This window comes from Strix aluco, chromosome 21 (genome assembly GCF_031877795.1).
Source record: "Strix aluco isolate bStrAlu1 chromosome 21, bStrAlu1.hap1, whole genome shotgun sequence".
In the NCBI taxonomy this organism is placed as follows: domain Eukaryota; kingdom Metazoa; phylum Chordata; class Aves; order Strigiformes; family Strigidae; genus Strix; species Strix aluco.
This window is the reverse complement of record NC_133951.1, coordinates 7,641,113-7,928,913: the sequence shown is the minus strand read 5'-3', so window position 1 is coordinate 7,928,913 and position 287,801 is coordinate 7,641,113. Positions and strand designations below refer to the sequence as shown.

The following is a 287,801-nucleotide window of genomic DNA, read 5'->3' as shown; positions in this document are numbered from 1 at the left end:
ACTGGCCCATGATTTTCCAAAGTTACGTTGAAATTTTAAGAGCGTCCTGTCCACTCGAGTGCCTTGTATCATCCCCCACACCCCCCCTGAAAAAGGAAGAGATCTAGGTACTTGAAACAACTGATACTTTAATATAAGTGAAGAGTAGCAATGTCAGTTCAGTACAAGTTTGTAGTGCAAACAAAAGTTGTCCTTGGAAGAACAGTAAGTTTTGTAAACTTAGTTTCAGTTGTCATACCAACGGTTTGTTGTTCAAAGAAAAAACCCAACAAAAAAAGTTAACATAACTAGTGTGCCTTAGAGTTTATCAAACTGCATAAAACATACAAAAATATTTCTCTGAATGCATAGACTTACTGTTAATATTACAGTCAGATCATGATTAACGTTTTAGTCTTGTCACATTAACAGTTATTCTTGGTGGAAACTAGAGCAAATAAAGCTTTTTTTAAACCAGCTGCTCCTGTAGCTGAATGTTCAGTAATTAGTGGAGGCAGTCTTTACACTGATTTCCTAAAAGAACTGAAAAGAAATTAGATACTTAGTTTTGAGCCATTTAACTACTACTGCTTTTGAAACAGTTATTGCACATAATCTGAACTAGCCTCCAAGCTGTGCTGAAAAGATAAATACACAATTGTTAAAATAAAAACTTCCCTGTCCTACAAGAAAAACAAAGCGGGAGCCATAGTTAGGAAATTCTACTTCATACTGTGTCACAGTCTTGAGCATACCAGGAGTTGAAGCTGTACCAGGAGTTGAATCGGGCTTTAAAGTAGCCCAGCTCCCGGATAGAGAAGAGGGAGTCAGCAGAGTTTAAGTGAAAGGGGGAAAGGATGGTAATTATTTTGAATGCACTAAGCAGACATTTTAAGCCTAAGTAACATGGTGAAGTCCTGAACCCAGAGTCGAGCGTCTCCTCTGCTGGCAGAAGGGGTTTTGTATTCTGACAGGCTTTGACCGGCCTTGCTCGGAGGAGCCACCTCAAAGCTAAAGCAGCTGAGGGCAGGGCAGCAGCTGTGCTGCACCTACCAAAACGTGTCGATTGCACTATTTATGGTCTGAATGTCAACATTACAGTCCAGATCAACAGCAACAAACACTGCATCAGCTGTGCATAAACTCTGCTCTAGTGCTGCTTAATAACACAGAGATGGAAGGAAAAATCAGTGCTATTGGGGGAAGAATAAAAAAAGCAGCTTGTGTTCAGATAAAACTATTCCCTCACCCCTTCATCCACCCCAGTACCCAATTAAGGTTTTTGGTGCATAAGTCATCATTGTAGTTTTTGATACAAAAACCGAAAAGCCTCTTAAGGTGGAACTTTGCAGACTACCATGTTAACAGGAAAAGCCTCCAGCAATGCTGCTACTTAAATACTTTGTTTGGACTGAAAGGGAGTGACTTCAGGGTGTGTTTTAATGATGACTTTTGCCATTCATAAAACCACAGGTGGATGTTTTTATTACTGGCTTGCTTAAATACAAGTTAAGTAGCCTGTAGCTTAACCAGATTCTGGGGTTTTTTCCTCTAAAAAAAATTCAGCTGAAAGCACCTAGAGGCATTCAGCCCTTTCAGTACTCATCTGGCTAAAACTGTGGACGCAAAGTGACCGCAGACTGCGCATGTTACAGGTTACAGGTCAGTTATTTGCTAATGGGCTACGTTCCCAGTTCGGTATGGCTAATCAAGAGCGTGGTATGCTCCTGGCAGTTGTGGGACCTCACGAGTATCCTGTTGTGCTTCTGCTCCTCGCGCAGCAGACGGGAACCGCACAGCCTGTGACTGGCCTGGCAGGGGGGGCTGACTTAACCGTACTGTACTGACTTTTGGTGTGCGTAATGCAGTCTCCTCCCAGCGGTGGGAAGATAAATGAACAAAACCACGGATGCAGAGTTGTGATCCCCTCCCTAGCTCCTGAAACAGAAGGGCTTTCTGAAAGGGCACTTTTAACTTGCTCTGTGACTTAAATGCTCCTTAATTAAGAGAGGCTTCTGTATTTTTTTTGTGGAAGTGGAAGAATGCCATCACTTAAGATACAATATTCTCAGATGGGAAAGGAACATTTAAATGTGGACACTCCACTTACTTTCAGCCCAGTGAAAATTTTTCTCCTGTCACTCCAGATCATTAAGTATTTCTATCCCCAGCAGGCAAAACAACACATCTTGGTAAGTCTTCGAGAAGGGGCTTGCAAGTTTTACATTTTTAGAGAGCAACTGTTCATTGCATGCCAAATACGCTCTGACGTTTAAGTTAATCAGGAAGTTTAAAAAATATATATATACACAGACACACACACACACAATTTCCTGAATCTCTTTTCCATGAGTCTTATTTGGTCAAAGAGTGGGAGTACTCAACATACATTTCATATCAATAATTTAAGTCTTTCCTGCCCTCTGTTGCCAAATACCACCAATAAACTTCATTGAAATACACTGGAAGCATGTGATTTTAGTAGACAAATGAGGTATCCCTTATCTGAATACAGTATCAAGTAAAAAAATAAAAGCAAAGGGGATATTAAATATAAAAGATAAACTATTAGTTAAAATAGTAACCCTAACAATAACTTAAGGTTTTACACACGCTTAATTCACTGCCTTCAGAAGGCAGCAGCATATAATTACCAGCTTTTCACACTCGAGATGCGTCTAGAAGAGTCAGTAAGTCAGCTTCGATGCCCTGCTGTTGTAGCATGGTCTCTCGGTCAAAGTTGACGCAGCATTTCTGAAAGGAGAGCTGTCGCTTTTCACAAGAACTAACTCCAGCTCTTGGAAGTCCTGAAGTCTGGCAACATCCTTGTCCTTTTAAAGAACAGACAGAACTACGCATTACTTCTAAACCTATCTGGTTATTATTATTTATAATAATGGCTAAAGGAAGTAAAAACTAAAATCCCAGGGAGCTCACACCCAATGGCAAGAATAATGAAGAAAGTGCTACCAGTATACACTTTCTTTCAAAGCATGTTTGGGTTTTTTTCTCCTTGAACCATACATTTTTTTCTCCTTGAACCTCATTATGATTTCACTGTATTTGTGCATGTCACTTAACGAAGAGTTGTGACCAAATGCACTTCATTTACAGACCTCCAGAATAAGTATTTTTGGAACAGAAGGGCATGTTCGTTTGATAATGGCATATCTTTAAATTATTCACACCCCATTTTGTGGGTTTTTTTCCCCTTACTATTTGTTCTTTTTAGGCAAGCAAACAGTGAAGTAGTACATGGCAATTATGTTAAAAGCACACTAATGCGCTGTTTCTAATACATTTTAAAAAAAGTCAAGCTGTAATAGTTTCATGCACTTAGGAGCTGAAACACTCTGCCTATTTTGACAAGAATATTTAAAGGAAGTGATGAAGTTTTAAGAGAAGTCCAAAATCCTTTTCAATTTGTGAGCTTAAGTCAGGTTTTTTTTTAACACAAGGCCATGTTTTGCCAATCTTTTTCAAAAATACCTTCTCTGATGTCTGCAAAGTCAAATTAATCTCTGATTTCAATTCTTACCTTTCTTACCAGTGTATTAGGTAATTTTCTGATCTTCTCTACTTGTTCTGGATTAACGCCCAATTCACAGCAACTCACTCTGAGCAGATCTTGATAGGTCAGTTCTTGTCTGTCCAGTTCAATTTCAATGAAGTCATTGTCTCTGAGGTTCTGGACTCTCACCTTAAGCACAAGTTCTGATTGAAAAAAAAGATTAAAAGGGTTTTTTTCCTAAAAAAAAACAACCAAACAAAGCCAACCCATACCTAACACTACAGTATTTACCGTTCTCTTCTGAACTCAGGTTTTATAACACAATACCTGTATCTCACTGAGAAACACTGTGCAGTTAATAAAAGCTTCCGTTTGAACAGCAAGATGTACACAGGGGAACCATGTTTACAATGTTAAAAATCTGATCTGTCCGGTCACAAAGTCAAGTTGTTACCAACCTACCAGAGATGCATTTGATGCTATAGGCTGTAGTGGAAAACTTGAATTTTTATGTTGCTTGGACTGATCTTTCCATTGATCTGCAAAGTATTACCATGTCTAACATACAGTATAACAGTTATTTTACCTAGCAGAACAGAAAAATAAAATGTTCTGGGTAGTTTTGGTCAAAGAATTCAACATCTCTGCCTCTATTCCACACAAGTCTGAAAGTGGAACGATTTATTTAACGTCCTCTTTCACCCTGTCACAGAGACATGGAACAGAATATAAGAGAAAGATGGGAAATTACACTTCATTACCTTGCATGTTACATGGGAAAGTTCCAGTAAAGAAAAAGGGCTGAAAGGTTGGCGCGGGACCGGTGGGTGACCTGTCGGGCTGCAGAGGTTCGGCCTGTCGGGCTGCTCCGGGCGAGACCAGAGCTCCACGGCGGGGCGAGGCCGGCCGGGGAGCGGGGCCGTTGTGCACCCCGGGCTGGGCGCAGTGCGGTGCCGCGGCAGCTGCTGGCGGGGTGGGTGGCTCCTCCCCAGCCTCTAGTGCGGGAAAGTCATCGTCGCTGTTGCATGATGTAGGTGTGCATATGCTTTCAACCTGAGTTGCGGATGAGCAAGGACTAGTTTCACACTGGGAAGCAGAAGAGATGGAAGCACTTTCATTCTGGGATTCTGCCAAGCTGTCTGGAATGCTTTCTTCTGTGTAAACGTAAGGGAGCGGTGGGCTGGCCAAGTAGTTTGCAACAATTGGCAAATTTAAATCCTTCACTCCTTGGCATTCAGTTTCTTCCTCTGTTAATGAAGTTCAAAAATGAGGGGTAGGGGATGGAGAGAGAAAAAACCCACCATGTTATTGGATAGCTCTTTCTCATTTTGAATGTAGTTAGTTTTCCTGCTGTGTCTTAAAATTACATGGCATTCTGAGGTAAGCAAAAGGTGATACTAATGTATCATACGCATGTAACACCTGGAAGGCAAGTAGCTCTACAATGAAAGAAAAACCTACAAATTTCTACAATGTATTGTGCTTTTTAAAAGCAAAGTAGGAAAAAAATACCTGTTGAAAGATACCTCATTTCTAGCAGTGTTATTCCAGGATTTTCAAAGGAACTGTATGACCAGTAGTTCTTCACTAAACCTCGTTTTACAATGCTTTTAATAACACTGCTGTAAATAGTTTATTATGACCCATGCCAACAAATTAAACCGAGTATTTCTTCAGGTAAGTGACTATTTGATATAATACCCAAGCCAACTCTTCTCTTGCTTAAAAGTACTGCAGTAAATGACATTCTTGCCTGACTGAGCATTACAGGACATTAATATTAATGTCAAAGCGGTTCGGAAAGATCTGCTCAACAGCACTGCACTCCCAGAATAAAAACCATTTGGGAGAATATAAGTGATATGTGTTTGTTCCCCAGGAAACACATGAAAGCTTAACAGACAAAATAAGGCAACTGTGAACAGAGTTCATTCACGCACCCTTGACAGTTTAGATGTTAAAAACAGAACACAAGTCATTTGTCATGAACGAAGTGCAAGAGATGAACACCTTGCCCAACAGAAAATAAAATGCTCATGCAAAGAACGTGCCATTCCTTCAGTTGTGACAGCTGTAACCTTGTCATGATTTAGCTGCAACTTCATTTAAGATAACTGCACTGTTGATGTAAGAGCATATCATTGTAGAGAGCAATTTAAGTGCAATTAGCAGAAGACAGAACATCAACATTTCCAAAGGTGAAGCACTTAAAAATTTTAAGCTGGAGCACAGTACCTAGATGCTGATGGAAACAGGCACTGGCAGAGTTCAGGACCATCACATACATCTAACTAGGTTTGCTGTGCATATGAAAAGTGTAAGATGACAGAAGCACAGGGCAAAAATTAATCATACTGTAAGTCACAGTATAACAAAATCCTCAGGAACCGTAACTTCTGAAATGCTGCAGTTGTTCTGAGTGGATTTGTAAGATTTCTTCCGGTCAGACAACAGTTAAATTGTACCACTGTGAAAGCCTCTATCCATTTGCAGCCTGCATGCTAGCTTCTGCTTAATGAGAGCAAACAGGACTGCAGTAGCACATTTCCCAAAGTATACAGCTTTTCAATCTCTTGATGACACAGCTCAGAATAAAAGCCCTTCCTACTTGAAATCCCCACGTCTATTTGCCCGAGTATGAATTACAGTTACAAATCAGAGCTATCTAATGAGATGCAATAGTCCCAGGCCAAGTTTTGCCAATCTACTGCCTCATATAAAAGCACTAAAAATGCTTTAGTTTTTAGACCAAGAATTCGAGATGACTCTTCAGATGGGAACTGTACCTCCCAAAATCTTCTGGATGTCTGGTTTCGAAGTTAACTGTGCAGCCAGCTCTCCTTTAGTGGTGAGGATCTGCTTATCGGCACCAGCATCCAGCAGGCAGGACACCACTGGAGCGTGGTTCCTCTTACAGGCCCAGTGCAGACAGGTCCTGCGGGAAGGAAGCAGAGGGGTTGTGCTGTCAGCCGCAGCCCTGTCGCCCGGCTCCTCCTCACGTGCCCCTCCTAATTCACCTGAGTTGCATGTAGAGTGACAACAACTGGGGATAAAGTTTCCTTCGTTGCATCACTTTATTTTAAAGTTATGAATCCAGTGTAAGTTCTGCGGGGCAAGGCCCCCCTTTGCCTTGCTACAGCGCAGGAGTGACTCCCCACTGGTGTCCGTGCTGGGGGGCATGAGCAGCTCTGGAAGAGGCCCTCGAGCAAACACGTAGTGACCGGTGGAAGGAGGGTGGCCTCTTTACTGTGATCCTCTTTAGCAGTAAATCTCAAAGCCTCCTGAGATTAGCACTTCCTTTTTTGTAAAGAGGAGAACTAAGAACCAAAAGAGCCGCGTCCTCAAAGCGGCTCTCCCCTACCCCTAACGAGGGGTGCCCGGCCTCAGGCGGGGACCCCCGAGCCCAGCACACGCCTGGCCAAACGCCCCGCGCAAGCCACGGGCAGGGCCCGCCTCCGCGGCAGCCCCCCCGGGCTCCGCCGCTGCCCCCGGGAAGCCGCCCGTACCCCCGGCCCTGCCGCCCCCGGCCCGGCCCGGCCGCCCCTCACCAGCCGTTGATCTCGTTGCGGGAGTTGATGTCGGCCCCCGCGCCCAGCAGCCGCCGCACCTCCTCCACGTCCCCCAGCGCCGCCGCCTCCCGCAGCCGCTCCTCCAGCTCCCGCGCCTCCGCGGCGCCGCTCATCGCCGAGGCCGGGGCGCGGGGCCGGCAGCCCCCCCCGGCTCCTCGGCCCGGCTGCGGCCGCCGCTGCAGCCCCACCCCGCCGCGGCGGGGGCGCCGGAGCCCGTCAGAAGGCGGCGAGGGGACGGCGGGCCGGGCGGCCTCCTCAGCGCCGCGCCGCCGGGCCCTCTCCGCCCCGCCGCCCGCCGCCCCGGCCCTTCGCTCCGGCGGGCGCCCTCACGGCCGCCGCCATCTTGTGCCCGGGGCCGGGGCGGGGTGCGGGCCGCGCAGGGTCCTCCCGGAGGCAAACCCGCCCGGAGGGGAACCGACCCCCAGGCGCTGGGACGGCGCAGGGGCCCGGGTAGGGTGAAAACACCGACGCTGAAGCGTTTCCTGTGGAGGGCTCTTCCCACCCTCGCCCGCCGCCTGCCCGGCAAACAGCCCCAGCCCTGCGCGGGGGCTTGAGGGGAGACGGCTCCTGGGGAAGAGGGAAGGAGCTGCGGTTCAGAATGTGCAAAGGCGCATCGCACTGGCTTTGCCCTCTTCGGGGCGTTTTTAAGCAGCTCGAGCCGCCGCAGCCTGGCTCCTGCTTCACGCCGTGAGGCCGCCATGGGCTGGGGCCAGGCAGGTGCCGGGGATGGGTTCAAAAGCCATGGGCTGGGAGCCAAACCGCCGGGGGTTTCCCCTGACACCCCCAGCCCCGTACCCCCCATTCCCAGCCCTTGCCTCTCTGCTGGGTTGCTCATGCTCTTGATTAAATCACTGCGGTGTGTGTTGGGGAGCTCTTTTTTAGCTCCACAGTTTCTGTTTTGGCATCGGTGTCTGCCACCAATGAGAAATTTGTGCTAAGCTGTTTTGGTTTATTTCATGGCCTCTCTTTTATTGCTTACTTTTCTTATTAGAGACGTTATTTTTAACCTACCATTTAATTCAGGACTTGGTTTGCAGTCGCTTTGGACTGCCATGTTCCTGCTCTGGCAGTTGTGGCAATTATGTGAAGACTGCGCCTGCAGCATTTACTGTCCAGACAGTTCCCTAATATCTCTCAGTATATGTGAAGCTTCAAAACACAGAAAAAGAAGAACAATCATCTTCCTTTTAATCAGTTGGGAGAGGCGGTGGCCCACAGGCTAGGCCTTTCTGTTTCTCTGAGTGAATGCCCAGCATCCCTGCAAACCGCCCTGGTGTGAACACGCCCAGACAGCGGTGACATTTTTAACTAACATGACAAAGGTTACACAGTGACTCGGTAGCATTTTTTTTGACACTGGATCACATGCTGTTGATCTCACACAACAGACTGCAACAGGCTGAGCAAAAATTGTGCCCGGCTTATACCAAAGTATGAGAAACTGTGTGAGAAGCAATTTGATTTAGAGGATGGTTTGCAAACGAGATTTACCCAGTGACAGCTGCAAATTCAGACCTCTGAGACCTCAAAGACCAGCCTTCAACTGGACGCTGCTGTGACCTAGATATTTTTATTTTAACTGACTTAAATGATCACACATTTTAACCCATGATCCCTTTTGTCCGTTTTCAGCATCTATGGCATAAAGTTGTAAAACAAAGACAAGGCACATAAATGTGAAGACCCAGCAATACATTGTAGGAAGCAGAACCCTCGCCTGCACACTGTGAAAGCTTTAAACCCCAACTTGTTAAATCTGGAAAAATCCAATAGGATGAAATGGGAAAATAGCCTTTTCTGAAGTCGTATGTGACATCTCGCAGACTGATGGGGAAAAGCTATTCAGGAGAAGAGTGCAGGAGTAGGCCTAAAACCAGAACCACAGATCCCAGTCCACCAGTAAAACTGCACCGTGCCACTAGATGTCATGGTGGAACAGCAAGAGATGCCCGAAGTGTGGCTTTGTGCTTCTTGCTATAATTGTGAAATGCCTTTAAATTTGTCTCAGCACATCCATAGTGTCTCCATACAGCTTTGATCCTGCGGATTTCAAAGCTCTGCACAGTGCAAAGGGACATTATGCAATGTTTCACCAACAAGCACAGGGAAGCCCTGTGCGGTGAGCTGATTTCTTCAGGGTTGTGGGGCTTTTTTTCTTTTTTTTTTTTCCTGCCTCTACTTGAGCTCCTCTCCCAAGGCCACACCAGGGCTTTTAAGGACTCGAAGCCGGCAGGCGATGCACTGAGATGGTCTCTCTCACGCTCTCTTGGGATGAGTATCCTACTCTGTCGTGCTTGTGCCAAGCCCTGTTAAATGCAACTCGGGTTCACCATTGCTTAGTTACACAATGTACTTCTCCCTGGAGTCATAAGATTTCCTCCTGCAAGAAAGACTCTGTAGAAGAGGATTAGCAGCGAGTTCACTTGACTCAAAACTCCCCGCTGCCGCCATGAGCCTTCCTGCTCGTGCCTCACGTGAGGAGCCTCAGACCCCTTGCACGCCTGGCCCCCTCCCCGTTTATCGGCCCTAGTGTTGCACACAGCAGAACCGAGCAAAGCCAAGAACATGTTCTTCCCCTGCTCCTTCCCTCCCCTTTCCCATATGGCAGCTGGGTCTGTGCCCACGCTTGGCAAGCCCCCGTGGTGCCTGTACCTGTGCGGGGCACACGTGCGTACATCTCCCTTCCAAGAGCAGCAGGAGCTGTGCGGATCCGGATGCACGGAGGCAGGTGCTGGCAGAGGGCTGGGCATCGCCTTTGGAAGCTGCTGGGAATCACACCCGGTGCTGCGTGCTCGTGGCTCGGCTGCGCGAAAGCGAGCAGTCATTTTGCCTCCCAAATGTCCCTGCTAAATGTCCTTGGCCTTCAGCAGGAACATGCTGAGCTCTGAGCTGCAGCGAGAGTGTGTGTGTGGAGCTCAGATCAGTGATATTTTATTTTCTTTGTGATTTACAGGTGCTTGGGGCGCTCTGTGTGTTCACCACCCGAGGGGGAACCGTATCGACCAGCCTTGGGTGCAGCCCTGGCAGCCTGCGGGCGTCGCTGGGAAGACTGGGACATGCTGGGACATCCTGCTGCTGCTGGGAGTAACCACAAGGGAGAGTTGGGCCAGTCTTTGTCCTCAGAGCAAGTTTTCCAGATTTTATTGGTTTAGTTTTAATATCTGTCTTTTTGCAAGCTTCCGACTGTGACTGAACCTCTGGATTGGTTCTTTTCTCCTTTTTTGGAGAAACCATGGTCTGTCCGCTCTTTGCTCCCATTTTTTTTAAGGCTTATGAAGTTTTTCAGTCCCTTTTCATTTCAGGTTTCAGTCCCCAACTCCTTTAACCAAGTTCTCAGTCATTTAAAATTATTATTAAACATCTTTTTAAAGGCTTAATTCCCAGTTACACAGTGATACAGCTGTACAATCATATCTGAAGCACCCAGTCCCCACCCAACCCACCAAAATAATGTTTCTGGCAATTTCAACCAACCCTGCACTTGTGTAAGGGTTTTAGGAATAATATTTAGGGGTAGTCAGAAACCTTGAACATTATACTTAATGTGCATACACAGGTATTTAAAGCCATTATGGCATTAAGGCTCAAGGAAATGGCAGGACTGGTGGAGAATAAAAATGGAATTAATTAGAAGTGAAGCCCAATATTCACCTAGATTTAAACTAATTTACGCTGCTTACTTTGGGCCTTTCAATGAGTGTTTGAATGTGGAGGAGACCATTTCAGAGGAGGAAGTCTAAGTCACATGGGAGAAGCAGCTTATATTACACCAGTTTTTGTGCTGGCCCCGTGGAAGTCCTCGTCTGAGAGTTTGTAGGTGAATTAGGTTAAATTTGAAGCTCCACGTTATCAAGTCTGAGCCTGCGTCACCCAATGCTCATTTCATGCCCATGAGAAGAAACATTCAACACAGAGGCTGATTCATCTCATCCTGGGGCAGGTGTCTAAGAATACCGCAGACAAATCATCCTCTGGAGGTGCCTATTGTGTTTCACCTACTGTCAAACGAGCCAAAGGTAGTGAGCTTTGAACCCAATAATTTCCAGATGTCTAGTGTCAGGCAAGATGAGCACCTGAGGCAGGGTGGCTGGGGCCCTAACTTTAGCTTCTCTATTCTTGCCAAGATAAATAAATCCTTCCAGTGAATTGCAAAGTTGCAGGGAACTCACTGATCATCTTTCTTTTGACCTTAAATCACAGCTCTTTTCACCAAAACGCCAGGCAGGAATTGCAGCACTGATAGTGGTACAGAGGACTGGGATTTAGGACAGGTTTTAGCCACCTGGAGCATCCCTGAATCGCAGTGCAACCAGCTATCCCATGGATTTTCAGCCCTGCTGAGCATCACGCAGGGGCTCAAGGGGAGGTGAGTGCCTAAGAAAGAGATTTTTCAGCAGGTGTGAGCACATACACATGCACACAGATGCATGCGCCTGCAGCACGGAGTGAATGATGGGGGGGTGGAAAATGGCATCGATATTGGGGGAAATGGTTATCTGCAGGGGAAGGATCTGCTCAGACAGCCAAATCCCTTTAGAAATCAGGCATGGTGTGCGGCTGATTTTTTTTCATTTGTTAATTTAACATTGTTCCTATTTGTAGGACAAATAAATAATTTCTGAACAAACAAGTCAGAGAACTGGAACCTGAAGGGGGTGGTACATCAGCTCAGGGACTCGTGGTTAAGAAGTCCAATAGATTTTGATAACAACTGGAAATTGTTCAGTGGATTAGTGTCTAAAGCCAGTTTGGCTTCAAGTAATGACAAGCCTGAGCTGCAGTGCTGTGGATCCAAACTTCTTCCTCTGAGGGTTGTTGTTGCTTGTGTTGCAGTTGTGGGTAGGGTCCCCAGGCGTGAGCTCAGTCCCCTCTGAGCTAAGAGATGTCCTAACTGAGCAGACAAGGGGCTGCCTTTGCTTTTTCTCCAGATGTCTGGCTACATTTCTCTCTGCCCATGTCTGCAGTCCCTCGTTTTGCTCTCCCAAGCCATGAAGCAGGCTCATCCTGGGGACATGGGGCAGGTGTATGTAGTTGCCTGACTCCTGTGTAGGGCCATGTCCTATCTAGGTGTTTGGAGCCAAAAGGCTTCTGTGGATCCTGTCCCAGTTCATCTTCCACAGGAGCCGACTCCTGTGGAAAGTGCACATGCTGTCAACAAGGTGATGGAGATGGTTCACCTGCATGCCTAAGAAAAAAATTGTTTTCCTAAGACAAGGTGTACATTTGTTTCTGCAGAGGTTTTTTCTTTCAAAGAAGCTGGACCCATGCAGGAGACCGGATCAAGGTGTCTGGATTCTCCTTAGGTTGTGTTTTGGCCATCAAGAAGAAAGCCACAAATGCAAATCATAACTGGTTACACTTCGGGGCTATGCCCTGTGCACTCTTCATGGTTCTGAGACATGGCCAGTCAATTAGAAACTCTCCATTGACTTGGATGGGCTTTCAACCAGACGCTATACAATTCAACAGAGTAATTAGCAAAGCTGTAACTAAAGAGGTCTCCATGGAGATTGACAGCATCACCTCCCAGCTGGTACATTCTCTGCCTCCTATTCTAAATTTGTTCTCGCTGTCTTCCTGGCTCTAATCCATAAGGTTAGCTAAATCTTCCAACATTTGTGATACATCAATGCAGTGGAGAGAAGGACAAAGGCAGTTGGGAGGGGGCAGAGAAAGAAATAACCCAGTGCCTTAAGGAAAGCAACAGAAACTGTTCAGACATACATAGTCAGAGTTTCGAGAATGGGATTAGGCAGAACAGCACCTCTGCCTGCCTGTCACTTGCAAATTCTTGCTAATACTTTAGGAGCTTATTGGAGGTCAGCACCAAACACCCAAACAGACTAATCTGTATTATAGACACATAATCAAAGTCACAAGGTTTTACATAATATATATTGGTGACACAAGAAGTGTTTGTTCGAATAATTTTGTCATCGAGATTAGTGGCCATGAAAGCCTCTACTGTGCACTAACCTGGTTTTCTATGGCCAGATACCTCAAAGAAATTGAGGAGCTGAGAAAGTGCAAACCAAGTATATGTTCTGAAACAGTAGCAGCATTAGGTTTCTAGCCATGGCAAAGTTTTTTTTAAAAAAGTATGTGTGTGTGTATGAGCTAGAAAGGGTTGTGCTTAAGATGCAGCTTAAGACATGCAAACAAATGGCTGTAGATACAATTTTTGCATTTGTCATTTTTTTCAGACAGTTTTGGGGTTGCAGCAAATCACACTTCACGCTCACACATCAGTTCTGCAGCAATGACAAGAAGTAGGGATTTAAAAGACAAACTGATGTCATTTGACCCACTTGTGAGCTTTATAGTCCCCTTCAGGGAGGTGGAAGCTGTGGCACAGAGGGAGTAAGTGGTCGTGGTCTAGGCTCACGGAATAAGTCAGTGGCAGAGAGAGGAACGGGTCCTGTGTAGATAACAATTCCATGTTGACGAATCTAATTGATTTTAAAAGGAAATTAGTTTATGGAAATGTTTGGAAACGTATGGAAAAGAATAGCATAGAGCTTTGTAACTACAGTGTTACAAAAACACAAACAAAAAATGTGTAAAATTACAAAAGAAGAAACACAAAAGAAAAAATAATTCAAGACCATTTTCTCTGTGATGGGAAGAGACAAAGTCACAGCTCATGCCATGGGTCCCAGAGACGATGTAAAGATTTTCCAGGTGCATAGGCCAGCTTGTTGTCATGGCTGACGCACAGCAAAGCCAAAGGTTTTGTGAGGGTACCCCAAATCCTCCCTTCTCACTGCAGGAGCTTGCCCCACCGAACTGAAGTACCTAATTAGGAATCCCATTGCCCTAAACTTCCCCGCAGTCAACGAGGAGAGAGCAAGAGCAATGCCAGCCGGACATCTGCAGAAGAGAAATCAGAACTTGGGAGGGCTGAATCGTCCTCTAGATTTGCCGCAGTTCACATGCTGCTACCATGTGAACCCAGGGCTGAAATCACTCCGGTGGCTTTTACAGGACTCCTGAAAGCTCCTTTGTGGAAGCAGAGCTGACTGAACTGGCCTTCAGGTCAAGAAGAACGAAGTGCTGGGTGGGATTTCCAAGAGTGTTTGGCTGTAACCTCACTCCGCTCCCCTTTGAAGTCAGCAGAATATTTACCATCGACTTCAATCGGAGAAAAATCAGGCCATTACAGAGCGTGTTTGAAATGCTCGCCTCTAACGATGCGCCGATTCCTTTGTACCTCCCTGCTCAAAGGCAGCCTGCTGCATCTATCATTAAAACACAATCCTAGCAATTGGTTAGATAACGAAATGAGCCCAATGCAATGGGCCCTAGAGGCACAGGAAAATTATAACGATTAAACCACATGAATCTCTTAAGCATTACCTACAATTGCTCTGCTGGCCACCATCACATCAGGCAATCAAGGACTGGTTATCTTCAAAACTGCCGTGGAAAAGAAAGTGCTGCATCTCAGTGAACGCTGCAACGATGTAGGCTGCAGGTGGACTCCTCACACTGCAAACAATAAAAGATCAGAATAAAAATGTACGTTGAATTGGTTGAAATCAGAAAGAGCGACAATGAAAAAAAGCCATTAAATGCAGACAAACATCCCGTTGCCAGGGCAGGCAGGATTGGCTTGCCACTCTAAAGATCGATGGAAGTAGATCATCACTGCTTTGTGGACATCACTTGCACCTCTAGTCTGTGTTCAGATCTGCTGCCGAATGAATGCCAGGAGAGGAGTGCCCTGTTTATACCAGATCTGCACTTAGTCATCTTTGGGCATTCTGAGTAACAGTGTCAGTGGCCCAGAAGAGATTTACTGTTCCTGATGGCTGTCATCTGGGTCAAGCAATGCTGAGCATAGGATGTCTTGCATCTGGTGGTAAAAAAGTACGCAGGGCAAGCCGAAACAAAATAGTTCACCTCTTGTAAAGACTGTTCATATGCCCAACTCGCCAGGGTAGGGGACTGCTTCTGGCAGAGGTCACACGCGGAGCGTGGTTAGAGGATAGGCCGTGCAACAGCCAGGACTGCTAGCAGTCAGTAAAGCCAAACGAAGACAATAATTCTTCAGTTAAAAAGAATTTTGTCCTAATTTAGATTTAAAATCCAAGAAGACAGAGTTGACGCTAAAAGGATTTCATGATATTTGCAGAAATGGAAATAGTTCCAGTTTGTGAAAATTAGTTATTGTTTATAGCAAAGTTTTGGATACCAAACCCTCGGAGGAGCTCTGGGACTTCCAGGTTGTCTGGAGAAGCCAACGCTCGTTGCCTGATGAAAAGCCCAGTTGTTGGGAGCTGCTCTGCATCTCCTGGAGAGGCTCCCAGCCACAATGAAGGCTTCCAGACTTCAACAGACTCAGTGGTTTGGTAAAGTCTCACAACGAAGCACAAAACCAGGCAAATCTGCAGCAGTTTTATCTCACATTACAAACTTTCAGCTCAGACCTCATCCACTGAAAGGTTCATAAACTTTCTAAATGGATCAACTCAGAGTGATGGTGAGATGGTACCTTCATGCTGAAGTCACAGAGAATTAAGGCTTACAGTACAAACCAGGAGAAACTCTGGGTTTTCAGGGAAGAAAGATGATAGCTGGGGAGGGTTAAATTAAGTTAGCACAGCAGGTTAAAACCTTACTGTTTATATAAGTTGAATCACATCACAAACAAAAGCAACAGAACATTTCTATACTGAACTAGCTTTTTGAAAAGCAAATGGTGCCTGTGGAGTTGGAAACAGGGTCTGTCATAGCTCTTGCTGTGTGATTCTCAGCAAGTGATTTCCTCCCAGCTTTAAATTCCTATAAGTAAATAAGGGAGGTTAAATTAGGGACATTTGCAGACTGAAGTGAATCTGTGCAATGGGTTTAATAATATTCGTTTGTCTCCTACATGTGGAACTAAATTAACTCCCATTCCTGGAGAAACATCACCGGCTTCGGTGAAAGATGTGCTGAGCACTCAGCCTGAGCATGCGCCAGGCCTGCACCTCGCTTTTATTCTGAGCTTTCATTCAAATTGAGCTGGAACCAAGCAGAAAAAATGAAAATCATAAACAACAACAACAAATGTACCAGTTCAACTCTGAGATTTCCATGCTAGGGCTTATACAGCCACAGCAGTGCTGCAAGACATGGGAACATCTCCATTTGCATAGCACGGATTTGGCGCCAGTTTCCTAAAGTGCTGTTACCGAAGCTAGCCGCAAAACTAACCACTAGTTCCTAAAACCTGCAACAAAGCGAGGTCCGCAAGCATCTCTGCTGCAGCTGTGTGCCTGTGTGGTGCGGGTTTCCCCATGCCCAGCAGGTGACAGAACCCTTGTCCGGCCTGCTGGCCCTGCAGTGATGCCACTGAGGCTGTGATTTCTGTTTCTTGGCTTTCCAGGTTGCACTGCAGATCTCGGATTTCCCTAGCTCACAGTTTAACTGATGGAGCAGATCTTGCTCAACATGGAGGGTGACAGAGAACAGGGCTGGAAGGGACTTTGGGAAGGGACTTAGACCCTCCTGTAAGGCACGATGGACTCACTCCCAACATCTGACCTTTGCAATCTTGGCAATCCAAAGGTACCAACTCTGTGGCCTCCCCGAATTATCTATGGGATATATAAGACTTTGCCTCTGAAAGAGAGGCAGAAAGAGATGGGCCAGTGAAAGCCAAGCCTCTGAGCCCAGCTTTTCCCCATATCTCACTGATAACTGGTTGATTATCTTCCTTTGTACCCTCTTTGCCTCTTGCTGTGCTGTTTCAGACAGAATAAACCTAGCAATAATGAACCATCATCAAACTGGCAATTGCTTCCTGCCCAGCTTACGTTAGCAGAGAAAGAGAAAGCAAATGATGATTAGTCGTATGTCTGCACTCAAAGATAAAACCCCCGAGCAGAAGCCATCTGCCGAGGCATAAAATAATAATTCTGGCGCTAGCCTTGTCTGAGTGCAATGCCATCAGCTCTCACCAAAACACAACGTAACGCAGGCCTAATGCTGAGTTCTAGCAGGTGGCCCATAACCCTGTAATAAACTCCCTGACATTATTGATTTTTCCCCCCAAACTGAGCCCTTTTGTCTAACTACATTAACTTCTGCTTACTGAGCATCTGCGCGTGAGGCAGAATGCACATAAACAGCAGCTCATTTCGGTGAGCAATCGCTGCTCTAAATATGCCCCCGGTTCCCTGAGCCTGTCCGTACATGCTGTTATCTGCTCGGATGGGTTGTTTCAGAAGTCAAAACCAGCATTTGTTAGTTATGGGCACTTACAGGGAACCCTGACAAAAATCTTAACTAGGGAGAAACTGAAATATGCTTCCACTGCTAATTGTGCATAGGAACAGCCCCGAAAATAGGACCCAAGCACGCTATTACCATTGCATACCTTCAGCCCAAATCTGCCCCTGCTGTATGCACGTGCTTCCAAAGCATGTGGCCAGCACAGCAGCCTTTGCCTTTGCTTTGATGTTCGGGAGTGCATCAGATGGTGCCAAAAATCCTCCTCGCTCAGCCAACCTCATGGCCGGTGTGAGACGTGCACTCTTCCAAGGGATGTGGAGAGGCGTCGGGGCTGGGCTTCCTGGCCATCCCCTGAGCAGGTCCTGCCAAGGTTCATGGGAGTGGGGCATCGCTCAAAGGGGAAGATTTGGCCCTTTGCAGTCCAAAGCAAGCTAAAGCCAAGGTCCCGAGGCATTATCTGGATTTCTCTGTGGGTTTGGAAGCAATGTTACTGCTTGAGGCAAGCAGTTGGCAGCTGTGCTCCAAGAGGGATCTGGCAGTGATGTTCCCTCTCAAATGTCTGGCTATCAGCTTTAAGTGCAATAAGCTTTACATACAGACTGGAACATCGTTACTTTCTAAATGACACAGAGGGGTTTTTTAAAGTACTTTTCTGTTCAGGCATTACATTTTCATCTGTGCATGGACAAAGAGCTACCTAAGGAGCGTGAATGGTGATGGTGGGGCTGAAGAAGAGCGTGTCCTTGGGGCTGCCTGCGTGATCAGGGTCCCTGCAGGCAGGGCAGGTTTTAGTGCCCTGCTTGGAAGAAGGGGCAGATCACTAGCCCAGGCAGTGCAGGGAGTTAGTACTAGGTCCTGCTGGGCCCGGCTGCCCCGCGTGGAGATGGAGGGAGGCCTCAAGGACCAGAGCCTTTGCTTTAAGCTAAGCTCAAAGGCAGAAGAGGTCCAGCAGAAGCACGCGGGTCCAACCTGCAAACCCTGAGCTTGCCTCTCCTCGTGGCGGGCGCTGCAGGCATCCATGGCACCCCCAGCACAGATGAGTGCCCGCTCCAGCCGGGAGCCCTCGTGTTAGGGCTCTCGATGCCGCAGCCAGCAAGCTACCACCCAGCAGCGATGAATCACAGCCGTGCCTGGAGAGGGGGTGGTTTGTGTTTGTGTTGGCAAAACTGGCTGCGAGTGGCGGCAGGCCCAGACAGCACGAGAGGCCGAATCTGGAAGGGCCCCTTTGCCGAGGCAGAGGTCAATGGGAGATGGGAGCTTTAACGTCGCAGGGTGACGGTTCCTGCCAAGAGCCCTTCCACAATAAAACCAGCAAATCAATCTGCCATCCGCTGAGTAACTCCAGATGAGGATTGCTCGTTTTGCCTAATAAATACGATCAATGGTTTGCTGTTCCTTTAACAGTGGTTCAAGAAAAAACCCAATACAATTATACTTTCTTGTGCATCAGAGAATCCCATTTCCCTCCTCAATTAGAAGGGGTCACACCAAACAAGGGGTCAACACTTGGAGCAGCAGAGAAGGGCAGGGACATCCCATAGGAGCTTGGCAAGAGTAAGAAGAAGGGCAAAGAAATTATCATTTATAAAAACCACCAACAGTTAAGCCAATTCTAGATCAACAGCCCTATCCAGGATCCTGGGCATCCTAGGAGGGCTTTCCAGGACTGTGGTGTAGTGTCGGGTGGACATCTGTGGAGCACAGGCTGGTCAGAGTCTGCATGTCCCCACTGCCGGCAGCAGATCCAGGATGTTGCTTTAGTACCATCACCAGACAAAGCTCGTCTCTGCTCCCCACCCAACAGATTCAGATCAACACCTTGATCAGAAAGGGGATTTTGAGGGAGTGGTGGGTTTTCTTCTAAAGCTTGAACTCATTTGGGAAGACCTTTATCACATCAGTATCTGACGTAGATGAGACAAGATAAGCCATAAATTCAGTGTTCATGATAGATTTGTTCATAAAAATGGAGAATAAGAATTATTTTATTTCTTATATTAAAGAAAAAAAATACATGGTGCTTTATGAACAAGAAAGAACAGAAAACCTATGCCCAGGGACCTTGACAAAGACCCCAGTTCACAGCTGGCATTAGCTGGTGTTGTTCTGGAGTACCCAGTCTGATTCATGGAGGTCACTGGAGTTAATCTAATTTAAATCAGGCCAGAAAACCAGCCCTCAATGAAAGCCAGGAGATAGCAAATGCATTAAGCAGAGCTTGGCTGCCCATGCTGGGACAACCTGTGTCTCCGCTGTCCCCGAGCCAAGCTGGGGCAGCCTGCATAGTGGTGTCTCCTCCTGGATGTGCTCCTCAGGTTGGGTAACAGCATATCTGGGATGTCCTGGCAGGGATGGGGCAGCTGTCAAAGGTTATTCAGAGTCCTCACTGCCTCCTCTGACCTCAGGAGCTGCCTGCCTGCATTCACGGGGAGATTTATGGCGCTGTTTTCCTCTCTATCCTGGCTGTGTTCCAGTGGCCAAGGGACTGATCCTTCATGGGGCTGAGCACTCCCTGTTCCTGGAGCGATGGGAGTTGGAGGGGCACAGCATCTGTCCATTTTCCATTGGATTCGGCCAGGATTCGATTCCCTAAGAGGCTTCCTATGCAGAAGTTTTGCTGGAAGCATGATTTCTCAATTAACACAGGTTTCCTGTGCCTCATTTATAATGTTAGTACAGCAACCCAACAAAATCATCGTCATTGATAATTGCTTTGCCCTTTTTCCCAAGCTCCTATGGGATGTCCTTGCCCCTCTCCACTGTGCTAAGTGCTGGCTCAACATTTGGGGTGACAATACATCAAATCCAGCCATTCAAATGGCCTTTCCTTGAATGACCCCACTGACCTGCAATAGGGACACAACTAAATCAGCTGAGTTGCATGTCCTGTGCGACTGCTCCTTCAGTTGGGCCCATTAACCTGTCACCTCTGGAGCTCCACCATCCTGGCTTCCATGCACTGAACATGATACCCAGGAGCTGAAAGCAGAAAGCTGCAGTGCAACTTACCTGTCCCTGGAGAATATCCCTCTGGATGGAGGGGGACGTAGCAAAGCAGAAGCCTGCTCTGTCTGTCTCATGCAAACCGGTGTCTGACTCTTCAGAGCCCCACTCTGCTCCCCCGCAGCTGAAATGTGCCTCTGGGCAAGGGATCTTTGATCTGGAAGGAGGAAAATAAAGAAGATGATAGTGCGATTTTTTTCCTCCTTGGAAGGGAGTCCACCTAGGGTGGGTCCACACTGGTGGGTCTCTCACTCAGCGTGGCCAAAGCTTGCAAGGAGGTGGCTTTCTGGCACCAGCAGAAGAGATGGAGGCCACAAGAGCACCATGGACCCACCAGCTCCCAGCTCTGGCCCAGTGGGTAAGGGGGTAGAACAGCCGGAAAAGACTCAAGATGACAGGGAACAATGACATCCATGGCTATACGGTGGCAATGCCGTGGACCGAGGGCAAATTCCCTGCATGTACAGTGGCTGCTGGAGTTATCACAGCAGCTCCTCCAGCACCCGGGATACCTGCACTCTTCGAGACCCACATACAGCTGGTTTCAAAGCTTATCTGTAGTCAGTTTTACAATATAAATTGTCTTTGTTTAGTCAACAGAACCACTAATACATGTGATTTTGTTGTTAATAGAGCTGTAAGAATTTTAAGTGCCTCTTGGGAATGTGTCATTTTTGGTTGGCTTTTTTAGGCATCACAGGGTGCTGCGTTTGTCTTTGTAAACAAGTATTGAATAAAACATTTTGCGCACAGCCGCACTTTGTACAAGTGTCATGCAGGTTTTCGAAAGTTTCAGAGAGAATAAATCAACTGCAAACTGCTGCCTGGCAGTTGACTTCGCTCCTTATAAATAGCTAATTTGGACAACTTCTCTCTGCACGTCATATGAAATTCAAATACTGTGCATATCGTTAATGCGGTCACACAAATCAAAACTGCTAGAGCCTCTTTTATAAGCCTGGGTTGCCACAGAAATGCCACAGCCAAGGGCAGATCAGCTCCAGGTTGCTTTCCTTTCCTTTCGGAGGCAATCCTTGGGAAACACCAGCAGGTCACTGCGCTCTGCTGCCTTGCCCCAGGGGAGGAGCAGGAGCCCTATGGCCTGGGGCATTGCCATTGCCTGCAGGGTGGCCCAGTTCACTGCTGGTTGTACTGGTTGGCAGCCATCATCACTCAGGAGAGAATTAGGTGCAAACTCAGCCCTGAAAAACAACCTTGGTTTAATAAACCCAATGGAAAAATCTTTACTAAAGTAAGGGTTAATTGCGCCCGGGTCTGTCAGCTTTGCAGCACTCGGCGCTGGGCACAGGGCGGACACACACCCTTCCCTCCTCCCAAAGCACAGTGCTGCTGCTCCGGCCCTGCTGAACCCCCACGTGGGATCCAAACTTACCTGGTCCTCCCAGGGAGCTCTTAGCACCATGCAGGATCCGTCCAAGCTAGCCCAGAACTCAGCCCAAAGGCTCTAATCCTGGAAGGTGCTGAGCAACTCGGACTTCTGCCACTCGTCTCTGGATTTTGGCACGTGTTCAGCACGAGCAGGATCAGCCCCTTGCTGTAATAATCAGGGAACGAGGAACTCAGCTTGACTGAATTTCCCCCCTGCCCCCCAATGCAAAAATGCTGTACATTCCTTTATGCAGGTTTCCATAGAGTTGAACTTCTACTATTTTTTTGTTGTCACTGTTAAAGGGGTCAGCAATGCACTGTACAATGGGATCTGGCTGTCAGGAAATGTGGAGGAATTCAGGGACACTTTTAACATCTTGCTGGTGGGGTTGGAGGGCAGCGTTAAACCCAGCATCCTGGAAATCTCCCCACCAAAGAGAAGAAAAAAGCCTGGAGGAACCCCAGGAGAAGTTATGAAGATATACTGCTTTGTCGATCCTAAGTTTAAATAGGTTATTTCTTCCCTACTTCCTTTGTTAAAATATGATATTCTAGCTTTAATTGCTTCAATCCTATTACTTGTTCCCTTTAGCAAGTGATTGTGTAGCCCCTTGCCGTGGGGAAATCCCCTGACCGTGGGTCCGTGTTATTTAGACAAGTACTCTTTCAGAAGTAAATGCCATTCTTAGCATAGGGAAGTACTTTAGGTCTAAAGGGGTTAAGAAGGCCTCCCTGCATTCAGAAACATGCAGGGGTCCCACCGTGCCAGTTCCAGCCTTTTGAACTCTTTCCAGCTTTTTTTTCTTGCAACAAATCTGTCTGACTGCCACCAGGACATAGGAAGCGTGTGCCTGTCAAAGAAATCAAGTTTACTTTTTCTGACTTGTTAACAGAGGCAGGGTATAAATAGAGCTAACTCTGCTCAGACTATTAGCATTTCTCTTAAAATAAGGGGGTAACTTCCTAGGACCTTTAATCCAATGAGGTCCAGACCAAACTGCACTATCAACAGAGGCAGCAAAGGAGCTTGCTGAAGTTTTTACAGAAGTCAGGTGCATTTGGGTTCCTCGAAAATTTAAGGCTTACCAAAAAAAGCAACCCCAAGCAAACAAGAACTACCTCCAGCTCGGTCACTGCCATTGCCCTGGAGAAGTTCTGAGATGTTGGTGGTGCTGTTCACTCGGTGGATGTGGATCTTGCTGGGGAAGAGCAGTGTCCTCTTGCTTCTGGAGGTCTCTCTGAAAGGGAGAGCTCTACCTCCGATCCGGTATTCCCATGCTGGGATATGCCCCAATGACATGAACCCCAACCTGTGGGTAGACGCGCAGAGCACTTGCAAGAGAGAGTGCGAAGCTGATCTGGTGAGTGTTGCACATTTTTCTCTCTCTGCGTGGCAGGCGATGGGGTCTGGCGGTGGGCTCGCTTGCACCGCAGTCTGTTGCTGTTCTGATAGAAGGGCGCCAGCACCGTGTGGGACCTGACGCAGACAGCGCATGTATTTAATTGACCTGTGACCTATATAAAATAGAAAAGGTTTGATGACTTATTAGTTAAGTGGGGAGGTGTGTGGCAGCTGTCACTTATGCTGATGTGGGTATGGCGTCGCTCTGTTTGATCATTTTCCTTGCTTTCTTGTCAAAAGAAAGGTCCAAATTTGACATTCCAGAACTCAGCATGCCTTGGGGCAATCCACAGCATTTTAGCAGTGTCACCATGTTCTTTGGTGGTGGTGGCCATCATCCATGCTTTATATTTCTGGGAGGAATCATGTGTGAAATCATTTGATTTAACATGTACAGCATCAGCTTTTGCTGCACTTGAAACACAAAGTATGCTTGGAGTGCAAAACAGGGGCACGGTTAAGATGACCAGGCAGATGTTCTCTCTGATGCTCCCAGCTCAAAATGTGCTTAGCTTACAACCCTAAAATTCATTTTTCAACCTGTCAGCACTGCCAGCTCAAGCTGGCATCTGAAAATACCTGCTCGTCCTGCCTCTTACATCATGTCCAACAGCAAAGCTCCTGCAGCCTGAACCAGGCTGACAGCAGCACGTACCATGCTGAAAAAAGTCACCGGGTTTATGTTCTGTAGCCAGGTTGTTTCTGCAATGCTAGAAGGAGGTGGGGGGGGGGGGGGGGGGGTAGTAGAGAAAAAGGCTGGCCATCAAGTAAACAAAGAGATTTGCTCAGATGGATCCCATGTGTTATGAATGAAGGTGATGTTTTTACTTTTGCTATTCCCAAATAAGCTCCCTTTATTTCAACTACCAGGTGCAGCAGTGAATATTAAAACACTTGCAAAACCCCAGCAGCAGCAGCAGAGGACGTTGTTTTAATAATTTACTGGTCAAAAACTGAAAGCCAGAAGCCACTGGCTAAATATACTTGCTTTTGCCTCGTGGCAGCACGGAGTCCTGGGACCTCACATGGAATGAGTGGTCTGCAAGCAGCCAAGGACTCTGCCACCAACTTTGCTAAAGCCACGCTCCTTAACCTCAGCCAAAAATGTTACCCGCTCTGGTTTCTAACTTTGCTTCTGAAACATAGTAATGTGCTGCTGGAAATGGGGAAAGAGTTATGTTATTAGGTCATCTTTTTCCCAATATGGAAAGGATACTGGACTCAGGGGAAGCTCTTCAGTTTGGTAGCTTAAAAAACATTTTGTTCTCACTTACGGAGAAAGCCATTGGGTTTCAGGGGGGTTGTAGAGGTTTAACACACAGTGGAAGTGTGTCCCATTGTGTTCATGGTAGCAGCGTTCACGGTCCCTTAAAGTAATCTGTAACAACACAGCAGCCGTGATCACACATATCAAATACCTTTCCTGCACAGTAGATGAAAATTCTGCTAAAATTAACTGCAATTTAGAGCTGACTGTAGCTGAGATGGAGTGTAATAAATCACTAGAAGAGCGATGCTGCATTTGAAAATAGGACTAAAATAGGACAGAGAAGCCATAATGAGCTGTTTTGGGTTTGTTTTTCTAAATACCATAGAAAAATTATTTTTGGAGCAAGAAGTTCCTTACTTTTGAGATATTCTATTATTTCCTCTACAATGTGAACAATTACAAATCCTTGGCAGTTTCACCTCCAAGAGTAGGCTGTTAGTCCCAGGGAATTCAAATAATACTTTACATACTTCTGTGGAAATAAGAAGGATTACTGCCTACAGCCATATGATAAGACTTTCCATCCGCTCTTGTTTCTTAGGGCTTGTCCTCAGGCATTTCAGAGAGTGTGGAAGGGGGGTTGTTGGTTCAGTAGTCAAGCAGTCCATGTGACTCTAGGAAAGACTTATGATGAGGTTAGTGTTTAAGAAACAGAAATACATTTTCCTTCTTGAGAGTCTTCTCTTGAAGCACTTCAGAAACCCCAGTGTGTTTAGACAATTCTTGGTGTGGCAGACCAAGTCCCCTGCGTAACACCTTGAAAGTTTCTGGATTCTCTGCTTGCTGCGTCTCTAAAAAGGACTTTATTCTGTCCCCAGTAATGATCAGGTTATTTTCTTTCCCCGCAGGAGTGCGAGACCTTTGAGAAGTGCTGCCCCAATGTCTGTGGAACGAAGAGCTGTGTGGCGGCTCGGTACATGGATGTCAAGGGGAAAAAAGGGCCGGTGGGAATGCCCAAAGAGGCAACCTGTGACCGCTTCATGTGCATCCAGCAAGGCTCAGAGTGCGACATCTGGGACGGGCAGCCCGTCTGCAAGTGCAAGGACCGGTGTGAGAAGGAGCCAAGCTTCACCTGTGCCTCTGACGGGCTCACCTACTACAACAAGTGCTACATGGATGCAGAAGCTTGCATCAAAGGCATTACACTGAATGTAGTCACCTGTAGGTACCATCTTACCTGGCCAAACACCAGCCCTATCCCACCAGAAACAACAGCTCGCCCTACTACTGCCTATTCTGAGACAACAGTCATTGATATCTTGCCACCTGCTCTAGTGAACAACCCTGTCCATCAGTCCGTCTACGTGGGAGAGACCGTCAGCTTCCTCTGTGATGTTACAGGGAGACCCAAGCCAGAAATCACGTGGGAGAAGCAGGTCGATGGGAAAGACAAAGTCATTATGAAGCCAAATCACGTCAGAGGGAACGTCGTGGTCACCAACATCGCCCAGCTGGTCATCTACAACACCCAGCTCCAAGACGCAGGCATCTATACCTGCACCGCCAAAAACAGCGGTGGCCTTCTCAGGGCTGATTTCCCTTTGTCAGTCATCAAAGGAGAACCCACATCCAAAGAAGCTTCCCAAAACAAAACACATTTTCCAACTGATGAGTGCCTGAAGCAACCAGACAGCGAAGACTGTGGGGAAGAGCAGACCAGGTGGTACTATGATGCAAAGAAAAACAACTGCTTTACTTTCATCTATGGGAACTGTAACAGCAACCTCAACCACTTTGAGACCTACGAGAACTGTATGTTAACGTGCATGAACGGCCCAATCAACATTTGCAATCTGCCGGCCCTCCAAGGTCACTGCAAGGCCTACGAGCCCAGATGGGCCTATAACAGCTTGACAAAGCAGTGCCAGTCCTTCATTTATGGTGGATGTGGGGGCAACGAGAACAACTTTGAGAGCCGGGAGGCCTGTGAAGAGATGTGCCCTTTCCCGAAGAACACGCACTGCAAAGCCTGCAAACCACGCCAGAAGCTGGTGACGAGCTTCTGCAAAAGTGACTTTGTTATCCTGGGCCGTATAACAGAGCTGACCGAAGACCAAGACTCGGGACACGCCCTGGTGACAGTGGAGGAGATTCTCAAAGATGAAAAAATGGGATTAAAATTCCTGGGGAAGGAACCACTAGAAATCACGCTTTTGAACATGGACTGGAGCTGCCCATGTCCCAACATGACCACAGTGGATGGCCAGCTCATCATCATGGGAGATGTCCACAACGGCATGGCTGTCCTACAGCCAGACAGCTTTGTGGGCACCTCCAGCATCCGGCGCGTGCGGAAACTCCGCGAAGTCATCCACAAGAAAACCTGTGAGCTTTTGAAAGAGTTCCTAGGATTGCATTAACCTCCTCCACACGTGTCAGCCTTCCAGACCCGTGTGTTATGTAGGGCTAACAAGCGCTAGGCTAGTGCACAAACTAAACAAGCTGTTTGAAGATACACTGTAGGAATTATGCAGAACCCTTATTTTAATCCATTAATGATGCTTAGCAACAATGTAGTATGGTCTTTGGCAAGCACGTAAAACAGCAGCAAAAGGCTATTAATCTTGCATTGAAATCAATTTGTCCGTATAGGAGTGCCATTTAACTAGATGACTCACTGCAGTAATTATACAATTTTTATGTAGCTTCCATCATAAATGACGAAATTCATAGCATTTGTTTAGCTAATTGGTACACAGCTAAGTAATATATAATGTCAACTTAATCTGTCTCATTTACAGTATGGAAATGCTATGGTAAGCCATTATAAAAAAGTCACACTTGTGTCCTTGTAGCAGCACTAACATTTCAAGACAAAAGCCTGTAAATTATTGTCTATATTTACAATTGTGCACATTTAACCAATCTATGCATTATGAATTTGCTTCTTGTAATTGAAATTTTCCTAGCAGTTTTCTTTGGAATGTACCTCGGTTTTAAATGGCAACTACTACCTACCTTTCAATCCTTACTGGAGAAGAAACACCCTTGATCCTATGCCCAGGACAACAGGTCCCTGTAGAAGCTCAAGGCACAGTCTCACCCTGAAATGACTTTTCTGTCATCAGAACAAGGTCAGCAAACACCCTCATTCCATTGCACTTCTGTATTTTTATTTTAATCAATATATTGTCTATAACAAACAGTCCAAGGCAGGACAGCAGTGTGCTGCCAGTTGTCTTGCTTTTGAAGATCCTTTACACCTGAGCGTATGCAGCAACTTATTGCTTATTTTCATTAGAAATCCTGCTTTTATAGGTGAGAGAGTAAAGGAAGAGGAGTCAGAACAAAATTCAAAATAGCAAAGTGCAATACGCAGTCTGCAGACTGTATTACACAGGCACAAAGCTGCTGAAACCGAACTGCACAGACACAGACACACAGAGCGAACGCTCTTTAAAGCCATTTATTAATTCGACCCTTTTAGAGCACTCTCAGAAGCCACGGAAAACATTTTCCGCCAGGGCACTGTATATATGCATATGAATAAATATCCTAAGAAAGACAGCACGGGCTGTCGGTGTGAGCACGTGCAAACACATAGGATCGATCATTTTAACATTCGTGTGTCCAAAAATGTAACATTTGCCTATTCAAAAATCCTTAAATAAAGAAAAAGCTGATCCTGGAAAATTCCTGCCTCCGCTAAGGACTGTCATTGCAGGGAGGAGGGGTGAGCGTGGCACGGCGAGCCTTATCATTGCTCTTCATTCGGTTGGTGCAGGGAGTTACTACGGCGGTGCCCAGAGCTTTGTGCCTGGCACAAAAGGCCAGTTCAAGGCTGGACGGGTGTCAAGACACGTTTGGGCGCGAGCAAGGAAGGTGCAGTGAGTGCTACTCCGTGGTGCCATCTAACGGGCTTGCTGCGGGCTGGGCGGCAGGACGGTGGCTGCTGCCCGGCGGTGGACATGTGTCTGCTTTTGCAGATGTGTGCTGGGGCTGGGCATGATAAGGGCTGGCGGAAGGAGCTTGAATAGGCACATGCTGGGCTTCAGCATGATGTGCAAGGCTCTAAACCCCCCCAAAGCCTGCACACGTTGGGTATTTTGCAGTCGCAGGGAGGAAGAATAACAGTGAAGGTGACAGCGGTGAAGGTGAGGCCAGCTGTGGTTTCTGTGAAGGCTTTCCCTGAACCGCACCAGCCACGGGCAGAGACCACAGCATGATGGAGAACTGGGCTCCTCTCCCAGTGATCTGGGCTTGGGTTATGTCCGAAATGCTCTGGCAACAGGAACAGAATCTCCAGTTATTTGTATAATTTCAGAAGAAGCTGGGTGGGAGGAAGAGGAGCCTGGAACAGACTTGCTGGCCAAGAAAATACCTGCTTGTTTTCTTAAGTGTACATCAGACAAACTCCAATTAAAGGCCCATAATATTTGTGTACGTTCTTGTGAAGACCATCTTCTGGAGCTGGGAGATGCTGGTCCCACTGCCCTCCGAAGCAGTTAGTACCTCTGCCGGATCATCCCTGGCTGTGGCAAGTGCCACTGTTCCGATGGCTCATCTGTCATTTTTCAAGCAAGCCGTAGGAAGTGTCTTGTTCTTGCCATACTTTCTAACACAGAGACATCGGAGGATGAAAGTTTAATAAAGACTGGCTTTATATGGCTCTTTTTTTTCCCAAAAGCTAAAGGATTTTGCAAGTGTGGGAGTGTTGGAGTGACTCGGGAGACATGTACCTGGTTGTTCCAGAAGAGCTGGGATGCAAACGTAGCTGAGAGCAAAAAAGTACACGATTCATTGCTTTTCCAGCTAGCACATTACAGGGTTTAAACCTGGGGTCTAAAATGCAGTCTTAACTTCTACTCCCAGTTAAACCCCTGGGAATAAAGCCTGCACTTAAGCGACGTGAGCGTGCAAGTGATGCGCTGTGCTGTGAGCCAGGGTTGTGCATAACGTGTCTCCCAGCCCCCTTGGGCATGCAGTCCTGGTGTGTGAGGACTTGGTTGCACGGGGGATCCCAGGGGACATTTTGGGTCAGTTTTCCAATGTGGTGCAGTGCGAGGGAACACCGACCAGCCCAGCCCAGCTCCCAGACACGATACGGCTGTGCTCACGTAGCTCCTGCCCAAACCTCTGGAGCCAGGCTGCTCCCGAGCCCCGTGGGGTCTGCAGGATGGCTCTGTGCTGAGCAGATGCACCCTCGGTACGAGGCAGCATGGGCGAGCACCAAACCCAACCACCACCCCCCTCCACCGTCCCTGTACGGGGACATGGTCAGGCTGATCTGTTCAGCTCCTGTGGTGCCATGCAGGTGTGCCAGCCGGGACTAGTTCGGTGCCAGCAAGCAGCCCCACAGTGACAGGTCACCCAGAGAAGACAAATATTGGACGTGATCAGCCCCTTTGGGAGCTCCCCACGGGTGCACAGGGCTGTGCTCCGCTGCACTGAAACACCACAGCTGCCCCAAGGCAGAAGGAGCCGTGCCACGGGCATCCCCTTTTCTGCTTGCCAGGGCCACCCCAAGAGCACCACACCTCCCCGTGGCATGGGACTGACCCTAACCCTGAGCCTCTCCACCTTCTGACCTTGAAGAATTTAGTTCTCCACTCAAAGCTAGTATTTTAGTTCAGCCTCTTATTAAACCCTTAAGAAGCCTAAAATTCAAGTCTGACCAGTCAGCCAGCCTGAGGAAAGCCTACACACCGGCCAGGCGCTGAAGGATGTCGTTAAAGCCTTTGCAAGGCTAATAGGCACTTGCATGTGGCTCCTGATCAGAAAATCCCTTTTGTGTTGCTCATGCACTCAGTTTTCCATCCTGCTCTCTGGGGTGCATCTCTCAAGGTTGTCAGAAAGCTGGAAGGAAATGCCAGTATTTAAAGTTTGTATTAAACATATGAGAGGAGAGAGAGAAAGGAAAAAGCCTGCTTGACTCCTCTCCTTGCACAGCAGTGGGCTGGGAAGGGGCAGAAGCGCCTGTTTGAGGCTCCAGGGAGGAGCTGGAGGAAGGATGTCACCTCCAAAGCCACCCGGCCACAGCCATCGGCCGCTGTCAAAGCTCTCCTCTGTGTGTGGACACCTGAGAAGCAGCATTTCCTACAGACACTGGCCTGGGAAGCAGAAAGGGAGCAAAGCCACGTTAGCTGGGTCCGAGACCTGCAGGACCTCCCCAGGGCTCAGGGACGGGTCAGGGTGGCAGGAGGAAAGTGCAGAGCCGCTGGCAGCAGCGTGGCGTGCCCACCTCCCAGTCTGGAGTGAAGATGAAAAGTGCAACACATGAATCTGCAAACCCTGCAGCTAGAGCTCAATGGAAACCATCCAGCAGATGGATCCGAAAATGAGTCACAGGTTATTGTGCAAACCGTCTGTGCAGCCGAGCTCTGTTAACAGGGGGACAAAATACCAGCAAAAAAAGTGATGGCAAGTGGCTTCTGCACAGGGGACGGCTAGAGCCCATCCAGGTTAGGTGTAGGGCCTGCTGCACTGTACAGCCGGCGGTGCGGGGCGCGAGGGCCCCGTGCTAGCATGCCTGGAGAGATGGCTGCGTGATTACTCAGAGATAGGATCCTGCATCGCCGCAAAGCCCAGAGCGGCTGAGGTCAAAGGAAAGAGGAAATTGAGCGTGTTCTCATTGCAGAGGCTTGAGATGAGGTCACGCAGAAGCTTTTATGGGCAACCAGCTCCAGAACTAGGAGCAAACAGAGAGGATGACGCCATTGGAAGATGATTCAGATGGCAAAGGTATTTAAGAGCTTAGTTCCCAGTTGTTTCAAAGGGAATTAGGGACCCCTGCAAGAATTACCACCTGGCCACGGGTCTCAGTTCCTGAGGGAGGTGGCTGTGATGAAGGTCATGCACGGCTTCAGCCAACACCTAATGACTTCCTGCAAAAAGGAGGGGTAATTCAGCTGGCACCAAATTAGCACCTTGCACTATGAGACCCACTTCCTCCACCTGAAGCACCTTGTGCCCTGCTTTGATGTAATTTGTGCGATGTGCACGTGCTGTGAAATTCCCCATGTAGATAATTACCAGGAAAAGATCATGGCCAGGCTGGGTATCTACACCGGGGCTGGTTTCTGAAGGCGCAGCTGCAAAAATGTCACCCTGAGCGAGAACTTCCAAGTTTAGAGCTTGTGTTTTTATACCAAATATTTAGTGTTTTCCCCTTCACTGGCACTGGTTACTGATTGACTACAAGTGACCTCCAAGTGCCTTATTGATTTACAGCGGCTGTCAAAGGACAAAAAAACGAGCCCCATGTCCAGGATCTGAGAAATACTCTGAATGGAGGTTGCACAACTGAATAAATGTTCTGCCAGCTCTTTAAATCTTGAAAAAGAAAAAAAAAAAAGTCAGCTTGAGCTCCTGATCTACAATGCAAACACCAGTGGGATATGAAGATAACACTGTAGCACTGGCGGACACATCTATTAGCCAAAAAAGCAGCACAGCCTGTTTAATTCACAGCTATTTATGGCCAAGCAAATGATATGACATGCAGGCCTGAGTTTAGAAAGCCAATGGAAAGTCTTCCAAAGGCTGCTATGTGGTTCAGGTTTCAAAGTCAGGAAACTTTCTGATTTCGGTGTTTTCCTCTGTGCACACCCTGTTACCACCTTTCTTCTCAGCCAACCCTCCATGGTGCCAGCCTGTGCTGGGTGCTTACCCATCCAGCCGCTGAACTGGGGGCCCAGCTGGCACAGTTTGGAGGGTCTCCTCCAAACCACAGGCTTGCTGGTGGACACAGACCTACACGTGCTGCAGAAGCCCGTGGCCACAGCAGCTCTGACAACGGCAATGAGAGCAAAACCCAAAGGACTTGAATGTCCATGTTTCAGGATTACAGCCAGTTTGGGGTTAGCGATGAGCCTCCTCCAGACACCTCTCTGGGGCACCTTGTACGACCCCCTGAGGCATCAGACACTGGTGCTTACAGGATGGAAAGGGCCATGGGTCTTGTCCCACTTGCAATTCCCACTCCCTCTCATTTGTCCCAGTGATGGCTAGAAATGCAGGAGGAAAGGAGAAGGCTGGAGAAAAGAGAAAAAGATTCATCTAGAGGGAGGAGGGGGAGCATTTTTTTACCTTAAACTGGCATGACAACATGGTAGTTGGACTGGATTAACTGGCATAAAAAGGAACTACCCTAAAGGGGTTTGTGCCTTCTCTTCCTCCTTCGCTCCGCTCCTAACACACCCAAACCAAGGGGGGTATTGTAACACATGTAAAGGACACGACTTCCTCTACTGCTTGAAATAACCAGAAAAACAACAGTAATAAATCTCCAGGATCAGATGGTATTCACCCAAGGGTAAAAGTACTTACATAAAAAATTGCTTAACCATTAACTGCAGTGGATAACCTTTGCTTCAGTCTGCGGCAGGACCAGAGGATGGAATAATGGCTAATTTTAGAAGAGGGTTCCTGGGAGCTGGGTATGAAAACTCAGCAAGTCTGGTAGAAACTGTAATAGAGGCTAAAACTCACAGCTGAATGATGAATATGATGTAAAGAGGAAGAGTCAGTGGACTTCAACAAAGGGAAGTGATGCTTCGCAACACTTAACTTTCTTTGAGGCAATCATGAGGACAGAGTCGGTCCAGCTGATAGAGTTGACTTGGATCAAGGCCTTAGAGCAACTTCCTCATCCAAAGCTTTTCAAGACATGTAGCTGTCCTGCAGGGAGAGGTAAGGCAGTCTCTTGAGCCAGTAACTGATTGAAACATCGGAAAGAAAGGGTGAGACCAAAAGGTCAGTTTTCACAATGAAGAGGAGTCATCAGCAGCATCCCAGGGGACCTGTGCAAGGGCCTGGGCTGCTTGATGTAGATGGTCTGGAAGAGGGATGGGAGAGGTGGCTTACAAAGGTTGTTGTTGAGATCGAGTTATTTAGGGCTGCAAAAACACAAGCTGACTGTGAGGAGCTGTAGAAGGGCATCGTAATACCAAGTGACAGGATGATAAAATAGCAGATGAAATGCAATATTGATTAATAGACCTATGGGGGGAAAAGTGAGTCCTAGCTGTGCATTCCTGTGATGACTTCAAACAAGCTGTTTCTATTCGAGACCTGGATGATCTGCACATGGGTCTGACCAGGGCGGCCAGTCCAGCCTGTCTCTGGTGTGCAGGCAGCCCCCTGAGCAGCTCCTGAACATTGCCTCTCTCAAAACAGCACCAGCAGCCTCACAACTTGCAACCATCCCACTAAAAAGCACAAAAGTCTATGGACGTCTTAAAAACCCAACAGCATTTGCACATCATGCTCAGACTGGGTTGGTTACTGCCTTGCTAAGAAAACGCTACTTGCTACTAGAGACTTGCTCCTAAGATCACCAGATAAATCTCAGCCACATCACAGCCCCATAAAGTCACATCTTGTTAAAATAGGAACCTTACCTCCATCTGCCCCCCCCCAGGAACACCATGCTGCAGGAGGGACAATGGTCACAGTCACAAACCCAACTCTGGAGCCCCGAGTCTCTTTAGGAGGTGCCCCACAATAGCTGCATCTACGGAGCTTGGGGAAGATGCAGGAAATCACAAAGCTCCACCGGGACATGACTCCAAGGTTGGCCTTGGCCAAGTCACTCCATGGCTGGACAGACAGCAAGGTGCAACCAGGATACTCTAGAGACAGTGATGGGGCAGAGGATGGCTCACTGCCCCCAGGAGGACTCACCATATAAACAGGCAGGGTCACGTTCTCCATCCAGCAGTGTCCAACATATAATTTAATTACACGAGCCAAAACCAAGCACTGGCACCCAACTAGTCACACACACAATTACTGCACCCACCATGGCCTCCGCACGGAGGACCAAAGGTCTTCTTCACACGGTCACATCTTTCTGTTTTTGCAATATTTTGGGTGCAAAGAAAAAAAAACTTACCCCTCAGCACTGAAATGATGTCAGATCGCTGGAAATTGGGGCAGGAGCGTCCAGCTACTCCCAGCGCCTGACACGAGGTGGCGTGTGGCATCACGGTTTGGGCACCTCGCACTCGCTCACTTTGCATCCGCCTGGTTTATTTGCTTCTTAAAGTGAAGCTTCCTCCAGTTGTGGTTAGATTTGCCTCGCCCTAGTTAATGTAACTGTTTCACAGACACTTGACTGTATAATTTAGATTTTCTAAGTGGAAAGCAACACCCCCCCCCCTCCCCGAGCTGGATGGCTGGTTCTCATTCGACTGATTTCATCCTTGTCTGGTTAGTAATACAGCAGGAGAGATTTTAGGTTTATCAGGGGAAAAAAAAAGATATAGTAAGGAGTGTGATAAGGCAATTAAATCCATTTCCAGAGCTGCAGGAAAAAGACACAATGTATAATTTATTTGAGGCTTTTTCTCTCCCTGTTTGCAGATTTCACAGTTTCTAAATATATTGGTCCAGTTATTCAAAATTATTCATGAATCTCTTCAGTGAATAATACTTGACCTGCAGATCATCTGAAAAGTGAATATTGCAATCAAATTCTCCATTTCTGCTCTAATTTATTGTAGCTAACAGATGTATACTACTCAGGTAATTAACTCAGGATGAAACTCGAATTGTGTATTTGATTATAACATTTGCAATTCACCATTTCTACTGTGCTAGCTAGTTCCAAAAGTCATCTAATCAAGAGATGGGCAAAAGTGTCTTATCTCTGACATAACGAAATTGCTACTTTTATCAGTTGGTTTGGCATTTTGGTGATGGAGCCGCTGCTCACAAGCACGTGCGACACAGGCTGTATATAGACACAGCAGGCTTGCACAGAGTTAGCAGAGAATAAACATAGATTAAAGGGAAAAAGTTAATGGCTTTCTCAGATCTACCCATCTAACAGGTGTGATAAGCAGGACTTACGCCAAATTCTCCTTATCTGTTGGGTCTCTGATGTACTTTTCCCCTGAAAATATCGGGAGCAGGGTGGGGTGGGCACTTTGCTCCTCGACTGTCTAGCCCATGTCCGTGCTTGGGATTATTTACTGTGTTTGTATTATGGGGCTGCCTGGAAGGGGGCTGCACTCTGCCAACAGTGATGGAGAGCTGCAGCTCACCTGCAGAGAGTCCAAACAGGGGGGTGACGGGACGGAGCGAATGGCCCCCTGGGTGCCGTGGCCCTGCGGAGCATCCTTGGTCCCGGGTGCAGAGGCTGGAAGGGCTGAACCACCTTTCTGAAACTACTTGTTGGGCTTTCGATTACAGAAATATCTAAGCGTGCTGGCAACCCAAAGCATTTAGAGATCCTAAGTCACATCTCCCAGTGTCACAAACTTGGTTTTAAAATCTTGTTATTTCTTTTAAATAAATAAATTCTTGGGTGTTTCAGTTGTTCTTTTAATTTGTCTTCAGATGGCAAAGCCTTTCAGGGATCACAGATTTATGCTCTCCTTTGCCACCAACAGCATTAAACGTATACTCCTTTTCTCACTTCTATCTGTGAATGGAAGTTTGAGGTCTCACTTAGTCACAGAATCTCCAAAGCAGGAGCCTCCGGAGATCTATCAACCATGACAAGACTCACAGGAGGGTCAGGAGGAGCAGTGTTGCCACCTAGGGACCTTCTGTGAGCTCTAAGAAAGTTTTCTCCAGGGTGGGATGCTCTGATGCACTTCACTCGGTTAGTGGCTGTTTGCCTGCTTGCTGTAGGTGTGCTGGGAGGGAAAGCGGGTTTTGGTGAATGGTCTTTTGGGCTTGGCTTTTGTTTTCCTGCAAAATTATTAGCCCTCGTGGCTCAGCAATATGTGCCAGCCAGAAATCCTGCCCTGCAGCCACCAGCTGCCTCATAAAGACTGTCACCCAGCCCCTCTGTCACAGGCTCCGGGAATGTGTTTGTCCCGAGATGCACTTCTACACCTGTTACTTATTGATTCCATTTTTCATGTTTAGCTATAGAAGTTTTTCAGCAAACAAAAATTGAAGGAGGATTTGCTGCTCCTACCCTGGCAGGAAGATTTACACATGAGCAAATGATTTGTAACAAATATCGTGTAAGATAGATGGAGCTGCTTCTCTTGTTCACAAATTATTCACAGACTATGGGCTCGAAGAGAAAGAAATTTTTTTCTTCCTTTGTAAAATACACACACATGCATTTTTTTATTGTTATTTATGACTACTTTAACTGTAAAAAACACTCTTGAGAGCACCCTTGCAGAATTATTGCAGCTCACTGGTTGTTTCATTGGTAATCTGGAGAGAGGACAGGTTTGGGTTTTTTTTTTTCCCTTATCCTTTTTTTAGTAATTGCCTCGACCAGTGAGACTTTTGTACGGGTTTGAGCCTTTGGACATTACAAGGTCATAAAATTTAAGTGCCTGGCCTCCACTTTTCTCACCAGTCTGGTCAAAGGAGCGTATCATAGAAACAGCTCCTGGATTTTGCTGGGCAAGCACAGCTCCTTAAATCAAGCTCCAGGGCAAACGCTCGTGACCAGCCATTTGGGATTGAATTCTGCAAGCATTCCTGAGCGGGATGAAAAAAGTGCTGTTTCTAGAACCGTTTCTGGCAAAAAAGGAGGTTTCTAGAGCCTCAGGTGACACCACAGGAAGAAGCAGCGGGAGATGGACATGTAAATAGAGACAGGGACCCCTGACACCCTGAAGGGCTCAGAAGGATATTTCTAGGTAGAACCTTTGGAGTTTTGTTTATATTCCATATTGCCCATATAAAGGACTAGTTTTGTTTTTCTGGATAAAGCTTTCTTTTCCCTACTTCCATGCTAGAATTAAAATGCATCTCCAAGTACTTGGCAATGCTCTGAGTGGGGGCAGATCCTCCATCCAGCTGTGCTCCATTCATATGTAATTTGGAGTTTTCCTTCTTGACCAGCCAGGTAAGTGAAGCAGCTCCAAGCCTCGTTCCTGTGGTAGCTGCATCCTGCAGAAGCTACACAGCCCTGTGAAACGGGCATTGCTACAGTCTGCCTTATAAAATCTAACAGTTCATTACAAAAATAAAGATAAATATTATATTTTTACCCTGAAGATCCAGACGATGTTAGGTGCTAAGTAGGTCACTATTCAAATCCCTGTCTTCATGGCTGGTGTGTTCTAGATGTGAGTATGTGTGTCTATGTTACATATCCATTTGTGCAAATCATGTAACATACGTAAAACTCATTGGCCTGTGAGCTGAGCAAATACACAATTGGTCTGCGAATCCATTACTGGTAGGAGCAGATGGGTTGCTTGCTTAAATAAATGCATTTGCAAACTCCTCTAGGTCTGCTTTCAAAAACACCAGTTTGTTTATATAACATGGTGTAGCCAGGCTCCTACATTCTCTGCTCACCAAACCTTCCCTGGCCTGCAGTTCAGGTGCTTTCACTTTTGCATACAGAAAATCTGAACAAGAATACGTTTTTGCAAACATAACTAAAAAAAAAAAAAAATTAGATCTCTTTTGATTTGTAACGTATGAGTAAAGCATTGTTTACATTCGTGCACTGTTAATTGGAAGCATCCATAATATGTCAGTCTGAGGCAGAGCAAAATAGACACAGAATAAAAATATCTGCAACAACCTGGTCCTGCAAATGCTGAGTAACTTTATGCTCTGGAGCAGAAGTGCCTTGAACAAAATAATTTTATTCATTCCTTCTGGAGCTGCACATAGTGGATGGCTGGAGTTAGCAAGAGCAAGGGAGGGAAATAAAAAGCTACATTTTCCCTTAATTCTGCTGTTGCACACTCAGCTGACAAAAAAAGTCAATGGGCTGGGGAAAGCACATTTGTTTGCCTTGTGCTGCTTGGGTGGGTGTTTCTTGTTCACCTGCGGGAGCCCATTTCCACCCAGCACAGTGCTCTGTCCTGGCTCCACACCGTCAGCTCTCGCACAAGCACAGAGCCTGCAACCTGCCACCACTCCCCAGATGCCCTGGAGACCTTCTGCTGGAGAGGAAGAGGAGGAGAAGGAGAAGAGCATGCTCACATGGCTCATCAGCTGCCCTCACAAAATGAGGCTGGTGGTTTCAGCCCCGTTCCCATGGCACAATTGCTGAGAGCACAGGCCGGCGGGCTCTCAATGGCCACCTTTGTTGGCAGCCACAGGCAGGAGCGTGCAGGCTGCTGACGTGGCACCCGGCTGTGTCACCTTGCCCTGTCCCCTGCTCCGGACGCACCGGGAGGCTGGACGGGGGGAGAGCCCTTCGGCCACGAACAGGGGCTCAGACCACCTCCTTCCTAATTTTTATGTTCACTTTTATGTTTTAAAATAAAATTTAAAAAACCAAAGAGCCCAGCAGAGGAGGGAGGAGGTGGAGGCACTGCCCCTTCAATAGATCCTTCCTCTTTCTTCAGTTCCTTACTTCCCCCCTTCCAGTTTTTTCCCCTACCTGTTGAAACGTGGTTACCACGACACAGTGACGGAAAAGCTGCAATTTTAATGTGTGAAGCTGTCACAATTTTAAACAATTGCTTTAAAATAAAAACAACCAAGAGGAAGAAAGCATTCCCCTCCCGCTGCCCTGCCACCCGCAGCACCCAGCGCCGCTGCCTGCCCCGCTTGCCGTGCCGGTGCTTCTCAGCAGACACACTCCCATCCCGGCAAAAGTCAATGTTTACATTTGTCACATATATTTTTAGTGCATCCTAGACCCAGCTATGCCTCAACCCAGCCTTGTGGGCCAACTGCCATGTCAAAAGGCATCTCTCAGCAAATGTTACTTCATTTCTGGAAGGACCGAGGAAAGAAAAATCCCCAAGTGAATCCTGGCAAGAGCTGGCTGCAGGGTCCCTGTTTCACCAGTCCTTCAGGTTCTTCCAGTTCACAAGGACAACGTGTACAGGGAAAGCATTTGCTCTGCAAGTGGCCTCCAAGTACCTGACCTCTGTAAATTGCGAAAAACTCTCAGAGCAGCAAAGCACCAGGCACAGACCCCTCACCCCGGGCTGACTGCACCGCAGAGGGACTATCAGGACAAATCCATTGGGTTTTGGTGGTCTGCTTTGGACTGCTTCTAAGAGGACTTCAAAGAGTTACAAGTAATAGTGACTAATTTTCCTTCTTTGTGTCTCAACTGGCTTGTGCCCATACTGCTAGGACGCCGTTGAGTGTTGCACACTAATTAACACCTTCGCCGTGGGCACTGCACAGCCTGGGTCATCTCCAGCAAAAGGCATTTGTGTCCCTGTCTACAATTAAGTGACAGTCGCTGCTGTTTATAGTCCCACTCAACATCAGCTCCCTTGAAAACATCCCCGTAAAGCAGCTGTCTCCAGTTTAAGCACATCCCGATCACGCAGAGGACACTGAATGGATGGAAAGCAAACACTACTTTCCCTTCTCCCGTGCTGTGGGAGGGATTGTGCATTTCACTGAAGAATAAGGCCAACCTTCACAGTGCCAAAGTCCACAGCTCACCTTGTCCCTGGCTTTGCAGGGGACAGCTGGCAGCTCCTCCATCTCCCCTCTGCCCTGTCCCCAGCTCGAGGCTGAGGACAGCGATACCTCACGGGGCTTTTCTAATGATAAAAGTCTGTTGATGACTGGGAGGTGCTTTACGACAGCAGCGGTATTGTACCCCAGGGTCACCCAGAGCTCCCAAGTGAGAAGGAAACCTCACAGCACCTCTGCAAGGCACAGAAATGGGGTTACACCTCGTGCTGATGGGGAATGGAGGCCCAGAGAAGTTGGAACCACTGCTGGAAGCCAAGAGCAGGCGAGCACGGTGAGCAGGTCATATCCTTTCATTCCCAGCTCTCCACAGCATGATTTATCAAGTGGTTATGAAAAAAACCCAACAAGTAAAGAATGAAATAATTGGCCAGAGGTTATACAGCCTGGCTCTCCTTTGTCTTTCAGCCTGCCCAGATAAATGTCATTTAGGAAAGGCTGGAGACAGGATACAGCCCTCAAGTTCAGGAGCTGTAACGGGGAGTGAAAGAAAAGGCCCTGGATGAAGATAACTGCAGCAGTTACATGACTAATCCTAACATCTACGGACATTTTCCCCTCTGACTGTAAGAGATATGTGATCCTAAGCAACCTTAAGGAAAACAACCCCATTCTGGCTAGCAGATGACTAACTGCTTGCAAATAATACAGGTATCTTTTTCTATATCACAAAAGACCAAAATGTCCAAGATGACAGTGCCCCACAGAAGTGACTCAAAGCCAGGCACTCAAGCACCAGCAACTGGGAACCGGACAACGCGAGACCTGGCTGCAGCACCCCCAGCCAGAATGAGCCTTTTGTTCCAGCAAATGCAAATGCCATGATAGGGAACGGGCCAGTTTGCCACCCTGCAGCAATGCCCCCGGCAGCAGGGTTGGGCTGGATGGTCTCAGATCTCTCCAGAAAATAGGCAAAGTCAAAATCCTAGCTCTAACCACTCCGGTTTTTGGAGAGTCATCTCAAAGTCAGTCTCACAAATGATCCCCGTCTCCACTTACATATCGCTCATTTTCTAGTTTTGTCAGGCAGATATTTAAGTATGTGGAGTCCATTTGTGCAGGCATCAAAAAGCCAAACTCATTGGAGATGTCAGACCAAAACGTATTTAAAATGCATTATTAGCCACATATTACCCACAGCACATACGTAGAGAGGAAAAGTTGCAGTGATTGTGAAAGGCAAAAATCTGTCCTGCATTGTTAAAGTTTCCCTCCCCACAGTTACCTTTGTTGTAGGTGAACAGGGTCATCCTCCTCTCCATCCATCCTCCTTTTCTGAGCCTCCGTGGGCAGGGTGGTAGAGCTGGGCGAGCAGGAGTCTTTCAAGAGCAGCAGCAGAGGCCAAGGAAATCAGCCTGGGCAGGGTCGGGATACTGCAGAGAAGGAAAGGAATAAAGTACATGACATTACTACCGCAGGATTGTTTACAAGATTTGAGTCCCATGTTGCCACTGACAATTAACTATAGATCAGCAGAGGAACATTGTTCTCTACCATAACTATGTATATTTTTAAATAAATATGTTCCACATGTTTTGTAAAGGAAGCCTCTTTGCCTAAAGCATCTACATCTTCTCAAGCCTCCATGGTACCGCGTAAACCATGTTAGTAATAACAATTGTTCCTGAATTTGTTTCTCGAACATAGATCACAAAATACACAGTTTATCTGGAAGTGTGTGTATACTCTTCTATTTTTGTCCTTCTTGTTCAACCTTGTAGAGTAAAACAGGCAACTGTGAGTCCAGAGAGTCCATCTCTGATGGAGACTGTAATCTCTGCCCTGAAGAGATTACAGTCTCCATCAGATAATACACTGCAAATTATACATGGTGAGGTAGAGACCTCAGACAAGCAGAATGGGGAGAATGGCTTGGTTTGGGAAAGAAATTAGGAAAAGCAACTCTAAGAGAAGACTTTGAAGGAAAACAGAGAGAAAATCAGTAGGGGGAAACCTAGGAATTTAAAAGAATAAACAAGGGAAGAAAGAGTTTGCATAGCAGAACACTGAAAAAAGGACTGATTCATAAAGATGAGATCCAGACCCTGCGTTTAAGCCTACGTTCGGGCAGGTAAGCTGCTCCAAATGCTGAATTCTTAAAACCACAGAGACACCAAGAAAAGATGAAAGACAACCTTACTGACCTCTGAAAGTCCACGACCGCCAAACGTATGCCACCTACTGAGGTGATCATCAAGTCAGCCTTGCTCCCAGGTCTCCAGTGCCAGCACAGCAGCTTCGCTTCCCTCCCAGCAGCCACTGCCCCGCGGCACACTCGGGGACAGCGAGGCAACCGGGACGAGGTGGGATGGGTGGCTTAGAGACTCCACCACGTCATGCCTATGCTTCCCTCCTATTAACCAAGCTAGTGGAGGACCTCCCGTAGCAGCTCATCAAGGCTGTGCCTTCGTTTGTAGACTCAGCTGAGCAGAACAAGCACAGTGGTGCAGCTGTAGCGGGGACAGTACAAGACGTAAGTGAGGCAAGGGCAGGGAGAGGGGACACCGTTTACTGGGTCAGGTGGTGTACTTGGAAAAACTACACATGCTTTCAGGCACATAAGGCTTCCTTAGGTCTGAAATAGAAGCAATAACCTTAGAGCTAAATACAGGTTGAGAATAATTGTTCTGAGTTAAACTTCATTATATTAATGAATTAGGCAATTTGAGAGAAAGGATGATTGGTTCCTGTTGATCAAAGGAAGGATACTAGCCAGAGGACAGCTGATAATGTCATTTATGGCACAAAGCGAGGGTGAGAGAGAGAGGAGTAATTATTGCCTAGGGATGGCTGGTGGTAGCAAAAATTATAATGTAATATGCAATCAATATCTGTGTGATTTTTATATCCTAGAGTCAGGAATTTCAGTACCCGGATTGTCTTCTGAAGCAGTTTTGGAGACCTTGGAAGGTCAGGAGTGAGAGGTCAGAGATGCGGTGGTTGATCTCTTACCGAGTGTTTCTGTCCTTTATCAGTTTGTACAAGTTAACTGGAGTTGGTTGCCTGCAGTTGTTGCCACCAGACTGTCAAATCTGTCATGCAAACCGCACAGACAGGAGGGCAGTGGTAGGTCTCGGTCCTTCTGTATCACTTATCACTTAGAAATCTGATTCCATTAAGCAGCTGTGGTTAATTGCTAACACTTCTGAGTTCATCATTATCCCTTAGATATTTTGTTTCCCATGAAGTGCCAGTCCCAGGGAACCTGTGATTTCCTAAGGATCTAAACTTTCATATAAAAATTAAGTTCTTAGTGGACTTGTAGAAAAAAGCTAGAACATTCTGAAATCTATTTAAATCTATACCCAGAGATAAATTAATATGGTGTGAAGTTGATTATTATTTATGATTACCTCATAATTTCTAAAATATTCTTGAAGGCCTGAATCACAGTTTCTCAAGTGATTTGGTTTGGCAGGACTGAAATGAGTCTTTAAGGACAGCACTGTAACAGTCTAGAAGACACAAATGGAGAACATCCTTATGATTACTTAAAAATGAAATATAATTGTTCTCAAGTAAAATATGATCTATGGCTAAAAGCCGTTAACAAGATAACATGAGATTCACAAATACCTGCAAAGTAGGTAATTGCCCCAGGCATTAACATTTTCAAAGGCAGTTAGGAATTTTGCACTCTTCCCACTAAATCGCCAGACTGAGGTGCTGTATGTGCCTGACTAACCCTGAGAGACACAGACACACCGAGAACCCATTGGCTTCAAATATACATTGCAGTTATCTACAATATCTGAGACTCAGCAGGGAATTAAAGGCTAAAGTATGGGCTTAAAAACACCAAAACTACTCTTGACAAGGCTGAAGCAGACTGTTGAAGACTGGGCAGACAGTTCACAGCACAGCCGGTGGCAGAACCCAGCAGCCCTGTCTCTGTGCTGGCACACGGGATGCTGAACCTTATGGTCTAATGAAAATCAAAGGGGAATTTGTTTTAGTTTGTAAAATCTGTATGCAAGTCTAATTTTGACCAGCAGCAACTTCAGTGAGTAGGCTGGTGCAAAATTTTCACATGATTTGTACTGGAGGAATATATACTTCCATATCTATAGAAACACCCACAGAAATTCTTTTAGAGAATCACAATAGTCAGTATGTGAGATCTCATTGCTCTGGAGGCCTTCTGCTCTGATGGTGGATGAATCAGACTCTATATACCATGGACAATGAGAGTCAAGTGCTTTACTTTTATATGCATGCCTTATTTCAAAATGTAAAGGTCATCTAATACACGTGAAGTGAACTGTACAACAGAGGAGACTCTCAAAGGCCACAGAGACTAAAGACAATAAAAGGAGGGAACAGTAGGTCAACCTCAGAAGATGTTCCTGTGGCATACAGAACTTGGATGAAGTTCCTTATTGACAGCAGAAAGACAGCAACCGCCAGCTAACGTCTGACACTCGCTAACACTGAATTTCAATGGAGACAGAGGAGGAAACCAACACAGAAAAGGCAGGGACTTGCCCAGAGTCAGATCTGGAATGTGGGGTGCTCGAGTCGTCATCTATTATGGCATGTTCTTCACTAACCTGCCACCTCCCATTTCCATCAACGTGACTAAAAGCTCCCAGGCTGTTGCATTACTGGATGAGGCTGCCCAAGCAGCAAATTCGCCCAGTTTCATCAGACTGTGAGCTTCGAATATAATCCTTAATTGTATTCTGACATTCAGCAGTTCTTTACACTGTCTTTAGAGATAAAGTGAAGTCAAGTAAGCCTTAGCCTACAAGGGACAGAGGGAGAGGGTACCTTTCGGTGGCTGGAGCCTCGTGTGCTGAGGTCTGCCATGGCACAGCAGTTCCTGGCATGGAGCGATTGGAGAGATGAGGTCAGAGAGACGCAGAGTCTGGGTGAAAAGAAGAGCAACGTGGAAGCCTGGTGTAGCAGAGCAAGTAGCAAGAGGCAGCAAAAGGAGCAACGCACAAGCTGGTCCTTCCAAGGATGCTGGGGAAGAGGCAGAAAAGACAAAGGAAGGGGTTACGGGTGTAACACGGAACTAGTATCTTCTGCCAAGGGAAAAAGGTGGGTTTCCACGTCTGGTTTTAATTGCATTAGCCAGTCCTGTTGATATAACCCTCTCAAAGAAGCTCGCAGGGGCACTAAACAATAATTAAGGCACTACATTCCCAGAGTCCTCTTTTGTTTTATGCTATGGGTAATCTTGAAGCTAAGGCGACGAGGGAACGGAGCGCAATGAGCTCCATGAGGGCATGGAGCTGACAGACTGTTTAAATGTAATGGTGTCTCAGCTCTCAGAGGAGGAGAGGATCTCTGATTTCAGGCCTCTGAAGTGCTAAATTACCAAATGAAAACTACAGCAAGTTTCACCAAAAGTGCAGCCATCAATACTACAGATTTTTTTTTAACAAAAGTTGACAGAATAAAGGATGGGGGTTGAGGGATGTCCGCACTCTACGCCAAGGTTTTTCTAAAAATATTTTACACCTGCTATTCGCTCCGCACACTGATCATATTTTGTCTATGAGGTAGAGAACTCGTAGTGCCAAAGGGAATGTGGTTTATGTTCCTGAGTCTGAATGCTTTTTCCCTTCTGTAAGGCAAAACTCCTTACTACCACCACTAAAATAAAGCCAAGAGGACAAAAGTCATACGCGCACTGCCACGGTTCACAGTTTAACCGTTCCTCTCGCTGATCTTTGGAAACAATCCCTTCAGCAGGATTTTACAGCTCTGGCACTTCGATTTAGCGAACTTTTTATGCAGCTCATGAGAGGAATGCAGCCAACTCTGTACACTCAATTTAAATCAACTTGCTGATGATATAAAAAAGAGTGCTGAACCGCCGGTTTGCTTCATCTGCTCCAAAACTACCAACACAAACTCCGAGGTATTTATTCCCGAAATGTTAATAGAACAGTCTGGGGCATCAGATCAGTAAATGAACTCTGGTTTGATCCCATGCCGGTCCAAAGAGCTGATTTAACAACTAGTTGTTTGGTTACTTGATATTTCAGAAACGCAACTGGGCTGTTCGCTACTAAGAGGCTTTTGGAGGTTGCAGTACGGCGGGAGCGCAGGGTGCAGACAGCTGGGCGGGAGGCTGCGCTGGAGCTGGGAAATGGTCTGCCATCGCTGGCCGTAGCAAGAGACTGTACGAGCAATGCTTAATAGCGTTCTAATTCTGCATTGTGAAGGAAGGGTGGATCTTTCTGTGGCTTACACCCAGTCCTCCATTTGTATAAATTACAATAGTTTAGTTGAAGTTAAGAGAACTACAAAACTCGTACTCACCGAGACTCCAGTGTCAGGCCAGCCCGTGCCCTCTGGATTCACACCCGCAGCGGGGACCTTTGAGAACACGACGCAGTAATGAAGCACTACGTGTTGTGAACTCCACCTGTAAGCTGGCTCTCCTTTGCAGAAATAATCCGATCAATTCAACTTTGGTGACCGCTACTAGACTTCTGATCAAGAGTAAGGTCTGTCGTCTACCCACAAAACAAATGCGACACAGACCGTGGCTGCCCACTCTCCGCCCTGCCACGCCAAGATGCCTCCGAGCTCAGTTTCACAGATCTCAGGTTACAATTTTCAAAAGTTACCAACTTGTGCTGAATTGAGTGAGCCTTACAGATGAAAGCGCTTTTAATTTGTGCTTGGGTGGGGACTTTGAGTGAAGAGACAGGGTGCACTGAGCAGCATCAAGGGGGACGCATCCTTACGGTTTTACCCTTTTCTTCAATTAAAGAATCTTTCGAGGTTTAACTTACACCGGCAATTTTAAGGAAGTAAATTGCATGTTCACAAGAGAAAATACAACCGAACTTGCACAACTAAGCAAATGCTTCCTTTTCCCCCCTTCACTCCTTTCTAGGTCCTTTCTATTAAAGCAAATGCACTTACCTGACAGCACGGCTCAAGAGCAGAATACTGGGTGCGTGCAAATTGAACCAGAGATTGACTTGGCACTCATTTAGAACAGAATGTTGAAATGTAAATGTTTGATCTAACAAATTCAGCACCAAACTTTAGAAAGCTAAATAAATGGGTGAAGTAGACTGAACAGAAAGCACACATCTTTAATTTCTGTAAGGAGTAAGAGAAAACGTTAAAACTCTTCACATTTGCATTCTTCAAGAAAACTGGAAGCTCTCTCTCTAGGTCGTGTCCTTGCAAAGCACCATAAACAAACCCTGCTCATTAAAATCTTTATGTTAAAGGGTGCTACAAAAAACCACCTTGTTTCCAGAGACTCTTTGCTGCTGCAAACCACCGCTGCCCTTCGTCTGTAGAGCTGTTACACTGGAAGTGAACAAATCAGCACGGGAAGAAGATAAGCTCGATGACCTTTAAGACAAATGATCTGTTTAAATCACAGAATAAAAATATTACTGAACAAGTAGAATAGTCTCCACTGTCAGAGTTGCTCAACCTCCTAGGCAGTTTAGGTATTATTATTCTTATTGTATTGTAAATAGTTAAATTGTAGTAAGTCTTGAAGTCTAGGCATATAAATAGAAAGAATAGAGCTAATATTCTCCATTTCCAGTAATTGATCCAGTATTTTGTAATTTTTTTCTAACTCCTTTTAAAAGCAAAATCATCCACTTAAAATCAGATACCAAATGATGCACTTTCAAGTACAGTTCTGTCCACTGATGTGCTGCTAGTGGAAAGATAAACCAGATGGCAGACTCAATAAAAAGGAGCCAGTTAAACAGAGACAGATGAATGCCTAAAAAAATCCTTCGCTCCATTATTGCTTTTGAATTGGTTGTCATGGCGTTAGAAATCGATACCACTGTCAGCCTCCCATCTCCACCCTGTCCGTTTCTTCACAGCCTCTGTCCAAAGCAAAGATCTCACACGGGTTTTGGAAAACACCCTCATCCTTACAGCACGAGGCTATTTCCACCAAAACGCTGCTCACACCAAACTGGGGGTGTTCGTGCGTGTGGAATTTAACACCTTTTGTAAAATCAAGTGCATCAAACGGGAAAAGACTGATCTTCAGTCTCAAATTCCAGTTTCAGAATACTAACGTTCAGATAGTTTTAATCCTGTGCTCCTCCTGTAGTTTACAGTTCATCACCATGAGCCAAAGGACTATCCACTCAGCAGGCATCTTCTCTTTGTACAACTGGAACTGCCATGGAAAATAAGTTGCCATTTGTTAGATTTACATATTATAGTAAGTTTCTCTTCCCCTGGACAATGTCCACCAGCAAGGAACACAATTTGCCGAACAGACAGAAAAGAGCAAGGGATGCCACTTCAAAATAGCCCTGGAAAAGCTGAGTTGTTTTGTCAGCCTCTGAGTTCTCCTCCCACTCACATTCACGTTTTGAGAGTCTATTAAGTTAAAATTGGTAAAATCCACTAAAATAAAAACCTTAGAATGTCACATTGTAGTTGCATTACATTTCTCTTTTTAATAGAGCATATAAAATGAAAGTTTACAATGAGTTTAGTAAACTGTAAATCAGCACTTTTATTCAGTCTAGTTTCTGAGCTATTAATCCCTAATACAGAAACAGAACGCTGATGCATTGGTCTAGGACCTCTCGAGATAATAGTTCAAATCCATTCTGATGACATGGAAAGTGAATTTCATTGAATCACCTGAGTCCCTTCTAGATACATCATATCGCACAATAACTCAGCATTCCCATAGCTTATAGTCTCAACTCAAGGAAAAAAAAATAAAAATAAAATTACCTTCTGACTTCAGTGAGCTGCAGTTACGGAAAACAAGTGAAAGTTTCCTCAAATAATTGTAGGCAAGTACTTAATCAGGCTATGTGCTTTGTCAGTAGTATTTAAGGTAAAGCAACCCATTATTGTGGTGCATCAATACAGCAGCCCTTTCCATCGCTCCTTTGTGATGCACTGAGTCAGACTTTTTTGCATCATTAGCACTGACAACACAATAAACGCAGCGCTCTGATCTTCAGCAGAACAGTAAAAACACAGACCACAACAGTCAATTAATTTTAAAGAATTTTAATACAAACTTAATATAAACTATTTCAGTCCCTCTTAACATGTAAGACACTGACTCAAAATACTTTTATACCTTTTTTCAAGTATTGCACAATGTAGGTACAAAATTAATATTTACGATTACATTTTCTTCCATAATATATAGCAAAAATCTTTAAACTTTTAACAGAAAATACAATTTGTGTTTCTTTTGAAAAAAGCAAATATTTCGTACATTTTAATTCCACCACTAAGGAATATTCTGTACACAACTTTTTATTTTTTTAGAATTGATGTCTTTAAGATGGATATCTTACAATTTCAGTAAAAAAAATACAACATGAAGCTGCTGCAGCTGTCACAGATCACTGTAGTAAAAAGATATAAATGCAATACCATGTTGTAGAAACAATATATATACTCTGATATTTTACAAACTTTGTACTAAATTAAATTATACAATTAGAAAAAGACCAATAAACCCACCTATTAGTGCCAATTTTTAAAATATATATATACATATATGTTTGTGCACATATATATATACACACATGAAAAAAATCAGCCACGTCCTTGCTATATCTTAAATACTGTAAGAGGCCATATTTTGAGAGTATATTTTTGTAATGTACAATCAGTATAAAATAATTTTGTGCTTGGTTGGCAAATGAAAAAATGATGCATGTTGTATTTATCTAACCAAGCCTGAATGTATTCATACTACAAGCCTTAAAAAAAATCTCAAGAGGTGGAAAAAAAGATACACCCTTGGGTACGTGCATTTTAACTTGTACAATAGTATTTACTTGTATTTCACTTCCGTTTTATTTTTAGTTAGCCATAACTGGCTGGAATTGCTGGTTAGAATACTGCATGTTGTTTAAACTAAAATTCAAGCCATCCACAAAAGACTTTTCATTTAGACCTCCATAGGCTGCAAACATATCAAAGGCATTACTGTACTGGAGAGGACTGAGGTTAAGGGGGCTGTCACCAGGAAAGATGCTACTGGTACTACCTTGACCCTGCATGTTGGGGAAAATGAACTCCTTTGCGTTAGGAGAAAGGGCAGAAGTCTTCTGCTGTTGCTGTTGCTGCTGCTGCTGACTGCCTAAGCCAAGCCCGTAGAGAGAGTGCATGGAGGAGGAGAGGGCTTTCTGCTTCAACAGGTCATTGACATTCAAGCCAAGGTTGGTGGGAGAAGTGCGGGCGACCTTGTTGCTACGGCCGCTATTCTTCATTTTGGTCGAGCCAAACTTGGTGGCAGCAAATGTGGCAGTGGTGAAGGTTAAAGGCTGAGTGGAGCGGGGCATGAAAGTTGGGCTCACAGCAGCAGAGTGACCAAAGGGAGGAGAAGGAGAACTAGACACTGAAGATGCTGGGTCACTAATTGGCATGAACACCTGGGCCTCTGGGTTAAAGCTGTTCTTGATCTCCTTATCCAACTCACATCCATTTTCATTATCATCCACATAAAGCACTTTCACTGGTCCCTTTTCACCGATTTGGTATGAAACCTCAAATGGGTCAATCCAAACACTAAGATCCTGAGGCAAGTTGCCACGAACATCATCAATGTCCAAACCACTCTCTTTGGATGCTTGTTCTATGACTGGGTCCACTTTCTCCCCTATATGTATACATCTAAACCCTGATCCTTTGTATGGCTTTTCTGGATACCAGTGCCCTTCATACTTCTTCTTAAGAAGTCTTTCAAGCTCTTCACCAAAAATGTTGACACGTCGTCTGGGAAGCTTATTGTACAAATAGGAAATAATAAAATTGAGTGCTACTTGGATTTCAAGCTGCATAGCTGCTATGCCACAAAGTTTTAAGTCTGTTTCAAAACCCAAAGAAGAAAGTGTTCAAGATGCCACGGGGAAACAAAGTTTCATTCAAAGTGCTGATTCTAGTTGATTATTATCCTTCACCTTGAGTGCTCTTGTTCCTTTAAGAAAAAACAAAAGCAAACACATCCAAATAAGGAAAGCGTAAGATCAAGCTCCAAGGCCTATTCTTTTAGCTTCACTTTCGGCATAAAATAGGTTACTTTTTAGATCAAAAAACATGAATTGAACTGTTTACATTCGTGCCTGCAGAAGGTGAGGATGTCAACCACATTCAGTATGACTTACAAACAACACTGCAGAAGATGCACTAGGCATGTGTTTACACATACAGCATGGGGCATTTCAAAATCACATGAGCTTGCCGTTTAGTTATTCACAAAGCAGCAAGGATAATTTTTAAGACATCACAGAACTGCCAGGCCTGTCAAGGGTTCAATTACCAACCCGTATTTGGATGATTTATAGTACTCAGCTGCAAAATTTAGCACCAGACTATTAGTTTAGCTTGAAAGGTCTTAGTCCAAGGGTCATTTATCATTGTAAAGTTTGCAAACATACTGGTTGCACTGTAAGCTACAGAATTATAAAAATGTTAACAGTTGCTTTAGAAGATTTCACACAAATAACGAGAATTATGCAACATTTATTTTAAGTCCAAGCAAATCATCCGCATAAACTGTGTGGTGAAATTATGCTAACTGAAGAGAAAATGTCCGCTGTACATATACAACAATTCTTCCTTGGAACAGCTAAAATGACAATGCAGTCAGTGCATACAAAATAAGATGCATGTATCTTTGGTCATAAGGGTGGCAATGACGGTGAAATTATTTCAATAAATTAATTTTTCCCTTTCTACAAATTTTTCTATATTATCAGATGTAATATATTAATATATACTAAATTCATATATCGCGCTGTCTATAGTTCAGGTTTCAGAAAGTTACTAGAGGTAACAGGGCTTTTGATAGCCTCAAAAATGATTGCTTTTCTCCTTCTCCATGACTCCATTTTATATTTAATATAAAATATGGTTGCCACTCCTTCACAAAGGACAAAAGAGAAATTAGCCGTCTAAAGTTAAAGGAGGGACAAGAATCAAGTATTAGCTCACGTACTAACGAAAATTCTGCAGTACCTTAGACTAAAGGTGCTCATCCACAGGAGACACCTTTGTTCAAAAAGTTCCAGTGAAATAAAATATGTATTTCTTAGCTCAAGTTAAATGCCCAACGAGAATTTCAATTAACAGTGTGCTTTTCTGCACTGCATCACAGGAACAAAATTTAGTGTAGCTGTCACTAAAGATTAGAGAAATCAAAGTCAGTATCAAAATCCTTCAACAATGTGAATACAGTGCTTTTTTATTTCTTGCTCCAAATAATCTCCTTTTAAAGTCTGGAACCCTATTTCCAAGCCACTCGTGTTCTCCCCAACATGGTATGGGAATAGTTTGAAAGCTTGTACGATAAGGCGACCTTTAAACGTTTGCTGGATCAGCACTGGGTGGGGATAAGGAAAAGATCAAGGGCAAACAGAAGATATTTACAAAAGGGACACAATCAGTACAGAAAAGCCGATTGGGTGGTTAAAAGGGGCATTTAAAAATGATTTATTAATCCATCTGTTTTGTTTCCCTTCCTCCACGTCCTTTAGGAAAGAAATGATCCTTTCAAGGCACACTAGCAGACGCTATAAATTTTTCCAAGCCCCAAAACTGATCCGTGATGCAAGCACCTGATCAAACAAATCAGCTTGATCATTTCAAACTTTTTTTTTTAAATTTTTTAATTTACAGAGGACAACATTTTCTCAGGGGCCCAAGCCCACCAAGTGCCCTGCGCGGGGGGCTGAGGGCAGGAGCCGCGGGCAGTGTGGGTGTTACATAACCAGGCACTCGGGTCTCATTAGATTTCTGCTCACAGCCCTGGGAGCTCCGGCAGCGGCAGCAGGAGGAGGAGGAAGAGCATTTTCTGAGCCCGTAAGAGAGAAAATGAAGAAGAGGAAGGGAGATGACTGGAAGGGGGATGGAGGGGGGGCTGCAAGGCCCCTCTCCTCAGCACACAGGCCAGTCCCCCGGGCCCGGCGGCTCCCCCTCGGCCCCCCCGCGGGGCAGGGTCCTAGAGGACGGCGTCCAGCTCGCCCGGAGAGGCCCAGCGCAAGCAGCAGCTATTAGTCAGCCGGCAACGCTCACTCCTCCCAGCTGAGCGCGTCCAGGGACCGCCTTGGGAGGGACCCTCTCGCAGCCCGGCTCCCCGGGCCGTGCCCTCTCCCCCCAGCCCCCTCGCTCCGAGGAGGGGCTGCCGGCGGCCCCCGCGCCCTCCTCCCGCCGCTGCGCCCCCCACGGCACCCCGGGCCTGCCCCTCCCCGCGGGGCCGTGCCCGCCTGGGGCCCCGTCACCGCGGGGTCGTGACCGCCCCGGCACCCCGGGCCTCACGGCCGGGCCGGGCCCGCCTCAGGGGCCGGGGCCGCCTCAGGGGCCGGGGCCCGGCCATTGCTGCCTCAGCGGCCGCCGCCGGGCGGTGGCTGCCTCAGGCCCCCCGCCGCCCGCCTCAGCTCCCCCCCGCCCCACCGAGGGGCCGGGCGGTGGCTGCCTCAGCCCCCCGCTCGCCTCACGGCCGGGGCCGGGCGGCGGCTGCCTCAGCCCCCCACCCCCGCCTCAGCGCCTGCCGTCGGCCCGGCCCCCCCGCCCCGCTCCCCGCCGCCAGCGCACACCCCCGCGCCGGCCCTCAGCGAGCGGTACTCACCCGGGGGGGTGTGCGGGGGTAGTGCAAACAGTCCCGGCGGGGGTGTGAGTGCGGGGTGGGGGGGCGGCTCAGCACCCGACCCCCATCTCCGAGAGCCGGCTCCCTCAGCGAGGATGGGAGGGGAAAGGAAAGAGAAAAAAAAAAAAAGGGAGGGGGGAGGGTTGGAAAAAAAAAGGGGGGGGAAGGGAAAGGGGGGGAAGGGCTGCGCTGCTCACACCCCCACGACGGGCGCGCTCGGCCGCCGCAGCTGGGCTCCTTCTGCTCCTGCCCCGCCGCCCGGCGCGCCCCTATATATCGCCTCCCTTGCCCCGCCCCCCGACACGCCCCGCCCCCGAGCCCCGCCCCCCGCCACTAGTGCCCGCCCTTGCCACGCCCCCCCCCCGCCAGGCCCCACCCAGGCCCCGCCCCCCGCCGCTGCTGCCTCCCCCCCCCCGGCGCGGCGGGGCCGCTCTTACGTCACTCGCTCCTCACCTCGCTGCACCGCTGCGTCACTGCTGACGTCAAGCGCTGCCCTCGCGCCCCTCATCTCCGCAGGGAAGGGGCCCCGCGCTGAACTACATCTCCCATGACCGCCGCGGCGCTGGGGGGGCGGCTGGCGGCCCGCGGGGACCTCGGCAGCGGCGTCTCGGTGGGGGCCGGCAGCCCGCCCGCCCGGCGCGGAGTGAGGGCACCTCGCAGCCCCTCACGGCCCGGGGCGAGGGGGCCGAGCGGCGGCTCTCGCTGCTTCCCCCACCCCCGGCGGGGCTGGCGGGGCGGCCGCCCCTCAGCGCGGGGCCCGCAGGCAGCGACACCCCCGCCCCGCCCGGCGGGGTCCCCACCTCCGCCCCCCCGCGCTGCCGTGGCTAAAAATACACCCCCCAGGTAGCAACGCTGGGCGATTGGCTGCCTGCCCGCCCCGGTAGCCGCCTGATTGGCCACTCGGTAGCGAGGAGGAAGACGTCAAACCCCAGTTTTGGGGGGAAAAAAGTTACCGGGGGGGAATGAGGCGGGGGGGGGGGGGCGACGGGGAGGGCGCAGCCGCCACCTCAGCGCCCGTGAGGCCGTGGAGGGGGGGGGGTGGGGGTGTCAGGCCGAGCCTGGGGACGGCGCCGGGCGCCAGGGCCCTCGCCCAGCGCCGGTGCCAACGAGCCTGATTTGGGCCTGTCGGGAACAGCCGGGCGGCCCGGCCTTATTTTAACGCGGGGCACGGCTAAATGTGGAGGCAGCGGCTGGGGGGAGCGGGGGGGTCGGCGAGCCAGCGGGCGAGCGCCCGGGCTGCCGCCTCCCCCCGCCCCGAGAGACATTTCGGGGGAGAACCGGGCCCGGTGGCGGGAGAGCCGGGCCCTCTGCCCGTTAAAACATCCCTGGGGTTGCGCTTTGAGGATCCCTTGCGGGAGTTACTCGGATCGGGGTCGGTGCGGTTACCTTCAACCGCCGAGCAGGACCGGGTTTTGGAGGACAAACTGCGGAGGTGTTTTTTTTTTTTTTTTTTTTTTTTTTTTCCCTCCTCCTCTTGCTCTGTTTGTATAATAATAAAGCATTTTGGCATAAGCTCTGCATGGGCCCCAGGAGAGATTTGGAAATGCCAGTCAGAAGAAATGCCAGGACTTTAACCCTTTGGAGCTTGGAATATACACGAGACTGTGTGGGAGGCAGGAGCCTGAAAACCGAAATGTTAAGGAAAGGAAGATAGCAAGGGTGATGTTTGGGATTTTCCACAGCTGAAAATTTCTGCTAGAAGGCCTAATTCATTGTAAAACGCACAGTTTTTATTCAGATGTGTCAATATTGATGCTACTAGGATTGCAGTATCGCAAACAACTTCAAAAGCTTAATTCGGACTCAAATAGTTACTATTTTTTTCCCCCCTATTTTTCATTTGTTTTTAACCACAAAGGGTTGCATGGGCCTTCAATGAAAACTGGGTCATCTGTCAGCACTGTGCACCCCAAATGGAAAATAAAGTATGAAGATTATAAAATTAAAAACATTGGTAACTGGAAGACTACTGGGAATTGCTGCAGCACAGCCGGGAATCCAAGTGAGAGTCTTGGATTTTTTGTGTTGAACAAGTTGTCATTACCTTTACCACGAAAATAAAGAGACGATGTGAGATAACTACCAAAACAGATAAGGTGAAAAGACAAATACAGTTGTTGGTTTGCTGCTTTTTTTTTTTTTTTTTTAAATTAGAATTTAGAAATCTCCCTGGTACAGCAAACACTGAACACATTGACAGCCAACATCAGCTGTGTCGCTGAACAGTTCAACATGTTACTGTGCTCAGTTCTGCGCTGCCTGGGGTAGCAGCAGCAGTAGATTTCCCTTTGAAGTGGGAGAAACTGCACAACTCTAGATCAATGTTTTCAGGTGAGATTTCGTAAGGAGCTTTAGAAACCCAATAACTGTGCTGCTGAGTTGCTAAAAAAAAAAATGAGAAAGGTTGTAAAAGCAGAGACTTCCTTTTAAACGGCTTTAACACTACATGAGAAGCATTAGGAACTGAATTAAATATACAGAGCTAATACATTTATAATCAAGGCAGCTGCGGGATCCTTTAAAGCTGTGAAAATGGTGATGTACTTTTCTGCGGCTTATGTAAAGGAAGCTTCTAATGCAGCCAATGCTAAAATTCATGTTACTGAACAAATCCGATGTTAAAGACAGGTGATTGCCCTAAGAATAACCTCTTCAGGTCACCAAGAATCAAGACCGCTTCTAGTGCTCCAATGCAAGTTTCAATTTATCCTTGTTTATCTGAAAAAAAATTCTGACTTCTAAGCTGCAGTGATCATTATGTCATCCACATATAACACATCAGAAGTAGGTGGCGAAACTGCAGTAATGTTAAATTATTAGCATTTAGAAACAGAGTCTAATCCAGGATCACTTGTATTCTTAAAACCTCAGCTGGCTTTTTGATCCACAAAGAGGTCAGAACAGGGCCTGCAGTATTTCTCAGTTCTTTTGATTAATACACAGCAATAACAAAATGTCTACCTCTCCCTGCTAGAAAAATCTTTAAAAATGCAATCAATACAAAAATAACAACCCCAGCAGCAAAATTTTACTCTTGTTGCCAATTCTATTCAACTGAAAGATTAATCTTAAGAGAAAAGGAAAAAAATATATATACTCTCATCCTTCCTGACAAACCTTGACAATTTTTCTCCCCAGCAGAGCAAATCAACAGAAGTATTTCAGAGCGTGGCACGGAGGCAGGAGTGAGATTAGAAGAAGACTTTCTTAATCTATATTAAACAAGAAGGGTTTTGATCTCATCCTCTGTTCATAGCCATATCCTGCGATGCTGGCCAGCAAGACAGCCGTCACCAGCAACTGAGCTACAATTTCTACAGTCTGGGTCTTTGCAGTCTGGTTTCCAGAGCCAAGACCCACATTTCTACAAGACCTTGTAGAGTCTATATGGTCTCTACAAAGGGACCGTCTTTTTTCTACTACTGCCATCTACATTTGGTTTCTAAAATAATTAATAGCCTTCTTTAGATATCTAAATAAGTATTATTTATTGATCAATACAATATCTAAAACCAAAATACATTTATTAATCATAACAGTTGTTCAAAGGAATTCAAAGCATCTAAGAAAATTTTTACTAATCTATGTCAACATGGACAAGAATTTAAGAGCAGTAGAAAGCAAGGCTTACAATTTCCACCACCCATCTTTGTCCTTTTCATCTCTGCTAAATGAATGTTGCTGTTCCTTACAGAATATATAGGATTTATCCTGACAGTGGACATAAAGCTTTGTAACATACGTTCCTGAATATAGTACGATCTCTTTTTTAACATTTTCCTATTTAGGAACACAAGTCTTTTAGCGTGGGAGTCTGGGCTTTGATTTTGAAAAAATGGAAAGCTTTTCCCATTGTATTCATCCCTCTCTAGCCCAATTTTATCCATTTGCTGATTTTAACATGTGTTCCCTTTCCCCATCATCTATCAGTGTGAGCAACCAAGCTGGGATGCTTTCCAGCATATACCTTAACAATGATTTTGAAATGTAATGCAGGTTCTCTTACATTTCACTTTACCAGCTTAAGCAGTGATTTTTCCAGAAATGCAGATTATAGAGGGTGTATATACCTATCAGATGTTGCCCAGCTTCAGGAGCTCTCTGATCACAAGGATCTTTTTAGATGGGAACCACAAAATTAGCTTGTATGAAGCGTTGTTTTGATGGACTAAAGAATAACCAAGAACAGAATTCAGCCAAAACAGAGAAGTTCGTGGGGCATTGTCCCAGCCAGGTCATCTTCTAGGAGAGTCCCAAGCTTGTCTCTAATTATGGGAAGGGGGCAAATGGTTAGCTCCCTCCAGTGAAGAGCAGCTGGCAGGCAGGGGCTGCTGTGTGCAGCTTTATACGCCAAGTTGAATGCACACATGGCAGGATGTGTGTGTGATAACTCTTGTTTGCAGACTCTTACCCCCAGGGCAAACAGCCACAGTCAGCGACTTGCTGCAAACTGCTGTGTGGCTCCACAGCAATCCAGGCTGTGCCCAGACTTGTTCCTCTGTAGCGCGGGGGGCTGAGGAATTCAGAGGAATGGGATTAGTGTCCTGGGGATGTGGGAGCATGCAGGGAAGGGATGGGGGGAGGAGGACCTGGCGGCTGGATAAATGTCTATCGGTCATAGGTACAGTTAATCTTGCTACAGAGGGGGGAGAAATAGCCTTTGAAGTGGAAGGAGGTTTTATTATTTATGGTGGTAAAAGGAGGAGAATGGAGGACTGAGGGTCCAGTAGTGAGGGGCTGGAATTGTGAGAACAGCATCACGCATCCCATCCTGGAAGCCCAGAAAGCCTGAGTACCGATTCTCATGAGGTGCGCTGGGGCTGGCCTGCCCCACACAGCTCAGCTGGGCCGGCAAAGCCACGCTCCAGCAACAGAAGGTCCTCTGCTATTATGGTATATGATGTTAGTGGCTCCAGTGATGCCAAGATTTTAGAAACTTGGCTATCAAGAGCTGGAGCTTGTATGCCATGAATTGAGAAGCAGTTTCCAGATCTGGGTACCTACAGCTTTGTGCAGACAGTACACTCTGAAAAACCCCTTCTAAGCTGGTACTTTCTTAGATATTAGTGACTCTTTTTTTTAAAAAAAAAAAAAAGTTATTTTACTGGGCCAGTATCAGTAAAGGGGACTGATCTGCAGGAATTTAGAGCTTACAAGGATAGAGTAAAAAGGAGTTTTTGTCCTGAAACTGGTATGAGGCAGGATCTATTCTTGAAGAGGGGCCTGATAAGTGACATTTTGAGAGTGGGGTACAAATCCTGAGAAGGCCTGGTAAAAAGAGTGAAATAATGAGTAAGGAATCTAAATAAAAATGCTGAGGAAAATAATGGTCACAGGTAGATAGATGCTGTAATGGGGGTGGGGCGGGAAGAAAATGGGAAATATTTAATGGGTATCAGAATTTTCTATAGCTGTGAATAAATGGTCTGAAGAAGAAGGAAGGAAGAAAGATTGATTTTATACCTTAGAGAGGTTGACCTTTGAGGAAAGTTTTATTAAAATCCAATATAATTTTTTCCTCGAGTTCACCTTTGCGCTGCCAGTTTAATGTCAGTTAGTTCCGCAGTATCTGCTAATAGATAAAATTATGAGATTAGGACTGTCCTAGCTGATAGCTATGTAACTACTTAATCAGCTTCAAATGCTTTACTACTCTCATTCCAAACAATGAATCATAAACAGTTTTAAAGAGACAGAAAGCTGCTTTTTAAACTGTAAGGACTGCTCACCTTAATTATTTTACTGGGAACAAAAATAAGCACTGAAGATGAAGGTCTGATTTTTTGCCCTTTCAATTTATGATAAGTAAAGGTAGCTTGAAACATTTCATTAAGAACTTATTTAAGAATTTTGTGTACTTAGCATTTTCCAGGAAAACGAGTCAAATCTTTTTCCTGAGAGGGGAAATCCAGGAAAACTGTTCGATCTTTTTCCTGAGAGATACTGAATGTGAAAAAAGAGATACTAAACGGGAAAAAACTGCGTATGAGGAAATAACTTTCATTCAGTCTGCTTAAACGGGAAGAAGGAGCAATGGAAGGGCATGTGTTTACCAAAAATGCCTGATAAACACAGAAGTTTTGCTAATTTTTTGACATTCTGATTATCTTCAGTTAGGGTGAAAAATGATTATCTGAGAATTACCAGGGGGATCCCTTTGAAATAAATGGAAACTCAACTTTATTTAGGCAAAGATCCAGCCAATACTACTTTTCTTGCTAGCCATGATGTCCTCTAAGCCTCTGCTCTGAATCTGCACCCTTTGGCTCTCCCAACAATGGTTTTTTTGACTTAGTAAGGATCGGATGAACCCCTTGCTGTTTTCTAGTCTTTCAAGAAAACAAGGTAGACACATCTTGAATGAGAAGGGGAGGAAGGATGTTTCCCACACTGTCAATTTATCATAAAGAAGCAACTGGAAGATGCCTCAATTCTTGCAATAAAATCCAGAACAAAATATAATTTTAACATCCATAGAAGATCTCACCTGGGTCTTGACTAGGAATTTAGAGCAACCAAGAACAGTACAGCTCAGTAAGAAACCATCCATATTTTAAGCTTTCAGGTGATAAGCAATCTTTTTTTCTGGAGTGTGTGGCCATTGACTGGGTTTCTTATGCCTTTCTGCAATACTATTTCTATCAGTAACAGTGGTTTATGCAGAGCCCGGTGCTTGCTCAGGACTCTGAGAGTTCAGTTAGTGACTACTAGATGACACGCAGAATATCACATTTAGGAAAGCCAAAGGTTACAGGTATTGATACTGGGTCTGAGAGAATTAATTTGAGAAGCGCCAAGTTAACCTGCTGTGCTGTCAAGCTGTGACAGTTTGAATGACGGTGACTTCAAAGTAAAATGAGTTCAAACCTCAGTGTCTTGATGAATACAGTCTGAAAATCATTCTCATAAGAAGAAGATCATCGAAAACTATCTTCATATTAATAAAAAAATGAGAGTGCTTCTTTTCAGATGAACAGAAACCTACTGACTCTGTTTGTGCAGACGTGAAGCGCTGGTTGAGTGGAAAGATGCCAGCTTATGTCAGCTGAAGGTTTGACCCTGAATCTTTAAGGGTATTATCCATGGAAAAAAAAAAAAAGCCAATGGAAATTTCTCTTTGAGTTCACTGTGCTTCAGATCTGGCCCTTATTCAACTCTTATTAATGTCCTTCGAGTCATGGCGACTGGAATAATGGAGAGGAATGAAGGTTCAAGCTGTGTGTTTGCTCCTGAGACATACAAAGTAGATTTTAACACAGTTTGTGCATCCTGTTTTTAACACAGTTCATGTATCCTGTTCAGGTAAGGAGCAGTTCATGGAAGACTGCATCTGTCACTGGCATTGAAATGATCATTCAGTTTAAATTGTTGATTCAAAGCATAGTAAATCACTCATTTCCTCTCCAACTTCTGATTCCTAAAGGTATAATTGCTCCAAAATAATATAATATGTGCCTTAAAAGATTAAGCAAAAGGTCAGATTAGCATAACATCTTTCCTGAACTAATGGCAAAACACTGTGCAAACCTGGAGCCACACCTTGAAATCTCCCAGGCTGGTACTCTTGGGACTTGCCAATAAGGCAGCAGCAGGGAGAGAACACGGATTCTTCTACTTCACAGGTCACAGGTCTTTACCATGTGATGGACAGACTGAGAAATCCTCACGTACCTATATATACATAACCCATTTCGTTATAACAGAGTGTTTTCTCTTGAATACACAAGCAGTAGGAGCTATTATCTCACACGCTATTATTAATGCACACGACTTCAGACAGTATCTGCACACAGCGGTGCATCTGTCTAGTCTCAAGGGTAGCCGTAGCCGTAACTAACAACTTCAGAAGAGGGGATAAAACAGCCATGTTGCACAATTACATCGGGGTTGGTAATGGGAAGAAGAGATTTCTTCTTGATCCCACATCATGACTATCTTATATGCTGGGAAATGAGCACTCAGAGTGACATACTTTTTATTGTAGCTAATGTACCTTAGATTTGTAAAGAAGGTGATTCTGCTATATGACCATATTATCTAAATTGCTTTGTTGCCAACGCATAGAAAACTGAATATAAAATTGCCTGAACATAATTGAGTGCTGACTCACCCTCCGATTAGGATAAATGGTGCAGTGTTCCAGGGCGTCTTGGAGCTTTCTATAGTTTCACAATCCTATGTGAAATCTTCTGATTGATTTTTCTCCCCTCCAAGCAAACTTCTGTTTCATGCTCCTATTTGAGGCTAGATGCTACCAATCCAGCTGCTGTCACAAGACATCTTCCCCCTGCTTCGTTATCTTGATCAATTTTCTGCTGAAACTCTCATCTTTCATCCTGGCTGGTGCAGTTGCCTCCCTTGTGATTATTCCAACTCCCGTCTCTCCATATTCATAGCCACTCTCCGAGCTCCAACTCTCTAGTTTCTAAGGCTACATAGCTGTGAATGTTTTCTCACAAAATGCTTTTCCATAAATTCTCACAATTTCATTTCAGTCAAATCTGAGGCTGCATACATACATGACACTGCTCATAGCAGACTTTTAATAAAAGTACCTGCAAACACAAGCAAGAAAACACAACCCCAAGTATTTTAAATGGAAATCTTTTCTTTCTTGACAGTAGCCTCATGTCACAGAACTCCATTTGGAGGTATAACTGTGTGACTATCCTTAAAAACAGAACAATTTTCAGTTTTTGAAATGTAAGTGGAAGAAGGGCAATTTTAAGAAGCAATGCCAGAGACCCGAGGTGAACTGAGCCATGGATACTGGGCAGAGAGCTCAAATTTAGCTGACTGTGGCAATAAGACAAACCAGCACTTGTGCTTTTGGGTAATCTCTGTTCCGACTCTGTCACTCAGATAGTGAAAAGGAGGAGTGGAAGAAGAGCCATGACTTAAATGATTGGGAGAACAGCAATTATTAACCAGCAATCCCACCCACAAGGATTTGCAGAAGATGCCAGCCCTGAGCTAGAGGATCTGGGAGTGAAACCAGTCATGGAAGTGGCAGAACTTGGTTTAGTTTCCAGCTAGCCATGAACATCTCCTTTCTCACTGACTGAAGTATTGCATTAGTAGCTGTTGAAAATCGGGTAGGGAAGAGGCTGAAATTTGTTTCCTATATATGTGGGACTGGTTTCATATCAGGTAATAACTCAGAAATAAAGAGCAACTTCAGCACACATGTCAGGCTTAGGTTCTCCAGAAGCACTTGTTGCTGCGCAGCCCAACCTTGTTCCTTAACAGGAATTTTAACTTTTATTGTCTGGTAATAAATCATACCTGTCTTGCCCCAAAGAGGATAAATCTCATTTATCTCCAACTACAGAGAGGTAATAATGCAATTGTTCCTTCACACTAGGAGACCAGGTGTCTGTTACCTAGAAGTTGTCTTCCAGGTTGGATCAGCTTTTCTCCAGATAATAATTACATCTACAGAGTAAAGAGAAACTCAGTTGGGATGCATTTCCAGAGACAAATGAACCCCTAAGATAAAAGAATAAAATTGATTGTAAGAACCACCATAAAATAGTATGAAAGGGTGAATGTGAAATTCAGAGCTGATCTAGAGCTGGGTCAGAATCTGGCCAGAATTAAGGATCTGATCTCTTCTCATTGATCTGTACCTTTGCAAAATGCAGGCACATTTAAAAGATATAATGAAAAAAAAAAAAAAAAAGAAGAATCTCCAATGGTGAAGAAAGCAACGCATTCTGAGAGAAAAATAGGCCGTGTGAACCCTTCAAAGGCAGCAGCAATACACATAAAAATATCCATGGCTTCCCCAGAGGGGTTAGGGTTGGTTGTGACTCCCAGCCTGGGCTGCATTTGACAGATCTCTCTCACTTATATTACAAGAGGTGTGTTTTCAAAAGGGGAAAAAACAGACGTTCAAGCTCAATACTCCTCTCCAGATTGCTCTTCCTAATGTTTGACACCAGCCTGTCCAAATGACATCCAAATGGGGACAGCGGAAGTATTAATGTCCCCAATTCAGCTGAATCAGGGAAGTGCCTAGATGACAAGAACAAACATCACCGGGAAGACTCGCGGGAGGCACCGGGGGATTTGCAGCACAGAGCGATGTATGCCGACATCTGCACCGCAGCAGTCGTGCTAGCGACTCGAGCGTTTAAACTTTTCATCTACAGCGACTGGGGGGTCACTCGGCTGCAATTTACCGTTCAGCTGCTGGGAGGAGTGTGGGCAGAGCGGGGAGGCAGGGGACCCTCAGCTGAAAGCCTGAGCTAATTCTGCAGTGAAGATAAGCCCTCGGATAGAAATTCTTCAAAGGGATGTGACCAGGCAGACTGTCACCACAGGGGTCTTGAAGCAGGCAGTCAGTCTCCCCTCTAATAAATAGAAGACGATACAAGATTGTCAGGGAAGAGTATACTTCTTAAACATGCTGGAGAAACAAGGCTGAAACATCTCTCGTTACTGATCCGCAAGGCGACGGAGGTTTTTGAAGAAGCGGTAGTGCCTGCGTAATCAAACAGGAGCAACTGTGCTGGTCCTGCCCTGAGGCTTGTGCTCTAAACTATAACTAATGAGTGTAAAGGCACTGACAAAAAAAAAGGTTCCACAGAATCCCTTTTCTAAGGCCTTTGATTTTACTGGAACATGCACAGCAGTAAAATTCACATAGCCAACGGGAAAGCCATGTCCTGTCCTGGCCCTGCCACAGAAAACAGCAAAACAAAGGGGCAGGGATTTGGGGGTCACGTTTGGGGAGGATCCATGATTCAGCATGTCAGTTTACTAATTCTCCTCTAATTTGTCATGTAATGAGGGAGTGGGGCAAACACCTGCAGGTCCAGGCTGCAGCTTCTTTGCAAAAAGGTATGGCCCAGACAGTGACGAGCGTCTAAAGAATAAATGACTCTCAATTAGGACAGTAGGTCAGAAAGAGCAAGATGATTCACATCCAGGACATACTCCAACCATCCACAATAACACTCAGCAATTCTATACAGCTTTACGTCTTCAAAGCACACACAAACACCCTGTCCTTTCAATGGTGCTGGCAGGTAACAGCAGTGGGGCTTGAAATGTGCACTCGAGACCTGCTAATTCTTGGAGTAATTGAGCTAAGCTGGGAAGAAACGGCTTCCATTGTCCCTGCAGCAATAGGAAGGAATGAGACAGCTCTGTGCTCGTCACAGCATGTTGCTGTTGGTCTAGAAATCAGGGAACATGGAGATTCACACCCCAAAATTAATAAATAAGGTACCCAGAATTAATAGCCTCTTTTAGAGAACTGGCTGTATGCAGCTTTCCCAGGAGTAAGCAACAGGTCGTGACAGATGGGGTTTAGGAGTGCTTGGCTCCTAGGTTAGCACCCTGACAATGCCTCCGCTCAGCTGTGCAAATCGTATTTTACTTGCTTGACTGTGAGTTGCTGGGCAGTGGGATGTAATTTTCCATGCTTGCAGTTGGCACTCGGTTTTACCTTGACTTGCATTTGACAGTGCAAGCTCTGTCAACATTGTTTCATCTCTTAGAAAATAATAGTTAAGAAGCCTGGACAGTAGGTGTGTGTTAGTACCCCAGAATTCAATGGCCAGCTTTAATCTAGTCACCACAGTTTACTACTCTGCAACAAATCGTCTTTTCCAAATTTATCTGAAGACTGGGATATCAGAAAAACTCAGGGATGCCAGACATACACTTGGTTGACTTTGATCTCTCCGAAGACAAATCTTTTAAAGTTTAGATCAAGGAATCTTTTAATGAAACAAAGAAATCGTGCCACTTGTATCAGTTCCAGATATAAATAAATCAGCTAGAAATAAACAGGAGCAAGGCAAACATAAAGGAGACAGCCACGCTCTGCAATGTCAGTCCAAAGTGACTGCCTGATGGATGATAATATGACTGGCTCGGAAAAAAAGTCAGAGTTTAAAAGTCTTGCTGCCAGCCATTTGGCAAATCTTCCAAAATATATTGCAGTAAAACTTCACTGAATTGCTACGGTTTTTTGCATCTTTTGCTATCAAGACAATCTATTTACTTTTTAAGTGTAGTGAGGATTTTGAAATCTCTACTAGGCCTCTCTCCTTAGGGACTCGTTATAGCCTTCCCCATAGCCAATTCATTGTTCCTTCCCTCCACCAGTCTGCCATGTATGCATAATCTTCCCAAAGCAGAGATGCTCTTATACATTTAGGGGGTCACTAAAATACTGAGCACATCTAACTGTGTTCAGGCTGCTGCAGACGCACTGGCTGCTCACAATTCACAGGTGCCGTTCCCTTGTGCTGCAAGGGAGGCAGAAGTTCACAGCAGCAGGATTTATAGCACATCCATCCTCTTGCTCCAGAACCATCATTACTTCATACTTGGAACTGAAGGGCAACATTTCATACTTCTAAACAGTATAGGGCTTATTTTCATAACTGAGTAATTTGGACTCTCTAACCCAGGAGGCAGTAGTAAATAATACCACTAGCCATTTCCTAATAATCTGTAGCAACACAGAGCAATAAGAGTTTATGGTCACTTTAAAAATAAAATAATCCTTTTCCATTCCATGAAAATTAAAAATCTCTTTACAGAACAGGCTGCCCTGCGGAATGCTAATGAATTTTTTTCCCCTGTTTCATCAGCTCCTCCCACCTGGTCCATAATCAGCTGTAATTGAGTCCACGACTCTCCTGAATTGCGATGAAGCGTAATGGCTTGTGGCCATAGTACTGAAAGTACCGGAACGCAGATAACCCTCCAACATGCCGTCTGAGAGGCAGCTGGAGATCCTATCTGGTGACCAGACACTCCTGGGTTGTAACATGGACTCAGTAAAAGCTATTTTCAGTTTAAATGATCTTTGATACTGAAACTAGAGTGAACCTGGGTGGTGAGAGGAGATCATCTGCTCTGAGAAATAAACCAAGGGAGAAGGGGGAGGGAGAAAAGTAGGAAGATAACAAAGGAGAGGGACTCTTTAGGGAGGGGAATTAAATTGGAAAACGTGTGCTGATGGAAAAGGGACCACAGGAGAAATTATGTTGTTGCACTTCCCCATCACTACCGATCAGGTCCCTGTCCCCCCTCAACTGGCAGCCATGCTCGTCATTTGTAATTCTCAACCTTCTTAGATAGATGGGGCCAAGTAACAAAAGCTGTCTCTTAGCAGCTCTCAAGCTTGTCTCACCTTTGTTACAGCTTTGGTAATTTTTGGTCAAATTGGTTTGGTTGTTAATACGGGCATGATTTTAATTTCACCTTGTATGGCAGTAACTTGTTAACAAGCTGCTCCAGGAGATCTTTATAGGACAGTGGAAAGCAGGGAAAGGAAATAATTACATTTCCACCTGCGGTAGTCTGCTTCAGGGCAGGTATAAATAGATCCGTAAGTATTTGTTCACTTAAAAGCGAGTTCAGCCTAACTGCTTTTTCAATTGCCAGCAGCAGAATTGATGGTTTGGGGTTTTTTCTTAAAAATGAGGGCAAAGATCATCTACTAAATATCACCCTTCCTTCCTCCAGACCACAAGTAGCATTTAGAAAGTTTCAGAATTTTTACCAAATCCAGATGTCGGGTGTATAAAAGCATGGGCAATTTTTCAAAGCCATTGTATTTGTTTGGGAAAGGAGGGCTAATTAGATCAGAAAACTCAATTCAGCTTCAGAACTGAGGAAATGAATGAAAAAAATAATAATCCACATTTCATTCACTTGGTGCATCCAAAAAGCTCTGGACTGATTCATGCAAATGGTAACTCCCTTTGGAGTCCCATCACAAGTTTTGAGAAACACTTGCTGAAGTGTCTGAAAACGCCCCAGACTTGCTGAGGAGCAGAGCGGGCACAACGCAAGGCCCAGCTGGGATGGGACTGGGGTCCCTGCAGGTCAGAGGGGGAGTGATCTGCGAGCAGGGCAGTGGGACCCTTGCTTCCAGCTCAAGCATTGCAGAAATAACCTACCTGACTCAAAAAAGGTTAGGAAGCCTCTCCTCAGGGCCCAGAGCACCTTGGCATGGGAGGAAGAAGAGCCCAGCGTGGGTGGCCCACCTGGGGTGCCCTTGGACCTCTCTCCTGGAGCAGCACTCCCACAGCTCCATCTTACCATCCCGTGGCTCCGGAGCCCAAAGCCCTGCCGATGAAATCGTTTAAATAAACTTCCCCATTGTGGTCTCGCAGAAATGCCATAAACATCATTTATGTAGTCTCCTTGGTCGCTCTGCTAATGGGCCGGTTATAATGGCATGACAAGGGCTTTCTAGGCAAATTTGCTGTTCTCTGACTCTGGCCTCGTGTGTTAAAGCCTCACCTCGGTGCTTGGTAATAGCCTGTAAGCGCACAAAGCACATACTCTGCCCCTGCCTATTGTTCAAGCTACAGGTATTATATTTAACTGAACAATAGCTAATAAACAAAAGACATTTTAAGTGGTTTGTGGTGTCTGCTGAGCACCAGCTGCCCTTTTTGTGTTGTACTGTGCCTTCAGTCCTGACGCTCAGGTCTCCTGGGTCCCATTCAGCTGCAGAAGCCCAAAGCTACAGCGAGAGGAACAAACTAATCTGATAGGGAAATAAAACAATTGATGGCTCATAAAAGCAAAAGGGACAGATTATTTGAAAAGGAAAAGAGCAGAACAGATTCAAATCTAATTGTGAGTCCTACTACAGGAGTGCCGTAGAAGCAGTGAGTTCCTCTGCGTTTTTCCGCTCGTGCCCCAAGCCAGCCAGCTTCACAGGTGCTAGGGCTCAAACCTGTGATTCCAGGTAGCGTTTATAAGGTTTAGATCTGAATTAAACTACTCTTCTGCATGCCTGGGGATGTGATTCAGACCTCTGGTCTTGTGGCGTGCGGCAGCCTTGGCTGCTTCAGGCTGTGCGGAAGCATCCGGAGGTGCATGTTTGTGGGTCGCAGCCCAAAGCACTGGGACAGGAGCTGCGTGCCACCAAAGGAGGTGAGGTCTGCTGGAGCCTGCTGACAGCCCGAGGGAGGGAAGGAGCTGCTCCCAGGTTTACCATGGGAAGCTGACTCCAAACTCAACTGTTCTGAAGGCAACAACAGTGCAAGCCCCCAGACAGCACAGGGATCTGTGCCTGGCTCTAGGAGAGGACAGGAGGCTGAGCCCGCTTACACAAACCCCCACTTTCCCCCTGGAAGGGCAGCAGGTAGAGTCAGATGCTGCTCTTCGGGGGAAAGAGGACCCCGGGACTGGCTCAGACACCCCTGTGATGGGGGGGTGGCAGGGACCCCAGCCACATCCCATCGGCTTGGAGCTGTCACCTCTCTCCCCAAGGCAGCGTAACGAGGCCAGTGGAAATCTGAAGTAGAGAGATTTACTTTACTCAAGGATTCCTATTCAAAGCTACAGCTATTGACAGATTTTTTTTCTATTCCTACGCTCGGTGGGAGGAAGATGATAGTATTTATTAAGCTGATCTCAGGCACCAAAGCTTGATCCTAACTCCAGATACGCAGGCAATCATCAGAGCCTGTTGTGTCTGCATGAATATACTAATCCCGACTCTGCTTTCTGAATACATAAAGCGATGTATAGGACCATTCATCTCTGATAGAGTCTTCTAGATGGCTGCAGAGGGCAAGACAGTATTTTTAATATGGAGAACTCGATGGCAAGCTATTTTAGTACCTTAGAATCATTAACATTTTTGAATGTCTGAGAAGCTGCTAACATTTATAAGACTTTACAACCAAGATCCATTCTCTCAAATTGAGAAAGAACTCGTATTTTTCACATACATTTTAGATATTGATAATTTTCTCATTTTCTGATATGACAGGGTTTGGGGATTTTTTTCCCCACTGAGACAAGATGACTGACAGAAGGAGATGAGAATTTCTCATAAAAAGAAGCAATGCATTTTTACACAGCCGAGGCTGGAAGAAAGCAATAATTGTCCTAATACGCAGGCACGGTTCTCCAGAACGGCTGATGATTTATTTCAACAGACACCACTGACAAAAATGCCAGGCATGTCTTCTCAAGCCAAGATGCAGGCCGAGATTGCTTTGAACAAGCCCTCGCCCCTCTGCCCGCCTGCCAGGCTGGTCTGGGGTGGGTGTGGCGCCAGCCTGGGAGACCCCGTCCCTGATGGATGTGGATCAGCAGAGCTTCACCGACACCTCTGCCACGGCTGTCACAGAGGTGGCACTTGGCTCATGCTTAGTTCAGTTTTAGGGTCATTCTCAGCAGATGGTGGGGTGCTCAGAGGCCCTGGTCAGCTTTGGGCAGAAGTTAGAGCTGCCTCTGCTGAACACATCTGGGCTTCGCTTTAAAAAACAAAACAAACCAAACCCAGAGAAGCTGCCTCCAACACTTGGGCCAGCACAGAGCCTGGGAGCAGGGGGGATGCCCATCCTTGAGGGTCACCACCACTTCTGTTCCCCTACAGCAGCCAAACAGCTTTGCTTTGTGCACGGCTCCTCTGTAACCATCAGGCTTTTCCCAGCGCTTGACCAGGCCTTGCAGCAGCTGTAGCTCTTTCACTGGTGCACACAAGCCAAAATCTACCCACCTCTACCTGCTTTCCTCCCAGCCTCCTCTTCCAGCTGTTCTTTGTGTCCTCTCACTATCTGCATCTCATGTTCTTCTCTGCTGTTCTTAATAGCTTTTATCTATGCCAAGTCCCATCCTACTTATCGCTTATTAAACCCCAGACCTTTCGCAGAGCTTTTCTGCATTGATCTTCCAGCCAGCTTTTGCTTCTTTGACATCTAGGTTCTCTTCGCTTGTACTTTTCTCTCTGGATCTGGGAATAATTCTGCTTCTATTGATGTTACTGGATCCAGGCCCTTATATTTTATTAAACTTCTCGGGGTAAGGATCATGGCTTTCAAGAGATATATGTGTGTCTTCTTCTTTAAAGATACAATGGTGGGTATGACTTCTCCCTGCACCAGCAACATGCGGAGTGTCAGAAAGCCTCAAGAGGCTGATACATATCACAAACAGTAGAAATTTTGTTCTGTGGTAGATACTGGCCCAAGAGAGACATTAGCCCTGGCAGACAGCAGCTCCAGAGAGACATTTTCCATGGCAGCCCTGCCCAGGAATAGATCCTGACTTCATCTAAAGGAGTAGCAGGAGCTGGTTGTACAGGGTTGTGCCGCTTGATGGAGGTTGGCATGGCCAGAGCGATGGAGCAGAGGTGGCTGCTGCCATACCCGTGGTGTAGCTACCTCCTCCTGCTCATCTTCTGATGACATGTTTTGCTCTCCTGCAGCCTCAGATCAGTATCTCGATAGAAAGCTGAGGATATGAGCAGCCCCTGCCAGCAACGAGTGCTCCCCAGAGCACAAGGAGTACAGGAACCGCGCTCTAAGTAGATCTCTTATTTGGAAAACTAGATTATTGACTATTGATAAACCTAAGCCTAGAGCAAGGCAGGGCCAGCTGGAAAATATGCCACTGTGGGTGAGTGAAGGTGCTTAGTTAGGAGCAGAGCATTGGAGGTTTTCAGCCCCGAATTACAGGGCAGCAGTGAGCTTTTTCTTTTTCCTCTCCTACTGATTTGGTTTGGAAGCATTTCAGAGGGCACTTTCTCCTGTTATATGGTGATAAAACCCTGGGCTCAATAACTGAGATCTGCTGTCTGGCATCAGAGCAATACAAATAACAATAAAAGAAACAAAATAGTGGTGAGTCAGGCTAGTTTCGACTTGGAAAAACATCAGTTATCCTTATTACTCACCAGCTCTGTCGTCTCCTCTGGGGGACTCTGCCGGCCACCAGCGAGTCTGCAGTCTAACAGAGGCTGTATTTAGCTCAGGCCCTCCTGGAAATGGTTTTCCCTGGGGTTTCACTGGGTCAGCAGTTGTGTACCCACATCATCAGGACCATGAGTGCGAGCAGCCTTCTTGCAGAGCAAGAAGCATTTTTCAGTTGAGCCCTGTGGGACCATGGGGCCACAGACCCAGAGTGGCATGGAGGGGCCACAGCCCAAGGTGGGATGGACAATCCTTGACGCCTGTGTCTGCATCTGGATGGAAAAAGCAGGGGGGGGGAGCCTAGAGCGGGGCCACCCCTGTCCCCAGTGCTGGCTGTGGTTGCCCAGGGGCTCCTGAGAGCCATGGCTCTGTTGTGCCCCGCAGAGCATCATCACAACAGCCCAGCACGTCCGAAACATGCACAAGGCACCAAGTCCAGCTGGAAGTTGATTTTTGCTATCGAGATTTGTATTTATTAATTTCTAGTCCATTTGCTTTCTTTTGGCACCATTTTTCTCTGCAAGTGAAAAATTTACCCTGAATCACAGCGTGTTATTTCCACTCGTCAAGATAAAGGTTAATGAAATACCAGTAACTGCATCACAAATCTAGCTCTGTATCTACCAGAGATTTTATACGGCATGTTATACTGCACAGCCTATGCTTAGACAAGGCTGTGATTAAAAAAAACCCAAAACTGTCAGAGGTCGAGAAATTCACAGTTACAGCAGCTGAGCCTCTGCCCTTCACTCCTCACCTCTCGCCTGTGTGATGAGGAAAAAGCCCTCCCGCAATTGGCACAAGCAAGTGTGGGCTGAGATTTAATCCAACACACACGATTCTGCAGGACTGCTGTATTTAAACATTTTCCTTTGCAAACATTGCCTGCCTCTGGATAATGGTTACTTGGGTATGTATACACTGTGTAAATAATATATTAATTACATACATCATAGAATCATAGAATATCTCAAGTTAGAAAGGACGCATAAAGATCATCAAGTCCTATAAATATATATAGGATTTAGAAGCAACATAATCCTATATTTGATATATAGCTATCTTCAGAGAGATTTGCACCAGAGGCGCAAAGAGAATTTTACATGCTTGCTGTAAAGAGTTTCTCATGCCCTGAACGCGAAACCGGGGCTGGCACAGGGACGCACCGTGAGCTGCTCTGTGCCCTGGGACTCGGGAGTCGAGAGGAATTATACGGTGACAAACTCCCCTTTGAGAGCCGCAGGCACAAGATCAGACCCCAAATTAAATACGTGGAAATACAAAAGATTCACCCGCTCAGCAGCAGTTTGAGCACATGAGCTTTCAGGAAGGAAGGGAGGAGCTGCTTTGTTTTCTTCCTAGGGAAGGCCAGCGACGGATGGGATGAGTGTCAGGAGCTGCCATTTGGGATGAGTCAGGAGATTGGCATGGGGCGGTTTGCATTAATATCGGCTTGAACACATGCCAAAGAGGATTTCCAAAATTCACAGCCAGTTATTTCTTGTCATAGGGTTAAAAAATCCTATAGCCTGTTCCTCCACTCCAAGGCATGCAATCAAAAGCCTGCAGAGATTATTCTAAGAAGGTTGGCTTGTTCTGTAAATATGTTTTTAAAATCTTGAATACAGATGACTAAGATTTTTTTTTTAAAAAAACCCCAAAACTTCTAACAGAGCAAACCCTCTCACAGAGACTCTTTTCCCTCCTCTAAGGTGGATTAAAAAGCATTGTTATGAAATCCCAGTGCAGATTTTATTATGGGCTAAATCAAAATGCTTTGGAGTTTTTGGAATTCAGATCTGAAGTTCATCGTTTCAGCCCATATGCTCTGTATAAAAGTAAGATAAAGAAAGGGATGTACTTTTTCTTCCTTTTGATATGTAAAGATTTAGATGAAATACTTACTTTCCAATTTGCTTTTTTCAGTAGAAATTCACTAGAGAACCTATTGAACATGAAATACCCTGTGAAGCCTGAGGAGCTCCTGAAATGATAGATGAGATCAAGAGTCAAAAGAATATGTACAAAGCATCTGAAGAAAGAGATCCTTAATCACTCTGTGAAGCCTGTTGATTTGTTGCCATCTACTTAATTTAAAGCTTGTGTTGTCATATATCTAACTTTAAAATTTAATGAACCATTTGGAGAAAGGAAATCTCTGTTAAAAAAATCAGTCCTGTCCCTTCAGCTGAAGTGTGAGCAATAACACACTTCAGATATTCTCAGCAAGTTCCTCATTAGCACCAGGTGAGATCTATTTTTCTTAATATTTGCAGACTACAGTGCAAGAAGGAAAATATTTAAGAATACTAAAAAACAAGTGCAAGTTCCTCCCCCAGGTTATTTACTAGACCTCTTTCATTTACAAGTATTTACTGTTGAAATTGAATATCAATACTATTTTTATTTTTTAAAAATCTTTTGCCCACTAGATGGCTGTAATTGTTATGGCCACACTTAATTTTTGGTATTCCCACCTTTAATGATGGATTCCCATCTTTAACAAAGTCTGTTCTTCCTTATTGTTATTCTGTAGTATATGTTCTTGTTCTCCAGTGTGCCATTTGAAGCGATGGGCTCCTCACTTTACAAATTTCAGCTGTATACAGAAAATTTAGATGGTCAAAATGGCTACTGCAATGGGTTTGTGTCATGTCTGAGGTACAGAAACCCACCACCATTTTGAAGGATAAAGTGGGAATTCATTTTGCATTATTGAAAGAAATACTTTGTTTTCTGCTAATACAAGGAGTGATCAAAGACCGAGCCCTTCGGAAAGGCTTTTCTGATCGCATGCCATTTAATGCAAGCAGCTTGTGATTACTGTTGTATCACAAAAATGTTGCAAATCTGATGGACGAGAGCCCAGAGGCAGGATTGAGCATCTCCTGCATCCTAGATTCAGTGGAGGAGCTGATGTGAAAAAGAAGCAGGATCTGCTGGAAGGAAAGCTCAAACGGTATATCACAGAGAATACAATTTCCTGGCTGTTTGCATAGGCTCTAGTCCAGGAGAAGGAGTGGGTCTATGTAGCGGATTTGCACAGTGTTTGCTGGCTGCAGTTCCCCGTGGCTGCAGTTTTCCAGAAGCTCCACCTAAAGGGAATGACCAGATAGGCTCAGGTGCAGAGAAAGACTTTCCTGATTCAGCTAGCGAGCAGGATACTAATGCTTCATCTAAACAGAGCCGCCTGAATATAAACATCTATAATGTGTTTGACAGCACTTGACTACAAGATACATGGAAAGGGAATCAGCTCTCTTCCCACTTTCTAAATCAAACGCAAGTTTTAAGCATTATGCAGAAACATTCGTAGCATCTCTCCACTAAGCATGAGCCTGTGTGGATTCCCTGAGGCATCACCATATCCCCTCAGCACAGTGCACGCTTCTGCTAGCAGCTTTGCAGCCCCTGCCCCTTTCAGCTTGGAGATAAATCTGCCCTTAATTGGAATTATTTGTTATTCGATGATGAATTTGCCTTCTGGTTCAGTACTGCACCAAAGTGGGTGATCAGGGTCTGTCAGGTTTCATAAGACTTAAGTGCAACTTCTCAATTAAGTGTCTGTGCAGAGGGTTTGTTCAGCCAGGGCCTCATAAGCAGCTTGAATGGAGCCAGTGCCTTTGCTTTGGTGAAAAGCGCCACACCAATAAAGAGTGCACACCCAGCACCGCAGTTCTGCAGATAATCTGAAAGAGAAAGCACCTCTGGCAAATAAGACTTGGTTTAGAAGAAGTTCAGGACTGCTGTAGCGCGCCAGTTTAATATCAGTCAAGTAGATAATTTCATTTATTGCTCGCTCTTGCAGAAATACCACATCAAAGTGCTTGGAGGGTACAACTGCATTCAAACCAGCATGTCCCCCTGCTTTAACTGTATTTCCTCCTACTTCAGTATAATTAAGCACTCTCTTCTTGTGTGTGTACAAATAGGTCCATGCCTGAACGAGAGTCTCGTGTGCTGTGGGCGGGTGAGCCGGCCGCCGGGCACACCGGAGTCCCCGCTGCTCCGCATAGCAGCACCCGGCGTTGCCCTCAGCTGCCTTGTGGTGGAGGGGGTGTGGGTCAGGTGTGTCTTCTGCCCTTCCTGGTGCATGCAAATCCAGCCTACCTGGGTATTTAAATCCAGTTCATCGCCATGCTAGCTGAACACCTTATAAAGGGATGTTAATCAAGAAAGAATAATGAGCCTTCAAATTCACTTGAGTTGTAAGTAAGGACAAAGTGCTCAACTAAAACGGCTCTCATTCTAAACTGGTCCTTATTTCTAAGACTTCTGCATCTACAAAATAGGGTAAAGTATTTTTTATTCTGTAGCAAAACACTTTGAGAGTAATAAATGAAAAGAGCTCGGCACTGCTCAGGAGATCTTTTTTACCCTCTCTTCCTATTCCTTTGAAAGTAATTCCTGCCATCATCCTTTGTAACAATCTGAATAAATCCCTAAAACTCAAGACACTTCTTTGAGATCCTCTGACTTAATGACTTTTCTGTCTTTCTGTGTCTACAGCGAATCTTGCTGAACAGGTTTAACCAAAATAACCTCCATGCAAACATTCTGCCAACAGATCAATTCCATATCCTGTATCAAACATCCTACCTGGAGCCCACTGAATAAATGGATATCTTTGCTAGAAAATTATAAACCAGAACTTCATGTAGCATCATAACCATATAGATTTGCAAGAATTTAGCTTTCAGCATAGAGTTTTCAGTATTGAAGTAACAGCAGCACAAAGAGCCACATTTCCCGAGCATTGCAAAGGACAAGCGATTAAGGTCAGCATCCAGACAAGAGTAGTTTGCCTTTGGTACCTAACTGAAGACTATCTGGAGCAGACTACAAAAGGCACAGAGTACCTGAGGCTCCCGTTAAACTGTGATGGAGTTGTGGGTGCTGTGTATTTTCTGATAATCACTCCTGAGACATTTTAAGTTGTGCACACAAAACCAGAAATATGCAAAATTGCAAGATACTTTTGAATAGCAGAAGCTTGCTTGCAGAGAAGATAAGGCTGGTTCAAGACCACAGCACCCGTTCCTGCAGGTAGCAAAGCTCCCTCTGAGCTCCAGATTGTCCCAGCAGAGCACACCCTTCTGCCAGCTTGCCTTCAAAAAGCCAACCACATACCACAGGGATTTGCTGGGTAAACGACGAGTCACCCCTGCAGTATCAGCGCTGGAGAGGAATAGAGGAAGAGCTGTAATAGGCACTCCTCACCTCGTGTAACTCACCACGGGAAGATGCTCGGGTGTTTGGGAGGGTGACATGCATAAGACCCTAACTGAGATGAATTAGACTGCACCGGAGTTGTCTGAATTGTGATGGAGATATCCAGCTTGGCATCAAAGAGCCGGAGGAAGCCATCAAGGCTGAGAGCAACCAGGTTGGGTCAGATGGCTGCTCCCTTTTCCAGGCTGAGGCACGTTAGCTCCCGGGTCTGGAGCCAAAGCCCCTGCAGCCGGTGGAAAGGCTCAAACCGATGTCCCCGGGCGTCGGACGGGGCCTCGGGGTGGGTCACATGCTTTCCGAGAAGGGACGTGTGTCACCTTCATTAATCTTATCTGGGGATTGCTCCGAAACAAAGCATTTCGTAAGCCTCAACAAAAACACCGGGGAGCGCTCAGCAGTGAATTCTTTTGCATGCTCCCTTTTTGTTTTGTATGATTTCCAACATTTCTGGCAAAAACATTTCCTCTGACTGTTTTCCTTCTAGAAACAGCCTCTTCCAGACAGGGCTGCTCTGCCACTATTTAGCTGGGTAGACACGAGGCTATTTAAAACACAGAGCTGGAACATTAGCAAAACACTTGTCTCATTCCAAGACAAGCAGGGAAGGGGAGGGTGCACATCGCCGGGGTGCAACCTTGCTCGTCCCCGGGAGGTTTATGCCTGCGTCATGCCGAATTGTGCTGAATTTAAGGCTTTTGGGGATGGTCTTTGTGACAAAAGCTGACAAGATTTTTTAGAAGCCGCTAGTTCACAGTCTTGAGTATTTATGATTTTTGGCTGTCGGCTCTCACGCACTTTGTGGTCAGCAGTTTAATTATTTACCAGGCTATATATAGCACCGTTCAAGCAGCAACCATCAAATCCAACATTTTGATAATGCGAGGGTAATTGGGTTGGTTTTTTTTTTTTCTCTCCCACCAGCTCAAACCCCCTATTCTGCTGGGAGATGCAGAGTCATAGCTCTGCTGGATTGGCTTCCCGCCACCTCGCTGCTCCTTTAAAACCCCATACCTCCCATTGAAGGAACTCGGTGTCCTGTTCGCCAGGAGGACGTCAATGTTTCTATGGAAACTCTTCCCAAAGATTCTCGCTCCGCGCTGCCGCTGCTGCGTATTGTATGACCGGCTTTGTACACTGCAATTCATTATCGAGGCTGTGACGAAAAGGGAGCAGCTTTCTGCCCGAAGGGAAAAAGCATTAACCCCCCCCCCACCCCAAAACTAAAAAAAAAACAACCCATCTTAATATTAATAAAATAAGCCACTAAAACCAAAAGTGCTAAAGCTGTTTGGTATTTGAGTTATGAATGGAATCTGCTTGCCTGTGTTTCTTGCAATGAAAAATACCTTTTCCTGAATAATTAGCTCAGCTGAAGAAGCTTATAAATTCTACGTAAGGTCCTTTTTCTTCCGAGTAGCTAGGGGAAAATTTTCCACCTCTCACCATTACAATCACAATGATGGATGAGTGTCACGTAGGTAACAAATGGGCCTGAACAGGAACCCTGCGCACGAACTGCTTTGAGCACAGGGGAGGCTCAAACCCAGGCTCAGATTTCACATTTGAATTAACGTCTGCAAAGGGGGCACAGAATTAATAGGCTGAGGAAGATTCACATTAATTTCCCATTTTCCTCAATAACAGGAAATCGCTGGGACCAGCGGAGAATGTGTTGATGGCGTTTACGTACATCTCCCTTACTAATTACGTCCAAAGGTGGCCAGATCGCCAACCCTTCTGCAAATGAGCACTGGGTATTACATACTAGGAAGGCAAAAGGTCTGGATTTTGTTCCCACTTCTATCTAGTTTTGCTGTTATTGTATATTCAGAGGTAACTGTTAACTTTGAAAATCTGAAATTTCTAGGTGCTGGTCTGAAGGAGCCTGGGACCTGATATTCAGAAGGGCTGGGAAACCTTAACTCCCACTGGAAGCAGCGACAGGCTCTCGGCATCTCAGGAAATCAGATTGCAGGTGTCCCAGAGCAGCTACCCCGACACCAAGGTACTCAACTAGTGACACTTGCAGAAGGGCAACCCCTTAACCCAGCAGAAGTTTGACATCTCTTGAAGAAAAACATTAGGTTCATCTACTATGCTGGGAAACAGCACCGAGTAAAAACCTGAGTAAAGATGAGAATGAGAGGAGACAAGTATTTTATTTTTAAACCTTATGAATTTCTGAGTAGTTCTGCTTTGTCGCTTTCCTAGGGAGGAAGGCAGGGTTGGGAAAATAGGAATTTCAAACTCTGCTAGCTCCCTGCTACTGTGCTAAAGACTTGTATTACCTTTAATTGATGTTTCTGAGTGCATCCTCATTGATTTACTCCAGCCGCACTCTTTATGCAGAGAACATTCTATTCTCAGAGTGTAATCTAGACCCATGCAAACAATATAGATGTTTCCTGATAACATAATTTAGAAAGAGGAGATGTAATTACTGCCTATGCTGAATACACAGCATCTCTGTGCTTGCCAGTGCACTGCGAACCCGTGACCCCTTTCGGAATCTGTGCAGGGAGAAACTCCCAAATCCTTCAATGTGGTTCTCATTTTGCTGAAAGCCTTTTCCATCTTATTAAATATGCTGGTCCTCATGCCTTTGATTTTTAGCTTCCTAACGATAGCTCATGCTGAAATTATTTAGAAGGCTCTCAAAGGCTCTTACAGATGAAATTCAGGGATCATTCCTGCGGAAATGCGTCTATTCATGGAAGAGGGGACAGCAGCAACATGGGCATCTGCTGCGGAGGAATGGGGAAGGGACCAGGCAAATGCTCCCTGGGGTAGCTTCTTTTAAGAAGTGCAGTGAAACAGGTTCTTGCTTTTAAGGGTGTCTCTTAAATAGTTGACGAGGAGGTTAGAACTCATCTGACTTGCTCCAAAAAAAGTCCGCTTGCCTATACATAGTCAAATTGCTGTGATTTAAGGTGAGCAGTTGGAGTGCTTTGGTCTTATAAATCATCCCGTAAGCACTACGTTTCACTGTCTTCTCACTGATGGAAGGATACAGAGGGTGAGACATTGCAATCTGAATTTTCATCTCTAGGGTCAAATCTGTCTCAGTTCAGTAGTGGCTGGAAAGCATTGCCCTGAAGCGGGGTTTTATGTGAAATAAACACACGTCCCTCCACTGCATGGTCAGTTGAGATCCATATCACAGAAAAATCACCACTGTAATTGCTCCCTGTATCAGCTGCCTCAGGAAAAAATAAAATAATAAATTAAAAAAAAATAAAAATCAATGACTGAATTGGCCCTGGAGACTCAATAACTCTCCTCTCATTTAGAGAGTGGTCCCTCCTGAACACTTTTCCACATTGCAAAGCCACCACATAATGGCCCAATTCAGCTCAACTGACAGCCTCAGCTAAAATAGCCCCAGAGCTGCACGGGGCGATAGGAGGGGTGGTGTAGGTTAGCGCCGAGGTGCTTGGCAGGATCATCAGTGGGAACCATGCCCACACTAAAAGAGTTTTTCAAATGACTTCAGCAAGGCCAGAATTAGCTCGTAAGCCTGATGCAACAATTGAGTGTGAAGCCCTTTTGTATTTTGAGTTCCTGCTCATCAGGTATCGGCTTCTCCCCATATTCTGCAGCAGCGGTGGCAGCTTTCGCATTGGCACTCATGGTTAATGAATGGGTATGTGTTGGGTCTAGGATATCCTGTCAGAGGAGAAGCCCCAACTCTGCAGTCTGTTTCCTTGCTGGGATCTGATGGACCCTAAATTTAAGTTGCCCTATGATCCTGGGTGACGTTCAGCTACAGATAAAAAGCATTTACTGTCTAAAACTCTTTAAACATGGTCCTAAAAAGGTCTTAAGAACCAAAGATGCATACTGTGATTGTATATCATTATCCAAATTGTACACGAAGGAAGCAAAAGACTTGAGTTCAGCGACCACTGGGATTGAGAGAGAGCAAGAAGATCACCTTCAAGGACAATAACAGCAACCAAATAAGTTGGAAGCAAGCAGAAAACACAATTAAAGAGGAACTAGTTTACACAAATGAGGGTAAATACCACTGGCAGCACTAATCTTTTCGTCTTCATACTGCTATACATCCTCCCAAATCCCAAGTCTGGTGGAACTGAACAACCCAGAGGGTTTGATTTAAAAACAGTTCAGGTTAATTCTGCAGAGTTAACGTGGGTGAGACTAAACCATATAGCTCAGGACATAACAATTTTACCTGGTTCATGATAAGAAGCCAAACTGAAGTTTAATCTGTTTAAAAAAACCCCCGAACAACCATTTTCTAATAAGGCGGAAGAGCAGGTAAATCAATGACAGAGAGGAACTAGAGGTGAAAGTTGAGAAAAATATGTATAAATACATTTATTTTTAAACATTTTAATTCAAAGTCACAGGAAAACCATTCAATGTGTACAGATCCTGGGGTTTCTTTAAACAGGGAAAGGAGATTAAAACACTAATATCCGCCGATTTCCCTGTGCAGCAGCAAAAATGAGCATGGCTAGAAAGACTGACCCATGAGAAAAGATTAAGAGCAGCTAAATTTGTGTAGCTTGGCTAAGCAACAACAGTGAACGAGGGGCATGCTGGGTGGGTGCAAAACCAGAGAAAATGGAGTATTATTTGGAAAGACAACAGAGTTAAAGGATGAAAATTAAAGAAAGGTCAGGCAGAATGCTAGAAAAATGTCCTTTAAGACTCTGGCATGTATTTTAAGTAATGAAAGCAATGGTACTCTGAGCATACAAATACAGGGCTGAACTAAATGCTGGTGCAAGAATCGTCAGATGTGACCAGTGACTTTAAGTGCTTCTATTCTTGAGTTTCCAAAGCAAATCACCTTTAGAAAAGTGACAGCTCAGCTCGTACTATAAATCATTTCTTCTCGAGCTAGGCATCCAGCAGCCACTGATCAGTTCTTAAAATCTTGAGTAAAAAATAAACCACAAGGAACAATCCTTCACTCTGAGGGAATGGACAAGCTAATCTAATACATCTTTGTCATCTCTGGTTTCCATGACAGTTGCATAATCAGACATTTATGTAAGTAGAGGTTTCCTCCTTAAATAGCAGCCTATGATCTCATGTGCACCTACAGTATAACCCATTTGAATGGAAATGACGCGCCAGTCATGTGTAAAACTAATTTTTTAATGCTTCTGTCTTATTTTTATTTATTTATTGTGGCAAATCAGCCTGGATAGTACTGCTCACACATGACTAACTCTTCTTGTTGTGGTCTTCTTGTGGTCCAAAAATAACCACAGTCCCCAGGTCCAATGAACGGCTGGGCTCCACGCTCACTCAACGATTCAGTATGAAAAGCGACTGCATATTCCCAAATCCTGAGCCCAGTGCAGCACCAAAACCAGCAGCCTTTAAGCATCTCTAATCTGCAAAGGTTACTGGTTGCCCTCAGACGCTGTTTCAGGTTTGTCAGGAGGTCGGGATTTCCTCACCATATGCCTCCCACAAGGGGCTGGAGCGAGGGCTGTGGTGGGAGAGCTCCAAGGGTTTGTCTTGGTCAATTTGGGATTTCTTAGGGAGGGAGGAAAACACCCAGGACAGCTCTGCTCCCACTGCAGAGACTTCCTCAAGGCTTCTCTGAGCTTGTGCTTATGTAGAGTATCATAAAGCAATGCCAAAAATACAGATGTCTTCCCATATGTGATATTAATTGAAATGAAGAAAAGCAGAACCAGTCTGTGAAATCTCAGTCCTACTCCCACCTAAGTTCATGTAATAAGAGTGAAATGCAAGCTAAAGTAACTGCAGTTAAATCTGCTTAAAAAAATAATAATAAAAAAAAATCAGCTACCTGGAAGAACTGGCTTTTATCTAAAGGCTGCAGACATCAGCAGTCTAGGGAGTTGATCCCAGTAGGCAAATAGTTCTTAATATGGATATTGTGGGGTATCAGAGACTCTTCAAAAGCTGTTCAGAAGCCGTGTTCGATTAGTTGATCCTGAAACATGAGTGGTCCTATTTAGACCATCCTCTTAGTACTTTTCTGCAATACTCTGCATCAGCCTCTGTATGCAAAAATATCCCCTGAGAAGAGGAAAACAGGCAAGGACAGAAATCTAGTCCATTCTGCCAGCCTTTGCAGCCTCAAATCTGTGGGGCTCTTACCAGCCTCTAAATGTTGCAGTGCCTTCTCTCAGAGATCCTACTATTAGAATAACACAAAGTATATTATGGACTATTGTTCCCAGTGTCAAACAATCAGCAAAAATATCTCTGCTTGCTCCTCAGCCTAATCTCTCTTCTCCCACTGAAGCTGATTTAGTAACAAAGATAGAGAAAATAGGGTGAGTTGGGGTTTGCAAGTGATTGTCAATTGGATTTTGTAAACCCAGCAGTACCTCGGAGCAGGCTTCAATTTTCCCTGAACCCCCTGCAGCTCCTATTAGCCTTGATAACTGGTTCTAATTCTGGCCAGGACATTTGCCCAGATTTTTGAAGGGGGGGAGGGTTCATTTGCTTGTGCAAAGTGACTCCTACCTCCATGCAGCAAACATAGGCTGTGTAATGGCTTAATTACACCGAGCATTACTGCTCCGTATAGCTGGGCTCTGACGCACGTTACGTAACTGGATTGTTAATGCTTTTTGTTGGCGGAACTGAAATTAAAAGAGGAAATTATTCTCCTGATGCTCAACTCTAATCCCCATCTGTCTGTGTTTTTACTTTTCTGCACTTGCAAAGCTCCCTGATCAAAAGGTCTTGAATAGATTCCAGATTTCCAATTTAGTTTGCTTATGCAACCCAAAATATTATGGCAGTCTTTCCTGGGGGCGATTAAGCATATATTTTCAGTTCCTCCAATTCTCTCTGTTCCAAGAGTGCTAAAAATGGCATAAAGCTTTAGCTCATTCCATACCGTTAGCACCACAAACAACTTTTTTTTTTTTTAAAGACTTTTTAAAAGGATAGGAATAGCCAAGAGCTTTGCAGAGAAGGAATATATTCTGAAAAAAATGGGATTCGTAAAACGTCCCCCATGCCTTGCAAAAAAAAAAGCAGGGACTCTATACTGATAGAGCTGCACAGCCAAGGGAAACAGCAGGGCACTAGACAGGTGAGGAAGGAGCTATGTCTTCAACAACCAGGGTGGATTCCTGAATCCAAAAACTTTGAGACCTCTTTGGATCTGGACTTTTGCTTTGTCCCATTCTACGGATGAGCTTTGGCCGGAGAGATCTGATCTTTCCTGTGGTACTTGGATCATCCCCATCACTGATCTTTTTTATCCATTTACTCTTCTTTCCCAGTCCCCAGCCCTTCACCTGGTGCTAGAACTATGTGATCAGCAGCTCGTTATATTTGAGGGAATGAGGAGACTCTGGAAAATGTAGCTCTTTACCCAAAGTGCCAGCAAATTAACCCAAAGCACCACTGCAACTGTTGCGTTTCATCATCCCTTTGGTTTCCAAGCGAAGAAGAGGAGCCAGCACCCATGGTGCTCATCCATGCCCTGTGCAGTCTCAACGCTGTGGCACGGGAGCAGACAGTGGGGAGGATGCTTGGCGTCATTTGTGTTGGGTGCACTGTTATTAAACAGGTTTTTTATTTTAAATACAGAAGGAAAGTCTTTATTTACCCACAGCTGATGAGTGCCTCGCATGGGTGGCAGTGCCTGATGCACCAGCCAACAACGCGTGGGGTGGTGTCACCCCTCCTGGCCACTGGCACCGTGTTTGTGGCAGCTATTAAATGACTGCATCATGGTGCAACTCGGGATCAAAAATGTGAATAACACTTTTCCAAATTTAGATTACGGAAGCTGTGATTTAAAGCTGTTGCTGAATCCCAGAAAATACCAGTTTCTGGCTCAGCCAGGGCTTTGAGCCTTTCTGCTTTCCAGGATAATTTGATTTGAGAGTCCAAGCGCTGCCAATCTCACACGTTTCAGAGAAACTCAGCACAGGAGATGCCCAGGAACTGAATAGGTGATCTCAGGGGAAGCCCCGCTGATCCCTACCTTCCTGGTTTTGCTGGACTCAGCTGCAGACCATCTCTGCTGACTATTTTGACAAATCGCCAAACCCTACCCAGAACGTATCCAGTCTGAACTTTTCCTCCAGTGAGGTGTAGTCTTAAACACAGCGACACGCATGAAGCCTTAAAACAGAAAGGGTGTTGTAGAAATTACCACTACAGCAGACACATCCAGCAGAGAATAGGGCTCAGACATACTCAGCAAAGCAGCTCCGGTTGAATCACATGAGCCATTTATTATTTGTATTTCAGCAGCACCCACAGTCTTTGGGCAGGGACCTGCACTCTGCATGTACAACAACATCCAAATATAGAGCAAGACGACAGTCAGTGCAACCACAAAGCTTCACTCACTTGAACAGCATCCCTCCCTCCCCTGCCCTGGCAATAGTCCCTCCAGCCCCAAACTGGGGAGGGTGGTGTGGGACAGCATGTACCACTGGGGAGGAGTGGCTCTTGCTTTTACCAGAAATAGGATATTTTAAGGAATTTTGAAAATGTTTTTAGCAGTGTGACAGATCCACCAGTTCTAGAAAGGCAGGAGGGTAATCATCTGCTAGAGCTGCTCAGGTTCCAGGTTTGGGGAGTATTTAAGCATATGCTAAAAATCCCTTGTCTCTGGTTAAAGCGAAGCACGTGTTTAAATGCTTTGCTGAGCAGAGGTGGACTTAAGGACATACCTAGCTTTAGGCATGTGCTTAACTACTTTGTAAAATTAAACTGAAGATAATCGAGTGCTTTTGCTGAATCAGGCCTAAGTGCTCCTCAAACCCCCATCCTCTTAAGCAAGGCATCTTTCATCAACATTTAATCTGAAAACATGCTCAGAAAATACCATTTAAAAAAAGTTAAAGAGCCAGGAGCCTTTAGAGAATGGAAATAAATAACTAAAAAAATATCTGAGGAAATCATTAAACTGCACAAACCAGCAGTGCGCTTTAAAAAAAGAAACTTTGCCTTGTGCTAGTTCAGCATTTGCACATAGATGAAAGATGCTTCAGCTCCAGGGACCTGATTTGAGATGGATTTTCCCCCTCAGCTCATGCCACAAATGCTGCCACTAGGTCACGTAGATTCAGCCTCACACATTTGCCCTTTAGTCTGGCCCAAAAGCAGCTTGTTTTGCAAACCAGGGCAGGAGAAATCCCGCTGGTAACAGATGCACCCTGGGGCAGGCTGTGTGTGTGCCTCTGGGTGTCGGGGGGTTCCGTCCGGGAGAGGTCCCCGATCAAATGTTGCTGCTCTCAGCGGCGAGCGCCCCGCGTATAAATAACCCCAGATCCCCTTACTTTGTGACCTTCATTTCTGAGCCCTGCCAAACCAGCAAATCCAAACTTAGCGTAGTCATACCTCCATCCCAGACAAGTGTCCCTATGGTTTTTGGGCTCCCGTCCCAGCACAGTGTGATAGTGATGCCCCCCCATAGGGAACCCGCCCCCCCCCCCCAAGCAGCCACGTGGCAGCATCATCCCCAGATGAGCACAGCTCAGTTGAATTCCACTTCGGTGCCATCGGGGTGGTTTGCCAGGAGATGGGGTGTACAGGAGGACTTTAACCAGTGTGAAAAAGGTTTGATAAAAGGGGTTTGCACGTTCTCAGATGTCTTAATACAAAATAGTAAAGTTTAGGTAGAGTTTACATGAAATGGAGCTGTGCTTTTCAAACCTTTACTTTTTTTTTTTTTTTTTTTAATGGGTCTTTTGAACGCTGAACTCACTGCAGATAAAATTATTGAAGTGCACATAACACACAGATCACGCCCTCTCCCCCTCCCCAGACTTTCATCAAGAGGAGATTTCCTGGTTAGACTTAGACTTTCAAATCTTAGGCCAGGCTGGCAGCATTTCAAGTCAACTTGGGCTGATTTGAAGCTTGGATGCATAAACTCAGTGACCCGAAACAGCAGGAAACGTGGCTGTTCCTACATTGGTCTGAACCTAAAACATGCTGCTGACCCGGCTGCTGAGCTTTGGAGCAGCTCGCCGTGAGCGCGCCGGGTGCCCAGGGGGAAAGAGCATCCCAAAAAACAAACCCCCGGCCAAATACCCGCCTGAGCACACGCACAGCCTTATTATCATTTATGGTCTGTGCAGTGTTCCTCAACAGCTCAAGAAGAAAATGTTATTTCTTTAGGAGACTTGCATTTCCTATTAACTATAATTGCCTAAATAAATCTCAAGTGCTATCACAGCTAATTTGGGGTTTTTTGCCTGCCATAAAGTGTGTACCACCAGGCGTTTTTGTCAAAATTTGATTTTGAAATCTCGTCAGAACAACAATGAAAATGAATAACGTATAGTTCCTTCCTGAGCAATTTGTTGTAAATATTTAAAGGCTTTTTTTAAAAAAAAAAAAAAAAAAATCAGAGTTACCATTGGTATTGCTGAACCTCACAGTACATTTCTGTCCCATTACTACAGTGGCATGAATCCACAATTTTTCTATTTTTTTTTTTTTTTCTGCGCAGATGCTTGAGAGAATGCAAACATTAAGATGTGCTTGATGCCAGCATTTCCAAGCATTGGCTTTAAAATTCATGGCAGCACAAGCTTTTGCAGAAGGCAAGTGAAAAGGAGTCCTGTGCTGCCACTTACTTAAATGCTCCCAGGACTCCTAGTTGTTACCAGCAGTACTGGTCAGCTCTATGAGTAGCAGAGCGGAACACTCGAGTCCATTTTCACATTTGCCACTGCAGAAAAATCCTGTTTTGAGTTCTCACTGGTGTCTCATGGAAAAACTTGAGAAATGTGCTGGCTGAAGACAGCCCTGCTTATTTTGGGATACAAGACCCATCCTTCAGTGACCCTTTCTGTACAGGCTTAAACATCAGGTCTCTGGTAAAGCCACCAGCCCTCATCCCATCAGCATCCAAACCCAATAAAAAGTGCTAGGCAGCGAACTTTTGAGTACATGGAAAAGCGAAATATCCAAAAAATGGCCTTCAAAATGGACTTCATGGACTTCTGGGTTTGTGCCTTCAGACCTGGGCTGACGCACACACAGGGGTAACGCGTGTTACACGGTGCTGATCCGAGAGTAGGGGGGGGGCTGCGGCTGGGCAGGGTGGGCACACACGTGCTGTTTGGCAGGGCTGAAGTTACAACCCTCCCCCCTGAAGACAGGAGTAAGAGCAGATGGCAGTGTTTTCTCCCTGCCAGCAGTTCTTGAAGGCTTAAAAGCTTTGCTTTGATTTTAAAATGCTACCTTCAGCACTGTCAATGCCCAGGGACTTTTTTAAATGAAAAAAAATTTTTAAATTATTATTTTAGAAGTTGAAAGAAAAAAGGCAGAAATTCTCTTCCCTCATTTGAATTCCTCATTCAAGCAATAATTCCTTATTGAAGGAATAATATGCACAATTTAAAAATTTTTATTTTTAATTGAATGCTCTAAGCACACTGTACTTTTCAGAAGATGTTTGTTCACAGCCAGGGCTTTAGGGCCGTGCCTATTTAAGAAACCAGAGCATTCAGGTGAAACCTGGGTTACTCGGTATTTATTTGGACAAGTAGGTTTCAAAAACAGGTATTTTGCAACTCTTCGTCGCCATCAATTTGAGACTGAAGCTGTGCTGTGTTTTGGCCGTGCCTGTTTCTGGCATGAAACATTGGCTGGATCTGGGCAAACTCCAGTTGTGTTTTAAGCACAAACTCTTCTTCATGGGGCTCTTAATTTCTCTATAATTGAAAACCTTGGTAACACCGAGCTGCTGCTGGATAACGAACAGCCATCGAGGTCTGAATGGGCCAGTGTTGTGCTCTGCAACTTCAGAGTCATTTTAAATAGTGAGACAGCTTGTGCTATTTGGGATCTCAGAGGGAATCCCAGCTCATCCCAAAAATATTTCCATCGCTTGCTCGTCCTGACCACCCTGTGAACCCGGAGGTCTGGCAGGTCCAGCAGGGTTTTGTGCTAGTGCCAAAGTGGAGGTCAGCACAGTGGTACCTGCCCCGAGATCGAGTATCATACAGGGTTATTTAGGAAAATATTTCCACTTTTTTTTCCTCCCAGATAAATAATGAAGGATCTACTAAATTGGAAGCTGTGACCATGCTTGCTGGCTCAATTGTGACATTTTTAAAGACAGCAGCGTAACATGAAAAAACCCACAAAAATCAGAAAACCCAACACTTCACTGTAAACCTTACTTCAGGGATTTTTCATTCTTATTAAAAACTGCAAAATATTGATATCCCAGGTCAGACTGTGACTGCTGGAAATACTGTGCAACTGTATATAATTTTAAAATGGTTCTGAAAAGCAGTATGGAAGATATTGAAGCAAGCTATGAAACTTCATATCAAAGAACTTCCTTTATTTTTCCTTTCATCCCCAGCACCACCACTTTTAACCTACCCTAAACCAACAGCGAGGACAAACCCAGCAGCCAAAGTGACACAGGCACCTCTGCATTTCCCAGGACGGGTAACCACATCGCACCCCTCAGGGATCTGCCTTGGAAACGCTATATTTGAAACAGAGCCCTGAAGTAGTGCAACCCCTTGGATAAATATAGTTGTGTAAGGCAGTTTATTCTCCTGCAAGAGCAAATGAAGTTGCAGCTGCCCCAGGGACTTTTCACAGACTTCAGCTCTTGATCAGTTCTTCATACTCAGGTCTGATGGGAGCAGCATTTCAGTGCTCAGGTAAAATCTGTTATTTCCCATAGGAAAAGCACTGATCCCTCTAGAGGGCCATGATCTGCTTCATACACACTGTTTATATCAGTACAAACCATCACAGCTGGACATGCAATATTTGTCACCGCCAGTTATAATATAGATCCTCTCATCTAGAGGCAGTTAAAAAAAAATTTAAATAAATCCATGCTGCCCTTTCCTACTGCAAAATAAATACGTTGCTACAAGCATCTCATTTTTTCCTATCCCCACTGCCATTTGCACACAAATGTCAGCAAGAATAGCTAAAGTGGAAGAACAACAATCTTTTCCTTTCCTTTCTTCTGGAATTAATTTCCAATGTATTGGGTTTTTAAATTGTTTGATAGCAAAGTCTAAAAGTAATATGTCTTCAGGATGGTCTGGGTGTAATTTAACAGCATTGTAAATCTATCAAAACCAACATAAACTGTTATTTGTATTTTTCTGTGTTCACAGGCAAAAAAATTATATACTAAGATAAACTGGCCCATTCTCTTTGAACTTTTTCTTTGTTTGAATTAAATACTCTGGAAGCCAGCAAGTTAATTATACTGCAATACGTATCAGGTTTGCAAGCTTAGATTATTTTTTTTTAATGAGCAAGTGTTCCTTGTGATAACTTGGGAATTATACTCCCTGAATTGTGGGAAAATACACAATTATGTCACATCCCCCCAAACTAAACACACTATTCGGGAAATACATTTTTTTTTAAAAAATAATCTTTTTCTTTGCTTCTATACTGGAGAACTTCAGTTGGGGATTACAATTCGTTTTGAAATGTTCCTTCTTAACAATGTTGCTTCTATTCATGTTTCCTTTACAGCATTTTCTGAATTGTTTTAGGTATTTGTATCCAATTTCTTAACTTGGAAAATGTATTTTTTTCCCTTATAGAATGATGGTGTATCTTAAAACCCTTTCTGTTTTGATGTTATGAAGTATGTACTCTTGACATGACTATTAATACCTCGTGGTGCAATTATTCATCTTGCTGCGTTTCCAAGGATTATTGCTATTTCTGATATAGTAAATCACTTGTTTCCATTGATCGGCAAGTCTCGGGTGGGCTGGAGGTTGGCTGCTCTCCGTTCCTGTCTGCACAATCCAAGCCCCAGCACCACAAAACCTGCCTCCGAGCCTTGTAAGAAGAGACCAGAACAGAGCGTCCAACCTCGTCCAGTGCCTTCAAACCTCTGCCTTTATTTTCTGCCCTTCAGGCAATCCCCTACTTTTGCCATGATGACAGCATAACTTTTCCCCCACAAGAGCCTCAGCTAGGATGCAACGTACACACAAACCGATAATTGGCAACCGGGCTTGATGAGGGCTGTGGGAAAAAGCTGAACATCTTTCTGCAGAGCTTTCCACGCAGCAGCAGGCATTGTTTAGCTTTGAACCTCTCGGATTAAACTTTTCTGCAAAATTTATTTTGATGGGGATTTTTCTTGTTGCAACAAAAAGCCATGCCAGCTTCAGGAAAAGCCAACCCGTTCCAATCGGAGGAGAAAAATGTGCAAATTGCAAAACATGGCAAGTTTTTCAGGATGGAACGAGCCCAGATGGATTCTCCTGTTTCCTTTGCCAAAAGAAGGAGTGACTCAGAGCTCGTGCGTTTTATGGTGAAGGCTCGGCACCCTGCCCAGGGACAGGACTGGGACAAGAGACTGATGGCAGGGTTCGACATCAGACACTTTTCGGTTACAGGAGACCAAAGAACAGACCCTGTCACATCAAAGTTGAAGGACAAGTATAGCTTTTGTTGCTCATTAGAAAAGTCTGGGGCTTTTTCCAGAAATTGGCTCCTTGTTTCCTTAGTAACCCCTCTCGGTAGAAGTAAATGCACCTGAGCGTAGCTTAGCAATGGGAAATTTCTACATACGTTGCTGCATCCATTTCCACCCACTCGCAGTGTCTCCATAAGCTTCCATGTCAGCCCTGCCATTACACGGTGTATGGGCTGATCGCTAGAGGAGTAGGTGCAGTTGGAGACTGAGAAGCCTGTTAACCAAAGTCTTAGCAAAGAACAAAAATAAAACCTCACCAGTCACCGTTGCAAATGTTGCTCCCAAGGGATGGGAAAAATTGTACGCTGAGATGTATGCGCATACGCCTGCCTACGCCTCTGTGTGGGAAGGGGTTTAATAGAGAGCCGAGAAAGAGCCTGCATGTAGGAGGAGAAAAGAGCAGATGTTAGCAGTGCCTTTTTGTTTTCCTGGATGGCATGGCAGGGAGGGAAGATGGAAAGGAAAGCTCCCCTTCTGCAGAAATAGAAGCTGAAGACACTGGTTGCAGGAGACGGGTGAGGCTTTTTCCACTTGTCCAGGTTGGACTCAGAGGTGTTTGCAGCCACAGCATCCATGAGATGAGGCCTTGGGGCTCACTGGCAGGACCATGCATTAACCATCCTGGAGCACCAAGCATGGCATGAGTCTTGTTCTGAGATGTCAGGCTTGGAAATGAGTTCCCACGGTGCTCATGGAGACTGGAGACGGCCACAGACTGCCGGACTCAGTGTTTTAAACCAATAGTCAGGGGCCATCTCCCACAGGAACCTGTTATCAGATTTCTGAATATACTCATGGTTCCAGCTCCACTACAGAAACTTTAGTGACTTTCCAAAGAATCATCTCTCTTCCCAAAATAGCCATGTGAGATGCAAGTACATGTAATTCAACATGTAATGCTCAAAGCAGGAGAGGGATGAATAATTCACTGCATCAGACATGCGTGTTATGTTGCAGGGACATATTATTGCATTTAATACCTTGAATTTGATGCCAGGCTGTTTCATAATCTACAGTGCAAATTTCAGGTGGATGGCAGTGCCTGGTGAGCTGCTGGGCACACAAACCCTGTTTCTCCTGTGAACAAAGAGGCTCCTTCTTGGGAGAAAGGACTTGCAGGTCAGATACAAAGTGCAAAATTAAGTCAAAACAGGAGCGAGCTGTGTTGGTGTGGAGCACAGGACTCTAAGTCAGGAAGGCCAAACGATGTCCGGACTTGCCACAGATATCCTCTGTTAGTTTGCACTGTAATAGTTTATAGAAGCCCCAGAGTTAACCCCCAGCACTGTACTGCACAGAAAATCCCTGCTCAGAAGGTTTTTGACTCTAAACATTTCACGGAGTTTGTTTCTCTGTACCTCTGTAACTGAGAGAAGGGCTGAGGCTGCATAAATACTGCAGGAGCGCATAGACTCTACACGCAGAGGCCATTTGGGTGTCAAACTAATTACCCTAGCAATGTTTTATATATACTTTTGTTATCTGGCAAAGTCTGAGCCGGCTGCTCACCCCATCGTTCAGCACAGTGGCTTTGCAAGGCAGAGGTACAGGGGCCCTTTAAAACTTGCATGAATGAGGCTCTCATAAATTCCATATTTGAGAAACTCCGGCTGTATCCTTTGGTCATAAAAAGAAATTAAAACTGCATATAACATTCAGTACCCTGTAATCCTGCTGCACAGCCTTGTGCCTGCATAAATCAGAGCCTCTCATGAATATTGCACTGTACCTACAGCTGCCTGACCCACATGTTTAAAAAAGATAAATAAAAGGAAAACAAAGTGACAGTCACGTAAAGGCTTCACAAACAGCACCTGCTTTCTGAAAGCCTGAAAGGTCACCAAAAGCAACCTGAGAAGTACACAGATTTCAGGGACCTGATCAAAGCCTTAAAAGGAGGAAAAAGCTTTGGGTTTTTTCTTCCTTTCTTGCAAAGTGAGGAAAGCCCCGTAATACACAGCAAATCCTCTGGCAGGAATTTTGTGGTTATGGAGAGGGACAAGCTGCAGAACACCCCGAGGGTCGTGAGGAGCAAGGAAGAGAAGCTATTTTATAAGCCTGGGAGGGGGGAACAAGACCTGAGCTTCAACACTAAAGTGCTTTTTCACCAGAAATAATTCACAGAAGTTTAGGATTTCAAATTTTGTCTTGGTTAGAGATAAGGATCCACTCAATTTTTTTTTTTTTTAATCCCAAAATTTTAAAGAATAAAAATCTAGCTTCTTGTCCAGCACCAAAACAGAGCAACCAAAGCAAATAGCTGCTATTTGCAACTTCCCCTGAGACCTAGAAAACACATCGCTGTGCTCAGTGGGTAGTTTTTATTGCAGAATCTTTATTAACGGGCAAAAAAATTCAGCCAAGACATCCCTCCTCATCCGCTCCACCTTCCCCATTTATTTGCTGCCCAGAAGGTCTCACTCCCAGAATCTGTGCATAGAAACAGCACAAAGGCAGAAAAGAGACAGTGAAAAGTGTAAATCCACCTTCTCAGATCAGAGCTCACAGACCAAGATTGTCACTCTCTGGCCATTTACTTGCTTTGCAACCTTTGCCACTTTAGTTTGCTTCTGCCTCAGTTTCCCTACTTATGAGTAGTAAAGCTTTAGCCACTTCAAACTCCTTGGTATCCACCAAGCATCCTAGAAAATACCTGAGCCTTGACCTGTACAATTTTACGTGGTGGTTTGTACAGACATGCTGCATGCTACCTTCCTACCTAATAGTGGATTTTTTTCTTTAACAACAACCACCCCCTTTCAGCTCCTCACATCACAGCTTCTCCTACATCAACCAGAAACACAACACAGCACTGTGTCCCCCGTTTGCTATACTGCAAAATCCTGCACCTTAAAACATTAAGCAAAGGTTTGTATTGTAGCCAATGAATACTGTTAAAAGAGTATCGAATGCTTTTTCCATTGCCATTAATTGAGTGAAGAGAAAACAGACTCCACTGCTGTCATATCACATCAAAATAATTAGCTCAACTATAAATAGCTCAGCTTACTTACTTTTTTCTCTTCCTCCTTCTTTTTTTTTTTAAGGTTAAGGCTGAAGCTGAAAGGAGTAGCAGCACATCCCAGAAGAGCATCCCTCGTTTCTGCTTGGATTCAAACAAAACAGGGAGACAAGGCAGTGGTAATCAGTGATCCCAAGGCCACACAATTACATCATAATTAGAGAAATAATTAGTCCCATTTAGGTAAGAAGAGGGGGAAAAGAGTGTTAGCAAGCCCACATCTATGCAAATGTACATTAGCTTAATTAATGAGCATTTTCAAACCAATTTTAGCTAAACTGCCCTTGTTTTCGTTGGATGATGCTTCTGTACCAAGTTAGCTTATTCTTTAATCACTTCAAGTAGAGTTTCTACAGGAGTAAAATGAGTAGAACAAGCTGTGACACCAAAGCATTTTCTTCACCTTAATTAAGGGGTTTCAAACCCCAAGCGGGTGGGAGCCCTGCCCTTGCATTTGCTGCAGCTGACCCTTGTCTCTTCTTGTTAGAGGTTATATCCTGAATATCCAGGTACCTCTGGATGGCACCATGTCAAGATACTGTAAAGAACAATCAGTATAAACAATTGTAGCAACATTGGGCACAGTGCAGGCTCTTATACTCTGCTCCTGGACATAAAATAGACACTGCTGTAAGAAAGCTGTTTATTGCTTGACCAAACAGCACCCACACAGTGTTCCCACACCTTTCCTGCTGTATTAGCTTTACCATTATTTCAGAATTGTCACCGTGTTGCAGCAATTAATATCATCAGTAGCCAGCAGATCAAATCCACACTAGATGCATGTAATTTATAGTTGCATTAATTAGAAGAGGCCCCTGAAGTTTCTGTAAGGGTGCTCTAACAGAGCTGTTTGTGTGAGGCTGTTGTTATCCCCGGGGAAGCCCTGATGCTTATGGCTGCACTTAGGTATTAAACTCCTTTTGAGTGATGTTTATTTTGTGCACTACGCAGTCTCAGTTCCAGACCAAGAGTTGCACAACAGCATATTAGGTCCATCTCTAGCCACTGTATGAAATGTGAAATACTCCTTTTCTTCCTTTGAAACTTCCCAACTCTTTGTAACACCATAAATCACAAAGGCTCCCCGTGCTTGCTCAGGACCTTACTGCAGCAGCGTGCAAGGGGGAACTCAAGTTTCTCTCCACTGTTCAAAGCAAAAGAAGATTTTCTGCGATCATTGAGTTTTCACAGGAGCCAGTGGGAGTTAAATATCCAGCTTGAAAAATATATTTGTGCTCAGGCAGGTCTGACAGGTCTTCAAGTGGATCCTGACCTGCTCGCAGCTTTTTTTTCCTGCCTAGTCTCACATGCAACCATATTTTCCAGATACACTTATCTACCTGCCATATGCAATGATGTATAACCCCGAAGAAATCAAAGTAGGTGATTACCTTTCCCCAGTCAAGTGCAGTAGAAAGGTCAGATTTAATATGAAGCTGAGGGGCAATGAAACGACAGAAAACGTACAAAAATAGAGCGTAGCCACACTGAAAGGCAAGCGTGTCTGCTCGTCCGGGTGAAACACCCAGCAGCACAAACACACCATTCATCTCCACAGAGGCTCTTTATTGCTCCCTGGTCTTAGCGTTAGGACATGGCTCCACTTCCACGGGAGATACGTTTGTAGGAAGATCCTGGTAATTAAGCAGGTGAATCATTTCCATCTGCGTGGCCTTCAGCCCCCACCCCCAAGCCCCCTCCTGCCAGCACCCCCCAGCCCTGCCGTCGGCTACGCCGGACTCCGCGCACAGCCAGTGACATCCAGCGGCCACCCGGCTCCCTCGCCTTTCCCCAAAGGAGGGGACCTGGATTCCACTTGGATCGTGCCAGGCTTTTACGATGGAAAAGGTATTTTTCCTCAGTCCCACCCTTCCAATGGCTGGGGAGCTGCCACACATCATATATGCGGTCCTACAGTTATTTATTTTCATCTTGGTGGTGTCTTTGAGCATTGCTGGCCTCTTACAAAATAGGCAGATTGCTCATAAATGGAAATAAATGCACAATGCAGCAGCTCCCTGCGTTTGGAGGAATACAGTGGCAGTCCCTGTCCATGCCCTAAATGCAATCGGACGTTTCACAACCTCTATATCTAAATTGGAGTTTGCTATGCACAATTTTTTCTCCAAGTCCCCCCTAAAGCCTGCAGCAGATTTCAGGGAGAAATTCTGACCACTCACTAGGGTTCGAGCCCCAGATCCGAAGCACTTATGTTAAAGATTCAAAATCAGCCACAGAACATAGGAGCAGCTTTTCAAATAATTTCACAGTTGAAAACTAGCTCCTGCTTTTACTCTCCTGCCTCATTTTTGAGCTCAGGATACAAAGTGCCTTTCCAAACTCAGCTCCAGGCAGACCTGCTTGGGTTGATAAATGCCTTGAAGGTTATGGGTAAGACATCAAACTTGGAAGTGGTTATTCTTAAAATTAAGAAAGGAAAGTTTCTGAAGGTATCTATGGTAGGTCGATAAGAAATAATGGAGAAATGTTTCTTTTAAATACAAAGAACAATTCAGTCACAGTATGACTCGTGATAGAGACATTATGAAAGTTATCAGATGAAAGTCCGCATGCTAAATCTTTTTAATACTGAAGGGAAATGTAACAATTTACTGTCCGTGCTAAAGCCTGGGCTTCCTGGAAGCGTACTCTGCCTTGCTTCTGCTGCTCTGTGTTCCCCATATCTGCCTCTGTCTTTTAAATGAGTGCCATGAATCACAGTCTAATAATAATTTTTTAAAGAATTACTTCTTTACTAGGAAGTCAGATCGATCCCAGTTAAAAGTGAACTCTGCAAATGTGCCAAATATTTAGAGAATAAATCTAAAACCCAATAGTGATCTGCTTCCTTTATCTACAGATATTGGGTGTGATCCAGATACCAGCACTCCCATCATCTCCTGTGAGCCCACAGTGTGCAGCTTATCAGGGGAGTTTTCAAGGAAAAGGAAAAATTACATGCAGAACCAAAAACATATTCCAAAAAACCACTAACAGCTAATTCTGGCCAGCTAGAAAATCAGTATATGATCTAAACCAGTCATCTAGACCTTCCCCATTGAAAGTGTGCGGGGCCCCTTTGTGCACACTCCCCCTTCATCTGAAATGTAGCACCACTAACCAGAGCTGGTTTCAAACCTCTTTAAGACCCATATGAAGAGTCTATGCCCTGCAGCGAGTTTGGCAGTCAGCACTTTAAAAAATAAACTCAGCTACAGAATGATGATTTGCATAGTGCATGGTGACTAAAATTAGCCTGCCTCGACTCCATCTCGAGAGGAAGTCTGACTTGCCACTGCAGTTTCAGGTTTCTTGGCTTTAAGAGAAATTCGTAGCATCCGAGGAACACAGACGTGTCTCCTGTGCATTCCTGCTCCTCTTGGCTGGCACTATTCTCCAACCCGAGGCAATGCCTACATCTCAAAGCTGTCCTACAGCACCAGCAAAAGCCTCATTCTTCCTAACACGGGAAACCAGAGTACACTGAAACCTGTGAAAGCCCTATTTTCAGTATGAAAATGTTTAGAAGATGATTTATTAAGGAGAGAACATGCTGCAGGTCACAAGATGGTCTGTCCTGAATGCAGGAAGGATAAAACCTCTCTGAGATTTAATCATCACATGAGACAGAGGTTTCTTAAAGCAGAGACATGCTGAAAGGCACTCTGCAGAAGACATACACAATGTAAAGTTGTTTTAGGATCGGTAGGTTAAGCTTCATTAGCTGTTGGATTAATGTGAGATACCCCAATTTGATTCTCAGTCATTGCCCCACATCATCCCTGCGTAACAGGTCATGTTCCTCTGTCATAATTTAATATTGTGGTTTGGCTGGTCAAACAGCTCACACGCTCACGCTGTCTCGTTTAATTCTGCAGAGGAATGGATGTTCATAGGAGATCATGCTAGTCCACCATGGATGTCTCTGATGAATTTAAATTATTCAAAAAGTCAGTCATCAGCTAAGTGCTAAGCTGGTTTTTGTTTGTTGTTTTTTTTTTTTTTAATTTCAGCTTGAGATGTGGCTATAGCTTCTCTTCCTGAGATGTATAAATAATACATTTAGTTATGTAGTGGGATAACTCAGGACCTGTGCTGCAAAGTGCCACTCGCACAGATCCCCTTCTCACCTACTGCACAGACTCAGCTCAGCTCAACCGTCTTTCATCCATCCTCCACAGCTGATGTTTGGCATCAGGGCCTGGGCCTGAGGATCATATTTCCCAGGGGTTTGGGTCCTCCATCCCCGTGAGGTTCCAGATACCTTTGAATCTGAGATCGTAGCTACCAGAGGTTCATAGTTTAATGCTTGTATTAAATTTGTGCAAAATAAACTTGCAGTAGGGACGATGCAGTTAAGTATCAGGTTTTGTATTTTATACGAACATAAGCCAGCGTCTAATTTAATTTTCTGCTGTGTTGTAGAATTGAAAGGTAATGATTCACCCTTAAAAATACATTTAAAATTATTTAGTTACTGCTTTAACTACAATATATATCTTATGGAAGGAGCTCAGAGTAAAAGCTCGCTGATGTGCAGAGTCCTGGCTGGTTGCAATTAGGAACAGAACAGCCCCATGACATGAAATCCGATGATACATTGAACTTCTGACCTATAGGAGAAATCTGATCATCACAACCCAGCTTCTTCTTCATTTCAGCTCTGTTCAGGAAAACAAAAGTCTTCATTCAACATTCAATTTTCTCCACCCTTCACCACTGGAATTTATATGATCTGAATTAAATAAGCCAGACTTTGAAGGTACAAGTTATAAGTGGCTAAGCAAAATCCATAGTGTCTTTCTGTTTCTTTAGCTATTGTCATTAAGTCTTGTACTGATCTGATGAGGCCCTACAGGAAAATGAGGTACTACTGTGTCCAACTTCACTGTGGTTTAAGCAGAATAAAATACTGACTCTAGTATTACTGGATTTTTTTTTCTGGGCTCAAGGCAATCATTGCTTTTTGCCAACCTTAGCCACATTCTCTGCTTCTAAGTTTAAGAATTAATCCTGAAGTCCTTATTCAGGATTCCTAATATCCGAGGCAAAGTTTGAGCAGGGCACAGACTACCCAAAGTTTAATTACTATGCAGCAATGGTGAGTTGGGGTAGAAGTACCCCATAACCTGCAGTGTGTCACAGCCACAGAGCCGACACCTCTGCAGTGTTGTGTGAAGATAATTAGGTCTTAAAAGACATGCCACCGTGCTGGATGGAGTCCAGTTCAGCAGTCCTTATCTGAGTTTCTGCTCAATTTTATGCACATACACTCTTTGCTCATCAACAGCCAACCTCCATGGGAGCCAAGAGTGCGTAAGAGGACAACGGCTTTACCCACCCACACTTCTGATAAGTTAAAAACAGACTGAAGGTCTAAGTCAATTACACTTAGGCATGTGATAAAATTCTTTGCTAAACTGGGGCCTAAGTCAGTGTGATCTTAGGGTGGAACTCAAATAACTGATCTTGGAGGAGGAAGAACGGGCAGAAGAACCGAGTCAAAGGTTCTCCTGGGGTGATGGGCTGGGGTGAGCAGTAAGAGCCTGAGCAAATGGGAAAACAACGTGATCTGAGAGAAGGAAGGATTGTATGACTGGCTCTGTGACTATGGCTTGGGAGGAGGAATTTCCTCGTGGGAATGTTGCCAGGAGGGTGAGGAAATTGCTTGCTTTTCTAAGCAGAAGCAACTAATAAAGGAGGGGTGAGAACAAAGGTTCTTGCCTGTGTTGTAGGCAGTGTCACTAAGACAGTACTAGTGGCGCTTTGAGTTGTGTTGTCTAAAATAGCATGCTTGCTTTAGACTTTTAAATGTAGGGTAAAGTAATAGAGTTCATCTCTGAAAATCTGTGGTCGCCATTCAGGAGGTCTATGGCAATGGCTTGGGTAGTCGAGAATAAAAATAGCCCAGGTCTAAGATATCAGTCCCAGATTTCTTCTTAAGTTCTGGAGACCAAGTGTTAGCTAAGTCCCTGGAGCTCCTCATCACACCAGACTGCTTCTGCTGGGCTGCCTGCTCCCTGTTCCCGCACTTACTTTGGGGCATTTGGGCCACCTCTCAGTTCCTTGTTCTAAAACATGCTAAAACTTCTTCATGAAATAAGGGGGAGTTTCCATCCCTCTGAAAGAATTTGTGGGAAAGGTGTGGAAGGACTAGAAAAGATAATCAACACTTACATGTTTGAGGCTTTTGTCCCTTTTGAGAAACAAGTAACTTGCAGTCTGGATAGAGGGGACCTTATGTTCCCTGGAGAACATTTTAATACATCAGGAACTAAATGCTGAAATTGGTAGAGCTGTGTGTGCAAGAACCCAGCTCCACCACACACAAAGATAGAGCCAAAAAATCTGTGAAAGACAGAACCAAACAACCTCCCAAATATTACCCACTCCCCCTAAGGGGGCTTTTGGACACAGTGCTGGCCAAAGAGAGGCTTGGAGCTGTGCAGAAAAGCTGTTTCTGGAGATATTCCTACTACATAGAGGGAAAGAACATTTCATGCCTGAAGGATCTCCGTGATTACATCTCCACTTCGTAGGCGCCATCTACAACTGGTTAGAACCTAAAAATGGTAACTACTTCTGCTCAGAAGAGACAGCAGCCTCTTTCCTCCTCTTATACCAGAAAAAATTGTTTTGAACTGACTCTTCTAGATAAATAGCACTTAGAAGTAAGTGTAGCGCTCATGATGAGTCTAGTGTAGGGGTTCACAGTCACTTTTCATGCCAAGGATCACAAATTAATTAAGAAAATCTTGTCGCTTGGAAACTCTTCTATTCACAGTCTCATCAAATCACTGTAGCAGTAACTTACATGGAAAAATAACATTAGGGATATTTTTATTTTTAGCTGTCTTAATGAAATATAGCAGATGGAAATAAAGAGGAGAAGCCCGTCCTATGTGACTAGCCATCTGTCTGGGGATCAGCAACAAGTATTTCATGGATCACAGCTAGAAAATTACTGGGTAATTAATGTCAGTCGTCAAGCTACCTTACAATTCTTCACTCTCATTATTCTGCTCTATGGAGTGGCTTTCAAATGTCACTCATGACTTACCTGGCCATGAGAGACATGCTCATAGCACCACCCTCAGCTTTAGCATACTAAACCTTGGGTTGAGCACCGTCGGTTCCCTGCAGTCCCTCCCTCCCCACCTCCCTCCTGAACAGATCTGCAAAGCTGTCAGCGATCACGTAGCCATCTACTCACCGTGAACTAAACTGCCAGGATCCTAAGGACTATTCCAATTGATCTAAATTTGCCTTAAAGACATTCATATCCTGCCCTTGGTTCTGTAGCACACCAAGCACCGGGACACTGGGACTGGCACAGGACCATCCCCTGTACTAGGCATGTCATGGAAACCAGCTTACTAACTTGAACACGGAGTAAAGAGCTATTACCTGAAACAAATTCTTTGTGTTGGGTTCCTTACTGACATGTAGTTTTCCAAGTTCGTTAACTAGCTAGTCTGGAATCTCACTCTTCAAAACCACTCCAATTACTTCTACACACTGTTCACTTGGAGGAAGCCCGTCTTGTTTAATGACATCCTAAACAGTCACACAATCCTGAACGCTGCTAAAGGTCACACAGCCCAAGCTTTTGGAGATGAAATACTTATTCAATGTTGTCATCGTTATACCCTCTCAGTGCTCACACATGCTGCATTACGGCTGCAGTTTGTTCTCTCTTTCCTTTTTGGGAAAATCAATGCCTTGTCACAAGAAAGTTTTTATATTTCACCATTACAGAGTATTGCTTATTCTTCTCCGGTAACAGGACATTGTTATCAGGCTGTTTTAACTTTGTTTATTACCTTCATTCTGCCAGCTCCTACAATTCACTTGATACTGTTTTGGTTATTTTTATGCTTTGATTTAAGAACAGTGTGCTCCAAGACTGCACTTTAAGAAGTGCCCCGAGGAGCAGAGCCATGGGAGTCATCATCTTATTTACTGAACTGTACTGAGCCCTAGATGATGCCTTAGGAAATAACCTCTCTTCCTGGAAATCCAGAGCTAGCTGGTAAAACTCTACTGTATGGCATAAACATAATGAATCTTCACAAAACCCTGGCAAACAATATCTGAACATGATGTAACAGGTGAAAATTGTGTTATTCCTCATACAAGGAAAGTGGCCCCACTGACAGAGCTTAAAGCTAGGGAATTCTATTTGTAGACCTACTAAGGTTTTGGCTACATCTTCTATTACTCTTGTGGCCCTTTTTTTTTTCCTTCTGAATGGGTAAGCAATCTCAGTGTGCTGACAAATACCAAATGTTTGCAAACATGTTTCAGTCTACCCTTTACAAGCTTGCAGGCACAGTTACAAGTCGTGGAAATGTCTCCTTGACTCCACGGCAACAACTCCACCGTCTCATCCCTCTTCCTTTCAGCCCACGTTAGGCCAGTCAAAGGCACCAGTGGTGGCTGTGCCCAGCAGCTGGTCCTTCTCAGCATCGCACCCGCCAAGGGCATCGGGCTGGGGTGGGATTGGGATGTCAGTTAGAGGGAGGCCATCAATCAGCCCCTCCCTTCCAGCTCACCTCTGAAAACGCCTGTAAGAAATTATTAAAATGCATCCCTGCTGATCCCCCCGGCCTCACGTAGCGAGGTGTAAATGAGAGGAGCAGATGTGTGAGTGAGGTGTGCGCCGCTTTCTCAGACGAGCCACCGCGCCTCCTCCTGCACCAGCGCCGCGGCCGCTGGACGGCCAGACTCAGCCTCACGTGCTCTCGGCAGGGGGCACACGTATGCGAGCGAGTGGTGGTTTGCTTTGATGGAATTTGTCATCTGCCTAAAAAATGGGGATTGTGTCACTTACCTACTTCATCAAGAAATCGTAAAGATCATCTAATTAACACTCAGAAGGGTTGCTAGAGAAATGCCAAGCGCGAGCTTGTGAGACGTAAAATGCTGTTTGCTTTTTAATGATGAAAGGATGAAGAGATGTCCTCAAAACCAAACATGTATGCAGTGTCATGCGCCTTCTGCATATCCTTTGCCATAGCCCGGTTTCTGTTTCGGTTGCATGTGCACATCTGGGTGTGCACACACCAGCTGGAGGGGAGGGATCAAGCATCTTCTGCTTTTTGCTTCCTGGAGGCTGGACAGACATAAAAGCCGATGTGCAGAGATGCTCGCTGCCCAGAGAAGAGCAATCCCTGCTCTATTCCTTTGCTGCACCGTTGGCTGCACTTTGAGAAGATGTACAGCCAGAAGACTGACTTCCCTGATATTTTATACCCAAATTAAGGCAGTAAGATAGCAGGGTGGCTGCAGATCTCTCCCTCCTTTCCTCTCCTAAAATTTCAAGCAACCAGAAGGTTGCACAGAGACCAAGATGTGGATAATTTCTACATAAGCTTTACTTAAGCCAAATCCCCCAACAGTTAACTCAAAAGTAGTTTTGGAAGAGCTGTTAGCTCTTCAGTGTGGTTTCTGTTTCAACCCCAGGAACAAGTCTGAGCCTTTTGCAATGCAGGCAGCACCCCGTTGCCCAGAGGGCTCTGACGGTGAGGCTGGTGAGGTCGCAGCAAGGCAGAGCTCAGCACAGGCTGCAAAACCTGACTGAGCACGAGGGGGTGGCTAACTCACCCACCCACACCAGGGCTGCTGGCTGAAATGGCGGGTTTGAAGCTCATTTGGGGTTTTGGGCACACACTTGGGTCCCTGCAGTGTGCACATCCCCAGTTTGCCTCCCAAGGACCACAAGGATCCTTTGCCAGGTCTTACATTACCTTCTTTTTTCCACCCATCTCAGCCTGTACTCATAGCAGCAGTCAGACAGCAGGAGCTCTTTTCAAAATCCACCTCTGCTTTCGTGGCCAAATTAACCTGCCAGCTATCCAGGAACTGGTAACAAAACCTCATGGCTTCATGGGCTCGATGGCCTGTTAATGACGCACAACATAACTATCCTCCCTCTCTACGCTGCCATCCCACACAAAGAAATCCAAGCCTTTTTATGGTGTATTTAACCTGGAGCTCTACCTCCCTATAGGGATAGGGCTGGGATTTTTCAAATGAGACCACTGGGAATTTGTTGCTCAATTTCAATTGTGTTTCAGGGGATTTGGCAAATAACTCGCAGCCTCTTTTAAAAACTCACAGAATAGCAATGGAGATAATTTGCAGGTTATCCACAGAGGCAGACTGCTCAAGGTTCATTACCATACTGGTTAAATGTTATTTATCTCGTTCATTGTCTCATTCTAGTTACTCATTTCCCCTGGAAAGCCAAAGAGTTGGACACATGAATTGGCTGGACAAGGTTCTTCTTTCAACTGTCATTCTCCATTTAGAAATAATACCTAGAAATATCTTTTTCTACAGAGTCTTAAGCCGCCAGCCAGGGCAAACAACTGCTTATTACAGAAGCTCGGATCTAAAGTTTACCACCATTCATGGGGAGCTGGATCCAAGGTTTTGGTTTGGCTGATGATAAAGAGGCAAGCAAAGCCGAGTAAGCCCAGATCTGAACCCCTCCTGGTGTCAGTGGCCAGGGACTGGTCTGCTTCCAGCTTATCTTCACAAAAGCCCATGGCCTGAGCTGCAAAATCAGTTCTGAAGAAGCAGAACAGAAGTGTTTGGGTAAAAATGCATTGTTGTTTCTAACAGTAAAATAAATATATGAACTAAGACCTGGTGTGGTAAAGAAAACTGCACCTGAGTGGTGATATCTCAAGCACTGAGCTGCACCCCAGGATTTGCATCCTGGGTTTGCCGGGTAGCTGCCATCCCGGGGAGGCAACTAGCACCCGTCCCAGGATTTTCTGAAAGCTGCAAGTGTTTCCTGGGCCATAATCCAGCCCAGAGGGCTTCGGTCACTGGTTTAGGTGACATACAGCACAGCTGCTCGAGACACTGCAGAGAGGCAAGAGAAATACGGACGGCACGTATCATGCTATTTGATCCAAGGAATCACAGCTGACCCACCGGCAAGCCCTGACAGGCATCGGGCTGCTGTCTGTAAAAGGGCAGGGAAAGGCACTTTGCAGGGGAGAAGATTACCCGGCGCATCGGCTGGATGCTACTCCAGTGACATAGCAGCCGACCTCCATCACAGACCAAATTCTCTCCCTGATCCCTCAATTCACTGCTCAGACACAAATACGAACTGGCCTTTGCAGCTGAAGGAAAAGGGCAACTGGGTTTCTTTTCTCCGTCAACCCCGTCCTGACCGTTCAGATGTTGTGAGTCAGAAATCCCCAGTATTTTTTGAAGCCTGAAGGCTACTGAAGTACAAATAGTTTCCTGCCATTGACCTTTTAATGTTAATGTTTGAGGACTGTTTTCATTACAGTAATGGTAAGAAACTATAAAAGAAAAAAAACCCCAAACCCCAGATTTTCTTTTAGTCACACAATGCCAGGAGGCAGATACAGAAAAATGACTGCAAGCCTTCGCACAGATATAATTACATTGCAGAAAACTCCATCCTACTCTTCAGCACTTAAATTCTCTTTTCCAGTAAAACGTGCCTACCAAGCTGCGGTGTTTCCCAAATGAAAGCAAGTTTCTGGGCTGTGTTTTCAGATGCCATTCCAATGGGCATGTGCCTGAATGCTCTGCTGAACCTCCGTCTCCCAAAGTACCTCCCAGCTAAATACCTGGTAGCTGCTGGAGCTTAGAGCACTGAGGATCCTTATGGGACAGATCCTTCATAACCTACTTCAAAATCAAAATACAAGCAAGCCACATCCTGCTGGTATTGGTTTTACCTGCCCTTGCCAAAATGTCACCTTCGGTTTCCAAACTTGCTGCTGTCTTTCTTAGGACCAGGATGATATTTAGGCGCATTAGGCTAGAGGATCGGTGAGTCCAGGCTCTCATCTCTCTTCCCCAGTACTCAGGAATTTTACTCCATCTGTCTTAGCCACACCCTAAAATAAAAGGAGTAACACATGAAAAAGGCAATAGAAGCAATATCCATATCCAAATGCCCTGTGCCTAGTGAAGCATGAGGGCCCCAGTGTATGCACCACTATGCTGGCTATTGGGGAGTTTGGTTGCTGTTTCTCTGGAGATGGGTGCTACAGCGGGTCCCCTCAGTCACCATCTCCATCCTAGGTGACAGGCTTATGCAGCAGAACCAGCTTCCTTTCAGGACATGTACATTTTGATTTTACTCATTGACCAAAAATAGCCAACTTGCTTTATTTTCACATCCGCTTCAGTAGTGCAGGGTCAGGTGGGCTTTGTGTCCATTTCAGAGTGTTGGAGACCAGCCCAAGTCTGGAAGGTTTTATGAATGTTTTGTGCAATGGAAAAAGTCTGTGGGGTGAGAGTAGGAGGGACCAAGCCAGGAGAAACTTGCTGCTGTTCCAACCACAGCTCAGACGAGGCCCATCATGAACGTAACCCTTACCGAATGCTTTTCTCCTTATTTTTTTTTTTCAGCTCATGAGCAAAAGTTGAAGTTGTGTTTCCAGTTTAGAAGAGCAACATTGAGTCAGTGCTCTCTGCAAGACAGTTCCAGGTTGTCTCACCTGCCTGTTTCAACATGGTTTTCTTACCCAGTATGTATATTCAGAGATACAGGGACATTCTTACTAGCAATCCTCATAGAGTGCCTTGCCCAGGGGGTCTGGTGAACCTCCTTGTACTAACTGAATACACATGGAAAGACCTTGCCACTGCCACCCAAATTAATGGGTGGGAAGACACAGTATGTGCATTAAATCATACTTAGCAGTCCAAAGGATTAATCACCCCGTTCACATAAGCGTTAGTGGAGAAAAAGAATATTTCAAAGGGCTTAAGTTTTGGCCCCATCACTTCACTGTGCATCTGGCCCTCCCACACCGTCTGGTTTGATGTAAATCTCTCACACAGGGACTCTGTGTGCTCAGAGCCCTCCTCTGCCACTTGCTATCCGCAGGCAGAGATGTGTGTGTGTAAGTGCTATACATCACCAGCCTGCGCTTTCCAACAAATTAGCAGAAATACCATGGTATTCCATTTGCTGTGATCTGCCTGTCAATCAAGCAGCTCCCATGGTCCTTTCTGATATTCAACCCAGGATCGCAGCCATCCGCTATTTGCTACTAAAACTTGAGTCTCTGTCCAAGAAGACTGATGGAAGCACCCAGCTGGTAACGTCTCACACAGAAACCCTGGGCTTGGTCTCCTCCCTGCCTGGAGTGGCTGCGACAGCAGCCAGCAGCCAGCAGCAGGGAGATAGATCATAAAAAGTGCACTAAATAAACCAAATCTTAGCACCAGGGTTGATACAAAAAGCCATAAAAAGCAGGGACAATAAAAAAGAAAAATGCATGGCAACAGCAAATCCTAGAAGCTGACATGGAGGAATTCCATTTGGAAAAGACTTGTCTAAAATTCCCTCTCCTGAAGGTGATCGGCATGTCCTGTCCTAGCAGGATTACTGCTTGTACATACATGCATACGTCAGCTTGTATTCATAGCCCTAAAATGTTCCTGTCAGTTATAGACTCCACAAATACCAGCAAGATTTGAGATTCTGCTTCCCTCCCGCTCCAACCCACCCCTGTTGTTGTTGTATCTGCTTGTTTCATCTATCATTGGTCCCGTCCTCATCTTCGCCTGAGCATATGTTGCAGGAGGAGCAACATAATTAAGTTTGGAAAATTCATTTTGAGGCAACCAGATGTCTTGCACCACCTTGAATGTATCTCCCACACCTTAATTAGCAGAGGAAAAGCCAGTGCCTGTGGCAGAGCAGCCCTGACTGCAGCGGGGGCCGTGGGCAGCCCCTGCCTTGCCGCAGAGCAGGCGGGCTTCGCTCTCCAATGCGGGGAAGCATCCTCTCCAGGAACACGTCCTGCAAAGGCTGTTGGAGTGCTGTCATGGATTTGGAGAGGACTCAGTTTCTGGTGCTCACCACCTGTACACATCCTGATCACCTATATACATGCTTAAGCTGTGACTTCCCTTTGTTTTGCTTCAGGGCTGCATGCTTGATTTATTACAGTCAGATGAGTGTGGTTACGTGTTCGTACACTGAATCCACATTGTTAATTTGTGTAGTTACTTCTGGATGCTTGCTGGGTAACTTGGTGGTGGATGGGCAGTAATACATCTGTACTTGGGCAATGCAGTCACAGGAGCTGCAGGCACTAAATCAGAATTAGCTCTGTGCCTACAACACAGGCATCCACTGACAACCTATGAAAATGGCATTTCTAGATTGCTGTTTTACAAGAAATGCCTTATTATTCTGTAAAATGTTGCAGGACACTCCAGCCTGCCCGTCAGGGCCACATATTTACAGACCAGCACTTTGCACAGAGCAGCAGCGCTGGTTTAGCCCTCTGCAAAAACCTTTCATTCCTCTGCCAAAGCCTTAAATCCCTCTGACGGCCTTCAGATGAACTCCTGGCCTGCAGAGAGGGAAGGGGTAGTGCGGAGGGCATGGAGCCATGCTGGGAAGCCCGGAGATGGCGAGGAACAGCTGGGAGAAGTGGCCCTGCTGGGAGGAAGCCAGACACTGCCCAGATCGCCCTCCTGCTAGCCCAGAGGGATGCTCACTCAGGGGAGGGTTTTCCCGTCTATGTCCATGCTGTGTGCCCTCTCTCTAGGGAACTGGGCACGGGTTATTTCTGTACCTGCGTCAGCAGCCAGGAGTGACGGGGTATTCCTTTCCCAGCCCCACTCTTGCCCCCAGGGCCAGGTTTCCTCCTCCCATCCCATCCAGCTGGCTGGGTCTCTGCCAGAGGCCCTGGTGCCAAGAGAGGGGTGACGCAGCACTGGTCTCCCCGGCTGGAGTGAGGAGGGACTCAGAGCTCTTCTTCGACTTGTGCCCTTGTCACCTCCCTGCTCTCTCCTCTCTGCATGATCCCATGGTGTTCGAGCCAGGAGACCACACCAGTGTTGCATTTGCAGCAGGGATGCCCCTTCCCTTGCCGAGAGTTCGCCAAGCTCACACCTCAGCTGTGCAAACTGCAAAACAACATCCCAAAACTGACACAACACCCCATTTCTGTATCCTCAGTTGCATTTGGAAATGGCCAAGATGGACCCACCATGGTCTCGGTTCCCAGCAGGAGTGACCATGCCCGTGCCCGCGGTGGCTGTGGCAAAGCTGTGCCGGGGCAGCCGGAGGGGCATGGGTGCTGCCCTGGGACGGGGCTCTGATTTGAGGCTCAGCTGCCACACGCTGTCTGCAACCCCGGCAGAGTTCAGCTGCTGGCCAAGCAGAGTGGTGCCCGTCCCCCCACGCCCTTGGAGCCGTCTCATTGTGCTGCACAGAGACAAAAATACTTCCCCAGCTGCTGCCCACCTGGTTCCTGAGATGAGTTTAAGAAACAGCAATAAGAAACTGAAAATAAAAGGCCAAAAAGAGATAGATACAGGCATCACATCAGAAGTGAGAGAGCTAAAAATAGCAGCGATATGATCCAGCAGAGCTATATGTCATAATTAACCACTCGAGTGTCTCTGGGCATCGAGCAAGTGCCTCTCCAGCAACAGGAAACTCACACGGGTTTAACAGCCGAGACAGCCTGTCCTGGGCTCCTGGCATGCCACCACCAAAAATAGAAGACATATGGACGGTTCCCAGCCTGGCTGATGCTGGGCACTGGTGGGGCACTACCTCCCTTCACCCCGCACTGGGGACCACCATGATCCTTTCACCCCCCGCCACGGAGGCGCAGGGTTTTGCGGGGGATGACCCACTCCCTCTGCAGGGCTGTAAAGGCCAGGGAGGAGCGGGCAGGTGCCAGCCCGGGGGCACCGTCACCCCTTTGGGCACCAGCCCACTGCTGTATTCCCAGTAGCTCTCAGGAGCTCTGGGAGATGGGCGCATGGACAAGCTGCAGGAGCTGCTTGCAGGGAGCCTGCGTAAACCTCAGGTGCACCAGCATTTGCCTCATGGTGGTTTGGAAATGAGAAGCCACAGCTCTGGGTCATCTTCGAATCTAGAGACAATGTGAACAGTCCTTTCTCAACTGCCCCATGCTGGGCAGCAGCACCTTCCGTGGAGACTTCCCAGTGCTCCTGCACAGCCGTCTGCCCCTTGCTGGGACCAGCGCTGGGTGGTTGGTTTGGTTGCAATCCAAGCTTTTGTCCAAACCCTACTTGGTGCTCAAGTGATTGAAATGATCAAGGCAAGAGGCCTGGATGTGTCCTGTCTCCCCTCAGTGAAGCCCCTCAGCCTGTGCCCGGTCTCCAGGTCCAGCCCTCCCAACATGCCCACGTTGTGCAGAGCACAGCAAGGTCCCCCCAGCTGGGAGGGATCGCCCGTCCTCGGGGTGCCCCATTTCACCAGGGAAAAGTGTTTTTATACCAACAAGTTTCCCCAAGGGATGTGCGGCAGGAGCCTGTGAGAAGCGAGTGCGATAACACTGCTGCAGAGGGAGGGTTTGGTGCTCAGCCCCTCTGCTGTGCTCACCCCAAAGCCCTGGGGGTCCAGGGTTCAGCCGACTGCCCGTACCTGGTGACGTGTTGTAATAGTCACAGGGGTGGATCTGGCAGATCAGAATATCACGGTCAGTTAAAAGGCACCTCTCAAGCCAATTTATGCCTGATCTTTAGTTTCTGTAAATATAGGGTACTGTGCATGAGATCGAGTGGAAAGTTTCTTCTTTAATTCCTCTGGAAACAGAATTATTTAACTGAGCTGCTATTCTCTGGAAACATTTGACTCAAACATTACAGCATTGTGATAGAGGAGAAATTCAACACCACAACAACAGCTCTCGGCTAATCCATTTCCTTTCTGGGACCAGGAGAGCTCAGCCTGGGAGAAGGATATTTAAAACCAGTTCAGCTCTGAGTGGTAGTTAAAACCAGAATGAAATAGGTAAGGATTTTAAAAACAAATACATGACTTCATCAATCACGATCCTGAGAGAAGTTAAGCAGCTACAAACCATAAAGAATGTGGTGGGATTTGGTGTTTCCTATTACCTGTGAAGAATTCTGCTGTAAGCTGTGTGCTGGGAGCAGCCCTGCCCCGCACAGCTGAAGCTGAGCTGTATGGAAACAGCCGGAGATCCAGCCGTACCAGCACTGCCCGTGACCACTGAGGTCAGCAGGAGAGGCGAGCGCTGACATCTTTGCAAAAGCACATTTCAGCTCACTTGGGCACCCACAGACCCCCAGCTTCCACCCCCCCACCCCCACCTGCTTTAAATCCTGTGCAGAGCCTCCCTTACCTCACGCGTGGCTGGCCCAGCAGATGCACAGATCCCATACGTTCCTCGGGGTAACATTACATGGCAGAGACCAGACGTAGCCCGGTGCCTCGCGAGAAGGGCCGGCGGCAGGGGCGAGCCATGAGCCCGAAGGGAAGAGGGCGGACAGCTGGGCTCGGGCAGCTGTAGCTACGCAGGGCGCCGGGGGACGGATACACAACAGATTTATCCTGGGTGTGAACAACCCAACACTTTCTGATCAGTAAGTACTCATCTCGCTCTCACGACTCCTTCTCCCTGCCCCCAGGTCCCCGTGCTGCTTCTGGATGGTGTATCTAGGGTATACAGGCAGACTGAGGGGCATTGCAGCCATCTGGGGCTCGGATTTAGGAGAACTTTGGATTTCACGGCAGAGCCAGTGCAGTCCTGACCAGCACGAGCCCAGCACTGGGACTGGGAAGAGGAGACTGATGTGGGCTGCACGGCCATGGCTAAGGGTGCATCCCCCAAGGGTGCATCCCGCTGGGTGCCCTGTGGACCTGCTGCGGCTGCACAGCTAGACTGGTTTGAGTCAGAAGAGCCTGAAAGTCATAATTTTATTTTCTCTCATTCTCCCTATTTTTGGCTTCAGATTCTTGGATGTCTCCTGCCTACTCTCCAAATATGTGACAAGGAGTAGGTTTGAGATAGAAACAATATTAAAATGAGTCAAAGTGCAGCATGAGCTGAAAGTTAGCACAAATGCAGAATAAAACCTCTCAGCAAAAATAACAGCCAAGGAGCAGTCAGGCAGGCAGGAGATCCTCAGGAAAAGACCAGGGAGCAAGGGAGGATCGCAGGCTCAGCAGGGTCCCCTATGCTGCACAGCTCAGGAAACCTCGTGGGGACTGTCACAGGTTGGATGTGCTCTGCTCAGGCTGAACAACTGAGGAGGCAAAGTCTGGAGAGAGATGGAAATGATCAGAAAACATGGGGTGTGAGGAGAGAGAAAAGTGTCTGTAGGCTGTGGAAGACCAAGGGAGACACGGTAACAGTCTCCAGAAGTTGCTGCAAATACAAAGGGAATAAAACTGCTTTCCATATACACTGACTTGAAACGAGTGAGGCTGTCCTCACTGGCTTTGCGTGACCTCCTGGAAAGCCCCGGATGAAGGGATGCCTTGTCTGTGACATTTAAATCTACTCCCAAGTCAGTGGTGAGAAAAAGTGAACTGCCTCAGGCATAACACAGATCCCTCCAGAGCCTCTGTAGGTCCCTCTTCCAGCTTAATTCTCCTCAGAAAAGACATGGAGGCCTTTCAGCCAGCTACTGCTGCTTTTAACGTGTCTTCTGGTACTCTGGTGAACTGACCCAAATAAAGCCCCGCTGTGGTACCCAGGGAGGGCAAGCCAGGACCTGATTTCTGGGGAGAGCAACCAGAGGAAGAAAGGAACCAACAAGCTGAGAAACATTCATTTGCTTCATGCTGATCCCTCAGCAGGAACGGGTTTGGGAAGGAGATGAACAATTTGCAGCTTCCAAATTAGTTATCTGTGTTAACAATCACAGTTATTCATTGTCTTCTTTAGGGCACAGAGCCTTAGCTATAGAAATATATGTTCATGCTGAGTGATCTGTTTAAAGGCTCCATTCTTGAGCCAGACATTTGAGCATGGAATACTGTAACTGGGTTTAATAGCAGGAGCTATGGGGCAGCACATGATACAGCACAGGCCTGGGGTAATACAAAAACTTCATGAACAAAGTGGGGAAGGTGGGAAATAAAAATGAGCCAAATGTTAGAGGGATTGACCAGCCCATCGAATAGGCTAAAATGAAGCAGTAGATGTCTCATGGTTTGTGCAGACACCAGTCAAATGGAGAAGATGGAAAACTGGGATTATAACAAAGTTGGCAGCAGAGACAGGAGAAAAATGGCTTAGAAACCTTGTGGACCACCTTGGCATTTGCCAAGAGGTGTATCATGCTGGGTAATGGCCCCTTGCTCCTGCGCAGGGCAGTGACCCAGCCCAGCGTGATCAGACACAGTGAGAAAGAGCAAATCTAATGTTCATCTGCTGAGAAATGAGAAAGCACTGGCTTGTGAAGATGTTGTTTCACTGAGGAGGAGGAAAGAAAGACAAAGACATTTCCCCCATTTGCCAAAGTTCCTGAAGTCTAAAGTCATCATTGCCACCCTTGTCCTTCCTCCATGGTGATAAAGGAACTCATGGTATTGTTTGGACAAATCTGATTTCTCTCCTCCTTTCTCATGCCCTCGATTTAAGGCTTGCAGCATTCTTAATCCCACAAGAAGTGAAACGGATGCTTCCCGTGGGCACATGAATAGCCCCATTGAAGTCATGTGCTGCGACTTTACATGCATGCTTAGAAGTTTGCAGGATTGAAGCAGTCGAGCTTAGGGGTCATTTTTGGGAGGAGGGTCCCCGGTGCCTCAAGCACCCCACAGAGACCTTGGTTTCAAAGCCACTCACCTAGCAGGTATACTGAATTTGAAGCCCACTCCAGGAGGCTCAATGCACGGCCCAGTCTGGGTGTCCATCCTTGGGCCATCAGCTCAGCTCTTGGCTTTTTGCTCAGCTCCAGTGCTCTTCACAGTCCCGAACAGACCGGGACGATCCCTGAATTGCACTTACCAATAGAAAATGTTTAACATTCCCCAGGTGGGTGCGTTTGATTAAAACATTTAATTACTACACTTCCTAAAGCATCACAGAAAGCACAGTGCTGTCAGGCAAATAAAATCTCTAAACAACTCCAAGCTATTAAAAGCCAATAGGTTCTTGCACCCTCCACAGCCATAAAACCTGCAGAAATAGAGGTGCCGGATGCTGACGCTATTTAAAGGGAGGACACAACATCGTGTCACCATATGGTGATGTGGCGCTGGCCAAGTCCCTCGATTACAGCAGATATCTACAGGGCAGTGCCTCAGTTTTTGCTTGCATCCAGCTTTCCTCTAGGAGCATCCCCAGGCTTCCCACAGAGTGCACCCACCTGTTTGCAGGATGAGGAGCTTTTCCCAGCACACTATTTGTGTTAAGAGACGATCAGCTGGCTTATTCCAATCACATAGTATTTTTTATATTTTTAACCAGAAGCTATAAAATCCAGGAAATGTGGATTTATGGCCTATAAAAGGCTTAGAGCTATGACCTACCAGCTTATGTAACTTTATTTACTACTGGCCTTGGATAGGGCTCCTATTCCAGTGACCTGCTAAGCTCGTTTTGTAGCATTTCTTTATTTGGGCTCTGTTAAAGACGCAGTGATGTCAGGCAGTTGGAGGGTTCAGAGACGGGGACTTAGAGGGCGGGTGGGCGTCTGCTCTGAGATGCAGGAGAGCTGGGCAGAGCCAACGTTCAGCTTCTCACGAGGAGCATGGCTGCGCTGAGTGAAAAAAACACACCCCAGTCTTGGCCCTTGGTGTTTGCCCTGGATGCAAGGTGTTTGCCAGGAGGGAGAGTGAGAGTATTACTTTTAGTCCTCGTCCAGCCTTTTAGGTGACAGCAAGTCAAAATCTCTGAAGAGGTAAATTCAACAAGAGGGGCTGCATCTGCCTCTGCTTGCAGGAGGAGCTGGCCCTGGAGAGGAGGCGACCTTGGGCTTTGCAGCTTCTCTGCTGCCATGCTGGAGCTGTGGGGATGACCCCAGAGCATCTCTCCGTCACAGGCTGCTGTGATGCCAACATCACCTTGGAGGCTTCCCTGCAGATTAGGTCCTTGTCCAGTGCCAACACATCCTTCCATTAAGGAGCAACACCCCCTGATTACAGCCAGTGCTGGTGGCTTCAACCCGTGGGGTGTTGTTCTGCCTGTCTGGCATTTGCCCAGATTTACCCCCATCCTTCCCCACCCTGTGCTGGAACTCCGAGCAGTACTGCGGAACCAGGGCGTGCAGCCAGTTGGACTGTACCCACGATACAAATCAGTGCCCTCCTCTCAGGACTAGGCCATTATGCCCCAAATCTGCAAGGCCCAAGGTTTATTAATCCTCCAGGCTTGTTTGGCTCCAACTGCATCAGCACCCGCACCAGGACCCGGCTGCCTCCACACAGCAGCTCCCACCTCTGGGCCAAAGCAGCCCAAGCTTCAATAATCCCAAACTCCATCTGAGCCAGCTGCAGGCCAGGATGTCTTCATCTCAGTTGCTTGGTGAGTAACTTCAGTACCCTTGAGAAAGTCGCTGCCATTGTGCAGGGTGATTCATGGCTGGAGGGGAAGGCAGGATTTGCTGCATCAGTGATTTATTTAGTTTTTGATGAGAAGTGACAAGAACTGCCCAAGTTCAGCACACTCAGGGTGTGAGATACTTAAAAAATGGAATTTGTACAAACAAGAGAGGAAACTGCGGCAGCTGCAGAGATTAACAAAAACACCCATGTCTATTGTCCAAACACCAAAGCTTCCCTGGAGGAAGGCATGCTGTGAACGGTGCCTTAAGGCCAATATTTGGGTATAGAGCAGCTGGAGGACCAGAAAGACCACCAGCACTGAAAAACCTCCGAACTGTGCCTGTCTGATCTGCAGTTTTTGTGAACCATGACCATTTCAACTAGCTCTTTAGCTCAGATTTTCCCTTTTGGGGATCAGCCTGAGAACAGACCTATAATTTATAGCATGTAGATACCAGCCTAAAGCAGCACCATCTGAGCAAGCAATAAGAATCAGGGTCCCACTTCAGATCATGCTCAAGGTGCAAGGAGCCCAGCGAAGTCTGCTTTAACCATGGGAGGAACAGGGAAACAAATTACTGTTTCATCAGCAGGGTAAGCCCAGCCAGTGCTGCTGGCCTTCCTTCTTCACAAGCTGAAAACACTCCTTAGCATCTACTCTGATTTACTTGTCCTTCCTTTGTCTCATTTAAGATCACACCTTAAAGTGCTTGCAAAACCCAGCTCACAAAATGGGAACACTTTCAATACCCAAGTGCTGCTGTCAGCCCGAAACACTGCTGCTGGCTCAGGGAAAGCTTTGTTAAAGTCTTTTCACTCCTCCATGAAAAAAAAGTTTCCTCCATGGTTCCTTTTGCTCCGTTTCTGACCCATTTGTATGATTCCCAGGCTGAAGGACTGCGAGGACACGTCCAGCACAAGGCTGGCTGCCCCAGTCGCCTCTGGGGACCCGGTACGGTGAGGAACCACCTCCCCTGCCCTCTCTGCTGCTGTCATGCGAGAGGGGCTCAGATGCCTCTGGCCTCTCTGATAAGCCCCACAGCAGTTACAACTACTCCTTTTCATGAGAAAGGGCCAGCTGTAGGCATTTTGCCTTCCCAATACCAAATAAATGGCTTTTGACCATCAGAGCCCTGAGCGTCTTGCAAACCAGGACCGTAGCAGAGCCCGGACTGGCAGGGTCTGAGGAGCCGTAACTTCTCCCAGGAGAACCAGCCCCACAGGGCTTGTGGTACAAGCTCCACCTTGCCTTGCACCTGAGCTACACACCCCCCTCTCTGTTCACAGCTCACTGTAGCAGTTCAACCATGGCTTTGGCCCAAAGTTGACATTTTGGGCTTTATTGCAGATGTGGGTTGCTACGGTGAAAGACCTTCCGAGAACCCTAAAAAGTTCAGACATATGGCTGAGAAACAACTCTTAAAAACGCTTGCAAAAGCTGGTCATCTGACTTGCTGTGTCGAGCTGATGGTGATTTGGTTTAACAGCATGTCATCACCCAAAAGGCAGCAAAACTGTTTCCTTACCCCTGTTGCATGAAATCTTTACTCTCCGTCCTGGTGTTTCATAGCGATGGTACTGCCGGTCAGACATTGCCAGGGATGTTCCCGGTGCCACCTCCCCCTCTTGAGATGTCCTTTCTGCTTTTCTCTTCCCACACATGGAAGACCACAGCCCCCTGCAGCAAGGCAAGGATGGGCACCTTGTGTCTGATGCTTCAAGTTTGCAACGCTGCTGCTGGGGGCTGATCCTGCTCCCCCTGACATCTCTGAGGCCTGGCTAAGGCACAGGGACCCCGGCTGCAGCATCCTTCCTTCCTTCCTTTCCCGGAGGAATGAGATACAGGCACATCTGCAAAGGGCAGAAGAGTTTTTTCTGCCAGTGAGCACCCACACAGTGTTTATTTGCAAGTGAGTCAACCGGACTCTAATGGTTTTGTGGATGCTGCACAATTCACCTCTCTCTTATCTCAGGCATTTTCATTACCTTTTGGGCAATTTTGACAAGAATTCAATTTTCTCTGCCCACACACATATCCTGCTGTTCTGTCACTGAACACATCAATTAGCAGCCAAAAAAGTCCTCAGCACCTTTTCTCTCCTGGATTCAGCCTCCCCCATCAGCCTTTAACACCATTTCCCCCTGCAATTACCAACCCCAAACCACTGCCAGGTCTGGCCTGAAAGACTGAAACTCTTCACACCTGATCCACATGCTTCTCATCCCTGCAGACAGCTCTCTGCTGTCCCTGCGAGCAGAAACCAAATGCCCCAGGCGAGTAGGGACCGAGCCATGCCTGGCACTCACAACCCTGCAACAGCACCTACCAAGAGCGGCTGCGCAGCGGCTAAAGAAACAGAAACTAGAAGTGTAAAGCTTTATCGCATTCTCAGTATTTACCTCATTCAGAGAAGTATCCAGCGCTATTCCAGCTGCCTTTGCGAACCAATGAACTCTCTGATTTCCTGCTTTTTATTCCTCCTGGGATGCAGACAGCTGCCTCATTTTCCATCAAGCCAGTTGTTTCCACAAGGTAGAAACTGAGACTCCAAGCCTGAAGGTGTAGCAAGCTTCGAGGTGACCTACGGGTCTGCCCCATTCTTGCTCTCTCCTCCAGGGATTCGCTTTCAGCCACCACCAGACAGGACACCAGGACATGTGGTCTGACCCACTGCAGCACCTATCAGCTTTTTTTTTTTTTTCCTACTTAATCTCAAAGCAAACATCAGCCTGATTTTATATTAAAGGGACACCCCGAGAACCATATCTGCAAACCAGGCTATGAGGTAGTGTAACGATGACACCATCACGAAGCACTGCCACTGCCACCACGCTGTCCAGACGTGGGACCCAGCTGGCAGCAGCTCCGTCCCTGCCAGCGCAGAGCTGGGGCAGGGCCCCCCGGGCCACAGTGCTCCCCACGTCGGCCCTACACACCAAAAGGTGGAAGGGAAAAGCAAATGTGAAGTCTGGGAAGGTTTCCAGTATGGTTGGTTTTTTCCTTCCTTATTTAAGCTCCAGACATGAGCCTACAAAGCCGGAGCCCCTGGGCACAGTGACATTTTGTGCAGTGGTGGAAGCAGCAGCAGGTGATGGCAGCAAACCCCCCTGTCACTGCAGAAACCCCCTGCGTGTCCCCAAGCCCTTGGTCTCAGGGTGGGCAAGATGAGAAGAGCACCAGCCCCCTCACCTTTGCAGCCAGAGCTGCTACATGTGCGCAGCTTTCAAACGGCCATTCTACAGGCAGGGTCTGAATTAAGGGGGGGTCCTTAATGTCCCACCTGCCAACCAGAGCAGGACTTGCCTGAAGCTGAGGAAGGGGCAGGCAGGGGGATGCTGCAAAACCCCTGCTTGGCCCCGGTGCACACTGCAGGCAGCACCCACCCTGCCCAGCTCCTTCCCATGGGCTAGGCCACAGGGCCTGCTCAGCATGATCTTTTTTAAAGAAAGAAACCTTTTTCCTTTCATTTTTCTAAGCGTTAGGTGCAATGGATTGAAGAGGTCCCAGCTTGGGAGCAGCTGCCTCCAAGCTGGCCTCAGGGCCCTCAGGGCCGGGGGCCGTACCTGTGGCAAACAAATCCCCACAACACGACTTCACCACCACGGAGGTGAAGGCGAGGGAGAGGCATCGGCTGAACCTCCTGATGGTCAAGGACTGATTCTCCTTTCCTTTCTTTAACCCCTGACACATCTTCACCTTGAAGAGATGTTAGAGGAAACCTGAAACATGGATGCTGACAGGCAGGGAGAAGAGAATACTCCAGCGTGAGTTCTCCCTCGAGGTGTCCATGTTGTCACTGAACTGTAAGAGCACCATCTTGTGTTTAAACACAACAGACCACGCCAGGCCTGGGGGTTTCCATCCTGTTTACACTCACAAGCAGACAATAGCAAGCAACAATCCACATCGCTTCTCATCAGGTCCCTTCCCACCACTTTACAGAGTGTTTTGAAAAGCAGGAAGACAATTTGCATACTTGGGTTTGTCATCTCGAAGTAGCTTTTTAAGAAGTTAACTATAACCATGCAAAATTGCAGCAAGTCCTGAGGGCCAGGCCATGAATCCGAGTATGGTGCAAGGCCAAAAGGCTCCCTCAGAGCTTGTTTTACAGTAGAATTAAGGGCACTTGAGCATCAGAGATCATCATAATGTTAAACAGACTGTATTGCTCAAATAGCTTTCAAATAGATTACAGGGTGCTGAAAAAGTGGGGTGATAGCAAAAAGCATCCCTCATTTTGGTTTGCTATACCAGTGTAGAAAAAGGGAAATTACCTCAATCTCACTAAGTTTTAGGCTTAGTTTCCAGCAAAAAGGTATTTTCCAATAAAGAACATTCACATTGACACATTTTCACTTCCTGTATGATTATTAACATTCTAGGTATTTTCATTTGAATACCTCTTTTTATAGGAGACTGATACAACTGGGATATCTTTTTAAAAATCTACAGAAACTGCAAGTGCTTCTCCTATTATCACCATGTCCATTGCAGAAGGGCTTGGCTATTTATAATGGCTTAAAACTTCAGTCTCCAAATATCATTTGTAACACCTTAACCTAGTTCACAATTCTCTTCGCACTTCTCTCTCAATACAGGATCTGAAAACTTACCCACCGACCTGAGGGGCTGCCAAAAGAGCTTCAACATTTCCAGAGTAAAGATTTATGTTTCTTCCTATTTAATACACACACACAGTCTTAGCACAGCACAATGATGGGACATGCATGTGAATGGACACGGCCCGAGAATAAACACTGTGAAGGAGAGGGAAGTTTTGTCAGTACATCTTGCAATGAAACTCCAGTAAATGAGCAAAAGGTATTTTTTTTAAGCACCAAGATGATAAAATTTAAAGTTGATGCAACACCGGTAACGGTCCACTTTGCATATTCTGAACCATGAATGATTCCCGTGTTTGCACGTGCGAGTATGAAGCATTTACATCCTGGAGGTATTCAAAGCAACAACTTTGTGGGCCCTTCACCCCAACCGGAGGAAAGCGAGAGTAACGTGTGCTTGCACACTCACACAGACAAGGCGAGGGACTGCCCGCACGGAGCCCCAGGCACAGCAGGACCGAGTGTTTTCATTGCAGGAGGAGGGGGACACCTCAATCCATTATAACAAAGGTTAACCAAATATTTTCAGTGGCATGGCTACTTCTTACATACTAATCAAGATAAATTGTTGGGACAAATATGGTTAGAAAGTGGCAGATGAGCCAGGAAGAAATGAAAACCTGGTTCTAGCCAAGTGTTCTGTCTCTACAGTAGAAATGTATCTCTTGTTATGGAGTCCTTGTTCTTCTGCCTTATAAATACAGTATTTCCTCTGCTGTGCAGTGAGCAACCATTGTGCAGTTGAGCTTAGATGAATCTTGGATAAGGTGTGAAGAAAACTTGAAAAATAAATTCCAGTGCCAGCACCTACTTCATCTGAGCTGCAGTTAAGCGGGTCTCCTCTAGATTCTGAACCTATGAATCAGCGGGTTTGAGAGCCACCTAAGAGGCAAAGACAGCGTGGCATCATTTGGGAGCCAGTCAGGGAACAAAGTTTTCCTTCAGAGATTTTTGCTTAGGCCCAGTATGAGATAGAAGGATTACACAAGCTGTATTTATGATGGCAATATTTGGCTGCTAGTGTAAAACACCCAGTTATCATGCCTTCTAGTAGCATCAAAAACCTCCGAGCTTAACGTGAGACTACAAAGAACACACCAATCCGATGCATGTTTCATATACATATTTATATATATTTCATGTACAAAGTTACATTCTGAACCCCATGGATTCAATAATAGAAATAAATACTGAAATAACTACACTGCTATATGAGCTTTTCTGCTCACAGAAAAGAAGCCTCAAGTTTTAACAGACAGCAAGTTTAACGCTGTAGGATCCATCTCGGATTACAGAGGCAAGTAAAATTCAGCGTAAAGTGTCCAACAGACAAAACTTTCAAAAATTACAGACCATAAAATGTTTAAAATATATGCTTAAAAGATTGAGAAATGTGCATCAACAAAATTAATAAAGGAAACTTAATCTTGTTAGAGGGCAGGAGAGACATTTAGTGTATAGAAAAATGCTTTGAGGTGCAACATAGGTTGTTACAATATGGCATAACCCTGTTAGAAAAAACATTTAATTTCCCTAAAGAACCGTATTTGAGTTTACCGTGTCTTGTTTTACAGAGCAGGGCCTTCACAAGACCCTGTCTCAACAGGGCCACTTACAAGAGTGCTAAGTCGGGTTTAATCCTTTGGTAACTTTTATAATACTCACATGGAAATAAATACTCAGTTACACAGCATTTTAAAAGACACACGTTCTTTAGAACAGTTAGTATAATAAAACAGATTTAACATTTGTTTGTTACTAAGGCAGCCTATGATAAAGTGTCTACGCTCTGCCAGCTCCATCTGATCCAACGCAGGAAGACCTTTACAAGAAATGGACAATGCAGCAGCTTATACAACGCATTTCACCTTTACCATGCAAACACCCTTACCCAGGCAAGTAATGTGCTGCATATCTTGTGCTCGAAATGTTTCCAAACTATTAACAAGCTGTAGCTATCAAGAGATTAGCTCCTATTTATATGATGCTTTAATCACATGAGTGTATGCATGAACACATTCTTGAGATGGATTCGTAGGAGTGTATTGTCATCTCCATGCCTGGGGTTTCACGTGCTTTATTCACCATTCAAAGCGACCTTACGTAGAGTTTATAAAACCCAGTGTGCTGTGATGACAACAAGGACCTATTTAATCTACTGTACCTTAGGACAGGGGATAAAGTTTTTTAATGAGAAATACAGAGAAGTGCACATGCCTTTTATCTACACCCACAGTGGTACATAGTTAACCTACTGTTTTCCTTAAAACCCTTCCACTTTTGGACAGAAACAATCATTCTCTGAAAAATTTGCAAGAGTTGGCCCACTGAGGTGACTAAAATGGCACGGTGGACCAGATACATTTGGCAAAAGACCAGGTACACACTTGCCAGATTGAACTGCTCTATTTGATAGCAGTAAAGCCGTTCAGAGAAAACGGCTCATCACTAATTACAAATAAAATGCTATACAAGAACCAAGGAACAGAATTGTGCGCTTTTTTCCTGAGAACATGAGAATGTGACAATCAACCAGTGAGTAAAAGCTTTGGAGACTGTGTTTTCCAAAGAGAAAAAAAAAAAAATTAAGAAAATGACAGGAAAAGCAATGAAACTGCACCACTCACAGCGAAGATTCTGCACAACAGTAAAAGTTTAGACAGCATTTTTTGTAGACATCCAATTTCATAATTCAGATGTGCTTCAGGTTCAGCATACATGTCTATGTAAGTTTTAAACAGGTCTTTCTAAGAGTGTTTACTCAGTTTACTTTCTGTATTTGTATAATTTTTAAAAAGCTCCCAGACTTTATATTTAAGCCAAAGTACTTTAAGAGTGAGGTTAAAGATGAATTTGGAAAGCAAATTATGAACAACATGCTCTCATCACTTTTGGCATTCTGAAGAGAAAAATACTACCAAGATATTAGACATCTTTAATAAGGATTTTTACTACATAGTTCATGTCCTAAATACATATTTACGAGAGGAACAGCTGTGTACAAAATATGTTGCTTAAAAAGTATTTATACATATAAATCTAACCAATAGACCTGAATGGAGTTTTTCTGGCTTATCAGCTATGATATGCATTTGAAAAAGCTGCCTAAATATATATTTACACAATAGACCTCAGCTAAATGTGTTCATTTAAAAAATTAAGAAAATATATAAACACATGTTTGCCTGATAGACCAGAACTGCTCCTATTGCATAAAAATGTTTAGGCAGTTTTAAAAAAGTGTTTCTATATTTACTTCTCTGAAACTGTTCAGTTCTCTCACATAATCAAGTTACTAAATTTCTGTGCTAACCTGAACAGAACAGTCCCAGCCTTTTGGGGTCAAATGCTGGATGTTTATTAAAACCCCTCAAAACTTTTACTTTCCAGACAAAATGAAAGAGCAAATCTGGGTTTTAAAATATTCTGAAGTACAGAAATCACGAAGTGTTTAACTTAGGTCTGATACTAATGTAGGAAATTCAATGTAAAAGGAAGACAGTCTTCAACTCACACTTATGGTTAAAAAAATAGATGGTGAGTAGACAGAATGTCAGCCTAATATTAGAGTCTCCTGACTTTCATCAATTTACTCAATCTTAGTGTTACCTGCTAACATCGTTGCTCAACTTTTTTTTTTTTTACTAAATTGGGGTATGCAACTACAAAAAAAATACATTTTGTACCTAATTATCTGGCACTAAAGTTCCTTTACAATCTCACTTGGGCAGAATGCATTTTTCCTGTACACTCTCAGTCTTTTCTCATGCTCTAATCGAGGTCTCTAACCTTCACACATGTAGTGCCTCATGAGTTTGACCAGCTAGGCAGAGAAGATCATTCTAGTGCTTAGGACATAAGGAGTTAAGACAAGAAAAGAAAAAACCACATCCCCTGTTCAAGAATTTTACATCTATTTTCAAATTTAAATCATACTAAGAATACCCTTTGGAAACCGAGTTGTTCCATGTCAGGGAAATGGAAAAACACTATGCTCAAAATTGCTCATTATTGAGGGCAGCAGTTCTCAAACTTTAAGGTTCAATAGTGAAAACATGTGATTTTATTTAAATATTGTCATCTCAATTCCTATATAATCCCTTCTTCCTCCCAGAAATTCTGATGAATGTAACAAACCATATACACTACATAAGCAAGATTTTCCAGGTTTGAAAATAAAAGCTGGAATTTACAGTTTGCTTTAGCCCTCACTGAATATTTGGATGAGTCTTAATAATCCATCTTATAGTTTGTCAATTTTTTAATACTCTGGGAATAACTTTGCTGTTTTACTCAATGCATTATGCAGTGAAATGAAGCTCAGTTGTAATAAAGCTGAACTCAAGTGAGACTACCAAAGAAGTGAACTACATTAGATTGCTGTGGTACAGTAAAACTAATGTCTCAGTTGCTTACTATGGTGTGCACACCAATTTTGAGAAAGATCTGATTTCATTATACTGTTCCATGTAACACGGGTGCAGTAAAACAGCACAAGCTAATTCCTGTATAGTTAAAGGTATGACAGATTTGCAATATAAAGTTAAACAGCAAAGAAATGCTTCAACATCATGTAGTGAAACAGGTTTCACAAAATAAAAACATGCAGAAGCTTTTTTTTTTTCCTTTTTTTTTTTCTTTTTCTTTTTTAAGGTCTCCAGCTGCATCCTACAGGCTCACTCACTGCCACACATTACTTGCCACACTATCAAGTGACTCCTCTCAGCTTTGGCTACAGAAGGTTCAAGTTGTAGAGCTTCTCCAAGGAGTTCAGATTCTCCACCTTCATCACCTGAAAAACAGCAGCTTTGATTCAGGCAGACAAAAACCAGCATTAACACCAAAAGGATCAACACAAGTGACATCTAGGTTTACAAGAAAGACACCATAAAAGACAGTAGTTGCCATATGCTCTTATAAAAGCATATTCAAGATTGTGAATATATATTATAAACTGATAGTCTGTTGTGTAATTATTTCAGAGCCTAGTATTCTGATGGTCATGTTTTTCAGGTCCAGCCCCCAAAATTAACTGCAGTTTCATAAGTATCCATATTCTAGACATTACTTGTAATCTTTAAGGCAGAGAAACAAGCACCTAATTTGGAAACTTGCAGTACCTCTCAGGCAGAAGTGGAGGTGGTTATGCTACAAGAAAGTGGGCTAGCATAAACACATAAACCATATAAAGTGCTCTGGAAATAAGAGCAGTAATTGAGCACAAGTGAAACAATGCAACATTCATGTCTGTGATAAACCTTCCTCCTCCTTTCCTCTTGTTCGAGTTGTCCTCGCTTGTCACAGTTTGCACATGCTGGCACAAAACCACCTTAAGCCTGTTCTCCGTTGTTGCTCTTCAAAAGAGAAGAGCAGTTTTGTAACTGCGTCTAAACTCTTGGTGACATGAGCTGACTCGGATCAAAGGTGACAGACTAACCATTAACAAAACTGCACGTAGACAGTAATAAGCATCAATACAGAGGCAGTCTTGTGGTACAGAAGAAGGTCAGTTTAATCAGAGGAAACGGGAACCGACCTACAGCTTCAGGAAGGTTTCAAGTCACAGTTTGGCTGGTTTTCAGGTTAGACTACTTTGGAGGTCCAAGGAATCTAAACTTGCTCTTGAGCCAGTTTGCCACACTAACGTGGTCATGGCTGAGCTAATGCAGCCACAGTACTGACACTTAAATTCATGGCTTTGCAACATGCCACAAGGACAGCAAAATGCACATTCGGTATGTGGCTATACCAGCTTGCTTGGAACAAGTGCAGCATTTTTAGTACTCGCTGCAGTGTGGCACAGAATTGCCTCAAGTCCTGCCTCCCGCGTAACTCCACCGGCATTACCAGCAGGAACTTGTTTTTCATTGACGAGTGGGATGACAGAATTTGGGCTGGCCTTCATGGGGTTTTCTTTGTAGTGGTTTTTGTGGTTTTTTTGTTGTTTGTTTGTTTTTGAAAAACACTATAGATAGATTTAGGCAAAGGGTCAAAACCAGGTCTAGGAGTTGTGACTCCTTTTTAGGCACTTTTTGTCAAGGTCTCTAGCTGCAGATTTTAAGCACAGAACCACAACCACTCTCACTTTGTCGTATTTCTCCAACAACTTCAATTAAAAAAAAAAATCTTTACACAAGAAATCTTTTATGGACTAGATCATGCAAAAGCACTATTCAAAAAAAGCAGTGATCAAAGTAAGAAGGGCACACAAAGGTAACAGTGAACTACTTTTTCCCTTTTCACTCCAAAATGAGTAAATTTTAGTTTGAATGTTCTTCACATAATACATGACTTTTTCTGTAGTCAGTCTGCATATTTAAGTAACTAAGGACATATTTTCCAGCAGTTTGAGATAGAAGACTAACCTGTCAAAGTAAGACTGAAAGCATAAATGGTAGGGAGGTACATGACTCCAAAGGACAATTTCAAATAAACCTTTTTACACAGTCAACTCAGAGGTTGCCATTTATTGGGAAAAGAAGAGTAAGCTGAAGGTGTACGTTGGGGAGAACAGAGATACTTCTATCCTCGCACCTGCTCAGTGAAGACTACTCACTGACTGCACACAAATGAACTCTACAATCACAACGGAAGTTATTACATGGTTCATGACCTTTCAGTATGAAGAGGTTACAACTGGTTTTAAGCTTAGTATTTCTTACCCATTCTGAAGTCAATATATCCTTCTCCACCACTTATCACCAACATCGATTTTAAGGGACTCTGGCTGAAGGACTCTTGGGCTGGTTTATCAGCTGTTAGCTCTGTTCCACCACTACTCTGTGGGCAAACAACCTGACCTGGATTAAAAACAGATACATTTTTATGCCACATCTCACAGAATAATACCACCTGTATTTGGTCATTGGACAACATACTTAATGCCTAATGATACACTTAACTTTGGATTCTAGTATCTCTTCAGCAAGGGACAGAAAGCTAGCTTTGCTCCGATTTCATCTCTCTAAAGAGACGAAGAAACTGTCCAGGTCAGTTCAATGGAAATCAGAGATTTCCTCTTGATAGATTTCACAGCATAGGCATGCAGATCTAGAGAATGACATTGAAACAGACCTGAAGACTTTCAGACACACAACTGAAATGATTCAGTGCATGTCAGCCCATTAAGCAAACTTCTGTCATTTACTTCCAACACACAAGGTGGATGGAAGCACTGAGACTGTATTCAACTGGCATTGCAGCTTCTGGGAAACTTCGTTTTTCCAACTCAAGATTCTTTCCTTTGGGGGCTTCTCCCTTAGTAGCTCATCCTTCCTGCAGGATGTCAGACTCTTAAACTGGACCTTACATCAACTAGTAGTTGACTGCCTTGTTAACAGGCAAGTACTCACTCACCACAGTACCCTTCTCCCACATGGAAGCAAAGCACTTCTTTCTTTGTGACCAAACCCTTTTCCTCCCATTGAACAATACTGCACTTAGGAATCAGACTAGTCTTGTAAATAAAATATAATAAATTGTTTTTGAATGTATGATTTCATACACTTGCAGTCTTTGCCTAAACACTACGTTTAACTAAGCAAATGAGGGCAAAAAAGAAACTTTATCTGAAGAATGGTAATAAAACCTCACCAGGTACTGCAACAAAGAATTTAACAGCATCACGGTGCCCATGGAAGCAAAGCTGTGCGTGTGCCATTGAACAATATGGTATGAATGTTCCTGGAGTCACTTTGTCACTGTTTTCATCACCATATACACGTATTACACTCCCCGGACGGTTTCCGGAGCCTGCTGCTGCTTTATTAGCTGTAAAAGAAGAGAATTGTTTTCTACTTGAAAACACAAATTACAGAAACGGTTATTTGTTAAGAAACCTTATGGTACCATCTAAAAGCTAAAGCCAACTTAGATAAAAATGAAACAGGAGGGCAGCAATGCCAATTCAAGACAGAGCTGGAAAGAAAAAAGATTGCATGCTTCGTTATTTTAAGTACATCAGAAAATGGAGCAGGATTCTTATTAGTCTAGCATAAACACCATATTTTAATATCCTACTTTTGGAAAAAATAATTTGTGAAAGGACTGTATCTTTCATAGAAAATAAGTACCTCTAATGTGTTTCAGTATGAGCAAATTCAATGTACTTAAACATATAATTAAAGACAGTTTCATTCCAACTAATCATAGGGTATCCCCTTGCCAGCAAAAATTCTCTAAAAATAGCCACCTGTGGGCATGAAGGAGCTACCCTATTATAATTCTACATCTAGTTTTTACTGAGAAGTTTTAAAAATCCATTAAAACAGTGAAGTACTCATGCTAGACATACAAGCCATCTCCATTCCAAAGACTATCAAAGTAGTGAAAGAAACAGTGATTTGTAACAAGACAGTAAATGATGTGGATTAATGACAAAGTTATAAGATATGGTATCACACTGGCTGGAAGAAAAACAAAGTCTGTATGAAAGTTCAGCTGCAACACAGGATGATATACTAAACTGCTGAGCAGATTGGTGGCCATTTAGCAAACATAAAACTGCTGCAATGCAGTAACTGCAAGTGGAAAAACATTTAGGAACATACAAAGGGTAAATCTATAAGGAGTGGAAAACAGCCTCAAAGTGGCTATTAGAAGCCTGAAAATAGATTTTTGTTCAGGATCTGCACTTACCCCTCAGCCCCAGTAAACGTCCCTGGTGGAGGATTACAGCTAAAGTGAGAAAGGAGGAAAGGGGAAATGGATAGGTATGACAGTAGAGGAGAAGGATTAATGAGAACCCACCACTCTTATATTTTGGTTTTTGATAAGGTAGAGCTTAAAATTTTAGCTCCTAAAACCAGTAATTATCTAATTACAGAAGATTCAATAAAAAGTCATAAAGAACAGCATCTTGTTATAAAAGTTTCAGTACAAAATGGACAACAAAAGCACTGCCACTTTCACGTGCTTTATCGTTATAAAGTTTATTATTGATTAGCGACGTTTCCCCTTTCTCTCTTTCCTTGGCAGGAGGCTACCAAAATAATATATAACAACTCATGTTTTCAAGTGCCCTTTCAAAATATCATCTGCAGATCTGGAAGATGCCCTGTTACTGAGACCCTGGGAACTGAGATACACAATTGCTTATGCAAGGATGCAACTGTTTTTGAAAACCATGAATATTTGTAACAAGGGTTCTCAAACCCATTATTAGGCTACCCACAAACAGTTGTTCTGATTCATGAACAACTAACAAAACTGAAATTAAACTGACCTGCTTTAATAGGGTTTTTTTCACGTTCACTTTTGTTTTAACACAAACTCCTCTGGAAACATTAAATTAAGCTTGATGCAAATTAAGAGCTATAATTTTTGTAAGCATGATTTAAACTATTTCAAAATTCATGATAGGAAGTCTGTCCTTCCTCAATACACTCATGCGATGCAAAAAAAGACATTTACTGAATGGATGGACAATGTAATGGAACAGTATGAGAAACGATGCATGTATGTGCTGTTCAACAAAGCAGATACAACATGAAGAGATTTTACTATTAAATGACCCTAAAATTTCACCTGTCAGACTGTACTACTTTCTATATAATAATGGTATAATTAGGACTATCAAAGTTCTGTATTTTATTTTCTGAAACTTCTGTCCACGTGTTTTAACATTAGTCTCAGGCACTGAGGTTTTTTAGTTTTAAATGCAAACAATTTACACATAGATTCTTCCCAAGCTTTATCTATTTAAGATTTGTTTTGCCCTTGAACTGGACTGTTGCCTTCTCCTGAGATTCAACTGCCCACGGCTGAATGCTTCCTCTCCCACCCTCAAGTAGTTTCAGCCTATGACAAGACTTTGGGTTCTGTTATTAAGCAGATACCTGGACTTACATTATTGGAATTTTACCTAGAAGTTAGTGCCCTATTTGTAGAACATGCTTACAACTCCTATAACGTTGAACATGTCCTTTAAAGCAGTCAAGTACTGCTGTTCCAGTCCTTTATACCAGCTTTGTGATGAATTCTCAAGAACTAAAGCAAATCAAATTGTATCAGCAATAATACCAACTTGCTCAAATCAAACAAAAATCTACTTTGGTGATCATATGGCAATCAAAAATAACATTAATTAGAAAACTAAAGCCATCTCTTACAAGCAATAAACTTCTATAAATGCTGCTAATGCTCATAACACCTCTAAGGCTTCAAAGTGTCTCTTTCATTCAAGCCACAGCAACTCTGCTCAAATTGAAGTGCAGGAGATTTTGGAGATGGGCTTTTTTGCTCAGAGTAATTGTAACCATGTACACAGATTAGGTGCTAAACATCACACAGGCCCAATCTGTTACAAACCTGAAAGATTCAGACCTGGCAGCAAAGCTTTCTATCCATTAGCAAGCATCTGAATGGCGTTTAATAATCTCTTTTTGTGTCTACAGCATATTGCACAGTGCTATTCATTTATATTTTACTTACTTTCTGTTAATGGAATGGAGATGATGACACCATTTCCTGTTCCTACCCATAAACGATTACAAGACACCATAAGAGCTGTGATTCTCACAAATGAGAATCCCAGTTTACCAGTACCTAAAAACAAAAGATGCTTTTCATCAAAAATTATGAGCAAGAATAATTTTAGTTCCATAACAGAGAATCTTAACTTCAACTCCCAAACCACGCAGACAAGTAATTCCCTCCCACTTCAAACAGAAACAAGGTAGAGGAGCACATTTAAGCTGTAAAGGTAACCTAAAAGGCTAAAACACTGTTAATTAAGTTGTGGACCTATACAGAAAGAGACTAACATTAACTGTAAGAAAGCATGAAAGGTATAAAGGCTATATAATGCTGCACAATAAAATCCTTTGGGGCTTACAGCACCAGAGCAGCTTTTCAAACAAAAAAGTGAGTTTACAGATGTAGGAGAATGGTTTCTCATCTATTAAAATTAATTTCTCATCCATTTGCACAATGGGGAAGTGGAAGAAGGCTGACCAGCTAAGCACGATTGGCACAGTAGTTACTTGTGAAGGATTTTCCATGGCCTGATTACTGGTATTTGTTGTGTTATGTAGGTGGTCAAACTGCTCTTATATAAACATTAATGAAAATATCAGAAAGCTTATTAGCTTCAACAGCAATAAAAACCTGCTATTTTGCATTTGTGTTTTTTTGAAAAAGATGCAATTTTTTTCCAGGCAAGTAATGGATTCTTCCCACTCTTAGATTTAAAAAAAAAAGCATCAGTACAGTAAAAAAGAGAAAGATTTCAGTGTCTTAATTGATGCCTGCCCAACCCAAGCACTATATTCCTCATTAGTTCTGAGTTTTTAGGGACACCTTAGACATCAGGTAGGACCAGACTGTATCAGCAGACCTATCATCCTCATCACGCTTTACAGACTGACTACTTCCAGATTCATGTTTTCATAAACAGGATTTGATAGCCTTCCACCCACCTTTCCCCCTAGTTTGTAATGAGAATTGCCTGATCCATAAGAGGAAAAGAAAGCTCCAGACAGCAAAGGTGTAAGAATACACAAGTTCTTCTTATCAACTTACCTAGCATTTTGCTTACATAAGGTTCAATGTCCACATCTTGGAGATGCTGATACGTGTGCGCATGATAGAGACGCAGGGTGGAGTCCAAACGAATAGACACCCATACCCCATCACCCACCCAGGCCAGCTGTCTCACTTGGCTTTCTCTTCTTGGGTGTGCATCAAATGACTTCTGTGAAAGATTGGATTTTAAATTAGGTGTTGAAACAAAGGAAAGAGTAAGAAGGACTTCTCTCACTCTTACACTGTCAATACTGGCAATTTTCTTAAGTTATCTATGACCCCTCGATTTGCAAGATCACTTGCAGATACATCGTTTAGCTTAGTTACAATTACCATATGATGCTGATAAAGTAATAGTAAAAATGCCGATTCTCTTCTCTGGAGCATGATCTCAGAGCCATAGTTTCCTAACCTGTCTTCATTTACATACCATATCCCAGCCTACTCTGGCTTCCCTCTCCATTTAACCTGGAGCCTTTTTGGTATGAGGTCCTCCTGCCACAGCACAAGATAGATACCCCCAAAGTGTTTTTCTTCCTAGTTCTGTCAAGCCTTGCTCTTGCATACAAACCCACCCGTGCAAAATAGATGCTAGCCACCAGCAAAACTATTAATCTCACTGTTGTGTGAATTCCTTCATTTCATATATTCCTTCATATACATATGAGAAAACTGAAATGAAGAATATATATAGAGTCATCTGCACAAAACCAGATTATTATTAATTGCTTGATAGTTTCAGAAAAGCTGAGCAGTCACGCTCAAAAGGTCCAGCCCATGTCTCAGGCCAATTAGCAGAAGCTGAAGCATTAATACTGCTAATGGCTTTCAGAAACCTTAGCCACTTGCTGTATTTGATATGCCCTTGGCATGTACGTGTACCATGTACACATACAACACTGCAGAAACACCAGCTTACACACCTTATATAAACAAACTATTCTACAACTGGAGGGAGAGTACACTCAAGATTAACACTTACAAACCTCTAAAGTATGCAAAGACAGATTACAGAGAAGGTTACAGGTGGGTGGAGAACATACTGAGGCATGCACGTAGAGAAAAAGCTGGGAGCTAGCCTTACAAGCTCTGCACAAGCTAAAAGTGAAAAACTAACCCCCCAAAAAATTGGTTTCAATAAATGAGAAGTGTCTCATCATGGCTTAAAATCTTCCAAAACAATGAAAACATCTTAAGAAAATGTAGTAGTATTTCCCAAGACAAGTTTGGTTGGTTGCTTGTTTCTGTACTGATGAATAAATAACCATTCTCTGGAGTTACTTTGGAGTTTGAGCTGTAGCATGAGATGGCATTAAAATATAACATTTAAATAATTTTAACTTGCCTCTATTTTCATGGCCTTTGGTTGAACAACATAGATTTTGTTCCTGTAGCCACACCAGACTTTGTCATGTACCACTGTCATGCATCTTATCGAATGATGCGGCCGGCCCAGGTCTAAGAGGTGATAGTTTGTCAAATCCCATTGACCATCTTTAAAAACAGAAGGAAAAGAAAAAAGTTCCTTTGAGTTTAAAAATAATCTCGAAGTACAGGCAAATATCTTAAGAGTCTAATTTTTTAAAAACACTGTAATAACCCAGATATGTCAATACAAACTTATGGCTAGGTTCCTCATTAAAAAACCCCAGCAACTACTTACATAAACTACTAATACCTCAAAAGCTTTGTTTATAATTTAATAAGATTGTACAGTGACTCACGTTCAAAACACATAAAAGCATTTTTAAAGACAGCAAGTTACCTAGTGCTAAATGCTTTACTTGGATAGGCATCAGCACACATTACAAGCAACTACCCACACAGCGCTAGGCACTTGCTGCTTGACTGAACAGAAATGTTGGCCAGTGCATCAAGATTTTTTTTTTTTTTTAAGTATGCTGCAAGATCTTAAGAAAGGCACCTGAAATCTACTAAAAGCATACTAAATTTGGTCACTCAACACCAAGTAAAATTCTTCTATAGACTGAGCTAAGCCACAGATCACTGACATTTACTCGAGATCCTTAAGGACTGTAAGCCAGTAGGAGTTTGAATTTAGAAAAACCCTCCAAAACTCTAAAAACATAACTTCATCTCAGATGCATCTTTCCTAATATTTGCACTACTGCTGTGCAATTCTTCTAAATTCTGAGCACAGGGATTTAAATTCCACTAGGAAAAGAAAAAATTAACAGGGAGTCCATGGAAACAAGCCAACAGAGAAGTTCCATTTACTCATAGTAAGACCTTCCTCTCCAGTTCTTTATTCTGGAGGCTGAAGAATGGAGCTTGTCCAGGAGTGGTTTGGGCAGAAATTCTGAAGGGACGTTTACAAAATTCTCACTGAAGGACTTGGTCACATACAATTATTAACACTAATAACAAAACAGAAGATGACATGGCTATTGAGCATGCTGAAAAAGCAGAAGAGATTATGATCAAAGCAGGCTTTATCAACTGCCTTTTTGCTATTTAGCTCAGATATATCCCATCCTCCTCCTCAGAGTAAGAAAAAAATTTTAGTAACACACCATGACAGTGCAAAAAGGGTACTTGAAACTGCAGCTGAAATCCTAGAAAGATTTCTCAAGACAACCTGTAAAAAAGCCACTGGGGAATACATTTTCAAAACACTACTTATAATGGCACATTTCTTTCCTAAATACTGTTGCAACTTCATTGGTTTCAAGATCTAATAGAACGCTTACCAACTCCTCGGTGGAATATTGCTAGTGTTCCATCAGCTAGTGCAACTAATACTATTCCTTTTACATGTCTGGGGAAGAAAAAAAAAGGAGGCAGAAGAACACACATAATTAGACTGTATTTCTCAAACTGCAAGTTTAAAGTAAGGTATAAACATTTTATATTTCAGCATACTTTTTATATTCACAGTAGCCCTACTGTTTTGATTTCTACAATGTAGCTCAAGAGAAGGGACAGTAACAAGGCATCAAAATCCAGTTCAGAAAGCTTAAAATATATCTAGCTACAATGCCTGAAGAAAACATCAAGGATAACAAGCTATAACTGTTTTGTGCATACAGCTCCCAAGAATACCAAGTACACAGCTCCAGTTCATCATTTGAGCTACAGTATTTCCAACAGACACAAGAGTCCTTTTATTTTCCTTACTCCCCAAATGTTTTCCACTGCCCCTCAAAGCATATGCATGCATTTATGGCAATTGACATTCCCAATATCTGAGGAGGAAATATAAAACTACTTCGCAAGTATTTTAACAAAAGTTCATTATGATTTACATGATATTCTTTCAGGACTTACACAATACTGAGAATAGAATCTTTAAGTTTAATGGCATGAACACATTTCCTCCACTGGGCCACTGACGAATGAACATACAGGCTGCAAAGACAAATCAGGAGGGATTAAAAGCACTGGGAAAGGTCTACCAGGCAGGAAAAGAAACAAGCAAAACCCCTATAACTGAAATCCACAATCAAAGGGAAAATAAGTTTTCATCTTCCACTGAAAACTATGTATAGACTGTAAGAATTACATGAGCAGCAGAATGGTTTTTCAGAGGCCTAAAACACTACCAACACCTTTGCAGATACAGCTGCAGTAGAAAGGGCAATATATTTTTCTAGCATAAACTATTGAAAGGTATGGAATTAGACCATAACAATTTCTTTCACTACAAAAACCCCAACCAAATCTGCAGATAAAAGTATTATCCACCAAAACCAGCTTGCTAATCACCTACAATACTTTGAGTTTTCTAACACCTAAATGTAGAAAGCATACAAAGTTCAGGCTCTCTTGAGGTCTTCTTGCACTTAATCTTGGCTCGAGACAGTTGCCAGGCCTGTAGGCACAAGAAACAAATTTAAAATAATTTTTCCAAATAAATTTAACAAGATCAGCATTTTCTTACCATCCATTCTGTGCTCCAAGCCACATTGTCGGTAAAAGGCTACTCATTTTCTGTGCTTCTTCTCTCACTAGATCTTGCTCATTTGGCAAAACTGCAACATCTTTATATAACTCTGACTCAGTACTAAAGAAAAAAACAGTTAAAATACATTGAATAAAGCTCACAGATTATTCAGATTATAGCCTAGGTATTTACCATTGCTGCTAGTTTCTACACTGGCTTTTGAAGTACATAAGGTATTAAAAAAACAGTAATTGTGCATGAAATACAATGATACGGATGAAAACCACAATAACAATTAATTTCTGCAAGTGGACATTTACTTAGAGAAGGAAATTTAGGTTCCATTCAAGCCTGGCAGTACTGCTGATATCTCTGGGGAATGGCAGAAGAGAGTCACAACATTAGGGGCACGTGTTAAAAGAAACACTTACAAAAAACCTGTATGACACTTTTGCATTTGTGTGTGGAGAATGAAGATTCCTGAAGATTTGAAATACTGATTACTTTCAAGCTTCTTCTCCACTCCTGTAACTACTCACAGATTGACTATTCTGAGAAAAGAAACATACATTTGAACAACCAGCTGACTGGAAGAAAGGAGTGTAATTCTTACTTATTTTGACATCAAAACGGAATTTAAACAGGTCTCTCTAGATCAGCGCCGTTCACATTAAGTCTGGGAGAAGACTTAGTGACAAACTGATAGACACTCACTACTCCATTCAGGAGGTGTCTGTACTCAAGGGGTACCAGTGCACAGACAAAACTCTTTGTACACAGGTGACCCTTTCATGCCAGCAAAACACAGAGTGTGTTGTACTAAGACTACTTATATAAACCTCAACACACTTAACAGGAAAAAATTAGTTGTTTTGTCCCCATGTTGTGTTCCCACACATTGTATTTCCTTTTAAAATACATTTTAAGAGGTATGAGGATTGAGACTCTGTACCTAGGCTGGTACACTGGAGATGCCTCTGTTGTATTCTGCACTCCCAGAGGATCTGTAAAGACATGCTCTGTGTAGACTCCAGTTTGTGCAATATCAGCTGTGTCTTCTCCTGTCCCTGCATTGACTTCTGTAGCTTCTGTTGCCTCCTCTGCTGTTGGAATGTTCTCATCTACTGAATTACTTTCAGTTGCAATATCTATGGAACAAAAAATTTGAAAAAAACTTAACCATGAGAGAATTCTCAATTACTTAAAACAGCCAGAGGTTGATACTTAAGTGAACAGCTGTAATAACCAGCCACAATCCAGATTTTATATTTAATCTAAAACCAAAATCAGAGCAGAAACACCCAAACTTTAGTAGGTTGCACTGTATCAACAAGTGTCAAATGCACTTTAAGTATCAAGTCAGTGACTGATGGCACAGAATAGCAGTGAACAAGTCCAACCACATATCCATTAACAATCAATATCACCAAACAGCTCTGAAGGGCATATAACAGAAAATATTAAGCATGCCTATAAAATAAGCAGCTTCACTTAAACCTCTAGTAAGACTTTACAAGATATGAGGCATATATCCACATTCTCTCCATTCGTTGGCAAGATCTACATTTCAGGTACTGAATAACTTAAAAGCTCTCTTCAGACCATGCACAAGATAGAGTTCTCTTAAAAGTATTTGAAAGAAGCAATTGTCTATACCCATTTAATATCACCTCCACAAAGTTTTCAGCTACAATTATACAGTGCAAGTATGTCAGACTTACAGGCCACTTCCCACAGAGTGCTCGTTTCATGTTATCGCTGCTTACAGACAAGCTATTGCATTAAACACATCATTCATTTTTCAGCTACACCTCATGGTGTTTGGCCATCCCTGGCATACTTGTAAGATTTTCATACCTGACTGTTTATCTGTCATTGGTGAGCCACCGTTTGCATCATGAGCTACGGGTGCCCCTGTGATACCCTCCGCAGTGCAGCCAACCACTGTTATTCCCCCTAGCAAGCTGTCGGTCTCCGCAGAGCTGTTGCTAGTCATGCTTCCGCACAGAGAGGACTTGTCCACTTGACTGGGGTCTGCTTCTTGAGACCCTTCTTCTCCTGCAGGATAGTCTGTTTCCCTTGCCCCTGAAAGCAATTAAACTCACATGTTTCTTGTGGGGATAAAGGTGAATCACTTTTCCATCTAGTAACTAAGCTTCAAACTGAATGTACTCGAGATGCAAGCCAAAGCGTCCTGCTAACTGAGATTTAACATGCAGATACCTATCAACAAGCTTAACATGATCAGCAGACATTAAAGATGCTGTCACAGAGCATAAAAAGCAGAAGTATCTACACATGCTGCACATCTACATGTCATATGCCATATTTCAATCTGCAGATTTTTCCAACTAGCTTATTTCTATTTCAAATAAATTTTACATTAAAATTCATAACAGTGCATATATGCAGGGATACCTATCTACATCTTTCTGAAGAATTTAATGGCAATAGATCCTTTGTTCTGGAAGAAAAGTTGATTTTCTCTTGTATAACCCTCTCAAATATTTTTAAGACTTAAAATATTTTTCTTGGTTTCTTGAATTTTTTATTGTAGTTTACTATATTTTATGATGTTTTGATTTTACAAGTTGAACAGTTTCAATGGAGCAAAACCTCAAACTTCACTGGGAAGAGATTTCTTCTGAGCTTATTAAACAAAACTGCTTCACTGGAACTAGTACTGCAGACTTCTAGAAGTGTAAGCCAAGAAACAAGAAATCCAAAAGCTCAATTAGTTTTGCTCCAGCATCATAATACCCTCGTATTAAACCTCCCTCAGTACACTCTCACCATACACTCTCAAAGTAACAAGGATTCCCCCTACAGGAAGCTCCAAGACTTGCTACTTATCTTCAAGAAGCTGAAGAGGTCTAAAAAGCCAACACATTTTTCTTCTGTGATGTTCACAGTTCCATAACACATGGGCACTATTGCACAATTTCTAATACAGCAGACAAAATGCTTAGTCTTGGTTGCTGACATCTCTCTACCTTTGAGTTAACTGAGGGCAGGAGCCAACTGAAGGGTGGAACAGTAGAGTAGAAATCCATAGTTTTCCCTACAACACTTGGGTTTTTTTGCTGTATTACAGTAACATTTTATCATGGTAATTAACAAATCTTTGGTTTTTCATTGCATAAGAGGATCTGAGTAAGATACAGTTAAAAAGCAGGAGCTAAGCCATGGCAAGTCCTTACCTGGTACACTAGCAATACAAAGCACATGAGAATTGCAAACAATGAAACTGTCCAGAATATTTCCTGGTTGATTAGCATCAATAATGATAACTTTTGTAGCAGAATGTGTGCTAGTACAGATCCAAACTAGACTGGATAATTCTTCCTGATGTTTCAGCTCCTTCTGCTGGTCCTGAAGGAGAATAAAGGCAGAACAGAAGTCAACAACAACAGGAAGGGGGACAAGAATAGAACTGTTACCTTTGATCTTGTATGTTCTTACATTATCAGCTACAGAAATATATGTAAGTATGTGATAAGTTAAATATCTTTAATGCTATTATAAAATTACATGTAGTTACTTGTTCTCTACGTATTTGGAATATAAAACCACCTCATATTCCATGCTTGTGTAGAAAACTATAAAATTATACTGAACAGTTAATATATATAGTTATATACTATACAGTTAGACAAGTATAAAGCTACGTAAGAACACTATTTACATGCCAGCTGCCATACTCAGTATCGCCACAGATTGATCTGATGTCCCAAGCAGTTCAAAAATAAGCCTTTGTTTTTATGCCCTTAATATGAATTCCATTCATTCCTTCTTCATGAAAAGATGAAGACAAACACATGTTTAAACAACGGCACAGACACCTAAAACCCCTTTTTCTAAATGGCAGTCAGAACACGAACAATTCTGACACAAATGTTTTTTAAAGCAGGCAGCACTGGTATAAGCAGTGCATCATCTTGATGTAAAATTGATTTGTTCCTCAGATTTGCCAAGAAGCTGGCACACAGGCAAGAACCACAATGTTTTTGTAGTTGGATTCAATAACCCAAATATCGTGGGTTGATGACTACCCAAGAAAAAAATCTATTTGTTACCAATAAACCTGAGTACAAAACAATTTATTAATCTACAGATATATGGTAAAGATGTTTAACTTCATAAACTACTCAACATGCCTTACAGTGACCTTACCTTGAGCTCTTGGTCTAGTCTATCTAAGCTACTTTGAGATCCTGTTTGCTGCTTGTTGCCATCTGCATCCACACCAGTCACATCATTGTAGAATACACTAGCACCAACCACAGACCCACCATCTCGTGTTTTCCCTCCTGATAGGTTTACACCTACAGCACACCACAGCTGGAAAGAAAAATAAATACTTCACTTAAATGTTAAACTAAAAAAAGACACACCTATTGTTAAATATGTTAAGTAATATCAAAATTATTATGTATCTGCAGTCCATTTTAAAGAATTCATTAAGATTAAAATCATGTACATTTCTGCTGAAGTTTAAATCCTGATTCACCTATACTTTAAAAAGAAACAACTTCATTTCAAAAAGAAAATACTTGAGTCTAAAATAAAAATATTTTAGCTACAGGTTGTCCAAGTCTCTATCATCACTGTAAATATCCTACCTTCATAGAGGTATCTTTCTCATCTAAAGGTCTCAGGTAAACAGGTACAGGTAAGTTCTTCATCTTATTCTCACCCTGGCCACCATTTGCCACCTAGGCAAAAATAAAAACCAACAGAAAAGCTTTCTCCTGTAAGAAAGGTTTACAGTCTTTGAAATCAGTTGATCAGACTTTGTTAAACATGATTAAGAGTTCTGTGTTGTGGTTTTCCTTAGAAAGACTCTTAACTGCTGAAGTTCAACAAAAAAAAAAAGCTAGAATCACTCAAACACAAGCTGGGCAACTATACTCTGTTCAAATTTCACAAAACGTGAAGTTGTTACCACTACATTTGAAAACATAAGCATAATACCTGTTTGTACTTCTGAGGTAGACTCCAGCCAAATGCTTGCACTCTACCATCCTCTTTCTGAACATGTGCTTTCACTTGGCGATACTGCTCCCTTTTCTGCTCTCTGCGTGAGGCTAAACTGGCTTCAGTTCTAGGGAAGAATCATTATTAAAGAACCTGTTATTTATGCTCTTTAGAATTCTTTGTGTAATGGGAACTGCTATTAAACTGAATAGACAAGAACTCTGTGGATGCATCAGGTTACCCAAGAGATCACTAGTTTTTCACACATCACCTACAGAATACCAGGTTTCCTGTTGGGTATTTCTAAGGGACCTGTGAAAAACAGGTAAAACCAGGAAGTCTGTTGTCAGTACCATTAAAGAAAATTAAGTTGGGTTCTATGTACCTCTGATAGAAGCTTTAAAAGTTGTAAACCAAAAGGATATATTGCCAGAAAGGAGCAAAAAAAATTATAATTACAGATACTTTTAGCCTGACTCATGTTGTTCTATTTTTCCAATGAACTTAAAAGTGAAAGTATCTGTACAGTTACTGCTTAGCTGCAACACTTGCAAATAAAAGCATACCAAGTGCTGCCTCCTGTGCCTAAATGCACTTTTATGAAAGGCAGGGATATTTACCAAATACACTACTACTGCCAGGTACCCAGAGTACTCATCCACTGCTGTGCATTTCAGTCTGCATTGTGCTGATATTTTTATGTATCAACATTCACTTCAGGAGAACATTATACTTCACTTAGCAGCATGCTATTTATCGCAGAAGATTAAAAGAGTAAATACTTGATAGTGCATATCTAGTATTATAAAACCAAAATGTCTCACTCTTCACTGAGGAATTCAAAGGCTTTAGATTTGTCACTCGGTAATTGAGATAAGGTGCTGCTTCTTTTCTTGACTGATGGAGTAATATGCGAGGTTGGAGCATTATATTTAACATTGACAGGAGGTTCTGGTTTCTTAGCTGTATTGCTAGATGAACTGAAGAGCCTGCTAAAACTAGAAGAAAAAAAAAAGATGAGAGTTAAGATCTGTAAGATACATCCAAATTTGAATATGCAGGCAAACCACTGCATGTGCTAGTCTGCTCAAGCTAGTTAGACTAAGAAACTGGAGCCCAACAGCAGCCACCACACACTCAGCAACACTCCCAAAGCACAAAAACTCATGTCAGTAAGAAAAATTCTTAAAGAATTATCCCATTTATCGAATTTAGTGGGATCTTTATCCTGAATGAACATCTACAGGGAACCAACAAAATTAGGATGTGAACATCACACCTGGAAGACAGCTTTATGAAGCATATTAGTTCATGCACAGAGCACTTGAAAACCCCCACCACTTTCTAGGCTAGAAGATAGAATAGTTATCAGCAAGCCACAATATCAAAAGGATTATTTGACAAATATCTTGTTGTGAATAACACTGTTTTAGATTTAAAGAGCTTGAAGTTAGAATGGAAAATTTAACAATCAGTAAGCTGTACTTCATACAGGAAAAGGAAGCTGAAATAAAAGCAATCCACACGAGCTATTCAGGTCTCTATTTTTCATCATAAAAAAGAATCCAGAAAAATGTTCAGAACAAAAGTCCTGGTGCATATTCAGCTAGAAAAAAATTACAGCACTTTGGCATTTAACTTCACAAAGTGCACAGCCATTCACTACGTGATGCAGCTTACGATACATTTTGTCTTCAAGAACAGCCTTACCGAGCTGGCATGCTAGGTAACAAGAGGAGAACAGTTAAGACATCTTCATCTGCCAAAAGATAATTAGCTAACATACAAAAATGTGCCAGCTAATTGGTTAGGGTCTTTTATTTATTTGTGCCAGCGAGTTGTGTTTCAATACTTACAACTGCCAAATGCTTGATCTCTTCTTTTCTTGCATGGCTGGATTTTCTCTTGATGCTCTACAAGAAATGAATTCCAAGTTTACTGAGTAAGCATTAATTAAGAAAAGGAACAGAACAGTGTGTAACTCTTATTTAAAAAACCAGGATAACATATCGAAAGTATCAAAGACTGTTTCTTCGGATTGCCACTTCCTTTCTGATCAGAGCACAGTATTGACATTCTCACTAAATGAACTGAAGTTACGTAATAAACATCATCCACATTTATTTGCATCACAAACACAACTGGTGAGTGCTTTTCAGACAGAAGAGACAAATCTGTGTAACACTTTGCAATGAAAACAGCTAGAACAAAGCAGCAAACTATTTTAAATTCTTCTGCCTCCTATTTTTTAATATTTTAACCATTTCTTTTTATTTTAAAACATGTTATTCTTCAACACATCAGTAAATAAATGATGAAGTGATTTTTCTTGAAGCCATAAATGCATTAACAGAGATAGGAGAGGATTGCTATAGGAGACAATAGCTATAGGAAAGCAAGCCATGTCTGCTTAGCAATATGTATTTGTCCTCTCACAGGCTCAGAGTCGCAATGGCTCACAGGGATTGAGGACAACAGAAAAAATTAAACGTCACTGTTATACCTGACCAGCAGGCGGCACTACATGATGCTGTTACCTCCGGACATGCCAGGCTCAGGGATGTGACAATGAGCGGGGCTGAGGTCCAAGGCAGAAGACTTGTTTTTAAAATCATACCTTCCAGACAACTCAATATTCAGGATGCAAATTAGACCAGATCTCCATCTTTATTGCTTATATGTAACAAACCTCGCAGAGTTTTAAAACCGCTTTCTCCTGAACAACCTCAGTCCTTACACATGGCCTGCACGCAATCTGAAGACAGCATGTTATTCTTGTTTTGACATCTCAGCTGACAGCTGGGCCCACTGCTTTAAGTTATGTGTGCACGTACCCACAGGAATTTTTCCTGCCCACCAAATGCATGTTATTTACAATTACCAAGTTTTGTAACTGTTCCAGAACACACACATTGTTTCAAGCAAAGCTTATTTCACATCATATGAAGTAACACATCTTCACTGAGGTCTCACTGAGAACCCATTTTGATAAGATAACTTATGTGTCCATAATTTAAAAACAAAGTTATTCATAGGCATGTAGCAAGACAAGCAGAAGGGCAATTAAAGCTTCATACCCTAACCTATTGACCAGATGCAGCTGAGAATCAAGCTTGTAAAATCCAAGGAGCTCTATCAGAGATTTTAAGAGCCTTTTACCTTATCATCTCAGTCCATCGGACAGCTTCCTGAAGCTCCATCAACCTCTCTTTATACTGATTTCTTTCCATCAGAACACGGGCCATTTCAACACGAGTAAAACGCTTCCGCTGAGCGGTGGGGACATCACTCTGAACAGACAAAAAAGCAAACATAGGACGAACAAAGGAGCACAGTAGGGCCTTGCAGAGTCAGCCTCTGCCTTCCGGTAAGAGTCAGTTTACAGCACAACTCCAGATTCCAAATCATTTGGGGCTTTGTAAACTAACTCAATTTTACCTTCCTTTCCTCCTATCCTTTGTACGCAGTATAATCTGAATACAAAACAGTTCTTCAAAAACAACGTGACACACAATAATGGGCAGAGAGGAAGAAGAAAACTAGACATGGTCAGTTTAAGTTGACTTGTGCTCTTTAGATCTCTGATCTTTTCTATACACGGAGGAAGTTTACCACTACTTATTAAGCAGTGAAGTTTAGTAGAACTCACTAAACACACACGAACTTATGTGCCATTGGGAATTATACATACAAAAATACATATACACCTACGTCATCATCCTCTTTAGCTTTCTGTCTCGCTTCCTCTGCTTCGGCACGAGCTCTAGATACAAAATAAAAAAGAGCCGCATTAGATACCACAGTGGTGTTTTTTCCTTCTTTTTCACAACCATGGAATTAAACTTACTTTTTCAACTCTTCTTCCAGTTCCTTATTCTTCTCTTCAAGCTTTTGTTTTGCTTGTTTTACAGCCTCCAATTCGCCTTGTAGTACATCCTTCTCACAGGTCAATTCATCCACCTTTGCAATCAAATCGTTCTTCACTACATTCAGTGCATTTCTACACAAACATTTAAAATACACCATTACAAGGATGACTACGGTCTCACAGTTTAGCTTCAGCCTGATTTTATTCTTGAATTTGAAGACCTACAAATTTCTTATGCAGAGTTGCTGTAAGAAAATACAACTTTCTAAAACAGGTCAAACCCCCTTCCCCCAAATCTCAAATCCTCAAACACATTCACACCTCTGTATTAGAAAAAAGTACTGATAACTCCAAACAGTTTGCTTAGAGGTTGAACTCCTCAGCAGTGCTCCAATGCAGCTACAGCTGTGCTTAACAGCAGGGAGCTGATCTCATTAGAACATAGCCCTCCATTTCTTCTTCTTACAAGGATAAAAGCAGCTTTTGCTTAACTCCTTAATTTCTAGAAGAATACCAACTACACTATATATTTAGCCAAATATACCCACAAATTCAAAATACTTATACCACCACTACTCTTAGAACTGAAAGCATATTTGGATAATTTCAACTTTCTGTGTATGAAGATATAGAAGATATACAAAACAACAGAGAAGGTCAGTATTTTTTATGTACACATTTTCACTTACTTTGTCTCCAACAGCTGAGTGTTTTCCAAAATAAGGTTTTCAACCTCACGACCCATTCCTTTCCAAAGGAAACACACACATTAAATCAGCAGATAAAATGGATGTTTTCATAAAACCTATGTTTTGCCGTTGTCTAAAACCAGCTTTTAGAATTTGAAATATGACAAACTTGTCAGAAAAACTGTGAGCTATCTGAAGTTTCAAGACTGACCTACCTTCTACAATTAGCTCTCCCCTCCACCTTCTCCCCAGTCCTGACTTCAATTAAAGCCTAAAGGCAACCCTGGCTAATCACAGACTAGTGGCTAGTGCTACCTCCACCTACTCTGTATATTTTGAAGAGATTACAGTACTACTAAGTCAAAAACAAATATAGCATTCCTGGGGAAGTATTAGTCCACAAAAAATTAGATATAAAATGCTCAACTGTCTTTTATACCATGTTAGATATGAAAGTATATCAGTTATAGACACAAGACATGCTGAATTATAAAGCTCAGATTGTGAAAGCCCTGCAGGTTTCCCCAGAGCAGATGATACCTTACCAAAGAAATTATGGTCTTTAAAGGCCATGCATTCCATGTAGAGCAAAAACAAGAACAAGAAACATTTCATGTAAGGTGTAGTATGAGTGAAGAGCAATAAAAGATTTAGACTTATGAAGTAAGAGTGAATTAAAACAAAGCCACCACCAAAGTGGAATGTGATGTGATTAGAAGCAGGATTTATACATGAGACAGATGTTAAAAAGTAATGTTTGTCACAACCATTTTTATTGGTTACACCTCTTATAAAGATCAGTGACTTAATAAGAGTCTATCTCAATTTTCTGTGAAATAATTTAGAAGCACAGTACTTGGAAGAAATGCTAAGCCATTCAGTAAAAGCTCCAAATTAGTATAGCTAGTATGGAAAAAAGTGAACTTAAGTCTTCATGAAACTACAACAATATTATTTAAATTTCTGGAAATTAAATTCTCACCCTACTGCTGGCATGCCTAAAACAACATAATTTGCAGGATTTTAAAGAGATAAACTTTCAGGCAGAAAATAATTATTTTACATCTTGCACAGCAAAATAATTACCACACTGATAATAGCAGAAATTATGCTAATTCAAGATTAGCACAACAAATGAAAAAGGTATCTTAATGGAGGAGGCCTTTTAAAATGCTCTGTGAACACAGTCTTCTAAGCAACTTTGGTGACAGAAGACTTGGAGAGATATTTGAACAACAATAAAAAAGGTATCTAAAAATAGACATGCAAGTCAAAGTTCCCTCTTTCAGAATGTCTCTCTCTGGGTTTTGGATCAAAATAAATGACATTTAGTAGTGAAGGAACTTAGATCAGCTATTGTTACTTTATCCATATCTGGGGAAATCCCCTACGCTACAGTCATCATGGCGTTTTATTCAAGTGGCTATTGGTTTTTAAATATTTTCAGTATTCACAGATAAAAGTACCTAGGATCACACTTCCAACAGGTTTCAGGATCCTTTATAATGCAAGAACAAAAACTAGAAAGCCAGAGTGCAAAGGCAAAAAAAAGTTACCAAGCAGGGAAAAAATGCAGAGAATGTATTTTATGAGAACAGCAGCCAAGAACGCCTAACTGTAGAAGCAACAGATTTCAAAGAATTTTTTTTAAAAAAGAAGCATACACACCAGAATATTCCCCTGGGTATGCAGCCCAAGAGAAAACAGATTAGAGAATCCCAATTAACTACTTTTACAGAACTTCAAACTAAAGTTTAATGCTCACTTAGAACAGATCCAAATGCTTGAAACACACTGACTATCCTGGATGTAGATGTGGCTTTTAAGTAACACAGAGTAATCTGCACTATGGTTGTGCTCACAGTGAAATGATGACTATATATTAAAACTTTCAGACCAACACATTCTGCATAACAAACACAGTTATAACAATGTGTTCATTTTGTACACACCAGTGTTTCTAGCTGTAGTTTTATGGTAAATGGTAATGAAGTCAGTGAGAAACTTTTTACGTTATATTAGAAAACTATATTATTTTCTGCCCATGGAAAACAAAGCATTTATTATCAGGAAGTCCTAACCATAATTTGATTTCTTTAAACAATTTATCACATAGCTAAGGGATGGAAGCTGCTATATGTCAATATTTCTTCTCTGGTATCTACATTTTCGCATGCAGAATGTGTCATTAGTGGTCCCTGTGAAAACTGAGTGCCTGAGTTTTGGATGAAGTATGTTCCAGCAAGGATGTGGCACTCCTCACTGCTCAGGACTCAAAGCAGCAGAGAGTGACAACAAAGAAAAACCATCTCTCAGACTGGAGATAGGCCCAGTGATTACTCCCAGTGAGTAATACTTTGCAGAAATGTCATCTACTTGATATAAAATAAGTTTTGGATGGAACACTGAACAACCAGAAATCCAGATTGCACAACAGTTCTAAATAATACTACTAACAACCTGTATTTCTGCCAGGTCAGATGAAAGAAGGAAACAAACTGATGATTTTCTATATACAGCACATTCCTAAAACACACAGGAGTTGCATCTGCATTTTATGCATTCCATAGTACCAGCTTTCATTATTTCAAAATGAGGCCTGAACACTGGATATGTATTGTAACAAGATATTTTTGGACAAGACGCTTGTTTATAGATACTTCTTTTAATGACCTTTTTGCTCCTGATCAACTCATCTTCCCAAAACCTACATTTTGTTCAGTCAGCACACAAGCAGCAGCAAGCTGCTTAGGGAGAAATGTGGGTTCCCCCTCCCCTTTCAATTAATGGTTTGATTCTCAAATTACCAGCATTGCATTCTGCTGCAATTCTCACTTACATATTAAATTCCACAGAGAGGTGATAAAGCCAGGCCATTACAGATTGGGCACCATCTGAATTAAACTGCCTAAAACTAGTTCAAGATAAAAAACTTTCCTCAAGATAAAAATCCTTCTGTCAGAGAACATACAGGGAAAACTGAAATAGAGAACAGTGTAAAAAGTGCCCCAAAAGATTAAGGCTAATATCGTTATATTGAAAGAAAAAACAAACACTTTCTCCTGGGTTTTGCATTCCAATAACCACCTCAGGATGATACTCAGAAGATTTTAATGCAAATGAATCCTAACAGTAAATCCAGCAAGGATAATTAAGCGCTCCACTAATGAGCAAAATTCCTCTTTAAATAACCTTTCTTACCCAGTAAATCTGCACCTTCATCCACATCTCCAATTAGGCCAGAACCAGCAGATGACAGTTCTTCAAAGAGTGACTCTGTATTACGGTCAAATGCTTTGTTCTCTATGCCTTTGGTAGGAGTGCTATTCAAAGAATTAAGACAAAAAAGCAGAAAGAAAACATTCCCACATTGAAGAAAGTGTTCTCCGTGTTTTTACCAGTAGTTCGTTATTCCCCCAAAACCAGTAAAATTTTCAGCAACTTTCAGTTGATTTACAGTCCTAGATTCTATTTTCAGATACTACTCTGGCATCAACATCCCAGACTTGAGGTAGCTGATGATATTGAGCTGGTCAGGAATTTAATAAATTAAAGCTTCTCAAGTTTTGGCATATAAAAATTCAGCCCTGTCAGGACTTAGTCAGCCCAAATGCCTAAAGAACAGACAGGTCAGCCAAACTGGAAGTCATTTAATATAAGAAGAACACAAGAGAACCAAATGGTCAGAGATCAAAATATTCCTCTGGCCAGAAAAGGGGCTCCTTTCACACAAAGATCTTGTACCATTAACATTCATTATATAAGGTAATTTTTTCCATCTCATCACAAGAAACAAACACATAGACACATAACATATTTGAAGGACTTATGGCTAGACCCTGAATTGTTCAAGGCTTGCCTGAAGATCAGGCACTTCCCCTGCTACTAGAACAGCACTTATTTTTTTAATGGGGCTTTAGAGCTTTTGAAAGAAATGTTATCCTTCACAAAAGCCTACAAGGAAGCAGTCTCAGGCAAAAGCATTTTGCCAACACTGGGATTCCACCATCAGATTCTGATAAATAAATGATGTAACACTTGCAAAGTCACTCATAAGTCCAGATTTTAAAGATATAAGTGAAAACACAGAAGTCTAGCTTGGAAAACGACAGTAGCTTGAAACCCAGATCTAGGGAGAAAAGGCCTCTTGGTATAGATCTTTTGCTTGAAGTGTGGAAAGAGTATTTAAGCATTAAGTCTGCTGTAATATGAAGTGCCCTGAAAATTCATCAGCAACTGCTGTTGCACTTAAAACCTGCTGAGCAATTTGGGCAAGTAAGGTCACAAAAGTAGGAGATTTATTATATACTGCATGATCTCAGTCTGGTAAAATTTCTAAACAAATTGTGAGTTCAAAACTGAAGTCTGGTACCTTCTAAATTGGTCCTCCTACTCAAACCACAACACACAATTTACCTGGAACCCTTATATCCACTGAGATCTTTATCCATATCCAACTCTGGAGTTGACTCAATGATTGCCTGAACTTCAGATTTTTCTTCATTTTCATTTCCACCTAGGGAAAAGCAAGTGGTCCATCTCCATAAACAAAATCACTGTGATATATGACATTACCTACATGTAGTTGTTATTACTCAATCAACTTAGCAGCTTAAGTGATCCAACAGTAGTTATTTCCCACTACTTCTACTTCATCAAGTAGATGGTCTATCTCATCTTGTGACTCTGTGTCTAGATGAGTCCCATGTCTGTTTACAATGAAATGTCATAATTCATTCTGATTCTAGAAAAATAAGGACTAAAGCCACTTATAAATGACAGGCTTGTATCTCTTACCACTATTCTGTATTTCTAAAAATGAGTCAAAAGCATTTCTCATTTGTGGCACAACAATTAAAGAAATTTCCTAACATTAGGTATGAGGTCATATCTAAGCATATACTAAAAAGTTAAAGCAGCTCACCAGTAGACACATTTCTTGTCTCTTGAGCTACCTGTACTTCAATATTCTTGCTTACGTCCAGCTTCTCATTTGGCATTTCTGTGTCCTTTGCAAGCCCTTCAACATCTTCCTTTTGAGGAGTTTCAGCAGGCAGTACAGGTACATCTGAAGCAGCTGTGGATGCTGGCGTAGTAGATTTTGAGCCTGCTTGGCTAACATCAGAGAGCTCATCCTAAAATTGAACATTACCATTAAAAAACACAAATTAAAGTATTATTAGAATATTAGGCATATAAACTCAAGAACAAACACCAAACCCACTGTATTTTACTGAAGAATATGCAAATCAGCAGGAACAGAAAGAATACATTAGGCCAGTACTGCCAAATTCATCTTTAGACTATAGCTATAGTTTCACTTCTGTTGAGGCTAGAAGCTAGATAAAATATCCTCTTATTTTTAATACTAATATTTGATCTCAGTTGATATAGTCACACCTTTAAGATGTTTTTCTGTTAAGTCTTCAAAACAATAGGCAGCACTCCCACATTAATAATTCTTCTAGCTGCACAATTGTTGAGTCTTTCCAAAGCTATTCGAAAATTTTTAATTGTTCAAAATGTGCATGATTATCTTAAAAAAACCCTCTTAAAAAGTAGACATTGAAGCACTGATGCAAAACATGGATTTAACTGGTATAAACCCATAGTATTTACAAGCACTTCACTCAAACTGTTTCTATGCACTTTCCAGTCTCAACTGTAAAACCCTGGAAGACCTTGGGAATGAGACACTGAACTGCAGTGACTACTTGTCTGCTTAGATTTCAGATCAACTACAGAACACCAGTAAGTGAGGCTGATTCCTAGCAACAGTTTACATTACAGCAACACTCTATCAAGAACCACAAGTACAGCTGTTAATCCAGCTGCTGGACTCAAGATTACACTCATTACTCAGACAAGGCTGCATCAAGCTCTGTATTCAAGTGCAGGCTAGACTGTGTTTGATAGAACTAGAGGCTACTACCTGATAATACTAATAGCCCTTTCCTAGACTTTATCTCCCTTCAATCCCATTTCACTCCTCATTCATTACCAGAGTCATACCAGCATCCAGATGTCTTAACTGACTTCAACAGCAACATAACAGTGAACAAGATCTCTCAGATTTGAAAACAAATTGGTCTGTGTAGGCCAATATTTTCTAGTATAGTGTTGGGAAAAAATCAAGATGAAAGATTGAAGCTGGTATGTGTAAAATAAAGGCAGGATGGTGAGTGAGTTTTGATTAAAAAAAAATTTCTTTTAGGCTTTTGTTTGGGAATCAGAGGTGAAAGCAAGTCTCCTAGACCAGTCTGTGACATTTAAAGGGAACACATCTGTTACCTCAGGAAACCAAAACTTGTCAAGAATAAAGCAAGTTGAGTTTTTGTGACACATCAGTTCATTGTACTGCTAGCAACCCTTTCTGAGAAGAAAGTGAAACTGAATTTTAAGGTTATTTAAAAAACAAAAGAGACCTGCATATAGACACACACCCTCTCACTTGTACTTAGTGTAAGACGAAGAACTGTAATTTCTCAATTTTTATTTCTGGAACTTCCTGATGAGATAAGGTATTAATTTGTGGGGTCAGGGAGGAAAACACACATTCTACTCTATTCTATTCTGTATATCAGCATGAATGAAAAGCTTGCATCTCACAGTTACATCCCCACATAGAATTTGCAAGCCTTAAAAACAAATTCAGCACTTTCAAGACCTGCCTATCAGTTACTTGCAGTTTTCATCCTTTTTTTTAGTAAATTCCAAAATGACCAATTATTAGTATGTGATATTCTGACAAAATTTTTCAGAAATACAGTCAACTAACAGACACCTCTAGAAGAATAAAATATGTACACTTACCCGTAGTAATACGATTCAACAAACACGACATATTAAGGTGTTCTATGATGTACATTGTGTATATTCTTTTTAAAAAACGTAAAAGAAAAAAGCTACACAGTTCACCCAACTGCTTTTTCAATCAATGAAGTTCAGCTGCTGGACAATGATTCATACTTCAGCAAGCAGATACAGAAGGGAGGAAATGGTAGCCCTTACCAAGGGAATCCGAGTTCACACAAACAGGGAATAAAACCTCAACAGAGCCATTGGCTCTGTTCAAATATTTCTACATCTTTGTATTCCGAAAGCATCCCTTAACTGATGCAGCACAGGCTGATCACTGACTTTCACACACAAAGCTCAAGAAAAACAGCTTGATAGTGCAAGAGAAAACAGTGAACAGTCCTTTTCTTAAAGGAATTTCCAATAATCCCATCTATTTTACATTTCTGATTTTATTATCCACTGTATTTTTTTAGCTAACTTTTGGAAACGATACTCATTAAACTATCATGAATGTTTGTTCTAGAACTAAATGAAAATTAAATGCAATTCCATTAAGTGACAATGAATTAATCAAAATATCAAAGCCTAAGCATTTGAAAGTCAATGCTGCATTGAGTTTTTTGGCAATGTTGCCAAAAGACACTTCCTGGAAAAAAAAAATTAGTTAAAAAATTAGATAATTAAATCTGAAGCAGTAGCTCATCTGCAATGCTCTGCAGAAAAAAAGCAGAAGACAATGAATGGTACATAATTTTATGTTGTCTTACAGTGATACCCAGCAATGTCACTACTGTACAAGCTACAGGATACCCAGCCTTTTTAGTCTGGGTTTCTCCTTGACACCTACTCTTTGTGATACTTTTAGAGGAAACACTGACTGTTAAAGAAATGCTCATGCATGAGTGGAAAACAGATGCCTGAAAGCAGCCAAGTCTTGCTTGTGCCTTGCATTTGGTGTTAAAATTATTCAGAGAAAATAAAAGTATTAAGAGAAAAAAGTTTCAAATGCTGGTTATGACTTCAACATATTGTTATTCAACAGGTTCACTTCAGAAGTACTTTACATTCACAGCTAAAAACCAAATATGCTGCTTTGGACCTAAGGAACTTATTCTGCCTAGGTTTGAAAACTTACAGTCTGTGCTGTTTCATAAATTCTCTTTCAGCAGAGAAGTCTATTTTACAATATACAGTAACCATTGTAATTTTCTGAGGGGACAGGATAGGATCAGAGACTTCCCTTCACACCTCATCTCCACCTACACTTAGTTATCACTAAGTTTTTTTTTCAGTCAGCTCCCCTAAAGTTTGTCAATTTATTGATGTTAATTGGCATAGGACAATGTGAATAGGACAAATTTAGGACCAAAAATGGTCCTAGCCAAGAGTTTGTTAAGTGACAAATTTTTAGATCCAAACTCCTGTTGTCACTTTGATATGTTTATAATTAACCATTACTTACACTTCCCATTATCTCCATATGACCTCTAGGCAAAGAAAAAGTCTGGGTTACAATTATTTCTGGACAGCTTTTTAATTCTTCCCTGCTAGGTATTAAGTTCACTTAGGAGGAAATTCCCCTCAAGCTATATGCTTTTTCAGAAATAACAGTACATCCACAGTCTTCCAAAAAACCTCATCAACCTAAACACATAGAGAGGCTTTACACATTCTGGAGTTCTTCACCCTGCAGATCCCTCCTGCTGTGTTGTTGGTCACCCTAGTCCCAACTGCCAGATTCACCACACTCCACCACTCCCCCATTTTTCCATTTTTGCAGCTTGTTCTATGCCACCCTCTCACTGTTGGAACACAGAACAATTGTGGGAATTACAGCCAAGCTACACGTAAGGGAAATAATAATAACAGGCTAATTTAGGAAAGTTAGGTCATTCTCAACTCTGTGGTATACCTACACTCTACGCCTCATAGTAGGCAGAGGCTGCGTTAAGAGTACTGCCTGTGCAGTAATCAAAGCTTTGCTTCTAAAACAATATTAAACCAACAGACCCATTTACACTATGTAGTTACGTATCTCGTGCGTGAAGAACAAGTGACTGACCTTTGGAAAGGGTCCTTAGTCAGAAAGAAAAAACCTCACTCCTGTAAGACGAGAACTAGCCGGTATTACTACTCATTTGGAAAATGCAACCCAAACTCCATTTCTTCCAGTAAGTTCCTTCAAAGCTCATTTGAGTAAGCAACATACTCGGCTTACACAAAGATGATTTAAGGTTTTCCCTCCTCCCCTTCAATTTGCTTTTCTCCCCACCAAGGATCTATAATCTCTTTATGGGTTTCTCCTAACACACAAGGCAGCCAAACTGAGTGCTCACCTTTAGGCTTGTGTGGGACCGCGGCTGGCTCAGCTCATGGAATTTCCAGTGTTCTGACCCAGGTGTCTCCCCCGCTTCTCTCTGAGCTTCAGGCGTAAGTAGTGCATCTCCTGGAGGTAACGGGAAGATGCCCAGGGATATCGGACGCTCCTTTCTGTTTGAAAGAGATGCAGGTTTCATCAGTCATTTTAGTTGTCACACAATTTATTTTCCTGTACATCTCTGAAATCAGCAGGGAAGTGGTAAAATTATAGGTTCAAACATCCATACACTATGGTCTATTAAATATACAATGTAGCATACACAGTTTGTATTAACAGCACCTAATAATTCCTCATTTCACATTATTTGATCGCAAATAGTCTATTCGACAGCTTTAGATAGCAGTTATTGATTGCACTCCAGCTAATCTATAGTAAACAAAGGTTTTACAGAAATAGAACACAAACAGGAGTGCAAGATGAAAGTGTTTCCTTATTTCAGGCTACAGTAGTTTTCAGCAGCCACTCTTAAAAATACTGGTTTGTGCCTTTTTTTTTTTCCAAGATATAGCACCACATAACTTCAACAGCCAACAGCTAAACCATTAAGTGAAGCATTTGCAAAAGTTGTAAACAATCAGCTTAAAGTCCAACACCTTTCAAAACCTATGGTATTTTTCTTTCGAAGATCACAGGAATTACATGGATTTGTATAACTGAAAAAAACTGGGTCAAGGAATTACTGATGTTAAAACTAGCCTAGCCAAAAATTGTGCAGTTCTACTTCACCCTAAAGCTGCACAAAAGCCCGTGCCAGTAAGGCAAATTACTTCATCCCAACTCTTTACCATCTCTGCTACCTTTATCACTTCCCTATGGCAAACAACATTTGGACATTCCAAAGCTTTGTATAGTGACCCTCCAATAAAAAAATCCCCAAGTCAATCTTGCTGTCAGTAGTGTGATCAGTGAACAAAAAGGTTAATTCTTCCTGCTAGCAAGAGACAAAAACATTGTGTAGAATGCAATTCATAGGATGCTACAGCCAGCCCTGAAAAGGAAAAATATCAGCCAGGCATAGAATGGAGATAAAGCAAAGTATTTGTTCAGTCAGAACAATGAAATACAGGAAAAAAAGGACAGAAATCACAGGTTTAAGTATACTAAAGACAGAAGATAAACGTGTGTGCAAGTGATGGCAGAAAATTATGCTTCTTGAGAGAAAGCACTGCCTGTAAGTACCCCTGCAGAGATAATCCAGACAAAATATTAAGATTTGAGAGATCTCACGTTTTAGCATTATAAAAAGTCAAATCACAACCGCATATACTTTCTTTTGCAAGGCTTTTCAGAAGTTAAATATAACCTAAGCTGAATTCTCTGCAAAATTAGTAGCAGCATATAAGTCATATGCAAAAATATGAAAGGGAATGTTGAAAAGCAAAAGGAAAAGCTAAGCATTTTCATACATTTTTTTTTGGCTTTGTTTTGGGGTTGTTTACTTAGGAAAAAAAGATAATGAAGAAAGGATTGTATTTAGCAATCAAGCAGTAAACTCCTTTTGGTAAATTTTACATCAACAAAAACCAATATTCAAATAGCAAACAATTTTAACTGGCATGAACCTTTCCAGTACAGTTGTACAAAGATGCTTCTTGTCACCAAAATCTTTGCAATGAATTCTCACATAGCACGTATCTTGGCCTTTCATAAATATTATTTCAAATTAGGTTGTTAATTCAGAAGTAGTTTAGCAGAGCAAAGTAGGCAGCAAAGTAAAGCAAATCAGTCAGGGTTACTAAATAAAAAGCATCAGATACTGTTCCAGCATCTTCAAACTAGCTGTGCTGAAAAGTCTTCATGAAAAATAGCCACAGAACTAAACAGAATTTGATCCCAACGATTCCCTCTATTGTAACAGGTTCTGCCTTTCTTTAGATTTCCCACAACTCTAATGTGTGTGGGGAACAAAAGACACGCCACATAAGCTTCGATTATGTCAAAAGACAGACTGAAACCATTTCATTGGTTAAGAAGTCCAGCAACAAAAAAAGGAAAAAAGCAGCCCTTCAGCGGAAAAGAAAGCCGGCGATAAAGCACGCATTGTGAGGGCCCTTCGCTTTGGGGGACGCCTCCTGCAGAAAGACAGATTTGCTTACTTGCAGGATATGCCACAAAGCTTATCATCTTTGCAGTCTTCAGAAGAAAGAATTTAAACAAAATGGGTAGCAAAAAAAGTTCACAACTGACATCTGCTTTTTTGCAGAACAGTTTTAAATAAATTCTATAATGAACGTATTTTGATGGGCTAAAACACAGTTCAGGTGCACTGCAGGACTACACAGCAAATGAAGTTTGAAAAGGGGGTTTATTTTGTGTATGTCTGCATTAAAAGAAATTATCTGATTAGACTGAAGCAATTTCAACTTATTTCACTGGTTGTTGACCGGAAAGCAATAAACCCCTTCTACTCCTCCAATGTCCAAGAAATATCTGAAAATGTGACGGTGAGCAGAAGGCAGGCACATGTTTTAAAAGCCTAAACTAATATTCTGAAGTGATGTACTGAAGCATTTACAGGATACTTTAGGATAAGCAACCAGATGCTCTGGTTCTAAAATCCGACTATTGTTAAAAAAATAGAAACAATTCTACCATTAAAGCCCTTCATCCTATATTTTTATCTCTTTTAAATTAATAAAAGACTAAGGAACTGAGTTCCAGTTCCTGTAATTCCTAGAACAAATTACTAGGGGTGGGAAAAAGCATAGCCTCCCAAAACGCCTCAAACCCATTAAAATATTCTCCAGGGGGAGAAAAGCACATTACAAAAAACCTATTTCTTAAACCATCTGACTGCTTAAATGTAAAATACCTAACAGAAGTTATTGAACATGAAGTTCAGTATTTTGCTTTGGGTTTTTTTTGTTTGTTTTTATTTTATTTTTTTAGAGTTGGAGATTATTTGTTTTGGGTTTGGTTCCCCCCTCCCCTTTCAAACAAGCACAGCTTTACTAACTAGATCAGTCTAGAGAGTTACACTGTAAATTTATTTTATTTCTTTGTATTTAAATATTCATGCACATTTATTATCAGTTATTAATAACTGGTATTACTTCTATCTATTGATTGTCTTTAAAGCTTTGGTCTGTTCTCAGAGACCCAAGTTAAAAGTGTACTACCACAGAAAAGTCTACATGCACCATGTATTAAGGAGAAAAAGTCACACAGCTCTTTCAGGGAACACTATTTTCCAGCATTCTCCCCTTTTTAAATAAAGTTTACTATTAAATTTACAAGCACAGTTTAAGTATGTCAAGTTTTCAGGTCAGAAAGCTACATTTTAAAACTTTTCCAGCTGTTTTCCATTTGTAATTATAGTACTAAAACTTGCCAAGCTTACTTTGGTCACAACATTCTAACGCATCTCTGCTACTGGTCCAGGCAACTAGGACAAACAGAACATAACTTGAGGGGGGACAGACAGAGCTGGCAGCTTGCCATACAAGTACAGAAAAGGAGGAGAGGATAACATTTGGCTGAACAATAGTGAATAGGCTTTAAGAGCTCTAATGCTTAAATAATGAAAGATTTTTTTTCCCCACCAACCAATAATCAGATTTTTTTTTTTAAATAATGTGATCAACTAATTAGTGTGTTTCTGAGATCACCAATTAACTGACCTTATATATTTCTTTTGATTAAAAAGGTGAAATTTCATAGTACAAGGCCTCAGACTGCATACATTTATGGCTACAGAAGATCAGCCAAGTACCTGATGGTACACTGAACGTGAGCTTTATCCGTGACATTATCTTCACAGCTTTTTTTGCAGGTTACAATAAACCAACATAATAGCTTTCTAAAAAAAGAGATAGATAAACTGACCTTGTACTTGCTTAAAAGGCAGTGAAATTTGAGTGTATTTAAAAAATATATTGTCATATCTGAGTCCATAAATATTATGTTTACAAAACAATTTGAAATTTATACACTATTTAGATCTCTAATTTATCCTTGCTCTTTCTGTTTGAAAGGAAAAAAGAAAGCAGAGAAGAAAGAGCACATGAAGCCAAGGTTCAGTAGGTCAGAGTACCTGAGTATCCTTGGTAGGTTCTGCGTCAGAGCTGGCACACCAGTAGAAATAGAAAAGTGCACTAGCAGCAAAACAGAGAGAGATACCAGGATAGCCGAATTAATGACCACCGCCCCGCCAACGAAGCCAAACACAAATAGCAGCATGCATCCAGGATTCATGGCGCTGTGCTGGCATGGTGAAACGCCGGAACCAAGAAGGCTACACAGGGGCTGAGGGTGTATCTTTGTAGGCAAAGTCTGTCATTCAGCCGCTGCCACAAAAACAATGCCATCAGCAGCAGCTTTCCACTCTTCTGCAGCAGCTCCAGAGCAATGACATCACCGCTCTCCTCCCCCTCGCGCCGGGAGCCGCCGGGCTCCTCGCAGCATCTATGCAGCAACGCAGAGACACAGCCAGCCCTGGAGTTATTCTCCCCTCCTTCCACACAGAGTTCATAGGCTAGAAAGCTTCAAAATCTGCATAATATATTCACATCAAGCCCTTAGAACAAATGGGCACCACGATACACACCTTCATCAACCCATACACAAAGCCATGGCAAGATATCAATTATTTTGGGACAGCTGCTGACATTTTCCCTGCCTACCTGAATGCAAACACTCAAAAAAGCTGAAATTGTTTAAGGCTAACATACAAAGTATATCTCAACATTTGGCAGTACAACAGCAAAAGCCTCTTTCTACTGATTTCTACACTATTCTCTTACTGCATTCTAATCATACAACAAATCTTTCCGATTCAGCCGAACTGTTGTTGTAGGATTAAAGAACAAAGTCTTGCAAACACAAATGAATGGATTTTTTTCCTTTCATTTCAGGGTGAGAGCGTAATAAATAGCTTACCTAATTCTACTGTGTGTTGTGGATTCTAGCTGATCACCCCCTGTTAGCTGATGAAGTTTGGTTCTTTCCAAGTGCTCCATATAATTGTGAATCATCTGTTTAAAATGACAGAGAAACAGCAAGAAATATTTAATAACATTTACTTTTACTACAACCACATAATCCTTGGCCAATACAATATAATCTTCCCCTGTAATGCTAAAAATACTAAAAGCATTCAGAAACATTAAAGAAATAGATAAAGAAAGAAGTAAAATTATACAGTGTGTAAAACCACAAACCAGAAGATAAGCTCATAATAAATAAAAATTGGAGACCTTACTTGTGCATTCGTGCACAGGAAACATCCTAAGGGCACACAAAGTGCCTGTGACACTACAAGCAAGAATTTTGAACAGAAGTACCATGCTCAAATTCATTTTGGAGGCTGTTTAAGACCTCTATGTCCAGCAGATATTAAAATTTATTATGTGACAATGCATTTCACTATAGCTTAACTGCAAAGGTCAGACAATAGGCACCTGAAATATTAAACATAATGAATTCACAAACTAAAAACCAGATTATTTCTGTAGGCAGAAATATGAAGTCAGCATCTCCTTTTTTTCTTCTAACATTCAAATAAATTTAAGCTTTCTGTGTTTTCTAGAAGTGAAGTTTGGTTTTACATTATATAGAGTGACATCTCATAAAAAGGACCAAGTGCCTGTGGATTTTTAGCACTCAAGAGAAGCTTTGCTTTCTTGCTTATTTCTTTTAAGAGAGACAACCACAGGCCAACATGCTGACACCTGCAGTCATGACTTATTTAATGAACCCCAATTCCAATCAGCCAAAGGATGATGCTGCTCAGCATGTAACTGATCTGGGACAGGCATGGGGAGAAGTAACAGGTATCGCTGCACCACTCCGGGAGGTTAATTTGAACATCATGTCTTTGAAATGAAAACTGGGAAAGCCTGAAGAGAAGCCGACATGACATTTGATATTTTTAACATTTCTGTGCTCACATTCACAGATGAATAGGGCTCTCGGAACAAAAAAAGAAAGAAGTCATAGGTGTACTGCAGAAGAATTTAGTGTACTTCTTTCCTGAGGCATATTCAGGTCATATCTCAAAGGCTTCCTCTAGGAAAAAAAACACCCCTGTTCTGTAAAACTGTAATTTTTTCTGCTCTTCTAGAAAGGTTATACACACACTTTTAGAATAATGTTATGAGCAGGCATTTGTACAACCAATATTACATAACCTTTTATTTTGTGGGCAGTTGCACACACTGGGACTGAATTCAGCAGGACCCAGAAACCTACATCTACGTGTTACTTTCAAGTCAGGGTTGATGTGTCCAAGGCCAGTAAGCTTGCCCTTTGGATGCTACTAACCTCAGGTAGTATCAGCTTCTCCATAAGCACTGCTTGCCAGCATTAGCTATATTTGAATATATGTTCTTAGTCTCAGATTTTTCTGGTAGAGTGAAGTGGCTTAAGATATCCTGACTGATGGATGTTCTACATGTCAGTAACTTATATGGTAAGTACTGGTTACGTACAGATCCTGGTTTTCCCAGCATTCACCTGAACTAATTAATATAATTCAGACCAGAAAAACCCCCCAACCTTACTATTTTTAGAGAAACATTATATAATATACTTTAACTGCTGTCAAAAGCTTACAAAATTTATCCTCCAACAAAATGACATAAACACAACATTTTACTAGGACCATCTTATTTTCTTTCTGAATTTTTTTCATGTTTGCTCATACAAAGCAGCAATTGGAAGAACTGAAAGCTCCACCTTCAACTCTCCACATCTCTTAGTTTTTCTGTTTCCACCAAGCAACCAAAATTAGGTGTTCCAATGGCTCCTGTGCATAGTTTTACACAACGAGTTTACTATAATCCAAATTAATTTAGAAATTCCAGGAAAAAAAAAACAGGGCATAATTTTGAAATGCACATTAGACCATTCTGTATCCTGTTCATGTAGCCCCCTCATCATGGGATATTAGTGAACAGAAGCTGACCTACCTGCAGACACTTCAATTTGCAGCACACCAATTGGTTTCTCAAAGTAAAATTTTAAACAGAACATCTGTGATTTTTAGCTAGTGAACAGAAGCTGAGTAACTAGTACCTAGTACTAGTAACAATTAACACATGGGGGGAAAAAAAAAGAGTAGAGTCAGTAAAACCCACACAACTTTCATATTTTGCAAAGTACATGGTTTAACCTACTTTCTTCCCTCCTCTCAGTCAATTTTGTTTAATGAAATGTCTCATCATATTTATTACCCACAGAGGCTAGAGGGCAGGTCAATTTAAAGGACTATTTAGTTTAGTATTGCTCTGCAGATGAAAATGATGTTGATGGTAAAATAAGCAAATCTGTAGGTCACATTCAGCATGAAGCACATAAGCTATAGGAACACAAATATAAGATGAAAAATCAAATATACGCATTGTGTGCATGTGCAGCGCAGCATGGCAATTTCTCCACAGATCCAGGCTATACATGCCTGTGGCATCCCAAAAATCAGAAAAACAGTGGTGCCACCATGTAAAGTCCACACACTGCCTCAATCCGGGGTCCCAAGGATAAAAGTTGACAATACTGGAACACTGTCCACAAGAAGCACAGTTCCTCACCCTCCCTCCCTACCCATGGGACACTGGGACTACACAGCTGGTGCTGTACAGTCATGAGACACAGTACATGGATTCTAGAAATCAGTTAATCGAAAGGTTGAACTAATAAATTAAATACTGTAGCTTATTGGGAAACTAGCTCACTGTAACTGCTCATCTACAATAAAATTTTGAAGACTCCCTCCAAAACCACTGGGATTTGAACCAGATGACCTCCAGAGATCTCTTCAATCTAAATTACTCCAAGTCACAGCATATCCTTCAAGTGCCATCCTGATCGAAAACAAAAAGTCTAATGAATTAACGCACTAGAATTCTCAGTGCTCAAAATCTGATCAGAAGTTTTGTTGTGTTTTGAGATTACTCAGCTATCCAAAGAAGAAAATTTTAATATTATTGACAATTTAAAAATAGACTTTAATGGATTTAATTGTTCTCTACTCAGCCCAATTCTTACCATGTATCTACTACCCTTCTCTTCCATACAAGTTACAGTCAATATTTAATCGTCCATAACCTTTTACTACCAACAGCTCACCCTGCTGCCCCTGAAGTCCACAAGTATTTTGAATATGATCAATTGTTCCAATTAAATACATTGCTCAGTTACCATTATCTGAGGGGATTAAAGATAAACTCAGAACTTGGAAGAATTACCTTAAATGTTAACAGCATTTCACAGTTGATGTGTTAGCAAATTTTAGGGCACAACATGTACACACTGACTACAATGAACTTTTGAAGACATTACAGCATGAATATGAAAGTCATTCCCTTCAAATGCTAGTGACAACCATGCAGTGTCTTTCCATCTCAAAAAAAATACTTGGATTGGTTTCCTCATATGGCACGTGACAAGTTCTACCACTGTAGAAAGTGTTACAGGTTTTTCTAAATCTTAAACTTCAGTATTCAGTGAAAGACATTTAACACTCTGTCACTAGTTTCTGTTCCTACCCTTACAAATATGACCACTCCCAATGTACACACACCTGACACTTTCTTTGTCACAAACAAATGTGTATATACCATGTTGTGGTTATTGTTACCTGCACCTTTTCCTTAACCAGGTTGAGAGCATCTCCTTTATAACTTCCTTTCTCTTTCACTCCTCCTTCTTTTTTGTGTCAACGCTTTAACTCCCCCAGGACAGGTTTTAGTAATTCTTTCACTGTCAGACCAGGCTCAGTGCTACAGCCCTCACTGTTCATCCTGCAGATCCAATCAGGTTTGGCACAAGTGGCTCCTCCCTTTGGGAATGTGCCACCAACTGTGTATATATAGATCTTTGTGTCCCACATAATCTAGATTTAATAAGTTAGTAGACATTTCTAGAATCTCCTTGATTCAGTACAAAAGTCCTAAACATACTTTCATGTAATTACCTTTTACCTTTAAGGATTTGGGGTGAGCTTGTCACCAAAGCAAAAGCATCATTCCCACTGGTGAGCTCAATGCATCTTTATCCATATATAAGATGATACTGCTGGCAGGTACAACAGTACGTAAAGGTATTAAATCCAGGCTTTATACATCAAGCTGTTAATGCTTAGCATAAGGCTTTAGAAAAACTATTTGCTTGAACAGATAATCTAAAATCTAATCTCAAAACCACTATGACTGGTACCCATGCTTAGCCACAATTGTAACTAGACATCGCAATTTAGCCTTCTCTTCCTGTTTCCCCTATACAGGGGCTTGTTGGGGCTATCTGTTTATCCAAATGAACCTGACAAAGTACATTCCCAATGCCAGAGACAGGCTCACTGTTCTGTCACATTGTATCAGCGCAGAACACTGAGAAACTTCCATGGCCCAATTATGCTTCATTAAACTAAGCCCATATTCTGTGTGTCAGGGAAAGAGATATCGAACCATCTTAGCCTTGCGTTTTCCAAACAATAAAAAGAATCACTTCCTTAAATAGAATAAAAAGTTGTATTTTGGAAATCTGTGCAGATAAGTGCCACAGGTGTTAGTCAACTCTCAAGTAGATGCTGAAGTATATTGCTTTCCCTCAGTTTCCCATCTGAATAATAAATGTAAAACAGCCTTCAGCCAAGCCTTTAAAAAGCCAGTGCCACAGTTACAAAGTGTGCCCCTTTAACTATGCAGAAAAAGCAAGTAAGATACTTCTTCCTACTCGGGGGCTTTGCTCTGAAAGAGTCACTAGCAGCTGTGCATCATCTCTTTGCAACAAAGGCAAATGAGCACCAACAGGTATATATAGAAAACAGGACTTTTATACAGACAATATAACAAGCTGATTTTCCATTAAACAGATAAAAGCTATAACTGAGTAACAAAATTCCTTTCCAAGTCTATAGAGCAAAGGTCCAAAGATTTTTGGATTAGACCACTGTCAATCATTCAACTTCCTAGCATACTGCCCTCGGGGCTGTGCGATTACTTCCTGCATCTGGTCCTTTAGAGCCAGAGAAAGATGGAAACAAGACTTTGCATAGGTAGATTTCAGAAGTTCAAGTTCAGGAACTCCAGCATACTGCTTTATTGCTCATCTGCTCTGAGCATTGGAGCAGAGGAAGATCAGAGCAAGGTCAAAATACACTAGAAGCAGAGGAAAGACAAGGGACCAGAGCACGTCAACTAAGCAGGGATCATGACATGGATGTAAGAACGTGTTCAGGCTGCATTCACACATTCTGTTCTGACTAAACAGTTTATCCTCTTCACTACCTGCTACAAATACCCAGCTACAATCCACCTTCCACTCTGCCAACTCAACTGCTCAGGTTATCATACCCTAATCCATTTAAAAATCAAGCCAGTTAGCTCAAGCACAGACTTACCAGGGGATGAAGCTTAAGGGGATATATTCCACTCACACCCATTAGCTCATCTCCCATTCTACAGAGAGCAGCAAGATAGATAGAGGCTAATTTAACAGAAGGGTGAAGAAGCCTAAAGCCTCTTCCCAGACCTTTAACAAGTCGAGGCAGCCCTGCTGGCTCTGCAGCTGCAAAGACACCTTGTTGCTAGGGCAGGCTGGTGCCCTCGCACTGCAATGCGGAGTCCTGTCTCTGGCAGGCTCAGCTCCAAGGAGCCTTCCCAGCACTCATCACAAGCCACACCATGGGTGAGGGATTCAGTTCTCTGGTTCGCATCACTGGTGTAACTTCCCATGACTTAGTTTAAGTAGGTCTTGGTCCATTTTGACTGAAACTGTTTAGGTGGAATTCCTGTGAGCTGCTGAGCCAGTGAGCTTGCTGGGCAGTGATCTCCAGCAACGAGGCAGCAACAGGCAGGTAAGGTTAGTGCTGAAAGAGGACATGGTTACAGAGCCTCAGTGAAGTCAAGAGTTGGAAGAGAAAGACATCCAAGACTGAAATACTAAGCTGTGAATTAAAGAATAAGGGGGGAGAAACAGAGGGAAGTAAATACCGAAGACAGGCAGAATAGAGAAAAATTGCTAGAATTAAGATTGCAGAAAATGCAGTCAAGCTGCATCTTTAACATGACATCTGTCAAAGTAATCACTGCCAACATCTTAGAGCTGAAAAAAAAAAAATCTTTCTTTCTAATGCCCTGTTCATTATTTGGTCAACTGAAAGAAAAACAATTGCCATTTCAGTAAGTACCAACGATGGATCACTTGCAAAGACAATGGTGAAGCTGATCCAGAAGGAAGAAAGTATTCCTTCCTATAGAAAAACATGACAGTAAGAAAGATTTCAGAAATAAGTATTGTGATACAAGTATTTAAGCCAATAAACTTGACAGCTAAATGCTTAAAGTAGGTGGGATATTTGCCCAAATACCTTGCATTAAAAGAAAGAAGTTACTACACAGACCTAAAACACTGGAATTTGTTGTGCGAAAGGGAAGCAGGAAATCACAAAGGGGATGGGGAAGACAGTCCTTTCCAGTTCCCAGGGATTTCAGTCTCTGAGTCTTAAAGACACACCAGATACCAGCATTAAAATGCTGACCTCCTGATACAGTTTATGACTAAAGCGAGGTACATCAGGAAGTTTGTACTTCATGAGATTCACATGGTTTCTCTAATTGTGCTCAAAAATGTCTTTGCATGTGAAGATAAGGAGTATTTAGTTAACTTCCTGAGGTTAGTCACACAGTTGTTAAAAAGTCTCCCAACCTTTCATAAATAATCACACTCCTAGTAACTATTCTTTGCCCTTAGTCCCAGCCCAGAGCTAAGCCTTTTCAACCCACAAACCCATGACCCATCAACCCTCCATATCCTATCTTGAATATACTGTTGTATTTCAGCAGCTGCCAGCTGGTGGTCTGAGAATTTTGGGTACCTCTAGTATGCGTACACACACTTGTCGCCTAAAGACAGAGGCCAAAATCTTCACAGACAAAACCCGAAATAACTTAAGGTAAAGGTTTTTGGGTTTAGAAGCCATGTTACAAAGTGAGCACAGTGAAACATTCAAAAGGAAAAAAAATGCTGAGACTGGGAAACAAAGAAGGAAGGAAGGAAACATGCTGAAAGGAAGGGGCACAGGAAACATGAGACCTGATTTTAAGAGCACAGAGGTAAGAATATACCATGTTGCACTAGAATTATTTTTTTTTTTTATGAAGAAAGGACATAGTCACCTCAGTAATAATAAAGCCCAAGGAAACACCTTTCCCTACACCAAAGAAAGTGAAGTTAAGATGTAAAGGCATTTAATAAATTAGAATCAAACCAGAGGCTGTTGTCCATTTTGGAGCAAAACCTACGTAAAAAGATATTCAGAACATTTCATTAGCATTTCATTGAATTAATGATGCCCAATACATTTAGTTATCTTGAACTCTGCAGAACAGGATTCAATAAAAACCCATACCATTTCTATTGTGATAGTACCCACGGGTTCTAACTAAAATAAACCAAAACTTCACAAACACACAGTACTCTGAAGTACTTTCAGTTCAGAAGGATGTAGAGCTTAAGTGGGCAGCATTAAGCTTTGTTACTTCTCTTTAAATTTCCAGTTTTCAAGAGATGCAGCATTCTAAAGCAACTCTTTAGTAACAAATGTGATCTTAAATACATTAGGATTTCAGTAATTATATGAATATTTTCATTTAAGAGCTGCAGAAGTCTCGTCACGCAATACTCAAGAGCTACATGCTGGTTGGGGTTCCAAGTCACTTTCAGTTATTGTCAGTATAGCACACTCATCTTAAGATTGCTAAAGAAAAATAAAGGTAACCAAATCCAACATCTGTATTTGGTTTCCCTTTCCCCACATGTGTGGTCTTTCGAACTAGGCACAGCCTAGCTTTGCATTGCATTCCCCTCTTTGTTAGTGATGATCTAAAACCAGCTATCTGACCTTTCAAAGGCAATCAGAGTAAGAACTGTGCTCAATAGTGGGACTTCAGATTAACCAGAATTATTCACGGAACCTAGTGATTTCCTCACTAAAATAAATATACTAGTTAGGCAGTAAGCATCCCTGCATGGGAAAGACGACCTACAAGTAAAAATCAAAGCATTACAAGTCCCTTTATGCTCTAGAACCAACTTAAAAAGTGTGGCTCTTATTTAACAGACAAAGTCAAACTTGTCCCATCTTCCTGAGCAAATACGGTTTTAAATAGCTATCAATAAGTATGGCAGGGACTCTTTTAACCACGAATCTCAGTAGGCAACCAGTTTTTGAAGGTATTTGTTCCTTCAATAGTATAAGTAAAACCAGCACAGAACACTGCTGGAAAGAGTACCAAGATTGCAATTTCATTTCTGTTTCTTTTAAGTTTGTTAGTGTGCTTTGAAGAATTGCCTTTGAAATATGAAAAAGCAAATTCCTGGGTTTTAAAACTTCTGAATATCTGAAAAAGCTATAAAATTGCAAACATATAATCAAACTAAGATGAACAAATACACACTTAGATGTAAATGAGAAAAACTATACAGCCAAATGAAGCCTGGTTAAAACTGACATTAGCAATACAAACACCCAAGCACCAGTGAATAACCCAAAACATCCAATAATTTTCCCAACTGCTCACAACACAAAGTTTTCCATAGATCTACATTTTTACAGATATTGTGAATTCATCTTGGCATAACGACCTACCTCTGTATGTCTTGAATGAAGTGCATTGTATTCTTTCTTGAGTTCTGCCTCCCTCTCTTCAAGTCTGCTAACTGGAAGAAGAAAAATTTTTAAAAAGAATTAAAATTAAATTCAGAGTTCTAGTAAATGAGACTGACTTTCCTAGGACTAGGCAACCAGATCAGAGATGAGAGGACTCTTCATTGTGAATAGCAAAGAGCAGGATAAAATGTGTGTCAGTTCCTGTGTTTTTAAAACTCTCATCACTTCAGCTTCCCAAGTACACCAACAGCATTACAATCTTACAATTTGCAGTCCTTGTAAAAAGCGTAAGTAATATTTTCCCCAGCTGATTGCTAGCCCAAATGAGAGGCGATTTTTATGTTCAAAGACAGCAGTTACTGCTTGCACCAATTCAGATTGTTTCACACATGCACATGGAAACCGTAGGAAGAGGCAGAAGCCACGTCACATAGCTAGACTCAAGCCTCAGATGAGAGCTGTGAGCTCCAGTTAAGGCTCTACATAGGTTTCCTGTAACGTAACCACACAATCTCCTGAGATGTTCAACTAGGACAAACAAACAAGGTATTTTTAAAATAGCTTCAAGTCATATGTTGTGGTACAGAAATGAAAACTTCAGCTAGCATTCACTCTAGATTCCGCTGAGTATTAAGATAATAGATTCAGGGAAAGAAAACATTTGAATATTTCTGTAGGCATTCCAAGAAATTGAAAATATGTCTAGCAGATTTAGTAGAATTTTAGACAGTAAGTTCATATTAGGAGGAGATGAGCTGGAACAAACTGTGTTATCCCTATGCAATTAATTTGCAGAAAAACTAACAGAACTCAGAACGTTCTTTACACAACTAATTCTTTCAATTCAAACAGAAATTTTTTTAATTGCTGCTTAAATGTGAATTCCATCTTTTTCTTTAGGTATTTTTGGACACGATATTTATGTGATATAAGTATGTGTTTCAAGTTCTGTAACCAACCTTCTCATATGCCACTTGCCATGTTTCAATACCCCTGGGAAACTTTATTATAGTTGGCCATCTCCAGACACTCATTGTCAAACACACGTTACCTGAAGACAAACATCAGCATCTTCTCTGCCATTTACACATTTTCATATTGCCAACTAGGTTTCTGAAAATTAATTCTGAAGATACCATTTCTTTTTGCTCTATATATCTGTATTTTGGCATGGTACTTTATCATAAGTACTCTTTGCCAGAGTCAAATGCTGAAACCAAAATACATAACTGTCCACTCACTCAAATCTGTGTAAACATTCTTACCTTGACACAACTCTTTGCACTCCACCTACGAATATCTGACCAAAAGTATTAAATCAAATTTTATTTATACTAACACAAGGTTGAACACTTTCATTTCTGCACCGTTACCAGGCTGAACAAGAGCTCTTTGGGTCAAATCGCAGTAAGTGGTGTACAAGTGTTTACAACATATATAAGAATATACTTTACAGCACAATACATATATAAATATTTTTGAAAGGCAATGCAGGACAAAAATGGTATCTAATGAAGAATTTAATTTATTATTTTTATTTCAGGCAACAGATGTTTTAAGACTCCTCATACATTTAAAGGGAGGTTATATGGAAGCCTCTCGTGCCTACAGAAACAAGTGTCAGAATTTATAGTTACAAAAGTGTGACATGACAAACCGAATTTTATCCACTATCTTAGACTGATGGATATTCTAGTCAGAAGTAATTACATTTTACAACAGCTGCTCATCAGAGACATCCTAGCAGTAACCTCTCAGTAGCTACTAAGCAGAGCTGAGCAGCTTTAGCTGCCCATGCCCTGTCCAGCCATGGCTGTGCTCACTTGTGAATCCACCATCTCCGGGCTTTGAATTCCAGTTCCCAGCATCTCTCCCTTCCCCACAGACCGAGGGCCTGGTAACCTTTCCGCTGTGCTAGACCTGCTTTAGGACAGGCAAATACCCTGGAAATCAGAAAGTGCAAACTGCATGACTAATTGGCTTCGTGTTTTGTGAAACTCGCTTCCTGCCCTGGAAACAGTGTCCAAGCACCCGGCGAGAGGCCGGCAGCCCTGCCGCAGCTCCGCACCCACAGCGCCTCCTCACAAAATGCCGCTGCTTCATGCTGGATGAAGTCGTGGTTCAATACGGCCTCACCAGGAACTTGCAAAGAAACCACGGTGATACACCCCAACGTTGTTTGGTATGCTCATGTCTAGACAGTGCAGCCAACATGTGCTCCTAGAGATTAATTTTATCCAGTGATTTCTGGGAAAAGTACTTGACAGTGCATTTAATGAAGATTAACACTACATTAGGTGTTACAAACATCATTCTTCATAGCTGTCTGTAGCTTAACTTCATGAAATCCACAAAAGTGTTTCCACTGTTATGGATATAACAAACACTTTTATGACGAGGTTCCATAACGAAGCACACCATCTTCTTCTATGGCCTAATTTTAAGTAGTTCCTTAAATCAAGTCATAGAAGACAAATGTACATAGATATAGGTACTGCATAGTCAAGGAGGGTATCTCCACTAAATCTGGTAACTATTTTTGTAACATACCAAGGTTAAAAATGTGAAGACCCTAGAAAATGATGTAATTGACATTCAGCATTTCTGGAAGTCACTTCCAGCTGCGTAACACATTACAGTCCTACAGCTGGAAGTTTCAGTCATAAGCAAATGTACACCAAGTTTGCATACTCTCAAACACCACGTTAACAGTCCTCAGCACAGACTTTTCCAATACCAGCAGGACAATACACACCACCAGAAATGTATTCTACCCAAACCACGCCTCCCATCGCAGATAAAATCTTGACAAACCAACCAACAGAACACACTTTCCAATTAAACACTGTGGAAGAGATCAGATATTCCCCAATTATCAGAGATCACCATGGACTGGAACACAGAAGGTACCTGAACTTAGTGAAGAACAGCCAGAAGGATTTTGAGGAAGACCACCAGATTCTGGCCTAAAAACCTTGGAGAAACTTAAATCACTATTAAAGGTACATTCCCAGCAGGAGTAACAGGAAAGTAACAGCAATGAAAAGGAGAAAAAAATGCCCTCCACTGGCACCCAGAAGTACATTTAGAACTAAGTTGTTACCAGTTCCATTTGACTCCACCAGCACACAAAAGAGTGGAAGTCTGGCACCACCCTGATAACATGCCCCCAAGAGGAACGGAGCTGGGCGCTGGCACTGCCTGACACACACTGGGTCTGCAAAGTGGCAACCACAGTTCCCATCAACTTGACTTTTAAGTAACAATACAAAAAGCTCCTCTGGTATTTCAGTCTGAGACTTCTTTTTCCACTAAGATGTCAGATTCTTCATGGGTAGATGATGATACACATCTTAAAAGCAAAACACCCGTAGTCTCTGTTGTAATATCTTTATAAAGCCATTATATCCTTGTTACATGATTGAAGGTATTACAGTGCAAGATTATATTGTGTAAGACATTACATGTGCAAAATATAATACACATCAAAAAAGTTTCACTATTCATGGTTGCAAGTCTACACGGAAAAATCTTACAGGTCTTCCAGCATCATAAGTATGAGCATAAAATGCAAATATTCTAGTATTTTTAGGCTGATGAGAAAGCATCCCACAGGAACACCACCACAAATTCATGCTCAAGGTCTACCTGCAACCTTCTCCAGCACTGTCAATATCCAAACACATTCAATGACCTGAAGTACCAATCCTAATCAAAGTTCCCTCAAATCAAACCAACCAAGCCTAAAACTGGGAGATTAAATATTACAGCAAACTGGAGAGAAGCCTCTGGAGTTTCTGCCTCCTGACAGCATTATGAAGAATTAGGCAGCAAAGCTGCCCACCCTTCCTGTTCAAAAATCAGAGCTTACCTCCCAAGTCTGATGGCTTTTACCAAGTTTGGAACACCCTCCATCTGTATGTTGTCCTCTGCCTCAAAATGCTGATAAGCCTGAGGGGGAGAAAGAGAAACAGACCTGCTAGAACGCCAAATCCAACCAGCATGATTCCTTCAAGAGGAATTACAAGTTCCTGCTGCACAAGCCAGGACAGAGATCCAGCTCACTAGTGAGCCTTTCCTAGCACTAAGACTATCTGAACACTCTCCCTGGACAGCTTCCATCCAGCTCTGTTATCAGAAGCAGGTCCCATACCAAAGTTAAGCTAGAGATCAAGCATAATCAAGCCTATGATCCAGTAGGACCTTATGACCTATGAAGTAGTTCCTGAAGAGCACACACATCAATCATGGATTGAAACAGGGACTGAAGCTATCAAACGAGTATTTAACTTGAAAGTGTTGGACCTGGAAATAAGCAGCATAGAAAACTGATTTGTAAAACAAGTGATAAATTCGACTTCTTGGCAAGACCAACATCTTCAAATAGCTCTTACCACCGTGAACTACAGGTGTAGTTTTCAGTTTTAAAAGTAGGGCACTGTCAATTATGAAGATAATTTAGCTGTCAAGAATGCTGTTGATAGCAAATATCCACACATACAGCTGCATGCTCTTATCCCTGACACTTCTGGACTGTTCAAGTATCCACTATGTCTGAGACCCACAAAATCACGGTAATTTATCACCAAAAACCTGACAAAACTTAAAAAAATCTCCTTAGACATTCTGCTACAACCATTTAATATGAAGACAACCATATGCCAGGAGATCCCTCACAAAGGTTGAAATTCAAATAAACAAGGAGATATACAAGTCAACTTCTACCCAAAATCATTTGACCTAGTACCAACTGTTCACCTAGTCTCTAGCCAAAATAGTCTTTCACTGAGAAAAGTTTTGATTGATTGACTGTTTTGAAAACAGTGGGATACTTCATTTATGTATTTGGCTATTGAGTAACTTTGGGAAAATCCAACATGAAGCCAGCATGAACACAGAAGCTGAAGCAAACTGGATTTGCTTTTAAAGCCAGATAACCAGTGATAACTCAGGAATGCAAGATTCTATAAGACATTTAAAGACATCTTCTTCATTACTGCAACATTTACAGCAATTATTGTGACAATCAAACTCCAGCACCTAAACCACTAGCCAGTGGATTTCAACCTCCTCTCAGCACTTTTGTTCAGGAATATTAACAGAGGAGTTTAAAGCAGGCCAATCACTGCTCTAATTTCCTACTCCATTTTCTTTTAGCCTCCAGCCCTGCAGCAGGACTCGGTGCAGTCTCGGGAGCTGACTGCACCCTCTGCTCCATCTAGTGGACTGTGGATTCCCACACCACCGACCAGAAACAGCAGGGACTCTTGTAACTTCACAATTTAAGGCAGCCGGGAAAGTAACCGAGAAATGCTTTACTCAGAAACAAAGCCTTCCTTTCTGCTACACTTCGATGCTCACACTTCCTCGTATTGAAAGATTCCTCAAGTGTAGTAAATGATACCTGAGGCACAGTGGGATAATCTGCCTTGTAAACAAACCACTGTAGATGAGAAACAGCTGCACTGAGAAAAGTGGCAAACTATAAGCTCCAAATCTGTTAATCAAGAAATACTAGAAGTCAAGTTGTTCTGTTCCTTCTCTGTTGGAAATCAGATTAGTTCTGTTCTCAGTCTTTGAAAAATATGTAGGAACAATCCAGACACCCACTGAACAAAACTTCCTGACTTCTTTCAAGGATCTATTGAAAAAAAACTTTCTTGTATTCCCTAAACACTACACTTGAGCCATACCTAGAAATAGCATTACTGACAGATGTATTTTATACCAGTTTAATTATTCACATTATCATGTGCGTAGACATGCAACTCAAGTCAAAACTCAAAACCAAGCTTCGCAGCAGAAAGTTCCTATTAGAGTCTCCCTGTCAAGTAGACAGGTCTGCGTTAAAGCGCTGCTGCAGCTCTCTGCAGGTATATCGCAGGGTAGTGGATGCCTTCAGATTATACATCAAGAGGTTGTCTACCTGGATGCACATTACAGTAATGCTGGTATCTGGAGAGCTCTGATGAAAATTAAAAATACCAAATAACTTCACATCTGCAAAAAATTCACAACAGAACCTGCTCTTGCATTTTCTCTTTAAGCCAGTGAAAGCAATAGTTCTATTTAGCTTCTGAGGAAATCAAATCTCAATGTTTTTAGGTCAGCTGCCAAAATATTTGTCTCATATCCCAAATAAAACCTACATCAAGCAGTAGCAACTGCTGCACTGTGTCACCTGATGTGGGAAATACAATCAGCCCAACAGTTACATCACAACATTTGCAGCTCTGAAGACCAAGAGCTGTTTCTTGGTTTGTTTTTTGGTGGGTTTTTTGTTTGGGTTTTAGGGTTTTTTTTTTTTACATATATAGTTTTCCTGACATATAATCTAACAAGCATAAATTACAAAGCTAAGGTTTGATAAACTGAGGTATGGGAACATATCTGTGCCTTGTTTATCCTGTCAAATGCAGTATGTTACCTTGATTGCACTTTAGCACTAGGCAGATCCAGAAAAGGAACCAACTCTTTCAACTCCCACAGCCTACCACCTCCATCAGGAAGCACTTCAACCATGCAGACATGGTGTTTTTCAGATTCTCTTGTAAATAAGTTACTCTAAAAATGATTCCTCCAGAAAGCATACTCCAAAGCTGTTCCATTCCTGTAGTAAGTCAAAACACGCTACAATCATATTTTGCTCTAAATAATTTAACTTACAGCCTGTAATACATAAACAGAACTGACGTTCCCAAAAAGGAAGGCAAGGAAGGGAAATTAATTAAACCTCCGTAGCCCCCCCGGAAGTCAGTGGCACATCACATGAGCACTGAAAGGCACTTATCCCTTTTGGTAACTGGAGACCAAGCAGTGTCCAAACAATATCATGTGCCCTCATGGAGCGCTGCTGGACAAGTGAGCTGCATATTGCTATTACAAGTTTTTAACAGTTCTAACTGCTTAGTTTTCCAGATGCAAGGCTGAAATTTGAAACATTCTAATGCTGTAAACTACAAGCAGAGCACCAGGGGTCTCACCACAGCAAAGACTTGAAATAATGTGAAAGTCATATATTCAAGCTCTTGTAAAAAATGTTTAAGATTATATCAGAGACTGGTGTCTGCCTCAGACACATCATCGAAGTGGAAGGGAAGGAGAAGACTTGAAATGTTAAACTTTTTTTTTTTTTAAACCTGGTACTTCCATGCTTAGCACACCTCCACAATATTCAGAGGTGCCCTCTGCTGTTGAGAAAAAAAAAAATCCATGAAAGTCTAGTTAAGTAATAAAACCAAAAAAAAGATACTTGCTCACACTCAGTACTAGTTTCCTAAAGACCAACAGCAAGAGCTTCTAAAAACTGCCTGTGCCAACATTTTCCCTACACAAGTCTGCAGGAACTTTGTGATATTTAATTTGCTTTAACTTCCACAAGCCACGGGCCCTTGAAAGCACAGGCGCTGTCTTTCCTCCATTCCCTGCACAGGTAACGCTGACAGCCAACGCACACCAACACGAGGGCAGAGGCACACCATGGAAAGTTACAGGGAAGAGCAGCAGCAGAGACTGCAAAATGAGACGAGGAGATAGATCACAGGCGAAAGAGCCACACCACTGCAGCACATTCCTGCACTCAAATAGAAGTTGCAAATCCTTACGCCTCTGCTCTCATTTAAGCAGTTGTAAGGTTTACCAAAATATCCCAGGATGCAACAGGTCACACTGTTTTGGTAGCAAACTTGACTTAGGCAACCACCACAACCCACAAAATACCAGGACCCAGTGCTCTACATCATGCAAGAATGGTAACTCCATGTGCATCTGCCTCCACCATTCAGGATTTCATCACGTGGCTCAATCCTCCCAGCAGTGCCACCAGGTCACGCTGTCACCTCTCCCTCTTGCCATTTCCTCCTACAAAATAGCAGAGTAGGGTAGTTCACTCATCTAAGATGTAGCTGACAGTAACTGTTTAAATTTGTAAGGTAGGAAAAAAAAAAGTCAGTGAACCACAGAAACTTTGTAACTGGTTGACACAAAATAAGCTTCTTGCTTCACTTCTGCAATTTCAAACGGCAGATTTAATCCAACCTAGGTAGTTGAATATGTGGCTATGAGCGTAATCCCACGTGATAAATTTAAGTGCAAAGAAATATTTCTTTTTTTCTTTAGTGTGATGATCACTAAGACTGAGAAAACAAGCACTTATAATTCAGAACATAACAAAACTATGGCTTCTTGAGCAATTTTAACTGACATGCACGTTTAAGCACATACAATCACACTGAACCCTACAATGGAACTTAAGAGCTGTCCTCTCTCCAGGCTAACTTATAGAATATCAGTCTTCATCAAATGCTCAGAATGGACAGCGTTCAAGAGAACGAGTCAAAACTTTTAATGGACAAAACATGTTCTCAGGGGCCTTGCTTATTTGAGGAAAAACATACAGCACAAGTAGTCCACAAAAAGCAAAAGGTCTTATAGTTAAAGTACTACAGGGGACCACACGTCTTACCTGTTTTCTGTTCTAAACTACTAATCATGTCATAAACTGACATAACTATCTCAGACTCTGTACTCTGACACAAAAAAGCAAAGCCAGGTTTTATTTGCCTACTTGCTCTGTGCCAGGCATTTGCAATTCCCATTATCAATGATAACACTACCACTATTTTGAATGTTGATGTGGTAACAGTTGGCAATACCACAGACTAATTTAGATGCACAGGCAGTAGTATAGGAAGTACAAGAGAAAAAGAAATATAGCTAGAAGACTTGTAACTGTATCCAGTGAATTAAAGCGATACATTGGGTGTCTTTGGTATTGTAGGACATACAAATGGCCTTGCCTATAAAACAGAAAACAAGGTAATGCAGTAGAGTTTAGATTACTTCCAGAATATGTACACTAGTATACTTTTCATAACCTAGAAATTTAGAGCACTAAGAAAAAAAACAGTTCACTTGCATAATATTCATTAGTCATTCAACAATTGTGCTTAGGTTCCCTTTGATCTGCTCTGCATCAGCAGCATGTCACCTCTTCGTAACAGTCTTTCATGTTCTCCCAGACAACTTATCAACCCAAATCATAAGCAAAACTCAACGTTCAACACAGCCCTACTGTTTCTCCAAAGCTACATTTTTGCCATCACAAAAGGTTTTTCTCCAATAAAAAGCTTTTGGAACTGTTTAAAAGTCAACACTCTAACACCAGAACTTTATGTTATGATAACTGTTTTCAACAACACTATTTCTTACAAAAAGTAGTTCTAGCCAACACTGAGTGGTTTTACTGCAACAATTGAGTTTCTCACGCAAATATTTTCATTATTACAATCTATACCAAAACCAGGACACACACATATATACACACAATGTAATTAAGAGTTTAAAAACATACATATATTTGAAGGCTTAATATTCAAGGCAAAAAAAAAGTTACATGAACAGATTCACAGAACAATATATAACAGTGTTATATACATCAGTACATGGGGTAAGTGCAGCTTCTATGAGAGGAACTCCAGGTATGCTGCCACATATATTGCCAGGAATCCAAATCACTTTTCTTTTTTGTACAACTAATTTACACTTTTTATTTTATTAACAGAAAAAGTAATGGCAGATATGACATGATGCAATCTTGAATCCATAATCCTGTTGTCAGAGTACAGGGTCTCCCATTAACAAGTTGTTTGGGCTGTGGGCTTAGAGCACAGACGTTCTGGAAACAGTGTCCTTTGTTAGCAAAACAGACCACTCAACTCTTGTTCCAATGTTTTCTTTTCCCCTCTTCTGCTGCTTTTAAACACACACACATTTCCATTCACAAGAATCATGGCATTTCTGATACAAGTCTCTACAATATGCTTTACAGTTATCCACTTGAGTTTGACTTGATCTATAAAGATACACTCCTGGAAATCAACCATCCTGGTTTTCACTGTCTGTAGAAAATCCAAGAATATTTTAACTGCAATGGGTCTGAAGAAGTACATGCCTCAAAGATTTGCCAACAGCATTCTAAACCATTGAAATTTGAGAAAGATCCAGCTCTGCGTGCCACCTACATTAATCTTAACACTAGTGCAATAATAATACAACCCTGCTATAGACTCACTCATGCCACTGAAAATTAAACTTCAAGGAAGATTATTACACCTTTTATTGAAAAAAAGAACTATAACTTCTTGCATTATGGCTGAGTAGAAATAAAGGAAGAAAGAATAGTGAAAAGGGGCTACAGCTGGCACTCTGCTTTTAGAAACTGATCTTATCTCAACCTTATCAGGCTTGATACAGTCTAACTTTACATTTCTGCATGGCCCAGCAATAAAAGCTGTATAGTAATTGATAGTCATGCTAGTCTTATGTCAATACAAGTTAGCTTAGAAGCTTGACAAAATGTTTACATTAATTCATACTGATCATTATTTCTACACTGTGCTAAAAAGCTTAAATGAAAGCAAAACTCATACCCTTCATTCCATGTTTAACAGACTCACAGCAAAAAAAAATACTCCATCATTAGAAGCATAGGTCTTTCACTTTCAATTTAAGACTGCAGGGTGGGGGAGATGAAATGACAAGAGAAGGTTTCTCTGGGTTTGAGTATTCTTTTTCCTCTACCTTTTACTCAGCTAGAAGCAGAAAAACTGGTGATTGGGCTTCATTCAATGACTATGTACCTGGATAAGAAGCAGTCCAGCAGAATGCTTAAGCTACAATACATTCACATTGAAACTTTCAGTATTTCAGGAAAACTGATGGCTGTTCTCTTTTTCCAGAACTTACACAAGTTTTCATTAAGTTACACAGAACATCTCTAAAAGTGGAAGTGTTCTTCCTTAACTCTCTTCCTGCAAAAACTAAATGCCTCATAGAAATAAATCAGGAAAAATCATACAAAAGCTAATGAGAATCAGCGTCAATAGTATTCTCATCCCAGCAGCAGTTCCAAACCCAAAGATCACATTTATTTTTAGTACAGACAACAGTTTAATGGGAAGAAAATTAGCTTATTTTATCATCACTAACAAGGGAATAAGTTCTAAATATCTCCTGAAAAAGTTGCTAAACATGAAAATAGCATGGTCTAAAAGGAAAATGGAACAACAAGTAGGATACCAGAAGAATTGGATTACAAGTCACAAGCATATACCTAATTTGATTATGTTAATTCTAAGAAAAACAAACTTGCACAAGAGTTAAACCTAGTTATCTGTCAAAATACAGGAATCAGATAACACAGAAATTTAGTGTATGTATTATTGTTTTACAGAATGAAATTTAAAATGCACTAATATCACTTAAGGAGAGTGCAATATATTTTACTTACTTTGATCAGCGTAATTTTTTGCTTTTAGTTCAAGCTGACGAGTTTGTGATTCTAATGCTTCCACTCTGGTCTGTAAGTCCTTTTTTTCTTGTTCTTGAGAATCTTCAAACTCGATGAATTTCTAAACAAAAAAAGTAAAGTTACACTCAACAATTACAGATTTTTTTTAAAAAAAAGCCTGAGCAAAGTTCTTTCTCCAAAGAGAAAGAGCAGATATATCATTCCTAGATTTGTTTTTAAGATGACTTTCACTTCAAGCAGCATGTAGGAAACAACACAGCAACCCTTCACAGCAAGGAAGGGTGCAAGCAGGTTTTCAAAACAACAGATCTACACTCCACATTTAAACATGAAGGACACTATTTTAGCCCAGTCAAGCATCCCACCTAGATTGCTCTGTGTAATCACCATCAACTAAACGCCAGCTACTTCAGAGAAGCCTGCTTTGGACTAACATGAGTTATTTCATTCTTTCCTAACTTCAGACGCTTGCCTGCCAACACTGCATGTGAATAGTGTCTCAGTATCCTTCGATCCCACCGAACATCAGTGAAGCCAATGGTGAGCCATGAAGGTACAGACAGTGCAGTAGGGACAGGCCAGCAACAGTGCCAACCAAAATTACATGGTGTTTTTTCATTCCTACCCAATTTCTGTTATCATTTGATAGGTTATAAAATGCTCATTCTTCATCAAATAGTTAATAACCATTTCCTACAATCTGTGCACTGCATAGGAAACTATTTACAGGCACTCTGAAACTGTGCTGATTACCATCACCTTCTGCTACCTTGGTTTACAACTTCGTGTCTCACAATATTCTGGAGTTCACTGATGCATATATCAGTGTTAACATTTTATAACATGAAAGCTACCAATTCAACACTACAGCAGTTTTAAAAACATATCTTTGCTATTTATCTTAGCTAAAAACTTAAGAATGCAGCACGTACTGGTAGCACAAAGAATACTTCTAATAGCCAAAGACATCTTGGGTCATGTAGTACACTCTATTCTGCATTGCAAGGAGAAGGCAAGGCCACAAACACAAGTTACACAGAAGTACAGGAAGGAAAAGTGTACCAGAAGCCTTTTCAGAAGAAAAACCCCAAACATCCAGGACAGCTAAAGGGTCAGAAAGCAAGCTGCAGCTGGGTACCACATGGAAGCAAAGACACAGAGGAGGCAGCAAGTTAAAAATAGTAATGTTATGGGTGATTTGAATATCATTTTTTCATATGTATTGCTAGGAAAACTTAGTGGGAAAAATACTTCAAATACACCAACTTTTAATAAGCTACTACTAAGTTTTAGCCAATGTGCTTTATAGCTTTTATAAAAGGAGCAACTCATAACCCTATGAAAAGAGCTTCAGTGTAGCAGGGTCATCAGAAGAGGTTTTGCTTAAGAATTACTTCAGATGGAGAAATGCATCAAGATCTATCAAGTGGAACAAGAGCTCCTTTCAGACAAGCTCTCCACAGCTATCACAGGACTAGACATGGTGTTCATATGACTGTGCTTCAAGCTAAATCATGAAACAATTGAGAAACAGCTGACAGTAGCCCAGGTAGCACTGCTCTGGGTTCTGCAATCTAAAATGAGTTCTCCAGCTTCAAAAAGACAGATGTCTTTCTACCCCCTCAACATAAAGTTTGGGAATATTAATTTGTCAATGCAATACTGGAAAACATGTTTCATGTCTCCTTTGTAGTAAATGATACAAGAGTTTTGCCCTTTTTGTATTCAAGTCATGTCTGGCTTATTCTTTGCAGACTCCTTTTTTAAAAAAAGGCTTCAAAGTTTGTCACAAATTTGGCACTTGGGCTAAAAACCAACATGGTTTGCTACATTAACCATGGGAAAACATGAAAGAAGAATTATAAAACTGTAACATCTTTGTCTAGTTGCTTCTCTGATGATTTCCCAAAGTCAGATGTGTCTCAACTTGCAGAAGGCCAGTGACAATTACACTTTTGAATAAACAGCCATTCAAAGCCATCAATGTCATTGTTACTCATTAAACTAAAGATAGATATCATTTTGTACTTCCTCTCAAGTTCTTCAACTGCAAGTATTAAAACTGTTTTCATATTAAACGGTTTTGTTACCTTCCACTAGTTTACCTTCATTTTGTTAAAGTTAGAATTTAAATTATATCTCTTCAAAGCATTTTTATAATCAGAGCTGGATTTTTTTTTTCCCTCTGCTGAAAACTATACCTGATCAAATCATCAGCTGAGTACTTTAGACTTTGGATGTTATTTAGTTTCATCTCTCCTTCCAGTGACAGTATTAACACAGGCAAAGCCCCAGGAGATTGATCATCTCATCCTGACTAAGCCTGTATGACTATGCTGGAAGGACTAGTCAGATAAACCACCACAGCAGCCAAGGATAGGCTGAGCACCCATATTAAAAGACTTTTTTTTTTTTTTAATTTACGTTGACAATACACTCATATATTGCACATCTTCTGCATTGTTTAACGTAAATGCAGCAGCATATGGAGGAACATGTTAGCCACTCAATATATGGATACTAGACATGCTCTTATTTCAGCCTGAGCTATTGGTTGCACAAAACGCCAAGGCAGACAAAAATCTAGCTTTCCTCATTTTAAGTGACATCCTGTCTAGGCCACAAAGCCATATCTTACAACTCCAACAAGAACTAAGATTTTTTTTTTTTGTCTTTTTTAAAGAACAAGCTGAAGGACACCAACACGTCTTTAAAACAAGCAAATATCACAAGATGACAGAAGATAGAGCTAGAACGGTCCTTAAAAGGTCATCTTGTTTCAAGGCTCTGATGCTCAGTGCTAGTGTCTCTGGATCCTAATTTTGATTAGGATATAATGAGGTATAAGCACAGGATATGATGCACGCCTCCTTCTGCATGTGCCTACTCTGAAATCCAAGCCTGTGATACCTTCATAAACTATGTCTGGCAACTCCCATTTAATCCTTCCCATGTTTTCCAGGCGGTATCAACTATGTCATTTCAGACAGGCATTGGTCTAACCTGTTCTTAAAGGCCTCCAATAAAAAGTATGGAAAAGTACTTCACAAATAAGATTCAGAAGTCTTTATGTAATCAATTTTAAATCTTCTTAAAAGTTTACAGCAGTAATCATTGCAATAAACATAAACTCAGACTACACAATGGAACAGCACAGCATACACATGTGGAGCCCTCTCTCACACGTATAACCATTTAATCACTTCATAACACACTACTAGCTGAATGAAACATTTTTTCCAATATTTATGTCATCTTCTGTTTCTTTATATTTTAACTTGTTTTCCCATCACACGATCCAGGTGCAATACTAAGCATGTCTGATGTCAGGGTTCCACCTACTTGGCAGTCTTTATCACCCTATGATGTGTCCTTCAGTAACTTTTATTGCAATGATGCCAGCTTTTCAGCCAATGGCATGTTCTTCCTGGAGTAGGTAGAGAAAATTAACTACAAAGCCAGTTTAGCTGGACTCAGGAAGGAGAAAAATACATGTAACTGAGAACAACTTAGTAACTTCTACTATTTTAGCAAGCTTTCTGTACTCAATTTTGTTCTCTCATAAATTAAAAATACTTAAAACTCTTACTGCAGAGTGTTTACTTAATGTACAATTCTAAGAAAGAAAGTTAACTTTGGGAATAGTAAGAAAAGACAGCCATCAAGTTCACACTATTACTTAAACTAATTTTCATGGTGGTAAATTCTTTTTCATGGTTGCAAAAGTAGCAAATGTACTGAACATCAGATTTCAAGAACAGCTTAATCCCACCAACAGCATTAAAGCTAAAAGATATATTAGACATCTTGACATGGCTAAAAGGAATAGATTTTATCCTGCTTTCAAGCCCACACAAAACACCTTCTGCTAGCCACACACACCCAGGTATGGAGCAGTTTACTTCCACAGAAGTAAAACTTATTAGGGTATAAAATAGCAGAACCCCGAATTTTTCTTCCTCTCCCACTTCTTTGTGGCAGGGCACGCTGCCTAACATTCACTAAGTGGGAAGATAAATTATGCAGAACTGTAAGCAGAACAGCAGAATAACTGGTTCCTCTATTTCTTTAGTTATAATCACGTTAAAAGTCAGACAAGTGACTTCACAGCAACTAAAAAGATGACTGTTAGAAGTAGACCCAGAATTTCTTGGGGTTTTTTTTAAGTCACCTTAACAGAAATCCACAGGCAACAACTTGCAAGATGTTTCTTCAGCAACACTTTTTAAGTACAGGAAATTAAGGAGGCAAATTAGGACAATGGTGTAAGGAGATTCGTAAACTATTATTAATCATCAAGATACTACTGCAAATAAAAATTCCTAACTACAACAAGCAGAAAGTAAAACAAGATATGTTAATTCTTCAGGATGGTCAGAACATCAAAAGTCTTCATTTTGCTATCAGATTACACAAAACCTCCACAATTAAAGGAAAGAGACACGCTAAAGCAGTAACTTGTTGTCCATGAGAAATAGTGCTACATTCGTGTTCCCTCCTTTCGTTTCAACCACACTGCACCCATCAGATGACCTCAGCATTCAAAAAAAATAGTTGCAACAATCAAGTCTGGATAAAACACATACCTCTCATGAACATACCATGCTTTATCTGTGACAGACTTTTTCACATATGTGCAGCATAACTCGCCTCAGCACTTCACAAAAAGATGACCTTTGCACTTAGAACTGAAAATTTGGTCTAATTGCACTTCGGCAAGCATCACTAAGATGTCTTGCCCCCTCAAGTTAATTTATCTTGACACAAAGAAATGGAGATGGCAGTGAAGTACACTACCAACAGAGGTATGTACAGTCCTGAAGAGCCGCAACAACACAATTAACACTGTATTCTATTTCATCATATTGTCATAGTTTCTGTTCTGTGCCCAAGGCCTGCTTTTTTCAGTCGGCAAATGCTGCCTGTGTTTCAAGCCTGACTGGTTTTCTCATGAATTAGTTCAGAAAATATTTATCAACCCCTTCTCTTACTCTCTTAATAAAAATAAAACGTTTTCTAAAAAAGCCTTTTACGTGCAGCTTGTGCCAGAACTAGTGATTATGTCTTTACAGCAATAGTCCCCAGACTGAAGTCCATAAGGCATCCTAAAACAACTACATGTTTGGCAAGAAGGATGAATGGTCTATTCATCAAAGAGCTGGGGGGACATCATTCACACCACGTTACTTCATAACAAACTAACAAAGTCCTGGGACAATTTGCAGCCAACGTTTTGCACTCACTTATAACCATGATGTATACAAATATTTGTACGGGGCTAATGCTTTTCAAAATAAGTTATCACTGTCAATATTGTCTTCCCCTTCGATATTGTTCTTCTTTCTGATTTTTGGAAAATTTAGAAGGTAAGCACAAGCATGGAGGTAAGTGCAGGACATGAAGTCTGGAAATAGGCTTGTAAGATGGCTTGTCCTATAACAGATAATGCTGTCAATCCAATTTCCTACAGGAGTTTGGCAAGAGCTGGAGGAAGTTCCTGCACAGCCACTTTCTATTGTATTGTTTTACAATCTCGCATAAAATTGTGCTTCACAAGCTTATTTATACGGAAGTAATTCTTAGATATTTTTATTTCAGTTTTTGAAGTAACATCTTTGGAGTTTATGTCACTGAACAGCGCACCACCTGTTGCTGACAGCAGCTTTTATGTACCAAGTCTCAAGAACTTCAGTCCAGACAGCACATATTTCCACATTTTTTGCAATGCATTCTCACTATTTTTGGTATATACCCGCTACAACTGATCTGAAACGGACAATCCACCTCCTGCCACGGAGAAAATCCAGAGGGAAAGAGCAGAGCAGTCAGTACATGGTTCCATGTCTGCTCTGCAAAGCAGTGCTGCTTTTCTCCTATGGACCCGGTGACTGCAGGACCAGCGCTTCCGAGCGCTCTCAAAGAGCTATTTAAGAGCCTCCAGGCAGAGCCACGCCGAGCAGAGAACTCGTGGACACCCGCGACATTTCTCTGCCATCAGCCGCGTCCAGCGACCACCCGACGCTGCCCAGAGCAGCACGTACCCGCTCCTCCGAGGCGCTGGAGGCCAAACCAGCGGAGCAGGCAGCGACGGGGCGCTCCCCGCCTTCCCTCCTCCCAGAAACACGTCGCGACCTGAACTCGTCAGCCGGTGGCTCCCGGCCCCTCAGACAAGAGCCCCCCGCCCCTCGCGCCCTCCCTGCGTGGGAGCCGGCAGGAGCAACCGCCGGGCCGCGGGGCACCCCGGGCCCAGGTGCCGCAAGCACCCGCCCGCCCGCCCGCCGCCGAGGGCGGGAAGTCCCTCCCGCTTCCACGGAGGAAGCCCGGAGCCGCCGCCCGCCTCGGGAACGGGCCCCCGCCCTCCACCGGCTCGGCTCCCGCCTCAGCCCCTGGGCCCGGCGCCCGCCCTCACCTCCTCGGCCTGCTTGCGCAGCGCCTTCTCCCGCTCGTACTGCGTGAGGAGCTGCTCGTTGTCGTCCCGCAGCAGCTCCAGCTCCACGCTGGTCTCCTGGCTGTGGGCGCACACCGAGTCCAGGTTCTCCAGGACGGCCACCACCAGCGGCATCAGCTCGGCCACCACCTCCTCGTCATAGCGCCCGATGAGCCGCTCGAACTCGCGGTAGATGGAGCCCGCCAGCCCCGACACCCGCTCCGACATCATGGCGGGGCCGGGGCCGCCGGGGTCCTCCTGGTACACCACGCCGTCCGCCAGCTCCATGGCTGCCGGCAAGCGCCTTCCCTCTTGGGGCCCGGCGGGGCGGCGGCAGCTCCGGGCGCTCCCGGCGCCTCCTCCCTCTGCGGCGGGTCCTCGCCTGCAGCCGGGCGAGCGGACGGCGACGGAGGGGGGAGCGGGCAGAGCGGCCCTGGCGCACGGCACTGACCTCACCCGCCGCGCCGGGGCGGGACCGCGCGTCACGCGGGAGGGGCGGGGCGGGGCCTGGCGGGGATGGCGGCGCCTGGCGGGTAATGGCGCCGCCCGCCCGCTGCCCTGGGGTCGGTCCTCGCGTCCCGCAGCGCTGGGGCGGCGGCGGCCTTCGGGGGGTCTGCGGGACGTTACGGGTCACCGGGGTGCCCGGCGCTGGGGGCGGAGGGCTGGCGGGGAGAGGTGTGGGCCGGGGAGTGGGGACATCGGGGCAGGTGGGCGGCCGGTGGGGTGGCGGGGCTGGGCTGCGGAAGAAGCGCTGGGGGCCGCGGGCCGAGACCCGTGGGGAGCCAGGGACCCGTGGGGCCGGGTCGGTGGGCCACGAGCCCGAGGGATTGCACCATCAATCTTCATCTCCTGCGCTAGAAAGTCGAAGGAAATGCTATCAGACTGTTCACGTGAAAGCGTTCGTGTTTATTTACTGCACCCACAGAGGCAGAAATAGAGCGAGTGATTCATGTAGGGATGACTGATAGAGCTAAAACTAGATCTGAGGACTTTGCAGCTCCCAAACCATACCTGGGTCACTGTGTTGGCTAATCTCCGCCAGCAGAAAGACCTTTTATTTCTAACAAGGTCTCCAGATACATGAATATCTAAAATCCTGTTTTATTAGCAATAACGCAACTTAGAAGGCATCTTGCACGTGCTAAGAGAGGGTGGTTTTGGTAGGATTTGGAACAGTGAATTCCATTCTGGACAATGTGTTTTGTCATGGGAATACTGTGAGCTATTCTAGACACTTACTGTAAATCTGAAAACATCATTGAAAAATTTCCGAGTTGCCCCACATCCCTCATTTTTATCATACAATTCATATTTGGGGAAATCACTATTTTTCATTATGTAAAGTATTTCATGTACAAGGGAGCTAAGGAACCTGGGGGCCCAGTGGCAGTGCAGGAGCAAACATGTGTGTTTTAAAAAATGCAAAAGCTTGAAAAGTGGTGGAATTTTAGCTTTGATGACTGCGTTAATTTCCACTGGAGAGCAGTAGAGGTTTGCACTGTATTTTCTCTGATTTGGACTGATTCTAAGACAGTAACTGAGTTTTAAATACATATGCTGCATTGTCTTTTTATGTACTAAGCTAGTGGGTCTGTGAAGGAATGACAGAGAAAAGACTTCAGCCCTGTATATTGTATTTCTTGCAAGTTCTGTTTAGACATCATCCTCCTAAGCTAATATTTAACATAGTGTGGCAAGGGCATAGACAGTTAAAGTACAAATTCTTTATAAACATGGCAAAAGGAAAGAAAAGCTTTTTGACCAAATTGGCTAATTATGACCCAAAAAAATGACATCATTTTAGCTAGAAAGTAATTTTAAAAAGACACTGTGTACTTTTCTACTCACATCTCAAGTGAAATTTTTGTTTAAATTACTGGAAATAATCCCTATGAAAAGACTTATTTTTTTCATATTTCTCTTTAGCAGTTGTCCACTGAGAAAAACTGCGACTTTTCTGTGTTTGCCTGCTGTCTACCACAGCTTGAAATCTTTACTTGATGCAGGAGTGTTGAGGGGAGCTGTCTTTAAGAATTTCTCTCTCCCTTTAGGTCATACATAGTTTCCCACTTACCTCAGTTGTTTGTATTGCAGAAGACACAGAGAGCCTTTGGGGTGGGGGTTATTGGCTTGTGGGTTTTTTTACTGAGCCTGAATAAATCTTGTAGGAAGACTGCAAACAGCCAAAGCTGAGAGGTGACTCCAGTCTGCTCTCAGGACAAGGCTGGCAGGCCATAGCGGATTGCAGCGGACTTTTAACCTGGACCTCACCTCGTTACTCATGCGTAATAGTGCATGATGTGAGGACAGCTCTAAACAGATTCTTGAGAGGATAAAAATACCCATCGTCTGGGATTGTAGCACAGATCCTTTTCTCTATGTAGAGTTTTATGGTTATTGCCATCATACTTGGCAAACTGCATAAATACATTAGCTCAAAAGACACACGTTCTGACAGCAAAACTGGGTCAAGGTGTCTGCTGACAGCCTTTGAGGGAAGGGGTCTCTGAGGATATGCTATTTTTATCCTGTTTCTATTAGCAAAAGGGATAGATGCCGTTTTCTTTCACAGCTGGAGCGAGCCCATCACTGAACAACAGGCTGTTGCCACTAGAGTTGCGGTCAGACTGACAAGTACAGGTAGAAGACAGCCACATGTACTTGTGTTTTATTTCTAGTCACATGGCGGTTTGCTAACATGGATAAATGAAGTAATTAAAAAGACAAACAATAGAAAAATTACCTGGGAGCCAAGTTTAAGTGGTGCAAAAATGTATCTTATTGACAATTTTACTGCTGTGATCACGCTTTATGATGCGCACCTCGCAGTCAGTGTGAGATCAGAAACTCGGGGATGGATTAAAAATAGAACAAATTATGGAATTTATCCTAGTTGCTTGCCAGGAGATTAAGGGACCTTGATGACCTGTCAATTTAGTAAACTAATCAAGCATGTGAAACAGCACAAAGAAACCTGATAGTATTGTCTTTGTAGCTTGAAAGCAGGGGCTGTCTGTGGTAACTACTAGAGTAAAATGCAATTCACACTCCTGGGGAGAGAACTGCCTGAAAGAGAAATTAGTTTTGTGGATAATAAGAAAAATTATATTCCCTATGCCTAGAAATAAGTTTATTTGAAAGTAAATTGATTTACAATTTACCAGGGAAGACGATTAGCCCTTACATCGGTATGGGGTGAGCAGAGCTTAACTGGGACTTTACCCAGGGGAAGGCATTTTTGTAAAAGCTTAATTTGATGATGCTTTATGTCTTAAAGCGCCACAGAAATCAAGCTTAAAAACAGATGAATGATAGCAATACTTAGCTAAATGAAGAGTAGTATAGCCACAAGCAACAAAACACGTCAGACTTACGAGTGTGGTTGTAAGGAGCAAGAGGTGCACAGCACAAAATGTGAGTCCCAATGAGAGTGGTACGGATCAGGCTGTTAGCCGAGATCATTATGAAGGTGGGGCCAAAACAGCAAAGATAGGAGTTGTGTTTAAATTCTCCTGAAGTCTGGAGACATTCACAGTTAGTCTTTTGCCTCAGGCCTGTTTTAAAAATCTCTACTGGTTTTAAGTAATGTGTATATGGCTTGAGCTCAGTAATTATACTTAGTTCAGTCACTGAAGACTTTGAAGGCCTTTACTTTCTCATCCCATGATCAGTCTGTTTTTAGGAAATTATTTGTCTAGACTGTCTTACTTCCTCACATTTTAGCTAAACATTTAATTTTCAATGTTATTCAGTAATTTTGGTAGAATTCTCAACCAGCAAAAAAGCTGCTCGTTTATATAGTGCAAGTAGCAAGGAAGCATACTTCTGTGGTGTTTTATGTTCTGTAATGCACAACATGCTCTGCTAATCATGGATTAATCTCAAAAGTGACAAAGATGACCCTTATTTAATGAGGTTGAAAGACTTGGCAAAGATTGCAGAGCAGAGCTATGGTAAAGCTGCAAATAGCGCTTGCCCACCTTATGGCAAGTCCTAAACTTTCATCGTTCAATGACAGTTTTAATGAGGCTGTAAATAGATGTCCTATTGCTGCTTTTAGGTGAGTATTTTTCTAAACATCCTGTTTCCAGGGATCTTTTTTCTACTTTTAAATATTACTTTGCCATAAGTGAGGACTACAGCATTAGAGTTTTAGTAGTATGGAACATCTTAAATAAATGTGGATTGAAACAACAGCATATAGTGGATTGATGTTATCAGGAGAATACTCAGAGATTCTAAGTCCAAAATAACTTTAAGTGGGACTTGCTATAATGTACAAAGCTGGGTTTTTTAGAACATCTTTTATTAAATCAGAGACCTTGGAAAAATTAGTACATCACGGTATGATCATACTTGGAACAAAAGATGCCTGAATACTAGTAAACAGGTTTTTTCAATAGATGCCTATGTTGGATCTAGATTCTCCCACCAGAACTAAACATAAGACGTGGCCGTGTGATGGACTGCGGCGAAGACAAGGGATCCCCAGCAGGGAAATCCAGGCTATCAAAAAGCTGAATTTATCCCTGTTTGGCAGCAGCCAAGTCCTGCCCAGAGGGAAGTGAAATCCACATTATTTTGTTTTCAAGAAGAGTGGGGGAGTAGAGCCCGGGAAGTTCATCCCAGTTGGAGAAACAAGAACAGGACAAGCAGGGATTTCCTCTCAGCAGGACACGCTGAGGACGAAGGAACTTGGGCGTCCGGATGTTTTTCTCAAAGGGAATAAAAAAGCTCAAGGCAAAGCAGTTAAGCGGTAAATGGTTGAAGGGTGTTTTGACTCGGAAATATAAAATAGTATAACTAGCAAAAAAACATTGCCATCTTTAGAGGAAATGTAAAGGAGACAACAGTATGATAATGATTTTTATTTAAATAGTTTTGTGTGCCTTTTGTTAAATAAAAAATGAGATGCAGCAGTTAAGGCCTAAATGCTTAAAATAGGCATTTCCCGAGCATCCCCACGTTAAATAACTTGGAAAAGAGAAAATGGGCAACGCTGGCACAGCCCGAGAGCGGGCGGGCGGAGCGCGGCGCGGCTGCCGGCGGCGGCGGGAGGTGCAACGGGGCGGCGGGAGCGCATCCCGTCAGCGCGGCGGGAGCAGGGGCCGGGCCGGCGCCGACCGAGCGCGGCGGGAGGGGCAGCGCGGCGGGGCGGGCGCGGAGGGCGGCGGGAGAGCCGCGGAGGCGGCTAGAGCGGCGCCACCCAGAGCGGCGCCACCCGCGGGGCCTCCCGCAGGGCCCGGACAGCGCCCCCTGCAGGCGGGAGGCCGCGCCGTCGCCATGGCAACCGGCCGCCCGGGCCTGCGGCGGCCCCGAGGTGGCGGCCCCCGGGGGCGGCTTAGGGCTAAGCCGCGGCTTGGCCGGCACCTGCCGCCGCGACGGGCCGCCAGACCCAGCCGGGGCCGCCAGACGGTGAGACGGGGCGGCGCGGGGTGGTGCTGGGGAGAAAAGGGGCGGCGGGGGCGGGGGGGTGTCGTCCGGCCCGGGCCCCCCCCGGTTCCGCGGGGCTGAGGGGCGGCGGGAAGGGCCCTCGCGGCGGGCGGGGGCTAAAGCCGGCCCCTTTCAGCACTTTTCTACAATAAAGAAAGTCCCACCGTGCGCCCAGGGATCCCCTCCCTCCCCTGCAGCGTCCCCTGCAGCGTCCCCTGCACGTCTGCGGGTGTCTGTAGGTTCCCTGCATACGTGTGCACGGGCACATACATACGCCCTTGCTGCAAAACGGTGTTCAAACCCAACCACCCGATAACACCGCTTTACTGGTGAAAATGATGCACATGGCTTTATTTAACCTACTTTGCCCTAAATTGCAGACAGCAGCCTCCCACGCAGCACTCAGAGGTGTATCTGTGGCAGTCTTCACCTTCCTGCCACTTAGAGCTTTTCTGAGTTTCGTGTTTGCTAATTGATGCTTTCTGTATTTGGCACAGTTATTGTTTTAAACTTACTTTACCAGCACTTGTGAAAACCTGTGTACAGTGATTGATTTATCAAATCGGTGCAGATCATGGATTAATTACCTTCAGATGCTTTAAATATAACAATAGCTGATATTACACGTGATACAGGGCTGTGATTGCTCTGACCTGCTGGTCCTGGACTAACGACTTTTATTCCCTTCCTGCTTAGGACGATGGCTTCTATCTCCGAGCGCACGTTCATCGCCATCAAGCCTGACGGAGTCCAGCGGGGACTGGTCGGAGAAATCATCAAGCGGTTTGAACAGAAAGGATTCAAACTGGTGGCCATGAAATTAATACACGTAAGCTTTCCTTCATTTGTGTGTCTTCTTTGTCATATAAACTGCAGCCTTAAAATAGAGCAGCATGCTATAATGACAAATGTAGTCTTCAGAACAGCTACACCTGAAATTTTGAGAAGTCTCGGAATATTTTGGGTATTTTTGGAAAAGATCCAATTCCCAGATTTGGCTAAATGCTTTAGACATGCTAAGCACGCTCATTTTAGTAACTTGATGTCCTTAGTCTGAAGAGAATATTCTTTTAGGTACATTCTATACCAAATAAATATCTCTGAACATCTTCAACAAATACTAGGTCACGTGAAATGTCTATATTGGCAAAAGATGCTTTTCTAAGTTCAGCTGTGGTTAAATCAAACAGTTCGAATTCATATCAACCAAAAGTACTTGTAGGAAGATGCTAGAAATGCTGAATTTTCGAGTGCGTGCGAGTTTTAGGATTAATAGTGCTCTTTGGTTAATCTGTGCGATTTCAGCATGCGATTCAGTATTAAGTACTTACAGTAAGCTTTTTTGGTTGGTTGGTTTTTAATGCAGGCCTCGGAAGACCTTCTGAGAGAACACTACATTGACCTAAAAGACCGGCCGTTCTATGATGGTCTGGTGCAGTATATGCACTCTGGACCTGTTGTAGCTATGGTGAGTGTTAAAAATGAAGCTCAGCTAAGAAAAAGATACTGTTTACGTGTCTTACCTGCAATATATTGTGTTACCTATTGAAGTCAGTTTACTTTTAAAAGGACTTAAAAACCTGGAGTCAAATACTGTAATTAGGAAGATGTGCTGTTAATGCCTTTTTCTTTAATCTTTTTCCGTAATCTTTCTTTCTTTTGAGTCAGTATATCGAGGAAGAGGGCAGGGGTAAAGGGGGAACCGAAGCTGGGTACTTGAGAAACAGTAAACCTGGACAAAAAACCCACCATGAAATGCCAATGTATTAAGCAAGCTGAAAAATGTTGGTGGAATATTTTTACTCTACTCCTAAGCTATAGTAACTTTGATAATATTTTTCAGTTTAACTTCATTAGAAGGGATTTTCTCTTTTACCCCTTGATAGTGTGTTTGTAAAATGGTTGAGCTGGAGGTCTAGATCTACAATGAGCAGACAGCTTTGTAAGGCTCTTTACCATCCTGAGATTTAAAATTCTCTTCCCATCCTTGGTGAGGAGAGGTATTGTGTGGAAGGGGAGAACTTCAGCAGATCTGACAGAAAAATTGGAGGTAAAATATGTGTTGCTATTACAAATATTCAGATGGTGATTTGTGCCATGATGGACAGCGTTGTGTAATTATGGAAAGTATGATTAACTCTTGCTGCTTTATCTACTGCTAAGACTTAATAATCTCAATAGATTTTTTTTTTAAGGTGTGGGAAGGTCTTAATGCAGTTAAGACAGGAAGAGTGATGCTGGGAGAAACTAATCCGTTCGATTCAAAGCCTGGCACTATTCGTGGTGACCTCTGCCTTCAAGTTGGAAGGTATATTTTGAAACTCTTGACATCATCTAAAGACATTAAATGCCCAGTGTTATGTCATGATATCGTATAGACGGAGCTGCCGTTCCCTGTGCCCATGTCATGTTACGATCTAAAGATGGAAACCGAGTTGTGATCTCCACTGACAAAAATGATGAGCAAAGCTGGGCCTGCATACTCTGTGCTCACTTTACAGTTAGTTAAAACTTCTCTCCAGAATAGACACCACTTCAAAGAAAGGAGCTAGCTTTGCTTTGAGTTTGAGGATTATATTACTTTTATATCCACCTTTTCTTTTCCTAGGAACATCATTCATGGAAGTGATTCTGTAGAAAGTGCTGAGACAGAGATCAGTTTATGGTTCACTCCTGAAGAACTGGTTGACTACAGAAGCTGTGCTCATGACTGGATCTATGAGTAAAACTGAGCCTAAACCTTCTGGTATCCTTACTGTCAGTAAACAGCTGCTAGCCTCTCACTGTTTCAAAGCCCTTCATATAAACTGGTAGAAAACTGTCTCAGAAACCTGTGAGATTGCTGTGTTGTGAATATTAAATATAGTCAGTGTTGGCTGCTGTTTGGGTTAAAAAGCTGTCAAGTTATAGATGGAATTGTACTTTAAAAAGCTGCTTCTGGGGTGAGAGATATGAGATTAAAACACAGAGCATATAATGCATATATTTTTCTGAAACACTGTGCAGCCAGAGGGTATTTGGGTAAATAGAAAAAAAATTGGTAAAAATTTATTTGGTAAATAAATATGCAAATGGCTGAGTGTCAAAGGGTCACTTTGTTAAAGTGTTAGGGGACAACCGGTGGTATGTAAATATATCGATAGTGTGCCCAAATGTTGAGGATTGAACATGGCTGCAGAAAAAAGCTGATTTATTTCTCTCTCCGGGATGCGCTGTGCCCGGACGCAGAGCGGAGCTCTGATTAAAATGGGAACTTTCCTCTGGATTGACACTGTTTCAACTTGCTTTTTTTTTTTTTCCCCACATGGGATTTATTTACTGTTTTAAGGAAGTATTAATAGGCCAGGCTTTCAGAAATACCCTTTTATGTGAAAAGATTAATGTGAGGATGGGTGAGGGAGATCTGCCTTCAGCCACTTCCCTGGTGCAGTCCTCTGACGCTGCTCAGAGCAACAACAGAGTGATGTTTGCTTTCCTGACCAAACAGCTGATAGTTTAGCTATGTTCTCCTTTGTGTTCCTTCCTTAATAGCTGGAACTACAAAGCAAGCTGTTCTTGGATAAGGTATTTCAGAACTGACTTCAGCATTTTTTAAATTTATTTATTTAATCATGTAAAGAAATTCAGTCATAATCATGCAAATACAGTCATAATAATGCTAAATCTATTTCAGTAGCGATGTCTGCTTCTGTCACAGAAAATGATGAGCCTCTTGCAGAACTTTTAACCACAAATATCCACCAGCTGTACTGGATGAGGAACAAGGAATGTGTCAGGGTCAGTATTATGTGTTTATTTACCTGCAACACTGTATTCATTAAAAGCAAGAGTTTCATGAAGCTAGTTGTTTAAACTCCTAGACTTTTTTCCTACAGTAAATTCTCATTTCAAATACTAAACTGTGCAATGAATGTTGAATTCAATGCTTACGATACTTTATGAAAGTATCTAACTCCTAAAAAGAGATGGTACAAAATAAAACATTTGCTGTTTCATAAGTGACATTAAAGGAAATTTTCATTATATTGTCTTAGATCTGATTAACGAGTATAAGGACAGGAAACAAATTCCGTAACAATCTGTAGGTGAGGTTGTTAGCTTCTCTTCTGAAAATATTCAGTGTTACAGAAGATAAATAATGAAGTTAAAGGTTGTTAGAGAAAAGGGAACATGTGGTAAGCCTGTACATGAGGTGCGTCGTCTCCAGCTCCATTTCTGCTTGAAGGATTACTTGAGACTTCTTTTTCTTGATTTGCTTACTACAAATTAGGGAACTTGGGGTTATCTGGAGATGTGGGCGTTGTCAGAAAGCTACTGATTAACGCGTTGAGATGGAGAGGAGGTGGAGGTCAGCCATCTCTCAGGGACGTGCGACGCTCCTGCACATCCGAGAAGCCCGAGCAGGTCCAGTTTCACTAAGGGGAAGGGGCCCGTCAGTAAGAGCCGGTGTCTCTGCTGCAGAGGGTGTTTCGTTAACGCTGTAACTGCAGGGACCGTACACGGTTATCACTAGCTCAAGGAGAGAAAAAGTGTTCTGTAAATTAGTAAAGGGCCAAGTAGTAAACATCATAAAAAGTAACACCACTTCCTAAGTCTTGTTAGGACATGGGTGCAGGGACTGTGAAGTTTCACACCTGCGTTTTGGCACGTTGCAGCTTCATCTCCCCGGATCCCGACAAGATGACGGCCGAGTTCCCTGGGTTACGGATCCCACGTCCCTTTTCTGCGAGAAACATCATTTCAAGCAGCTCCAAGGCGTGCTGCTTCGGTTAAGGGAGGTTGGCAGGGACAACCATGAGTTAGCAGACCGCAGAATATCTCTAAAAATACGCGCACCTCTTGGTCAAAAATTACTCAGTACAGTTGAACACCCTGAATCTTTTCGCTGTGGAAAAGGCTTTACACCGCCGCTGCTGCAACCGGAGAGCGGCCGGGCCGGCTGCCAGGCGCGGCGGGGGCTGGGCGGGGCCGGGCCGCGCCCCGCCGGGCGCTGAGGGAGCGCAGCGGCCGCCCCAGGCCCAGAGGCAGCGGCCGGGCCCGGCCCGCACGGCGGCAGCGCGGGCTGGCGGCCAGGCGAGCCCGCAGCCCGGGCAGGCCCGCCCCCAAGCGCCGCAGGCCGGGCGGCTCCTCCTCTCCGCAGGGCGGGGGACCCGGCCACCGCCCGCCTCCTCCTCCGCCTCTTTCTTCGGCGGCTGCGGTGCGGGCGGCAGCGGGAGCTCCGGCGAGGTGAGGCGGGGGCCGCGCCGCGGGGGGAGGCCGGGCCGCGCTACCGGCGGGCGCCTCATGGCGAACGGGCCCCCCTCAGCGCCGGGCGGCGGGGAGCGGCGGGCGGGAGCGGGGCCCGGCCGAGGCCCGGGACCAGCCCGGCGCCACGTGGGCCCGGGCGGGGCGGGCGCCGCCATGTCGGGGCGGGCAGCGGCTCCGTCCGACCTTGAGGCGGCGGCGGCGGCGGCGGCGGGGGGGGGCGGCGGGGCCGAGCCTCACCGTGCGCGTCCCTCTGCCCCGCAGCGCCATGGCCGCCAACTGCGAACGCACCTTCATCGCCATCAAGCCCGACGGCGTCCAGCGGGGGCTGGTGGGGGAGATCATCAAGCGGTTCGAGCAGAAGGGCTTCCGCCTGGTGGCCATGAAGTTCGTGCACGTAAGTCTCCGCGCCCGCGGAATCGCCGCCGGCTCCGGCCTAGATGCCCCCCCCCGCCGCAGGGTGGAGCTCGGTACATCCCCCCCCCGCGCCGGCGATCCCGGCCCCAGAACCGGCAGGGGATGCTGAATCGGCCCGACAGCAGCACGTACAGGATCACACCTCAGGCCCAGATTTCTGTCAAGCACAAACGTTTCATTTCTCCCCTTTCCTAAGAATTTGCTTGGATGGTTTAGTGTCACCTAATTAAGAGTGCTGAAATGACCTTGAGTGAAACGTTGTGTCGGGTAACAGCAGCCAGACATCTTGTACTCAGCTGACGGCTGAGTAGTGCTGCAACGGGAAAAAATAACATTGACAATTCTCAACACTGACACCCCCTAAGGAAAGACGGTGTGTCCCGTACTCCTGCAGTTTTACATTAGGAACTTTTGTTGAAACCTACCCTAGCGTTGCAGCAATGGTTGACAATGTTAATGACTGGTGACTCCGCTCACTAATGCTGTAGTCTGGCAGTAGTGACACCATTCGTACTGCAGTATTTTGAAAGTGATGTTTAATGTTACATCCGTCCTTTTAAAGGCCTCTGAAGACCTTCTCAAACAACATTACATTGATCTCAAAGACCGACCATTCTACCCTGGTTTGGTTAAATACATGAACTCTGGACCTATCGTGGCCATGGTAAGTGGATTAATTTTACTTAAAGACTTATTTCTTGGATGTATTTTTCTGTAAATTATTTTTAAATACTCAGATACACTTTTTCAAACTACCCAGTTCTGACCAAAATTAACCAAACCAAAATTAAGACAATCAAGTAAGAAGCTACTATTTATTAACAAGAAAAATGTGCATGTACAAAATGCATATTAAAATGCTTACCATGGATTAAGCAAAACTCCTGACAGCCAGTCTTTTGCACCAAATAATCTTTTGTTTTGGGCAATAAAGGGTCAGGGCTGCCCCACAGAAACCCAGCGTCTGTCATTCTTTTTTGCACTCACCCCCAAACTGTGTCACTGTCGCAGTAGCATCTCCTCCTGTTTTGACTACATACATGACTCTGAGCACCTGCAACTCCACACAAGAGAAAGGTTTTGAAGTTGCCTGGTAAAGGATCTCCTCTACTGGAGTGACAATGGTTATAGTCCTTTTTATAATCACTCTCAGTTCATATGTTTTTTCCCTGGTCATCTTTACAGGCCTAAGAAAGATCTAGGCTAGATTAATATTTTAGTGGTGGAGCTCTTGTTTCTTTGCAAAGTACAGTATTAGCAAAGATTAATCTTTAGTATTTTGTATAAACATGGATTAATAGGATTTGTTTGTCTTTTTTCCTTAAGGTATGGGAAGGACTCAACGTGGTTAAAACTGGGAGAGTAATGCTAGGCGAAACAAACCCTGCAGACTCAAAGCCTGGTACCATCCGTGGTGACTTCTGCATTCAAGTCGGAAGGTTTGTGCTCAGTTTGTTTCTGATTGATTTTAAAACCTCTATGGTGGTAGTCTTTTAATTCTGGGAAGTCAAAATTGTTGGTAGATATCCTGGTCTGATGGTATTTTATTTGCAGGTCACAATCCGTAACTGCTACTTAAGGAAACGGCTTGGTACAAAACTGACTTTTTTGGAAATGCAGCTCCTCGGGAGAGCTCCATGTAAGATCAGTCAGTGGCAGTTCAGCCAAGTAGCCGTAGTCACCCTGCTAAGCTCCATCAGCTCCTGCAGTGGGGGTGTTTGAACACTGTTCCTCAGATAGTCTTGCAGCTCTAGATGCTTCATCCATGTTTTTCCGTATGGAAAACTACGAGGTTGCTGAAAGTGTATTTTTATTCAGAACAACTCGTTTGTCTCCTTCCACAGAAACATCATTCACGGCAGCGACTCCGTAGAAAGCGCGCAGAAGGAGATCAACCTGTGGTTCAAACCTGCAGAGCTCATCGACTTCAAATCTTGTGCGCATGATTGGATCTATGAGTGAAAGGAGTTTCCACAAGGGATTGTGCCTTCTTAATGTGTCATCTCATTCCAGCTATTGACCTGGGACCAAGTATCACCACGGTTATCTTAAGTCATTGTCAGCACTGTCAAATAAATGAATATGAACTACTTGGTTGTGGTGCATTCACTACTGTGGTCAAATAGTCACAAAAGTCATTTTATTTGGTCATTCAGAATTTTCCTCTTGCAGAAGGAAAAGTTAACACAACCTTCCATGTAGAGGTATAATCAGAATAAAAATTCAGTGACTTGCTCATTGCAAAGCTGCCTTGAAGGCTACTGAAATACATCACAGTTGCAAAGCCAACTTGCAGAGGCAGAGGGGAAGGGATGCTTGAGCTCCATGCAACAGCAGAACTGAACTAGCAGAAAAATGTGATACTACCTCATGACAAAATTTCCCTTCCTACACAGCTATTAATACCAACTGTGAAATCGAAGACCAAGTGCAAAGTTTGCTCTCTATTAAATGCTCATCTAATGCCACCTTCTTGCATTAAAAACCTTACCTTGTGCTCAGATGAACCTACCCAGTTACTTGAAACATGCATGAGTTTACAAATTGTGGGTATTTTTTTATCTATTCTCAGGAGAGAAGCTGGAATGTTTGTGCACGCGCCAAGGAGTGCCCTTTAAACACAATCACTATCAGAAGATGACTTTTTATCATTTTTATTTTGTGTAAAAAAGGCAAATTTAGTGAATTATTTTCATCTTGTACACAAAGTTATAATTTTAATGCTTTTCACATCCATGCTGAAAATCTGCAGTCTCGTAAAAATGAAAGTAACATTAATTTCTCCAAAAGCATTCTTTTTCACTTATGTACATTGCATGAGAAAGCTTTAAATACTCCCTCATGGACCACACAAATTACCAAGAAAATAAAAGATTAAATTTGTACAGATATTGATCTATATATCAAATACATACAGAAATGATGTAAAAACCCTTTAATCTTGATTCCCGCCCCAACATTTTCCCAGGGGCCAAAGCTGATGCCTTTTTTGTATAAATGGCTGTGGCTTTTGTTTTAAATATGAAAATTAAAAGGAAGAAAAACTCAGTTTAAATCACAGTTTTTTAAAATCCCTTCCCAACAAAGGATTGTTACCAAATATATTAGCACCATCGTACAAATATTGACAGGAGAGGGTATTCACATCACATAAAACAACAATTAAAAAAACCAACAAACACTGAAACCCGTGTTAGTATCCGTAGAACAAGGAATTGATAACTGCTTTAGCTTTCCTCAGATGCACCAAGGAAAAGGTTAAAGAGTTGTATCTAAAACAACAAAAATCAAAGATCAGCAGAAAGATTTTGAGCACTAGAAGAAGGGTAGCTGCAAAGTAAGGTATATAACTTGTGCTACCTTATGGTTATAAAAACCTGCCATGCCAAATACTGAAATTAGTTTGACCCCATTGAAGATTCCAGATGTCCAACACTTTGCTGCTCTTTTAGCCAAGTAACATGGCTTAGAGTAAAGTGAAGATAAAAATATCTGGAGCCATGTTACTAACTTTTTTTTTTTTTCCCCAATTTACAAATACAGTGAAGCCTATACTATGGATACCACAGCCAACAGGTAGCCCACACTTTGAAGAGACCACTCCAAATAACTTAGAATTTCACTCAGGTTTTCCTTAAACCTCTCCTAAGCAAGTGACATCGATCAGTTTCTTCTGTGGTTTGCTTAGGACAGCTTTCACTGTACTTGACAATTACACAGTTTAGGTATATTTTAAATTCAGAAACACAAGAGAGATTTCACCCAACTCCTACTGAAGTCACATGTATATCTGAGAAAGCATGTCAACTCACATACTTCAGTGTTTAATGAATAAAACACCTATTTTTAAAGAACATGATAAAGACTGACAGACTTCAAATCCGATTCTTACATTTCTCCAACACAGGAAGTGTATTCAGCCTAAGTGCTAATTTTCCCCTCTTGACATTTAACTCAGAAATCAGGTATGAGAAATCAGGTACACAGAAGCTCAAGTTTTAGTGACTTGGCAACACACCTTGCTCATTACTAGCCCAAGCTTTCACATTATGAAACACAAACTCAACAGTTTTTCTACTGAAGACAGAAGCTTCTGATGAGAGAAGAAAGCAAGATTCTGCCAACCTTGTTCCAGCTGACTGGGACAACCTGCAAGTTGTTGCATTAAAAAAAACAATCAATAGCCATGTACTTACCAAACCAAATCGATGCTTGCAGAGCTGGATTTTACAGCAGGTTAAATTGGGAACACGGGAAAAAAAAATAATCAAGGCTCAAAGTGTCATTACAATGGTCTCTAGTCCTACTTCTCCAATCCAGGCTGTTCAAAAGAAACATCATGGGTGGGTCAGAATCTAAGAGAATGTATTTGAAGTCTACCAAGCCTGACAAAGTCCTTATTATGGCTATTTTAGAGAGCTAAAATGTCTTTACCACCTGAAGTTACAGATAATCTGATAACCAGATTCTGTCAATATAAGCTGTTGTTAAAAAGGGGTCATTAGTTAAGAAATTTTACCAGTAAGGGAGAAAAGAATTCCAGACATTCCTACACTATACAGGACATTTTTTACTTCCAGTAGTAAATACAAAACTTTACATAATTAACCCCTCTTGCATAGAATGAGGTAAACCTGTGCATATTACCAATACTATGTACCCAAAGTTAGAGCAATATTTTAGAAAATAATCAAATTGCTGGTTTTCAACTTTCTATGCACTTTTTTTTTTAAGCTCAAACAACAATATACAAAAATGGTCTCCTGGGGCTCTGTGGGTTGATATCCTTAAAGCATTTCTTAGGCTGTAGGAACACAGGCATTAATGATTTTGATTAATTTTCTTTAAGCCCTAATTTATGGTCATGAGTCAAGATGATCATTGTACTGCTCTGAAGGGGACCTGCTAAGACCCAGAAGCACTTATAGAACATATGCAGTTAATTCCTGAGAGTTTAGTTAATGAACCTTACTGGTAAAAGCTAAAAAGCTCTTGATGCACATTTTTCCAGTCACAGCTCTGCAGGGCTGATTAACCATTTTACTAATCAACTCCATGAATGAGATCATTTACAAATGTACAAAGTTTTAAAATATGAAAAGATAAAATCCAAATTATTAAGAGCTTGTGCTAGAATACTTTGTATTTTACTGGTAGTCATTTTCACCCTTTTACATGACTTCTGCCTTTAAAAAAATCTGGACATTTAAGCAGGTGGGGCTAATGGGATACTTGAAGTGAGACACAAGGGTTCCAGGCAGGAAGCAAACCCAGTTTATGAATTATATACTAGACAGTGTATGATTTATATACTGTTCTCAAGTCTCAACTTCCATATTACACTATTGCAGCAAGAAAAGAATATTGCAGGCTCTGCAGAACTGAACTCATTTTTAAAATCCACAATGTATGGCTCTTTCTAGCTCACCTGAAGCCATGTGGAACATCGGTTTTGAACGTTCACAAATAAATATTTAAGATGGTAAGGGAAACATCTAGGTGTGCCTGAATGGAAAAAAAAATATCAAAATACTACTCAGAAGTTCCTTCCCACTACCAAGGGAAGCCTGAGTTACTAAGTTTCTTCTTTAGTCTAAATTCATAGCTAAAACTCATCTTCCAAATGAGGGAATTTTCTGAAGTTCCAGTTTGGCATAGGGCTCTGTAAACATTTGCTGAAGCATCCCAAGACTACAGACATTCATGTACAGACAAGAGCTTTATAGTCCCAATCCAATGCCCACTGCAGTCAATGGAGACAAGGCTACTGATATTAATGGGCACTGAATCAGACTCTACGGAACTTTTCTTTTTTAAAAAAAATCTTATATAAAAAAAAGTATTTTAAACTAAATAAAAACATCTTGAAAAGTTAAAATCTTCCTCAGGCGATGGCTCCATTGCAATTGGGGCTACTCACTGAGTAGAGCTTTACAGGACTATCTTCCACATACACTTTATGCCTCTAAATTAGGGTTTAAATGCCTTATTTTCACAATAAAAAAACACAGAGGCGTGACCAGTGCAGTTCACAAGAGTCTAAAAACCTCCCAACTTGTACCAAAAAGGTTCATTTATGACAGTTCATTTGTATTTGCAACTATATCTTCCTCCAACCGCTTCCCACAATCATGCTAATTAAACTTTAATCTTACCAAAAAATTAGAATTTCAGTTCTTGTTAACAATGCACAATAAATCTGAACTTGAAAATATTACAAAATTCTTTCAAAAGCTTCAAATACAACACAAAAGTGTCCATTTTTGTTTTTAATAAATTGAAAAATCTGTTTCACTAAAATAGTTTCCCCGCCCTTCCAAAAAATTCTGAACTGAGTCTAACTCATCTACAGTTAGCAAAGTGCCCCAGGTACAGTCACCTGAACTGTACCATCGAAGTGGGAACAAAATCAGTCAGTCTTGGAGAAAGGCTCTTTTCCTATCACCAATACTCTGTCCCTCACGTTTCTGAGCTGCCTTATGGTTCTTGTTTGATGTAGTAACTGGCAGATCCGTTGCTTTCCTGATCGGATGCTCCTTGAAGGAAGCTGTACTCCTCTCCATCTAGCAACTCCTCCTTCAGCTGCAATGAAGTCACTAAAAATAAAAGATGAACATTAAAATTCAAAGTAAGTGCAACTTTTCCTTAAATTCTCTTAATCTTACTAAAGTGGGAACAGACCCCAGATTGCCCACTTTCTTATAGTCTGCATTTTAGTGATTCTTCTTTTAACACTCAGTATCCCACAGAAAGCAGATACTTTCCAACCATAAATTGAACCTTAAGTTATGCTCTAATATTAACATATTTGAACAAATTACTTACAATAATATATTTTCTACAGGGTTTTCTCAAGAACTTAGTATTTTAACACACTGGTTTAAGACGATAACTGAACATAGCAGGAATAATGACTATTGCTCAGAATGACACTTATTTTACTGTTTACTCTTGTTTACTGCTGACTTCCTATTTAGTCTTTACGCAAGTAAAAATAAGACTGTTGGCCATTTAAAAATCTACAATTCACATGACTTAGCCCAATTATTGTAAATGGTCTACGTGAGACAAGACAAAACATCGCCAAAGATTTCTCAATCATTAAAACTATGATCCCAGAAGTTTAATTCAAGCAAAACTTTTTTGTAGTTCTAATCTTCTCTCTTCTTTGGTAAAAAGAAAATAGAAATGAGATACAAGACATAAAAAAGATGTATGAATAACAATGTCACAATTACTTTTCCAGTTTCATTAATGAATAGTGATAGTTATCAAACATGAGCACAATGACAAGAACACTGAAAACAAAACATGTCAAGTCTTTCATTAAAGGTGCAGTACCCACATTAAAGGGTTGATTATACAAAAATAAATGGTTCTCTATGACCAAATGAATGAGAAGAGTATTAAAGCTCATAGCTACTGAATACAAAGTTTATATGCATTATCAATGTATCTTGAAATGCAGAAATATGCAGTGACAAAAAAAACAAACCCATAACCTGTTGCTGTTGGTAGCCCTGCAATAACTTACAAGCCATTTGATTAGTCTTTTATTATTTTTCTGTCATCTTCCATGTTGAAACAAACTCTTGTGCTAAATAAAAATAAAATTTGAAAATTAAGCTATTAAAAACTGTCAAAAAGTTGCAGCATAATGCAAGCTCTCCTCATTTCTTTAATAGATGCCTCCTCCCACCTACATAGCCCACAATCCCTTGCTGGGTTTTTTTTTGCCCTCTAAATACTTTTCTCTGCATTATGCCCAACTCTGAACATGAATCTTGATCTGTGGAGGACAACAGAAGTGCTGTCTAAATGATAAGACACATAATTGGTTACTTGGACAGGCTGCTAATACCTTAAGCAAAGGCTACACAAAGGACAGGGACACAAATCTGAAACCCATCAGGAATGTTCTTTTTCTTCTCTCCCCCCAGTATTTGTGGAATGCTTCGGCAGGTAACAAGAGTAATAGCAGTCTCCATAATTTGGCTTGCCTCTGGCTAATTTGAACCAAAATCCTTATATTTAGGTATTTAATGATACTTTGCTTCATTTGTCCCTATTATACAGCTTTTAACTACAGCCCTCCATAAGAAAAGCTTAGCTACAGCTATACAACAAAAGTTACTTGAAATAAAGAATAAAAAAGCTAGTGGAACTCATCTGACCAATCATCTTGGAAGTAAAAGGGATGCAGAAGTGCAAGGTACTCCCTTTTTAAATAGTCTCAGTGATTTTCGCGGAGACAAAGAAAGACTGTGTCTGAGGCAATGTCATTCAAACCCCCAAAACATCAACAACAGAATGAAGCAACGTGGTCCAGAATATGTGCTGAAGTAGGGTGAGTCTCTCAGAGCGGTCTTCTCCTCCAACAGGCTGGCTGTAGGCTCTTTTTAAAAGGGAAGCTGTCCAACAGCTGCATTTCAGTGCTTAAAACATAAAAAGTGCAAAATACTCATACACACTAAAGAAGCACTATGACTTCGCTAGAGAGCAAAACCACTTTATACTGTACAAGATGAAGTAGTACTGAAACCTTCTCCTGTGCTTTTGACAGTACAAAAATGGGAGTTGTTTAATGAGCCTTACTGAGATCTCTGACAAGAAGCTTTAGAGCAAACACCTGTCTCGTTACTAACCTTACACTACTGCCGTTCAATGCCATATAGGCATCTCCTGGGACATACTTACACCCCAGCTACGGCTACTAAAATGTGAGGCAGCACATGAAGCTGAGGCATACATATGCAATTAATACGTTCCAGCTGATCTCAAACGTGTTCTTAACTTACTGTATGTTATCAGGGCAACGCCCTCCCCTTCCCCAGACTCAAAGGGTGTGGTCTTGCTGGTTTCAATTTAAATTTAAACACCTTTGGACAATGACAAGGCTACATCACAAATAAAACTAATTTTGCCCTGCCTCTCCAAAATTGAGAACTTTGAAAAATTCCCCAGAAATGATTACAAAAAGCATTGGCTGTCAGAAACCAAAGAAGACAGGTGTTTGTAGAAACTCAAGAGAACTAATGACAAGAAAACTCAGACTGTGCATGTCTGTGCACTACATAAATGTAATTTGGGTGTAGATCTGCAGTAAGAGAAGAAGAAAAGCTGTGCAGAAACAAACACTCCAGAACACTCTCTCCTAAGCAAGGCTTCTCTTCTGCATCAAAGACTCTGTTACAAGACAGGCATGTACACACAAGTAGCAAGCTGAAGTAAAAATAAAGGAGTTCTTGAGAAGCGTTGAGAGGTGTGCAGAAGAGTCAAGATCTGTCCTCGGGGTCTGAAGGCAGCAAGGAAGTTACCATGTCCCATTCTGTTAATGGATAACACAGGGACAAGAGAAGCTGTTCTGGATGTATTCACAGTCACTGAGAAGTGCCAGTATGGGAGTGTAAATCAAGCAAATCCAAAGCTAAACCTATCAACCTGGCAACTGTCCTGCAGGGAGAGCTTAATCCAGTTTGCCTGACAGATCAGGCAACAGATTTGTTAGAAATAATTTGTTTACCTGCCACATTATATTGCCATATGTATTAGAAAAAGGGAAGAGAAAAAAATAACTATTAGATCCTTGCACTTGACTTTATAATTGAAGATTGATTACATTACATAAGCTACCCTTAAATAAGCTCAAAATTTTCATCTTCTCGCTCAATATTACTGATAAATTAATTTTTAAGAGTTTTTCTCTGCTCAGTCATACAGATGCACAATTATACTGTCAATACTTAAACCAAACCCAGGTTTTACAGCAGAAATAGGGAAAAGATCAAACTCTAAAAGGACGAACTCTTTTCAAATATATTTTCTATATTAGTAACCCACAAAATTTCAAATGATGCTTACATCCTGAACATCTTTTCCCAGGTAACTGTCATCTTCTGACACAAAGGCAAAGATCACTCATTATTTACTGTGTACTGTTACCTTCTCTGCAAAAGATAATCCACACTAACTTCTTGCTTACATCAAATATTCCCAAATCCACATTACCATTCAGTTTTAGAGTGCATTTTTGTATTTTAAAACTCTGCAGAGCTGCTCTGTGCCTTTGTGCCTCGGTAACCTACAACATGGCCTCCCGTGAAGTTTTAGAACAGCTGCAATCCTTTTCTATGATTAATTCAGTGAGGTGGTGTGTCAGTGAGAATGATAAGCTCTCTAACAGAAGAAAATAAAGCCAACCAAAATTTAAAGAAGGAAAAAAAGGAAAGAAGAGATTTGATGCGTCAGCACATTACATGCTTAGTTCCCCACCCTGTCCATCATTTCCCTCTGCCGTAACAGAGACTGATGTGGCTAGTTACCTGTTTTGAGGCTGGGACTGAACTCTTGGCTAGTCCTGGGAGGCTGGAAGGCCTCCGGGGCTGTCTGTGCTGGAAGGGTTCGATATGGTGGAGGAGTCAACTCGTCATCACCAGAGAAGCTCCTCCGCACCTCACCTGTCATGGGTGGGCTGGACAAACTGACAGGTTTCTTCCCAACTGGTATCTTCCTCTCTAAACATCAAGTCAAACTAAAATAAACGCTTGGGTTAAAGTGCATTAGTTAACTCAGACTGTTCACTGAGAAATGGCTCTGCTTCATATTCACTGATTCTGAAAAACAAAGGCCTGTACAATGGCACCATTCAGTTATTATTGGGAATATTGCTCTCCACATCCACATTTTACATACTGAATTCTAGAGACTGGCTGGTAGGACTTCAAGTGCATTGCTTAAAAACATGATCCACTTATTCCATACTCTATCAAGGAAACAGAAATACTGTAAATTGCTTCTGTTGCAGCTACACTGCACGGTCAATACAGAATCCTCTGGCTGGACACCCAAGACACACGGGCTCAGTTTGAAATGGCAGTTGTGCGTGCCTAAGCGATAGAAAGGATGGTTCTGGGGACACAATCCAGTCCAGACAAAGTTTAACACCTCCAAAAACCTAGTTTAAAAATACAAACTCTTAAGTACTTTAGAATGGTCTTTCCATTTTTACAGCGTCTTACAAACATCAATGAACATTTCGGTGTTTAGAAAAACTACCTGCTAAAACGCTTTCAAATTATTAAACATTGCATTCATGAAAAAATGTTATGAAAACATTTCCCATGCAAATTATTAACATGTTCCTCCTTTATCACTACGATGCTCCGATTCTGTGCCCAAGGAAACTCCTCTACAGTATCAGGGATACAAGCACTGTAATACATCATCTCCACCGCTTTCAACTGTATCAAAACTGTGGTTGCTAATCCTTAAGTATCCTCAGCACTGTCAGATAAAGACAACATGACAAACAAAAGCCTAGCCCTGAAGAGAAAAGATAACTAGATTATGTGTATGCTAAAGCCATCATTGTTTTTAAACATTTTTCTTGCAAGGCAGCTTCAGGATGAGCCTTTTAGAGAGAGAACACTAAAATGAGGCATAATGTTATCTACAGAATACACCTTTTAAAATGTTGAGGTCAAATTATTGTTTCAATAACCTTATTCCAATATATATACCTACTAGAAAGCAGATAATATGAGCAGATACTACATACTACATTATTAATTAATTGGCTAGGCAAACTACCAAGTTACCCTTCAAGCATTCACCTGCACAGCCTTCTGACCAGTAGGCACCTATAGTACAAAATCCTACCCACTTCAAATAAACGCTATTTGGAAACAAAACTGGAAGTGATTCCCAAGGACTCATAAAAGCATGCACAAAACTTACACTTGCAATTAGAAATCAACAAGTAACACAGTAACTATCCAGCAAACAAAAACTACATGGAACCTGATCTTCCTTTCTTTGGATAAAAAACAAGCAGCAATGACAGACACGCTGCTGGCTGACAACGCAGGAGGCCTAAGGCATAATTCAAACAGACCACCTGGTATTTTGCATCCACAAAGAACATGTTACAGTTATAAAACATTCTAATTAAAAAGGAAAAAGCTAAAAAGGGTAAAATAAGCACATCTTTACAATCCAAATGCTACTGAATGGGTTCACTGTCAACCTGACAAACTGCTTGCATAGCAACACAATAAATCAAAAAAAAAATTCCAGCTTTATTGAAGGCTAGGCCAGGTAGGATGCTAGTTAAATAAAATGACTGTCCAAAAGGGAGTAGCAATTAAAATACACTAAAGACATTGGTACATTTTAAATAAAATTATTTCATTTCAGTAATCACATCAAAACAAAGTGTTTGGGCATTCCAAACAGCTGACAATAACAAATTATGCTTAAAAAGTCGTAGGAGCATCTGTACTATGATCAGCCTCTCCATAAGAGGGGTAAGAGCCTAACATTTAATTTTTCTGTCCTTATTACTAAATGTGTGCATGTTAACTACTTCTAAGTCACAATGACATAGGGGAAAATTGACATCATGTTGCCCAACATAGATTTCAAAGAAAGGAATAGAAAAAGCACAGCTGTATTCTCAGCTCCAAAATGACTTTTTTCAATGCGTTAAGAAATTCTCCTAAGATCTCTTAAAATCTTCTCTTGTATTCCTTTGTTGTTGAGAAGTAAAACATTATGGCTGGATGCAGTGCTTGTTGAGTTGTTCCCATTCAGTGTGGAGAGTTAATTCCACTGGTTATACTAGTTTCTGTAGTGGCATAGCAGACCAACAGGAGGCTGACTTCCTTCTCTTTTGCCGTGATCCCATTACGGCAGAGTTTGCTATATAATCAGTTCTACTTCTCACTGAGTACACGCTACTCGCTCCTCAATGGACTCAGTGAAGAGGTAAAACACTGCATTAGAATGTAAAGAGGTAAAATACTGCATTAGAAAACTGCATCATTATACATAGCAGAATGACAAAGCTTTCCTGGACTGTGAGTACTTATGAGAAAGACACGCAGAAGTAACACCTCTCTGTGCTAAAAATAATCTAGTTAGGACATAGACAGTGTTTCCTGTTAATCAGCTATGGTTAGTTTACCATGAAAGCATTACTACTGTATTACACAGTTTTATGACTGAAATACATTTCCAAATAAGATATTTATTTTTATTTTGAAGTGCTGAACAATAAAAGGCTTCAGAAAACATTTTCTTAGTATTATTTCCTGTGACTCAGCACTTCTGTTGCCATAACCTACCAAGAATAAACATGTAGGAAGCAGTCAACTACAAATTTTGATAAGCTTGCTCTCTCATCTCTTTTCCATGATTAAGTACATTTCTTAGTATTGAGTGAACAGTCCAGAAAAGAAACCCATCAGAAGTTCCTTCTTGTTTCTACAGCCCACATTTACTTCAGGTTAGTGAGAAATGAAGAACAAATTCCACTAGAATAAATCTCCTCCCTATGGGGCTAGATAAGGGGAATTTTCTCCCAGTGTTTGTGTCACACTTACTGTAGAAGAGGTATCAAGAAACTTTTACAGAGGTATTAAGTGGAAGGAGAGGGATGAGGTAAGGAGCAGGATGGTCCAGCATAGCTTGCTACACAAAATCTGCTCAGACAGTCCAGAATTGTCCAAAACCAGGTCCTACACAAAGATAATTAATGATATAGCCATCTTTGCCTAGCTTAAGGCAACAGCACTCACAACCTTCTCTAGATAGTCTCAAATCAGCAGTTTTTTCTGCACCTGAATTCAATTTAAAAAAATACTGCTGCAAGATTCTGAGCAGGATCTGGATTTTACTGTTTATTTCCTCAAAGAGCAGAAAGGAGAAACAGTACAATGTTTGAGGCACTTAAGAAGTTGTAAGAACTTCCCAGACACCTGCTTTATCTGTGGCACTCACTGGGCAACTTCTTTTTATGTCCTAAGATCAAAATGGCAAAAGTTGCTTTCTGCAATGACTCATGAAGAAGGTTCCAGTTTGTCTTAACAGATCCATGCACAAACTTACTGGGAAGACAAGGGTTTTAATTCCTCATGTTAGTTCCACATAACTGTAGCACAGCTCTTCACATTTAGGTCCATTTTTCTACTGCAGGGAAAGCCCCAGATAAAAACAAAGTTTTAATCTCATTTGTCACAACGCTGAAAATCACTGCAGGAAGCTAGGGTAGACCTAACTCAGAATTCAGCTTCAGGTCCTACTCAGAATGAAGATAGCTTTTTTTCTGTCCCAGGTCAATGGGCCCTTCCCTGATAGCTAGATCTGTGATAGAACAGAAATCAGTGGATGCATCTTAAATCAATACGAGAAACTACTGTTCAAAGATAGAAAGACCTGAAATAAGGGAAACCGATGACAGGTTTGTTTTGGTTTTTTTTTAGCTCACACAAACCTGCCTGAATTTCCCCCCCCAATCACCTCAAGATTAGCTGATTAATTCCATGAAAAAAATTTGGTAACTCTTCTGGTTGAAATTGAATTACTTCAAAATATATCAGTATCCATCTGTAGACCCCTGCTCTAGGTTTTATGCAAGAGTTTCCTTAGGGGCAGTTAGTTCATGTACAATTCAAACTAGCAATCAGTCCATTTAATCAGACTTTACATGAGTGTCAGGCTCATCCAGAGTTCTTTTCCATTTTTTTCACCATGTTTAAAGCTTTATTTTTATGCAATCTTTCACCTTGCCAATGCTTTTCTCCCAGACCTATTCCTTTATCCAGGATCAGTGGCCAAAGGCACAGGATAGTCCTTAGAAATCCACATTGCTTTTTGGAAGTCTCTGATCGTAGTACTGGCAGCAATATTGAAGTAATCAAAATGATTGATGCTTTGTAAGATAAGGCTGTCCAGATACTAAAGACCACAAAGCTTTACCATCAGGAAATACACTTCACTGAGACCAGCTGCAAAGCAGCTACTCCTCACATCTACAGAACAGCATAGTTTGGATTTCAACAGCCTCTATATTTCAAAGTGAGTTTTTAAGAGATGGGGGGAAAACCGTTGTCTTATCTTTCAGGGAATGTGCCTTAAAATTTTAGTTTTATTCTGGAAACAAGTCTAAATAAGTCAAGATGATACACATTCTAATGGTAAGAAAGGCCTAATGATCTCTCTTAGAAGAGTATTTCACATAATAAAATCTCTCATGTCACATTAAGGACTGTTAAAGATTATTGTTAGTCAAGTTTGCTGATCTGCAGGTAGTATAACTTTGAACATCAACAAAACTGTTGATTTGACTGTCTGCTAGGCTGTCCTAATAGAAAATATCTTGACAAAGAAGCAGGGCCAATTTAAGATGACAGATAACAGACCCTCTTCTGGAGCTGATCTGCCCATATGTCTGCAGTATAAAATACTGCACCTTTCCAACTCTCCTGTTTCCAAGAAAACACCAAGAGAATGAGTCAGCACAGTCATTTGATGCTCCAAATATAAAAGACATAGTTAGGCTGTCTGGAACTAAATCATCTACTTCTGTCAACACAAACTATTCACCCTTATGTGGCAGAAAAAACCTCCCTCCCCAGCTGCAATTGATTATTTTTAAAAAAAATACTGTCAGATCTTGAGTTAAACATCATTACAAATTGTGTAGCACTTAACAAGACTATAGGCTTACTCTATGTTCGTATTTACCACGTCATTGCTCGCACATACATCTCTTGTACAATGGCTGTCATGCTGCTGCTGCTCTTGACTCAAGAGGTAGCAGCCTTTCAAAACTGTCAAAGTATTAGAAAAATGGCTTGAGAACCTTTGGAATAAAACTGCCATATAAAACCACAATATTGCTTAGAGAATACAGATGGATCTGATTTCCAGATAAGAGTGATGGGAAAAGGCACAGGGTCCTCTTTCAACTAGCTGCCTTTACTCCCTTCATTTTATTCATACAAAACAGATTTTCAGTTTAAACCGGAGTCCTGGAAATAAATATATGGAGAAATGCAAACTTTGCAACTGTGCAAATTCAAACTGGTAGTGAATTTTGAAGATAACTTGATCCAGAGGGAAACAATTACTGTGGAAAGAACCCGAATACTTCAGATTCTTAAAAATGTCTCTACTGTGTTTTACTGTGACAGGAAGTCACATACAGCAGTGCTACTTATAGTTCCAGAAAATAATCATATAAAAGTTTTACACAAAGCTTCTCAGAGATGTCTCATCTTAAAAACTGGCAAATAAGTCACTTATTTGTTTTAAACAACAACCAGCTAGATGGTAATTTAAGTTTTCTACATCTCATTCTTTCTGATCCAAGTAACTTGTTCCTTATTCCTACACCCATGCTACAAAGAGCAGAATTAAAACTGTGTTAATTGATACCTGAGTACTTTTTAAGGCAGTATACCTACATAGTCAATGTATTATTTAACTAAAATGATGTCTGAATACCAAAAATATTCTAACAGTTGTCCACCTACAATTCATATAGATTATTATTAGCAACATCAACCCTGTTCCGAGTTATAAAAAAATAGTTATTCTCAATGGAAAAAGTTCCTTTTATGGCATACTGCACCTTTAAACATAACCTCTGTTTACACACAAACATTTCCAAATAGAATAGGGACTTAGGGAGAGAACACAAACTTTTTAAGCAACAGGAAAAGTGCAAACACTACTTTGTCACCCACTTTTCTTATGTCCTTTGTACTGTTGCGATTTAGCTTTTTTCTTCTGTTTTGATGAACTTGACTGGCTATCTCTTGATGCTGCAAAAAATTAAGAATTCAGAATTGAAGGTTACTATTTTGAAAAAACACTTCGGAATGTGTCAAAGCTGCTACACAGTTACAGAATTTCTCCTTAATGACTAAACAAAGGCAAAATACCTTTATTGTGGGAAAAACCTCCTATTAAACTACTAACAGTAACTATATTACCTTGCTATTAAACAACTAACAGTTCTCAAAATGCAGTTATTAATTATATATATTATATTATATAAACTGACCTGACAGGACAAATCTTGATGCACTAAATAAAATACAGCCTTCTCACATAAGTACTTCTGCACACGTCGAGTTCCCTCAAATTTGACATGTAAATCATACATATTTGCAACCCTAAAGTAATACAAACTCTCAGTGATATTATCTAGAACTGACAAGTAACAGGCTTTTTCCCTGGATCAAATAAGCATCTTCTGGCCATTAAAAAGTAGTAAGCAGCCACCAAAATACCCAGAAGTACTTTAAAAGTCAAGGTGGAAGAGATTAGAACTGTGTACTTCTATGCATTAGCAAGAATTTGTTCTATTTTTGTTATGCCTGGTGACCTAACTTGAAGAGGATGAAGTCAGGAAAATCATCAGCCATGAACAAGGACCCATAAGCAACTGTTACATTATTGACAAGACAGAACTTACATTGTGGCGCTGGAGGCTGTAGTTGATATCCAGTTAGCTGACACCATCCCACGGGATAGAGGTCTGGGGACTCGCAATCCACCCACTGATCATATTCATCTTCCCACCCATCAAAGTGTATCCTCAAAAGACGGTGGATAATGCGAGTTACTGTGGCCACACATACCAGTCGAGGTTCCATCAGATCAACAGCCTCCAGTTTCATTCCAACATGAAACCCATGGTTTGGAACTTCCTGGAAAAGCAAATACAAACAAGGCAAGCATCATTATACAATCATGTTAATTAAGATGGTTTAAGCACAGTGTCGAAACGAGTATTTCAGTCAACTTAATGTAGGAAAATATCAAGTATCATTTATGCAGTTTCACGTACAGCTGTATTTAACATTTCAGAAATATTCAAGCTTAATATACTCAAAGGGTTCTTATTTCTAAATCTCTGTCACCTTAGTTTTTCGAAATTGTATTTAATGAAATCCATCCCATGGACTATCCAGACAGAAATTTAAAGAAAATACTAATTACAGTTTAAATATACATGCATAATGTTTATTACCTTATTGAAGAGCTTTACAGGTGCTGCTATTGAGTCAGTTTCCCTGAGGTAGTCAAACCATTTAAAAGGAAGTTTTGCATAACCTGTGAATTTTAAACAACATTTTCATACATCAACTGCAAACTTCATGCATAAGAACAACAGCAAAAATAGTATATTGGCACTGTGTTACGGCTAAAAAGACAACAAAGAAGCAAAATATTAACATCAGAAACTTCCACTCTCTGAGCTTTGGTCTAAGGGACAAGACAGTCACCTGGACATTGCCCATTTGCAACAAACAAGATGAATGAACCTCTGGATAATATAGAAAGTGTCATTTAATGTTAAGATTAATCATTCATACATGAAGCTTTCTGTCCACGTAGATCCTTGATCTCTACAAAGCCCCACACAAATGACCCAGAACAGATCATGTAATTAAGCACATCCAGTGTCTTTCCTGTGGGGAAAGAGCTCCACTATTGAAACACCTGAATTGTTAGGAAGAGAGTGGTAAGAACAAGAGTGGATATTTTAAAACTTAAATAAGGCTAGAAATAGCAATAATATGGAAAATTACAGGACTTCTTTTCCCCAATTTTAAAAACTATTATAGAGGAAAGAAAATCTCTCAAATGTATTTAGCTTTTGGTCATCTACTGAATACACATAAAACATGCAGGACTGGAAGGTTTCTCTGTAGCAGTATGCAGTGTTGGACATACTATAAAGATTGCAGCGTAGTGGGCATGGCATGGGGAGCTACGGGATACAGCTGTGTCTCATGTAGGTTGGGTAGAGAGCTCCCACTGAGCCACAGCTCAGCACTGCAGGGCCAGAATCCTCAGGCAGGTAACATTCACAGCCCAAAAAGCAACCCCTTCTTGAAAGCGTCTAAGCATCCTCATCTTCTACTGATTTCAGCAAGACATGAAGATGTTTGGAAGGAACGCGCTTGTAAATGTGAAGTCCAATGATTTCTCAGCCACTTCGTTATCCGCATTGCTAAATGTTCTTTGGAAAAGCGTGTGCACGTTAGGTACGCAATATCTGCAGGAACAGATGTAGCTGGACAGCTCACAATTCAGAAGGGTAATAACATATCAGTTTTGCATATTATGCTTTTCTTCTTAATGCATGGGTCCTCTGGCTAGACCAATATATGTGTAGGCAAGTCCTTCAATTAACTTCTCACTATGCACACCCTACAGACATGTGCACACAGTTCTTGTTAGAGTAGTCAGAACTAAGAAATTGTCTATTTTCAAGCCCACAATTTGGAAAGCAAAATACACCTCTCATAAGAGCTAAGAAGCTTTGATCACTTTGATCCTATTAAATATGTTAATGCACATTATGTTCTGTATTTTACTCCTGTTAATTCCCCTTTCAAATGACTTCTAGATTACTGCATGTGTGATCTGTAATTGCCTCTCAGTGCATGATACAGGACTGTTATGGAAAACTGCCATAAAAGGGAAACTATACACGTAGATTAAGAATAAGGTTGCCACGATACAACACACAGAAAAGTGTAATAGATGTGTTAACAACAAAATTCACATACTTTGTGTTAAGTAGTATGTGAAGAGTAAAGAGGAAAAACAGAAGGGAGTTTTTTCCCTATTCTGTATCATCAATGTATTTGTTTCTAAATTGATTGATATGTATTGACATGCATGTTTTTTTCCTCCCACAAAAACTTTTCCTATTGCAAGACACTCTTGCACCACATTTCTGAGGGGTGATTATGCCCATGAATTTCTAGGCAATAAATTCACTAAATGAGGTGACTGAAAAATAGTAGTAAATCTGTCCGACTGCTCTTTCCACATACTCAAAAATTACAGATTCATTAGTGTGCAAAAATGAAAATGATATGAAATTATGTTCTTCGTGTTGCATTACACTGCCTTTGTAGTTATTACCTAGAAAAATAATTCAATAAATGCAAGTAGAAGCCTGCAAGAATGAGAATGGAGAAAACAATCTGTAGAAAACCATTATTATCTGCTGTTACACAGCTAGTTACAATTCTCTTTATAAATTGCTAGACCAAGACAATAAAATGGGAAAATGAAGGCAACACAGTCTTCTGGAGGCATATGTGCTAGCAGACAGACAGCTTTTTCTTGCAGAAGGGATTATGCAGCGTACAGCTCTAATGGCTACTTCCTCGAAGCTCAAGTTTGTGCATTTTCTTCCAAAAATTAACTTGCATTGTTGCGAAGTAGCCCAAGACTGAGATTCTTTACAATGCTCGTTAATTCTTTTGGTGGCCAGGACTTCCCAAGCAATGACATATTTTGAACAGCCCTTTTAGTGACTAGCATACTTCCCATTCACTTAATGGATATACTATTCAGCTAGTGGCTATCCTCAATTTCTAACAGCAAAAGCAAATTATTTTAGCCAGAGAATCAATCAGGTGTTCAATTTGACTTCTAAATTAGAAGTTTGTTATCCCTGTTTTAAATTACTCTGAAATTACGCTGGTTTGTTTCAGACTTGAGAAAGTCCTAAAAAGTGACATGAATTTTGTAGACTGAGTTAAGGAACAAAGCATATGGCACATACAATATCACTGAAAAATATTCAAAATAAAATGTGGTCAGAATGCTATATGTACCTCTGGGTGGAGTTAGTTCAATCATGTTAATTTCACAGAAACCAACAGGGAAAATAGAAGGGGAAGTGGCATGGTAACAAAACCAATCAGACCCATCTGCTGCTTCTGAGCCATCAATCCCAATCATAAGATAGCCATCTGCTAAAACCTTTGTAAAGAAAAACAAAATTTTGCATTAAATACCTTTAACTGTGTGATAAGGCTAGAAAGAAAGCATGCCATGTTTCAAAAGAGTGAAAAGTAATAATAATGGAAGCATACTTAGGACATTCAATTATAACAAAACAAAAACACCCCAAATCATACCTGTCTCCAAGATTGTGTGTACTATTGTCAAATGTACCTTTGTTAACTGCAAAGTTATGAGATGAACATTTCCTTTTTCTGATCTCTAGCTTATTTTTCTTATAAACATCACTTCTACTTGTAAAGCTTTAAAATTCAGTCTACTCTTTAGTTTGCAAGGATATTCTGCACACCATTAATAAGGAAAGACAAAATCATAACCACACTCCTCATTGGTAAGGTTATGCAATTCTCCTAAGCTACTTTTATATTTTCTTCCTCTTTTAAAACAGATTTCACATAGATGGGCTCCCTTTCAATCAAGCTAGGAAAGAAGTACATCCTTAAAATATCTTCATAGACTTCTGCAAGTAAGCAAGATGAGGTTTCTTTCTGAACAGCTGCAAAACACTTGGTATAATTAGCAGATTGTCCTGCAAATTAATCTCACAAACATCTTATATTCTAATTAAAGGTAAGGCTGAATTTCCAGATTCAAATTAAAAAAATAAAATTACATGAGTATATTCTTTTTCATAGCAGTTGTATATAAACAATTAATGGATATATTCCATAAACATTCACTGTGTGAATGAACTGCTCTTAGTTTGTTTGAGCTTTTTGTTTCAAACCCGAATAAAGGTGAGTGACAACAGGATTCCCATCTACCTTCCCAAAATACATATTTGTTTTCTTACCTTTCTAATAGTTGCCACACATATTGCCGAAAGATTTAAGGGGTCTATAGCTTCCAATTTCATTCCTTCTTTAAACCATTCTCCAGCTGCGTCAACCTCTTTTACCTAAAGAATCACATAACAGCACCAGAAACTAAGAATCTAATAAGCTTGTGGGCCAGGTTTGTGTGGCAGAGTTTTTGGTAGTGGGGGAGAAGCTTCTGGAAAGCTCTCCCGGCTACAAAGTTAGACCCACCTCTGGCCAAGGCCAGGCCAATTAGCAACAGTGGCCACACATCTGCAATAACCTATTTAAGAAAGGGAACCTGAGGAGGGGGGAAGGACTTTGATGATGAGTTACAAGGAGGACACCTCTGCAGACATGGAGGTCAGTGGAAGGAAGGAGGGAGGAAAGGGGGGGAGGTGTGCCAGAGTAGGGAACCCTCCTGCATCCCATGGTGAGACAGGAGGGCCACCCCTCCTGCCACCCATGGGGGTCACTGGAGGAGCAGAGATCCACCTGCAGCCTGTGGAGGACCCCTGGGAGTCTGTGGGAAGAAGCAGCCCCCACTGTTGTAGTTCAGCACTGGGAAGCGCAACACGTGGGGGTGACCCACACCAGAGCATCTCAGGAAGAATCATCCTGTGGGGAGAGCTTACAGTGGAGAGAGTTTGTGGAGGACTGTCTCCCATGAGGAGGACGTGATGTGGAGCAGGGGGGAGAATGCAGAACAGTGCTTCCCCCCGCTTAGAGGAAGAAGCAGCAGAGTGACTGCATCCCCCATCCCCTAGCCCCTGTGCCACTGGGGGTGAGGAGGTAGATGTAATGGGAACAAAACTGAGCCCAGGAAGAAGGGAGGGGTGGTGGGAGGTGTTTTAACATGTGGTAATGCTTCTCACTGCCCCATTCTGTTTGTTAAGTGTCATTATCTTTAGTGATGTGAATTGAAGTGACACTTTTCTACCCCTTAAGGAGCCTGTCTTTTACCTGTGACAGTTAATGGGTGAGCAACCCCTCCCCATCCTTATCTCGATTTCTGAGCCTTTTGATTCGTTTTTCTTCTTCCCAGCACTAGGGGGGGAAGGGGTGAGTAAACAGCTGAGTGGTGGTGGTGCTCAGTTGCCCTCTGGGCTCAAACCGTCACCTCAAACACAACAGTCTGGAACAAAATATAACCCCACACTACCAAAACTACCGATTGAAATACCTGTTGTATCATCTCTGCTGATGTCAAGGAGGACAAATCAGGTAAGGACTTGAATAAAAAAAGTAATGCTTGTGCTGGGCATGTTTTGAGGACTTAAGTAGAGTTTCAGGTCTATTTTACACACACCAGGAGCTAAAGTTCCTCAATCAACTCTGAGAAAACAGTGCTCTTGCTAGCAAACTCACCTTCATAAATAAATGTGGGGGTGCATCAAAATGTCCATCCTGTTTCTTTGTAATATCTACAAGGAATAATATATATATTACTCAGAAGTTTTGTTAATAGAGCAGACAGTATGTTTCTTCGAATACGTTAACTAATACAATGCAATCATTGGTGGGGGAGGCCTACAGTTCATAATAAGACTTTCACAAACATCTGGAGGACACAATCCATCTATCTTCCTTATTGAATTCTACCTGAAATATCTCTAAGACAGTCTCTTTTATGAAAAAAATTTCCAATTTACAAGACCACTTGATTACATCACAAAATTGATACAAATATACACAGAAACTGTTGCAAAGAAATCGCAACTACTTCGCACTGTGTTATGACAGAAGATTGTATATTTGTCATATAATTATACATAATCACTTTAAACACATCTATATAGGTGGTTTTAGCCAACTGTTCAACACTACTTTCCAAGAGGAATCCCTGGAACCGTTAGACACGTTATTTCTGGGAAGCAGCACTGTTCTTGGTTTCTCTAACTACTCTTATTTATAAATGGTTTCATGAAAGTTTAAATGCTAGGAAAACTGAAGGTTTTCCTGAAATGATGCCTTGTGAAATGACACAAGCTCAATAGAGCAGAGAAATATTAAAACCAGACTGCTTTTGTTTAGAAACTTTAAACTTTACTTCTGTATTTTAGATAACAATGGCCTTAAACTGTGTACCATCTATTAGACAGTCACTTCATCTTCCCTGCCCACCTCCTAGTGCCCTCTAAAACATGTAAATTTTGCAATATAAAAATATTAGATAGTCCTTAAACTTACAAGTAAAAAAAAAATTGGTATCGAACAGGATACTTGTCCATGTTGTATTATACAAGAGACAAGTGTGAAGAAACTAGGAGTTTGTGGAGCAGGACTGTGTAATTCCAGGTATCAGCATGAAAAATGAGGTTTACCAGGCTTGAATACTGCAGTTCAAGGTTTTCCTGCCTCGACAGTTTGTTAAACACTGTTTATCACTGAATCTTTCTAGATATCCACATACTACAAATAAACCTAAAATTTATTTTGGCCTTTCCAGTGCTGCAAAAAACACTACTTACACTTTTAACTGAATCTCCTGAATGTAATGTAATTGGGAAAAGCCCTGGGCCCCATTATATAAATTTTTAAAGATCACTATTCAAGCTAGTTTTGTTAGTTGTGTGAAGTGACAGTATTGCTTAAGTCAGACTTCTCCAAGCTAGTACTGCCCACAAAGCCACCTCTAAAACACAACAAGCTTACCAGATCTTTTGAATCTGTGTCCTATACTTCGAGACCAACCAATATGATGAATGAGTGGACTGTACATATGGCACCAGAAGTCATCAGTTTTGTCTTCACTTTCTTCATACACCAATCTTAACCGTCCCCCAATGACACTTTCTACAACTGCTACCCTTGTTCGACAAAGGTGCGTTTTGTCAACAACTTCTACTCTCATGGAAGTTTTGAATGGATACTGCATACTCTCAGACACCTTAAAGTAACAGGAGAAAAAGACATTCTGTAAAAATATACTCTGGTTTTTCTTAGTCATCTGTCTTCTGCCATTAAAACACAGTATCAATGCACTTTTAATTTAATTCAAACAGTTGTTAATCAACCTGTAAAAGTGACACAATTTCTCTCATTGTACATGGGGAAAAACGAAATGTTTCAGAAAACTAAGTAGAATAGATCCTACAATGCTTTAATTGCATCAAGTACAGCCTCTAACACAATTCTCACGCAGGTTACAGGAATTTTCCATTGGCTTAATGAAAGTTTGTTCAGTTGTTAACAATGGATAAAATTACATTGAGAAATAATTTTAACAAAAAAATCCCCAAGATTTTCTTTTTTTTGCTTTGTCATCCACTCAAAATATAGCACTTGAAAACAGGATTAAAATACTTTATTATAAAAGGCATGGAAAACAAACCTTCAGAATAATTTAAGCTGGCCACTCACAAATATATTTCTTCATAATAAACCAAAAAGAAAGGAAGAGAATGGAAATCATGTTAATCTGCCTTGTGACAATACATTCTGTTTAAAAATCAGTATCTGTCACTTGCCATTTCCATTATAAACTCCCCAAACTGTTGAGATCTTGCCAATTTAATTCGCCTTCCAACTGAGCTAGTTTTTAAATAGAACTGAAAAACTGCAGAAAGGTTTTTTGGTTTTGTTTTTTGATTTTGTTTTTAGATTTAGATGCAGTCTAAGACATCAAAAAAGTCTCATATTCCTACTAAAAGCTATGTACCATGTCACAATATTAGTAAGTAACCTACAGCATGCTATACAGGCAGCTGCCACACCTACAGACATGACTTAAAGACAGCAAAAAAATCTAGTCCAGAGCAGATGAAAAACATTAACATTTAAAAGTATGTACTTCATTGCATCTAGATATGTGCTATATTAATATATTTTGTCAGTTTCTTGAAATAGTGCATGATAAAAATCATTCCTGAATTAGAAAAATCAGTTTTCATTTTACGTATCACAGGGTAGCTTATTAGCTTTTTTTTTTTTTTTTTTTAAATTGGGGTATTTTAAAATTGACTAACTAGTTTTTTAAAGAAAACTACTTTCTGCTAGAGGAGACAGTTTTCCAAATACATACTGACAAGTGTGGACATAAATGGAGAATAGAGAATCTAAGGAAAACTGTATTTAAGGGAAGAAACTACTGTATCATCTTCACTATGAAAGGAGCTAATGTGCCATTGTAAAATACTTTAGTTCTTCACATTGTGCTGCAATTTTGTTTACAGTACATCATTGATATTGCATCAGCCTTACCTTCTGAGAAAAGTCAGGAGGAAGTGTTTTGGCACCAGTAAGTCGTTTCACTAGAAAAGCTTTCCAGTTTGTGTATTTGTGTTGGATGGCTGTTGCAAATGAAGGGGAAAAAATAAGCCACTGATTTTTAATTGTGTCCGTTAGAGACAATATTAGAGTCTGGAATATGTAAAGAAGAAATCCCAGATGACTGTTAAAAAGCCTGGATGACAATGACAAAAACCTCTTTAGAGAATGAATGCTACCCAAGATTAAGTTTATGGGTATGTCAGGGCAAAGAATTTAATAACAGAATATAAATAAAATCAGTGCATGTTCACATCACTGATTAGCTAACCCCTTCCACCTTGATTTTAAAAAACTTTAAGTCACATCAGATGGGCTACTCCAAGAAACACTTTCAGCATCAGTCAAGTCCTTATTTTTCCAAAGGTTAAAATGATTTATTCAAAACTGTTGAAAGAGTTGCTATGGTAAAAAAATACTTCAGTATCTGGACCATGAGCAAATATAGTTTAATAAAGACTTCTATATCAATCAGTAAGGCTACTATTTACATACTTCGTGGAGGGACTAGGGGCTTCCCACTGGTTGCACACCAACCAACTGGGTGGATGTCAGACCCACAAACGTTGCACCAGAAGTCAAGACTTGAATCATTTTCAAAGCCTTCATATCTTAGCAGAGCATTGTAGCCTGCAAGAAAGCAATTTCATTTAAAATAGACAAAAATTAAACAAGATTATAAAATATGTATTAATATTTCTTTACCAATCATAATGTATATTACATCGGATTTTCTAGACTATAACTTTTTATAGAACGTTATGGCAAATTTCTGCATGTTATTAATGCATAGAATATCAATTTCTTTGATAAATGTGCAGGTGCTGTCATGTAAGTCAAATTTTAATTAAAATTAAAATTTTCGAACTATAAACCTTCAGAAGTTTTATGTAGGAGGACAAAATTAATTAATTACCCACAGTATCTGCTTTTTCATATCTTAGCTATATGACCTTGAATTTTTAACTTTTAACCACAAAAAGTGATTCATATAACCAGACTTACTTGCTAGCTATTGTATAATTTCCTATCTCCTCATTCTGCACTGCACTTAATGTGCTCTGAGGCAATATGAAAAAAACAAAAACCCCACAAATGAAAAAGACCCCAAACCCCAGAAAACCTAGGCATTCTCAAGCATCACTGAAGCCACTGTAAAACAGTATAACACAGTGATAGTGCTAAAACATACAACCTATGGACAATGCTCTGACAATCTAACCAACGTCAACATTATGCTGAACAGGTGACCACTGACTAAATTATTAGCTCCCTTCACAAGTTACTTGATTTTAACAATTTTGACTAAATATATTTACCTGCTAATTTTACAATTCCAGCTATCCAGAAGACTTTGGTAGGTAGGCTGCAGTCTGCGTTTGGAACCTCCACTCGCACTCCTTCCGAGATGTCACCCCAGCATGTCCCCATAGGTGCCTATCATTTAAGGTAGGGGGGAAAAAGTCACCAGTTCACCACATGAAAATAATTATTTTTTGTTATATCAGTGTTTTACAAGTGACTTAAAAAGACAAAACGATCAGTACACATAAGACATAAGCATACGTTTAGAAAACACAGTATGAAAACCTAGCTTGGTTTTGATTTGAAGCTTATATGTAACATTGTAATTGTATACAATTATTACTGTGTATTTCCTGCAAAAACTATAGGATTCCAAGTTCAAAAATCTGTAAAGCAGAAGCACAAGTTGCATATACTTGCAGGTCAGCTTTATTCTATGTTTCAACTAGGTGCAAGGTACTGATTTTAGTGAGACCGGTGTAATACCTCTGCAATTCTACTTGCAAGAAAATTATGGTACTTCAAATTCATACTTGTACCACAGACATCTTTAAATTCTGTGAATCAGAAATGTTCCTGAAAAAATGCCTAAAAGTTATTTCTTGAATCTATTCTGATGATTTTTTTTTTTTATGGTGGGATTTATCATCCACTGGTTCACATCCTCTCAGAGGAACAGGCTTTCATATCACCTGCAAGTGATCATTCTGTCAAGCAAACAGTAAGAAAAGAAAGCTGAGTGGCACCTTTTTAATGAATGACAAAAGGAAACGCACAGCTAGATTCCTCACACAGTGTCCTGAAGACTGAGACTAATGTGTTAGTAACAAAAAGAAATACAAGCTTGTTGAACTACTACAGATTTGTGGAAACTGGAGATACAAAGATTTCATTTAGTTTGCTATCTCAAGAAGAATGTTTTGTTGAACAGAGCATCATAAAAAGACACTCAGAGATGGTATTGTAGAGATACCAGAAATGCACAAGTGCTGAAGAATCTAAAACCTTAAAAGTTACTCAGCTGAAGTTATATTGGTAACAACATAGAAAACGTCTCAGTCTACATTAAACTTGAGACCACCAAGAAGGGAAAGATTCTGATTTGGGGTACTTCAGAACAACAGTAATATCAATTCTAAGGTGTCTGAGAAAAATAAATTCTTATCAGTTCAGAGAGTATCTAGGTATCCCAGGGACAACTGAAGAGATCCTCTGGTTCTGTACTGGGCAGACAGTATTCTAAGGCTGTGTCTCATTCGCTCTTTGCAAACACAGAGAACTTAACCACTCAGTGGGAGTGGCCTCCAATTTGACAGAATTTTGGCCAAGAGCCACAAGTGAAGAAATTTGGATTAATCCTGAATGATTGGAAATCACGATACCGGAATTTTACTGGCAATCAGCAATAGCCAACTAGCAGTGCTAAAAGCCAAACTTCTCTTAAAAAGGGATACCCTTCACTAACAGAAATATTTGAGGATAGGCATGCAAAACTTAAAACTAGTTTTAACGATTAAAAAAAGTTATTGTAAGTGTGTCAGTTTCTTATTCTTGAAGCCTGGTCTCTTCATGTTCTGCTATGTCCCATCTACACCAGTCTAGACTGCAAAGCTCTTTTCTGCCATCTGGCAGACAAAGAGAAAAAAACAACTTGAAAGATGATGGTTTATTTTCACAGACAAAATATGCAGATACAGTGTCTTAATCGAGTCCTATTACATATTCGCTATCATCTCTAAATTGGCATGTGTAGCTTTTTGAGTTGAATTGGGGAAATAAACTTTTCAAACTGCATATTTTAGTAAATCTTGTTGCCTTGTATAGAAATACAGATGAGGCCAAACAATCAAAAATAGCACTGCTGAATAATTTCATAATCCAGCTGTACTTAATTGAAATATATTTTACTGCCTGCTCATCTACTCAGTTGTTTCAGAGAGCAAAGTATATTGAAACAGTTCTCCAATAATGGAAATGTCACATTTTTATTTCTAGCACGTGGATTGGTATAGAGGGAAATAGCAGAAAGTTAAATTTGTCCTTGTCTGTGAAAATATTGGTTCTGCTAGTTCTCCTACACCAATCCTTATGGCTTTAGAAGGAAGCCATCCTGTGTAGCCTCACTACTGAAATGCCAGATAACATTACTGTCCTGAAGTGATGGTCCACAGTATACCTGGTATACTGCGCCATCTTTTCCTTTTTTACTCATTATGAATATTCTTAAGGGAGGAAGATTGGATAAACCAGGGCTATAACAGCCATCCTCCTTCATGTCTTCTCCATCTTCATCTGATTAATCAATCAGAGTTTGCACAGTGCTTTGAAAAACTCAAAGCACTAACTAAGTGTTAAGCCCTATTCATCTGCTGGCTGGAAGGGTAACTCTGAAGTCTGGATTGGCATAGTGCGAACTAGCAGAACCATAATTTACAGGTAAGAACAAATTTACCTTTCAGACTCATGACGAAGAGATCCACTTCACATCACTCCCAAACAAGGAAGATCTGGTTCATCGCTTTCTGCTCCAGGAGATGACTTGGGAGGGTTTATCTGTGAGCAGCAGCTGCCTTCTCTGCAAGGTAAGTCGCAATCAGGAAGGTCCTGTTTGAGCAGAGCGCCTAAAGGCTAAGTATCCCCACATGCCTACTGACCAAAGATCTCACAGGTTAAACGAGCTCATCGCCCCCATGGCTTCTAGAGCTCTTGGCTCTCATGGAGCTCTCATGGCTTCTAAAGGTTTTGGATGACACCGATGTCATGATTTCAGACTTGAAACTTGAATCAGAATTTTAATGGCAAAGTGATGCCACCGATTCCTGAAGCATAAGGACGGTATGCTGAAACCTTGGGTGTGAACAATACCACCACAAAAGGTCATGCCAGAGAAGACAATGTGAAAACGGTCTAAAATACGAAGTTCAAAGCAAAGCACTGCCACCTAGTGTAAAATCCTGGGAATGCTCCCTTAAAGCAAACTATTTTAATAACAAAAGGAACCAAGAGGATGAAAATATTTCAGCTCAGAATAAAATTCAACTGGAAGAAAGATTGAAAAATTCTTAACTTCAGGAAGTGTGCATCTAACTAGCAACGGAGCAGAAAAGAACAATTACTATTAAATGTGCATTAGGTTGCACATTACATAGTACTGACAAATGACTCAGCACTGTAGTTGCTTTCATTTCTAGGAACGGTTTGGGCTAATAAAAGAAAATACAGAAAAAAGTAAAAACTGTTTAGAATAAAATGAAATTGGAATGCAAGCAATGAGCACATCATATGTTACTAAGCTATAACAATATTAAAACCACTAAATTAACGGGTTTCCCTCCTTGCATCAGCTACTGCTGTGTGTCTGATAAATGCAATTTTACAAAAAAAAAAGCTGCAAGGTGCACAAACTGTAATTCTGGCTTTATCACAGGTTCTATATGACAAACTAAAGCAGCTTCTCTACTTCAGTTTACTGAACTCCAAAGTGGTCACAGTTGTACTATTACTAGTGAATTTCATTAGTGTTACTCAAGACTGAAAGTCTAGAATGAAGGTAATCGGAAGTACAAAAGCCACATTAAGGGCATCAAAAGACTCTGAAATTAATTCTTCTCATACAGAGAAACACATAAAGAGAACTTAAAGATTTAGTTCTAAAATGTTTTAAACTGAAGATGAAATAACTCCCCAAGCCAAAAACCCAAAAGATCTGGGAAAATTACAGACCTGAAACACTGAAGTATGCCACGTTATTAAAAAAATAATCAGTAAGCTAAATCCCACATCTTATAATTCATTAAATTTTCTTTAATGTTGATCCCAATGTACTCTATCAAATACCCACACAGATACACCCGGTATAACCAGATACACATTTTATCTAATAACAAATTTAAGGGTACATGTGTCATGATTTTACTGTCAATTCAAAACCTTTGTTTTGAACACAATAAGCTTTATAGATTCAATCTCAGACATACATGTGCATGGAATCCATAATATGGATGGTAAACAAATACGAACTTTTATGAATCAAAGCAATCTAGTACACCGAAAACACAGCAACAATCTTTCCAGACAAAGAGTATTGTTTCCTTTAGCTACCAGAATGGGAGAGAGAGAAGGATCTAATAAGAGAGTACTAACGCATTTACAGATTCTGACTGGTTTAAATAATATATTTTTCAAAGAAATAATTACAGTAAAACTAAATGAAATCACTCCCTTGTAACACTAACTAATGTCCAAAGAAGTAGAATTCTCCAAAGGAGATTGCAAGAGTTGAATTTTACTTGTATATAAAAGGATAATAGGGACAGAAAGAAAACAACATTGAGGCCTAGTAGAACTGTTGGCATGTAGCTTGTGAAAATATTCAAGGTAAATATGAACATTAGTATTGTATGTTTACAATATTCACATTATTATATGCACCATTCAACTTAATGAATGAGGCAATAAGAAAGGAAGATATAACTCCTTTACTATGGAATGTTATAGCATAATTTACAAGTGACCTACCTATTGTAGCTGTTTTCTAATTAAGGATGCCATACATCATGAAGCGTTTTTTGTGTAACAGCACAGCCCACATTATCAAACAATACCTTTTGCTACGTACTTATAAAATTATTTATTATAGCATGTACATAACTGTGAAAGCAAAGTGCAAACATGCTTACTTAAGCACGTGGAATGCGATACAAATTCACGAAGCTGTACTAATGCAAGGGTCTGTTCTGGGCAATGGTTAAGGCCTCTAAGCATAAAGGGTGCTATTCAGAAAGTGCCAACTGCCAAGAGCCCTCAACTCCTACTGATTTATGAGTCGACAGGGCTCAGCACGAATTCCAGAACTGGACAGAAAATACGTGTCTCATCCCTTGCAGACAACTTCCATGAAACAAAATGTTTATTTTGATTGCAATTTTCATCAGATGATTTTGAGCAAAATAAAACTTTTGTAAGAATATGGAACACTTCAACTTCCCAAATAAAAAAAAGTATGCAGAGCAAACACTTTGTCAAAGCTTTTCCTTGAGACAGAAAGTACTGACAATATTTTAAACAAGATCTAATAACTGGAATTTAACACATTAAAGACAGATGCTGCTAAATATTTTTCTCATCCCCCAATTACATTCTGCAATGACTGAGGACTTTTTGTTCAGAATTTTTGCATCTCTAATACAGAGAAAACCAACCTCTTTAACTTGAGATTTATAAAAAGCCTTGATTTTCCTCTATTTCTACATTACCTGCCAGCACAACTGACAGGGAGAATCTGACTAAAAACCAAGAAAAAAAATCCCAAATCCAAATATGTAACCAGAAGATCAGTTCAACATAACAGAGCAAACCTGACTCAATCTAAAAAGCCTTTTGTAACCTTTTCTAATACTGCATGACCTGGTTGGTTTGGTAGTGCATTTATTGATTTTTGCACCTTGAATGTGAGAAAAATAACTTCACAGGTGTTTAAGAGTCCTCCTTTTACTTTTTTGTTTATGAGAGCATGTATGATGAGAGTAATTGATAGTGTTCAGAATGGTTTTAAAGGACAGTTAAAACCAAACATAACCATCTAAAAAGTAGTCACACCAACACAGTTTACAGTATAAGTTTCATAGTCCAAGGCCATAAAACATATTTGAATATGAATGTTTTGCAAAGATTAATTCAAGAATTACCATGGACTCACTCTCTCTCATGCACACACACAAAAGGATAGCACATATTGAAAAATACTTACGTGTTTAAAACAGGTAACAGGAGCTGCTGTAAAGCTATTGCTATTGATGTAGTTACCCCAGCTGAAACCTTCCACAGGGACAGCTGCTAAGAGAAAGTTATTTTATTTAGGAAGCTGCCAATGAGCCACAAATCGTGTATTACCAAAAACTTGTTTCAGCTCTGTTCATATGCCATTACCTGCTTTAGTCTTTGCCTGGTTCTGTAAAGTTGCTTGGTACTGAGCATATGCTGCTAGTTTAGCCACTAGGGGTTGTTTTTGTAGAACTTTAGCCTTCTTTGTTGGAGGTTTACCCTAAAACAAAAAAACCTAAGTAAATAAAGTCTTTCCAAACTCCCACTGGGAAATTTCCATAGGTCTGTACCATATTTCTGGTACACTTAACTAAAATTAGAAGAACATGAAACAGAAGTTGGCTAAGTATCACAAAACTACATGTAATATTAGATAAGTTTAAAAACCAGTATCCAAAAGATGACTTTTGTACTACTATTCCAACTTGAACAGCATTACAGATTCATTGTTGTTTACCTGAAAAAAATATATCTTTTAAAAGGAGGTCAAAAGGAAGAACTTTTAATCTAATTTATCCCAATGCAATTTTTTGACATTTGTTGCAATAAATTTGAGATAGGATATAATGGTATTTCTTGACATTTCTATCCCTTTTCTTGAATGTTACAAACATACCTTCATGATTTTTTGATTAATATTTTAACTGAATAGACCAAAACCCATTTTGCAAATTTATACAGTTAAGTAAACCCTCAAAAACAAAACACAACAATTCTAAGTAAACCTTTATGCTCTCTAAAGCCAGAAAGTATCTTGAGTATGAGATGCATGGAATTTCAAGTTGCTACATTATGTAGACTGAACATTTTTCCTGATCTTTTTCTTGCAGAAGGGCCACTGCAGTAGAATTCAAATAAGAAGTCAGTATTCTCTGTAGTTTGCTCTGCTGAGCAAAGTAATTTGTTCATTACTGGTACGGTTTTGAGTTGTGGCTTACGAAATCACTTACGTGAAAATTTTAATGTGTTAAGATACTTGAGTTATCTTAAAACATCATGCAAGTTTTACAAACACAAACTATAATAAGTATATAAAGAAAATGGGTGTCTGTACCGCTACCTGAAGTCTGGCCAGAATGCTGGCCTTCTTGGAGTTCGATGAATAGCTTCTAGAGCATGACACACTGCAGAAGCGTTTTGTTTTAGAGTAAAAAGCGTCACGGACACCGACCATTCCACACATCTCGCATGTAGCTAATCACAGGAGAGAAAAAGCCAAATGTTAAGAGTGTAATAAAGACCTCAGTAAAAATTCAGAACAAAGACAACATAAGGAAGGCCCTGTAGGTGGCACCAACAAACAGTTTCTTACAGTTTGACCCTGAAGAGAATTGCACAGAAAAATAACTTAAAATAAGAACACCACCACAAATGTCAGTGAAACACTACAGAACCTCATGTTCATTAGTCAAAGGGTGCCTCCTTTCTGCTCTCTATTAATTTTACCACTGGTAGAAGAGAATGACCCAGCTAAACCAGCTAAAGCCAATTTCTGTGTTTTCATGGTTCTCAAGGAAACGTCTGCTTTGAATCTAGGCCTGCCAATCTTGATTTCCTCTAAATATTTAATACTTCCGACCTCAAATAAAACAGGATCTCTTTGTTGAAACATAAATTAGTATACCCAAAGTAACTCAGACCAATTTTCTCTTGTAGCTGGAATCATACGCTTCGGAGATTGACAGCATCACCCACTGAGTTGTTCCATGATGAGTCTGTGACCAATTTATGCCAATGAGACAATACCAACATTCTACCCAGAGAGAGCTCTACTAACCACTAATGATTCTGGCTGAAGTATTTTTTCTCCAGTAAAAGTAATCTTACTTTTTTTGAAGTTTTCTTTCAGTATATTCTAGCTTACAGCTAGTGGGTAGTGAACAGGTATACCCTAACAGACTATACAGTAGCAGTAATGAAGTTTTCCTAGTATAGGAAGAAATATATTTTAATATATTGTATATATAACATAAAGGGAGAGAAAACATATGCCCAAGCGTAGAGAGAACACGCTGACATTCTCCTCAAAGCTCAAAGAATAAAAACAACGTACAAGAGAACATACACATGCATGTGCATATATACCCAACGCACATGTGATGGGAGGGTGGATGTTCCCATACTATTTATTTCCTGACAGCAGGATTCAAAAATCCATCTTATTTCAGTTCAGCAAAAACCAAACAATTGCCCCCTCCCAAAACAAACCAAGCCCAACTCTTCAGCTCTTTTGGTTCCTTTTCAATTGGGACCAATGTTTGAGATTGGACCCTCACAACTCACAGCACAGGCTAAAAACCATAAATATCAAATTCTTTGTAGTCATGCACCACATACTTACCCATGCCAGATTTGCCATCTGGATAAGTATAGACCTGTCCATTGTTCTTTATAATTGGGAGACTGGATGGCAAAGGAGCAACCTCCTCTTCACTCTCATCTGAACTGGAGCTGCTGCTGGTGTCCTCACTACAACTATCATAACCGTCAAACATCCCGAATGAATCACGTCTTTTCCTTTCTGCTCGTGAAGTATGTTCTGTCTAAAAAATAAAAAAGCAAACAAACAACAAAAACCCCAGAGAATAGCAGAGCATTCTGAATGCAAATATTTCAAAGTCAAGCTTAAAAAGTTTCAAAGGTCAAAGTCAGCCTTCAGAAGCAGATCTACTAACAAACTGCTCTATCAGCACTGAGCTATGAGCCATACATTGCCAATGAAAACTAGCCAATTTTTGGTTTTGTGATATACAGGAAGAAAGGTCTATCTCACGATCCACTGAGAATACACAGTAGCAGTCCATACATTTCTTTTCCTTGGTATCTTCAGAGTTCATTAAACCTGATGTGCTGAATAATGACAGCCACACAGATCTCATATGCAAATGAGCACATTCCAGATGGCTGCAGCCAATTCCACTAAAATTCATTCATTTGAGAAAGCTGGGCAGAGAAAAGACAGTTCAACCAAGAGGGCACTATTGCACAGGAACATAAATGAGAGTGTATCTCTGCTCTCACTGGCTTGGGGGGGTATCGATAAATCACTCAGCTTCCCTATGACTCAGTTGCTCACGTGCGAAGCAGGAATACCTCTCTATCACACAGGGTTGTTCTGAGGATTAATACATTAACAATTATGAAGAGCTCAGTTACTATGGCAATAGGGTCTGCATAAATGCTAAAAGATAGAAAGGTGACTAATTTGCCACTGTCATATACAAAAACTTGTTACATAATAGTTTTCCTATAACCATAAAATGTGAGGTCAAATGAAAACATACAATTTTGAAGAACGCATAGCAGTTAAGCAATTTCCAGCAAAGACATTAAAGAAGTATAATAGATTAACAGATGTATTTTTTCTGAAGCACATGCAATATACACATTTTAATACACTGACAATTTTCACTTTATTAATATCTGACACAGCTCTACTGAAACAAGACTACTGCTACGTGAGCTGCCCTCATTAAGCTAAAAGAAACTTGAAAAAAATCTCAAAGTATTTTCACTGTCCTTAACTCTATCTACTAAGCTTGAACGGAAATAACAGATAAAGGGAGGACAAAGAAAAATTCTACAATGGAAGCACAAGTTAGGAGGATGAAGTGCAGCCAAGAAAACAGAAAAAATACTAAGAAAGCCTTTGCCTCTACTTCCTCTTCCAAGAGCTAATTTTATTTAAAAGTCATTGTAGACAGAAAAATAATTATATGTGATGGGACTTCTCCTTCTTAAATTACATTTGGATTCACAGCTTTAAGATTTCATCACAGTAATTCCCCAAATCCCTTTCCTAGAGAGTATATGCCTGAACATCTTTATTGCTGGATCTCATCCGAGACTTTTTGTGCCATGCTATCCCTTTATTATAATAGTCTCTATTCTGCTTTGCAGTCTGACTAAATCCTATTATAGAAGGATTTCCTCATAGTTAAAAGGCAAAACTGATTTCCACACTGACCCAGTCCTAGCATCCAATTAAAAAAAAACCCCAACAAAACAAAAACCAGTAAGCACAAAAGGTTATGCAATAAGGTAAGCAAATCTAACACATTTAGAGCAGCTCTGAAACAAAACAACAACAAAGTGTCAGCGTAACGTTAATTATGCACACTTTCCTCGGCCAACAAATCAAAATTATATTAAAGCCAATCAAACATTAGGGTAGGGCATAACTTGACAACTCCTTGAAGGAACTGACATCTGCCTGAAGTAGCTAGGGTAAGTCACAATCATTAGAAGAAACACTGAGTGATGGTAGAACAAAACTTACTCCTGACCTGCACTGGTAACAAGCCTTACCTGTACACTATTACTGATGCTATTAGCCAACCAGGTGCAAGATCAGTAATTTGTTTGTGTCTGCACATGTGTGTAGATTAAGGCAGAAGTTGAGCACAACGTTGCCATGGATACAGTGTTCTGTGAACAGTGCCAGTAATTTACAGATCAGAACTAGTCATCTTCCTCAAAATTTCATTAACTCAATGTCTCAATATTAAACTTTCCTTGACCACAGTCTCTGCTAAGAAATAAAATGCAACACCATATTAACCATTCACAACAGTAATACCAGAACACCATGATGCCTTCTAGTGTTATGGATAGATATTAGTGGTGTTTCAGAGCCCACAGGCAGGATCTCCTCCTCACTCGTCCTCCGTAACTCAGCTGATGTGATTTCACTAAGATCAGGGCCTCATCCCACATAAAGGAGGACTTCAACCCTTCAGTGGAGGCTGCAGTACAAGGCAGTCTCAGGACATCTCTTTGCACTCCAGACCAGAGAACTCGCCCCACACGGCAGCTCTCCTTTGCCCAGTACATTGCTGGCACAGGTCTGAAATGCTGTAGCAGCTCAGAAGGAAGAGAAGTGCAGCCCATTCCCAGCCCCTCCAACACCCAATGCTACAGTAGAGAAACTCTACAGCCAGCACTGCTCCCACTGCAAGGGAAGGGGAAAGACAAAATAGGAAGTTGAAGGCAAGATGAAGGACCAGTGGCACAGAAGGGAAGACAGGCTGCTCTAGGCAAGTTGAAGCATGGTGCAAGATTACAATTGCAGATACCACAATAGCACAGTTGGCTCTTTTTTTTTGTTCTTCCTTTGCATCACATATATTTAGAACCTCAGTATTACTGCCAAACACTCTTTGCCAAAATATGCACATTTGAGAAAGAAAACATTTTCACTTTCTGCATGGGAAGTTGGGCCCTCTACTACGAAAACCATTCTTCAGCATTATACAAGTTCCTAAGTAGCAGTCATCAAGTTTGTCAAGTTTAACTACACTGTCAAAACAAGTCTTATATACCATCTTTCCATTTACTTTATATTTGGCCGAATTGACCCAGTTCAAGTTATGTGCAATTCAAAACAGCAGCTTTGCTTATTGTTTTAAAATACCGTATTTTTTAAGAAACATTTTTATGTGAGCTTTTGCCAGAAGATGACCATGTTTGCCAGATAATTTATGTACGACATTCTTAATGTTAATTTGTAGTTATTATCTAGATTGTAACTCTGGGGAAACTACTCAAAATACATTTTGTGAGACTTGGAAAAGGTACAGTTTTTGAACAAAAAGTCCACAAGGTACTTTGTGAGCAGAAATAGGTGGAAGTTAGGAAAAATGATACACAAATACCTATGCTGGAATTTTGCTAGAGCAGATAAAAACACTTCTATTTTGATAATCAACACCACTACGGCTCTTTTTAACCCATGCTGAAACACAGCATTTGTAGAAACAAGTGAACAGCACATGGAATCTCTGATAACCCTTCCTGCAGAACTTTGATGGAGTTTGCAAAAGAATAGGACCTCTAACATGTGAAACAGAAAAAAGCTGCAGTACAACCCTGAACTCAAAGGTCAAAACCAGCATCCTTACAAAAAGGACAATATATGCCTCAAACAGAACCATAACCGAGATAAAGCAGCTGCTTTGGTAACAGCAGCAGCCTGCAATCCTGCTGAGTTCTTGCAAGTGATGAGCAGCAGTGTGCCTTACCAGCTGAGCAACAGTATCTCATCTGTCTGACAAAGAAGCACCTCACCAAGCACGACAGCTACAGCACCTCTATGAATGGAAGCCTCGGAAAGAACAGCTTATTACCCTGCAAGGTGTTCCCACTGAATTTTGAGACACTGTCCAGGAGAAAGTAGTCCTTCACCCAAAAAAGCTACCAGAGACTAACAGTAACTTAACCCAACAATTACAACCATAGTAGTATCAATCCATGTTTAACAATATAGGCATACAAGAAAAAAAGTAAAAGAAGTTTCCTACTCTTACAAGCTGGATTTAGCACTAGAAATCATGCTGAGGGTGTTGTATTTTCCTCAAAATTGAACCAGATTAGTGTTCTTCACCTTCTAACAAATGAGGGAATAGCATCCTGTCTATCTGCAAAACACGCTTTGAGCAGGATTCTGGTTTACTATAAAATGTACAACCTTGTCTCTGGTTAATTCCAAAAGAGCAGTAGCTTCAGTAACTCCACCACTAATAGAGGGTCTACTAGTACATTAAGCGGAAGCAATGCACAAACAAAAGAACAAGACAAACTTTTAGGCATACTTGCTGAGGCTTATTTTCCTAACGAGATTACCGGTTCCTCAGCAGGGAAGATTTTTAGAGAGCAATACAAAGTCTAGGGTAAGCAGGGCTGGCAAATAAGCCTGTACGACTATTTGCTTGGGGGTTTTCTTGCATACTTTTCTTTATTGAAGGGATGGGTGGAGAAGGGAACTCCTAAGAACTGCTTTCTTATTCTGCCCAACTTGCCATTTTCCTGTTCTTCCTCTCCTCCCTGTGAATACTTGGCAACAATGTATTTTTAAGAAATATTCTTAATTAACCATTACACAAGGAAAAAGGTATGATAAAAGAATATATTTAAGGAAACCGGTTGCCCTAAAAGCAGGAAGGCAGCTCTAAACCAGTATGAAAACTAAGTAGTTTCTCACTCTCTTAACATAGTCTTTTTATATATATATATACACACACACACAGAGTTAAATTTGGTCAGCACATTATAGCATACATTCTTTGAGTGCAATAACTACCCTTTCAGCATAAAAATTTGGTCACAAAGGGTGAACAATGCATGGCCAAAACACAAAATAAAACCATTTAATGTTAATCAGACATCAAATACTTACTCAGGAAATTGCTTTAGTGTTTTGATGAAGACTATACTCAAGTATTGGCAAAATTTATGAGAAAGTGTTTTGAAGGTGAAAACTTGCCACAAAAAATACCCCATTATTAAGCAACCAAACTTCTTGCTCCCAAATGCATCCTGTCCAAAGGAGGATGATCCAAAACAGTCAGAGAAAGGTCTCAAACCACTCAAAAGGGTTGTTATTACTGAATCAATTTGGTGCTTGAATTCAGAAAGGCAGCAATTTAGAGCTTTGGGTACCAGAGCTGTAGCTTAACAAAGGCCTACCAGCACCTATTCAGATAGGCATCACTTTCTATATTCAGATCTAACCCCCAGAAACATGACAGAAGTACAGACAGATGGTATTTGAGGCCAAGGTCAACAATGAGGTCACCACAACCTTCAAGCCAAGGGTCTGTGATAAGACACATTCACTTTAATCACATATCCTTAACAGATCGTGCATTTCCCAGAGCGTATTTCCAACTCGGTATTAAATTTGATGCACAGCTTTTGTTTTCAAAAGTTCATTAATGTTTCATGCTACAAGCTTAGTTTCAGCTCTGGATGTTAGCATGAAGGAAACAAGATGATGGAACTAATTTATTACAACTCTTCCGAATGTAAGCTAGCCAAAATAATTTACTGTAGTAATACTAACTTGCCCCCTGTGGAACTGAAGTCTAATTGTGCCTCATAGCATGACAAAAAAAGAAAATTCAAACATGGTACCAATTTAAAGAAAACATACTTTCAGCTTTCATTAAAAACAAACAAACAAAAACCCCCAAAGCTAAACATCTTGGGATTCCTGGAAATCAGAACCAAACTTACTTTTTTATATAAGCAACTCACCTCTATCTGGAAATGTGCCTTCCACTCTTATTATAAGTAAAATCTCTGCTGGAAAATTACAGAAATGTTTTTTCCTGTCTCTTCATTTGCTATGTATGACAGCATTTTGTCTGAAGCCAGTTTCTGCTGTTTGCCAATGGTTTTGTCCATAGCCTCTTCCCCAGGGGGTTTCACACAAGAGGGAAGACTCTTTCATAAAAAAATATATGAAATTAGCAGGCAATTTTGGAGCGGGGGGTGTGATGATTAATACGTGAAATATCCGAGTTTTTGAAAATCTATTACAAACTCCATAATGTTTCTACACAGCCCTTACAGGAGTATCTGGAAGAGGCAAATACTTCACTTTAAACAGTGTGTTACCATTTAAAAACCAAAAAAACAAAAACCCAAAAAACAATTTAAATGTAAAAAACCCAAAAAATACCACCAACCCAAAACCAAAGTCCGCAACACCTGAATTCATTCCATGTGCTCAGAGCCAGATTCAGCAAAATATCACACATGCCCAGAGTGACTGACTTACCTGAGAAATGAAGGTATGCAGTAGTAGTTTGCAGAAGATATCAAAAGCCTTGCAAAATTAAATCAAATTTTAGAAGGTAAGAGAAATAAAAGCCAATGAGAGGGAACTTTTGTACACATTGTCATTACTGTCACAGTCACCTAGCTCTTTAGGGAACAACGATGAAAAGAACCCTTACTTTCAGTCTACAGTCCTTTTGCACGTGCACAACCCTACACACTCTCAAGAACAACTAAACTATTCTTGTGGCATAAATAACTTTCACATAAGGGAGTATATACCTCTGCCATGTTTCCCTATAGCTTACATGACACACTTCCTTAAAATGATCCCTAGGCAGAAACAATGAGTAAAGACTAACCTACCAAGTTTGATTCCTTTTTTAAAGGAATATATTGGCTAAATTTCCATTTAATCTTCCAGATTAGACTCTCTCATAGCCCTTCTATTCCATTCCTTACAAGTCGAAATCAGATTGTTATAAACAAATACAACAAACAAATAAGTAAATGCAAGTTCTCAAACAGGCAAAATAATTTTGGTTTAAAATACAGAAGACTGCCCTGCAGCTTTCAGCTTTAACTGGTGTTAGATGTGAAAATTCACGAGGGCTGCCACCCACATTTTAAATCGTTATTTTAAAATTAAATACTTTTTCACACGCAGTAGTTTCTACCATAATCAGCATATTCTTTGTAGTAGGATTTTTTTTTTAAAGCCACACTGGAGAGAAATTGCTACACTTTAAAACATTTCCAGCAACGACCTGAAAGTGAAACTGGTTTTACGGGTTTACTGCTTCTCACAGTAAGAACAAAGTCACAATATAAACAGTCATAAAAATTACGTGGAGGGGCGAACTGGATACAAAGAATCGAAAACTTCTGAAGTGCTAACACTGAAGAGTGCTCTACAGCACTTAAAATGAGCACGACTGGAAAACTTAAACCTTAAAGGCTTTAACTACAGGAGGAAGTTGCTGAAAACCCGGCACTTCAGTGGACCACTAAGAGAAGCGTACCCGAGTAGGCTTGTATCGCTCAGTACGAGATAATCTGAAACTTTTTACTACCGATCCCGACTGCCGGCAGGAAGAAGAAGGGGAACAAGCAAAAAAAAAAAAATCCAAACCCCAACTCCAGCCCAGCCCGCGAGGCCGGGGCAGAGGCAGCGCTCCGCCAGCAGACGGGATCACAACAAAGGGGGAGCCGCCGCTGTCCGCTCCACGTGCCCGCAGCTCCCCGCGGGTGACAGCGCTGCCAGCACCCCCCGCCCCCCCCCAGCCCCGGGGGGCCCCCCCGCCCCGCGCTGCCCCCGCTCCGCGGGACGGCTCGGCTCCGCGAAGCTGCCCGCAATAAACTTTTCGCGACAGCGCTCCGCGGAAAACCGGCCCGAAACCAGCCCCCGCTCCGCACCCCGCGGGGGGCCGGCACGGCGGAGCCTCCCCTCCTCCAGCCCCGGGCTGCCCCCTCCCGCCCCCCCGCAGAGCCGCCCCCCATCCCCGCCCCCCCACAAGCCCGAAGGTGCGGGGGCTGCTCCCCTCCCACACAGGTGCGGCGGCCGGCCTCCCTCCCCCGGCGCCAGCACCGAGGGGGGCCGCTCAGCCCCCAGAGCCCCGGGCTGCCCCCCGCGGGCACCGCGCCTCTCCCCTCAGGCGCCGGGGGTCCCGCTCGCCCCCTCAGCGCGGCAGCCCCCGCCGCGGCTGCCGCCTCCCCCGGCTGTGGGACTCACCAGGTCCTTTGTGTTTTCCATCAGGCCCTCATGGGCAGAGGACGCCCGCTGCCTCTGCCCCCTCCCCTCGGCTCGGCCCCCTCCGCCTGCCGCCTCCCCCTGCGAGGGGCCGGGCCCGGCGGGGCAGGAGGCGGCCTGGAAAGTTCAGCCTCTCACTCCGCCAGAGAAAGAAACCCAACTCCCTGCGCCGGAATATCAACAACATTAGCATAGCGCCCCTGCGCAGGCGCGGCGCCCGGCCCACCGCGCGCGCTCATTGGGCTCCCAGCTGGTTGGGGCTTCCTCGCTCGCCGTACCCCCTCCGGGAGAAACCACCCGGGAACGGGGGGGGCCGGCGCTGGAACAGACGCTGGGGGAGAGCAGCAGCCCCACCGCGGCTCCTGTCGCCTTGCGGCGGATGGCGGCAGCACGGAGCGGCTGCGGGGCCGCCGGAGAAGGGCGCTTGTGGCCACCCGGGGCGGGGGAACCCCTGCGGGCGCGCAATGGAGCGGCCCGGCCGTGAGCCGCGTCACGGGGAGCGTGGGGCGGGGGGGGGGAGAAGGCAAAGAAAGGAGGTCACGTGACAGCAGCTTGAGGCCAGGGACCGTACCCGGGTCACGTGGGCTGAGGAGGGGCAGCGGTGCGAGCCTATCAGGCGCGGGGGGCGGGGCGAGGGAGCTGATATAAGCGGGGGTCACGTGGCCGTAGAACACGCGTTCCGGTTCCGGCGGGAGGCGGCGCCGTGGGGAGCGATGCGGCCTGTGCCGGGGGCCGAGAAGATGAAGAAACCGAAGAAAACAGCGAAACCGAAGAAAACAGCGAAACCGAAGAAAACAGCGAAGCGGCTCCAGCCACGCACGGAGGCGGCGGTGGTAGCTGAGCGGGCGGCGGCTGAGCGGGCGGCGGCAGCGGCGGAGGCGTCTCGCCGCGCGCGGCACCTGAAGGCCCTTTCCCGCACGTCGGGCGCCGAGCGGGAGCTGGAGGAGCTGGTGTTCGGTGACAGCCTCAACGCGGGAGAGGACGAGCTGCTGCAGTGCCTGGCCGGCCCGCAGCGGGTAGGGCTCGGGGCCCGGTAGGCGGCTCCTGCCCCGCGGCCTGTCCCGAGGCCCGGGGAGCGCGGGGAGGCGGCGCCCTGCGCGGTCCCCAGCAGCGGCTGGTGCTTGCTTCGGTTCCTTGGCCCTGCCCGTTCCCCGCCGCTGTCTGTCACCTCCCGGTACCGAGCCGTGGCTGGGCTAAAATGGCCTCTTCGGTTGTTTTCAGTTTAACGCTACAGAGAGGAAAAGTCTTCAGAAAGACTCCAGTGATTCGGAAGTAGAAAATCAAGCAAAAAGTAAATTTTTGCCTAAGAAGCCAGCCTGGGTGGACGAAGATGATGAAGCTGAGGAAAAGTAAGTTCAAGTTTGCAAGTAGGAGTTATGTGTCACATTTAAGAGTGGCTGCCAGTGGCTTCGTTTGAATTTTCACGTTCTCTGTGTTTTTTTCCTCCAGTGTTGATATGACCCATAGGTATAGGAAAGATTTCATGAAAAGTGATGCTGAGAAGATGCTTACTAAGAAAAAGTTAAAAAGAAGACTTGAAGAACAGTGAGTTTCATTAATGTTTTTGTGGTTAACTTTATTAAGATGAGATACATTTATGTGATATTCAAAGTCATTTTGCCCTTTACCCATTGTATTCACGTGGTCTGTTTAAAGCTAGTGCTTCTTGCACTAATTGTAGTATTTTAAAATCTAAAATAATACTAGGCATAGTAAATAAAATGTGCATTGGCATTGTTTAGACTAATTAGTTTAATACTTATTTTAGTAGAGGTGCACAAATTAATCTGTATTCTAGGGAGTTATACCATAAATCTTTCATAGCGATACATTGGTTTATAAATAGGATGGTGGAAGATGCTAACTTAATATAGCGTATAAGACTGAGCTGAGAGGTGTTTGGGTTGTGTTGGTATTAGCATGTATTGTTCTAAAGAACAGTGCTTTAATGTTTGGCATCAATTTTGCTTTAGTTTCACATTTATGAAGTCAGCAAAACAGAAAACTGAACGTTTAAAAAACTTGCCTAGTGTTCTAAGTGCAAGTCATCTTGCAAAATTGTGACTGTACATCTTGTAATACTTAATGCATAGAAGAAAATTACTTTATCGAAAAAGTTGTTTTTTTTTTTCCTTTTCCATCCTCACCCTTCTCTTGGTAGGTTTCAGCGAGCTATGGGAGGAGTTCCTGCCTGGGCTGATTTAGAAAACAGGAAGAAATCCAAAAGGACTGCAAGTGACAGTAAATAAATCCATTACTAATTTAATAAGAGTTTCTGTGTTTCCCTATTCAGCTTCTTAGAAAATAATTATTTTTGATGTTTTCTCTTGTTTCAGTACTGTGATAGTATGCTGGATAAATCAGCTTTATTCCTTCCTTCAGAGTGCTTTGATTTAATTTGTTTCTCTAAGGAATTTGTAGGTTTTGATGTGGGATTGTTTGTGGAATTAGCCTTTTCAATGTGCTTTGTCTCAATTAGGTGACAGTGATGAAGATGATGATCTGCTATGCAGGACTGGCAATTTCATATCATACTCAGAGTCCCTGCCAAGAGGTATTTTGAAGGTAAAGGCAAGCCTATCTTTCCACCTCAGTTTGACCCATAGTCACACTCTGACTGTGTTTGGTGTTATTTGGGAAGTAAAACTAGTGATTATATGAACTTCTTATTTTTGTAACTGGAAACTAAAGACTAAACATTTGGACAAATTGGATAGGTCACATCATAAAAGTATGAAACAATAAATTGAGATGTGTTACTTGACACAAGAATTAGTTTGTGTACTCTAAAGTAGCATCCTGTAGTAGGATTTTTATTTTTGCACAGGAAGGATGGAATTCTCCCGCAATTTAGAGACTACTGAAATGGTCTTTGAGAAAAGACAGCCTTAAGTGAGTGTTCCTTACCCTGTTTCTTCTGCAGCTATTTCATGAGTGAGAATGCAACTAGTTTTACGTAGACTGTTAATTTCAAAGTCAGGAGAAAGGCTAGTTAGTTTATCTACTCTGCTGCATGGAAGCAACTTACCGAACTTACTGTCTCTATGTTTTTCTTACATCATGCTGTCTAAAAGTTCATCATAGGGTTTGAGATCTTGCTCTTGTACAATAAAGAGCAATTAAACTGACTGTTCATCAGCCTAAGCAAAAATGTTTAAGTAGTATTTTTTTTAAACTGCTTGATCTTTGTTCTAGTTGAGGACCTGCTTGCCTGCTAATCAGGAACGTTTTGCTGATGGAAGGCTGGTAACTGTGCAGTTTCATCCATCTGCTCAAGTCGTTATGACTGCTGGACATGATCGATCTGTGTCACTCTTTCAGGTGAAGAATTTTAATCTATATTATCTAAATGGGCACAAATACTGAATCTTTTTTTTAATAAGTATACCTGAGATAGCCTGGCATGATAGACCTTCTCTTCTCTTTTCCTGTGATGGTGTGCTCACAGGGGTTGCAATGTCTGTGGTTACAACTGAATTTGACGAGGGCATCTTGTTGGAAGAAATTTCCCTCTGTGACTTCATACCAACCACTTGCAGACTATAGGCGAACTTAGTTGTATCAGAGTTTTTAGTTGAAGATTTGTTTTTAAAAATGTTTGGTTTTAAGGTTTGCAGTGACGAAGACTAATGAGATACTTTTTTTTTTCTTGATTTGTTTATAGAGCCTGTAGTTTGGGGAGCAGTCTAATTTAAAATTAATATTGCTGTGAAATCATTTTGGGGTTGGAGAGACTCTACTGCAGCAGGAAGCTACTCATCCTGGGACACTCCTACCTTGCTCCTTTGAAAACTAAAGACCATAACTAGGAATTTTCAACATGGCCCAGTATTGGTGAAATGGTCAAAGACACAAGTTGAATTTGACACTCCCATGGGGCTGCAGGAAAGAGCAATGGGAAGCAAGTGTTTTTGTTTAGAAAAGCACAATAGAAGTGGTTATTTGAACAAAGGATGGGCAAGACAGGGAAGGGAAGAGTGTGAGGTATATCCAGGAAGGCTGAGAGTGCCTGATATATAGGGTGAGGAGCCAGGAACCAGGTTATTTGTAGATTGAGAAGAGAGGAAGGGATTGATGCTTTCAAGTGATGTACCTCTTACTGTGTAAGTCTCTTGTACTGGCTAGTTGATATGAATTTCCTGTGTAAAAGTATTTGGTATGTTCCTTAATATGATGATCTGGGTTTTTTTTTTAAGGTTGATGGTATAAGGAATCCAAGAATACAGAGCATCTATTTGGAAGGTTTTCCAATTCATAAGGCTTGTTTCAGTGTTGATGGAGAACAAGTTATAGCCACTGGTGCTCACCATAAAATGTTCTTTGTATATGACATGATGAGTGGAAATATTATTCCTATACAGAAAGTAAGAGGTACGTTTTATAGTGCTGTAAGTGTCTGGGCATAGTTGAAGATGTACCAAATAGAGATGGCATATGAATTTGCTTAAAAGAAAGTGCAGTGAATTGTTGGAGATTCTATTTTCAACTTGTCTTTGGGGATCTTTACTTGAATACCTTTAGCTTTAGTTTGTCTGGGATATTAAAAGTTAATTTTCACACAAACAAAGTTGAGTTGTAGCTTTACTGTGGCAGTGTATTACAGAAATGAAAAGTTGAAGTGGAGTCAAGTCTTATTTGTACTCATCATACCTCTGAATGTTGAAGAAAAAGAATAAATTATGCCAATTTGAAGTTCTGAATCTCTTTTTAAAGGTGTGGAGGAAAGATTTATCAGAAACTTTGAAGTCTCTTCAGATGGATCCCTTATGCTTCTAACTGGAACTTCAGGTTACCTTCACTTGTTGTCAATGAAGGTAGTTTCTCTTCGTGGTTCATGTAGCCCCAGGTTCTGGGAACCTTTTTCCTTTTGAATCTGCTTGCTTATATTTAATCTGAAAAGCAATCAAGCTTTCAGGTGAAACAAAGGTTTGACACATACTCTAACAGCCTTCAAAAATGAGCTGCTGAATCAACTAACTGTAGCTTTAGAAAATTATTTTGAGGTGTCTGAGAATTTTTTCTGACTATGCAGTTCTCTTTGGAACTGGTAGAGCCAAGGGCAGAGTTTCATGGGGTTTTTAAGCTGTCACTGGAAAAAGTCATATGTCAATGTTGTATTTCAGCTGATTGCATGAACACCGTGCTGGCAAAAGGAACAGCCTCAGCATGGCAACAGGCATCTGAGGGTGGAAGAAATATAGGACTGCTTTTTTGGGAATCGTGCTAGTGCATGCTGATGTACCGTGTTCATGAATCATGCCATCTACTGCGATTCGTAATGCATATACAATTTTCTCAGTTAAATTTTAAAATGCCATATGATGCAGCTGGATTTGTTTTAAACTTACTAGGAAAAATACTTTTTAAAAAGCAAGTTCAGTTCCATTGTGTAATGAAGACCCTTCAGTGAGGGAGCAAATGAGTGTTTATTGTACTAGCTGTAGTTGTGCAATAATAAAATTGATCACACACTCATAAGCATTGACCTGTGCTTTGGTCTGTAGGCACTGAAAATGTTGATGCTGTTCTTTTAATGTCAGTGTAGATAACTTAAGGTTTTTGTGGGACAGGAGTATGGAAACAACTTTCCTACAGGTTTTGGTTAGAATCATTGTCACCATTGTTCTTCATCCTGCAGACAAAGGAACTGATTAGCACTATGAAGATAAATGGGAGATGCACTGCATGTGCTTTCACTTCAGACAGCAGCAAAATATATAGCTATTCAAGTGAGTGTTCTCTCTAACAGCACTAATCATAATTCCATTTACATTGCATAAGTTTTTATAAGTCATTTAATGTTTTACAAAGATAATTAAAAGACTTTTTGCCAGTATCGGTCCTAAGAATACAACCAAGCGGTCCATCATTAAAGAAGGGAGTGAACTATTTTATTATGCCTTTAGTTGTTTTTTAAAAAATACCCTATATTTGATAGTTGTAAATGAGCTAATAGTTGTCATCTAATGCAAAATGTTTTAACAAACGTGTTCTGTATATATGGTTTCTATAATCTACTTTATTCTCAACCAGAGGAAGGCGAAGTTTTCATTTGGGATGTGAGAAGCAGAAAGTGTCTACACAAATTCGAAGATGAAGGTTCTTTGGAGGGAAAGTGCATCGCCATTTCAAAAAATGACCAGTATGTGGCATGTGGGTAAGTGACTTGGATTTGACAACTTCTTCCTGTCTCATTTTGAAGCTCTTCAGTGAACTTACTGGTGGCTGGTGAGAGTGTAGGAACATGGAGCAAGTTTGGATTTGATAAGGTTAGAGTAGAGGTGAAAAGATGACTGTTGCCTGCTTTATTATAATTTAATTTGTTCTGTGTATATATAAAATACCTTAACACTCTTAAGACCAGTATCACTCCTAAAGTATTACTGTTGCTATTTATGGGTTTAGCAGTTAAATTTGAAATCATACTGGCTGAAATCACAAATTCTGCAGTACAAATGTTGATTCAGGGTCTTCCCCCTTTTCTCTTTTGTATGCTCCAAATTTGGCTCCTGCAAAATAGCATGTTGGCACTTGAAAAGATGCCTCAACTCAAAGCCACAAGCTTGAAAGTGTTTCTCCAAGTATACTTCCTGAGATGCAACTTCAGCTGGCATATCAATTCTTTTAAATGAGACTAGCAAATACTTAAGTACAATATGCATTTTCTTAGCTCACTGTAGAAGAGGATTTTTAAGAGGTCTTACAGGGTATAGGAAAACCCCAGAAGGCTTGAAACCATTTCAGAATCTCTTGATACCAAGCTCTCACTGCTTTGAATTAATTGTATGTAAGAGATGGGCTTATCAAGGTTCTCCTCAGTTAAGTGTGACTCTTCATAAATAAATAAAAAAACAAACAACAAACCCCTCTGCTAAATATCCCAAAGCAAAATTAAGCTCCAAACAAGGTATCGTTACAAACTCCAGTAAATAATTGGAAATTACATTTTTAGTTAAATGGTGGCTAGAGATAACAGGGTAATATGTACTGTAAATGTTATTTCTTGGTATAGTCTTTGTTAATTTCTCTTTCTAGTTCAGCTTCTGGAGTTGTAAATTTATATACTACTGATGTCTGTCTCAAAGAAAGCCATCCTAAACCAGTTAAAGCAATAATGAACCTGGTTACATCTGCTACGTGTGTGACCTTCAATCCCACCACAGAAATTTTGGCAGTGGCTTCCTGTGAAACTGATGAGGCTGTTAAATTGGTATGTTCAGCTTCTTTAGTGCACGTGTTTTTGTACCTTGATCAAAAATGTTCCTGGTGACATAATAAAATGGATAATGAACAGATATGCAGAATACCAAATTTTCTAGACTGAGCAGATCAGGGCACCTACAAGATATTGTACATTCATAAGGAATTAATTGTTTGTCTTCAGGGAACTTGGTCTGAAAATAATATCTTATGGCCCAGTTTACCTTTTGTTTTTCTCTTTAAAATGCCCTTATTTTAGTGCTGTAAATATAACTCGGCAACGAATGTGAATTTCCAGCAGCTGTTAACTATAACAGTCTTACTATGTGGTGTTTTTCCTAGCTCATTCAAAAATTTGCCAGCCGTGTCGGAATTCTGGCCAACAGTGGAACTATTGAATTAATCTGAGGGTTTGAAAGCCTATTTTTACTGCTTAGATGTAATTACTTAAAAATAAATGAGTTGCCATAACTGGCTTTATAGTATGTTCCCTGCACCTTTTCTCCAGTAGAACTCTCTATATAAAGTGGTGTACGATAGGAGTATAACTGAACATTTGAACTTAACATTGACCTTCAATTTTAAATTGTACTTTAATTTTAATTTTAGTGTTTTTTTCGTAATTGTTATAACTAATTATGTATTTCTGAATAGGTACACATTCCTTCATATACTGTATTCTCAAACTTCCCAGTGTTCAGAAGAAAACAAATTTATCTTGCTCAATCTATGGACTTTTCTCCCAGAAGTGGTTTTTTCTCTGTAGCAAATAACAAGGGCAAGGCTCTGTTATTTAGGTATGTACTAATTTAGGTTTATTAATCCCAGATAACATGTTTATATTCTGTAAAATGGGGCAGATGACTGATAAATGATAAGGTTTGACTTTGTGATCTGAATTCCACCTGATGACTTAATTGAGTGTGGAGCTGGCTTTCCTTTCTGGATAATGAGCCTTGTTTATTGTCTGATTATAAAATATACATTGCTGCAGACATCCCTGTCAACTGTCATTGTCCTTTTCTGAAATAACTAGGATGTAAAAAGCCCAATACTGGATGTTCTCTCTATTAAAAAAATAGTTCAGAAGATTAAAAGAGGGTCTGTGCCTCAGTGTTCACACTTGTACCTGGCATGGCTTTGTTCTGCTTGTAAAGACAGGGAATAGCATCTTTGGAGAGAGGGTGACTGAGTACTGGCACAGGCTGCTCGGAGAGGTTGTGGAGACTCCATCCTAGGAGATACTCAAAAGCCATCTGGGTCCAGAGCAGCTGTCTCGGGGTGGCCCTGCTTTGAGCAGGGAGGCTTGGACAGATGATCTCCAGAGGTTCCTTCCGACCTCCGCCATCCGGCGATCCTGTGGTCAGTGCTCAGGCTCAGTGAGGTTTGAAGGCTTGCTGCATGTTGTTGGGTAGTGCGTGTGGCAAGATGGTGGTTTATTGTGAGGACACTGCCAGCTTAGAATTAGATTCTAAAATCCTAGATTTAATGTGGAACTCTTAACTCAGTGGTTGATGTCTGACTAGCGTAAGCTTAACTTTAGCCTTTTTGTGAGAACGGAGAGGGGTTGGATTTTTTCTGCTGGTGTGATTGGAGTGAGGAGCAGTAATAATTCGGAGCAGGAGTATTTTTTTAAGCTAAGCAACTTTGTGATACTTTTGTGTTTTTCACGTGCGATTTTAATGATTTATGAAGTCTGACAGGGAGAATTTACAAAAAGACTCCTAAGCAAGTCTATAAAAATGTGACTAAATCTTGTGATTTGTCCTTTATTTGAACTTAAACTGCATATTATGATGGCGCTTGAAGTCAGTCTAGCATGGATGATTGCTATCTCTTGCTACACCTGTATTTCACATTAGTGAAGAATACTCAGAGTGACACTACTGAATAGTCGTTGCTGCTTTGTGTTGTTCACTCAAGTTGCTGAAAAGTTTTAAATCTGTCTCAACTTTTTTTTCTTCAGGCTGAAACATTATTCAGATTTTTAAAAGAAGATAGAAGAAAAAATAGACCAGAACTGAGGTAAAAGTAGCACTAGAACTGTTGACAACATTGTCTTGAGGAACCTTATTTTCATTTTGCTACTTCAATCTCTTTATAGATGGCAACAAGAAGTTCTTAATACTGTGTAATCTGAAACTGTTCTGTCTGGATCACTCATGTAGTAGGCTCCACATGATGGGCAAGAGTCAGGCTTCTTTTGTTAATCCCAGCTTTACTAATGATACTCTTACAGGGAGTTTGTAGTTCAACTAAACTTCTGCTCAGTCCTGTTGACAGCAGTTTTAAAATTCTGAATATATTTAAATCAAACTCATAGGCAGTGTTGTTAAAAACAGCTGTAGGCTGGCAGATACTTGGCTTGATCCTGTTATGAAGTCATGTAAGTGAGCCCACACGAGTCTGTGTAATTTCAAATTTAGATTACATAAATTACTGAAATTTGAAGCATAGCTCATATGCAGATATGATTTTATTGTACACTTTAACCTGTTCTTGGGAAACTGGGAAGACCTGTAGCCTTGACAGTAATACAGTAGTTCTGCTTGACCCAAAATGTCTTAATGATTGGAAGCTAAACTTGTTCAGACTGGAAGCAGGTATGTCTTCTGTGTGTTAAGCTTGCATAAAATTTTGTGATGGCTAAATGTTTGGAAGATACTAACAGAGTTCTCTGTAATGATCTTTCCACAGGTGGTGTAACCTGCAGATACAAGTAGATGGACAAAACCAAACAAGTTTTTTTATTTTATTTGGAAGTTCAAAAATATTAATGTTAACATCTGTGTTTTTAAACGTTGTTCTTTAATTAATGTACCTGATAAGTAGTATGGAAGAGTAAAATTAAATCATAATTTTATAATAAAAAATAAATCATAAGCACACTTTATTTAAAGATGCTTGCTGTAGCATTCTTTTGTTACAAACAAATTAGCTAAAATCTGTCTGTGACTGAGATTTTGTTACTTTCAGAAATTTAGATGCTGAACGTGCTTCATGCCTTCACTAGAGGGCAGCACTTAATCACTCATTTGGAGACCTGACTGCTTCATGTTACTGACCACTTTGTCCCGTGACAGCACTGCTGATGAGTGAGGTTTTGGTTGTGGTTATCGACAGAATTTGTCTTTTCTTAATCACTTCTGTATTTCACTATTAGAGAGGTTTAAGTAGTGTTACTTCAGCCACAAAACTAGTAAATAATTTTAAAGCAAAGGCTTCTGAAAAGGTAGGGCTTTAATAGGTGAAATCTTTTACTAAAAGTCTCACTGAAGTAGCTGTAAAGTATTTTAATACCATTTAATCTGCTTGTCAGGAGACTGTGCCACCCTTTGCGCAGTATGTGCTGCTCCACCTCACCCATTAAAAGAAATCCCAAATCCAGTGTTTCAAAGCTGTATAGCAAGTCATTGGCAGATCTAGAATTAGAACTTGAGAATTAATGGGTTTCTGAACTTTAGTTAGCATAAGGACAAGTTTCTGATGTTCCTTGCCCATCCTGCTGACTTGTGGTTGTAAAAGGTCCAGATTGGGTGGAGCAGGAGAGGAAATGGAAAAGGTGTCGTAAGACATTCTGAGGTGCCGTCTACTCTTCTATCACTGCAGGCGATTTCAAATAGTGGCAGGCAGGAAGGAGAGATTAAACATTTCTTTTTGCAAATTTGTAATGTAAGTTGCAAATATTAAGCTCTATCCTGAGTTATGGGGACATAGTACAAGAATGTTTAAGTTTTGTACTTAATACCTTAATTCTTGCTGTTTCATTTTTGTTTTCTGGAAAACGTAACTTACTGTCCCATCCAATATAAAATAGATAAGACTTTTGCCTTAAAATTACAGAAACCTCAAGGTGCTTTTTACATTTCTTAATGGATTTTGAGAAATGACACTTTTCATGTACTAAACAGGTCTTAAAGGTTGGGTGATATGAAGTATTGCAAGAAGTTGAAACTGTTACCAGTGTGTCCAGGGATATTTATTTGCAATGGGATGAATTACTATTAAGTATACATATCACTGTACTCATTCTGAAAACTCAGCTCTCTGTCATGTGTTGAGAGTACTTAAGCCTCTGACCTATTTAAAACTTCTTTGTGTTTAATTTTTTCTAGCACAGCTTTTTTTTTCTGTCATTACTAAACCGAAGTTCTTCTAATGAATTACTTCTCTCTTTTCCTCTCCTTCCATTCTCCTTGGCAAAATAAATTTTATTGATGTAGTCCATTAAATATTTATCACTGCAGCCTTTCCCCTTCAGGCTGTGATCTTGTCCGATTTTGCAAGCTAAAGAGAATTAGTCTGGTTAGTGCTTAGAAAGGAAACCTCCAAGAAAAAAACCTGACTAGATGTTAGAATAGCACTGGTTATTTAGAAGATTGTTGGGTTTGCTACCACGCTTATCTTGAATCTGGTGTTTGATCTTGCTCCTGTTTGAGAGGTGTGTTTGGGGTGCAGGTGGTTTAGCAAATTCCCGAATGACTGAGTGATTTTTTTTTTTTCTTCTGTGTCTCATTTAATATCCAGGATTGCTGCTCTCAAGATTATTTGGAAAGCTATGGTTCTGTAAATCTCTTCCATGTGGAACTGTTTCAACTGCTACATGATTTTTCCACATGCTTGGTGATCAGACCGCAAATGAGATTCTCCTCTTTGTATGTCGTGCTGAACCCATCTAGTGGATGTAGCAGTCATAGCACACCTTGAAAAGAAGCTGGTTTCTCACCTGGGGATGTTTCTCAAAGTATTTTAAGGCCTCTTGTTATCCTCTAAATCCCTTTTTTTTTTTTTTTGCTGTGATTTGTAAGATCTAGGGGGAGGATACAGAGCTCTTCTGGAGGGTGTCTGAAATAAGTCTGTACAGGATAAAATCCTCAGTCACTGCTGTCCAGTTCCTCCAGGAGTTTAGCTGGTGTCCAGTACACCACACTGTCACTTACTCTCGTGCTGAGTTCTGCTGCTTTTCCTTTTGTATAACTAGCAGCAGCAATGTGCTGGACACTTAATGACACATTACTGTCAGTTTGGATTTCTTCTGTTGAAACTATGGAACAATGATTGTTTTTTCCAGAACAAAACATCTCTTGCGTACCCAGGTGTTTTTGTCCCATGTTTGTGTCTCAGTGAGATGGCAGTAGAGTCTAACCCACTTTGAGACACTTTCATTAAGGCAGTCTGCACGTGTACATTTTCTTCCAGTGATTAAAACTATGCAAGCTATACATCTTATGAAATTATTTTGAGACTCCTTAACCTGAATGAAATCCTACAAGCTGATCAGACACTTTGAAATAGCTGCATTATGCTTTGGTTTTTGTAATAGATATTGCAGAATGTGCCTGAGATCTCAGTCCTCATAGTGTTATATTTTGCACATAAGATTGCCTGCCATATGAGACTTCCCTTTTCTGTGTGCAATATTGAATGTTTTATTATGCTTAAACAGATGGGAGGAAAAGTTGAAGCAGAGGGAGTTTGGAAGCGTGATGTAGGAGTCCTTACTCATCATTGCTACCCGTTGCTATTCTGCCTTGTCAGAAGACCAGAGATCTGTATTTACCATGGGTTTAGGATGTAGTCTATTGTATTTTCAGTCAGTTTCTACTGAATTGAGACTGACTTAAAAACATCTTGCCAGGCTTAATTTCTTATTAACACGTTTACATGGCTGGGAACTGTGGGGAGCTGAACTTCAACTTAGGGTCTTTGAAGACGCATCTGTTTTATGAAGACTGAGTAACTTCTGTCTGCAAATCCTGCTGCAATGTAGTGTTTAGCTAAGGGTCCGTGTCACATGCGGAAATAAACGTGCTTAAACACAAGGGTTCTTTATTCCTCTCTAATCGTTTTAAGCTTTGGATGCAGGTTTCTAAGTTACTGGAAAAGAAAAGGTATTTTGAGTACTTACATTCAAAAAGAATTGTTCAAAAACTTGCATAGTCACTCAAAACCTCAGCATCCCTCTGTTCATGAGCTTTTCAGTTACTTGGTGAAAAACTATTAGCTCTGATCTACTGGGAAAAATTGCACTAAAAATTAAATAATTAAGCAACATGTTTTTTTTCCTGTAGCTTCTCTAATGAATGCATTGCAGTGGCAACAGCTTCTTCTGAGGCTCACTGTACTCCACAGTTGAATTGTCCTTCCTTGGAGAAGGTTGTCCTTCATTTGTACAAACACGTTACACGTGGCTGCAATCACAGCCATGCTCATGTGTGCTCCTACAGACTTCACTGGATCTGGGAGACCATGCAAACTACCTTTTTCTGCATGCAGGGATTAGTTTCTGGAGATAACAGCTCAGCTTGCTGAAGAAGTTTCTTCGTAGGTTGGAAGATATGAACTAGATTACAGAAGAAACATTGTGCCCCATTGATCACTAACACTTTGCACTGATTCCTTGTGTAACTGCGGGGTATTGAATTTGTACTGCTGAGAGTCATTCTTAACAGAATACAAATATCTGTTATACTGTGGGACAATTACTAGTACTCTGTCCTAGCTGCAGTATGCTGTTCAATAAGGGTAAACTAGAGGGAAGATCACTATACTGTGAGATGAAGTGATTGTAGTTTGGAAAGGAATGGAAAGGTCTTTGATAATAGGGAATTCAAGGTTACATTCAACTGAGGACACCCAAGAAGTGGTTGGGTAAATATAATAGGAAAATTACATAGGATTCATGAATAAGAGATGAATTTGTGTAAGTTAATTTTGTATGTAACAGCCAGTATGGCTTATAAAAATATTAATGTCTATATTAACACAAACTAGTCTTTCATCTGCATCAATTTATCTAGCAGAGTCAGGCCCCCAAGCTGCTTGTAATAACTAGAGAGGAATTCATGGGCTGTCAGTTCTCAAACCACTTGGTGCTGGAGTACTTCAGCTATGTATTATACCACATACTGAGATAAAGCTATCAAGTGATGTATACCAGTGTCCTGGTTTAACCAGGATAGGGTTAAGTTTCCCCAGCAGTGGGGGGGGAGCTCTAGCCGGGTTATTCAGATACCATGCAGACGTCACATCCTGGCAGGTCACATTTTTCCTGGCGCGGAGCGCGGTGCACTCGTGGTTTTGTACATCGTGCTTCAAACTGCTGTATTTGGTAGCTATTTTGCTCTGTTCACTGCTATCACTATTATTGTTATTGTTGTTGTTGTTGTTGGTTGTGTTGCTATTGCATTGTTGTATTAAACCTTTCCTTATTTCAGTCTTGGGGCTTTGTATTTCACTCCCTTTGTGGGGGAGGGGCAGCGGCCGCGTGGTCTCAGACCCCGGCAGGGGCTAAACCACCACAACTTTGGCGCCCAACGTGGGGCTGGAGAAGACTGAAATAAGGACAAAAGGAGAAGTGTGTTAGAGCAATCTGTTAGGTGTAATTTTTCTGTTTTACTTGTATTGTTTGATAGGAAATGTTTGCAATGCTGGGCAATTTGCTTGCGTGGTGGGGCTGGATTAATCCTCATGTCCACTCTGTGCTCCTAGTACTGGTGTTTGTTCTCGGTGGAAAATGTATCAAGGGACTTGTTTTGCTCTACTGGTTACTGTCTGCTTATAATGGGCTCGTTTCGCTGCTTGTGGGGGTGCACCGCTACCTGTTTGCTGCCTGGTCTTTTGTTTGGGGTCTCACCTCCTCTATGGGTGAGCCAGGGGAAGAGATTCTCTCGGTTTTTGAGAGTTTCAGCTATCCCTGGAGCATCCAGGCCACTGTGTTCGCGGCACAATGCTTTCTAAATGTCTGCCAGATCTTGTTTTGGGCCATGCGGTACTTCTCCAACAATAGCACCACCCGGAAACCTGCCCCGGGGGCAGATAGTTATAAATGGCTAGGTATGTGGGAGAAGATGGGCAAGTACCTGAGTGAGTGGTCACCCCCAACGTTCTGGGATTTTACTCCCGAACAAGTGCAGAGTCCTGATAAACTGGTGGAGTGTTTGAAAAAGGTGTGCTGCCAATCTGACAAACCCCGGGAGATGCAGCTCGCTGCGATGTGCTGGGGGCTTGCCCATGCTTACCGTGTCATGTTTAACACTGTTCACTGCCCTCAAGGGGGCGAAAGAGCTGCAGGGTCTGAAAGTGAGCCTGCTGGTGCAGCAGCTGGGCCAGGGGGACAGGCAGTGCCAGTACCGGTCGCCTCCACCAGCACAGCAGCTGAGCCGGAGGGACAAGCAGTACCAGTATCAGTTGCCCCGATACGGAAAACCAAATATACCAAAAAATCCCCTCGCAGTGCACAGGGTGATAATGAACCAGGCCCATCACGAGAGCAGGAGGAAGAGCCGGAGGTAATCATCCGATCTCTATCCCTCAGTGAGTTGCGAGATATGCGGAAGGATTACAGCCGCATTGCAGGCGAGCAAATTTGCACCTGGTTGCTCCGGTGCTGGGATACTGGAGCTGCTGGTTTGGAATTGGAGGGGAGAGAGGCCAAGCAGGTGGGACATTTGGCCAAGCAGGTTGGTATTGACAAGGCAATAGGGAAACAGGCTCAAACCCTCAGCCTTTGGAAGCGACTCCTGCTCGCTGTGAGGGAGAGGTACCCCTACAAGGATGATTCTCTATGTCGGTTAGGCAAGTGGACCGACATGGAGAAAGGCATCCAAAACCTCAGGGAAATGGCTGTGTTTGATATGATCTATGGTGATCTGAATGATGAGCAGTCACCATTGGATCCAGATCTGGTCCCTTGCACACAACTGATGTGGCGGAAGTTCCTGCAAAGTGGACCAGAGGCACATTCCAAAGCATTAGCAGCAGCATCCTGGTGGCGAGACAATCAGACAGTGGATGAAGTGACTATGCATCTCCGGCACTATGAGGGAAGTCTCCCTTCCTCCCAACATGCCTGGGTTTCAGCCGTAGAGGAACTGTCTCAGAGGCTCCAAAAAATGGAACAGGACATGTCCTATGTTTCACCTGCACGGGCCGATGTCTCAGCCATTAGAAGCAGGCGTTTCCCCACCCAAGAGAAGGGCGGTAGAAGGTACACACCACGGGGCACCCTGTGGTTCTTCCTCCGCGACAATGGGGAGAACATGAGAAGGTGGCATGGGCAGCCCACTTCCGCCCTAGCTGCACGAGTACAGCAACTGAAAGGGAAGACCACCATGAAAGGGGAGTCTTCCAAGAGAGATGCAGCTCCAGTGTCTAGTCAGAAATCCCCCAAACAGAATAGAATGGCCAGCAGTATGCTTGACCCTCTTGAGGGGACCAGTAAGTCATTCCTGCAGGAGTCACTCTTAGATCAAGTGAGTGATGGTGAGCAGGATTAGAGGGGCCCTGCCTCCAGCCAGGTGGAGGAAAGGGATAATCGGATTTACTGGAAGGTGTGGATCCGATGGCCTGGCACATCAGAACCACAAGAATACAAGGCCTTGGTAGACACTGGCGCACAGTGCACTCTGATGCCATCAAGCCACAGTGGGGTTGAATCCATCTGCATCTCTGGAGTGACAGGGGGGTCCCAACAGCTAACCCTATTAGAGGCTGAAGTGAGCTTAACTGGGAAGGACTGGCATAAGCACCCCATTGTGACTGGCCCAGATGCCCCGTGCATCCTAGGTATAGACTATCTCAGGAGAGGGTACTTTAAAGACCCAAAAGGGTACCGGTGGGCCTTTGGTATAGCTGCCCTGGAGGAGGTTGAGCAATTGTCCACTTTACCTGGCCTCTCAGAGGACCCCTCGGTGGTGGGGTCGCTTCAGGTCGAAGAGCAGCGAGTGCCAATTGCTACCAAGATGGTGCACCGGCGGCAGTACCGTACTAACCGAGATTCCCTGGTCCCCATCCATCAGCTGATCCGTCGACTAGAAAGCCAGGAGGTGATCAGCAAGACTCACTCACCTTTCAACAGCCCTATATGGCCAGTGAGAAAACCTAATGGCGAATGGAGACTGACTGTGGACTACCGTGGCCTGAATGAAGTTACGCCAGCGATGAGTGCTGCAGTGCCGGACATGCTAGAGCTCCAGTATGAGCTGGAGTCGAAGGCAGCCAAGTGGTACGCCACGATTGACATCGCTAACGCGTTTTTCTCCATTCCAATAGCACCAGAGTGCAGGCCACAGTTTGCGTTCACTTGGAGGGGTATCCAGTACACCTGGAATCGATTGCCCCAGGGGTGGAAACACAGCTCCACCATTTGCCATAGACTGGTCCATACTGCACTGGAGAAAGGTGGGGCTCCAGAACACCTGCAGTTCATTGATGATATCATTGTATGGGGGGACACAGCTGAGGAAGTCTTTGAGAAAGGAAAGAAGATAATTGAAATCCTTCTGAAGGCTGGTTTTGCCATCAAGCGACAGAAGGTTAAGGGGCCTGGAAGGGAGATTCAGTTCCTAGGAATAAAATGGCAAGATGGGCGTCGCCACATCCCAATGGAGGTGATAAACAAGATAACAGCCATGGCCCCACCAACCACCAAAAAAGAGACTCAGTCTTTCCTGGGCGCTGTGGGGTTCTGGAGGATGCACATCCCAAACTACAGCCTGATTGTGAGCCCTCTCTACCACGTAACCCGCAAGAAGAACGATTTTAAATGGGGCCCAGAGCAACAACAAGCCTTTGAACAAATTAAGCAGGAGATTACCCAGGCAGTGGCTCTCGGGCCAGTCCGGACAGGGCAGGAGATTAAGAACGTGCTCTACACCGCAGCCGGGGAGAATGGCCCTTCCTGGAGCCTTTGGCAGAGAGCAGATGGGGAATCCCGAGGCCGACCTCTAGGCTTTTGGAGCCGGGGATACAAAGGCTCTGAAGCTAACTATACCCTGACTGAGAAGGAGATACTGGCAGCGTATGAAGGAATTCGAGCTGCCTCAGAAGTGGTCGGCACTGAGACACAGCTCCTCCTGGCACCTCGACTGCCGGTGCTGGGATGGATGTTCAAAGGAAAGGCTCCCTCCACACATCATGCAACAGATGCCACGTGGAGCAAATGGGTTGCGTTGATAACACAACGGGCTCGAATAGGGAACCGCGACCCCCCAGGATTAGTGGAAATGATCATGAACTGGCCAGAGAGCAAAGATGCTGGGATGTCACCAGAACAAGAGGTGAAACGTGCTGAGGAGGCCCCACCATATAACGAGCTGCCAGAGGAAGAAAAACAATATGCCCTGTTCACTGATGGGTCTTGTCGCATTGTGGGAAAACATTGACGATGGAAGGCTGCAGTGTGGAATCCCACACGAGAAACCACTGAAGCTGTTGAGGGACAAGGTGAATCGAGCCAGTTTGCAGAGGTGAAAGCCATCCAATTGGCTTTGGAGATTGCTGAGCGAGAAAAGTGGCCGAGGCTCTATATCTACACTGACTCGTGGGTGATGGCAAGTGCCCTGTGGATGTGGTTGCAGCAATGGAAACAGAACAACTGGCAACGCAAGGGCAAACCCATCTGGGCCGCTGAAGTATGGCAGGACATTGCAGCCCGGGTGGAGAACCTTGTTGTGAAGGTGCGCCATGTGGACGCCCATATACCCAAGAGTCGAGCCACTGATGAACATCAGCATAACCAGCAGGCAGACCAAGCTGCTAAGATTGAGGTGGCTCAGGTGGACTTGGACTGGCAGCGTAAAGGTGAACTGTTCATAGCCCGGTGGGCCCATGAGACCTCGGGCCACCAAGGCAGAGATGCAACATATAGGTGGGCTCGAGATCGAGGGGTGGACCTCACCATTGACACCATCGCAGAGATCATCCACGGATGTGAAATATGTGCTGCAATCAGACAAGCCAAACGGGTGAAGCCCCAGCAGAATGAAGATCGATGGATGAAATATAAATATGGAGAGGCCTGGCAGATCGACTACATCACACTGCCACAGACCCGCCGAGGCAAGCGCCACGTGCTCACAATGGTGGAAGCAACCACTGGATGGCTCGAAACTTATCCAGTGTCCCACGCCACCGCCCGAAACACCATTCTGGGCCTTGAAGAGCGAGTCCTGTGGCGACACGGCACCCCAGAAGGGATTGAGTCGGACAACGGGACTCACTTCCGAAATAACCTCATAGATGCCTGGGCAGAAGAACACGGCATCGAGTGGGTCTACCACATCCCCTACCACGCACCAGCCTCCGGGAAGATCGAGCGCTACAATGGACTGTTAAAAACTACCTTGAGAGCAATGGGGGGTGGAACCTTCAAACACTGGGACACACATCTGACAAAGGCCACTTGGTTAGTGAACACAAGAGGATCTGCCAATCGAGCTGGCCCGGCTCAGTCAAAACTTCCACGTGTTGTGGACGGGGATAGAGTCCCTGTGGTGCGCATGAGGGACCTGCTGGGAAAAATGGTCTGGGTTAGTCCTGCGCCGGGCAAAGGCAAACCCATCCACGGGATTGTTTTTGCTCAAGGACCTGGGTGCACCTGGTGGGTGATGCAGAAGGACGGAGAGGTCCGATGCGTACCACAAGGGGACTTGATTGTGGGTGAAAACACACCGTGAGTTATACTGTGCTTTTGTTAATTTTTCTTTGTCAAATGCTAATTGCTAAGTGGCAGCTGGATGTGACGCACATGGTATAGAATAAGGGGTGGATTATGTCCTGGTTTAACCAGGATAGGGTTAAGTTTCCCCAGCAGTGGGGGGGAGCTCTAGCCGGGTTATTCAGATACCATGCAGACGTCACATCCTGGCAGGTCACATTTTTCCTGGCGCGGAGCGCGGTGCACTCGTGGTTTTGTACATCGTGCTTCAAACTGCTGTATTTGGTAGCTATTTTGCTCTGTTCACTGCTATCACTATTATTGTTATTGTTATTGTTGTTGTTGGTTGTGTTGCTATTGCATTGTTGTATTAAACCTTTCCTTATTTCAGTCTTGGGGCTTTGTATTTCACTCCCTTTGTGGGGGAGGGGCAGCGGCCGCGTGGTCTCAGACCCCGGCAGGGGCTAAACCACCACAACCAGTTAAGATTAATTACTGTAAAAGATAAAGTATTATGGACAGATACTTGGCCAAAATTGAGCAAATCTCCAATTAGTTTTCTTTCTTGAAAAAAACCCATAGTTTGACTGAAAAATGCTGATTTTCTATCCCTAGATTTGTCTTGACCTATTAAAACTGGATGTAATGACTTATTCCAGCATAATGGTGGAAAAGAATAGTCTGTACTTGGAATCCCTCAAGTGTGCAGGTTTCAGTTACCGAAAAAGCCAAAATTGAATGCTGTTTCCAGTTGAGTGAAAACTCTCTTTTGTGACTCTTACTCCTGGTTTAAGTGATGTGTGACATCAGCCCTGATAGCAAAGGGCTTACTCTAAAGAATTGAGGAATTCAGTAATACACAGATTATAATGGGGTCAGTCAAAAGTTTTAAACTTTACGTAGCTAAACTTCCCAAACAGACCTATTTAACTTCGGGTGAGTCTAAACTGTTGGAAGATCTGAAAGTCTTTTTGAAATTCAGGACTATAACCAATACTGTTTCCCACAGTAGGATGGGGATTACGTATCTGTCTTCAAGCTTGTGAAGAGATGCTGTGGCTTCACACTTATCCCCTGGGAGTGCTGTGAAGCTGAATCCATGTTTCTAACATTCCTCAAGGTGTTTGGATAAAAGGCATGATAGGCACAGACTAGCAAAGTTGCAGAGTGCCACGGTCAGAAAGGACACCAGTATTTTGCTTAAAACTCATCCGATTATGCTTAACATAATAGCAATCTGTACTTGCTGCAGGTACAACATCCACTTGATAGTTTTAAAGTGAAGTCATTATATAACTCAAAACAGTGTCCTGAAGCCCAGCAGGAATAAGTATGGAAAAATGTTAATGTATTCTTTGATTGGCATCATCTGTACCTGCAGCCCCTTCAATTTGAAGATCCAGAAGGGCTTTATTAAGGCAAGGAATTGTGTGTAGTAAGTAATATTAGGTTTATCTCAGGGGTGGGGGAAAGAGGTACAGAGGTGAAATGAATTACATGCTGAGTCAGAATGGGGAATTTCAGCTTTTTTGATTTACTGTTGCTTTTTTTTTTTTTTTTAAAAAAAAACAAACCATTAGATTAGCTCGTCTCATTGGAAACTGCCTTGTTCTGTTCTTACATGCCCACCCGCTATTTCCTTTTTTACTGGCTTGTGGCTCTTGGATGATACTCCAGGTGCTTCATTCACCAATCTGTTCTCCTTTTTCAGATACTTCAAAGTGACTCTGCTGATGAATACGGTATTTAGATTTTTGTGAAGAATACTAGTTCTGTGGGAACTGACAATCATATCAGTATTTCTAACTAACCTGTCAGCTTTGGCAAGTTTCCACAAAGATACTAATCTTATAAAAGTTTAGATTGTTGCAGAAAACTTAATCTTGCACAAAAGCTTGTAGGTTCCTGTGGCTCTTTTGGATACAGATGAAGATGCAGCCCAGCAATGGGGAAGGGAGGGAGGCTTGTGGAAAAAATACATGCAACAAAGTTGGCTGTGGTCAGGGCCATGTAAAAATAACTGCCTTTAGTATAAACTTACATAAATATCCTGCTGTCTGCGTGGCTAATAATGCCAGAGCTGCTTTTCCACTGTGAATTTTGTCTAAGGTCCTAAATATTTTGTGTCACAATCTGTCTTCAGTCTGTGTGAGAGACATTAAATAAAGCCTTTAAGAGAGATGGAATAAACCCCACCCACAAATCCCTGAAGTCAATTTTTACACAAAGCCTCAAGGAGGCTGTCTGGCTTAAGTGAATTCCAGTGATGTTAGGGGTAGGTCTGGTATTTAGAGGCTGTGACATACTTAACAGTAGAAAGATTACCCAGCAGTTAGCAAAAAGTTTAGAAGGAACCATCTATGGGAGTTTTAATCTGATGATTTCTACAGGCTGCATAGGTGTACTGCACAGGATTATAAATGGCAAATTTAAAGAAGTCTGTAGTGACGTGCAGCCAGCATTTTATCTGTTCCTGAAATTATTACTTAATGCTCTTTTTCTTATCTGAACTCAGGGCATCTTGGTAAACAAATGACTCATTACAATACATACAGAATCACGTATCATTCAGTATATTCCTACCTCTATCCAGAAAGAAGCTGAGACACATCTCTGGAAACTGCATTTTTGGGGCATACCTTTAACAGCCATACTCACTGATTTGTTTTAATATATCCTCCAGCAAATCATGTCTTTACCTCACAGCAATTAAAACAGTGGAACAGAACTTCACTTGAATGCATTTAATGCTTTACTCCTGCTTTTGCCATATGCTGATTTCCCCCAGAGGGAGAAAATCTGAGTACCATGTAAGATTTTCCAAATAGAATAATGAATGAGTGGGTGTTTGAGCTCTGAAAGGATATGAATCTCTGAAGCCAGCTTAGCTGATTTGGTATTTCACTTGCATAGAGTGACTCCAACATTTCCAGGTGTGTTTTCAGCTCAGAAACCTGTGGGTGCCTATGCAAAACATTGCCAAGAACAAATGAAGGTGAAGCATGTACAATAAACTAATGAACAGGTCAGGTCTCTGATATACCACTTTCCCAGCCCTGGAAGATTTTACTAACTTTTAACCTATAGTAATTAACATGTTTCTGCTGAAGGGCTCTGCGAGAAGAGGAACCCCTGCCCCAGCCCCTCCTGCCCTCTGTGCCCAAGAAGCACAAGCAGCCTTTGCTCTAGCCATGAAAGAGCTTCTGTTATCCTGGCCAGATGCAAGAGGATGTTATTTGGATGCTCTTCTATGCAAGGGGGCTCCAGAAGGACTGGCAAAGGACTGGTAAGACAAGGAGAAGGTTAATGCTTGGCCATTGATGTGTTGTACCTCAAGGCAGAAGTTCAGTGTGGGGAAGATGCTCAAGGGAAGGGGAAACCTCATTTTTCTCCTATTGGTTATAGGTTGCAAGATTTCCAAGCACTAGGTGTCTCTGGTAATTGTTATTTTAGCAGTCTGGCTAATGAGTGAGAGAAAGCTGGTGTTACAGGTCTGGTGTGGTTCTGTGTATAGATCCAGCTTACTACTTCAGTAAAAGCAGTGAGGCCAACGGCTGCTCTAGTCTGATGCTTTAAGGAGTCCCAAAATTCCCAGGTTGCTTTTTTTTCTTCTGAGCTTTTCAACCTTTCCCCCCAATTCTCCTCAGGGAACCTCTTCCTTGCTTTTAGGTAGACTCAAAGACCCTAGAAGAAAGATCGCAGAAAGTCTCTAGCTCAGCCAGCACTCTTAATCTAAAAATCTGAGACACATAATTGCTGTTAACACTCATAACACTTTTAAGTTTGTGCAAAGTTAACCAGTATTTTTGATGGGGCTACTTCACAGTTAGATTATGTCCCTGATGAGTATGACATTGCTTCATTAGTTTTCTCCCCTCATAGTTTTCCTGCATTTTGATAGCAAATGATCCATTGCTCTCAAGGACATAGCCAGAGTGCACATTCCTGTGAAGCACACGGTGATATCACTTACAGATACGTTTTACTCTGTCCATGGCCATGCCACTTCCAGAGATCAGTGTAGTAAGAAGGGTCAGGGAAGAAATCTTGCAAAAATTAGGTGAGTTTAGTGAATTTCTATGGTAATGATTTTATATACAGATATGTATTGTGGTGATAAAAGTGAAGAGATTTATATACTCCAGCTACTTACATATACTTCATTAACTTTATTAGGCACAATTACTTAAGACTTCATAAATATCAAATGCTAGTCCCTGCACAGAGTGGTATCATAGCATTTATAAGCATCATTAATTGCTGGAGCATACGCTGGCACACGTGTGTTGTAGCAGAAGCAAGATCAGTCTAAAGAACTCAAGATGTATATATTTACTTCTGTCAAACAATTTCATAAATTCATGGGAGTTTTAAAAGTATTTCAAGGAGTTCTGCATTTCATTAATCACTTGTACTTATGCCTTATTCTGAAGTTTTTACCCAGCAAAATATCAGCTGGGTATGTTGGGTGTTTCTGGCTGGATGAAAGTTCATGGGGTCATTGTCACTGCAGAAACCCTTGATGTTTGAGATGCTGAACACATGTGCTCTGGCTGGAGTCGGTAGGAGAAACTTGCATCATGTGTTGTTATGGAGAGCCTGTGGTTCATTCATTCCTTCTCTTCCTGCACTCACTGAGTGGAGTCATGGGGTTAAACGCTTAAGATCTACTGAATATCAATTACTCATCTCTAAGTCTTGCAAATGAAGCATTGATGCAGCAAGCCCTTTCAAAAAAAAGGACAAAAACCTTCAAAATCATGAGGCTGGGTCTTGTTCCCACAGAATTCAGAAGGAACAAGTACATGTTTCTCTATTTTAGACTAGTTTTTAATTACAGCACCAGGCTTTTCACTGTACTGGGCAAAAACTATCTCTTACTCCTACTACAAACCCTGACCATGCAAGGTATTTTAGAAATAGCTATGCGCATGGATTTATGCCAAGAGCAAGGACAGGTTGAACTTGTTAACAGTGGCACATTATCAGGTTAAATGGACAAACCTGCGTTAGTGGGTGTGTGCTGGGGCAGCTGTGCAGCAGGAAGCTCTACTTAAGCTGCTCAGACCACACGTAGGAGCTCCATGGATGGACAAATTCACTTTGGGTCAAGGTGTGGCTGGATTTAGGAAGGCAGGTAAGGATTTCTTTACAATATAATGTTGGTCAGAATTCTGGTGGTTGGTCTATTAATGCAATGCTGATAAGTTCCTTTGGTGTAGCTTGGAGGTGAAGTTCCAGATAACAGCTCTGACCAGTTGTTTCTCTATAAATTTGTTATTTTAATGATAAGTGAATTCTGGAGAAGGGCTTTTCTGAGGGAATTTCAAGGGCTTTCTTGAAAGCCCCAGAGATAGAAATGTTAATATAACATGGTGAGCTATCTGTAGTGCAATATCGGTAGTATTATCATCACAGAAACTGTCTATTCAGGGATGGACTGAGGCAGGATTCCTTTCCTGAGACACCTGTTTGCATTCACAGACTTGTAATGGGAAAGCTGTGGGGATACAGGCCAAAAGGAATTACTGCCAGGACAGAACCCTGTATACCTGTTTCTTAGTCTTTTTGCTAATTCTCAGTTTCTCACTGGTGGTTGTGGGTCTGCCTCCTGTCCCCAGGGCACTGTGGCTTGCCAGTTTAGAGAGGAGGGAGCAGCTGCGCTGCTCCTTTATCACCTTCCCTTTGTTCAGACTAGCTTTCCACAGTATGGTCTGATGAAATGTCTGTTTGTTCATTGATAATCTGCACTCACAAAAGTGAAAAAGGATAGAAGACTGTTAATATATCGCCATGACTAGGAATTTTATGGGTCCTCAATGTTTAATGTTGAGAGCCCCTGTGATTAGTATCCTAATGAGTCCTGCTTTGAGTCCATCTGTGCCAGGGATTTTTATCGTGTTAAACCGGATGACTCCACCTGCAGCCAGTTATCCTGATGACCTGCAGCCTGGTGTTAGCCCTGTTGTGTCTGCTGTGTGCTTAGCAATGTGACTTCTAAAATCAGTAAGGATGAGGAGGGAGGCAGCAGTGCTGCAGCAGCTTGTGCTGGAGCAGAGATGTATCCCTCGTGCTCCCTTCCCACAGGTTATCAGACTTTGATTTCTGTGTATAAAGCCACTCAGTTGCTCTCAGTGTGTGTAAAGTTACTGTAAGGTCTTGCTGCGTAGTAGTTCTTAACTGCGTTAGGTACGTCTCCATGAATTATGCTGATAAGGTTGCCTGATGTGGCTTACCACCTCTCCTTGCTGGTTTAAGGATGCAGCGGGCTGTTTGGGCATATGTCCCTTACAAAGGTGACAATGACCTGCTGGGCAGATTTGTCACTAATACCTTCCTGTGCTTCTAGGTAACCTGTTCATCAGTATTTTTGCTGATATGGTCCCTCTAAAGCTAAAAGAGCAATGGATGATTTGTAAGCATGAAAAAAGGCCTCTTATTTGTTGGGGAAAAAAAAAAAAGTCTTAGCTCTGCAAAGAAGATTTGTAGTTTTATGTGAAAATGTCTTGGAAAATTTTTTGGGAAAAAAAAAGACCTAAAGCTTTTATAAAAAGAGCCTTCTGGTGCTCTTACTCAGAAAAACCATATGCAGAGTAGTTGGTGTGGATGAACATTCTCTCAGCTGAACTCTGCTACCCAAGAGAACAGAATGTTCTTTAAAGTTCAAATCAAAATTTAAATCTTTCATATGTTATTCTTGTTTAATAGTACGTAAAAACACACAGTTCTGATAGGGGGTATTTTTTTTTTCTCCTCCCTATTTCTCTGCTCAGGCAGAAGGCTTCTCATTCTGGTAAATCTTTCTCCAACTGAATGAAAACATGGATTTAAAAAAAAGAGGGGGGGGAAAAAGGTAGTTATTAGGCCATGTGCCATAACTTCTGCCATGATGCTGCTTTTTTGATCAGCATGAGAGCACACAGGAGTGAAGCAGCTGGCGAGGCTGTATAGGGTTCTCTTTCAATATGCCATCCCCACATCGTGTTTAGTTAAGATCGTATGTGCTGTTCTGGCCTGCAGCTCCTTGTAGGGTTGGGCTGTTGGGCTCCCCTGGGCTAGCAGCTCTACCAATGGGTGCTGGCTCTGCCATTCCTGCTTCTGTTAACTGCTGGAGAAAACTCATTTGCAGGGTTAAATCCTTTTCATTGTGATAAATTTGATTTCCCCCCCCCCCCCCCCCATCTTTGCTGTTCAACCTCACTTCTTTCTTTTTAATATAACTAGCCCAAGTGGGATAAAGGCAAAGAGTAAGTTGCTGCACCCTAGGTAAAATTTATAGCTTTTGAAAAGCTCCTACGGCTCAGGATGTTAATTGTAACCTGGGACTGGAGCTTGAAGTAGTAAATCTTTAATAACCTCATGCGCTGTTTCTGGAAGGGGGATAAAGACTGAACAGTCTCTTCCCTGAGATATACCACTGTAATGTCTCTGCTGCAGTTTTAATGATGGCACAAAACTTGGAATTTTTTTTAAATCCGAAAAGTAATCCCAGGTATGCATGTATGTACTACGACTGTCTCCAGATTTTTCCAGTGTCGAAGCAAAACTTAATTTTGTAGTGGTGACATAGGTGGAGGAGAGCAGGAGGGATGTGCAGTGATGTACCCTTTGGGGAACAGGTGGGAAACCTCAGCATGACTGCTCAGTGAAGCTGGGTAAAGGAAGGTGTTCAAGGGATGGGTTGCATGGCTGGATTTTTTTCTTTTGTTCTGCCTTCTGTTTTACCTGGGGCTTATCATGTTTGTATGCATGTATACATAAATCCATTTTCAGCTTCTTCCAAGTAAGGCCTGAATTTATTTCCCTTGTACATTTTTACTCTGTATTAAGATGGCATCTGCAAGTCCAGCCATAGGCCAGAGTCCCTTTGCTGTAGGCAGTAGGCAAGCACAAAGCGAAAGGATGTTGGCTGCCCCAAAAAGGTTTGCAAGGTTGTATTTTTGCAAAAGTAAATCCAGTTTTTCCAACTTTGTTTTTCATTCTGAGGTGTTAAATTAATCTATTCTGCTGTTTAGCCATAAGATTAAAGTCATTTGAAGAGTATGGAGGAGGGTTAAAAAAATGTAGAATCTTCTAAAAATTTAAAATGAGCAGGTTTCATGACCCAGCAGAAGAATTCAGAGAGAATCAAGTGATACATGGCAGAGGTAAGACATCTGATGAACAGCTCCAGTACAGGAGGGCAAATGATGTCAGCTTCATTTGAAAGTAATTGTTTTTGTACATGGCTTGCATATAAACTACAATAACCTGACATTACAATAACCTGACACTGCAACGTGCTCCTCAATACAAATGGGCAGTGAAAGCAGATGTTTTATTTTAATATTCAACTAGCAGCACTTCAATGGCACCTAATTAATTTATATGTAGCTATATCTATTCGAGAGAGAAAACCACTGTAGAACTAGAATGTTTCTACAAGTACTCGTTGGCAACTTTTCCTGACTTGCAAAGTGTGAGTTTATTGCTGAACTAGAAATGCTGAGGAAGGGCAGGTATTCCACAGCTGGCTCAAGAGGAAAGGTATGGACTCCAAATATTTTTAGTTCTCTGAGACAGTTTCTAGGTGGTAGGCAGAAAATAATCACCACCTGATGGCTGCTTATTCCAGTCTGCAAAATAAGCCATTGGTCTCATGTTGTTCTTTCATAGACAGGTATTCTCATCATCCAAAAAATGCACTAATTAACTGCATTGGTGGCAGTCTTTGCCCAGAGATGTAAATGTGAGAGGAACACAGATGTTAAAATATCCATTTATCCTCAGAATTTGCTCCTCCTCTTTCTTTCTTGTACTTTGTTGTCATTTATGCCTGTGTACTGTGAAGGTTAAAGAATGTGGCCCTTTGTCTTTCAGTAAAGTGATCTCTTGCAAACATTCAGTATTTTTATGAAGCCTTGAGAAAAGCTAGTGCCCAGTGGTGGGCCAAAATGCTATCAGGTCAATTGCTTGCAGGTGAGGTGTTTTCCAGGTGAAGCCATAGGTGTGGGTGATTTCTGCAAGCTCTGTCGAAGAGACTGTTATGCAGAAGAACTTTGTCAAAAGGGGCAAATTCGAAGTATCCCTCCGCAAGCTTGTTTGTAATCCTGCTGCTGTGTATGAACGACTTTCACTGACGGAACCTGGTGTTAGCAAATACCTGGGAGCGTTGGAATCCATCCTTGGGATTCAGTGACAGACCCGTACACAGGTAAATCTCTAGTTCTCCTTGATCCTTATAAGGCTTTAAGCATCACAGACTTGTTTCAAGCCTCACTTTCCCTGTGTTGTTCAAAGTGCTCCATATAGATAAGGATTCTCCAGAGAAGGGAAACGGAGGGCTCTGTGGGCTTCAGGAGTCATAGAATCCTAGAATGGTTTGCATTGGAAGGGACCTTAAAGACCATCTAGTCCAACCCCCTGCCATGGGCAGGGACACCTTCCACTAGCCCAGGTTGCTCAAAGCCCCGTCCAACCTGGCCTTGAACCCTTCCAGGGAGGGGGCAGCCACAGCTTCTCTGGGCAGCCTGTGCCAGTGTCTCACCACCCTCATAGGGAAGAATTTGTTCCTTCTATCAGTTTAAAACCATTACCCCTGATCAAGAGTCCCTCTCCACCTTTCTTGTAGCCTTGTAAGCCAAGCTCTAAGGTCTCCCTGGAGCCTTCTCTTCTCCAGGCTGAGCAACCCCAACTCTCTCAGCCTGTCCTCACAGGAGAGGTGCTCCAGCCCCCTCATCATCTTTGTGGCCTCCTCTGGATCCACTCCAACAGGTCCACGTCCTTCTTGTTTTGGGGGCCCCAGAGCTGAAGGCAGCGCTGCAGGTGGGGTCTCCTGAGAGCAGAGTAGAGGGGGACCATCACCTCCCTTGACCTGCTGGCCACACTTCTCTTGATGCAGCCCAGGGTAAGGTTGGCTTTGTGGGCTGCAAACAAGCCCCTGTGATGCAGAACAGTATTTAGGAGTTGGTAATGTGACTTCATCATGTATGTATGATGTTCTGTTGGCTTAATAAATTTTTGAAAGCAAGTGATTTTTTGAAAAGATTAAAACTCAGCTGACAGGCTGAATGAAAATCTTAAGAGTTCAAACCTCTCTGTCTCTCTTTACATTTTCTCTGACTGCTAAATGATTTTTATTGTATTTCATTTTATGCGGTAACCTTATCACAGACTGAAATGAATTTATCCCTCACTTTCTTTCCTCAGACAGAAGCTGATGAGGTCTCAATTTTCCAAATAGGCTTCACTTACAGTTTCAGAAACCTCTGAAAATTGAGGTTGCTTTCCTTCCCCCATTTGCAGTTCCAGAGAGTAAATAGTATTCAGTGGTATGAGGAACACAACTCAGAGCTTTTCAATTAAAAGTCCCTATTTCCAGAGCTGAGAAGTCCTTTGTCTGTCAATGGAACAAGTGCAGCGAAAAGCAATGACTTTTCATTTTCTTTGATCGAATAATCTACCAGAGGTACAGTCTCCAGCGGTACCCTTGCACTGCTTCTATCATGGTTCAGCATTGCACCAGCTACTTCTAACCTGCATGGAGCTGGAGCTAATAATACAGAATGGGAAAAAGCACATTTCCTATTATCATAGGGCATATATCATACTTTATATAGGTCTTTTAAAAATATTAAAAATGAAGAACTTGAGTTTTAATTAGGTATTTCTTGGCATAATATGGACTTACTCTGTTTTCTTTAGTGGGTTCTGTGGCTGTGATTGTGTATCCATGTGTTTCTCTGCTGCTATTTGGAAAGAGTCATATTTTTACAGGAACATAACCCATTTTCCCTTTATTGTAATTGTTTTGGAATAAGAAGTAATCATCCAGGACTGAACAACTTGCTCTACCAAACGTTCTGTTCTCAATTCTAGTAAATTGCTTTGAGAATTGAACAAAGCTCTGCTCAATCATGCAAGATATCCATTCCGAAGAACGCCAGGAAAGTAAACCTACTTTAGCCCGTTGTAATCATCTTTTTTACTTCTTAAAGATAAAACTGTAAGAGCATGATTCCAAATGCACACGACTTATGAATCTTCATTCATTGAATAAAGAAATTAGTTTGATAAAATAACTTCATGTCCCTCATCTAAATCCCCAGACCTGGCAAGTGTTTAACTTCTCATTTATTACTAATAGAGCAATACTACTGTGATAGAACCTTCTGTCTGTGGGTATCAGTGTGTTGCAGTTATGAATGAAGGTATCGAGCCCTTTTGAAGGGACCTGCACATGGCTGGGATGTGGCAGCATGGCAAGCTCTTACCTCCTTAAGTAGCTCTTTGTGCCTTTGGGTTCCAGCTTTCCTTTCTTAAATGCAGCCTGCAAGTTTTTTGTTTGTGTCTTGATTGATATTTATTGTTGAGATAGAGTCCTCCTAGAGCTTGTATCTCTCAAACTTAACACAGAAAAGCCACTGGTTGAACTAAGAATTTTGTTAGACTGGTATCCTTAGTGGGTCAGGTACACACTTGATGTGGCAAAAATAATAATGTGTCAGTGTATTAAGAGAATTCTTCTGCTGGAGTATGGTAGTTAAATTCAGCAAAGCTCATTGTGGCACCTGTTGGGGAAAAGGCTGAAGGACTCCAAAGGAACAAAATATGAAAGTGGTCTTACTTTGGCAACCTGCATAACTGTATCGGAAGACCTTTTTTTTTTTTTTTTAACAATTGTATTGCATTCCATCTCCCCCATATGTATTTGCACCTCATTATATACCTGGTTGTTCCTTTTGCACTCGTAATGAAGCTGAAATTTAGAGAAACTGGGTGTTTTACCTTGCCCCAGTTAACTTGATGGCATTAACTTGCATTAAAAAAATAAAATCTGTTGTGAGGGAGTTTTGGGTTGAACTTTGATGTTTCGCAGTGGTGGGCAGTACATAGGGACCATATGTAAATAGGAAATGTTTGTGTCCACATCTGTGTGAAGAGCTTTATGATGAATAAATGATGAATGTTCAGTGAATATTGATGAAAAATGGTGTGGACGTTTGTACACTCAGGGTTCAGCTTAATAAATCCAATATCCAAGGTCTTCTTGGTCTTGACTGAGGTCAGGAGAGTGATGGGGCATCTGGCCATGGAAATATGGTCAGTGTTCCAGCTCCACAGCTTGCCTGGGATGCAGCCTTGTGTAAGGAGAGGAAATACTAACCACAGGCTGGTGCCTGGGGCTCCGCACCTCCCAGCAGCTCGGAGTGCAGTAGCGATGGTGTGTATTGCAGGAGTAACTTGCCTGTCTGTTTTATTGACAGTATGCCCACAGATGCTATCTGTATCCCCTGTGCCCCAGACTAAACAGCCCAGGAACATGCTGTCTAGATAGCATCTTGTTTACTGGCTTTTTGCTGTTAGTGCGAAGTTGATATTTGTATGGATGAGAAAAAGATCCCCTGTGATCTTTCCGCTTTCTGATGTGCTAGCATGCTACCTGTAAGATTGGGATCTCAATCTTTCAACTTCTTTTTTGGTGTTTGTTTTTTTTCCTCCGTGACATTTGTTGGTTTTATTTGTTTTATGTCATAGTTGGTTAAGTCTGAAATTAAGTGTACGGGCTTCAGTGCCATATCATATTCTTGTACTGATGCATGGTGTAGCCACTGGCATATGCACTCTCCTATCTATTTAGGGAAAGAAAAAAGGTAATAAAAGTTTTTATGGGAATAAAAAAAGTGACATTGGAAGTAGTTATTGTTCACAGAAATGCTGCTTTTTCCAGAAGAATTGTGCGAAGGTTTCTTATACTTTGTCATTTCTATTTGTAGGGAAGATAGGTGGTGGCTGCTTGAAAGAAACCATCCACCTCTTGAGTAAATAATATTTTATAGGCTTCTATAGACTTTCTTTCCCTTTTCTTTTAAAGATTATAAAATAGTAAATATGACAGGAACAGAAAGTTAGGGCTTGGAAATCACTGGGGTGTAACAAGCTAATAATGATAGAGCCTTTGAAAAGGGCAGTGCACCTGGGAAAACACTGGCATTTTTCAGGACCAGTGTAAATACAGGTTAGTAAAACAACTAAATAATGTCATTTAATTTTATCACTACAAGTGTCTTCAGACACTGGGCAGAGTGCTGCTATGTCTTCAGTCTACTTTTTCTCCATGAGGCTTCTGTTTTGAAATAGCAGCATTCATTAGTAGAAGCTGTTTGTTTGTGGTTTGTTCTTTCAGTCTTTACCAAAGCAAAACTCCCACTGAAAATCTTCACACCAGCCTCTTAGTTTTGAATGACATAAATAAAATCAAGTCTGTTTTTTATAAGGTTATATATAAAACTTTTAAAGATAGGTAAAAATACATTTAATAAAATATAATTAAGGGTTTGTGCTTTTAAATAAGTCTTGTAAATAAAAGCTAGTTAATGCCTGAGACACCATATCAAATGAAATCTGACTTAAAAGTTTTCACGTATGTAGAAATAGGGCTAATTATTCTCTTTATACACTGTTTGCACATAAAGTACACTGATATTGTAAACAACTAAAAAAAAATCAATAGTACTTAGAAAAAGGGAGGAGGATTTTATTAATTTGGCAAAAGAACTCTCTACTGAGAAGAGAATCCCAGAGGTGGTGTGTGCACGTTCATGATGCTTCCAGTGCTTTATCAGGCTTCTGAATCCACAACACTGAACACATCTGCACAGGAAATTCCCAGCCTTCTTGTATCGACCAGACACGGGTGGCTGCTGCTGCCAGAGCAAATACTGCAGCCCATTTCTGGGGGCTGTGCGGGTCCAGCAGAGATGGTGCTCTAGAGCAGACAGGTTGTCCTGGCAAGTTGCAAACAATTTGAGACTATTGGACACTGTGGACTGTATGTGCTCTATGAGCACTATATTCTCTAAAGAACATACTTTTTCAAAGCTTTTAATTTTGCATTATGCAGACTCACCTTGCTGAATGTCAAAGAGCTGCTAGAGGCAGGTGCTGAGGTCAGTCTTACCTTGTGAGATAGGATTCAGAGCTTACTTGGCAGGCTGGAAATCAATATGGCTGAACAAGTAAAACTTGAAGGTTTTCAGTAATCTGTATATAGTAATGATGTTAACGTGTATAAATTTGGAAGCTGTAAATGAAGTCTATAAGTTTCCTTTTGGATAGTGGAAAAATGGATCGTAAGAATAAACAGATGAACAGCACTCCAATGCTTTCAGTTAACACTTTTTCTTGTTTCTTGCAATTAAAATTAATTGCTCCAAATATCATGTCTATGAAATAGATTGATTAATCATTATATACCTGTTACTGTTGCAGACTTCTGCTTTATATACCAATGCCTGTTTTATGCTCACTTATATACAACACCTTACTGACTTGGAAGAGTCTTTCAGTACTGCATCTTTATGGGATGGTAATTCACTAATGAAAGAGGCTTTCTAATCTTTGACTACTGTTGAGCAGTTGCTCTCCTTTTCAGGGAGCGAGAGAGTAGAACAGTGCCATTCCAAACTAACATTGATAGGTACTTCCACAAAGGAATACCATAGGTGTAAGGTATTTGGCTGCACTGATAATACTGCCTTCAGTCCTGTTATAGTGGGTGGTAATAGAGTGGGGAGTGAAGAGCAGGTGTTTGAACTATTAAAAAGAATAGATTATTAGGCTATACAGTCAGCAAGGTTACAGTGCATAATCTGGCTAGGTTCTGGCTAAGGTCAGGGAAAAGTGATTACCAAGCAGTGTCAACATATTGACATCAGGAATCTGGACAGGGAAATCAAACGAGTGGCCAATATATTTATATATATAAAGCACCTATTACCATAAAGGATTGCAGGGGACCTCTGGCATTGTGAGATCTAGATGCAGTGGTGCTGTCCTGGGCACCCTGTTGTAAACTCCGTTAAGAAGAGTAAAGAAAAGAAAACATGGTATCCAAAAGAGAAGAACAATGATGGTGCAAAGAAAGAAGTATTCATCCATGTCACTGTTTGTAGACAAATTTATGATGAAAAAAGACAGACATTTGTGATAGTTGATGCAATGAGGTTTTGTAACAACCTTCCTGTTGGAGTTGTGGAAGGAAGAAATCTTAATGGGTTTTAAGATAAAGCTTGGTGGTTTTATAAAAGGGATAATTACACTATGGTTTTGTTTCACAGGAGGGGTTACAGTAGGAATACAAAGCCTGATCTGGAGCAGTGGAGGGGAAAAAAGCTAAAAGAAAATAAATTTAAAATGTCATGTTTTCTTGGGTTTTAGTCAGTACTATATTTTCTCATTTAAAGTCTCTTCAAAGTTTGACTTGCTCATAGTTATGCACATAATTGACTAAGGCTTTCTAGTGTCTAGAGGCACCTATTCAGCACAGTTTCTGGATTATTGTGTCTCTAGACAAAAATCTTCAGGAAAAAAAATTGCATTTTATGATGAAATATTCTGAAACCAGGGATAGAGTGGGACTACATTATATTTCTGTAACACTGCATTCAGCATTTTTGAGCTTGCCAAATTGAAGCAGAGGGAAGTTAGAGACGCTTGTTTCAAGTAATTCTATCACAGGCAGAAGTAGAACTAGGAGCTGTAAATCCCTATTTCTTCTGTTTATGGGGAGTAGTATTCCTTGAAAATGCCCCACACAGCCTACAAAAGCAGCTGGAGGTTCATTCCCAGTTTAGCCTGCGGGCAGCGCCCCGGAGTTCTTGCTAACGTTGAAGTGAATACTCCGAGTCTGTATTTATAGTGCATCTGTCTCTAATGCCACAGAAGAAAGTACATGTTTCTTTTCTGCTTAATGCATTTCTCAAATTAAGGCCTGTGCGTGGCTGTGGATGTGTCTGTAGCTCCTGCACTGGTGATGTTGCTTCGCTGTGATGCAGAGGAGATGGACACACGTGGGAGAAAAAGAATTAAATTTCCCATTGCCATGGTGTCACCGTCTCCTAGGGCTATGTGTGTGCCTGGGTGGGACTGAAAGAGTTTATTGAAGATGAACGTAAACAGGGCCAAGATGTTTAATTTTGAGGCAACTGACGTTCTTCCCTTGACTTTTTTTTTTTCTTCTAAGAAATATGGTACAAGGAACTGTGGGTGCTGTCAGCTATTAAGAAATGGCTGGTCATTAAACTGAAAAATTCTAATTTTGGTAGTTTCTATGAGGTTAATAAGTACCTATAAACTAGTCATTAGTGTGTGGATAGCACTGATAGAAGGTCCTTTTTTTTTTAGTGAGGCACATCTTAATTTTGACCTTATAACTCTCGTTGTTGATAGTCATTAAACAGGAGGCAGCACCACCTCCTGTAGGTTTGAGCTATCTTGGGATATAATAACTGACAAACTGGTACATTTTGATTTTTTTTTTTCCATATGGTATTTTCTCCATTCATTTCTAGTATGGTGATTTTTGAGGTGTCACCCTTGATTGACATCTCCCATCAGAAACGGGGAGTCTTTGCTATTGCAGCTTCCCCTTAGGTTCTGTGGTGCACTTGAATTATTATTTCTTTTTTTCCTTCAGTAATACATAGCTGTTCAGAGAATTACTGTTTCTGTTTGAGCATGGGCTACCACTCCTTATGAATTGTCCCCAGATAGTTGGGGGCATTATTCTTTCCAATTATTTATTTAATTTTTCATTCCTAATTTATGTAATTTTCTTAAACTATGAACATTTTCCATTAAGTAATGGATGTATCAGAAATTTTCAATCATGTCTATCTTTAATGTAGCATTATTTAAAGAGGGTCATGCTCAATTGTAGGCTGATAGTTCTGAAATTTGATTATGACTTTCTTACACCCCAGAAATCCTTTGAATTATTTACAGGTTTTTTTACTGGTTAAATATTTCTGGTATATCTATGTGGTTATCTTTAAAAATGCTATGCATTTAAACAAAACTAAAAAATATGAGTTTTACACACCTTGGTGCCACATGATGGCACTCGTCTTTTCCTGTTCATCTTAATGAACTTTAGAAAAACATTTACTTTCCACTGAAAATATTTTGTTTGGAATCAGGATGTTGTGTGATCTAAAAATGGGGGGCAGGGAACCCCAACCCAACTACTTCCCCTTTCTTGTGTTTTGTGGGGTTGTTTTGTTGTATCGTCCCCTGACAAAAGGAAGCTGTTATACCCTTTTAGAGAAAATTTGGGAAAGTCCTTTTTTTGGAACAAATAATGATCCTTTTATGGCTGCTTGGAGTATTTGAGGTAATATTGTGCTACCAGAAGTGATTTTGTAATGAGAAATCTGTCCAGACTCCTTTGCATGTGGATAACAACTTAATAGCAGATGATGTCTGAGACATTGTCAGATATGACGTAAGCAACGTGGTGCCTCTAAACACGACTTGTTCAGGCAGTGTAAACAAGAGGGTCTGACTGTAAATTGAGCCTGATAATGGAGGTAGTTAATTATTTTCCTTCATTTTCACTTTTATTTCTCATTTCTGCTGGCATTTATGATTGCACTGTTTGCTCTTTCTCATTTTGTCCGCTGTATCGTACTATCTGCTTTCAAGGGTTTATATTCTAAATTTTTAACCCTTCTGGAAAGTACATGCAGTGTTTTACTTCCAGCATGTTAGACGTCAATGGATTAGTCATATTTCTAAGAATACATAAGCTTTAGCTGTGTTAATTTGTATTTTAAGAATGGCATTTATTCTTTATAAAGCAGCTTATACCTGAGAGGAAAAATATTCTAATTACTGCTGGGCTATGTCAGTGAAACAGGTAGCAGCCCAGTCCTTTGAATTTTAATGCAGTCATGACAAGGTAGTTCTAATTTAAACTAACCAGCCAAATACAGCATAGACCTTGATCCTACACCAGTGCTGAATTTGAACTAATAGGAAGTTGTGGCAGTCAAAAGGCTGATCAAAGAGAACGTCATCAGGTGGTATTATGGATGCTGTGATCAGAAAAAAAAAAATCATTTAAGTAATTTCAAGAAGACTTTTTGTCACTTAAGGTGATTTACAATAACAAGCACCTGGCTTTCAAGCATTGCAGTTTTTCTCTTTATGTTGATGTGTCAAAGACCTGCAGAAACAAATTGGTCACAAAGCCAATTAAAATAAATATATTTTTTGACAGGATGCATTACTAGTAGTAACAATAGACATCACTGACCGAATACTTGCAGTTCATTAGGCAAGCTGTTTGTTTAGTTTGGTTTGAAGGGGAAAATAGAAACTAATTTGGTGCTCCCCCCCCCCCAAAGATTTTAAATTATATTGAAGCACTGACGCTGAGATTAATCTAACCTAACTGTAGGTGTCTAGTCCAAGACAGCTGCCTAGACTCCTTCTGCAGTCAATAGAGATACTGACAGCTGTAGAGGGCAGGTAATTTTATCTACCTTAGCTGCTGGATTGTGTAGCCTAAGTGTCTTTATCTGAATCAACCCCAGTTGAGCTGTCCTCCTCTATCTGTGTAACTGCACTAGGACTAGTCAGTTTGTCCAGCTGATAAATCTGGCTTCAGGGATATGTCGTTGAAGGCACCTACAGGACAATTTAACTGCCTCTTCTGTGAGATCTCTTGTGAACTTGTGTTTACTGTGTTCAATGTGTTTACTGGAATTGGATTAAATGTACACGACCAGGTCACTGAGATTTCACCACGTGCAGCCTCACTTGATTCCCCACAGTTGGGGATGGGAGTGTGCTCCCTGCAACAGCAGTTGCCAAATAACAGTTTGGATGGTTGGCTGCGCAAGATATTTGTGAACAGTCTTTGCTCCAGATTCCAGTAACAGCTGAAAAGATGTGCTGAGTGATACAGAGAAATGATTACTTGTTTTAAGACTTATTTACTTACTTCTAGCAAGTTATAGTATTAGTATTTTTTAAATATTGCTAAGAATCCTGCTTGCCCAGACTGTTCTGTGGAATTTTACCAAGGACTACTGTGTCCATCAAAACAAAGCAGTTTGCTGTGAAAATCTACAAGAACTGTAGTGTTCAGCAAAATATCATGTTTTTGTCCTTGACGAACAGGTGTGCTCTAACTAGTTGGGCCTCGGTAATGAGTAAAGATAGCCATAAATGGATTGTAGAAGTTTCATTGGTTCCCTTAAATAAGATGGGATGAGTAAATGGGCTGAAAAACATTTTTGTTGTTCAAGAAATTGGCTAAGAGAATCTGCATGCTCTGGGGAAAAAAAAAAGGTGAGAAAGACTACGAGCCTTCCTCCCAAAGATCCCCGAAGACACCCACCAGGAGGGAATGCGCAGGTGCAAAGAGAACATAAACTGTTGACATCAGCCTTTCGAACTAACCCAGCCTTACTCATGCATATGTATGTTTGTGTCATGTAATCCAGTGAATATGTATATCCACACTCTATAAGTTTTTGGTAAAATGTGCGGTGGGTGTGCAAGATTTGTAGAGAAATCCCCTTGCACCCCGGTGCCGGAGTAAACATACCTGCTGTATAACTCTATTCGAGTTGTTGAGTCTGTTTCCCGCAAATCATGAGCTGCTGGTCTAGCCCCTACAAGAGGGGAACAAAACATCCAAGGAAACCATATGCAAAATGTACCCTATTAACTTCTTTCTAATCTGTCGCTGAAGTCACTCTAGGAAGGGGAGATCTAGATGAAAAGACTAATTTCTTGTGTTTCTGGACCTCTTGAAATTAGAAGAAAAATCGTGTTTATATCTGTGTGTTCAGGACTTCTTTTACTGTTGCTGCTGCTCGCATTAATTTTGGAACACATCGTGTGTCGAAGTACTGGACATCACTAATCCTATTTAGTGTTTATCCTTCTTTGATAGAAGTTTTATTACTGCATTTTGAATGTCCTTGAGAAAGGCAGCTTATGATTTGTGTAGTCCCCCAGGGGGAAACCTTAGAGTTATCTTGTTTAAACAATGCTCGTTGCTTGAATTGTTAATGTGCTCATCAGTTCTACGGGGTAAATCCTCCAGACGCTGTATTGTCACTATGTAATTGGGGCTGGGTGTTATATGTTGAGAAACCGAGACCAAAAGTTTCCAACCCAATCAGAATTTATTATAATTTCAGCAAGCAAAGTTAGTGAGCAAAAATCAGCGCTGGGCAGCCGGGGAGTCTCCGCTCCATCAACGGCGGCCCTCTTCCCTTTTTACAGTCCCTTTTTATATACAGTCTTCTCGGTTGACGTAGTTTCTTTCGATATGCTCTGCGCATGTTCGTTTTGCTACTAGGGGGTCGCAGGGATGGAGGTTCTCAATCTTCCTTATTCGATCCTCTCAATATCTGGGTGGAGACTTGACCTGTGGGGGCTGATTAAGCAAGCCTAACGGCGTCTGGGTGGAGACCAGACCTGTGGGGGCTGATTAAGCAAGCCAAACGACATCTGGGTGGAGACCAGACCTGTGGGGGCTGATTAAGCAGGCCTAACGGTATCTGGGTCTCACCCACCAAGAGGCCCCCAGCATATCCTGCCAAGCAAACAAGCACTTTATCCTGCTGACATTTTAGTGAACAAACCCACCCAATCTATCACAATCCCCCCTTTTCTATTTCTTAATTTTGTTCACTAAACCTTTTTAATTCTTGTTGACTCAAATTCAAGCTTTCTTCCATTTCCATATCTCCTCGGAGTGGTTCGTATTTAGCTCTAACAAGCATTAAGTGTGCAGCTTCCAAGCGACTTTTTACAATTGTAATTAGTTTGTTAAAAATGCATGGTCCAAAAGTTAATCCCAAAATAAGCAACAGCAGAGGGCCAGCTATAGTCGAAAGCAAAGTTGTTAGCCAAGGGGAATAATTGAACCAGGATTCATACCAGCTCTGTTGAGCCTCTCTTTCCCGTTTTCGTTGTTCTAACCTCTTTCGTAACTCAGTCATTGTATCAATTGTTATCCCTGTATGGTCTGCATAAGTACAACATTCTTCCTTGAGTGCTACACATAATCCTCCTTGTTGTAGTAATAAGAGATCTAATCCCCTTCTATTTTGCATTACTACCTCAGATAAGGATCTTAATGACTTTACCAATCCATCAATCGCTAGCTCGATTTTACCGAGATCTTCGTCTACTGTTACTCGGAGTGCCTTCATTTCTTTTTGATTGTTTACTAAGGAGGCGATTCCTGTTCCTGCGCCTATACCACTGACGGTGAGAAGAGTAGCAATGGTAAGGACAGTGATTGGTTCTCGTTTTACTAAATGATGTTCAGGGGTTATATGCTGATCATAAATATATTCGCTAGGATGGTAAGTAATACGTGGTATTATTGATACCTGAATGCAGTATTCACTGCTTTCGTTAAATGCAACAAGAGATATACACGGGGTGATCCCAATGTTTGAACATATCCATTTCGTATTAGCGGCGGGAATCAGCCACTGTGCAGGTCTCTCGTTTTTTGATATTTTTGCTCCACAGAGATGCTTTTTATGGGTGGGGACCTTTCCAATGCATCTCCCTTTACCTGTTACTTGGGACAAAGTGAGTCCCTGTGTCTGGTCCTTTCCTTTTTTCCATATGCACCGTGCAGGGTTAGTTCCATTTACTCTTTTAGCTTTAGCAGTCATTCCTACAGCCTCATAAAAAGGTGGTCTAATATTATAACATAACCAACAGTCTTTCGTTAACTCAGGTTTGGTTTTGTTTAGTATCCCATAACTAGCTTGCATAATTTTCCATAGAGTACTATATCCATATATATTGATTTCAGAGGTCAAATTAGTGGGTTGGGTATACTTTCTCTGGTAATTAGTGGTATTGTTTTTAACATTAATAGTAGAAATTGCCAGATTTGGTCCAATGGGTTCTGGGGTTTCATTAGGTGCAATTTCTTTCTTAATTGTTATAAGATTTCCCCGATCTGCTCCAGGTTCCCAATGTCTAATTCCCCAGGTTCTTCCCAGGATCCACCCTGGGTCTTCTGGTTTTTTTATATTAATATATATATATAAACATGTTCCTTTAGAGAGCATCTCTCCTGAGGGACCTTTCCAAGGTGGTGTACACCCAGCTGGACCAAATCCTACTTTAAGATACTGATCTGGTCCCCCTCCTGGAGCCCAATCAGAAGCAATAGTTTCACAGCCCCAATAGGCACAAAAATAATGGCCAGGGTAATTACAATATGGTTTCCCTCGGTTGGAACTAGGACACATGTAAAATCCTGTTAAATTCAAAATTTTACCACAGTGGTCTATTCCCGTTAGATCACACAATCCCACAATGAAGCTTGGAGCCCCTGGTACAGTTGATGTACGTAAGATTTTACCATCTAATCTGGTTAGGGACCATTTAAAAGGTTGGTGTGTTTCCAGTTCTGCAGTACAATAACTTAATTTTAGCCATAACAATATTACAATTATGATATGCAAGGTTTGAGATGATGTTCCCCTGTATACCAGATTCCCTCTGCGTTGATTCCTGTGAAATGCAGACAGGGTTAAAAGTATGTTATTCACCCATTTTTCTTTACCAATCCCGTGGTAATTCTGCCAGCATCTCAGCAACGCTCCAGTTGGACGGCTCCTTCCTCCACAGTCGTCTTTCCCTCTGCCTCGCTCGTCGACTCGGGTGCTTCGAGCCACGAGGTGTACCATCTTCTCGGCAGCAAGGATGCTCTTCAGGAGGAAACACTCGCCGTCTAAGATCCTGTCTCGTAAAATAGGATCTCCAATTTGTATGTTTAATTTCAGGAACGTCACAACGGACTTTACTGATGAGCTTACGACAGAGGCTCTCAGTGATTTCCGCTACAAAAGGCTTTGGTTCATTCGGGTGATAACAATAAAAATTTGGTTCAATTCCTTTTGTAAATATATCCCACCATTCTTTTGAGCCTGAGGTTAATTCTCCTTTAGATATTTTGCAGGTTAATGTCCAATTAGTGATTTCCCTTTGCGATTTATAACAGGAAATGCAAACCCCTCGGGGAGGGTATCCTTTAACACAATGAGTCCACCACCTTTCCTTGCATACCTTACAGGTATAACATACAAAGGGATGACAATTACAGTACTTATTTCCACACCTTATTTTAACATCATCATTACTTATAAGTCCATCATCTAAGTAATAAGGGTTAGGTAAATACTCAATCCTGTAAGGGTCCAAGTCCATTAAGTCCTCTGGAATTTTAATTTCAAGTCTCCAACCGGGCTGGTGATTTTCCACGAAGAGTTAGTGATAGGTCCTTTTATTAAGCGGGCATGGGTCCAACCTCGTTCAGCAGTTCGGACAGCAGTCTCTGTGGTAAGCAATACAAGGTAAGGTCCGTCCCATTGAGGGGTTAATGATGATTCCTTCCATGATTTAATTAATACCCAGTCTCCTGGCTGGATTTTATGAATAGCCAAGTCCAGAGGAGGTCTTTGCACCACCATTCCCTTTTTCCATAATTCATTTCGATATTTCATTAAGTTTATAATATAGGAGTTTAATTTCTGGTCTCTTACTCTAGGATGGTCTTGGGGTTCCTCTAAATCATAAGGCATTCCGTATAGCATCTCAAAAGGTGAAATCCCAAGATCAGCCCTTGGTCTAGTTCTCAAATTAAGTAGTGCGAGTGGTAAACACTTCACCCAGGATAACCGGGTTTCCATCATTAGTTTGGTGAGCTGTTTCTTAATTTCTGCATTCATCCTCTCTACCTTCCCCGAACTTTGGGGATGCCATGGTGTATGATGTTCCCATTTTGTTCCCATTGCTACCAAAACCTCCTGTATTATTTTAGACACAAAGTGGGGACCTCGATCTGAGTCAATAACTTCACTCATTCCATATCTTGGTATTATGTTTTCCAACAGTATTTTTACTACTGTGTGAGCAGTTGCTCTAACAGTGGGGAAAGCCTCTACAAAATGAGTTAGATGGTCTACTATCACTAGCAAATATTTATATCTTCCCACTTTTGGTAGCTCAGTAAAATCTATCTGAATGTTAGCAAATGGTCTGTGGGCAAGCTGTCTGCCACCCAGTGGTCTTTCTCTAACTTGGGTTTTATTGACCCTTTTGCAAATTAGGCAGTCTTCTACTACTCGTTTTGCCAAATTATATATTCCAATGCTCATATATTTAGTAGCAAATTGGTCTACTAATGCTTGTACTCCCCAATGAGTCTGATCGTGAAACCTTTGCAAAGTTTCTAATGCAAGTGTTTTTGGTAGAATAGTTCTCCCATCGGGGAGATTCCAATGTCCCCCCTGGTTTTCTTTTACGCCCATCTCCTTTAATTTAGCTTTCTCCTGCAGGGTGAAGCTATACAATCTGTATTTCTTTACCTCTGAGGTATCGTGGCTAAGAGTATCAACTGGGGTCCAGTCTTTTAGGGCTGCTCTTTTTGCTTCTCGGTCAGCTACATTGTTTCCCCTATTTCGGATATCCACTCCTTTTTGATGTCCCTTTAGATGTACCACTGCAATTCCTTTTGGACCCCGTAGAGCTTTTAATATCTGCACTATTAATTCCTGATGGATTATGTCCTTTCCCTGTGAATTTATTAATCCTCTTTCTTCCCATATTTTCCCAAAGGTATGCACTACTCCATATGCATACTTAGAGTCGGTAAATATAGTTCCTACTTTATTTCTTAGATATTCCAAAGCTCTTAGCACTGCATATAATTCACACGCCTGGGCTGACCAGGAATGATTTAATGGTCCTGATTCCAATACTTTGAGATTTGGTCCTTTAATAATTGCATATCCTGATTTTCTTTTCCCATTCACTACTCGTGACGAGCCATCCACAAATAATTTTTCTCCTTCTCCTAGTTCTTCCTCTTCCAAATCTGGTCTAATTTTAGTTTGACTTTCTATGGTTATGAAACAATCATGTATCAACTGTGAGTCCCAGGGTTCTCCGTACAGGAACTGGGCTGGATTCTGGAGGGTTGTGACTTCCAGGGATAGTTTTGGGGAATCAATCAATATTCCTTCATATTTTAAAAGCCTGGAATCTGTGACCCATTTTTCTGCCTTTTGTTGCAAGATGCCCCGAATGTTATGAGGCGATAAAACCCTTAATTCTCCATTAAAAGTTATTTTATTTGCTTCTTCTACCAGGAGTGCAGCTGCTACTACTGCTTGTAGGCAGGTGGGCCAACCCTTGCTAACCGGGTCTAGTAACTTAGACAGATATCCTACTGGTTTCTTTTTCCCTGCCCAGTCCTGGGTAAGGACTCCATAGGCAGTTCCCTCATCAGTATTAACAAAGAGGGAAAAGGGTCTTTTTAGGTCAGGTAAGCTTAGTACTGGGGCAGTTATAAGATCTTTTCGCAGTTGTTCCAAATGTTGTTCATCTTCCACAGTCCATTTTAGCAGGTTATCCTGGCTCAATTTATTATACAAAAATTTTACTTTGCTGCTATAATTTTCAATCCATTGTCTGCAATACCCGACCAGACCCAATAATTGTCTTATCTGCTTTTTATTTGTAGGAGGGGGTATTGACAATATCCCTTTTATTCGTTCGGGATCTATTCTCTTTTCTCCTTTTGATAAATAATGCCCCAGATATTTAACTTCTTCTTCCACAAATTGTAGCTTGGATCGTGATACCTTCAGTCCCTTTAGAGCCAGGAAGTTTAATAATTTAATGCTTTCTTGCCTTACTATTGCTTCCTCCTTTCCTGCAATTAAAAGATCATCCACATACTGGATCAAGATGGTATTTTCATTTACCACATATTCTTGGAGAATTTTCTCCAATGCTTGCCCGAATAAATTAGGTGACTCGGTAAATCCTTGAGGTAAGACCGTCCACCTTAATTGCTGTCGACGGTGGGTTTCAGGATCTTCCCATTCAAAGGCAAAATAATTTCGGCTTTCCTCACTCAGGGGGCAAGCCCAGAAGGCATCTTTTAAATCAATTACACTATACCAGTGATTTTCTGGCCCTATCCTACTAAGCAAGGTATAAGGATTAGCCACTATGGGGAATCGAGTTACGGTTCTTTTGTTAATTTCCCTTAAATCATGCACTAATCTATAAGACCCATCTGATTTCTTTACGGGTAGGATGGGAGTGTTAAAGGGGGACATACATGGTTCTAAAAGGCCTTTTTCAAGTAACCTTTCAATCTCAGGCTTTAACCCCCACTTTCCTTCTGGTGGAATTGGATATTGTTTGATTCGTATAGGTACCTCCGGATTAATAATGGTTACTGAAAATGGAGGTATCTGTAGCTTACCAATCGTTTCTGGGGTATACCATACCTCTGGGTTAACTTCCTTTTCATCTTCCACTCGAAGGGGGCATAACCTAATCTTTAGTTCTTTATTTTTTACTTCCAAATTAATTCCTAATTCTATTATTAGATCTCTACCCAATAAATTGTAATCAGCCTCAGGGACTAATAATAATGATCCCATCCCAAATTTGGAATGTGTTTCAAATACTATATTTTTGATAATGGGTACTTCAAAGGGTTCTCCCTTGGCTCCTATAACTTGGGCCGTTTCTGACGATATTTTACAGCCCTGGGGCATTATCTGGATAGTGGATCTTTCAGCCCCTGAATCTACCAGGAACTCGAATTCCTGTTGCTGGGGACCTACCTTAACTTTTATCAAGGGCTCCTTATGTTTTTGGGTCCCCAGCAAATAGAGCCCCTGACATCCCTAATCTTCCTTGAACATTCTTTCGTCCCGCAGCCGCTTCCTGCATTCCCTTTTTATGTGTCCTCGGGCACCACAATAAAAACAGGTGCCCTGTTCTCTTCGTCTTATCATTTCTTCAGTTTTTTCTGTCCTGAATCTGGGGTTTTCTTTTAGGAAATCCCCATATTTTCCTAGTGTACGAGGAGGTGTCTGATTCCTTGGGCCTTTTTGTCCCTCCCGGACAGCTGCCACCATCATCCTGACTTGCTTCTTATGATTTTCGTCATCCCTCCGGACGTACACTTTCTGAGCCTCTCGCAATAACTCATCTAACCCCCGGTCCTGCCAGTTGTCCATCTTTTCTAATTTTTTTCTTATGTCATCCCAAGATTTGGCTACAAATTGAGTTTTCAGCAATGCCTGTCCCACTTGGGTGTCCGGATCCAATCCTGAATACATCTGGAGGCTTTTTCTCAGCCTCTCTAACCAATCGGTGGGGCTTTCCTCTTTTTTCTGCCTCTCATTAAAGGCTTTGTTTATATTTTGCCCCCTGGGCACAGATTCTCGGATGCCTTGAATAATAATAGTCCTTAGGTCCTGCATATGAGTTCTGTGGTTTGGGTTTTGGTGGTCCCAATTTGGTCGCTGTATGGGCCATTTTTCATCTGCAAAAGGACCTTGTACATGCTGGGCATCCCATATTCTCATTCCGGCCCTTCTGATCATATTTCTTTCTTCTGCAGTAAATAGTATACTCAAAATAGACTGCATTTCATCCCAGGTATAGGTGTTAGGACCTAGGAATTGATCAATCCTTTCAGCAACCCCCAAAGGATCTTCTATCAAGTTTCCCATTTCTTTTTTGAATTCCCTAACATCCCCTGAGTTAAGGGGTATAGATACAAATCCTATCCCTGGTTGTGGTCCCCCCATTGGTGTCTCCCGGAGTGGATATAATTTTTGTTGTTTTGCCTGACTTCTAGTTGCCCTTCTGGAACTTCTGGGGGTGTCTGAGGAAGTTCCAGAGTCGCTCTCAGTTTCCTCAGGGGCTGAGGGTGGTGGATTGGCAATAGGTGGTGGGGGTGGTATATAAGGTGGGGGTAATAAGGGAACCTCTTCTTTGTCTCGTTTTTTCTTATCGTTTTTCCCACCCCCCTTTTCTTTTAGGGCAAACAGATAGCTTTTGGCTCCTGATCCCATCCACATGTTAGCATAATCACTCTCCTCCGGATTAACCGGTTCCTTAGAATTGACATATGTGTTTAGGGCCTCACATACCCAATTTTCAAAAGACCCAAAGATTGGCCAGCAGACATGTTCTTCCTTAATATTCTGACCTCCCCAAATTTCCATACAGAAATGGATCATTTTTGCTTTATTCTTTCCTTTGCTTTTTGAAAAATCCCTCCAATTTTTCAACATTAATCCTAAGGGACTATCAGGCGGGATAGGGGGCAACCGCACAGGGGGCCCTCCACCCATGGGACCAGGGGGCTTGCTTTTCCCCTGTCCCATCTTCCGAAGCGCACTCTTTCTCACTCACACACGTTCCCCTGGTTCGTGGCCCACGCCCTCGCGGGCTATGGGAACCGCACTACTGAGGGTCCGCACTCGCTTGGTTCCACTGGAACCACTCACATGCAACGCTTCAGGATCACCAACCCCAACCGAACGGATTTCCAAATATACTTACACATCCTGTGTCTTCGTCCGGACTTTTTGTGCACAAAGATTACAGGGTCGACCGGTTCCTTTTGCTCACTACTTTAGATTTTGGGTTCGTCAGTGGAAAGTGTGGAGACTTTGGGAACAGCTAGGACCACCAAAGGATGGTGGGGCGCCTTCCCTGCTGCCCAAGTCCAGCCACTATATTTCCATCCGAGTCACGGCACCAAATTGTTATATGTTGAGAAACCGAGACCAAAAGTTTCCAACCCAATCAGAATTTATTATAATTTCAGCAAGCAAAGTTAGTGAGCAAAAATCAGCGCTGGGCAGCCGGGGAGTCTCCGCTCCATCAACGGCGGCCCTCTTCCCTTTTTACAGTCCCTTTTTATATACAGTCTTCTCGGTTGACGTAGTTTCTTTCGATATGCTCTGCGCATGTTCGTTTTGCTACTAGGGGGTCGCAGGGATGGAGGTTCTCAATCTTCCTTATTCGATCCTCTCAATATCTGGGTGGAGACTTGACCTGTGGGGGCTGATTAAGCAAGCCTAACGGCGTCTGGGTGGAGACCAGACCTGTGGGGGCTGATTAAGCAGGCCTAACGGCATCTGGGTGGAGACCAGACCTGTGGGGGCTGATTAAGCAGGCCTAACGGTATCTGGGTCTCACCCACCAAGAGGCCCCCAGCATATCCTGCCAAGCAAACAAGCACTTTATCCTGCTGACATTTTAGTGAACAAACCC

At 42.4% G+C, this 287,801-nt stretch overlaps 8 protein-coding genes and 2 long non-coding RNA genes across 35 annotated transcripts; 4 read left to right on the top strand and 6 right to left on the bottom strand.

Annotated features, from left to right (window-relative positions):
* Positions 1–108: 108 nt before the first annotated feature.
* On the bottom strand, positions 109–7,542 carry LOC141933190 (ankyrin repeat domain-containing protein 40-like). Of its 2 annotated transcripts, none has more exons than XM_074847628.1 (5): positions 7,039–7,542; positions 6,277–6,425; positions 4,252–4,737; positions 3,527–3,693; positions 109–2,810 (listed from the first exon to the last, which is right to left on the bottom strand). In XM_074847628.1, the coding sequence occupies exons 1-5, from the start codon at positions 7,170–7,172 to the stop codon at positions 2,667–2,669; spliced, it is 1,080 nt and encodes a 359-aa protein (XP_074703729.1). In that variant the 5' UTR covers positions 7,173–7,542; the 3' UTR covers positions 109–2,666. The 2 variants fall into 2 exon arrangements, with proteins under 2 accessions (XP_074703729.1, XP_074703728.1); XM_074847627.1 differs by having other exon boundaries at positions 3,518–3,693; positions 7,039–7,528.
* Positions 7,543–8,613: 1,071 nt separating this feature from the next.
* Positions 8,614–10,532, bottom strand: LOC141932935 (uncharacterized). The gene is made up of 2 exons (XR_012625963.1): positions 9,712–10,532; positions 8,614–9,365 (listed from the first exon to the last, which is right to left on the bottom strand). It is a non-coding gene; the product is annotated as an uncharacterized LOC141932935 (long non-coding RNA).
* Positions 10,533–22,494: 11,962 nt separating this feature from the next.
* Positions 22,495–27,973, top strand: WFIKKN2 (WAP, follistatin/kazal, immunoglobulin, kunitz and netrin domain containing 2). The gene is made up of 2 exons (XM_074847566.1): positions 22,495–23,030; positions 25,190–27,973. Exons 1-2 carry the CDS (start codon positions 22,830–22,832, stop codon positions 26,699–26,701), a joined length of 1,713 nt encoding a protein of 570 aa, XP_074703667.1. The 5' UTR covers positions 22,495–22,829; the 3' UTR covers positions 26,702–27,973.
* Positions 27,974–48,637: 20,664 nt separating this feature from the next.
* TOB1 (transducer of ERBB2, 1) lies at positions 48,638–53,846 on the bottom strand. Of its 2 annotated transcripts, none has more exons than XM_074847159.1 (2): positions 53,701–53,846; positions 48,638–50,580 (listed from the first exon to the last, which is right to left on the bottom strand). In XM_074847159.1, exon 2 carries the CDS (start codon positions 50,441–50,443, stop codon positions 49,463–49,465), a length of 981 nt encoding a protein of 326 aa, XP_074703260.1. In that variant the 5' UTR covers positions 50,444–50,580; positions 53,701–53,846; the 3' UTR covers positions 48,638–49,462. The 2 variants fall into 2 exon arrangements, with proteins under 2 accessions (XP_074703260.1, XP_074703259.1); XM_074847158.1 differs by lacking the exon at positions 53,701–53,846 and adding an exon at positions 53,230–53,477.
* A 37,612-nt stretch (positions 53,847–91,458) lies between these two features.
* LOC141932872 (uncharacterized) lies at positions 91,459–110,790 on the bottom strand. Its single transcript, XR_012625949.1, has 4 exons — positions 110,770–110,790; positions 105,352–105,513; positions 93,609–93,697; positions 91,459–91,839 (listed from the first exon to the last, which is right to left on the bottom strand). It is a non-coding gene; the product is annotated as an uncharacterized LOC141932872 (long non-coding RNA).
* A 9,864-nt stretch (positions 110,791–120,654) lies between these two features.
* On the bottom strand, positions 120,655–185,433 carry SPAG9 (sperm associated antigen 9). Of its 7 annotated transcripts, XM_074847634.1 has the most exons (31): positions 174,964–175,125; positions 173,722–173,904; positions 171,166–171,245; positions 167,274–167,344; positions 158,567–158,661; positions 153,645–153,798; positions 149,432–149,642; positions 148,924–149,023; positions 147,709–147,830; positions 144,508–144,565; positions 143,798–143,950; positions 143,662–143,713; positions 143,110–143,240; positions 141,807–141,863; positions 140,775–140,948; positions 139,948–140,077; positions 139,596–139,688; positions 139,147–139,314; positions 138,174–138,345; positions 136,831–137,058; positions 135,926–136,121; positions 134,971–135,093; positions 134,358–134,438; positions 133,781–133,848; positions 132,415–132,563; positions 131,067–131,238; positions 129,978–130,091; positions 128,184–128,222; positions 127,140–127,316; positions 126,209–126,346; positions 120,655–124,338 (listed from the first exon to the last, which is right to left on the bottom strand). In XM_074847634.1, exons 5-31 carry the CDS (start codon positions 158,659–158,661, stop codon positions 124,223–124,225), a joined length of 3,471 nt encoding a protein of 1,156 aa, XP_074703735.1. In that variant the 5' UTR covers positions 167,274–167,344; positions 171,166–171,245; positions 173,722–173,904; positions 174,964–175,125; the 3' UTR covers positions 120,655–124,222. The 7 variants fall into 7 exon arrangements, with proteins under 7 accessions (XP_074703735.1, XP_074703730.1, XP_074703736.1 ...); XM_074847629.1 differs by lacking the exons at positions 171,166–171,245; positions 173,722–173,904; positions 174,964–175,125 and adding exons at positions 178,585–178,705; positions 185,015–185,433; XM_074847635.1 differs by lacking the exon at positions 173,722–173,904.
* A 129-nt stretch (positions 185,434–185,562) lies between these two features.
* Positions 185,563–193,552, top strand: LOC141933120 (nucleoside diphosphate kinase-like). Of its 3 annotated transcripts, none has more exons than XM_074847507.1 (5): positions 185,563–185,595; positions 191,162–191,294; positions 191,832–191,933; positions 192,661–192,773; positions 193,074–193,552. In XM_074847507.1, exons 2-5 carry the CDS (start codon positions 191,166–191,168, stop codon positions 193,189–193,191), a joined length of 462 nt encoding a protein of 153 aa, XP_074703608.1. In that variant the 5' UTR covers positions 185,563–185,595; positions 191,162–191,165; the 3' UTR covers positions 193,192–193,552. The 3 variants fall into 3 exon arrangements, with proteins under 3 accessions (XP_074703608.1, XP_074703605.1, XP_074703607.1); XM_074847504.1 differs by lacking the exon at positions 185,563–185,595 and adding an exon at positions 190,336–190,447; XM_074847506.1 differs by lacking the exon at positions 185,563–185,595 and adding an exon at positions 190,633–190,794.
* A 1,981-nt stretch (positions 193,553–195,533) lies between these two features.
* NME2 (NME/NM23 nucleoside diphosphate kinase 2) lies at positions 195,534–198,216 on the top strand. The gene is made up of 5 exons (XM_074847508.1): positions 195,534–195,691; positions 195,974–196,106; positions 196,689–196,790; positions 197,453–197,565; positions 197,971–198,216. Exons 2-5 carry the CDS (start codon positions 195,978–195,980, stop codon positions 198,086–198,088), a joined length of 462 nt encoding a protein of 153 aa, XP_074703609.1. The 5' UTR covers positions 195,534–195,691; positions 195,974–195,977; the 3' UTR covers positions 198,089–198,216.
* Positions 198,217–198,764: 548 nt separating this feature from the next.
* On the bottom strand, positions 198,765–239,553 carry MBTD1 (mbt domain containing 1). Of its 16 annotated transcripts, none has more exons than XR_012626000.1 (19): positions 239,234–239,553; positions 237,503–237,550; positions 231,284–231,485; positions 229,997–230,136; positions 229,048–229,162; positions 228,869–228,954; positions 223,134–223,251; positions 222,310–222,444; positions 221,749–221,837; positions 220,201–220,435; positions 218,914–218,969; positions 217,542–217,646; positions 216,559–216,706; positions 213,948–214,030; positions 213,390–213,624; positions 212,656–212,733; positions 202,590–202,722; positions 201,555–201,631; positions 198,765–200,447 (listed from the first exon to the last, which is right to left on the bottom strand). XR_012626000.1 is itself a non-coding variant. In XM_074847494.1 (18 exons), the coding sequence occupies exons 1-17, from the start codon at positions 239,252–239,254 to the stop codon at positions 202,604–202,606; spliced, it is 2,013 nt and encodes a 670-aa protein (XP_074703595.1). In that variant the 5' UTR covers positions 239,255–239,553; the 3' UTR covers positions 198,765–201,631; positions 202,590–202,603. The 16 variants fall into 16 exon arrangements, 11 of the variants coding, with proteins under 11 accessions (XP_074703595.1, XP_074703596.1, XP_074703604.1 ...); XR_012625998.1 differs by having other exon boundaries at positions 202,506–202,722; positions 239,234–239,552; XR_012625996.1 differs by having other exon boundaries at positions 201,555–202,722; positions 239,234–239,552.
* Positions 239,554–239,928: 375 nt separating this feature from the next.
* On the top strand, positions 239,929–249,350 carry UTP18 (UTP18 small subunit processome component). Its single transcript, XM_074847075.1, has 14 exons — positions 239,929–240,267; positions 240,473–240,600; positions 240,701–240,796; positions 241,413–241,492; positions 241,731–241,816; positions 242,447–242,572; positions 243,448–243,622; positions 243,965–244,065; positions 244,890–244,980; positions 245,285–245,408; positions 246,287–246,461; positions 247,106–247,248; positions 248,418–248,476; positions 249,149–249,350. Exons 1-13 carry the CDS (start codon positions 239,965–239,967, stop codon positions 248,440–248,442), a joined length of 1,653 nt encoding a protein of 550 aa, XP_074703176.1. The 5' UTR covers positions 239,929–239,964; the 3' UTR covers positions 248,443–248,476; positions 249,149–249,350.
* The last annotated feature ends 38,451 nt before the right edge of the window (positions 249,351–287,801 follow it).

What these genes read in the sequence shown, in the direction of transcription:
- LOC141933190 (XM_074847627.1), bottom strand. Translation starts at nt 7,172, where the DNA reads ATGAGCGGCGCCGCGGAGGCGCGGGAGCTGGAGGAGCGGCTGCGGGAG. An exon ending in CGCAACGAGATCAACGGCTG is followed by an intron (nt 6,426 to 7,038) that starts GTGAGGGGCGGC and finishes TCCTTCCCGCAG; the next exon opens with GACCTGTCTGCACTGGGCCT. An exon ending in CATCCAGAAGATTTTGGGAG is followed by an intron (nt 4,738 to 6,276) that starts GTACAGTTCCCA and finishes CTTCATTAACAG; the next exon opens with AGGAAGAAACTGAATGCCAA.
- WFIKKN2 (XM_074847566.1), top strand. Translation starts at nt 22,830, where the DNA reads ATGTTGGTGGTGCTGTTCACTCGGTGGATGTGGATCTTGCTGGGGAAG. An exon ending in GAGAGTGCGAAGCTGATCTG is followed by an intron (nt 23,031 to 25,189) that starts GTGAGTGTTGCA and finishes CTTTCCCCGCAG; the next exon opens with GAGTGCGAGACCTTTGAGAA.
- TOB1 (XM_074847159.1), bottom strand. Translation starts at nt 50,443, where the DNA reads ATGCAGCTTGAAATCCAAGTAGCACTCAATTTTATTATTTCCTATTTG.
- SPAG9 (XM_074847629.1), bottom strand. Translation starts at nt 185,320, where the DNA reads ATGGAGCTGGCGGACGGCGTGGTGTACCAGGAGGACCCCGGCGGCCCC. An exon ending in AGAAAGATACCTCTATGAAG is followed by an intron (nt 139,315 to 139,595) that starts GTAGGATATTTA and finishes TTTTCTTTCCAG; the next exon opens with CTGTGGTGTGCTGTAGGTGT. An exon ending in GATTCTATTCTCAGTATTGT is followed by an intron (nt 133,849 to 134,357) that starts GTAAGTCCTGAA and finishes TTTCTTCCCCAG; the next exon opens with ACATGTAAAAGGAATAGTAT.
- LOC141933120 (XM_074847507.1), top strand. Translation starts at nt 191,166, where the DNA reads ATGGCTTCTATCTCCGAGCGCACGTTCATCGCCATCAAGCCTGACGGA. An exon ending in TGGCCATGAAATTAATACAC is followed by an intron (nt 191,295 to 191,831) that starts GTAAGCTTTCCT and finishes TTTTTAATGCAG; the next exon opens with GCCTCGGAAGACCTTCTGAG. An exon ending in CTCTGCCTTCAAGTTGGAAG is followed by an intron (nt 192,774 to 193,073) that starts GTATATTTTGAA and finishes TTCTTTTCCTAG; the next exon opens with GAACATCATTCATGGAAGTG.
- NME2 (XM_074847508.1), top strand. Translation starts at nt 195,978, where the DNA reads ATGGCCGCCAACTGCGAACGCACCTTCATCGCCATCAAGCCCGACGGC. An exon ending in CTGGACCTATCGTGGCCATG is followed by an intron (nt 196,791 to 197,452) that starts GTAAGTGGATTA and finishes TTTTTCCTTAAG; the next exon opens with GTATGGGAAGGACTCAACGT. An exon ending in TTCTGCATTCAAGTCGGAAG is followed by an intron (nt 197,566 to 197,970) that starts GTTTGTGCTCAG and finishes CTCCTTCCACAG; the next exon opens with AAACATCATTCACGGCAGCG.
- MBTD1 (XM_074847494.1), bottom strand. Translation starts at nt 239,254, where the DNA reads ATGGAAAACACAAAGGACCTG. An exon ending in CCAGGCAAAGACTAAAGCAG is followed by an intron (nt 228,955 to 229,047) that starts GTAATGGCATAT and finishes ACTTTCTCTTAG; the next exon opens with CAGCTGTCCCTGTGGAAGGT. An exon ending in CTGTTACCTGTTTTAAACAC is followed by an intron (nt 223,252 to 228,868) that starts GTAAGTATTTTT and finishes CTTAAATGATAG; the next exon opens with GCACCTATGGGGACATGCTG.
- UTP18 (XM_074847075.1), top strand. Translation starts at nt 239,965, where the DNA reads ATGCGGCCTGTGCCGGGGGCCGAGAAGATGAAGAAACCGAAGAAAACA. An exon ending in GATGATGAAGCTGAGGAAAA is followed by an intron (nt 240,601 to 240,700) that starts GTAAGTTCAAGT and finishes TTTTTCCTCCAG; the next exon opens with TGTTGATATGACCCATAGGT. An exon ending in CAAAAGGACTGCAAGTGACA is followed by an intron (nt 241,493 to 241,730) that starts GTAAATAAATCC and finishes TGTCTCAATTAG; the next exon opens with GTGACAGTGATGAAGATGAT.